At 36.9% G+C, this 286263-nt stretch overlaps 55 protein-coding genes across 55 annotated transcripts; 31 read left to right on the forward strand and 24 right to left on the reverse strand.

Annotated features, from left to right (window-relative positions):
• Positions 1 to 2867: 2867 nt before the first annotated feature.
• EAF02_011263 (uncharacterized protein) lies at positions 2868 to 4628 on the forward strand. Its single transcript, XM_038907310.1, has 7 exons — positions 2868 to 3183; positions 3287 to 3418; positions 3496 to 3528; positions 3589 to 3647; positions 3696 to 3876; positions 3944 to 4176; positions 4229 to 4628. The coding sequence occupies exons 2-7, from the start codon at positions 3389 to 3391 to the stop codon at positions 4290 to 4292; spliced, it is 600 nt and encodes a 199-aa protein (XP_038752790.1). The 5' UTR covers positions 2868 to 3183; positions 3287 to 3388; the 3' UTR covers positions 4293 to 4628.
• A 42-nt stretch (positions 4629 to 4670) lies between these two features.
• On the reverse strand, positions 4671 to 5844 carry EAF02_011264 (uncharacterized protein; the record flags this gene model as incomplete). The annotated part of the gene is made up of 4 exons (XM_038907311.1): positions 4671 to 4778; positions 4879 to 4972; positions 5026 to 5254; positions 5307 to 5844. The coding sequence occupies 4 exons, from the start codon at positions 5842 to 5844 to the stop codon at positions 4671 to 4673; spliced, it is 969 nt and encodes a 322-aa protein (XP_038752791.1).
• A 583-nt stretch (positions 5845 to 6427) lies between these two features.
• On the reverse strand, positions 6428 to 7183 carry EAF02_011265 (uncharacterized protein; the record flags this gene model as incomplete). The annotated part of the gene is made up of 3 exons (XM_038907312.1): positions 6428 to 6913; positions 6987 to 7078; positions 7132 to 7183. 3 exons carry the CDS (start codon positions 7181 to 7183, stop codon positions 6428 to 6430), a joined length of 630 nt encoding a protein of 209 aa, XP_038752792.1.
• Positions 7184 to 7603: 420 nt separating this feature from the next.
• EAF02_011266 (uncharacterized protein) lies at positions 7604 to 8585 on the reverse strand (the record flags this gene model as incomplete). The annotated part of the gene is made up of 3 exons (XM_038907313.1): positions 7604 to 7937; positions 8014 to 8191; positions 8252 to 8585. The coding sequence occupies 3 exons, from the start codon at positions 8583 to 8585 to the stop codon at positions 7604 to 7606; spliced, it is 846 nt and encodes a 281-aa protein (XP_038752793.1).
• A 525-nt stretch (positions 8586 to 9110) lies between these two features.
• EAF02_011267 (uncharacterized protein) lies at positions 9111 to 10767 on the forward strand (the record flags this gene model as incomplete). Its single annotated transcript, XM_038907314.1, has 3 exons — positions 9111 to 9814; positions 9867 to 10577; positions 10629 to 10767. 3 exons carry the CDS (start codon positions 9111 to 9113, stop codon positions 10765 to 10767), a joined length of 1554 nt encoding a protein of 517 aa, XP_038752794.1.
• Positions 10768 to 10786: 19 nt separating this feature from the next.
• EAF02_011268 (uncharacterized protein) lies at positions 10787 to 11939 on the reverse strand (the record flags this gene model as incomplete). The annotated part of the gene is made up of 4 exons (XM_038907315.1): positions 10787 to 10889; positions 10965 to 11070; positions 11125 to 11637; positions 11702 to 11939. The coding sequence occupies 4 exons, from the start codon at positions 11937 to 11939 to the stop codon at positions 10787 to 10789; spliced, it is 960 nt and encodes a 319-aa protein (XP_038752795.1).
• A 320-nt stretch (positions 11940 to 12259) lies between these two features.
• On the forward strand, positions 12260 to 16033 carry EAF02_011269 (uncharacterized protein). The gene is made up of 10 exons (XM_038907316.1): positions 12260 to 12420; positions 12479 to 12715; positions 12775 to 12827; positions 12879 to 12997; positions 13310 to 13970; positions 14089 to 14222; positions 14298 to 14584; positions 14636 to 15273; positions 15334 to 15650; positions 15707 to 16033. The coding sequence occupies exons 2-8, from the start codon at positions 12622 to 12624 to the stop codon at positions 14638 to 14640; spliced, it is 1353 nt and encodes a 450-aa protein (XP_038752796.1). The 5' UTR covers positions 12260 to 12420; positions 12479 to 12621; the 3' UTR covers positions 14641 to 15273; positions 15334 to 15650; positions 15707 to 16033.
• On the reverse strand, positions 15190 to 15768 carry EAF02_011270 (uncharacterized protein; the record flags this gene model as incomplete). The annotated part of the gene is made up of 3 exons (XM_038907317.1): positions 15190 to 15270; positions 15332 to 15650; positions 15707 to 15768. 3 exons carry the CDS (start codon positions 15766 to 15768, stop codon positions 15190 to 15192), a joined length of 462 nt encoding a protein of 153 aa, XP_038752797.1.
• A 682-nt stretch (positions 16034 to 16715) lies between the features above and the next one.
• EAF02_011271 (uncharacterized protein) lies at positions 16716 to 17749 on the forward strand (the record flags this gene model as incomplete). Its single annotated transcript, XM_038907318.1, has 3 exons — positions 16716 to 17134; positions 17319 to 17465; positions 17536 to 17749. The coding sequence occupies 3 exons, from the start codon at positions 16716 to 16718 to the stop codon at positions 17747 to 17749; spliced, it is 780 nt and encodes a 259-aa protein (XP_038752798.1).
• EAF02_011272 (uncharacterized protein) lies at positions 17724 to 18335 on the forward strand (the record flags this gene model as incomplete). The annotated part of the gene is made up of 2 exons (XM_038907319.1): positions 17724 to 18143; positions 18207 to 18335. The coding sequence occupies 2 exons, from the start codon at positions 17724 to 17726 to the stop codon at positions 18333 to 18335; spliced, it is 549 nt and encodes a 182-aa protein (XP_038752799.1).
• A 628-nt stretch (positions 18336 to 18963) lies between these two features.
• Positions 18964 to 21362, reverse strand: EAF02_011273 (uncharacterized protein; the record flags this gene model as incomplete). Its single annotated transcript, XM_038907320.1, has 7 exons — positions 18964 to 19193; positions 19243 to 19737; positions 19789 to 20268; positions 20383 to 20569; positions 20624 to 20958; positions 21022 to 21078; positions 21152 to 21362. The coding sequence occupies 7 exons, from the start codon at positions 21360 to 21362 to the stop codon at positions 18964 to 18966; spliced, it is 1995 nt and encodes a 664-aa protein (XP_038752800.1).
• Positions 21363 to 22965: 1603 nt separating this feature from the next.
• Positions 22966 to 23236, reverse strand: EAF02_011274 (uncharacterized protein; the record flags this gene model as incomplete). Its single annotated transcript, XM_038907321.1, has 2 exons — positions 22966 to 23093; positions 23152 to 23236. 2 exons carry the CDS (start codon positions 23234 to 23236, stop codon positions 22966 to 22968), a joined length of 213 nt encoding a protein of 70 aa, XP_038752801.1.
• A 1620-nt stretch (positions 23237 to 24856) lies between these two features.
• Positions 24857 to 26212, forward strand: EAF02_011275 (uncharacterized protein; the record flags this gene model as incomplete). Its single annotated transcript, XM_038907322.1, has 3 exons — positions 24857 to 25335; positions 25393 to 26012; positions 26094 to 26212. 3 exons carry the CDS (start codon positions 24857 to 24859, stop codon positions 26210 to 26212), a joined length of 1218 nt encoding a protein of 405 aa, XP_038752802.1.
• Positions 26213 to 26613: 401 nt separating this feature from the next.
• Positions 26614 to 27978, reverse strand: EAF02_011276 (uncharacterized protein; the record flags this gene model as incomplete). The annotated part of the gene is made up of 3 exons (XM_038907323.1): positions 26614 to 27113; positions 27274 to 27781; positions 27853 to 27978. The coding sequence occupies 3 exons, from the start codon at positions 27976 to 27978 to the stop codon at positions 26614 to 26616; spliced, it is 1134 nt and encodes a 377-aa protein (XP_038752803.1).
• A 354-nt stretch (positions 27979 to 28332) lies between these two features.
• EAF02_011277 (uncharacterized protein) lies at positions 28333 to 29229 on the forward strand (the record flags this gene model as incomplete). Its single annotated transcript, XM_038907324.1, has 2 exons — positions 28333 to 28543; positions 28598 to 29229. 2 exons carry the CDS (start codon positions 28333 to 28335, stop codon positions 29227 to 29229), a joined length of 843 nt encoding a protein of 280 aa, XP_038752804.1.
• Positions 29230 to 29391: 162 nt separating this feature from the next.
• Positions 29392 to 29906, reverse strand: EAF02_011278 (uncharacterized protein; the record flags this gene model as incomplete). The annotated part of the gene is made up of 3 exons (XM_038907325.1): positions 29392 to 29680; positions 29735 to 29832; positions 29883 to 29906. 3 exons carry the CDS (start codon positions 29904 to 29906, stop codon positions 29392 to 29394), a joined length of 411 nt encoding a protein of 136 aa, XP_038752805.1.
• A 640-nt stretch (positions 29907 to 30546) lies between these two features.
• EAF02_011279 (uncharacterized protein) lies at positions 30547 to 32335 on the reverse strand (the record flags this gene model as incomplete). The annotated part of the gene is made up of 2 exons (XM_038907326.1): positions 30547 to 32254; positions 32325 to 32335. The coding sequence occupies 2 exons, from the start codon at positions 32333 to 32335 to the stop codon at positions 30547 to 30549; spliced, it is 1719 nt and encodes a 572-aa protein (XP_038752806.1).
• An 887-nt stretch (positions 32336 to 33222) lies between these two features.
• Positions 33223 to 34082, forward strand: EAF02_011280 (uncharacterized protein; the record flags this gene model as incomplete). The annotated part of the gene is made up of 3 exons (XM_038907327.1): positions 33223 to 33403; positions 33468 to 33643; positions 33708 to 34082. The coding sequence occupies 3 exons, from the start codon at positions 33223 to 33225 to the stop codon at positions 34080 to 34082; spliced, it is 732 nt and encodes a 243-aa protein (XP_038752807.1).
• Positions 34083 to 34637: 555 nt separating this feature from the next.
• EAF02_011281 (uncharacterized protein) lies at positions 34638 to 35243 on the forward strand (the record flags this gene model as incomplete). The annotated part of the gene is made up of 3 exons (XM_038907328.1): positions 34638 to 34870; positions 34931 to 35153; positions 35211 to 35243. The coding sequence occupies 3 exons, from the start codon at positions 34638 to 34640 to the stop codon at positions 35241 to 35243; spliced, it is 489 nt and encodes a 162-aa protein (XP_038752808.1).
• A 516-nt stretch (positions 35244 to 35759) lies between these two features.
• On the forward strand, positions 35760 to 37134 carry EAF02_011282 (uncharacterized protein; the record flags this gene model as incomplete). Its single annotated transcript, XM_038907329.1, has 4 exons — positions 35760 to 35790; positions 35906 to 36163; positions 36269 to 37009; positions 37067 to 37134. 4 exons carry the CDS (start codon positions 35760 to 35762, stop codon positions 37132 to 37134), a joined length of 1098 nt encoding a protein of 365 aa, XP_038752809.1.
• Positions 37135 to 37489: 355 nt separating this feature from the next.
• Positions 37490 to 43393, reverse strand: EAF02_011283 (uncharacterized protein). Its single transcript, XM_038907330.1, has 6 exons — positions 43234 to 43393; positions 42381 to 42564; positions 41388 to 42309; positions 40707 to 41335; positions 39228 to 40653; positions 37490 to 39165 (listed from the first exon to the last, which is right to left on the reverse strand). The coding sequence occupies exons 3-6, from the start codon at positions 42232 to 42234 to the stop codon at positions 37883 to 37885; spliced, it is 4185 nt and encodes a 1394-aa protein (XP_038752810.1). The 5' UTR covers positions 42235 to 42309; positions 42381 to 42564; positions 43234 to 43393; the 3' UTR covers positions 37490 to 37882.
• A 194-nt stretch (positions 43394 to 43587) lies between these two features.
• EAF02_011284 (uncharacterized protein) lies at positions 43588 to 44787 on the forward strand (the record flags this gene model as incomplete). Its single annotated transcript, XM_038907331.1, has 3 exons — positions 43588 to 43601; positions 43886 to 44308; positions 44436 to 44787. The coding sequence occupies 3 exons, from the start codon at positions 43588 to 43590 to the stop codon at positions 44785 to 44787; spliced, it is 789 nt and encodes a 262-aa protein (XP_038752811.1).
• Positions 44788 to 46571: 1784 nt separating this feature from the next.
• On the forward strand, positions 46572 to 50932 carry EAF02_011285 (uncharacterized protein). The gene is made up of 6 exons (XM_038907332.1): positions 46572 to 48368; positions 48531 to 48558; positions 48724 to 48974; positions 49046 to 49957; positions 50016 to 50112; positions 50228 to 50932. Exons 1-6 carry the CDS (start codon positions 48009 to 48011, stop codon positions 50275 to 50277), a joined length of 1698 nt encoding a protein of 565 aa, XP_038752812.1. The 5' UTR covers positions 46572 to 48008; the 3' UTR covers positions 50278 to 50932.
• A 1643-nt stretch (positions 50933 to 52575) lies between these two features.
• On the reverse strand, positions 52576 to 53417 carry EAF02_011286 (uncharacterized protein; the record flags this gene model as incomplete). The annotated part of the gene is made up of 2 exons (XM_038907333.1): positions 52576 to 53196; positions 53307 to 53417. The coding sequence occupies 2 exons, from the start codon at positions 53415 to 53417 to the stop codon at positions 52576 to 52578; spliced, it is 732 nt and encodes a 243-aa protein (XP_038752813.1).
• Positions 53418 to 53971: 554 nt separating this feature from the next.
• Positions 53972 to 55144, forward strand: EAF02_011287 (uncharacterized protein; the record flags this gene model as incomplete). The annotated part of the gene is made up of 2 exons (XM_038907334.1): positions 53972 to 54098; positions 54189 to 55144. 2 exons carry the CDS (start codon positions 53972 to 53974, stop codon positions 55142 to 55144), a joined length of 1083 nt encoding a protein of 360 aa, XP_038752814.1.
• Positions 55145 to 57650: 2506 nt separating this feature from the next.
• On the forward strand, positions 57651 to 61487 carry EAF02_011288 (uncharacterized protein; the record flags this gene model as incomplete). The annotated part of the gene is made up of 3 exons (XM_038907335.1): positions 57651 to 57758; positions 57808 to 58297; positions 58351 to 61487. The coding sequence occupies 3 exons, from the start codon at positions 57651 to 57653 to the stop codon at positions 61485 to 61487; spliced, it is 3735 nt and encodes a 1244-aa protein (XP_038752815.1).
• Positions 61488 to 80991: 19504 nt separating this feature from the next.
• Positions 80992 to 81735, reverse strand: EAF02_011289 (uncharacterized protein; the record flags this gene model as incomplete). Its single annotated transcript, XM_038907336.1, has 1 exon — positions 80992 to 81735. The coding sequence occupies one exon, from the start codon at positions 81733 to 81735 to the stop codon at positions 80992 to 80994; it is 744 nt and encodes a 247-aa protein (XP_038752816.1).
• Positions 81736 to 83488: 1753 nt separating this feature from the next.
• Positions 83489 to 86660, reverse strand: EAF02_011290 (uncharacterized protein; the record flags this gene model as incomplete). Its single annotated transcript, XM_038907337.1, has 6 exons — positions 86451 to 86660; positions 85901 to 86356; positions 85656 to 85824; positions 85379 to 85588; positions 85118 to 85313; positions 83489 to 85067 (listed from the first exon to the last, which is right to left on the reverse strand). The coding sequence occupies exons 2-6, from the start codon at positions 85985 to 85987 to the stop codon at positions 83489 to 83491; spliced, it is 2241 nt and encodes a 746-aa protein (XP_038752817.1). The 5' UTR covers positions 85988 to 86356; positions 86451 to 86660.
• A 23-nt stretch (positions 86661 to 86683) lies between these two features.
• On the forward strand, positions 86684 to 87460 carry EAF02_011291 (uncharacterized protein; the record flags this gene model as incomplete). Its single annotated transcript, XM_038907338.1, has 1 exon — positions 86684 to 87460. One exon carries the CDS (start codon positions 86684 to 86686, stop codon positions 87458 to 87460), a length of 777 nt encoding a protein of 258 aa, XP_038752818.1.
• Positions 87461 to 88374: 914 nt separating this feature from the next.
• EAF02_011292 (uncharacterized protein) lies at positions 88375 to 90522 on the reverse strand (the record flags this gene model as incomplete). The annotated part of the gene is made up of 3 exons (XM_038907339.1): positions 88375 to 88419; positions 88484 to 90337; positions 90412 to 90522. The coding sequence occupies 3 exons, from the start codon at positions 90520 to 90522 to the stop codon at positions 88375 to 88377; spliced, it is 2010 nt and encodes a 669-aa protein (XP_038752819.1).
• Positions 90523 to 91152: 630 nt separating this feature from the next.
• On the reverse strand, positions 91153 to 92147 carry EAF02_011293 (uncharacterized protein; the record flags this gene model as incomplete). The annotated part of the gene is made up of 6 exons (XM_038907340.1): positions 91153 to 91506; positions 91559 to 91734; positions 91839 to 91854; positions 91911 to 91937; positions 91993 to 92012; positions 92075 to 92147. The coding sequence occupies 6 exons, from the start codon at positions 92145 to 92147 to the stop codon at positions 91153 to 91155; spliced, it is 666 nt and encodes a 221-aa protein (XP_038752820.1).
• A 468-nt stretch (positions 92148 to 92615) lies between these two features.
• Positions 92616 to 95474, forward strand: EAF02_011294 (uncharacterized protein). Its single transcript, XM_038907341.1, has 3 exons — positions 92616 to 93082; positions 93132 to 94864; positions 94970 to 95474. The coding sequence occupies exons 1-3, from the start codon at positions 92878 to 92880 to the stop codon at positions 95141 to 95143; spliced, it is 2112 nt and encodes a 703-aa protein (XP_038752821.1). The 5' UTR covers positions 92616 to 92877; the 3' UTR covers positions 95144 to 95474.
• A 990-nt stretch (positions 95475 to 96464) lies between these two features.
• On the forward strand, positions 96465 to 97316 carry EAF02_011295 (uncharacterized protein; the record flags this gene model as incomplete). The annotated part of the gene is made up of 2 exons (XM_038907342.1): positions 96465 to 96731; positions 96819 to 97316. The coding sequence occupies 2 exons, from the start codon at positions 96465 to 96467 to the stop codon at positions 97314 to 97316; spliced, it is 765 nt and encodes a 254-aa protein (XP_038752822.1).
• Positions 97317 to 98200: 884 nt separating this feature from the next.
• Positions 98201 to 101888, reverse strand: EAF02_011296 (uncharacterized protein). Its single transcript, XM_038907343.1, has 3 exons — positions 100806 to 101888; positions 99310 to 100757; positions 98201 to 99253 (listed from the first exon to the last, which is right to left on the reverse strand). Exons 1-3 carry the CDS (start codon positions 101247 to 101249, stop codon positions 98995 to 98997), a joined length of 2151 nt encoding a protein of 716 aa, XP_038752823.1. The 5' UTR covers positions 101250 to 101888; the 3' UTR covers positions 98201 to 98994.
• A 7229-nt stretch (positions 101889 to 109117) lies between these two features.
• On the forward strand, positions 109118 to 110228 carry EAF02_011297 (uncharacterized protein; the record flags this gene model as incomplete). The annotated part of the gene is made up of 2 exons (XM_038907344.1): positions 109118 to 109127; positions 109174 to 110228. 2 exons carry the CDS (start codon positions 109118 to 109120, stop codon positions 110226 to 110228), a joined length of 1065 nt encoding a protein of 354 aa, XP_038752824.1.
• A 546-nt stretch (positions 110229 to 110774) lies between these two features.
• EAF02_011298 (uncharacterized protein) lies at positions 110775 to 112389 on the forward strand (the record flags this gene model as incomplete). Its single annotated transcript, XM_038907345.1, has 2 exons — positions 110775 to 111245; positions 111304 to 112389. The coding sequence occupies 2 exons, from the start codon at positions 110775 to 110777 to the stop codon at positions 112387 to 112389; spliced, it is 1557 nt and encodes a 518-aa protein (XP_038752825.1).
• Positions 112390 to 113995: 1606 nt separating this feature from the next.
• Positions 113996 to 115162, forward strand: EAF02_011299 (uncharacterized protein; the record flags this gene model as incomplete). The annotated part of the gene is made up of 7 exons (XM_038907346.1): positions 113996 to 114070; positions 114180 to 114261; positions 114324 to 114671; positions 114745 to 114796; positions 114893 to 114971; positions 115023 to 115096; positions 115148 to 115162. The coding sequence occupies exons 3-7, from the start codon at positions 114523 to 114525 to the stop codon at positions 115160 to 115162; spliced, it is 369 nt and encodes a 122-aa protein (XP_038752826.1). The 5' UTR covers positions 113996 to 114070; positions 114180 to 114261; positions 114324 to 114522.
• A 1949-nt stretch (positions 115163 to 117111) lies between these two features.
• EAF02_011300 (uncharacterized protein) lies at positions 117112 to 118727 on the forward strand (the record flags this gene model as incomplete). The annotated part of the gene is made up of 3 exons (XM_038907347.1): positions 117112 to 117117; positions 117206 to 117370; positions 117420 to 118727. The coding sequence occupies 3 exons, from the start codon at positions 117112 to 117114 to the stop codon at positions 117684 to 117686; spliced, it is 438 nt and encodes a 145-aa protein (XP_038752827.1). The 3' UTR covers positions 117687 to 118727.
• A 2465-nt stretch (positions 118728 to 121192) lies between these two features.
• On the reverse strand, positions 121193 to 123875 carry EAF02_011301 (uncharacterized protein; the record flags this gene model as incomplete). The annotated part of the gene is made up of 2 exons (XM_038907348.1): positions 121193 to 122697; positions 122888 to 123875. 2 exons carry the CDS (start codon positions 123873 to 123875, stop codon positions 121193 to 121195), a joined length of 2493 nt encoding a protein of 830 aa, XP_038752828.1.
• Positions 123876 to 125058: 1183 nt separating this feature from the next.
• Positions 125059 to 127026, forward strand: EAF02_011302 (uncharacterized protein; the record flags this gene model as incomplete). The annotated part of the gene is made up of 9 exons (XM_038907349.1): positions 125059 to 125286; positions 125342 to 125387; positions 125437 to 125467; positions 125520 to 125570; positions 125619 to 125794; positions 125851 to 125942; positions 126033 to 126555; positions 126618 to 126779; positions 126860 to 127026. The coding sequence occupies 9 exons, from the start codon at positions 125059 to 125061 to the stop codon at positions 127024 to 127026; spliced, it is 1476 nt and encodes a 491-aa protein (XP_038752829.1).
• Positions 127027 to 127028: 2 nt separating this feature from the next.
• EAF02_011303 (uncharacterized protein) lies at positions 127029 to 127432 on the forward strand (the record flags this gene model as incomplete). Its single annotated transcript, XM_038907350.1, is given in 4 exon segments — positions 127029 to 127035; positions 127055 to 127158; positions 127271 to 127310; positions 127323 to 127432. The coding sequence occupies 4 exon segments, from the start codon at positions 127029 to 127031 to the stop codon at positions 127430 to 127432; spliced, it is 261 nt and encodes an 86-aa protein (XP_038752830.1).
• Positions 127433 to 127766: 334 nt separating this feature from the next.
• On the reverse strand, positions 127767 to 129625 carry EAF02_011304 (uncharacterized protein; the record flags this gene model as incomplete). Its single annotated transcript, XM_038907351.1, has 5 exons — positions 127767 to 128059; positions 128135 to 128534; positions 128588 to 128931; positions 128991 to 129167; positions 129226 to 129625. The coding sequence occupies 5 exons, from the start codon at positions 129623 to 129625 to the stop codon at positions 127767 to 127769; spliced, it is 1614 nt and encodes a 537-aa protein (XP_038752831.1).
• Positions 129626 to 130355: 730 nt separating this feature from the next.
• On the forward strand, positions 130356 to 131915 carry EAF02_011305 (uncharacterized protein; the record flags this gene model as incomplete). The annotated part of the gene is made up of 6 exons (XM_038907352.1): positions 130356 to 130539; positions 130590 to 130646; positions 130702 to 130769; positions 130820 to 130887; positions 130943 to 131227; positions 131321 to 131915. The coding sequence occupies 6 exons, from the start codon at positions 130356 to 130358 to the stop codon at positions 131913 to 131915; spliced, it is 1257 nt and encodes a 418-aa protein (XP_038752832.1).
• Positions 131916 to 132772: 857 nt separating this feature from the next.
• Positions 132773 to 133941, reverse strand: EAF02_011306 (uncharacterized protein; the record flags this gene model as incomplete). Its single annotated transcript, XM_038907353.1, has 3 exons — positions 132773 to 132884; positions 132987 to 133274; positions 133346 to 133941. The coding sequence occupies 3 exons, from the start codon at positions 133939 to 133941 to the stop codon at positions 132773 to 132775; spliced, it is 996 nt and encodes a 331-aa protein (XP_038752833.1).
• Positions 133942 to 134480: 539 nt separating this feature from the next.
• On the forward strand, positions 134481 to 137429 carry EAF02_011307 (uncharacterized protein; the record flags this gene model as incomplete). Its single annotated transcript, XM_038907354.1, has 4 exons — positions 134481 to 134951; positions 135009 to 135184; positions 135246 to 135555; positions 136131 to 137429. The coding sequence occupies 4 exons, from the start codon at positions 134481 to 134483 to the stop codon at positions 137427 to 137429; spliced, it is 2256 nt and encodes a 751-aa protein (XP_038752834.1).
• Positions 137430 to 137953: 524 nt separating this feature from the next.
• Positions 137954 to 140164, reverse strand: EAF02_011308 (uncharacterized protein; the record flags this gene model as incomplete). Its single annotated transcript, XM_038907355.1, has 2 exons — positions 137954 to 139746; positions 139810 to 140164. The coding sequence occupies 2 exons, from the start codon at positions 140162 to 140164 to the stop codon at positions 137954 to 137956; spliced, it is 2148 nt and encodes a 715-aa protein (XP_038752835.1).
• Positions 140165 to 149284: 9120 nt separating this feature from the next.
• Positions 149285 to 151685, reverse strand: EAF02_011309 (uncharacterized protein). Its single transcript, XM_038907356.1, has 5 exons — positions 151071 to 151685; positions 150843 to 151017; positions 150630 to 150791; positions 150399 to 150580; positions 149285 to 150350 (listed from the first exon to the last, which is right to left on the reverse strand). The coding sequence occupies exons 1-5, from the start codon at positions 151309 to 151311 to the stop codon at positions 149341 to 149343; spliced, it is 1770 nt and encodes a 589-aa protein (XP_038752836.1). The 5' UTR covers positions 151312 to 151685; the 3' UTR covers positions 149285 to 149340.
• Positions 151686 to 153137: 1452 nt separating this feature from the next.
• On the forward strand, positions 153138 to 153428 carry EAF02_011310 (uncharacterized protein; the record flags this gene model as incomplete). The annotated part of the gene is made up of 1 exon (XM_038907357.1): positions 153138 to 153428. One exon carries the CDS (start codon positions 153138 to 153140, stop codon positions 153426 to 153428), a length of 291 nt encoding a protein of 96 aa, XP_038752837.1.
• A 251-nt stretch (positions 153429 to 153679) lies between these two features.
• On the forward strand, positions 153680 to 153886 carry EAF02_011311 (uncharacterized protein; the record flags this gene model as incomplete). Its single annotated transcript, XM_038907358.1, has 1 exon — positions 153680 to 153886. One exon carries the CDS (start codon positions 153680 to 153682, stop codon positions 153884 to 153886), a length of 207 nt encoding a protein of 68 aa, XP_038752838.1.
• Positions 153887 to 154094: 208 nt separating this feature from the next.
• EAF02_011312 (uncharacterized protein) lies at positions 154095 to 154680 on the forward strand (the record flags this gene model as incomplete). Its single annotated transcript, XM_038907359.1, has 2 exons — positions 154095 to 154236; positions 154313 to 154680. 2 exons carry the CDS (start codon positions 154095 to 154097, stop codon positions 154678 to 154680), a joined length of 510 nt encoding a protein of 169 aa, XP_038752839.1.
• Positions 154681 to 157642: 2962 nt separating this feature from the next.
• EAF02_011313 (uncharacterized protein) lies at positions 157643 to 158168 on the forward strand (the record flags this gene model as incomplete). The annotated part of the gene is made up of 2 exons (XM_038907360.1): positions 157643 to 157676; positions 157948 to 158168. The coding sequence occupies 2 exons, from the start codon at positions 157643 to 157645 to the stop codon at positions 158166 to 158168; spliced, it is 255 nt and encodes an 84-aa protein (XP_038752840.1).
• A 3459-nt stretch (positions 158169 to 161627) lies between these two features.
• On the reverse strand, positions 161628 to 162735 carry EAF02_011314 (uncharacterized protein; the record flags this gene model as incomplete). The annotated part of the gene is made up of 2 exons (XM_038907361.1): positions 161628 to 162377; positions 162435 to 162735. The coding sequence occupies 2 exons, from the start codon at positions 162733 to 162735 to the stop codon at positions 161842 to 161844; spliced, it is 837 nt and encodes a 278-aa protein (XP_038752841.1). The 3' UTR covers positions 161628 to 161841.
• Positions 162736 to 163265: 530 nt separating this feature from the next.
• EAF02_011315 (uncharacterized protein) lies at positions 163266 to 163907 on the forward strand (the record flags this gene model as incomplete). Its single annotated transcript, XM_038907362.1, has 1 exon — positions 163266 to 163907. The coding sequence occupies one exon, from the start codon at positions 163266 to 163268 to the stop codon at positions 163905 to 163907; it is 642 nt and encodes a 213-aa protein (XP_038752842.1).
• A 425-nt stretch (positions 163908 to 164332) lies between these two features.
• EAF02_011316 (uncharacterized protein) lies at positions 164333 to 164788 on the reverse strand (the record flags this gene model as incomplete). Its single annotated transcript, XM_038907363.1, has 1 exon — positions 164333 to 164788. The coding sequence occupies one exon, from the start codon at positions 164786 to 164788 to the stop codon at positions 164333 to 164335; it is 456 nt and encodes a 151-aa protein (XP_038752843.1).
• An 8060-nt stretch (positions 164789 to 172848) lies between these two features.
• EAF02_011317 (uncharacterized protein) lies at positions 172849 to 174686 on the forward strand. Its single transcript, XM_038907364.1, has 2 exons — positions 172849 to 173343; positions 173397 to 174686. Exons 1-2 carry the CDS (start codon positions 173165 to 173167, stop codon positions 174253 to 174255), a joined length of 1038 nt encoding a protein of 345 aa, XP_038752844.1. The 5' UTR covers positions 172849 to 173164; the 3' UTR covers positions 174256 to 174686.
• The last annotated feature ends 111577 nt before the right edge of the window (positions 174687 to 286263 follow it).

The following is a 286263-nucleotide window of genomic DNA, read 5'->3' on the forward strand; positions in this document are numbered from 1 at the left end:
ATAATATAGTTATATCAGGTTTCTGCGATTTAAGTATTATTTATATTGAATGTAGTGATTAGTTTTATATAATTATTGTTTTGTAAGAGATTCTTATAGTCCTTTAATGCTTATATTCTAAAGTTCACCTCGTTTTATTACAATGAAGTAAGGGGATCAGTTCAAGTCTTAATTTAGGAATTGCTTTTTTTATTTTCAATTATAGTTCGAAGAGGTTTATTAACAATCATTTGTTATCCACTTTCTATTTTTATAAAAATTATATAATTATTTCACTCCCATCGCTTATACTTTTGTGATGTCTTTATTGTCTTAAGCGCGTTCGCTTTAATACTCTTCAATACCTGAGGTGCTTCCCCAGCCTTGAACATATCAGTATAGAATTTAATAGATCCCTTTGTAATTGCTTTTATAATTAATACAAAAACCTTCTATAAAGATCTGGTTTGTTCTGTAATCTTGATTATGCTATCAATATATACAGATCTTAGTTTATTGATATAGCTTGATTCCGTTTTGCTTAAGGTTTTAATACATACATCGATTACATTTATAATTTTTAAGATTACTTATTGTTTTTTGTTTTTCTTATAGAATTGATTGATTATTGCTTTATAAATAAATTGTATATTATGATTTCCCTTTGTATTAGTTATTACTATGATTATTATCATTATTGTGAGAACAATCGGATTATAACCCAGCATGCTCGGTAGTGCAATAGGATGCTTATAACTGTATATTAACAGTATTATAGTAAGCCCCTTGGGCTATTTCTAGAATATATTATAATGAAATGAATTGTAAAGCTATTTATAAACTTGTTTTGTAAAGATGTTGTGTGTGTTAATTAATATTATAATAATAATTATTAGGGTTAAAGAGAATATTTATTTGAATCTATATTAGTTATAATAATAGCATACTTATTAAAAAGAAGCAAATCACTAATTACATTGAAACTAAATAAACTATACTTAAAGTATATTAAATCATTTTAGATTAATCATAAATACTAAGATTAATATTAAATATATCAATTTAAAGAATATTGTTACGTAAGCGGACACAATAGGAGTTGTAAGCTTTACCACTACGCCACACACGCAATCTGTCCAAAAGGCACAGTATCAGGGATTGTTTCCTGATAGCTTACTACTATATATATATCCATATAACAAATATAGTCATATAAAGTAATTGTAAGATTATTTTTGTGATTAAAATATTAAAGTCAGAATTAAAAACGTAAAGAGATTACTTTTTATTAATAAAATATATAAAAATAATGTAAAAATATATGGCGTACAGACTACATACCAGTAGCGTAGCTTATGTAATTGTCACGAGAGAATTAGCCTATATAAACCCAATTAGCTTAATGCTATCGGTGATATCACTTTTAGCGTGATAGTTATGAGCCCGGTATGCGTTTATAGCGCAGTGGCACAATTCTTCACTTTACCGTACTCTCTTGTAGTGGTTTTCTGTGGGCCCACTTATAAGAGGGTTATTTCAACAGAACCACATTAGTCATCTGATCTTGGCCTATTAGAGCTAATGTGAGGACTCTGCTCTGTTGCCCCACTATTTTCCGCTCAGCCTATTAGATGTATCCAGGGAGAACCTAATACTAGTTGTATCCAATCAGAAGAGAACCTAGATTTGGCATCATATGGAAATAGAAGGAGATCTGCGTATGACTCAATGAGGCTAGTACAGAGATTACTGCCTATACCCAGCTAGTCAGCAATCTCGGGGGTGTGTCACGAGAGAATTAGCCTATATAAACCCAATTAGCTTAATGCTATCGGTGATATCACTTTTAGCGTGATAGTAATCTATATAGCCGATACCTTTAAGTAGTATAGTTTTAGCTTTAATATTAAGACAGCTTTATAATCTAATATTTTATGTCTATTTAAATGTTGAGTTAAAAGTAATTATTTAAAATAATAATCAATTAGAAAGGATTTTGAACTCTAAATCAAAAGAATCTTCTTAAAGAAATAAGCTTTTGAGAAAATCTTTGTAAATTATAATATATATAACAATTATTGAATTATTTAAAAAATGCTATTCAAGATAGATATAATAAAATCAATAGTCTTAAATAAAATTATAATTAATTTAATACGTTTTTAATAATATTATTATATAAATATCATAATAGTTAGTAGAGAATCTTAAATAGCTCTTAATAACCATATAAGTATAGAAATTTCTATAAAAAAAGTAAAGACTAGACAAATAAAATTTAAAAAATAATAAGTGTATTTTAAATTTCAAATAATATTAAATATTTTGAATTCATAATAATAACATTAGTTTTAAAACCTAATTCGCAGGGATTTCAGAGATAAGAACATTTCAAGAATTTAAATTAGACATATATAATATACTTTCGTAAAGAAAAATTCTTTCTCGAGAAATTTTTAATTATAAAAACATAATATTATATAAAGAACTCTCTTAATAAATATATTATAAAGAACAACTTATAAGAGATTACTTAGTAGAAATAGTCTCGAAAGTTAAAAACAATTCTATTTTTAAAATATTAAATTACTTTATAATAATATAAGATTAAGAATTATTCTTCTATAAGTTAAAGAGATAACATAATTTTATAATTTATATACTCTACTATCTTAGTTCTTTTATATTAATTTACTTATTAGTTATTCATTAATAAGCTCTCTTTATTTTATTACATTGATTTCTTTTTCCTCTATTAATCACGATGTTTATACTTCACGCGCTTTAATAGGCTTAGTTCCCTGTACGCTCAGCGGCGCTAAGAAACGCGTGATAAATGGCTCTATCGTAAGCTTGTAGTTACAGATCTGCCTCATGTCTTCAGTAGCCTGCCGCGCTCAGGCTTCATGCTTTGTCTCAACAACAGATCATAGCAGTCTTGCTCGCTTTTTAATCCATTATTGCGACTTTCCTCATCTTGCTGTCGATCGAATTACTTTTTACACAATATTGACACAATCATCAATCGATCCGTCTTCCTTATCAACTCAAGTAAATAATAACTAACCCATCGGGATTCACCATATAATCAACATTGAATTGAATCAATTCACACCCTGATACTACCACAGTCAATCAATCCTGCACTTGCTTCCCTAATTGAAACAACATCCATTACTTTGAAAATCAGGACATCTGAAGAAGGTACACATCCTCTTGCATTTTCCATTTGATACATCTTGTTCTTCATTTATACAGACCAGTACAGTCAGTTTCCATTGTGTCCAAAGATCTAATAATCATGCAGGGCGATCCTACCAAAAAATAACACAACCATCCGACTCCTTCATCCTCGGATACACACCCATCAACGCAAGCAAACTCAAGAAATCATCTCAAAGATCGGAAAATGGCAGCACCAGGAACCCAATCGCTCAAGGTCAGATTCATTATATCATATGGGAATATCCATCTCACAGTTTGTTGAGCAAGGAAACTGACCTTATCTGTGAACAGTGTGTTGTGACAGGAGATGGAGCTGTTGGCAAAGTACTTCTCTCCCGTTTATCAATGTCATAATCAACTCAATCACTGACATTATTCTTACAGACATGTCTCCTGATTTCGTATACTACTAATGCATTTCCTGGAGAATACATCCCTACTGTGTGAGTTTGGATGCTTGGTTACAACAGGCTGGCCACTAACTTGGCTAGATTCGATAATTATTCTGCCAGCGTGATGGTTGACGGAAAGCCAATAAGCTTAGGTCTGTGGGATACTGCTGGACAAGAAGATTATGATAGACTGCGCCCGCTTTCCTACCCCCAAACAGACGTATTTTTGATCTGTTTTTCGATTGTCAGCCCTCCATCTTTCGATAACGTCCGAGCAAAGGTATGTGTGGAAATCTTCAAGATTTGGCAAAATGTGATCATGTTTCACTGACTCAATTGAATGACAGTGGTTTCCTGAGATATCCCACCATGCGCCTGGCGTTCCAATTATTCTTGTTGGAACGAAATTGGATCTTCGAGATGACGAGCCTACCAAAGAATCCCTTAGATCCAAACGAATGGAGCCTGTAACCTATGACCAGGCAAGAGTTGTTGCCAAAGAAATCAGGGCACACAAATATTTAGAATGTTCTGCGCTCACACAGAGAAACCTCAAGAGTGTATTCGATGAGGCAATTCGGTAAGATGTTTTCCTCGAAGCATGATATGACTGAGAAACTGACCATATGAAGTGCTGTCCTGAGCCCACAACAACAAGCACCCAAGCCGAAGAAGTCTAAGTGTACAGTTCTATGAAGTCAGATTGATTTGAGACAACAACAGGCGACGATCTATAGATACAGTGAACTGGTTGGAAGTGCTTTAACTTCTACAATAATCGGAGATGGAGAGTTTCGAGGAGTAAGGTGCGGGGAAATATGAATGGGTTAATACAAGCATTTTCTGTTTATCGACTTTTTCAATTCTATGCTGTAGAATTTGGCATTATATGGATGTGGCAGCATATATCGATGCAACATGCGTCCCTGAAGATACCGAAGATACCTCTTTTTCTGTAGATAGGTCACGATAAATGCATGGTGTAATGAACAAATCAATATGTATCTTGAATTTCATTAATACTGAAGATTGGTTCACTTCAATTTGTATGCTATTTTAAACGGGTATCATACTTCATCCACCGATTCTTGCCTTTCTACTTGGATGGACTCCACTATCCTCAGCCAATACATGCTTCACTCCCTGAACTGCTTCCTTTTTGCTAACCTTAGGATTGTCGGCCTGGTGTTTTTGTTAGTATGTCACGAACAAGCAAATGTACCTCTTGCCAGAGAAGTGTGCCGTCCAGCAGCAGAAACATATAAAATAGGAGAATCATTACCTCTTGTGTTTGTCTCACACGTTGCTCATTCAGTTTCACATTTTTCTCTTTGATTTTGGACCGACGATCTTTAGTGTTACCACCTCCTCCGGCACTATTATAACGGTTAGATGGAACACGAATGGTGGGCGGAAGGATGTTACTCACGTCAGCTCAACGTTGAGCTTCCTTGGTGCTGAGATACCATCATTGAACGTGGATTGGTGAAATTGCTTCAAGCAAGTTTTCATATGATCATAGCCTTCGAACTCAAGGAAAGCACAGCCCCTTGATTTAGTAGGATTTCCCTTCTCCGTGAGATGGCGGACCGATGCAGGTTTAACGGCTGCAAAGTGGTTTTTTATCGATGCTGTGGTAGCAGTGAATGGCAGGTTTCCTAACAACATGTGAGCCCAAAAATAGAAAATGTCTTAGGGAGGGACTCCTACCGATAAAAACAATGAATCTTGCAGCCTTGCTCCCGGAATTTTCACCAGAAACAGCTCCTTGCTTCTTGGTCTTCGAACGTTTTTTCTCGGCACTAATTTGATCGGAGGGTCCAGTAGCATTTTCTGTCGCAGGTTCTGCCGTCTGCGTTATAGACGTTGACTTTGCACCAGCCTCCCTAGCTTTTCTCTCCGCTTTCCTTTCCTTCTTAGACTTCTTAGGCGCAGCTTCGGTCTCCGCTATATCTGATGGCTCTTCAATTTGCATGGGTAGTGAAGACGATTCGGTTGAAGAGGTTTTATTCTTCTTGGACTTGTGATGGGACTCTACGTTCTGATATGCGGTTTCTTCGCTCCTGTTTAAAGTGACGGCCTGGCCAACTTTCGCGTCATCATCTATAGATCTTTTTCTTTTTGTCGAAACGGCGCCATCGTCATTTGCTTCTGTTTCAAGGTCGTCAGGTATGTCGGGAATTGAATTCTCGATCTTGCGCCTTTTGGCTTTTCTTTCGGCTCGAGAAGCTCCCGTTCCAAATCCCATAATGAAACTAAATGAATGGGTGGATAGTTGATGTAGGAATTGGAAGAATAGGCGCGTTATCAGAATGTCAAAATCTAGCCAAACAATTTTCGAGTTTCCAGTTTGATTATTTCCTGTCGCGAGAAATATTCTGCCTATGGCGGTAAGAGGGATTTATCTTTACTAGCCGATTTGGGCTAGTTCTACGATGGGCCAATTTGGTGGGAAAAGCATTCAGTCAATCACTTTCCAATCTTGAAGCTTTGGTAGGGAATTTTATCATAATCTATTTCGTCGCTTAAAGTGCATACTAACGTATATTACTCCTAACAAAACTTCTACCAGGTAGACAAAACACAAAGGAGATGGAAGTGCCTTGAACGCCTCTCGACCACCACTTCTTGTTCTTTTATCCTAGGCTTTCCATGCAATCGTTCGAAGGCTGAGCTGTATCATTAAGAGGCAAAAATACATGGATGTAATATCAAATACTGATGGATCATGTTATGTATGTATCCACCCTTGTCACTTTACACTATTTGAAAGTCGTCCCACGCGCCCTTCCGTTGAGATCCAGAAATTTCCGTCAACTTGCATCTGGCTATCAAAAAGCCAAGTATAATCCTAAAATGGGAGCTAGGATAGGGAACCCTATGCTTGGCAGTATTTTAAAGGCGTCTCCAGTATAAAGAAGGGGACTGGCCGTGACGAGTTCCGGGGCAGTATTATAGGTTGTGTGAATCAAATCAAAAGGCGCTGTGGCGGATGTTGTCACTGATGCTGCCACAGTGTCTCTCGTGAGGTGCACCATGGGTGGAAGTGATGAAAGGGTTACTGCAGGTGCAAATGGGAGAGCACTTTGAATCTGAAGTCCGCTAAGTGTTGGATATCCCGCAATTGACTGCGAGTCTTCTATCTTGACACCTTGAAGATATTCAGCTTCTCTTCGACGCAAAGAATCGTGATTTGAAAGCCGAGGTACTGCTAGAATGATGTTGTCGGAAACGCCAACGCATTGAGTAATTGTATGATGTAACGCGGAACCAAAATGTGCAGTATCGCATTGGGAATATATGCATTTGAAGACGGACTGCAGTAAATCAGTCAGCGTATGGCGTTGAGCATTAGAAGCAACGACAGGGCAAAGCTATGGTATGACCAACGTTATGATATTCTGCATCTTGGCAAAGACATGTGTTTTTGTCCACACATTTACTGACATATTTTGTGTTTTCCCAACACCGCACTGCACAACCTGCAAATAACTGTTAATGTGGTGCGCCTGAATCTCCAAAGAAAAATCTTTACCGGGAGCAGGAAAATTCCCGTCACTTGTAGCGGGATTGTTCACCATTGCCATGGCTAATAGCAAGATGGCACGCCTCATGATATACGTAGTAGTTCGGACACACTCGGTCCCACAATCATAGGATGGTCGCCAAATGACCCTGGAACGTTGCGAGTAGGCACTTTTGTTAGGAATCGTTTTATCAAGAAAACGGGTTCAATGAGTGTGTGGGAACGGTCGGAGGAGAAGTTGTTGTGTTGAGATATGTAGACTAGAACGAATAAGAAGAGGACCAAAAATGAGAGAAGCAGGAAAGCTTCATACTAGCAGCTCTTATTTGGTCAGACCTTCCTCCTCGAGTAACCATGCAACACGGACTTGCTACATCACGCCAAAGCTGCACCAGGCATTTGCACCTTCCTCTGATTATGATTATCTACTTTTATTGAATGTTCTATTTTGAAAATTTATGAAAGGAATTGACAATTGCAGTCAATAAAATAGAATCTGTAACTTATCCGTGGAGCCTTCATATCTCTCCCTGAACGGTTTCTGGCCTAGCCAAGTTGTTAAAGGGATCTGCGTCTCTTTCATCTCAAGTATACCCCTCTTCTTCTGATCAATATGAGAGGCATCGATCACAATTCTCTCCAATCTATCGATTGCGAGCGAACCTTCATCCATCAAATCCTTCAATCTCTGAGGTGTACCGACAGCGATTCCGGTCCTTGAAGATTTTAGAAATCCAATGGAATCCTTGAGCTTGATGTGCTTTGCAAATAACTTTGCAACTTTCACATCTTTGGTCTGAAATTTTCGTACCGCTCTATAAAGTTGTCAGATGAGAACATACATACACATACATACTGCCAAACCCAATCATAACAGGAACGTGACTATACCTAGCAAGATCGGCTGCCCTGAGGCCTGCAGCAGTAACAATGATTGTGTGTGGTGATCCATTCTTCTTTGACGCTGACCAAAGTTTTGTTGTATTGTCAGAAAATTTCTCCAAAAACTCTGGTAAATTATCGAGATTTCGTGGCTTTGTCCATGATGTAGTGTCCTGAACAGCAGAGACTATTACATGCCAATACATTAGCCAAGTTCATAGCATATTTAAGTGTAGGTTCTGTTCACCTGATATGTATCGATCTTCTAATTCAACGGAACTAAGATCACTTTCGAATCTCCTTGTTTGGCTTGCGACATAATCAACTATCAAATGATCGTTCATCTTTGCAATTGCGTTGTTGAGACCAGCCTCGACATCGATATCCTCATCATTAAATGAGGAATGCTTCTTCCTTTTCGCAACTTCGTTAATCTTTTCCTTGGGCCCCTCTTGATCATGATTTCCTCCACGCTTTCTTTTCTTCGAAGCTGGTTTATTGGAAGTACCAGGTCCAGATCCGGTCGTTGGAGCTCTCACTTCTTCAATCAGAGGATCCTGAAGTTCATTTTCAATTGACATTGTGATAGTGTGAGCTCAAGTCGGCGCCGACTCGAAGACTTTCGTAGTGGGAATTGCTGTGAAGTTTTGCGTGAAAGATCCTACTTAGGTTCCTGTGCGGACAGAAATTTTGACTTTGACGATTATGATTCCGATCCTGGTTGTAGCATACACAGAACTTATTAATTGCTTTCTCTTTCTCTTCCTATTTCCCTTTCTCAGCCTTTTTCAATTGAAGTTCTTCATAAAATAATTTAAAGCCTTGCGGATCCACAATTGTATTGCATATCGCTAACGCTAAGATAAGATAAGGTTCGCGCATACAACACTGCAATTACTGTTCTGGACGCGTCTTATCTAAACATTGATATTTCGATCATTGATGTTTAACTCAACACTATGAAATTTCCACTAATAAGTACATGTTAGATTTACTTCGCAACAGAATAAATTTGTCCGTCAAATCGAAATTTATTTTTACCAGGAAAACGACAAAGCATAGTAATTAATATTCTATCTATTTGCCAATAGAAGATATACATCGCTATGAGTGGAGGACCAGAAACTCCTTTGCGCCGCACTTCTACTGCTGGACTTTCTCCAACAGACGCAAGCTATTCGAGAACGCCCAGTCGTGGCTCAAGGTTAGGTGGCTCAGAATTCAGGACCAAGACTCTGACACCCCATGGGAGAGCAGCTTTGCGAGAAGTTGAGGCTCGACGAGCAGGATTGACTCCAGGAAAGGATAGAAGACGAAGTGGTAGACAGCAAAGGGAAACACCTCGAGATGTATTGCGATTATTGAGCAGGACTTTAGCTCCTCAAACCCGTCCGACAATTCCATCTCCTCAAAGAGCACCCAGCAATTCCAGAAGACAGACTTTACTTTTGGATGACGACTTTGACGACGGTCCGAACCTTGTGCCCCCACGACTTTCCATCCCCCTAGATGACGACAATGACGAAGATGATAATGAGGATGACGAAAGTCTTTTGCTTCCTAGTTTGGCGGCTTTAGAGGACGAAAATCTGACCACGCGATCTATCGAGCTTTCAAGGAGAGCTGTCACTGAGAGACCGAGCAGGCTGTTCTCGAGAGGCAGTTTCGGGAGCACCCGTGGAAGCGATCAGTTCGGAAACCTGGACGAAGCAGAATTTGGACGAGATGAAATGGAAACAAGCTTCTTCAATGCAAATGATTTTGAGAATGATGATTTTCGAGAGATGGCTAACTCTCCATTTTTCGGAAGGTAAGTCCAGGAGCCTACATTCAAACAGGCCCATTGAGCTGACGCAAGCTAGTGATCGCGCAGGATTACAGGGAGAATTGGAAACCGCGTTGCATCGCCGGTCTCTTCTACCAGGGCGAAGTAGTGATATCAGACCATACAATTCACCGTCCGAGGAAAGGGATGCGACTTTTGTGTTCACAGTTCCGCAGCCCGAAATACCAGCGCAATTTGAACCTTCGCCATCACCAGAAGATACTTCAACTGCGATGCCTATTATGGACGAAATTTCTTCCCCTCCTACCAATTTTCAAGGAGATGATTTTGAAATGGATGATGAAGCCATGAATGATGAGAGTGACACTCGAAGACTGTCGGATCTTATAATGGACGATGAAGCCATAGACGGTGAAGATGGCACTCGAAGACTGTCGATAGGAGCGTTCGAGGACTCCCGTCTTAGTGATGACGAACCCCTTACAGTATCCGTTCAAAAGGCGATATCAGAAAATTCTAAGAGGACATTCCAGAAGAAGGTTAACAAGGTTTCAAAACATGGGCTGAAATACAAATCATTGCCTCTAGGTGTAGTGAAGAAACATGCAATCAGCCTGGCAAGGAATGGAGCCGGCAAAGGAGACAAGCTGAGTGGGGATGCTCTTGATGCGATCATGCAAGCAACCGACTGGTTCTTCGAACAGATTAGTGATGATTTAAGCACATACTCTGAACATGCTGGACGCAAAACCATTGATGAGAGTGATGTTTTAATGTTGATGAGAAGGTATTTATCTAAACATGACTAGAGTCTTGATACGTGCTGAGTGTTTTACAGACAACGCCAAACCAATGCTACAACAACGCCATTTTCACTTGCACAAAGTCGCTTGCCTAGAGAGCTCTTACAAGACGTAAGAATGGTTCCCCCCTTGATTTCGAAAGACCGGCCCCGACCAAAACCACCCATAAAATGAGGTAAAACACGCGCTATCCTCAAGACCATTCTTTATTTTGACGAACTCGTCGAGCGATGTCTGCAGATGGTTTCTTTACAACCATCCATAGCATAACTGACGTAGCAGCAGCCAAGGCGTACCTGTCAAATTATAGCGTTAGCACACATGGCTACAGGATGTATTTAACTTTTTCGCTAATCGTTAGAGGTACCTACCATGTAAATATGTACTGTGTGTGGTTGTTTCGGAGATTGACTTCTGCCGGTCTTCCTATTGGAATCCCACGTGCAGCGCGATCCCAAGCCATCAAGAGGTCAGGTTCTGTGGTTTTGTAAGCTTTGTGGCACTCGAAAAATAATGAAAATACCATCTTACCCATTGTCTCTTCAATCCAAACAGGTTGACTCCCTGTCAACTTAGCCATTTGCTCGACGTCAGGAAAGTAAAATTCCTGAGTCTGTGGACTATTATCTGGCGTGAAATAATTCTTCTTCCAAGGTTCCCGCAACAATCCCTCGACCGTTACCTCACCTTGAGGCAACCCATCAGGCCTACTTGTTTGCTTCTTAAATTTCTTTTCGATCCAACCCCGGTTTACAAGAACACTAGTGCCCTTACCATCTCGCTCCAAAGGAGTAATGACGAGATATCCGTCTTTCCCATCATGTAATCGAGGGCCAATCAGCATTTCTTGATCGTGTCTAAAGTGACCAGTCGCAAAAATTCTCCTATAGTCGAATTCTTTTATTGCCGAAGGATCAATGTGTGGGGGAAGTGGTAAAGGATCACGAACGAGGCGATCCTCAAATTTTGCAATGAGCTTTGATTTCCAATCCAAACGTTGCACTTGCCATGTCCCCAAGGCGAAAGCTGTTAGAGGAATCAAAGCTATTTATATCATGTATATTAGACAGTCTTCTAGGCAAGAAAAGTTGGGCAACTCGTGACTTACCTAGAATAATAAGACCAGGCCCATGCCTTCTTCCTGTGCGCACCAAGTTCGGGGGATTGTCTATAATAGATGTGAAATTGGGATCATCAGCAGCCTGTCTGGACTTGACGCGGGTTCCTGCGAAACATCGATGATTTCTTGGGCATTTTGGGGATTGGAAGGGAAAAGTTATCCTCCTAGTATGAGATGAAAACGTATTGATACGATTGTAAGATAGAGCTGAGACAGGGGAACGCATATTTAATACGATTGACGCATGAAGTGTACAAACAATGTCAATATGCTAGGTATCCCTTCGATGTTATTACTCTAGCAGATTCCACTAGGTAGCTATAAGTATAAGTACTATATTCTCTCCAGCTCTTTTATCGCAACATAAGGTATGTCGTGCACGTGCAAGACTATTTTTTGAAATTGTCTGATTACCTAGGAAGGCCGGGGTACTTGTTTGAGCGGTTGTCAGCCACACTCGCCACACAAGCCACCTGAACCTTTGTGATTGCATAGGTAATTTGAAGGGTATCAAATGCCTTCCTACTACCCAGTACCCAGAATCCACCTAGAACATCTATTTACTCTGTCACCACAACTCTTTCCATCAAGATATCATACCACATCATATCGTCTAGGATTGAAGCAATCATATCTACCCTCATAAACATCTTGAATACCAGGTGACATTTACACTGTTCCATTCACTCACAATCAAGGACACTACAGTAAAGAAATCAACTATTTGTACTTCCCCTCAACGATCCATTGACTTGCTCACGCCAGATAACCATACCTGTTTACATTTTTCGCCCTCATAGCTAGAGCCGGTCTTCATAATACGGTCTCCATATTGACGCTGGAAATCGATATACCTCCCCACTTCTGCAAAGTCATCCAAGAAATATATTGTTTAGCGATTTCGGTATATGACAGCGGCGGCAATGTTTTACACCGGTGGTATTAATAGCGGGATCAGCAAGGCTTTAGCGGAATCTAAACTTGTTGCATGTTTCGTAACGAGTAAATACCATTCCTCTCACGTTTTCACTCGATCGATGTAATGACCACGTGCCCAATAGATGGCAACGAAGAAAGCAGACTCTGGGAAGATGATTTCTTACGAGATTCCGAGGTAATTTGAGAATGGTGAACCCCTCTTGCTAGATGCTAAATCGCTGTCTAGTTAAGTTCTCACCTACAAGAAAGAACAGTTTTGCTGCGCCTCAGTGCTGGTTCTGAAGAAGCCAACTATCTCGCTGCAATCTTTCCTATCCCAAAAGCTCCAACTCTTGTTGCTATACGGTGAGCACGATTAACTCATTCTTTCATTCGGTATATCTTAATGCACACGGACGGGCAGATTTTATAAGTATGGGGCATAAATCAATCGTGCATTCTTAAGGATGGTGCTTTATCTCAAATGTTCAAGTGTAACAAAACGCGTCTTTCTGTTCATGTTGAAGTTGCATGGATTCGCGAATAGTCACGCTTTCCCCTTATACAGACATGCGTCTGCTTCTTCTGCTTCAATGCTATTTGGCCTTGCTATTTCTTCTACGGTTACCTGTAGGCAGTAAAAAAATGTGTTGGGAGTGCTGACCTTTGGGCCCACAGGAATGGAGAACTCAAAGAATATTTAAGTGCAGGCATAACCAAAGACGACTTTTTGACACGATTCAAGAAAGCCTTGGAATCTACGTCTAACCAGAGGAATGTCGAGAATGATCGCCCTATTTCACCAAATGGAACGCGAACCTTGGAGAATCCAGAACGACGTACCACCGAAGGCCAATCATCGGGTGTTCCACCCACTGGGAATCCGAACAACGGTTCTACGTCCGTTTTACAATCAATTCGTAATAATGCTACTGGCCAACCGAGCTCGAGCTCTCTTCCTAGAGACCCCAAAGGCAAACTACCTGAAGATTCAAAGGCCACTGCGGAAGATCACTTTGGAAACCCATCTCAAGCGGCGGAAACCGTTAGTTATGCTGCGATTCAAAAGAAGCGTCAGCAAGAGGCTAGAGAAGAGCGAGCGCGTATTCTTGCACTCATTGAGAGTGACAAAGCAAGAAGACGAAACGATGCAGGACGCAAGCCTAATCGTAGTAATCACTCCACAGAACAGCCAATGGCATCCAGCGACAGAGACACATCCACACTAAGCCCGGTGTCAAAGGCACAGGATTGTGCCCTTCAGATCAGACTCTTTGATGGATCTTCCATACGTTCCAGATTTTCTAGCACCAGTACCCTAAGTGGTGACGTGAGAAAGGTAATGTGAAGAAGTCCATTAAAGCACCAATGATATTTTCCTAGGGTATTGAAAAACTGGATCATCAACAACTTTTGTGTACCTGAAGACAATAAATGGCAATTCTGACGATGACTAGTGGATTGATAGTCAACAAAAGGATGACGTGCCTTATATATTCAAGCACGTTTGTACGCCTTTGCCAAACAAAACCCTCTCAATGACCGATGAGAGTCAACCCATAGCATCGTTAGGTCTGTTTCCAAGCGCTACGTGAGTAACATTTCACTTAGGCCCATACAGCCTTAGGCTGATCGATACTCTTGGACACTAATATGGAGGCAACAGACTTATCATTGTTCCGGTTCCAACATATACTTCGGCTTATGAAGCAACAGAATCAAGTGGCATTTTATCTAGAGGAATTGCTGCTGGATACGGCCTCGGCGCCTGGGGTGTCAATAGAGTATTGGCTACTCTTGGTGGCATTGTTGGTGGTTCGGCTGCTGCATCGGACACAGAACAGATGGCTGGACCTAGTGCATCAGTAGGAGGTGGCCGTGCGTCAAATCTAAGAATTCTTAGAGATCAGAATGATAATGACAACCATCATGAGTTGTACAACGGAAAATACGGTAAGTTTTGCCAATTTTACACTGCAAACACCATGCTGAAAATTGCAACAGCTTAACTTCGAGCCTCGGAGGGATGATAGTGACAGGGAAGATTGATCTGTGTGAGATACTCTACTGTTCATAACAGTCACGCACATTGGTCACAAAACACTCTGAGGCATGAGCCATCATGTTCTTCAATCTTCGACTTTACTATTGTGGCGTGAATTGTAACACGACACACATAGTTAGCTATTGGTTCGGCCTGTATTTGTAGATAGGGCACGTATGTCGTCAGTAATGAACGTTTCAAGTTGAGCTTTTCTAGCAGCATCGCCTCTTTGTTTTACATACTCATGAGCAACCATTACATTATGTTCACCGATAAGCATTGAAATCATTTAGTAGTACAGAACACGGCGTCAAGATATAAAGTTGTTATTGAGTATCCATTTATATGACTGATTACGGTCCAACGAGCATTAGCGGAAAGTTCCTCTTGTAATGTTGCCCAAATCAAATCGATGTATTCGCCAGTCGACTAATGGTGGAACGACTCATGGGCTGGCCATATCATGCTTGTATTCTTTCCTTAAGCCTCGGGGCTCATTCCAAATGGTCTCATCTCAAGCAAGCTTTGCGGCACCTTTCTTGTGTGGGCCGAACAGGCCAAGAAGATAGGCCGAACGTGTCAAGAACAAGAATACCTGCTACATGTTAGACATCGAATTCCACCGCATGAAAAGTACAGATTGAGAGTGGTCTTACCGTTACTCCTATATTTCCAAAAGTCATTGAATTCCATTGAGTGACATTTCCGACCCTTTCCCATCCCAAGACACGGTAGGTAACAAAAAAATGACCAATATCACCCAACCAACAAGCAAAGAGATAGTTCCTAACGACTTTCGACTCCTGCGTACCGCTAAGAATGGCGATTTCTACCATGGCCATCAGAAGATATACCATGGCTAGTTGTAGCGCAACAGCCCGTGCATTATCACTAATAGGTAGGTGACGCGAAATTACAACCTGCTCCTGAATAAACCACTCTGGGGAGATCATTGCAACTATAAAAGCAGCTAAACTATGTCCTAATCAGTATGTTGATATCAATATTGCAAATGTCAAATACAAACTTACAGTGAAATAGGTTCCAAGACTGTGAAGACAAACTTTGGGAAGAGTGGCAAGATCGAAGCCATGTTTATTGATTGCTGTGCAGCTATGGTGATGTATCAATGTTGAAATATTTTGTAGATAAAGTAGGACCGTGTCAGTACCTATGTTAAGATTATCCTTTCAGATGTAGTCGTATACCGAAGCTGCTCTGCACTTTTGCAGCTTGTGATGGTGAAGAGTATCCATTGAAGCGGGTTAAGTTTGAAGGTCTAGAAGTATTGTAGCTGTATAACAATTTAGTGAATATTTTGATTGAAGGAGGCTTAGTCGGTGCGATTGGAAGTAGAGGGAAGGGGTTATCTAAGCTCTATATGAATTCACTAAATAATACGAGATTTTGAATTATTCTTACTTGAACAGAATAGATAATTTTTTCATGATTATACTAATTAATATAAAGGAATCTTTTGATTTATACTCGTATAACATTATTAATATTAAAGACTTCTCTCTATACTTTTATATTAACGATAACTATATAGAGAATTTATTTTTTCTTTCTTTAATAGCTAAATATTCCTTAATGATAAGTTAAAAAGATAGTATAATCTAAAATCGTATATTGTAATGACTTTAATAAATAAGTGATTTGTTATAGTATCAACTTCAACAAAGTAGTATTGATTTTCATCCACTAGTAACGTGCGGGAAACTTTATTCTTAGTAATTATGTGTGATTGGTGAGGTCCATCATCTAGGACGAACTAGATTGAAAAGTCATTGAAACTTATTGATAAAGTTCACATCATACATACATCATATATCATTCATCTATCTATCAGCAATCTACTACTTTACCTACTTCCTTCCTCGTTTCATCCTTTCATTCTTTCATTCTTCTATTCTTGACTCTTGACTCTTGTTTCTGGGGCGATTTCTTTTGTGTTCTCTACATACCCATTCATCATCATACAAGAGAAAAATTACCAATTTTAACGTCTTCACAATATGTCGGATCCATGACAACATAATGCGTACAACTATTGAGCCCCATTTAATGTCTATTCTTAATAACGATGCATCTGAAGCCATCACAAACTCCCCCTCTTTAGAACTTCCTCCATTGCACGATCGAAACATTCTGCAAACTTCTCACCGACCGCTTATTTTAGAACACAATGCTGGAACACGATCTAGTGAGCCATCATCACAAGTATCGCAGCATTCCTCGTCCATTGCTCCACTTGACGACAATGAAGTCAATTATCGAGACTCAGAAGAGGGTTTGCGAATAGGGAATGCGGGTATAGGAAAGGACATTAGTGCAATTGAACGAACATTGGGTAGTTCTTCTCCGCAATCTCTGCGAAAGATTTTAGATGACAACACTGGCACCGCAAGACCACTACATCCCAAAAAGCAACAACATAGGGAAAATGGGAGTGATGAGTTTGTTCAATTGCCCTAGGACCACCCAAAAAGCAAAGATCAAATAAACAAGTGGTGCCACCTATCATCATCGGCTTACATGAACCGCCCCCTCAGGCTGCATTGTTCCCGCCTATTGCATCAAGCTCATTTCACGATAGTCATGGGAGAAATACCTTGAATGCTTTGGCTCCCAAAGTCACAGAAATGAGGGAGGATTTAAAACAGATGGTGTGATCGTAGCAACGACCCAGGAAGTCCTTGGGCCAGAAAGCCAGTACGAAGAAAAAGAGAAAAGACGTAAAGACGAGGAAAAAGTGGTCCGAAGACGAGACGAACAACCTGCTGCTTGGTGTCGATAAGTATGGCGTGGGGAGGTGGATGGATATATTAGAAGATCCCAAGTTCACTTTCAACAATAGGTCAGGAGTAGACCTGAAAGATCGCTTTAGAACTTGTTGTCCAGAAGAACTTAGAGCCGGAAGCCGCAATTCTGGAAACTATCATACTGGTACCAAGGCAGAGAGTGCAAAAGCACAGTCAAAAACAGAATTGGTAACTTTCGACCCATTGACCGGAAATTTCATGACTGGTGAAGATCAAGAGGCTGATGAGACTTGTCAACTCTGGCTCTAATCCTGGGCGAAAGCCTCGAAACCATCGGAGAAATCTTACATCCCTTCAAGAGCTAGGAATAAAGGCGCCATTCAAACAGTCAGATCGGAGGAAGAAACGACCCTTCTCCAACCAAGACGATCGTGAAATTAGGGAAGGTTATAATATTTATGGGCCTGCGTGGACAAGGATACAGAGAGATCCTCAATTCAACCTTCAGGACCGACAGCCTACTGATCTTAGAGACCGCCTCAGGAATAAGCATCCTGAACTGTTTAGATCCGGGGAGGACGACACTACTCGGACAGCATCACAGTCTCAGAGCAAGCCTACACAGGTTGAGGACCTGTCTAACACATCCAATCACGCCACAATCGATTCAACTACATTTGCTTTGAATCATGAGATATTAAAGGTAAAGTTACCATCCATCTTATTCCAATTTCCCACTTAACACTCTTCTATTAACACCAGATAGCCTACCGCAGAACCTACGGACAGCTTGTCATTCTCACAGTCTTTTGATTGGCCTCCGCCCCCATTCCCTTATATTGGAGAGATGGACATCTCTCGATTACTGGAAGACCAAAACCAATGGACGCCGTGACCGGTCAAGAGGCTTCATCAAAAGAAATGAAGAAATGAACGCGAATCCCAGCCACAATGACCGACCTGTAATCCTTTTAAGTAGGCCCACGAGTTTTCCATGGCTCATTATACTTGCCCATCCACTTCCACCCCGTGTGCATACGACTGCTGTTTTAGACAGTACGGACACCGAGAGACGAGTGTTGCATCGTGATTCCTCATTTCACAAAATGCCAAATTACAATAATAGATAACTTGTCTTCCCACTCCTTATAGACCATGATTTGAAAATGTCGCCCCGGAATGGTGCGGGCAGCAAGCGTAATTGGCATAGACCAGTCTATCAGCGGCTCCTCTATATTAGTATCACAAGTATCTACAACTTTAAAATATCGAGCTCACACTAACTTTACATGCACGATGGGGCACACGTTGTACAGTGATACTTTTGCAGCTTTCATGTGGTCTTATACGAATATTGAAGCACTTCTACAACTAGATACCATTGTGAATAGCTCCAAGTTTCAAAGATGGCAGGATTTATGATATTGGAAAATTCTGAAAGAAGTCTAATACATCGACACCCAACGACTCCTTACAGTATATCGCCCAACACTACAAACTGTGAATTCCCTCCTGAATATGCCCTAATCGTCATCGTCGTCTTCATCGTCATCAGCATTCGGCAAGAGACTGTTGAGATTTCGAATTCTTTCGTTGCGGCCTGAGTGGGCTGGGTAAAGGTGAGAATCATGTTCTAACTTCGCATTTACCCTTAATCCCATTTTAGGTTCGGCTTCATCGTCTTCAGCACCCTCATTCCAAGAATGGGTGGTGACGGTGCCCTGCTCAGTACCATAACCGTTCCACGCAGATGCTGAAATTTGTTAGCCGAAAAGAATTAGTATTGAAATAGGTGGACCTACCAGCGATCATGGGAGCAGTGGGATGCCAACTAGCATCTCTAACTACTGTTTTCCACCTCGGACTATTTACTTCATCTATATCGTCACGCCATCCTCCATGCCACCCCCCGTGCCATTGACCAGGTGGGGGCGGCCTTGTATTCTTCGTTGCCTGGAAAACATCGACTTTGCCCGCAAGCGTTGCGTCCATATTCCATATGTACACTTTCCCGTCTTCACTTCCAGAATAGACATATCTTGAATTAGTACTTCCAGGCGGAGAGAAATGACATCTAATCAGAGTCCGCATTACCCTATGGCCTCTGAATGTGACCAAAGAATTATCATTTTTATCGTGGTACCAATCATCTTCATCATAACGTCCCCATCGATAATCAAAGTTTGTTCCGGGGCGACGTTCATTTGCCCTGATGTTGGAAAATTGAGCCGAACTCATGACCATACGCAAGTCCCATAGCTTCATGCTCTGGTCCTTACCATTGCTGAGGATATAGCCTTAAAAGTTTTAGCGCACCATTCTTGAAAACCCACGAATGAAAAACTTACGACCGTCTCCTTTGCTATCGAGATACGTTAACCCCTCAATATGACCAATAAATGCACCCGCTTCTCGACTATCGCCCATACTCCTGGTATCCCACACCTTGATAGTTGTATCATCTGATCCAGAGTAAAGAATGTGAGGCGATGACTTGTCGGCAAAACATACTGCATTGACATCTTCATCATGCCCAAATATCCTATGAAGTGGACGACGACTTTCTATGTCATATACAACAATGGAACCGCCTGTGGTTCCAGCAACAAGCTCACGTCCGTCACCAGAAAATCGAATCGACCAAATACCAAATGACCCTCGCCGATCGAGCCTAGGATTTCGGAAACTAGTGGCAGGATCACCGAGCTCCAGATTATAGGGATCTCCCATATCATTTGGATCTGTCGGAGCGAGACAAACAGTGCTACGTATGGAGGTGTAAGCGAGATATTTGTTGTCAGGGCTCAGTGAAGCATCAGTAAGGGTCCCTAATGACTGTCAATACTCGAGTTACTCTACGGGCTCAACGGGAATTAACGAAGACGCGGATAGAACATGTGTTGGGACCGAAATAAGCCATAGTACGAAAAGATTGTACTTACATTGCCCATAAGGGTAGCTTACAGTCTTATAGTACCGCCACTTATAAGGGTTGGATGTATCATACATGCGGACTTTGAAATCCTTGGTGACGGCAAAGAAGAAGTTGCCGTCATCCGAAAATTGACCTGAATAAACGGGCTCATCGTAATTGATTATGGTATCGGCATTCGAAGATGGTAACATTTCCTGGGATTCTATTAGTTTACTGCCTAGAAATAAGCCTGCCTGTGTGTTGCTCACTTGTGCCATTGTTTTCCGATTTATCACCTGGGCTGCAAAGTTCCCTGATGCTATTTCTCGGTCTAATATTCTTCTTGCCAAACGCTTTCGGCCCCTAATATGATCATCTCTGCCTGGAGTTTGTGCATCATTGGATCCAAAATCACCCGACGCCATTAGTTCTTCCCCAACAATGCTTGGCACTTTAGGGAACCTATTTGGATCGGTTGTACTTCTCCTACGCCTTCGTGGCCACAAAGCGAGCTCGTCCTCGTCGAGGTCAGTGGTAAAGCGTATAATATTTCGAACATCTGGATGGGCGGCTAAGACCCGTAGAAGATATCTTGTTCGTGTAGCTAAATGGAATCGGAGTATAAGCCAGATGGTCTGGAGCAAGGTGAAGAATGTGTAGACCTCACTATGATCGACTGCGGTGGCACCTTCGTCTTCATCGTCCTCAATTTCAACTTGCACATCTGAAAGATGGGCGATATATGTCAGTACACCTTGACTAGGAGAGTTTCAAATGCAATGATAGTCTAGACTTACCAAAACCAACTTCATCGTCATCGTCATCTTCGTCATCATCATCAATCTCATCATCCTCATCCTGCTCGTCGGCATAATCATCATCTGCATTTTCTTCCTCTTCTTCGTCGTCTCTATCTTCTACTATAAGATTTGAATCATCCCCCTCTCCATTCCCGGCCAAGGAATTATCTGGCGGTAAGGCACCTGATGCGCTTCTCTGGGAAGCCATTGAGAATAGTAGAGCACGAGTAGATTGACACGCCTACTTTCCAATGCTTCTTCGGAGCAAAACAACAAACAAGAAATTTTCAGTAGTATTGTATGGGGTAGTGAACAACGTAGGTGGCAAAGAGAGAGAGGTAGGTATTCCACAACAATGCACTACTTGTTGCACTTCAAGTTCATTTTAGATGGATCTAGATTTCCTGGGAGTTGAATGACAGCGAGTGACGTTCATCACCCGTTAACTAGTATCAGTAACTGGTATAATGTTGTATGTATTAGAGATATATCAGAATTGAAGCTTGCTGCTCCAAATGTATTGGTAGAAGGGAAAGTGTAGTGATATCATGAGGTGAGGATGCTTTGTCAGTGGGGTGGAGTACGTGGAAGAGGGTCATTATTCTTATCAGTGCCTCGGAGTTTCTTATCACATGTACTTAAATCCATTTAAATCCGATGATGAAGACGTTTTTGAAATACATTCTCGAAATGAACTTAGCAGAATAATTTTGAGAATATATCCTCATGCTTTCATGTCATCTAGTACAACTGAATATCTGAGCTCGAGCTTAGGTATTCTCTGAATAATCGCACTCGACCATAACGAGTATAACGCCATACTATCGTCCAGTTTGTCTTTTCAATACATCTCGCGCTAGCAATAACTAGCTTAACTATGGACTTGATCTGCTCTCCTCGATTTTGGTATCGAGCATCCACCCCCTCCAGCATTGTCATCTACTTATTTACCTTTCTCTACCATTCAACATCTGTTTTATACCCCGAGTCACCATTGTCGCACTTCCTTACATTCTTACATCTTGTTGTTCATATCTTCTCAACCCACCCACCCTAAATAGCTTCTGACAAACTAGTAAACATTACTCCATCAAATGATGGATTACTGGTAGAGTAATGTGCCATCCCTGTACTGGACACACCCGTTGATAGTGACCCCCATTGTGCGCCTCTTCTGCTCATTCCCCTTTCATCTTTTGCAGCGCACCTTCAATCATCTCGTTAATGAGCTAAGCGTCAGAGATGAAGTTGGAAAGAGGCATTGTAAGTTTTCAGACTCCAAGCTAACACTATACTTTGGCTTCATGGTAAATAGAGTATCGATAATTCATATCTATTGCCAGCTTATCCACTCATGGTAAGGCATTTCCTGATACATTCATACCTACTTGGGTTTGAAATGGTTTTCCAATCCGAACGCATCGCCAGTGATTTAAATCCATCATGATTCCGGGATGATGTAAAGCATCACTCCGACGCTATTCCAACTTTTATCCAACGTGTTCACAAGGAAAAAAGGCTACAACATTACAGTGGCTGTTTTGTACAATGTGCCGGATTTTATTTAATATAGTCCCATTCAACTTTGGAAATGCAGGACCATTTGTTCCAGGCGCAAGCAATGCCAGGAACAGTAACTGCCACCAAGGCCAAATATAATACATCCTTAGATTTTGTGAGAAACTCCATCCATTTATACGCCAACAGCTCGTCCATCTCGCCCTCGTTCGGTGCAGGTTCAATGCCCCCCTTTCCCACGAACGACCAAGTCACCGTAGTGCAGAAATCATCGTCCGTTGCCCATCCCCAAACTATGCGCCACCGACCAATATGTTGTTGAGTGGTATATGGATCAATTTTACGATGTATCCAACGGCTCCCATAATAAGAAATCCCATCGCTACAGCTCGAGCGATGTTGAGGAATTCGCGACGATCAGCTATAATATGTTAGAATCTCACGTCCCGTTGTAACCAATGGAAAATACTGATTCTTACGCTTTGTGCATTTGTTGACAAATTGAGTACCATCTTTGATGAAATCTCTTGGAATTTCCATAAACTCTTGAATTTGGTCTGCCATGGTTGTGAAGAGGTTGAGGAGTTGAGGGTGGGATTGAGGAAGTAGACAATTGATCCTCGAGAGTTTCGAATTATACTTTTGTTGAAGGACTAATTTGTGGCCGACGTTTCAATGTTGGATACCTTGAAAGTGAATGGTATGTATGATTGACCAGAGATTTTGAATTCCGTTGCGAGTGAAGCCAATAGATATTAGGTAGCTGGGGAAATTTCGAAGAAGCCAGATAAGGTAGGTAGGCTCAAGAAATTAAAGCATGTGAATTGATCCAATGAGAACCTTCAAAATCCGAAAGCTACTGGGTAGGAGTAGCTGGAGGCATGAGGCTGCGAGTGTCATGCCTCAGGCATCAATGATATTGATTACTTAATGATTACCTAAGACCATCGGCCATGGGCAGGAACAGTGGTTTAGTTAGCACCAGCACCAGCACCAGCACCTTGCCTGGCTCCTGGTACCAAATTAGCACTGGGCATTAAAAGGTATTTGAAGCTCAGCGGCGCGCGAAATCCAACCGTAGAGGAGAAGAAAGAAAGAATCAAAGAAAGAATTCCAACTTTCCCTTCCCTCAACTCTCTATTGTCGTCGCTATTGTCATCGTCATCGACAACGACGTATAAGTGCCCAAACTTCCTTTCTTCTTTATTTTCCATGCCCTTTCTCAATCGGTGATCTTTACGTCCTCAAATACCCACCTCGTATCTCCATTATCGATCCCTCGAGCTACTAGGATTTCAGCTCATCGCGATACCGCGCCTAACATTGGAATATTGTAACTTTCTTTCCATATAATTCGATAATACAGCAATAGATACTTCCTGCCTCCAGAATCGATTTTCATTTCATGGTGAACACAAGTACCACCCACACACTCGACTCGACTTACAGTTGTCAAGCACTATACTCGTACCTCAGAGTCCCAACGAGAGATATCAATTGCGAACCTTCACGTCGACTCGAGAATTCTGTCGCATTCAATCAATCACCCACCGCTCAACTCAACACACCCAATCCAAACAAGCAAATCAGTAAACACTGGACGTGAAGGGTACTTGAGGGACGGAATTGTACAGCAAGGCTTCGGTTACTCTGTGCTTCTGCTATTGATGAACAAGGCATTTGGACAACTGACATCTTCATTTCTGCTTTTCAATTTCAGGCTGGATTACACTTTTCTTGCCTCGCCTCTTTCTTCCAATATTTCGGCATAGGAGGTTTATTCATCTGTTGGGCTTCTTTACATCACAAATTCAAAGAGACTGCAAGCACAGAGCTTCGTCTTATATCTCCATTCTGTCTGTAGTTGCCAAAGAAGGCTCTCGGACTTTGACCTCATTTATTGAAGCAATATCCTCCAGGTTTTAGGAGTGTACGTATTCATTGAATTCTATCCCATGTATTTCAGACTCTGCTTCCAATGCTATACATGCGTTGACCTCTGCCATCCAATGGCCCTTCTTCTGTTTTCACCCGCTGATCCTGTTTCTATTTTCTCACAGAATCCATTTTCCTGTGGCATAACATCAACTCAAACTGTTCATAAGCAATACAAAACATCATTTTCCAACCAAAACTCACACTTCACTTGAAAGTCAAGGTACCTCGTGTGCACATTCAGACGCCATGGCTGATGACGAGTTCGACATTGATATCTATGGAGATACAAACACTGAACAGGACACAATCTTCAAGAAAGATGATGAAGGTGATGTCAAGATTGACGGCGTTGAACCTTCAGTCGCACCAGCTGCCGAAACTAATGGTAAACACGAAGAACAAGATGACGATTATGTAGATATCAAGGTTAGTCATGAGAAGGATGAACTCGCTGAAGGTCAACAAAAGATAAAGAGTACCGACGAATCTGGACGAGATATTCTCAACATACCCAAGCAGGCCCCTCAGCAACAAGGTGTAAAGAGAAAGGAAGGCTCCGACGATCGCCCAATCGATCAAGGTGCGACTACGGCCTTGCTCATATCAGAATTACATTGGTGGAATACCGACGATGATATCCGGGGATGGATCAATCAGGCTCAAGTCGAAGATGAGCTGAAGGAGATGACTTTCTCCGAGCACAAGGTTAATGGAAAGAGCAAGGGGTAACTCGCTACACACAGTATCTTCCAATGCCGAGCATCTACTGACTCTCTGCACAGACAAGCCTATGTGGAATTTACGTCCCAACAAGCTGCAACGGCAGTGAAACGAAAGATTGACGCTTTCGGTGAAGGTCACCAATATGTGAAGAAGCAGACAGTTACATTCCACAATCCAAATATCAATCCATTCCGCACCTTACCTAAAGACGCGCCAGCCCGCGCCACGAAAGAAGGCCAAAATAGTCGATCAAGCTCAGGACCAGGAGGTTACAACAGTGAGAGGGGCAGTCATACTTCAGGCAACTTTGGTGGTAATTTCCGCGGTCGTGGCGGTGGATACAACTCTTCTCGTGGAGGTATGAACAACAACATGAATCAAGGCAATTTCAACCGTAACTTTTCAGGCTCAGGAGGATCCATGGGCGGGGGCTTTAATTCTTCAATGGGTGGCGGGTTTCAAGGAAATCCCATGGGAAATCAATTTGGTGGATTCAATCGTGGAGGCATGATGGGCGGCATGCGGGGTGGCCCTGGAGGTATGAGAGGCGGCCGAGGGGGAATGGGAAATAACATGATGGGAGGCATGCCCATGGGAGGTATGCCAATGGGTGGAATGGGCGGAATGGGAATGCCTATGAACATGGGTAATATGGCACAAATGGGTGGTGCAATGCAAGGTACGTCGAAACAACTACTTATCAGCTGAAATCAAACACCACATAGGGACTACGGGATTTATCACTGACTCGAGAAATTAGGCGGGAATGGTTTCCAACCTATGCAACCGCACTTTAATCCTGCGTTCTTTCAACAAAATCAAAGTGCTGGTGGTGACTGGCAGAATCCACACGGCGCCAAAAGACCAAGACCAGAATGAGGTATAGATAACGGAAAGGGCGTTGAACTCGGGGATCTGGCATAATTAACACTTGGAATAATGAGCACTTTCAGTTCTTAACTTGTATTTCAAAATAAAACATGTACCATAGAAGTGTGATTCACACGATGAATGTATTTTGAGCTGTCAGATGATTGCTTTTTACTAAGTCTCAACTTTCTGTATAGTTGCACTGACCCCTTTGACCCATCTCGCACGATGCTTCGAGTGTCAGTGATACTCGCTCTTCCAAGACGACTAAAGTTTATTGCAAGACGCAAGATGGCGCATTGATTGAATGAACGTCAATAGAACAGCCAGAGCCTCATGCCATGATTCGGTGGGTCTGAGGGGGCTTCTCGGAAGTCCATCATACAACGCAGAGTTAAAATTCATGAAGTTTAGCTTCCTATTCGATTTAACGCTCTATTTAACAACAGAACAATTTGGTTCGAGCGTCTGGTCAACGTATTTCTTTGACTTTCAAGTCCTGCCTGGCTTTCGTCTATTTTTTTGATCATTTCCATCATCTCCATCTTACCAGCCATTAGTACTTTCAATAAAACTTTATCCGCAGCCTCCTGAGACACCTCTTCGCCCTCAGATCCCTGTACGAACCTTTTCCATCTACCTATCGGTAGACATATAATCCTGAGGACTACTTGCGTGCGATAACATATGGTGTCTCGATCTAGGAGGTATTTACCGAGAAATCCCATCTCTTCGAGGTGCTCTTTTTGCTCTCCGTTTAGCAATGGTGTTATCCAGGGATCCAGAGTTACCTCGTCCCATCGGTTGTCCTCGAGTATGAAGCCATACTCGACGAGAAGGAAATCGTTGTTGTGACTTCCGTATGAAATGTGCACTTCGGAGCCCTGCTTGATGGGTTGCGAGGCCGTGACTAGATTGTTGGGGGTTAGCGATGGCTATGTTTCTGCGGAATGAGTTTGGGCGAAGACTTCATGGAGAGGTGTAGTTGTTGCACAGATCATATTATGGAGGTTAGGGTGACGATCTAGGTAGATTGAGTGATATAACAGTAGAAGAATAATATTGCTCACGTGTGTAGCCAGCGCGACTGAGAGCCGCAGCAACCGTGGGTTCTGAACTATGATTTATGTAGTCTGCGAAGGGATTCAATGCAAGACGATTCTCTTTTGGTGGTTGTGGTCTAGAAGATTTGATAGTCGGTGAAAGGTAGTAGAACGTCCTACTGTTGACAATACTGTAGTTGTACATGAATTTATCGTAGGTTATGGGTGGTTCGGGAAATGCTTTGCAGATGATCGTCCAAGCAGAAGTAATTTTCTCCATTTGCGTCTTAAGAAGAGCTCGGGCCGAGTACGGAAGAAGCTCTTGTAATGAGGGATCCCAGAATAAAGGCATAGAACTATGCATATCCTGTTGGGAAGGGAGGGTAACTTTCCATTCCGGCCCGAGCAGCGAGTCCAGAGATAGAGCGAAAAGAGCATGAACAGCTAGTTCAGGTGCCAGCGCTGCAAATTGAGAAGGTACATCCGTAGCTTTACGAAGTATCTTTATGGGGACCTGCACCAGAGTGTCACCTATCTACTACAGATTAGCAAGCACATGACTTTTCGAGAGGGGTGATATTCCATCTAGCAGCTCAACTATTTTACCTCAAAATTCTTGTTCGCTATCAGTCCCAGACCCTTTTCTGGAAACCGGAAAGGCGAAACATTGTTGATAATGACACCTTGATTTACAGCCCATTTTGTGAACTCTTGATGTACTTGCATGTCCATGCTCGCACCGTAGTTAGACGAAGGGGCTGCTCGCTGCAGAATATCTGAAATCGTGATGTATGACTGATCCGCTGTGCTGATGATTTCCACGAGCTTCACCTAGAACTACTAGATATAAGCATTTGATAACAGAGCATTCGTATTTTGAGATCAATTATTCAGTGTAAATTCTCATCTATCATATGCTGTGCGCAAGTAATTTGTAGCATTAAAGTCTTCCAACCTTCTTCTAGTGCTGCTTTTGCCGAGAGCTATTTCGACGAAAGGGCGGCAGACAATATAATTGAAGCTGATCTACAGTAGCATCCCACTCCGTCGACATAGGAGGGGTCAATTCAAAGTTATAATCCGAACATGTCATTGTCTCCTCGTCTATATACCCAGGTGTCCCGCCTTCCCAGGGAATTACTTTCCGCCTGCTCTATTACTTTAGCTACAAGAAGTTTCAGTGTATTGCATCGTCCCGCTCCAAATTATCCAGGCCATGTACCACTTACTTCCATTGAGCGGGGCGGTTTGGCTGTGGGCTCAGCAGTAATGGCATTCTTTAATCCCTATCGTGCAGGTATGAATTGATCATCTAAAACCACATTTACTCTCAACTAATCCGGGGAACTAGATTTAATTGCAGCCTGTGGAGAAGCTACCGCAACACCATATTTTATATACCGTCTTCGCGATGCTATGCTTTCTTCTCCTACCGGTCGACGTATACTTCGCGATCGCCCTAGGATATCTTCCAAGACTCTTTCTATGCCACGTCTCCGGGCGCTTCCCCCAAACACTGTAGGCAGGTGCTACGCAGAATGGTTGGACCGTGAGGGAGTTTCCCCCGATACACGCGATTCAGTAAAATATATTGATGATGAAGAATGCGCATATGTTATGCAAAGGTATCGCGAATGTCACGACTTCTATCATGCTATAACGGGTTTACCTATTGTGCGGGAAGGCGAAGTGGCGCTCAAGGCATTTGAGTTTGCTAATACTCTGTTACCAATGACGGGTCTGAGTATGTTTGCTGTGATGTCATTGAAGCCAGCAGAGAGGAGGAGATTCTTTACAATATATGCGCCTTGGGCGTTTGCAAATGGGTTGAAAGCAGAGGAAGTTATTAATGTTTATTGGGAGGAGCAGTTGGAAAGGAGCGTGGAAGAATTGAGAGAAGAGTTAGGCATTGAAAAGCCTCTTGATCTTAGAGATATCAGACGGACGGAGAAGGAGAGAAAGAAGGCCCAAAAGGCGACTTGAGGAGGACTTGATAGCACAGTAATTTGATACCATAGCAGTAGATTTCCTAAAATTTCGCAATATTAACTCCTTTTCCTCGGAGACTAAAGATTATCCTAGCATTATGGATTCCATTCCTGAAATATCTGCTCACTAAATGTTCCCTGATTTCCGAACCAGAGACTACAAGTCGAAAAGATCATCATCGTCGTCATCCCAAGCACCCTTCCTCCTGGTAACCACAATCTTTTCTTTAGTTTCCTGAGCCTCCGACACACTGCTCAACAAATCCTTCAATTGTTCCTCCGTAATCTTCGATCTCAACTGTCCCGAGCGCGCCAACATAATCAAGCGATTTTCAACATCGACGGCTCTGGACTCCTTCACAAGTCTAATGCGACCTAGACGATCTGCCGCTTCGGGTTCGAGAATTTGGGTCAGGATGGATTGTCGAGCCGCTTCTTCTTGCTGTCTATGGCGCAAAGGGTTAGTTGTTTATATACATCTTCGATAAAGTAAAGCGCACTGTCTGCCGTCTTCTTGTCCTCCACTGCCGCCTGCTGCGCCTGGTCTACCTCCTCCTCCGCCTTGGGTTTTCAATTGCTCAAGACGAGCTTTTCTGATCTAAAGAATAATTAGTATTAGGTCATGACTAAGTCTTCTCAGAGACTTACTTGTGCCAAATCGTCGTCTTCCATAATTAAGGTGTTGAGTGTGTGTAATTTTTGTTCCGGTCGAAGAAAATGAGGGGTGTTGTAACTTTGCGATGCCAGCCTTGTGGTACCCAGTCTTTAACGAATACCATAATTGGCAACCCCTCTTTGGGCAAAACTACATCATACCACAACCGTGAATTATAACTTTTCAACCCCACGATAAATTGATTGATAGTTACTTTTCATTCAGATATAAATTCAGTTTAATTGTAACATTATCATAACCAAGAAATTAAGATCAATCTCAAGGAGTTGGAAAGCATTTCGGATAAGAGCTCACTGAGGCCTTGAGTTTGGATTCAAAAACACTTGATAGTGGCTCACTGGGTGCAAAGTAACATGCCATTGGGCTTGTTGCTAAATTTCACAAGTCTTGAAGTCTCTTGTCGACTGACCACAGAAAGATAAAGCAGCGCATTGATGATTGAGTTTGCAAGAGAGGCATATGTGCATTATTCATTGATCTATAATCTAAAGTGTCGCTTTTGCGAGTGACCGAGTATATAAGATATCTAAGACGTAATATACAGGTGTTGCTAATTCTAACATAAACGTACAATCCTACATGATAAAACATACCCAGTTCGTTCGCTCACAAACCCAGCGTACCTTTACATTCCATCTATCTCCGATCAACCGCGGGAATATATGAATTCATCTCCCTCGACTTCATAGCCTGTTTTGCTTTAACCATACTTATGACTAACTCGTTTGAAGAGAATGGAATGTTCAATTCTTTTGCTCTCCGAGCGAGATAGCCATTGTAGAAGTCAACATCCGTTTTCATTCCACTTCTGACGTTGTGTAACATAGATGTAACGTTTTTCCCGCTACGAGCAAGCACCGAGTGTATCATGCTCATTAACCTGCGGTTGCCAAAACGTTTGTTAAGATTTGCCACCGTCGCAAGCTCCGGAAGACTTCTCACAACATACGAAATTTCCCACAAGAGGGACTTCATTGTCTGACTCGCTTGGTAATTGTACAACAGCTGGTCGTTTGAACAATCAAAAATGACAGATAACGGCCCAATGACGGAATTGACAACGATGTATTCGAGATGAAATTTCATGAAGTCAGGATAGTTCAGGCCTATGGCTTTAAGATCAGGAGAACGACTTAATGACATTAACATGTATCTTGAAGATGGTGCCCAGTTATTTGTGAGCTTCCTGTCTGAGCTTTGGGACAATGGTTCGTTGGAGGGCGCGCTGTTGTCATATTGAGGAATTGTAAGCTTCAGCTCTCCCTGGGTGGTTTGGGCCACAGTCCATAGCTGATCCGTGGCAAATAATCCATGAGATAAATTACCAAGCATGTAATGAGGACGATCCTGCAAATCTGGGAAAACATGCTTGTTAACATCCTCGATGACACCTGCTCCATGTTGCACAAAACAGATGGTTGAATGAGGCTGGAGGCGATGCTTGATGGATGTGAGTGCCGCCACTGTTCTGTCGCCGTTCGTTGTGATGATCAGGTTGTCTATGACCTCGTTCGTGTATCCTAATCTATGCTCAGTGGCACCAGTCTCTGACTCGGGCCCAGGAATATTGAAACTTGCGGATAATTCAACATCGAAACCGGATTGCTCGGTTATGATTTCATCCTTGCATACTCTGAGAACTTGACGCGAGTGGTGCCATTGTTGAATCAACAGTGGCCGGTGCATCAGTAAAGTGACAGGCGGCGGAGAATCCATTTCAGCAAGGTTATACGCAATGAATTGTCCAATAGGCCCTGTTCCTAGAACGTGGATTGTGCGTGATATAGGCGTACCCCCTCGGTGTGTTGAATCTTGTGATGTCGGTTTGTGCTGAAGATCAGCGACTTGTTTTGACTGTAAAGGTTCTTGGCCATGCTTGTGAGAAGACATTGAAGGTGACTTTTGGGCGGCATATTTTACATTCGTAACTAGGACGTCCGGGGAATGCAAATATTCAGGCCCAATGTCGGAGGTATCAACATTCTCAAGCTCTTCTAAGTCATCGTTACCCTGCAGCTCTTCAGCCGACAAGCTCTTGTTTGCCTCCCATTTCGAAGGTCGATGCGGGTAGGCGAAATCGAACGGTGATGGATCGTTCCCTTCTTCGCTGTCAAGTTCCAATTCCCGCTCGTCTTGTGTCCCTATATCCAGAGCATAAGCATGATCGCTGGGCGTAATTCTTTTGTGCCTGTCCTCTTGATTGGTGATATCTTTGTCTGCTGTCCCTTCGCTCGCATAAACTCCATCGCTTTTGCTCCCGTAACTCCTAGAAGGTCCGCTGGTAGTGGTATCTCTCTCTGAACCCCAAACGAATGACAAGCTGGCGTGCAATCCTCCTTTCCGCCTCGGCCACCAGTATGTCTCGTCATGTCTCGACCAAGTGCGAGTGGCCACCCGGCCCAGGGTAATGCTACCTGAGAGCCATCGACAATTTTGAGGGTTTCGAGCAAGCACCCGCCACAGCGGACGACCGCACCTTGGAAAAGACAGGATGAACACTCTCAATGGTTATTACAATGAACTCATGGCAGACAAGCAGAATCAAGATGTCTACTCTTTCGTTGCTGCAATTGTCTGCACTCGAAACCAAAGCAAGAAAAGGAAGCCTTCACGTCCTTCTACACATCCGCAAAAGGGTAAGAAGGTAATTTGTAGTGGACAACGATGGAGAGTAGAATTTGTCGAGTTTCAGTAAAATGAGGCGAAATGTATGTTGAAGTTCCGTTCGGTGAGGGGTGAAGCTAGCTTGAGATATATCTGAGATTTCGGCTTAGTACAAAACAAGACTGAAGTCTAAGTACATAGAATGTGTAGACTTCGAACATGGACGGGATACAAAGTAACAGTAAGTGAGTGTTCAAATGGGAGGCAAAAGTTGAGTCGTATAGATGTGATGAGAGAGATTCCAGTACTAAATATCAATTTACAATCAAATATTCGGAATCGAAAAAAATGTCGATGAAGCGCACTTTAGCAGAGAATATTTATTGAAAATCCCTGTCAAGCAAGCATGTAATCCAATTGGAAGACTTCAATTCCAATGCAACTGAATGCGGCCGCTTTTTTCCGATAGCGTCGGAACCCATTCCCAAACTTTCTCACAAAGAATGGTGGAAAGTTGAAAATCCAAGGACGAAAGTTACGAATACGAATGAATGAATGAATTGATACTCTACATCAACCACAATCCAATCCAAAACACAAATAACTTACAACAAGCAAAATTCAATCGTATCTACCACCCAGGTTCCTCTCGATCGCGCATGTTACATCAATCATATTCGCTACCACATATTCAACTAAATCTCGACAATGGATCCCACCAAGATTCTTTCTTTGCTCGAGCAACTCGATGACGATATCGATGATATTGAAGATGCGGTTGCACCTTTCATTCAAAAGACTATCCCAGAATTTGCAAGCAAGTTACCTTTGTTGGACAAGGCGAAGCTTTACACTCTTGTCACATATGCCATTGAGTCCATATTATTCTGTACGAGTTTCCATCACTTTACTTCTGTCGCATTTCGTACTTTTATACTAATTCGTCTCGACAGCATACCTTCGACTTAATGGTGTCAATGCCCGTGAACATCCTGTTTTTACCGAGCTTACTCGGATGAAGCAGTATTTTGAGAAGATCAAGGTTACAGAGAATCCACCGGCAACTGCAGCAGAAAGAAATCTCAAATTGGATAAAGGAGCTGCTGGAAGATTCATCAAAGCAGGACTGGTAAGGAAGCTTCTACTCTTTTTCAATTGTTGGGGTTGAGAGCCCATGTTAACAGTGCGTACAGAGCGGAAATGATAAATATGATCTTCAAAGAGCAGAGCAGTTGGCAAAGGAGAGAGCGAAGTCTCACATCAGATTTGAGGAGCTATCAAAGAAGAGAAAGGTGGGCGAAGAAACAGCAGAACCCAATAAAGCAGAATCCAAAACCTCGAATGAATCTGATGGTTCCGGTTCACCTTCCGATTCCTCAGATGAACCTGCAGCTGCAGCACACAAAAGCAAAAAGTCTAAGACTGCGAAGGCAGCAGCCACCCCTATCGAGTCTAAAGAGGATAGCTCTTCCACCTCCAATTCTAAATCTAAAAAATCCAAGCAAGAAACTCAGGAGAAGAAAACAAGGAGTAAATCCAAGAAGGCCAAGAGCAAGAGCAAGAACTAGAAATATGTGGTGAATGGGATATGTATATGGCTATGTATATGGATATGAAAGTCACCGGATGCATTCACATCTAAAAGGGCGTTTATGGAACTGGCTTAGGGATGATACCATGATTTGTCACGGCAAAATAGGATAGCTTTAGGGTTTGAGTTATTGGGCAATAAGTATCTAGATTTACGAAAGAAAGAAATAATAAATACCTACTGACTACTAGGTATTCTTCTCTCAAGATTCTGTTCATCAGAAAATAAATGCTGTCTATCTGTTTTGAACATCCTCTTCACGGTTGTTGGAGTTCACTATGTACTTAAATAATTGTACTCGAGAAATCTCATAAAGTGCCATCTCGAATCATCCATTGCATATCACCAGTACAGGTACATTAAGGCTGAACTAACCCAATCGGTATTAGCTCGTGGGAAACGGATTATATTCCGGGATTAAATTGTCAAGTATCTCATTGGCCGGCATTCAACAACTTCAACAATTCTCTAAGCAAAATCGTATACTCACACCTAAAACCCGAATCTATTTCTCCCACTTCATCAAGTAAATATGCCTCGTCAAGGAAGATCTGGAAGGGGAAGCGCCCCATCTCGACCAACTGTCTCAGCCCCAAGCAGACCTTCACCTTCCGCCCAGCAAACCCGACCAGCAACCACTGCTGCATACCCACCAAGGCCAGCAGGTGCAGCTCCCCCAGCTGCTCCTCAACCACAAGCAGGAGCTCCACAAGCTCAAGGTTCTTCTGGTCCAGGTTTGATTGGACAAGTGGCTAGCACTGCAGCGTGAGTGTTCATTGCGCCAGATATCAATTTCAAAGTTGTATACTGATCTCTTTCGTGCAGAGGTGTCGCCATCGGATCTTCATTAGGACATGCTATTACCGGTTTCTTCGGCGGTGGATCTAGCGCACCCGAAGCAGCTCAGGATAATGCTGTAGCATCCCAAGGTCAAGAGAAGAACCAATTTGGCGAACCAAACTGTGGCTTCCAGGTCAAGAGCTTTACCAACTGCATGGACGAGAACCAAGGAAACATGTCTATCTGCAACTGGTATTTGGAGCAATTGGTATGGACGAACCTATAATCTTTCGGACCCCAAGTCAAGCTAACAGTTTTCTCACAGAAAGCATGCCAGAATACCGCCAGTCAGTATTAAGGGCCCGAATCTGACGATTACGACACATGGAGATGGATGTATAATAGAAAAACTAGCTACAACTCAAAATAATGAACCCACTCTACCCTGATGATTTGTCGACATGTATATGAATGGCAAAGACTAGTCTTGAGCAGCACACCCAGAGCGACATGTCTTGCTAATTGCTTTCTTGTATGTATTATTCGAAGACTCCTCAACTTCGGATCTGAGTATCAAATCAGTGTTTCCATAACGTGACTCGATTTGATTCCATTTCCAAGAGAACTTGTATGTGGCAAAATCTTGTTATATTTACATGAAGAAATATTTTCAGCCTTGCATGCCCGACGTCGGCACCCCACAGAAAAAATAGTCCAGCCTTACTCTCCACCCCCACTATGATTTCCATCACAATGGAAACAGTCATAACCTATAAACCCTTTAAAGTATTATATCTTCCATAGATTCGCTTTTCTTGACCATCGCAATACATATCAATATTTAAATCTTCACTGCCAGATCGAATTGCACATCATGACCACTCAATTCCCAACCAAGCGTTGTGGTTAGTTAACTCAAACATACCCCTCCTCACAACTCTCACCACTCTTCATATATCTTCATTACCTGCCTTCCCATTCCAGCTTCCCGCATGACATGCGCTGATTAATCCAATCTAGGTGTACTCGGATGCACCGGTTCCGTCGGCCAAAGATTCATTCTTCTTCTTGCTCAACATCCATATTTCAAACTCCACGCCGTAGGAGCCTCTTCGCGATCCGCAGGAAAGAAGTACAAAGATGCTGTCAAATGGAAACAAGCTTTTCCCATGACCGCCGAGATTGGCGATTTAGTCGTTAAAGAATGCAAAGCAAGCGAGTTCGCGGATTGTGACATTGTGTTCAGTGGATTGGATGCTGATGTTGCTGGTGACATTGGTATGAGACCCTCAAATACAGTTACCCTTCCTTGCTTTTTGGGAAATCCCCATTGTGAGACGGCAGAGTCTTTAAGGGCAATACTTACTTGAACTATTAATCTAGAGATGGAATTCATGAAGGCTGAATTGGCCGTATTCTCCAATGCCAAGAACTACCGTCGCGATCCAATCGTTCCCCTCATCGTCCCTACAGTTAACCTCCCCCATTTCGATCTCATTCCTCACCAACGTCGCGCCCATTCCTTAAAGAAGGGTTTCCTCGTCTGCAACTCCAACTGTGCAGTCATCGGCATAGTTATCCCATTCGCCGCCATCCAAAAAGCTTTCGGAGAAGTCGACCAAGTGAGCGTGGTCACCATGCAAGCTGTTAGTGGTGCCGGTTATCCAGGTGTAAGTAGTATGGATATTCTCGACAATGTTGTCCCATTCATCTCTGGCGAGGAAGACAAGTTAGAGACGGAGGCACAGAAGATTCTCGGAAGAGTCAATTCTGAAGTCACTGGATTTGAGGATCAATCAGAATTGAAGATTTCAGCTGCTTGCAACAGAGTCGCAGTTCTAGATGGACATATGGCTTGCGTGTCTCTTCGTTTCAAGAACCGCGATGGACCTAAACCTACCGCGGAAGAGGTAAAGAAGGCTATGAGGGAATATGTAAGTGAGGCGCAGACATTGGGATGTCCGTCAGCACCAGAGCCAGCGATTGCTGTTATGGAGGAAGCAGATAGACCACAACCAAGATTGGATCGCAATACACAAAATGGATACACTGTCAGTGTTGGAAGAGTCAGAGAAGATGATAGCGGAATTTTCGATCTCAAATTCGTGGCCTTGAGTCATAACAGTAAGTTTTCCTCCCCTTTCCAATTTTACAATGCCCAAGTGCTAACACCATATTTAGCCGTCATTGGAGCTGCTGGTTCTTCGATATTGAATGCAGAAGCTGCAGTTCTTAAGGGCTATATCTAAGGATTAGTCATATACCCAGTTGTTTTGAAATTTAAAAGTTGCATTTACAAATTGCATAAGAAAGGCTCATGCAATTAAAATGATATTATACATTATCCCTTCATGTGGCGTGTATCTTTTACGAAATTTCGGAATATGTATGCAGTGACGTTAAACGTGCCAGTCCAATATCAAAGCAATGTCCATTCTGTCGATCATCCATTCATCCATTCTGCAAATGGTTTGTTAGTTCCTCGGCTATAAGGGAACCAAAAAAGGGGAAGGGTGCTAATCGCATAATATGCAGCCACATCAACTCACGAAAATAATTCACAAAGTTCAAATCGGCATTATCATTATACAGAGAGCAACGATGTTATATCATAATTTTCATTAATTCATTGATCGAAAGATTGAACACCAAATGGTCGCTCGCTAGTTTGCTATGCAATACCATGCAACTAGTTTTCAGATCCGCTCACCTAATTCCTCCCTAGCTAATAAAATTGAAACTCTCCTGGAGAAGAAAAAACCCATGCAACTGAGTCATCTATGCTGTTCCATCAATATCTCGAGGATTTTCTGGATCAAAGCTAAACTTTGCAGCACGGATTAGTGTAATTTCAACGTAGTGAAATGCACTTTTGGACACTCTTAAACTGGCAATAGGGAAAATAGAAGAAACAAAGGAAGAAAGGTAGAAAGTCAACGAAAATATCCATCAAGTAACGAGGTTTGAAATTCTTTCGAACGTTTGTAAGAGAGTTGATTAATCCACGAAAGCCGATAGTCTGTCGATCATAGACCGCTCGCGAACGACATTTTCTATGATCTCGACATGTTCTTCGGTCTCTTCATCATCAGAGAGGCTTAGATCAGACTTGGTTGTGGTGATAGGGGCTACTGGAGAGGAGCTCTGGACTGATGATGATGGCGTGAGGATTTCCTGGTTAATAGATTCTGTTGCATCGTCTAATTCTTCGTGCACTGTATTTGTTGATGCCTGGTTCTGACTTTGTAAGTTTTGGGGGAGTAAATCGTCTTGAAGCGTAGAAGTTTGATTCGTGTCTTTGGAAGAAGCTTCGACTGTAGTAGACTCTACTCCGTTTCTTGACATTGGTTGGGCAGAGGCTACAAAGTCTGGCAGAGAAGTATCAGACCTCGCGTCAGAGTCCCAAGGAAAGTCGTTGTCCGAGTTCTCTGGGAACACGTCAAGAATTTCACCACGGTGAACAATAAGACCATTTTCTTGCTTGACAAAGTCCTCGTCTTGCTTAGAGCGCTGCGGCTGACGATTCAGCGCGGTGACCTGAGGCTTCTCGATGCTAAAGGTAGAGAACCCTATTTTTTCGAAGTCATCTATGGCTTCAATACCAGTAGCAATTCTGCCCAATTCCTTCTCGAACAACCATGGGAAACTGATCAATGGCATTGATTCAGGTCTCATTCTTCGCTTTTGCAACTTTATTCCGTTAACCATTCTCGTTGAACGACATTCGGCCAATGCGATGTCGAGTTCTTCTTTTGTCACTTGGTACATGGCAGCAACAAATGGCCCGAGGATTGAAAAGTCTTTACCACCAGCTGCATTGATGCATACCGCGCGAAACCTATCTTTGAGTGCACCGGTGATCACTGCCATATCTTCCTGAAGTTTGTAGTCACTTCCGACCTTTGGCTTTGAAAGGATAAATGTTGACCACACTTCGAATTCAGTCTTGATGTCTTGTTGGGCTAGAATTCGTCGCACAGCGGTGTCATATTTGGTCTTCGTCTGACGGGCAGCCTTCAGAATGGCATTTTCTAGTTTGTAAGCCCTCAAAATACGTTTGTCAAAAGGTTCTTCGTACTGTGGTACGAAGTCAACGCTCTCAACCTTGTCGTACAGTTGACCAAGAATTTTCTGAGAATGATACTGTTTTGATGCAGGCTGATGGATCTTTTCCATGAAATGTGGCCATTTTGGAGGGGCTAGTGACTTTGGCATCGTAGCCGGTTGACCAGTCTTAACGTAGTCAACGGCCTTGGAATGTAGTGCTGCGAGCTCGAGACCTGAATTTGACGTTAGGATCAAAATAACATGACAAAATCGGGATCGTAATCAAAATACTTACATTTGGGGTCCTTGATACCTTGCTTCTGATAATCAGCTTGTGCCAGATGAGCATGGGCTATGCTCGGCAAAGAGTCGTTCTTCATGTATTTTACAAAAAATTTCTGTAAATCTGTGACAACAACAGGCCGTTTAAGCGTTATAGGATCTAAGGCGGCGTAGCTCATTGGTTCACAGTTCCATTCGGTTGGTTGAAGATCTTTATCCCATATGACAAAAAAATCATCACCATCTAAATCGCCACCAGAACACATGCTAGGCACATCTCTTTCGCCGCTTTGAGGAAACACAACGACGTCCCGCAAGTGATGCAAACCTGGTACGTTTACGGCTTGGACAACCCTCAGATCACCAGGATGAAGAGATGGATTTCGTCCGACGAGGCAAATGCCCTCAATGACATTGTATTGCGTGGTGTTCTCCCTATCAGGCACTTGGATAAAAATCTGAGGTAAGTCGGTTTCTTTGTAAGTCGTACCGCATGCCACTGTTGGCTTGGTATAGCCCCTGAGGGTGTTTGTTTCATCAACACACCCAAGCACGAAAGCTCCATTCTCTACTATAATCTTTGCCTTCTCCTTTAGGAGTTTGATCGACCATGCTCTCCACAGATGGAGCAAAGACAGAACAAACGGCTCTTTTTCTGACATGAAACCATTCAATATCATAGCAGCAATATTGATGGTCATGTGATTATCATCAATGTATCTGTTAAGAAGGCCAAGTGCAATGGTGTTGTTGTCCATTGCACTCTGATAGTCAGAAAGTTGCCTAGATAGCATCTTCAAGAACACCTCGTCCTTGACCCCAAGTGCTGAAAGGATAGTGATAGTTTGCCGATTAAGAGTAGCAGAGGAGAATTGTGAGCATCGAATGATTTCGAGACCATTGTATGCAGCTGTGAACTTTTGCTGACTTTTGCGAATGTGGACTTCATTATTTTTCGCATCAGGAGAAACGACCAATATGCCTTTGCAGCCACCGAGTCTGAATTGAAAAGCCGATGGTGCTGAGTTAACACGGAGTTTTAGTTCAGCAGTAATCATTTGAGCAAGGTAAGGCGAGATCTTGCCAACTCCATCAGTGAAGCAGTACCTACCCCTTTCAATATCAGGAATCTTCACAATGTCGGGCGCCGAAAGTCCTTTAATAGCTCTAGTTGTTGAGAAGCACTGGCCAAGCCTTGCAGCATATTTTGCAACTACATTGATGTGAGAGAAAGTCCCCATCCATTGGCGGATATCGTTGCAAGACAAATCGGGAGGTGGACAAAAGAAGTATGCGCCATTCTCTCGAAATTGAGAGTTTCCAAAGGCTAAAAACTCGTAGTGCCTATCGCCAATACGAATACCATTACTGATCACTCTAAAAACTCTTGTGAATATTGCATCATTACGAATTTTATCGGCACATGAATTGATCCGGCCCTACATATCTATCAATAAGGGAAGCACAGACAGGCACTGTGGAGGAAACTTACCTCGAACTTTTCATCAGTAAACTGAACACGTAAAAATCGACCTTCTTTGTTCTCCTTCGAGTAATGTCGCAAGACTCTGTTGGTAGTTTCAACAGTAGGCGAATTGAATAAGATTGAGGTCGGTGTTACCGTAGCTTTTCGTGAAAACGCGCAATAATGGGGAATATCAGTCAAGGAAGAAAATGACAAAGCTTCATTGTTGGTGAAAATAGACGAAGGGTCGTATAGACGTTTGGAACTGTAATGCTCGGCAATGTACTCCAGTAAATTCCTTGCCTTGGCTGAATCTTGTGCAGATAATTTGGCTAAGGAATTGATGAACTTTTCGTCGATGTTATATTCGTTGACAATCCCCCTTGAAATGCACACTTCCAGTTGATATCGTACTTCAAATGTTAGATGCACTTTAATACTGTCTGGATCAAGAGAACGAAGGCCGGATTTCGTAGTTTTATCTTCACCGGGGTCTATGAGAGACCATAGCTTGGCTTTACGCATTGGAGTTATATTGAAGCTATTCAGAGGGACCATATCGATATTGAAATCTTGGAGAGCAGCCTGAACCATTTGAAATTGATCTGAAGAACATTGACTATTATTGAAAGTCCAACGGTAAGTAGTCCAGCGACCTACATAAGTCAGTTTGATTCATGAAATAGAAGTATCTTGAGTATAAATTACCAATATCAATAACTGGCCTCTTCTTGTGCAGAGCGATTGGGCGATGTTCAATGATAAAAGGGTCAAATTCAATATCGGTTTGCCGAAACCAGCCATCCCATTGGTTCCATGATAGCGCTCCTGATTGAGGTACTTGTCCATCATTACGCCAGCGGAAGAATCTAGGCGGACTGTCCAGAGATATCAAGAGCGAGAAATTTCCTCTTCTAAGATCAACTTTCTGGATTGACTTCAATTGACCAAAAGGTATAGTGAACAAGTATTTCTCACGGCGATTATACTCTCCAATCTTGGATGTACTAGGGAAGTCAATGTCGCCCTGAATTCGAGGGTCCACAAAATGCACCGTGAAATGAGCTTCAAGTTCTTTACGCCTCAGATTCAGAGTAAGCGTAAGATCGCCAGGCTCCTGGGATTCCAGGGTCTCCATAGGCATCATGCATTCCGGATCGATCATGACTCCAAACTGAAGAGTAGAAGAAACAAGTTTCGTCTTTTCAGGGTAAAAAACATTTCTCCTGAAGGGGCTTTTCACGGTTCTTTCTCTTCTCGGGGTAGAATCGAGCCGGAGTCTGACATTATAAGTATTGCCAACCGCAGTGGTGATTGGATATTGACCACTTCGCCAGAAAGGGCTCGGAGCAGGTGAAAATGTCACTTTTCCTCTTTGGCTTTTGTCTGCAAATATCTCGATATACACAATTTTACCTTGCCTTTCCAGATTACTGATCATATCGTGTACTGTAGTACCGGGCTGTATGTTATCAATGAGCAATACGATTTGCTCTGTCTCATCGACTTCACGTCTGACCTGAATAGCTGGAAGCCTGGGAAGCATGGTCGCCATTTTTGCGATTATGAGGTTGCGTGTGTCAATGTGAAATGAGGATATCAATCTTCAATATGCAGTTGATTTGGGAGTCTGGAAGACGTTGTCAGCTTTGTAGCTTTGCTGGAAACTTTGCTGGAGATGAAGGTTCAAACTTTACAAACCTTTGGCTTAGGTACAGGTTGAAAACCCTCTCCTTTCAATAGAAAAGAATTACTTGGCTGGAAAATAGGGTGGTATGTAAATTCAGGGGTTGATCTTCCAAATGGTAGAATAATCGAATGATAAGATGCAGTCAAGTCGAGAAACGACAGCTTCAGAGGAATTGATGCTTTCGTTACCTGGTAACTAATGACGAGATAGAAGACAAATCAGTATTACAAACGGAGGCACTGATTCTAGTTGAATGGAAAAGGAAGTGAGAAGTTGGAGATTGTTGGAGGTTGAAAGTTTGAGTAATGAAAAAGGGAAGAGTAGAGGTAGTGATTGATTTTGTGGAGGTGGAGGTGGAGGTGGAGGTGAGGGTAGAAGTGAATGATCAACGCTAGCTTCAAAAAAAAGTGAACGCGAGAGACAGAGAGAAAGAGTGAAAAAAAAGGCAGACGGAAAGAACGTTTCATCTTCTGTGTAATGTTTTCATTGCGTTTGTCGTTTGTCTCGTCTTCAACCCAATTTCAAGAACTGCAGCCCCTAGCACCTGCAAACAAAAGACGTAGGTGCAAAAGAGCAAGCATTGAGAAGAGATAAAGATCTTTTCGAATACACAAATGACTGATGATTTCAAAAGAAGGGTAGTTTGAAATCCGTGAGGTTCACATGCATACCTGATGCATAGAAGTATTGTAGCCAGACTTTGACATTGTATTGAGCTGTGAAATGTGATAGAACTTGGTATTTCCTTTCCCTCTGTTCTGTTCTGCGCTGTTCTGCTCTGTCAATAGATTGAGGCTCTACCAGTCAAGACTCAATTCACTAGGAAATGACCATTCACCATAAATTCAAACCATATTCAAATACCTTTTTTGCTTCGATGCATCGTTCTCTTACTTCCGTTCGCTGCACTTATATATATAGAGACGATCCAAACAGAGTTCTAGACGTAAAAGAATCGTGAATTATTGCGAAAAGAGATAGTACCCATTGAATGGTGGGGTAGAAAGAATGCGTGAGCCCGTGATGAGGATAAGTGAAGGCATTGTCAAACCTTACATTTAAGGCAACATATCAGCAGCCTCGCTTAAGATAGCGCACAAATTTGGAAGGAACTTTTGAGAAAGTCTTCAATTTTGATTTTAGAACTTTTCTTTTCGACAACTTCGACGACAACAACCACCCCAATACTCGTTTCTCCATACACACAGAGACGCAACCATGGGTAGAGGACCGTAAGCATAGCCTTTTCTTTTATTATTATTTGATCGAATTACGAGAAGACCTTGTCGACTTTCTCAATCGATTTGAATGTTCAATCGATTGGTATTGGCAATGACATTGGGAGATATGGGATTTCTTTGAACATTGGGACTCGCCGATCATTCGAAAGCTACAATTGCCAACGATGAACTATTCTGCGACCGCTCTGTTCAATCACCTCATATCCACTTTTCGCAACAATCTACAGTTCAGCACATCTCAAGAAATCATTTACTAATATTTTTGTCGCATATAGAAAGAAGCACCAAAAGCGCTTGAGCGCGCCAAACCACTGGCTCTTGGACAAATTGTCCGGTGCCTATGCTCCTCGTCCTTCCGCCGGTCCACACAAGCTTAGAGACTGCATGCCACTTATCGTCTTCATCCGTAACCGTCTCAAGTATGCTCTCAACTCCCGTGAGACCAAGGCAATCGTTATGCAACGTTTGATCAAGGTCGATGGTAAGGTTCGCACCGATGCCACCTACCCAGCCGGCTTCATGGATGTTATCGGTATTGAGAAGACCAGCGAGAACTTCCGTTTGGTTTACGACACCAAGGGACGTTTCACCGTTCACCGTATCCAAGCTGAGGAGGCCGAATACAAGCTCGGAAAAGTCAAGAGAGTGCAATTGGGCAAGGGCGGAATCCCATTCTTGGTCACGCACGATGCTAGAACGTAAGTTCTGTCAGACATCATTCAGCCGTTGGTCCAAGCTTTGGTCGATCCCCTCCGACACAAATTCTGCTAGATCAACGGTTTGAATTTTTTTATTCCCCCCAGAGATGCTAATAAAATTTTCTAGTATCCGTTACCCAGATCCATTCATCAAGGTTAACGACACCGTCAAGATTGACCTTGCTACCGGAAAGATCACCGACTTCATCAAGTTCGACACTGGTGTTATCGCCATGGCTACTGGTGGTCGTAACATGGGACGTGTTGGTGTCATCACTCACCGTGAACGTCACGATGGAGGTTTCAACATTGTCCACATCAAGGATGCCATAGACAACTCCTTCGCTACCCGTGAGAGCAACGTTTTCGTCATCGGAGCCGAGAAGCCATGGATCTCCCTTCCAAAGGGTAAGGGTGTTAAGCTCACCATTGCTGAGGAGAGAGACCGCAGACGTGCTCACGCCATCGCTGGTCAATAAATGTAGTACGTTTTGCTTTGTATTTGGGCCAGGGGGAGTCATGGAATGGGATATTAAAAATCTCCTTTTGTATTACGCAAAAGTTTATGAGAAATATGACGACACATTTTAGTATGAGTCGAATTTTTACCACAATGATATAACCCTCCAAATCCAACTTCAAACGGATGGTTTTTGAACTTTGATTGTGATGTGAAATGGGGAATGTAATAATGTATCAAGGCCATCATGATTCTAAATCCCAACCAGTACTGAAAACCCGATCTCGTTCATGCGGGAATGATTGTATTGATACCGTTATCTAATATCTTTGCACATCAATAAATTACTAGAGGCCATCGTACCTGCTGAAACCTCCATACTTTTGAATATTGCAGCAATCACATTTCCCGCACAAGTATGTGGTAAAGTATCATTTAACATTTCTTCTTTTCCCTTCAACCCAATCCCATCAGTGTAATTCGAATTTCGTATTCCATCATCTATGTTTCTATATTTGTTATATGCAACGATATCGATATTCGGAAGGACCGAGAATTCAGGTTGAGGGCTTTAGTTTACCGATTTCGAGTATCTAATGGAGTGAGGGAGGAGGGAGTGAGTATAGAGCCGATGTGATGTGATGTGATGGGTGATTTCGGTGATTTCTGTTAGGTAAGAGGGAGTTTTGGGTGTATTGGTATAGTATAGTATATCGAAATACTTTGCAGTCTAGAGTCTAAAGTCTAGAGTCTAGAGTCTAGAGTCTATATAGAGAAATCAATTGAGAAAGGGAGAGAAGCTAGGTATGTGGGTAGGTATATTGCTATCATATCATATCATATTATATCGATTTCCTAGAATCTCGAGGTTAGAATCTTGAGATTAGAATCTTGAGGTTAGAATATAGAATGTAGTGTAGAATTATAAGATACAAAAGTAATATCTTGCATGACATTACATGACATTTATATTGCTTGTTGTTATATGTTAAGAGTAAGAGTACTAGATAGGTACTTAGGTACCTACATATGTGTTATGTGTTATGTAAATGTATAGACATCGACCGATATATGTATATAATGTTGTACATGCACATATACATGCACATATACATACATACATACATACATACATACATACATACATACATACATACATACATACATACATACATACATACATACATACATACATACATACATACATATATACATACATACATATATACATACATACATATATACATACTATATATACAATACATACATACATATATACATACATACCATACATACATATATATATATATATATATATACATACATACATATATACATACATACATACATATATACATACATACAATATAGTACATACATACATACATATATACATACATACATACATATATACTACATACAATACATACATGCGTGGGTATAATGGGTATGTAAGTACATAAGTATAGAGCAATACACAACCTAGACGAAACAAGCAGACAGACAGGCATCTGAGCTGTCAAAATAGCATTTAACTTTCAAGGACATTCAGAAGGTAAACGTGGGGTAACACGACAGGTGGATAGATTGGAATTCCGGAATGGAGGTGAGAGCAAGTTTGAGATGCTAGGGAGATATTCTAGGTAGGTAGTAGGTAGGTAGGTAGGTAGGTATTGGGTGGGAAGTCTTGGATGGATTGGAGAGTGGGGATTGGTGAGATCCGAGGAGAAGAGAAGATGATGAGTACTCTATGAAGTTGGATTATTGTTGGTGAGGTTTTAGTGTGGGGGTGGGATGTGGGATGTGGGATGGGATTGGTTATTGGTTGGATGTGGATCATATTTATTTTTATGTTTCTTTATTATTTATTTATATTGGCTTTGGCTTTGGGGAAGTTTCGTATGGGGATTGGATTTGTGTGAGGATTGCTGAGAGAGGTGACGGTGGTGAGAGTGGCTCGGTGGTCAGCTGGTGAGAATTTTTGTGTCATGATTGATGGGTGATGGGTGATGGGAGGGGTAGGGGTGAGGTGAGGTGAGATGAGATGCCATGCCATGCCATGCCATGCCGTGCCGTGCCGTGCCGTGCTGGGAAGTAAGTGGTGGTTCGCCGGTTCTATCGTATTCAATGGGTAATGTTTCTTGTGTAATATGTTGGAGTGGAAGTAGAGACGGACACAGACACGGAAAGTAGAGGGTAGAGAATGATTGCATATCTATGTATAGAACACCAGGTACGTAGGTATATCTGTGTATAGAACACAGGTACGTATGTATATCTATTGAGGTATTCGGATGTATGGGAACGAGTCGATGATATGAGGTTGAGTGGAGAATGATGGTGATGGTGATTGTGTTTGATCTGCATATCCTGTGCTGTGTGTGCCGTATAAAACTACCTAGGTAAGTAATCCGAGTCGAGGAGTGAAAAGCCCGATGTAGAATGGGAATTTCATTCAGAATTGGGAAGATCAATGTGAATTGAGGAATATCATATCTAATATCTAGTATCTATTAGATGAGAATAAGTCGAATGAAATATAAGTGGTATTATTTTTAAGAATACAGATAAGTAGAGAGACAGATAGTTAAATAGAGAACTTTATAAACAATCGAGACCTCCATATCACATCCTACCACAGCGAGAATTTGTCTACTAACTCATGATCCACAAACAAACACGAGCAAGTAGGTACTTCTTTGATGACGACTTAATACTTGTAAACTCTACTTTACCTCCTCATCTAGGTCAATTGCAGATTAGAAAAGAAAATGAACACGGTCCACTTCTGTACGAAGAAGGAGAAGAACTAAGTAAAGTGTCTAGGTGAGTACCAAGGTAGGTAGGTAGGCAGGTAGGTATGAAAGAGATCCGGATTCTCTGATTTATATATAAAGTTCTCAAGTCAGACGTCAGATTGATAGTTAGTAATGATTTTGAAATTCTTTCTCTCACCTTGATCATTTGATAACTATAATCTTCTGCATCTCATTATCTTTTTAATCTGCGAGGTATTTACCTCCTCTTTCAACTGAAATCTTCACCATAATCCATCTGGAATATATATATTTATAAACATACATACATTTCTAACGTACATATATATTTACAAGGGAAAAGCTGATCACGCAAATCTTCATTCTTATCCTGGTTCATATCAAGGTCGTCTCGTTGGTGTGTATGTCACATCCATACGTCCATCCATCCATCAATTCCCATTTCGTTCTCTGAGCCGTGGCCATGCTTTCGGTGAGACATCAACCGACAATCATCACGGGGAAAGGTACACCATATTTTCGCATTTCTACTGCGAGAGTATCTGAAATATCTCAAATGAGACAATTGAGATATCAAAGTAGAAGTGCGAAATTAAATACACATACAACTTCTCAAGTATCAGCCTCGATACCGAAATCCAATTCCAAAGACAAAAATGGATGGTCGACACAAAATGCTCTTTTGTTGGCGGCGGCCACCGCCGGCTTAGCTTACACGTTTGCCATGGTACGGGAAAAGAATAGGAGGGGTGAGGGTAGGGATTATGCGGATCCGGAGAAGTTTACGGTACCTCAATATGCAAATATCAAGGAGATGGAGACGGTGAGTTTGGTTGTGGAATTGATATCAAGGAGGGGAAATAATATCAAGGGGTGGAAATGAGAGATGAAAATGCAAAGGGAGAAATAAAAGCTGATCACATGGTGAATGTATAGGCCCTGAAGGAAATCCGAGAAGCTACAAATGAGGATACTATTTCTACAGACCCGGAAGATTTGTTGGCTCACGGATAGTAAGTTATTGTGTTTTCATCAGCATAGGTGGTCTTCATGGATTCGAAATATCGCTCGTCTCACACGAGAAGTGGAAATATCTTGGCTAGTCACACTGCAGACAGCTTCTCGAAGACCTTTTGCCAAATTCACAAAATACTCAACTAATCTAAATCAACGCTCAGAATGGTCATCTACCAATGTAGATGGTTTACCAGTAGCAGTGGCCTATCCAAAATCTACTCAGGAGGTCTCTAAAATTGCGTCGATATGTCACAAATATCGGGTACCAATTGTTCCTTATTCAGGGGGATCGAGTTTGGAAGGAAATGTATCATGTCCTTATGGAGGTGTTAGCGTGGATTTTGCTTTCATGGATCAAATTATTACATTTCATCCAGAAGATATGGATATTGTTGTTCAACCATCTGTTTCGGTAAGAGCCCTAGATTGGTTTTGATTTCCGTCTACCTCTTCCAGTCTGTGTAGATTCTAATCTTCTTCTAGTGGATGGATCTCAATGATGAACTTGCAAAACGTCAATCCGGACTCTTCTTCCCAGTGGATCCAGGTCCAAGTGCAAAAATAGGAGGTATGGTAGGAACAAACTGTTCCGGTACCAACTGCGTTCGTTACGGTTCCATGAAAGATTGGGTCATAAATCTAACCGTCGTGCTCTCCGATGGAACAATCATCAAAACCAAACGACGACCTCGTAAATCTTCCGCAGGTTACAATCTCAACAGTCTCTTTGTAGGCTCCGAAGGAACCCTCGGTCTTGTAACTGAAATCACACTCAAACTCGCTGTCGTGCCACAAGAATACTCAGTTGCTGTAGTCACTTTCCCTACGATCCGTGATGCGGCAGCGGCAGCAGCTGGTGTCATGCGCGCGGGTATTCAAGTCGCAGCTATGGAAATCATGGACGAAGTCCAAATGAAAGTCGTCAATCTATCCAAATCTACCGCTCCTCGTCAATGGAAAGAACTCCCTACGCTCTTCTTTAAATTCTCCGGTACCAAAGCATCAGTGAAAGAAAACATAGCAATGGTGTCCTCCATTGCCAAATCCCATCGCGGTAGCTCCTTTGAATTCGCAAAAGACGCACGAGAACAAAAGTTATTGTGGTCAGCGAGGAAGGAATCATTGTGGAGTATGCTAGCATTGAGAAAAAATGGAAGTGAAGTCTGGAGTACGGATGTGGCGGTACCTTTCTCACGATTGGCGGATATTATTGAGTTGAGCAAGAAGGAAATGGATGATTTAGGACTTTTTGCTAGTATTTTGGGTCATGTGGGAGATGGAAACTTTCATGAGAGTATCATGTATGATCGGACGGTGCCGGGAGAGATGGAGAAGGTGGAGAGGTGTGTGAAGAATATGGTGGTTAGAGCTTTGGAGATGGAGGGCACAGTAACGGTATACTTGACTTTTGGTTTTTTGGTGAAACTTGGATCAACAACTAACGGAAATATAGGGCGAACATGGAATAGGAATCGGAAAGAAAGAATCTCTACTCTTGGAACTAGGACATGATACTTTGGGAGTCATGAAATCTATCAAATCGGCATTGGGTGAGTAATCTTTTACCTCTTCTCCTCTCTTCTCCTCTCCTCTCTCCACGTCTTCTCCAAATCTATCAGATTGCATATCATATACCCACAAAACCCAACTAACCCAACTTCCCAGATCCACATTGGATCATGAATCCAGGTAAAATAATAGATATCCCCAAGTAAACCCACCTCGCTTCGCTTCGCTTCGTTCCGTTTTCGCTTCCTAGGTACCTTCCTTCCTTCTATGATTTGGTTTGGTTTGGTTTGGTATAGTTTGGTATGGTTTGGTATATATTCACATCGCATCACATGGCATAGCATAGCATAGCATATCATCAAAATCACCTTGGATTGGTACTTACATCTTGGAGGCCAAAATATCCACGAACAGGATTTGCGGAAAGGAGTGAAAATGAATAGGAGCGGGATAAAAATTGCATAGGTATGCGTATGGGTATGGGTATTGGTATGGGTGGGTATGAGCATGAGCATGAGCATTGGGGGAAGGGAGGGGATTGTCTTTTTGTTTGTTTGTTTGTTTGTTGCATTTGTAGTTTTGTTTGAGTTTGAGTTTGAGTTTGTATGAATCTTGATTTCGGTTGGAGATTGGGGATTTGGATTTGGATTTTTGTTGTGGTATTGAGATATTATTATGTTGAGTTGAGTTGAGTTGCGTTGCGTTCCGTTCCGTTGCATTGAGTTGAATTGAATCGAGTTGAAATAAATTCTATTATATTGCATTGAATTCCTTCAAACGAAAAGGATACCTAGTATCCTCCCTCTTGTTGACTTGATGGAAAATAATATGGAATGAAATGAACTAGAATGAACTGAAATGGAATGGAATGAATGGATTGAAATGACATGGAATGGAATGAACCTGGATTGAAATGAATACCGCCCGCTTCAGAGGAGAGACTACAAGGAAGGAGAAAGGGTAGTGTATTTATTTATTCGGTTATTTTGAATTTCTGAATTTTCTGATCTGTATTGCGGAATGGAGAGAGGGGAGGGGAGAGAAGTAGAGATATATACTATATAACATAGTATATAATAGTATATAACAAGATTAAAATAAACTAGAAGAATAAAATGACATGAAATAAAACTATCTACTAGATATATAAAGCGAACAATTTATTTATCTATTCAAATAGTAATATTATTTATTAGTAAATATTTAGTTTATAACTTGTTCTGTTTTATATTTGAGATATTTGAGATGAGAGATATAAGAGAAAAAAAGTATGAGAAGGGAGGGAGAGGAGAAATAAGAGATATGAGAGATATGAGAGATATGAGAGATATAAGAAAGACAGTATAAAAAAGACAAAGTATGGGAAGGAGGGGAGAGGAGGGGAGAAGAGGAGAGGGAAAGGAGGGAAAGGAGGGAAAGGAGGGGAGGTTTATATATACGGAGAACTAAGCTTTCCATTTCCATTTTCATTTCTATTTCTCCTTTTCTACGTGTCACGGGATCACCTCTGGGAGTATTCAGAAGCTTTACCGCTGAGCTAAACGCCCAAAAGACTAGGAGGTAGAACTGGAAGTTCTACCTTACTCTCATATATATAGCAGGACAGGACAGGACAGGACAGAAAGGGCTTAGTGTCACCCCGTGACACTATGTCTCTGGTTTCTCTTGCTATTTTTTTAATTTTTTTAATTGTTAATTTTTAATTTTTGAATTTTTAATTTTTTTTTATTTTTTCATTTTGTGAGTTGTTAATTTTTTTAAGGTTGAATTTTTTTAATATTTTTAATTTTTTTATTTTTTTAATTTTTTTAATTTTTTTAATTTTTTTAATTTTTTTTAATTTTTTTAATTTTTTTAATGTTTTCTTAATTTTTTTTAATTTTTTTTAATTTTTTTTTAATTTTTTTAATTTTTTAATTTTTTTTATTTTTTTTTTATTTTTTTAAATTTTTTTTACTTTTTTTTTATATTTTTTATTTTTTATATTTTTTATATTTTATATTTTCTATATTCTATATCTATATCTTCTATATCTTCTATAGATATCCTCTATAAATAACTACAATATCTCCAAGTACCTACTAGGTACCTAGTAGATAGACAAAAAAGGGATTGAAATGCTTGCTTGCTTGCTTTGGTGTGAAATCTGTCTGGATTCTTCTTTCTTCTCGCTTTCTTCTTTTTTCAGCATTTACCAGACAGCTGGAGAGGACGCAGTAGGAATGGAATGGAGATGAAGTACACGCTTTTTTTTTTTCTGAATTATATACAGTTTTTAATACACGTACAACTTCTTTGTATCTCTCTTGATTCTCTCTTTAATACTTCAAACTAAGATTCAGGAGATCCATCTCCTTTCGAAGATCGTTACGCCTATGCAATATAGCAGATGTGGTTTCCATAACCCCTCTCCCCTCTGCGACATAATTTTCCGTAAAAGTACCAATACCCCCAAACCTCTCGCCTCAAATCGAAATATAATGCACAAATATCTCTCCTCAAAATTAATAATCATCTCCACCACCTCCGTCCCCTCCATCATCATCATCATCCTCACCATTCTCAAAGTACTGCTCCGCATCATAATCCCCACCCATATCCTCCTCATCATCCTCATAATCATTATCCTGCTCCTCCTCAATTTCTTCCTCTCCCAAATCCTCTTCTCCCTCTGCCCCCTCTACCCCAGTCGCCTGTTGAATCTTCGCCAACAGCGCTCGAGTCTTCTCCGAAGGATCCTCCTCTCCCATCGCCGCCAACGCAGCATTATCCTTCGCAGTCTTCGCCTCCTCCTCTCCACTCAACACGGACCATAACTCCTGCGGATAAAATTCCTTGTTAAAATTCATCCCGCTCACTAGAGGTATCGCTCGCTTTTTTCGCTGATACTTCATACTGTAAGTTTCGACCGCGAGGAAGGGATCGAAGTCCGCTTTGGTTTGTCGTCCGTATTGTTCGTTGAATTGCTTTTCTCCAAACGTTCGCACAGGCGCATCGGTGTCGCGTTTGGTAGAGTGTGTGTAGAGGGGTCCGCGGTGAATTTTGTCGCGGAGCGTGCGGTAGTATTTTACTTGCGTGCGTTCTTGATGTGTGAGAGGGGAAGGTCGTTTGAGGTTGGGATGCCGCTGAAATGTATGTTAGTAGATGTTTTTGTATGAGCGCATCAAAATTCAAGGATAGAAATTGGATATAGAATGAGCCTCCAAAGACTTGGAGAAGGTGTGACGGAACGTACTGGATAATCTTCACTTGGGGTGAAGTCTAATTTCAAGGTAGCGTCATGCTCCCATGTTGCGCCTTTTATACCGCCTCCTCTGGCACCTCCTCTACCTCCACGAAAGGCCATCCTATACTAGATTCTGAAATCCTTGTGACGATTGACGGTTGCCGAGCTTCGATGATTCGCAACAAGGCGGGATGTGTTTTGAGTAGCACCTGGTTTTGTCGAGATATATTGTGGTTCGATTGGCTTGAGATGTTTGCGATAAGTGATATTCAGGATATATGCGAACTAAATCAGAACTCCAAGGTAGGTAGTTGCTTGAATAACTTTGCGCGTCACTTTTTGTAAAAAAATAAAAATTGGGGGGATGATGGGAATTTGGTCTTAGCTTCGTAAATATTATTCCCCAAGATTTTCTGCCATTCTAAAAAGGCGGTGAAACTAACTAAAATGGCGGGGTGTAATTGTAAGTGTAAAGCTGTATCTACCTAAATACAATCTTGATCGTTATACTATTGATAATCATCGATAACACTCTTTACTTTTCTGCGTTAACCTTCTAATTTCGAATAATCAACAGATTTTAAAATCCTGGGAAGTTTTGTCTCAAATTCTTACATCACTGTGCAATATACAATCATTGAATAATACAACGGCTCAGAAACACATTGTCCAAAATGGACATAGACGATACCCCCATATTCAAATTGGAGGAGCTTGAAGCTCATCTCCAGGATTTGGTTAAATCTCCAGATACCCCAATCGATACAAAACTCTTTGATGCCGTAGAGCTGCAACTTACAGGTATGTACTGTCTTCTACTCTACATACTAGAAGAGCTCTAAAGGAAGCTGTCGTGTTCCACAATCTTCACGGCTTCTAATCTCCTTTTAGAATACAACATCTCCCCTCTGATCCCGAAGCTACTTCCTACCATTACCCAGATCCTCCTTACCACACAACAAGACCCTACAGTACTCGCCAGTCTATCCGTAAAGTTGTTACAGCCAATCACATTTCCCCAAGCTCTCCAGTTGGCTTCCGAAGACGCTTTGATTCTCGCACTTCGATCTCCCATACCTGCTGCGAATATTCTTGCCATAACAATCATTCAAAAGGCCACCAAAAGTTCCGCAGATGTAGCAAATCTATCTGGTATGAGAGGAGTGGTCGAGAATTGTATCCGAACATGGCTTAGCAGCCCTCATGTCGGAGTTGGAGAGAAAGCTACGCAAGTGCTAGGAGAGCTTTTAGATATCGACTCTGTTCGAGAATTGACACATATTACAAATGGAGTAGGAAATATGGATATTGATTCTCAGCGACCACCTGGACAAGGAGCGCTTTGGCGAAGAATATTTCAAGACGTCGAAATCTACGAAATACTTTTCTCGCTCTGTAGCTTGAAGACTATCGGCAAAGGTGATGGCCAATTGGATGAGAAACAAAAGACACTTGCTCAAGCTCGTTTATTGAGAATTCTTCCTCGTTTGGTAACCGTGGGCTTTGATTACCTCACCGGTCCAACGTTGAGCCAAGTCGACAAGGAGTATATATCGCCACAGGACGATGGGAAACTCGGGCTACTCTACTTCGCGGCAATGGAAATGGTGGATAAAGAAGACCTGCTTATGCACATGACGCTGACTATTTTCTTTTTGGAATTGCTGGAGGCACTGAGTACTGTGGAATGGTTCTTCGGCCCGAGACAGACTTATGTCGCTGAAATGATTAGGAAAGCTATGGAGTTAGACGTGGAGTTACGTCAATCGATTGAGGGTGTGACTCTATCGCCAGAATCAACCTCTCAGACGAAAGAGTTGATAAATTCTCTAAAGCTACTATCTTAGATGTGGCGTTAGTTATTCAAGCCATACCCTTTGATTTCAACAGCATATAGAGTTTACAGCTCGGATCGTCGTCTTGAAAACCTTAATAGCATATCTCCCGCTTCTCCCATGTGTAACCTGTGGTTAAGGGGGCATCGCTAGAGAATCATTGACTAATGACATGATATAAAAAGGGTCATATTGGTAATGGAATAGTTGAAGAAATGACCAAAGAAATTGGTAACAGCACAATTACAGGTTGCATAGGTTTGGCTTCTTGGTGCTGCATCTAATCATAACGTTGGCGTGCGGTTAATACCGTTGATATCAATATTCCAAGCAATAGCTGAAAGTTGTAGAAAAGAAATGAACATGTTGCATTGCCTTCAATATTACTACCTTTCTACATACTATGTTCGTACATGATCATGTCAATATATTCAATATATGACTGTTGTTGCATCTGAATTTAGCCTTAATGTATTAGTCAATGAGATAGCAGCACAACTTCCCCACATGATTATATATTCGACTTGTTATCATTTTTCAAGACTTGTTAGCATTGTTAAGTTACCCTACGAGCCTACAAAGTTGTCCAATATAAAAAAAGATACTGCGCTACAACTCTACTATTTGTGTCCAAGGTTAGAAGTATATACACTCTTTCTTGGCCCAAATCAATCAATACGAAGCAATTTTGAAGACTCTTAAGAATTGCACCGGTTCTTCCATTAAAGTTTTTTATCCAATGGGTCTGAGTTCAAGATGATCAACAGGCATCATTCACGTAATCTGGGATGGCTCGGACGGTAAGAGGGAAAAAAAGAGAAGTGGGTGTGGTGACCATGTGGGTTTGGTGAACTCCCAAGAATATCAATGCTTTGATATGTTGATAGAGTTTGAGTTTGATAGGGATGATAGATGTTGAATGGACGATCCTGTTGATCAATTTTAAGCTTGATTCGACAGCGTGAAATATTGGGGGATCAACACAGTTAACGTTAAGATACTGTATCTATCTGGGTACCTATGTATAGTGCTTTCGCATTTTTGGGCGATAGCCTCTTATTTATCTCTTCTCCGGGATATTGTTTTTAAATTGTCAAACCTCGGCATGATCGAATATTGTACAGGTATCATTATAGTGCTTACCTGTCAAGGGGGCTCTCAGCGGCGCAGTACAGTTATTGGACTTTGTCTAGCCGTGTAGAAATTTTACTCTCTCAAGAATCCTTCACCCCATCTTTCTTTTTAGGCAACGGTTGCCTCCTAGTTCAGGCTGGCTGTTACATCAATTGATGCTAATGGTAACTAATCTCTTCATTCGGTTATTTGCTGACACCTTTAGTTTCTTAAGATTACCCAACCATGAGCCAACATTGGATTCTGATTGTGTTAGTGGATCCTTTTGAGAAGAGACAAGCTTTTACATGATTAGTGGACCTATCGTAAGGATGAATAGACACGGCCCACGAATCGGTGATAGCGGTCGGATCGCTTAGTTTTGGATGCTGTTCCTGACTAGTCATCTATCAAGACTCAAGAAGCGGGATTTCGGGATCGAAAGAAGGGTTTTTTTTTGGGATGAAATCGAATGAGCGTCTAGATAAGTACACATCCATTATGTACCCCTTGAGCTAATAAGATCTTGAAGCAAAAGTCGAATCATTTTGACTTTTTGAAGTGAAGAGGGAAGGATGGGACTCTAGACTCCAGTGTTAGTAGTTTACATGACACATTTGAACAGGACCCGATGATTCGGACCAACTTTATGGGAGAATGTTATACCGATCTCACTTTTTGTCAATATTGGGGAAATCGTCACAGTGTTTCAATCCCCACTCCCCACAACCAATTGTTTATCCTTATGAAGTAACCATTGCGCGCAAAGTGGATTGAGGGACCGGCCGAATTGATGCTTTAAGCACAATTGCCCCTCGGGTAAATCAGCCGAAGAAGCTACTCCGTTCCTGCAGCATCACCCTAGGACGGGGCTCATTCCTCCAAATGAACTCGATTCGTCCTTCTCATTGGCTGTTCGAACCTCAAAGTCTCCGCGCTAACCTTGATTTATCTACCTTTCGGGAAATTACCTGCCAAGAGTGGCCTTGGACGGTCTTCCCTTTCGTTCTTTGCATCTTTAGCGAGTTGTATCATGGCTGTCATTGGATACCTCACATGCAATTCGACAATATCTGAGCATCATTTAGCAAGAAGTCGTTGTGTAACCCTGGTTCATGATGAACCGTTCGATTTCGGTCTCGACAATGACGGGATTAGGAGAAATGTTACATATCCCTGTTCTATACAGTTCCTTTTTCCTTTTCTCCCTCTCTTCTCCCTCTCTTCTCCCTCTTTTTCTTGAAATCTAGACATCAAGCTTCTCATCCACCGGTGACCTACGTACCGTGCAAACATTTGTTTGCGTCCTGTCTTTGACAACCAAACCAGCCCAATCACATTCTTTACCTGGCTTCGGCCTCTTGAGACTTTCATTTTTGCGTATATACTTAATATCCTTTTAATAATGTCTTCATCGAAGTTTTTCACCGTAGCTGCGGCTACTTTTGCATTCATTGCTCCTGCTGCCGCTCTCTATGATGCATCATCACCTGCAAATTTGGCTTTGTATTGGGTATGGCTTACAACTAGATTCAAGGTACTATTGCTGACTATGACGATAGGGTTCCGGACCATCCCAAACCAATCTTTCATATTACTGCGAGCAATCTACAGTGGACATCATTCCATTAGCTTTTATGAATGTTTTCCCAGCACAAGGTGATGGCTATCCAGCTGAGAACTTTGGTAACGCTTGTTATGGTCAACCAATCTTCACACCAGGCCCAGGTTATCCATTAGGGGATGTAGACACTTCGAAAGATCAACTTTATGTTCAATGTCCAGGCATTCAAGAGGGAATTCCCTACTGTCAATCATTGGGAAAGAAGATATTACTTTCTCTCGGAGGAGCCTCAAACACTTATCAACTCACAGGCGCAGCTGACGGAGAATACTTTGCCGATTTCTTATGGGGAAGTTATGGACCTTTCAAACAATCTTGGGTAGATGCTGGTGGAATTAGACCAATGGATGGTGGTTACTATGGAACTGACCCTAGTGTTCATATTGATATTGATGGGTTCGATTTCGATATCGAGTTTGGTCCTACTGGTAAGATAGACCATCAAAATAACTCGTATGATAGCACGACTGACATGTATCAGACTACTCCGAAGGTTACATTGCAATGATCAACAGACTCCGAGAACATTTCGCCGAGAACCCATCGAAGAAGTACTTCATTTCAGGAGCTCCACAATGTCCATTACCAGAGCCAAATATGGGAGCCATGATTGCTGGTGCTCAATTCGATCTTTTATGGATTCAATTTTATAACAATGCCGCAGCTCAATGCACAGCTCGTCAATGGGCCGACAACTATGCTTTAACTGGACAAGAAGACTCTGTAGGATTTACCTATGATAAATGGGTTTCAACCATTAACAGTGGTGCAAGTGCTGGTGCCTCGATCTATCTTGGTCTTCTTGGTTCAACCTTGGCAGGAACCGCATCTGACTACATTTCTCCACTCGAGGCTCAAAGCTTGATTGAATCTTATCACAACAAACCTCAATTTGGAGGTGTCATGATTTGGGAAGCTACATATTCTCAAGAAAACACAGATGCGGAACTTAAAGGAGATTCTTACCACGGATTTATTAAGTCTTGTCTGGATTCCTACGCACCACCTCCTCCCACTTCGACATTCTCGATTGTTCACAGTACTACTATTAGTAGTTCCAGCTCCACTTCAGAAGTCTCTATTACTTCCAGTGTTCCAACATCGACTGAGTCATCTGCTGCTGCTAGTAGCACTGTGATCTCGATCTCAACTACTTCGACCTCGGTCTCGGAATCTTCTGCCACACCAACTTTGATTTCTTCGGAATCTTCTACTGCTACATCTTCGAGTTCGTCAGAGACTTCAACTACTCCATCGCTTACTTCTACATCAGCTTCCGAGACCTCGACCGCCGCATCCTCTTCATCATTGGAATCTTCCGCTGCAGAATCTTCGACTTTCTCTGAAGTTTTGCCGACTCAAGCATCATCTGGCTATACCATTCCAGGATACTCTCACAATGCAACATCTTCTTTGACCCATTCGCAAATCCATTCCTCCAAGCCAGCTGGAAGTGGCACATTGCCAGTTCATTCTTCAAAGCCCACTGGTAGCTACACTTTCACCGGACATTCTTCCAAATCTACAAGTATCGCAACAGGCTACACCTCAAATTCTCACTCCGCCAAGCCATCGTCTAAACCATCGTCCGGTTACTCTTCATTATACTCCTTTAATTCTACTACCAGTGGAAGTGTTCACTCGTCCAAGCCATATGCCACCAAGCCTGTCGTTACAGGTACTGGAGCATCCACCAAGCCATATCCAACGAAGTCTTCTGTGGCTGGTACCGGGGAATCTAGCAAGCCATATCATACCAAGTCTTCTGTAGTTGGTACTGGAGCATCCACCAAGCCATACCCTACCAAGTCTTCCGTCGTTGGTACCGGTCAATCTAGCAAACCACGCCCTACTAAATCCCTTGGAACGGGTGTTAAATCTTGCAAGAGCAGATCTAAGACTAGGACTAAGACTAAGACCAAGACTAAGACATCATCTGCAGGCCCATCAGGATACCCAGCAACTACTTCCTCCATTGTTATCTCATCTACTGCGCCATATGGAAATAGTACCTACAGTCACTCAGAAACTATTCCAGCTTCCACTGCCACATCATCGGTCGAGGGAATTACTGTATCTTCAGGTACTGCCACCGAAACTGGACCTGCATTTAGTGCAACCGAATCAACCGTCGTAGGATCTTCTACAATCAGTACCAGTGAGCTCTCAACTGGATCTTCTACCAACAGCGGATCTGTAACATCAGAAACTGGTTCTGTCTCCGCTAGTGAATCTATTTCATCAGGAACTGGTTTAATAACTTCGGCTATTCAGTATACGACTTCGACAGCCTATGTTACTACAGTCTATACCATTACTTCTTGTGCAGCAACAGTTACTGATTGCCCAGGAAGAATTGGATCTGTAACCACTGAAACTGTTTCCTCTTACACTACTGTCTGCCCCGTCACTGCCACTGCCACCTCGACATCTTCTGCTGAAGGAATTTCCGTATCTTCAAAACCATTTTCGGCCCCAGGAGTCACTGCATCGCAAACATCATCTTCTTCTGCACAAGGACTTACCACATCCACATCTCCAGTATCCTTATCTTCAGCCCAAGGAAGTGCTACATCACCAATTACTTCAATTGTCCAATACACCACCTCTACAGCTTACGTAACCTCCGTTTATACCATCACATCTTGCGCAGCCACCGTAACCGATTGCCCAGGAAGAATTGGTTCCGTAACTACCGAGACAATTTCCTCCTACACTACCGTTTGCCCTGTAACAGAAACCAGTGGAAATAGTGGCCTTGTTAGCTCGACATCTTCCTCCGCTGGAGTACCCGTTCCAACCACAGCAATTACTTCATATGGAACTTCAACTGTCTACCAAACATCTGTTTATACCATCACCTCATGTGCTCCAAGTGTAACGGATTGTCCAGCTAGATCTGGTCAAGTCACAACTGAGACTATCTCTTCATACACTTCCGTGTATCCAATCACTGTTTCTAGCACCGCTATCAATGTACCTACCTATGGAGCTTCTTCTGCTGCTGGAATCGAAACTTCAGTACCAGCCGTCAAGATTTCTTCCACCGCTGCCATTTTCACTTCGGCCCCTTCAGTTAAAACTTCATCCCTTGCCGGCGTATCATCAGCAATTCCAACCAAGGGAGCTTCCTCCGCCGCTGGCATCGAAACCTCAGTCCCAATCATCGAATCATCCTCACCCGCAGCTACTCCCGAAGCCGCATCCCCAACAAGCCTCTACACAACCCTAATCTCCACCCTTATCAATTCCCAAACCACCACCATCTCCGCCATCATCGCTCCTTCAGTCATCACCGTCATCCCCGTTGCAATCGCATCCCCATCTCCCGCCACCAGCATCGCACCACCATACAGCGTGGCGCCACCATATGGTGCTGGAAACGGCACCTTGGTCGCCACTGGTACCGCGTCGTCGATCACCAGAGTGCCAAAACCAAGTTCGTATGTGGGTAAAGCGGAGAGCGAGAGCACCAGTGTGAAGAGCGGAAGTGTGACGACGCAGACCCCGGTGGCGAGTCCAAGCGCGGTTACTTTTGAGGGAGGGGCGGAGAGATTGCTCAAGGGAGTGGGTGTGTGGGTTGCTGTGGGTATGATGGGTTTGGTACTTTTGATTTAGGGTTTAGAACTTTAGATGGTTTGTTATGACGAGGGGTTTATGTGTATGTATGTGTGTGTGTATGTAAGATGGATCGTTTTCTTGGAGAGGGAGCGGGTGGATGTATTTTATGATTGAAAAAATCATTTATCGATATTCTTTGTATGTAGTTGATTTTTGAAGTTTAGTTATGCTATGATATATGATTGGGTTATTCTTGCACTCTTTACTTCTTGTCCATTGACTCACAGGTTTCTTACATTTATATTTCTCTGATTTCAGTATACAGTATGTTGTTCTCGATAAATATCACTTTGTAATGAACCCAAGAAGGGAGGGACAGTGGTTGGTTCATTTTGATGGAGTTTGTATGATGTGGAAGGAGGTTATAACAGAATCCATTAACGTTGTTTATCATCGAGTGGGCCATATCATCGGTGGGCCACTCCAAAAACACCAAAATTAATGCTTTTTTATATTTTTATTTTAATAATCAATCATTATTTTTTTAGAAAAAAATGAAATATAAAATAATAATGAAAATTTAGCCTCTTTATAAATCTAGTTTTGATATAAAAATTTCTTTTATATTTGAAAAAAAAAATGAAATTTGTCACGATTTTCGTTACAAAAGAAATTCTTTCTATAATAACTATTAACGTGGTTTATCATCGAGGGGGCCATATCATCGAATAGGCTACTTTTCCCTCAATTCACACCTTTAAATCTATATTATTCAATAATCATTAAATCAATTGATTGAAACTATTAAGATTCTAATAATCTAGGATCTATTATCATATAAAGCAATCCGTCGGGAATATAGTTTCCAAATGACATTCAAATAAGCACCGGCAGACATATATATATAAATATTCAATGGATCTAGCTATATTATAACAAATCATATTAAAGGAATCTTATAATATCATGATATTATCAATATACAGTCGTGAGCGACCTATCGCGCCGCCAAGTGTGTCGGATCGCGATCCAATCGTTTCAACGATGATGACAACAACTATATCAATAACTAAAGTGAGTGGAGATGGTGATATATGGTTTATCTATAAAGCAATAATTAATCAATTTTATAAGAAAAATAAAAAGCAATAAATAATTCTAAAGATCGCAAATACAATCGATGTGTATATTAAAACCCTAAGCAAGACGGAAATTAAGCTATACCAATATACTGAAGTCTGCATATATCAATAGTATAATCAAGACTATAAGACAAGCCAGGCCTATACAAAGAATCCCTATATTAATCACAAGAACAACCCAAAGGGAATTGCTAAATCCTATATGATACACTCAAAACTAAAAGGGGCGCCTCAAATACCGAAAAACACCAAGACAAGTATACTCAAAACAACAAAGACAATACAAAAACACAAACAACAGGAGTGAAACAGCTACATGATTTTTATAAAGATAGGAATGAACACAATAATCGCCAATAATCCCTTTGAATTGCAACTAAAATTATAGAAGTAATTTCTAAATTAAGGCTTGAATTAATCTCCTTACTCTATTGTAATAGAACAGGATAAACCCTGGGATACAAAACGCTAAAGGAATATAAGAACCTTTTATAAAACGAAAATCGTATACAGCTGATTACTATACTTGGTATAGATGATATTCAAGTTATAAAGACCTAATACAATTATATTATACCTCAGATTCCTTATAATATATTGAATATGTTCATAACATTTCCAGATACGATTATTTGAGAAAAGATCAAGGTATAAGCAGAAAAGGAATCAATGTAATATAGAGTTTCTAAGTATAGGGTGAATCCTTTTATAGAAAAGGCTAATTGGATTGTTAGTTTCAAGAAGACAATAAAATCATTCCGGCTATTTAATGTTAATAAATACTCGAAGCCCCTTGATAGATCGCAATGCCCTCAACTACAACAGTACTCCAATGGGTATTAGCTATACTATAACCTGTATGTATATTATCGCTTAGCTTGTTATTCTAGGTACAGCAAATTAATTATTAAATATATTGATGAAAAGATTTATAAGCAATGTCAAAACGATGTTTAATATATAGAATACCTAGAATCCTTTCAATCTGTATATAGTAATTGTTTAGCAATATTATAATCAATCAATAGAAAATTGATTAGGCTTATCTATCAATAAGTGAGAGAAATCAGGACCGCTGATCGAAGGGAGACTCAGGAAACACACAAGGGAAAGGTATCTGTTCTAATATCAGCCAAATAGCCTCAAATGGTTATTTCCAAACCCCCTGTACCAGAGATCTATATTATTGTTTACAAAAACGAATAGCAATTAATAAACCAATTATTCAAATAGACTTGATCAGGGGAGAGCCCCTTCAATAGTTCAATTCATATCTTGGGCTGTAATCCTTCGTATTATATTAATAAAGGGGTAAACTATAATGTAACAGTTATAGTTGAAAAAGCCTTTTTATTTCCCGATTCTGAAATGAGTGAAGAGAATAAGTCAAATGCTAATGAAATTGTTATTACTCTTGTATGAATTATATAATCAATACAAACTCAATAAGGGGAAGGGGGCTTATAATTGTATAGGTGAATATAGATATGGATATTCTAATTATATTATCTTCCTATAGATCATTGGAGAGGTTGATATGAATAATCAATTTGTGTTCAAGATCCTGATTGTATATAACTTAGTAATCCAAAATTATACTAGATAATCAATATCAGTTAATCGACACCTGAGGAATGGTTAATAGCTTTAAATATGGGCTACAAGTAATCATCTATGTATAAAAAGGAGGCAACTTGAAGATTAGACAAATGAGGTAGATTGAAAACAGGGATCTATTTTGGATCAATATTAATGAGTATTCGATTCTCAATATTTATTATACTCTGCTTGATTCGCTGATAATAAAATATATACTTAGATTAGAGATTACTTTAGGGATTAGTACAGTTATTAGAAGTAACCTTCAATATTAAGTATAATCTATAGGAACCCGGAGTAGTAACTACTAACCAAGGTGATACGCTTGTATAATGGATTGTTGAACAGAGAATAGAGTATATCGGGACTCCTGATGCCCTTATATATACAAGGGGATATATTCTGAATCTGATCTTTTTCAATCTGATTATTGCTATAATAATGATTAATGACAATCTGTATAACAGCTTCAATTATGCTATTCAAGTTATTATCATTTTGGATAGAGGAATCTCTAAATACAAACAAGCGGTATATCCGGATATACAATTCAGATTTACTTTGCTTAATAGGTATAATAGCTAACCGCTTAGCAAACCTCCAGAATCTGGATCTCCAATCTACCTATAATATTAATAGACTGATCGTTAGACTTATAAGTATACTGAGCGTTTCTGTAGTAGTTGTAAGGCAGAAAGGCTGTAAACCCTATCGATCATTCTTGTGGTGAACCGATGAGTATAAGGAGGTATATTGAATATATATACAAGCTAGGAGAACTGGAACTGCTAACGAAATAATAATTGCTCAGCAGAATCTATAAAGAGTTGTGCAAGTATCGAAACGAGCCTATTAGACTAAGCGCTTGGACAATGTATAGGACGATCAGAAACTATACAAAGTCATGAACTGGCACAAGCTGATCCCAGAAGCAGGCCTCAAGGCCTCTCCTCTGGTAATCGAAGGCTAGGAGATTACTGATATTAGAGAAAAAGCCGAAGTACTCTTTACAATAGTATTCGATCGCTTCAAAGTATCGGATGATCTATAGTATAATCCTTTATAGGAATAAAGCTACCAGACAACCTTATTATAGAAAAAAAACAATTATTGTAAAGAAAATAGAAAAATATATAATAGGAGTTAGAAGCATGTTACCCAAAGTTGATCGGACAATCATTCACCTTCTTAAAGTGTGCTGGCCTAGCACGAAGAGTATAATACATAAGATTTTCGCGGCCTGCCTTAGGCTCAACTACTACCCTAACGAATGAAACTTGCTGAAATAATTATACTGCTCAAGGTTGATAAAAAGAACAGGATATCCCCAAGATTGTGAAGGTTGATTATATTGATATTGTATATTAGAAAAGGACTAGAAAGGTACATCGCCAGTCAAATTGTATAAACAGTTATAAGATATAATGTTATCAGCCCTCAGTATTATAAAGCGTTGTTGAAAAGAGCTGGTATTGATCTTATAGCTGCCTTCATCCATAATACCGAGCTTGTTTTAGTAGTTGGCAAAATAATCACACTAGTAACAATAAATATATAAGGCGTCTATAATATACTCTTTAAAAAACAACTTCTATAATGTATGAAAAAGCAGGATTAGCTTATAGTGTTTTTGCAATTCGTTAATTCATTTCTAACTAAAAGATATATGCGTATAAGGCTTGAGGAGATTACAATACAGGATTTCCCAATCGCATGCGGTACTCCCCAGGGATCGCCACTTTCCCCTATCCTGTATACCCTCTATCTTGCTGAGCTTTTTAATTAAAATAGAGCATAGCATTTCGGATATACTAACGATATAGCTATATATCATACATCTAAGAATCTATCCACAAATATATATATACTCCGCCGAACTGTTCGATATATCCTATAATAAGAAAATCAAAATAAGATCTTTTTTACTCCGGAAAAGTTTGAATTACTTCATATATCAAGAAAACATGAAATTGCAAACCCGGCTATAAGAATAAATCGGAATCTAATCATTACGCCAATTCCTCTAAAGCTTACTAATAAAGTATAACCGATTTTATATTGACTTGACATCTTTTTTGATCGGTGTTTAATATTTCTATAGTATATCAAAATATATATTGTAAAAGCTATATATGTTGTATCCTATATCTAATCAATAGCTTATATAGCTTATAGACCATCTGCAGTTTGTCTGCGAAAAGCAATCATTATCTGTATACTTCTTATTGCTCTTTCAGTTCCGAAATATAGTTTGATGGGCTATACAAACAACACCCAAATACAGGCTATATTCTGATCAGCATTAGGATTAAAAAACATATCGATCTAATCAGTAAGACGATTCACAATGCAGTACGGGGAGCTTTATCTGTCTACAAGACAACCCTGACGATTGTACTCCTTATAGAAGCTGGTTTCCCAGCTGGAATTGTTGCATTAGAGCAAGCCAGACTGAGGTTTGCGTTTCGGCTTCAGACAGTGGATATACAACACCTACTTGTAAACCAATTGAAACTATGCATCAGGAAAAGAGGATAAGGTACAGATACTCTAAAAGGTTCCAATACAAAACTGTAAAGAATAGAATAAGCGATCCCTGCCACCAAGCATTCCAAACTTTTATAACCTCACTTCTCTCCCAAGTATCACACCAATCTAACGAATAGTATAGATAAAGAGGATGCCGCGAAAGCATTCAAGGAATAATAGGATTTAATCCCCCAAGAAGATTATTCTATATTTTCAAATAGATCTGAACAATATAATGAATATAGTTATCATATAGAATATAGCTTTACAATTTATTATAGCAAGTAATAGATCGATAGTGGCTACAGTTATATACACAAACAATTATATATTTTTAATACTGAAGCGATCAGTGTGTGGTAGGGATTAGAATGCCTTTTGAGTATTATTGATTGTCTTTATTAGGAATAAATATAATTATATATTGATAGTATATTAATAATCTAGGGAATATAAGGAAATACAATTGTTTCCTCTCAATAAGTATATTACAAGTATTATCAAGTGATATAATATTACAATATTATAATCAAATAGTCCCCTAGGTATATTGAGATTGAGGGCAATGAAGCAACTAATCGCCTTGTTAATCAAGATATAACTAGGCTACTTGATCCTAGCCCATCCTGTCTCCCTACAGTCAGTAGTTCCCGCTCTATCCTATATACCAAATATCGGTATTCTGAGAGTAGATAGTAGAAGAAAAAAAAAGACCTGATCTCCAAAACATACAATACATAGAAACCAATATATAATATCTCAAAACCGGAAAGCCTCAAGCTCCTTTGCAAAGTATTATACAAATTCATAACGATACAAACCGAATATAATAACTTTACAGCCTATCATATCAAATTCAATCACGAAAATAGCACAAAAACCTATATATACAGGATTGAGAAAAGCCTATTACATTTCTTTCAATGTTCAATCAATAATCAAACATACAACAACTAACCACTTACACCAAATCGACTTCGATCCGAATAGAATGCGATAGCATATATCAACCACATTCTATAAACACAATATAACTTTACTAACCTTCTCACTAGATCCAGATTCTATACTAGGATATACCCAAACTACACAAAGCTATACAAATTCCAACCTGCTCCAATACCCCAAGGATAAGCTCTCCACCCCAATCAACCTAAAACCCACACTAACCAGCCATAAGCACTCCGAGCGCTCTCCCGATCGATAACAATCGACCTGATCATCCGCCAACACCCGAATAGCATACAAAACAAGGCCCTTTGAAACAGAACCACAAACCCTTAGACAAAACAACTACAGAATCGCCATAAGCAATACTGAGCAGAGAAATACCAGAGACAACAAGCCCCTGATTAGCTAACATTACACTACTATAAGCGGCTGGAACGCTAGCGATCTGTAGGCCCGCTCCTTAGTACATCTAGAATACCCCTTGGGAGGTCAGATATTAGACGTTAATCACTATAAATAAAATAAATAAATAAATAGGATCTATTATATTATTTTGACAAGTTCTTATATTATATCCAGTCTTTCTATATTTATTATAATATCGACTAAAAAATACTTCCCTATTAGAATTCCTTTCTTTTTGATGCTTATTATATTGAATCTAAATATTAACCTCTTGTTAAGATAATATATCAAAAGCTTTTTGTTTAATAAATACTCCTTCTTAATACAATTGAGTTTTTTTTGTGTGTCAATATTTATTTAATATTTTATTTGCTATTTGAAGTGTACAGATCTCTATATTTAAAAGTATATTTTTATGAGCTAATCTTTTTATACTTTTAGCTAGAGTTAGTATAATCTCGAATATAGATGTAGGGAAGCTTGATTGATAACGAGTTATTCGAGATTTAATTAATATTGATTAAAAAAGAGCTTCAGTTAGGTTGTGAAAGGTTTGAGAGATTTATTGATTTAGATTGAAAAAGGGAGGAGTAGGTGTACAAATTCGAATATTTAATTTCAAAAGTACAGCTTCAGGATTAAATAGAATTAAACCTGTTTCTTGAAATCCTGATTTCATATTCTGAAAGATGATTGATTCTTTATATGCAGTTTTAAAAGTTATAAAGAATTTAATTTTCGAAATATGATTAATATATGTTTTGATAAATCCATCAATTTGATTATTATATGAATATTTCAGATTGCTAAAACAGTCTATATCAAGTGGTTGAGTTAAATAATTTGAATGCGGTAATAGACTTAAGTATATAATATTGTTCTCTTTGTAATATACTTGAAAAGCTTTTGATTCATAGCTTTTATACCTGTTTAGTATTAATATTCGATACCTGCCCTTTCTTTGGTTCTTAGTGTGCTTGTTGAAGTGTTTTAATTATTCTAAACCTATTTCATTGTTTGTTTATCTATTAGATGTAGGTTTAATAGTCTAATCCGCAGGAATATCGGTTTTGGTATATCAATTGGAAAGATGAACCTGTTCTTGAACTATTAGAAATGGGGGTATAATTTCACCCTCCCTATTGTTATATATAATTACTGTAGCCCATTCTTTATTGCCTGATTGTATTGATTTGCTTCTGCTATTTTGTTTAATACTAGTTATCATTATTCCAGGGTATATTATATTTATTATAAAGCCTGTTTTGTTGAAGTTATAGAAATTGCAATTGAGAATACTATATTTCGCTTGTATATTCATAACCAATCGAAATTACTTTTTAATAAGCTTAGAATCTTTGTAGAAAGCTTTTTGAAAATCATAAACACAACTAAAATGTATCTTTAATTCAATTTGATACTTTATAAATCGATATATTCAAAGCTTTTCAATACACTTTGCATTCCTCGATTCGAGAATATAATTCGTCATATCTTCCACATTTCTTAATTTGGATGGAAATCCTTTCAAATCTATATCAAGAATATATTGAACAATTATTTTTTTTTCTAATTCTATAATATTATAACAATTCGCCTAAGTTTCTGTACAAGGTGATAAACTGTTCATTTTGTGTTGAAGAATTGTATAAATGTTAGAAGATCATATATAAGTTGGTGGAAAAGCCTTAATATTATTAAGTTCTACATAATGATACGATATATATGTATGGACTCGACAGTGGTATATGCGGGCTAATCCCGATATAGCATAGTGTAATATGCGGTATGAGCACCTTTTCTAATACTCCCTTATACTGATATCATATATCTGAAGCTATGTAGCTTATCGAAAACTATAGAGGTGTTATGTTGTAAGTCAGGGCTATAATTAATCTCAATCAAGCTAAGCGGTATAATCTATATTGTATAGGTATGTGTGTAGTGTTTGATTACTTTTATTTAATGAATCTCGAGAGTCGCTAATAAGTATTTAGAAAGCGTTTTCGGATTAATAAGTGATTTGATAATAAAGGTATTAATCGCTGATAATCTCTTTTTCAGGAATTAATATTTTTAATCAATTTTTAAAGAAAATCGTTTCCCCTAGGATTACCCAATATTTAGTGTAGATGTTTCTCTAAGGGTGTAGGGATTGTACTGGTGGTACGATACCTATTGATCTATAGAGTCTGTACCTCTACAGCTTTTCCCTTTTAGTAGAGAAGCTGGGATACAGTTTCCTATATGATCACCCTGATTATATAGGATTTCTTGATCCTTGCTCTTTTTTATAAGGGTATAGAAGATGTTGTATATCTTTTCTATATGGTGGAATGCTAGGGCGTTTCTTTATAGAGTGTATTCTACAACTCTTCCTCTTCCTCTTGGATATATTCAAGAGGGGATATAAGATTGATGGTGATATTCTTGATCACCTTGGTTTTGCTGGTTTCTATTATAAGGAGTGTAGAAAATAATCCCATCATTTTCTATATAGTGGAATACCAGAGTGTTCCCCCAAGTATAATAGTATGCATTCTCCTATTACTGTAGTTATCTGCTCCTCCTTTATATATGGTTTCGGATCGCCTTTGATTCCCTTTGGGACCTCCAGCTCCCTACACTCAATATCTTCAAATCCCTATAAACCCTTTAGCTCTCTATATACTCTCCCTTCCCCTCAATCGCTAGTATAACTATTATCGACAAAGAAGATCAAAGTCGAAATCGTATAAAAACAGTAATCGAAAAGAAAGATAGTCGATCTGTACTTAGTAATACATATTGATTTATCAGAACAAGACATATTACACGAACTATAAATAAGTAAAAGAATATCGAAATCGAAAGGAAATAAGATTGAAAACTAAAATATCGTAAAATAGCAGAACTAGTGAGCGAAACAAATTAAATCCTATAAAAACTGATATTAAATAAAAACAATAATTCAATGATTATTATACTCATCAGATTATAGATATGGATAATCGGAAAACTATCAAAGAAATAGGGAGGGGATAACGGGAAAATTTCTGAGATAAAGAAAAATCTTTATTAAATCAAATGGGTTTCATAGCTCCCCTATAAACTATATCTAAAGCATTCTCAATTTTAAGGTTTTCTATAAATAACTTTCAACTATATAAAATTTAATTGATTCATAAAGCACTATCGATTATTTATATCGCATTGTTACCATTGATATAAAGCTTATAGAGATCGAAAAGAAAAAAATCGAAAATAGATCAAGAGAATTATATTATAATTGAAATTCTCGAATTGTCGAAAGAAGATAAGAATGGATAGTAGTTATCTGTTAGAGCTTTATTATTCTTTTCAACTCTATAGGTTGGATTGCTGTGGTACTGTGCACCTAAATATTTTGTACAATCTCCATTGTCTTCAACCCTATAAATTGGATTGCTGTAATATCGCGTATCTGAGTATTCATTACAATCTCCACCGTCTTCAATCTTGCAGATTGGATCGCTTTGGTACCACGCACCTGAGTATTCATTACAGTTTCCATTATGATAACGCTATGCACTTTACAACACTATACAGAATACCGGAATCTTACAACAACACCAAAGTCAGATTCATTCGCCGAGCAGAGCCACACTCCCCCAATTGCTCAATTGTATTGGACCAGATGCCATCTGGATATCTTTAGGATTGAATCATATTTACAAAGATGACAGTCTCCGGATTTGACAAAATAACTACTATCTGTCATAGCTTTAATCAAATGACTCCGAAAAACTAATCCTAGCGCCACACAAACCCAGGCTCATAACCTATTAGAAGATCATATATAAGTTGATGGAAAAGCCTTAATATTATTAAGTTCTACATAACAATACGATATATATATATGGACTCGATAATGGCACATACGGGCTAATCCCGATATAGCATAATGTGATATGCGGTATGAGCACCTTTTCTAACAATAAAGAATATTATAAAGTTTAGAAGCTTTTCGAATGCTTAGTTTTTTATTTTTATGAATAGCTTCGATAACAAAAAAGATTTGGGCTTTTTAATTAGTTGATTTTATAATAATTGATTAACGTGGTTTATCAGTGCGTGGCCCATATCAGTGGATGGCCCACTTTCACCTCAATTTATACTTTCAAATTCATATTTCTTAATAATCTTTGAATCAATTGATTAAAGTTATTATAAATCTAATAATCTAGAATCTATTATATCATTTTTATAGGTTCTTGTATTATGATCTGTCTTTCTATATTTACTATAGTATTGACTAGAGGATGCTTTTGTATTGGAATTTCCTTTATTTTGATGTTTATTGTATCGAATTTGGATATCAATTTTTTGTTGAAATAATATATTTATAGTTTTTTGTTTAGTAAGTATTCCTTTTTAATATAATTAGATTTTTTTTATATATTAATATTTACTTAATATTTTATTTACTTTTCGAAATATACGAATCTATTAGAAGATTGGGTGGAAGAGGCCTCTAGATTGTCTATATAGTTACGCGTGTAAGCATATTGATCTCCACATAGTATTATATGAGGGGATCAATATGCCTGTCTATGGTTCGTCTAATCTAGCCCGTTTAGGTAGCCATATTACTAATCACTACACGTGCTTAGCACCGGTAACTTCTATTCCTTTTAATACTCCCCCATAGGAGTTACCACCTTTGATCTCCCTGATCTTCCACACCTCTACTATCTCAATCCCAGCATGTTTTTGAATCTTTCGAATACTATTTTCGCTAAGGGTTTAGTTATCCCATCTGCTATTATATCCGATATATTGATATAACTAGTTACCACCTTTTCTTTTTCAGTAAGATCCCTGATAAAATGATAGTATATATCGATATGCTTTGATTGTTTATATAAATGCAGATTCTTGGTTAAAGCAATTGTTTCTTAATTATTACCTAATAATTAAACAGTATCTCTGTGTATAGATATATATTCAGCTTTTCCAAGATCTTTGAATATTTGAACTAATTATTTTTCTTGTTTGATGAATATCGCTATTGATATGTATTCGGACTCAACACTTGATATTACTACTGAATTCTACTTTTTATTAGTCTATGATATTGGTTTGCTATAGAACATAGCAACTCCCCCAAAAATACTTTTCCAATTATATTGATTACTTGTTTAGTCTATATCAGTAAAGACTTTTATAATATCTACTAATAAATTATATTCCTTTGCGATTTGATATTATACTTCTTTGAGCCTGTATTTGAGTTTCTGAGTGATTATAGCTCTCAAATATTGTATTAGATTCTTTACTTCTATTCCATAGCATTTCACTAGCTTTGCTATATATTGTGATAATCAATCTAATATAAAGGAAATATTTGGTTTTGTATATACTATTAAATGAATAAGATTATCTATAGCTTATTAATATTCAATAATATCAATCAGTTTATTGTTTTTTATAGCAAATCGTAAATATAAGTAATCAGTAGTAGGTATCTTCTTAGTATAATATTGAGTATGTGAGATTCCGAATTTTGTAAGTATAGCTTTCAGATATTCTTTTTGGTTTAATATAAAAAATCTATTTGCTCGATTTCTTACAATTCTAATATCTAGAATCTTATTAATCTCTCTTAGGTTCTTAATATTAAAGTATAATAAAAGTGTTATAAAAAACCAATTAAATTGATTTTTTAAAATCAAGAAAGTAATTATATTATTAATATATATTAGTAGATTAAATTGATAAGTAGTGTATATATAGAAATATAAATCAGTGAGACTTTAAATAAAGCCTTAATTAATCAATTAAAACTTTAAAAATTGATTCTAATCTTATCCAATTTGTTTAAAGTTATATAAGCTTCTCAATGTATATAAGATATATTTATCTAATATTTTGAGTTCTTAAAATAATATAAAGTATATCTTTTTTTTGAAATGGGATTCTATAAAAGTATTCTTTATATTAAAGTATTAGCATTCCAAATTCTTTTTCACAATAATTGTTAAGAACAAGTAGAGTGTATCGAATTGTATTATAAAAGCAAAGATTTTGTTATAATCTTTTTTGAGAATTTGATTAAAACCTTTTGTTATTAATTGTGCCTTGAACCTTTCAATCTCATTATTCTTCATCTTTATTATAAATATTCATTTTATTAAAACAAGATTCCTTTTTTTTGATAGAATATATTCTTTCTAGATATTATTTACAATTAATGAATTAATTTTTTTTTTAATAACTTGCTTTCATTTTTCTTTATATTTGGGGTCTGAGATTGCTTGATAATATATAATAGGAATAAGGATTTCTAGAATTTATTCTATAGGGAAGGCTATATCCTTGTTTATAGGGTTTCTTAAGATTATTTATAGATTTTCGGATAGTTTTGTTTTAATACTTATATCGATCCTTGGTATAAGCGATATAGAGATTATAGTATATTTGATAGTATTTCTATCTAGATTTATTATGAGTATTGCTATTATTATTCTAATCAGTTTTTGAATATACTTATCTAATCCATTATTATCTCGTTTGTATTTTCAAAAAGAATATCTTTTAGGAGTATTTATATTTATAGATATGATTGGGGTTTTGGTTGAGGGTTAAATTATAGGTATAATATCTGATATTTCTGTCTTTATTGTTTCTAAAAATAGTATTGGATTCTTAAATAGATTAATCTTGATAATATTCTTTTCACTATCTTTATTGAATTCCTGAATATTATCTATCTTAGATATACTAGGAATTATTACCTTTAGAATCTCAGGGATAACAGTATCTTGTAATAAATCAGATGGACATTCTGGTTTTTCTTGTACTTTGTGAGGTCTACCTCTAGGCCTCCTATTAGAAACGATATTCTTTATACCTTGAGGATCTAATGCTAAGTTCCTTATTTTTAAGTTTAGATCTCCTTTCTTTTTGGATTTATTTATAATTACTTGGCTTGCTCATATAATATAGCCTAATTCTGGTGAGTATACTCTAATATGTTTATTGATTGTGGCTGAGTATTTTATAAAGATACCTTCTTGAGCTGTATCTCATAACTTGTTATATCGTTAATCCTTTGGGATTGTTTTTGGATTGATATATATATAGCACTTGCTTTTCTATATTCTATAATAACTGATGTCCGAGGTTGATCCTATGAACGCTTTGATCAGGCTGACTATACTGTCATCGATGATTGGTTTAGTATTTGTTTTATTCCTATAGTATATATTATATTTAATAGTTTCGTTTTAGAATTTTAGTGGTAATTCGGATTCCTTTAGTATAGCTTTCATATCGGCTTCGGCAATATTAATATTTCTCTTGATAGCTTTGTTCTGATAAGATAATACTATAATTGTTAATTCTAATCAGATCTCAGAATTCCATTCTTTAATAGTTTGGATTAGTTCTAATATATTATCAGTTTGAGCAGCTACTATCTTATTATTAATACCGAGTTCTAATTTGATTTTCTATTTCTTTAATCTTAATATAGCTTCATTTTTTATTTTTAGAATCAAAATCCAATTTATTTTGTCTAGCTGTTTATAATTAATAGGAAATAGTGGTTTCCTTATAATAATCTTGGGAATGGGCTAGCGATATTAAAGTAAATAAGCTCTAATCTTTTTGTCTTATAAAGACTGAATTGTTTCGGAATTAGATTCTTTATTTTGATAAGTATATAAACTTTGCATATAGGGATTTTGAATGGGACTTTGATTGGCTTTCCCAATATAATAACTTTATAAAGATTTTGTATTTTCTCTGGATTAAGATGATTAAATCGTTTATACTATAATAAATAAATTTCTAGATCCTTTTTGGTCTTGTTTGAGGAGGTATCTAAAGTGGTTTTATTTGGCTTAATATCACTAATAATCTCTATATTCGGTAAAGCGATATTTTTGTATTTTTTTGTAATATTCGAGATTATATAAATTTCTCTATCCATTTTTGCTTTGATAATATTTATTTCATTCTTTTGAAAGTATATATGATCTGAATTGAACCTGCCCTTAAGTCCAGCTTCACAGATCTTCTTGTTAGAGAGGAGATTAACTCCTAATCCCGGTATATACAATGTTTTTGAGAGTAAAACCATATCTCTATTTTCCAGCTTTATTATAGTAATACCTATTCGATCATAGTATATAACTCTCTCATTGACTTTTATTATCTTTCTCTTTATTTTCTTGATATTTCTAAAGAGGGAAAGTTAATTAGATATGTATAAGGAAATACCAGTATCTATATATCAATAAGAGGGGGTGATCTTATGGACAAGCTTTTTGAATATATGGTATTTTTTGTTATTAGATTCTTCTTTGCTTTCTAATAAATCAAGATTAATTGAAAGGCTTTTATTGTTTGTAAGGTAAGCTTAGTTATTCTTTTTAGAAAATAACACTTTAATTGTTTTTTTAAATATTGCTTTTTATTGCTGGGTTTTGTAGTGTTTGTGGATTAGAGTTTATATAAATAAAAAATCTTTATAATTGTGTAAAAAGTGTCCTTTTTGCTTATATAGGTAATAAGCAGAAGATTTTATATTATCATTTTGTTTTTGCTTTTCAAATAGGCTTGATTCTTTATGTTCTTTTTGTTAATTTAGGATTATATACTTTCCATTAGCGATATAAGCTTGTTCTGTTTTTTTAATACTGAGTTCTTTAACTATAAGATATTTGATCTTATTTTCAATTATTAATATATTTTAAATACTTATAATATCGATTATTATTTAATAATCAATTGGTAGACTTTTTATAAAAATTAAAAAGAAAGCTTGATCTTTATATAAATCTTTGAATATAGAATTGACTATGCCAAGCTTGTATCGATATTCCTTAAGCTTATTCCAGGCTTTAATAATAGTTATTTCTAATTGATTTAAGGGTTTGAAAATAAATGTTTGAATTATTATTAGATATAAATTTATTATAATATTATTTGTTCTTGAATATTTAGATTTCAGATAATTCTATAATATATATACTATATTATATTTGTCGATTAATACTTTATTATTATTATTAAGTAATTTATATATATATAAAAGTGTATTAGCTTTATTCTTTAAATATATAGTTTTCTTTTTAATATTAAATTTGATATATATTGTTATAGTACCTTTAATAATCAAAAAGATCTTAATACTATTGATTTTTATCCCAAGTTCTTTAATCCTTATATAATTCTGAAATATAAATTCAATTATATAAAACCAATCCTTTTCTTTTAATTGTATTTTCATTTGCTGGAATTATTTCTTATAAGTTTTTTAAATGAAAATTAGAATATACTTAGCTTGTTCCTTGATATTGTTTATTTTGGTATCTGTATAGAGAATTTACAGAGTTTTTCCTTTTCCTTTTCTTTTTCTATATAAATAATACTATATAGATTTGTAATTATAAATATATAAATATAGATAGCATTGTGTGCTTTTCAATTCTGTAAGTTAGTAATAGTAATCGATTATAATACTGTATATTGATTATAAGGTAATACTGTGTACTTTTCAACTCTACAAGCTAAATATAAAATAGTACTGTGCATTTTTTTAATTCTGCAAACTGGATATAATATTAATTATATCAATTCTATTCAGAGGCTATGCTAACTGAGTTTTATAATCTATTAGAAGATTGGGTAGAAGAGGCCTTTAGATTATCTATATAGTTATACGTATAAGCATATTGATCTTCACATAGTATTATATAAGGGGATCAATATGCCTATCTATGGTTCATCTAATCTAGCCTGTTTAGGTAGCCGTATTACTAATCACTACACGTGCTTAGCACCGGTAACTTCTATTCCTTTTAATAGAATCTTTATATTCAAAAGTGTATTCTTATATATTAATCTTTTTATACTTTTAGTTAAAATTAATACAGTTTCAAATAAAAGTATAGGAGAACTTAATTGATAATGAGTTATTTGAGATTTAATTAGTATTGATTGAAAGAGTACTTTTGTAGAATTGTAAGGTGTTTGAGAGATCCAAAATTCTGAATTGGAAGAAGGAGGAATAGGTGTATGAATTCGAATATCTAACTTAGAAAGTATTACTTCAGGATCGAATAGGATTAATTCTGTTTTTCGAAATTCTGATTTTATATTCTGATTTGTAATTGATTGTTGATATGCAGTTTTGAAAGCTATAAAGAATTTGATCTTTGAGATATGATTGATATATATTTTTATAAACCTTTTAATTTGTATACTATATTTTTGTTTTAAGGTATTAAAGTATTCAATATCAAGAGGCTGGGTTAAATAACTTGAATGTAGTGGTAAATATATATATTTAATATTATTCTCCTTATAATAGTTCTAGAATAATATTGATTTATAACTTTTATACTCATTCAGTATTAGTATTTTGTATTTGCTTTTAATTCGATTTCTTATATATTTATCGAAGTATTTCAACCATTCTAATCCTGTCTCATTATTTGTTCACTCATTACTTATAGGTTTAATAGCCCAATCTATAGGAAGATCGGTTTCTGTATACCAATTGGAAAAATGTACCTGTCCTTGAACTACCAGAAATGGAGGTATAATATCCCCCTCACTATTGTTGTATATAATTGCTGTAGCCCATTCTCGATTGTCTGGCTGTATAGCTTTACTTCTGCCATATCTCTCAGTATTAGTAATAATTATACCAGTACTTATCATTTCTATTATAAAGCCTGTTTCATCGAAGTTTTATAAATCATAATCGAGAATACTATATTTCGCTTGCATATTCGATATAAGTTGGAATTAGTTTTCAATAAGTGTAGGATCTTTGTAGAGAGCTTTTTGAAAGTTATAAATACATTTAAAATGTGTTTTTAGCTTTATATGATGTTTGATAAATCAATAAGCCCAAAGCTTTCCAACTCTTTTTGTATTTTGAGATTTATCGTACAGGACAATAGCATATCACGATGGAGGGGAATGATTGGACAATAATGGTATAAGTATAAGAATGTGTATATCTCCTCATCTACAGTTAGAACTGATCTCTTCTCGTAGAGAAGAGATCGGATTATATACTGGGTGATCTTCGGGTACCGATCACGGGAGCGGTGATCGGTCCTGCGGCCGATCCGGTTATCGTTGTTCCGCTCCGGAGTATTCTATATAATGAATACCTGACCATCACATGATCTGATCCACGTGGTCTACAACACCGTTTCCGTCACAAGATTTAAGAATATAATTTGTTATATCTTTTATTCCCTTTTGTTTAGATGTAAAACCTCTCGAATCCATATTAATTATATATTGAATAATGATTTCCTCTTCTAATTCCAAGAGATTTTGAGATTTAGGTTGAATTTCTGTATAAGGAGGTATATTGTCAATTCTATGTTGTAATATTGATTGTGGGATATTGTATAGTATTACAGTCTTTCAAGTATTTAGCTTTTTATCTTTCTGAATAGTTGTGATAGTAAATAATATATAGGTTTTTTTATTATTCGAATCTATTATAGGTTGTTAATAAAATGTGTGTTAAAATGAGGGAGTCGAATTGAGGTGAAAGTGGGCTACCCACTGATATGGGCCACGCACTGATAAACCACGTTAATAAATCGTGTGTAGAAATTGAAGATATGAATTGAGGGAAAAGTGGCCCATTCAATAATATGGCCTACTCGATGATAAACCACGTTATAATAATTTGAATTTTCATATTATTTATATAATTAAAATTTATAGTTTTAATTTTTAGAAAATTTTATCAATAAATAAAGAAAGTGCACGGTTACGCACAGACGAATTTTGTATGTAAAAATGATGGCCCACTCGATGATATGGCCCACTCGATGATAAACCACGTTAGGGGTTTGTTCATATTGTATTGATCTGTGTGCTAGATAACTTCTTGAAAGTTGATTGATTAGTCAGATTGAAGGCGGTAGAAAAATCTCGGAGCTGCTGGAGTATATTTCAGAATTATTGGGTTACTTTGAAAGGGAATGAAAGGAGAATCTTTGGATGAATTTGGGTTGGGAAGCATGGGATTGAGATAATATAGATGGGAAATGAGACTTGGGAGGAGGAAGAAAAGGTAACAGGTTGAGAGAAATTGAATTGAAATGAAGGGAAAGGAGGAGGAGTGAGAATGAATAATGGATCATGGAGAGTTTTGGTGGATGGTAGATGCAGGGGGGCGATCGAAATGGGAATCGAAATGGAAAATATACTTCGAATTAACACCCAGCATATAACATCTGTGAAGGCTTCGGTTTAATACCTAGACAAGGTAAGCATTAGTCTTGACGTTTTTATTGGTACATGGGAGAAGATGTACGGGTGTTTTGAGATGTATTTTTGGGAATATCCACCGGGAAGATATGAATAGAACGACTAGGCTAAGAAGTAGGAATTGATATGTATGATGGAAGTAGTAAAATATTAGCTTAGGAAATTAGCAATAGATGAATTTTCTGTGAAATTGTTCAAATGGTATATCTTGAAAGTCTTGTACACATTGTGACAATGGGAGGTTTGGATAGAAAATTCAATACTATATTATTGGAGTTGTGTGGGATTCTGGGCAATAATAAGTGACTAGAACTAGAACATAACTTGAAGAATTTATGCTCGAGGTGTGATCTGTTTATCATTTTAAGATATGATTTTATTAGGTGATATATGTCTAAGCTGGTATGAATTCTGAGAAGCGACTGGTTCAAGCATTGTCTTATCAGATGGTATACTACAAAATTCGCAACGCAGAATTACTGATACTCAGAGGTTTCCATGACATAACTTGACAGCGTGTTTGTCTAAGAGCGATCATCTCACCATTCAATGCGCAATTAACTGACGCTTTTTTTTGGTTCTCTCAAATGAATAATATGCATTAGTTATTAATTATACTCTATCATTCGTCCATAACACCAGCGCATTACTCTAGAAGTACTCTACTCCCGCTTCGAATGCTTCCTATGTTTCCTATGCTTTCTATGCTTTCTAGGTGCATTCTCAGGCTGCGCAACCCCCTCGCTTAACAAAACGTTCTCACCATTCTTCTCAAACCATTGATCCACAAGATGAGTTGACCATTCCACAGCTCCCGGAACCGGTAGCCGATCATCAAGCTCCATATAATCTATCTCCGACATATCATCTGTTCCTGACAAAAACTCCGACTCTGTTGAGGATGCTAGGCCCGCCACATGATTTGGTCCCGTCAATAAACCATTCTGGATTCTCGCATTATTCTGAGCTCCTGCATTGCGCTGCGTCTTGGACTTTCCTTGAAGAGCCACCATCTTCTTCACTGCTTTATTTTCTCTAGCTTCTTCAGCTCGATTTTCCAACCATGCCCTAATGCTAGAGCTATCATCCGGTCCAATCTTCGTCGTTAAATTGTTATATGTTCCAACAGTTCGATAGGCAGGGTGATCAACCTTGCTGACTGCGAGTTTACGGAGCTCGGAATCGAGATCAGAGATGATGATTTTGATGATCGGTTTCAAAGGACCGATTTCGAGACATTGGATGTTCTTCTTGATGGAGTGGATACGTGCTTCGCGGCGGAGGAAAGAGTCTCCGAGTTCGGGTTCGATACGCTCGTGTAGTTTGGTGAGGATGATTTTGATGGGTTTGAGAAGGATGGAGTCGATTGACTGGATGGCTTCGATCTTCTGGCAGATATTGCACATCTTGTGAAGGGCTTCGTGGTTAGAAGATGGATTGTAGAAGTAAGTGATTTATCTCTGCAAGAGGTGGAAATGGGGTTTTATGTGTGAGGTTTGCTCGAGGTGTGAATAATGAGTGGAATTCTTTACTCAGTAATCGAGTGTTAGAGAATGTTCACTGGTTGTTATTGTGATTGGATTTTAGAGATAAACAAGTTCAGAAGTTGTTGCATTGACTGGAATTTGGGGAGGTTATAACTCAAAATATGTACAGCCAACCACAAGTGCTACATTGCTAGATGCACAATACGGGAATTACTGTTTGGCGTATTGAAAATAAAGCAGTATGTGTTGGTAATCATCTTAGATTTACGGTTTGTATCCAGAAGGAATAAGAAAGTACGGTTAATTTATCGGATAAAAAAGGGGGAGATGGCTATGAGTGAATCAGCAACAGCCAGGCATTATGATTTTATGTGCTCAAAAGAGTTGCAGTAATCTACACAGTAATGATTGAAATTAACTGAATGATAGATAATTCAATGTACGTTCACTATCCAGAAAAGGTAATGTATAAACCCAAACCAAACTCTCAAATCAACCGCATGATGCGGCTACACACCCGCTCATCTTCATCCAAGTCTCTATCATCTTCAGCCCATCTATCCCTTCACCGCCGTACAGATTATCATCAAAATAACCCAAGATATCGTCACCCAAAGAAAATAAACCAGAAACTCAAAGTTCTCATAGCTCAACGGTCTGATTATTCGCTTCGAGGTTCCAATATGCTAACATCAACCTATAGATAAACACTTATACAATGGCATCAACGCCATATGTCTTATTCACTTATCCTCAGGTATTCACGGTAGCCACGGTATTCACGGCATCAATCCACACCTCAAACACCTTATTCATCGGTAATCGCCCACCTCATCTTATCCGACGGTACACCTCAAATCTCAAAAATCCACTTCTCACATCTGGTACAACAAGTCCCGGGCCCGGGCATTCTGGTATATCCTCCATACGGTGTAAGTACAAATCCCTCCATCCAAAGTTAACAGATAACAGACTTGCGAGCTATGAGAACTGAGTAACTTTTTTGCTGGTTTTTTGCTATTTTTTTTCTTATGATCATTTTATGATCTGTTTGGACGGTGTGATGGATTATTGTTGAAAGATAATTTGTATGGAAGTGGGCATTATGGATTTTATAATTGAGAGAGTGAAAATGCGCTTCTCCATCATGTAGATGTGTTGAACTGAAGACATCGGAAGACTTATTAGGAATGAAATTGAAACTTCCCACGCTTAGATATTTGAGTAACCCTAGACAATATCTCAATTAAAGGATTGTCATTTCTTTTGACCGTCGCGCAAATCCAGATGATCTCATCGCTGGACTGAAATGAACTTTTCTTCATCTACCTATATCCGCCCACTTAAGAGCTTTAGTCTGATAGCTGATGAGAAAAAGACTCGAACCTCGATGAGATCTAGTTTGATGGTTTGAGCAAATGAAGGGTATGAGAGGCGTGTGATGATATGTGCGCGGAGGGGGAGGTGTTCTGAGTATGAAGGCTCATGAAATATGGTAGTTGAAAGGGTTTAAATTGAATTGCTTTCTGTAATATTGAAAATGTTCGGTTTAAATAGAGATGTGGTGCGAGAGTTTATGAATTGGTCACACTATTTGATGTCGACCACTTTTCGCAGGGTTGAGTACATGACTATAATTAACGCAACCCAATAAGAATGGAACATGATGCAATCACTTCATCAACTTATCAACCCTCTTCTCCAGACTCCTCTCAAACTCACTCACACCCCCCTCCAATACCTTGACTCCACCACCCTTAACAACATAAACCAATCTCCTCCTCTGTTCCTCATCTTCCTCATCCTCCCCCTCTTCCTCCTCCTCTCCCTCCCCCTCCTTCCACCCCTCCACCACTTTCCTAACCAACCACCGATCATGACTAACCACCACAACACCTCCATTCCACCCCCTCATCACCTCCCCCACCGCTCTCACCGTCCAAAAATCCAAATGCGTCGTCACCTCATCCAAAACCAATAACTGCGGTTCCTTCCACACCAACCTCGCCAACGCAAACCGCACAAGCTGACCACCAGATAACTTACCAATCGGAACATCCGAGACGATTCGTCCCTGCAAACCCAATCCATTGAGGGTACCACGAATTTCCTGCTCCGAGAGCACACCAGCGATATCGGATGTTAGGAGCGAGAGAGCCGTTAGCTCTGGAGTGCTGTGCGAGAGAACTTGCAGATCTTCGACGGAGTTTTGAGAGTAGTATGCGAGTCGTAAGCGAGGATGTTTGGTGAGGGTTCCCTTGGTGGGTTTGGCGGTTTCGGTGAGGAGGGAGAGAAGGGTGGATTTTCCGGCGCCGTTGAGGCCCACGATTCCAATGCGATCACCCATGTGGATGGTGAGATTGACGTTTTCTAAAACGAATGGTGCGGGTGCAGTGGTGCTTTTTGGAGATCCGGAAGTTGGGTAGCGGAATGAGATGTTTTCTAATGAGAGCAATGGGCCGGGAAATCGTAAATCGGGTGCTAGAGGGATTATCATCGAGATGCCTCTTTCCTCGGGTGGAATCTCGATTTCTTCTCTGGCTGTTAAATGATACCCAACTAGGTCGCGGTTGAGTTTGAATCGAGTTCCTTTGGCGGATACTTCCATGCCCATTCGATTATCTAATTTCTTTTGACGAGATTTAGCTTGGCGGAGTTTATTCTCATCGCCGGTTGCTTTTCCTTGTTTGATGTTTTGCTGAATGGTTTGCTGGATGTGTGATTTTTGCTTTTCTTGAGCGTCGCGCATTTTTGTTAGATAAAGAGTTTTCTCGCGGATAGTGGATTCATATGTAGCCAAGGATCCACGGAAATAAGTCAGAGCCTGGCTGCGCAGAATGATAAGTTCTTGAGATGTGGCGGTGATGAAATCGCGATCGTGAGAGACGATTACAATGGTTGGAGGAGTGGGGGTAGATTCCTTGAGGGTTTCGAGATATTTTTGTAACCAGATGATTCCGAGGAGATCGAGGAAATTGGTAGGCTCGTCGAGGATTAGAATGTCTGTTGGTTGGAGAAGGATGGAAGCGAGATTTGTACGCATTTTCCATCCTCCGGATAGGGTGTTGACTGGTTTATCCAGGTTTGCTTTGGGAAATCCTAGACCAGAGAGGATATTTCGTGCTTTTGATTCGATGTCGGCGAGTCTGGTGGGCTCTAGCTGTAGTTGTACCTCTGCAAGGAGTTCTGCTGCTAAGTCTGTCTCTTCTTTAATCGTGGTTTCATCAATCTCCTCATCTTTTTGTTTGATTCTATATCATGATTTAGAAGTCGGACGCCAATTTGGTTCATGCCCACTTACCGTTCCTCGGAATCCGCAACAATTTTTTCAAAAGCAATCAATGCTTTTCTTGCTGCCATACCACGTGTTCCACTCCGAAGTCTAGCATCCTTATCTTTCTCGAATAACTCCTTCTTCAGTCTTTCATGCTGTATTTTCCGAAATGCCCGTACAGGTGTCAATGCATCTTCTTGACTATCCACAGCCTTGGACAATACTAAGGGATTTTGTCAATGCCCATATAGGTCATGCACATGCAACTATTGGATTGTCAAGACGTACCGTCAACTTCATGCTGAATTTCACTTCTTGAAGTAGCTCTATCGATAACTTCTGCCAATACTGACAAATTACTTCCCCCATTTTCTTCAGATTCACTACCTCCTTCATCACCGGCATCTTTTGAATCTGCATCTGTTTGCTGCAAGATGGATATCCTAGTCTGTACAGGAATACCAGGGATCAATTTCTCCGCAATGGCCTTCAACAAAGCTTCATGTGGCACCAATTATTAGGAATTTCATTTCCCTTAGCTCAAATTGGAAAAGGGGGGACATACTCGATTTTCCTGTGCCGTTTCTTCCAATCAATGCATAGCATATTCCAGCTTTGAGTTTCAAACTCGCATTGGAAAGAATCTCAAGACCTTCTGCTTTAGATTTTCCCTTTGACTTCACACCTGATTTACCGGATGCTGTAACCGTGATATTTAAACCTTCAATATCGAGCTACGATATATATTGATCAGAATTCATCTTCAGTTGGAATGCTCTTCAAAATCGCCAAGAGAATGGACGTATTTACCTCCTGATAAACTGGATTCTCGATGTGAAATCTCGTTTGTTTACACGAACACAAGATGGTGGTTGCTGATTCTCCTTGAGACAACATTTTTCCTTCTTACCTCAATAATTCGGATGAACAATCGATTTTTAAAGAAACAAATCAGAAGAAATCCGAATCAAAATAAAGGAATGAAAATAACAATTAAAATTATCAAAGTACTAAACCTGATTTTAACGGCATTAAATTCAATCGAGGATGCCGTCGTTAAATAGTTGATATGCATGAATACGGTTTAGAAAGTACCAAGACCCAACTGACCCCCCTCAAGCTTTGGTTGCCGCTTTCCGATGTTGATCTCATCGGCCTGACTCACATGTTTCGGATTCAGAAAACTTCTCGTGTAACTTCAACACACAACATGAAAGGAAAGGTTACGCATTCAAGTTGAATTAGAGCTTCAGAAATTTAATAGTAATAAGTGAGTCACATCCTCAGCGCCGTCACATTGATAGATTTGCGCAGGTGGATGAATGAGTGAAGAGAATAGCTGTTTCGGTTAACCTATCATCTAGTCTAGCTGGAGCGGGTGCTACTTCAACTGCGCCACTCCTAGTTCTATGGCTGAGCTCCACATACAACCACGTGATACTGCCTTCTGCACCTGACTTCTCGAACCTATCGCTCTCATATCCAACATCTTTACATGGAAATACTAACCATTGTCATTCTTGATCAACGAAATAGTACCGGTGAACCAATACCCAATACCCAATACCCAATACCCAAATCCCAAGCATCAAGATGTCCACCGAAACCCCCAATCCCCTCTACGTCCCTGAAACCCTCACCAAGATCCTCTCCCATCTCGACATCAAGACTCTCCTCCTCTCTCAACGCGTTTCCAGACAATGGGCCGAATTAATCCAAACATCTCCCCATCTCCAAGAATGTCTTTTCTTCAAGAACGCCACTCGAAATACAGAGGTTACGCTTAATCCGCTATTGGCCGAGAAGTTCCCAGCTTGGTTTAATACTATTGAAGAAGAACCATCGAATCAAGTGGGACATCAAGTTTTCAACAAGCTGGAATGGGCTTCTTCACCCGACGTCGCGATGGCTTATCAGAGAGCTGATGCTAGCTGGCGTAAAATGCTACTGCGTCAGCCCCCACTTGAAGAAATGTTGATTGATTACACCAGGATTGATAAGCAGGGGCTTTTTTTCTGGGACGTAAAGGTTGAGAAAAAGGAGGGCATCAGAATGGGTTTAGCATATGATTACATGTACCAGGCTATGTATAAATGCGTATTCGCCGGTGTGGATCGACCTATTTACAATCATGAATTTATGTTTGATTGGAGAGAGGAAAAGGTTGCAGCGGGAAGGTCGAAAGAGCGTTGCTCGAGAATTAAGGTATGGGTGAAGCAGGGGTGTAGTTTTTGTGGGGAAGGTTGTGAAGAATGTAGAGATGTCAATGGCCATCACAGAATATTCAAAAGCGAGGGATTTGAGAAGGAATCGGCAAATGAAGATGCATATTTGAAGATGATGCAGGATGAAGGCTTCGAAACTTGGTGAAGTACGGAGTAATAGGAAGTAGGACTAGATTTCTCAAGTCATCTGGTCATTCGTGGTATGGACTTGATTGAAGAGTTGAGTATTCTTAATGAGACAATATATGAATAATGAAATATCACTCCCAGTGACGAATCCAACCAATCAGAATACACTCGCCGAATTTATTGTAGTAACCGATACTTACTAGATCACGGATGAAGAATAGCATTCTCGGAGCTCTTTTCATCCGCATGGAATGGGATAGACATGAAGAATCCAGAGTATGAGGGAGAGAATAGAATGCAACCGCAAGATAAGAAATTGTGTGAGAGATGTAGGAAAGGAAGGTATGATAACAGCGTGCTTTAAATGGGGAAGAGAGTAGACAAGAGGGATGATTTGGTGGAGATCATGTATTTTAGGTGCATGACTCCAACGATAAATAAAATTAGAAGTTCCATCGCTAGGATGAGGATACAGATGCGAGGTGGATATTGGGGTGTAAATGGTAATATATGATCAAGGAAATGAATGTTTGTGTTTTGCCCACAGCTCAGAATTGAGGTATCCCGACAACCGTTTAGAATCGAAAGACATTATCCGAATCATACCCGCGTATACCCTAAAAGTTTGATGTGCGTATTCGAACGCCCAGTCACACCAGCACTCGCTGCTACTTCCGCCTTGATGGCCTCGTTTTGACACTATTTGATGGGTTATAAACTCATACTTCACCACAGAGGCACCAAATCATCCGGCCATTATGATATCAGCAGTAACAAAGTACATGTATTCTAATTTTACTATCCGTACTTCTACAAACAGTCAAAATTAATGACTGACCGATCTTTCCACCAACATGTGGCTATCGTCTTTTCTCACCACCTTTGAACTTCATGTATGAATCAATTATAGGAAAGAATTTTGTTATTTCTCTATTCAACTCTCAAGCTTTGTAATCTTGCTTCGGTTGCAATAACCTGGAAATTATTAGTAATTGAAGTGTCAAGTGAGTGTGAAGGATGAATTGAAAGTAGAACTTACGTCAAGAGCCTGCTGAACCTCGAGGACCTTTCTAACCTCACCCAACCAATCCTTACTCAAAGTCTTTGCCCACCCCTTTAGTCCGTTCATCTCTCTAGCTGCACCATCCAAATCGCCCTCCTCGAGGAATGTCTCCGTTCTAGTCAAAATACTTTCAACATCATCACCAGTAGCCAAACCCTTCTTCTTGAACAGAAGCTTGCTTAGAACGTAACTTGAAGCATGACTAGCGACACCAGCCTCTTCAGGTAACAACGAAGCTTTGCGGACTTCAGATGCAACACGACGGAAACGGTCAATGAGGGCAGCTGAGCTTGGAACACCCTTTTGATAAGCGACTGGGTTGATGGATGCAATGGCTGCGTTGACAACTGGATCATCAGATGCAATTTCCTTAAGGGCAGCAAGTTCTCTGGTGAAAGGGCGTGGAATTTGAGACTTTTCGAGGTTAGCACGAACGGCTTCAACTGCAACATGAAGATGTTGAGTCTTGAGGTTTGCGTCGACAACAGAATTGAAGTCACCAGTAAGCTTCTCGAGATCATTGACAGTATTAGTCAACTCGGAAAGCTTGCCGAGGCGGCCTTCACGTTCTTCCTCCACGCGATTTCTGACATCAGCCAAGAATGCACGCTTGAGTTCAACTGCTTGCTCTGTCAAAAGATTCTTGAGTTTTTGCTCATTGACCTCATTTGCGCGATCGAGCTCAGACTTAAGCTTTTTCTCGTAGTTCTCGTGAATTCTCTTGCGCTCGGCTTCGTACTCAGCCCTGTATTGAATTTCCTGCTCTGCTTGTTGGTTCTTGAAGTTTTGCATGAGTTGCATAGCAGCACGGTCGAATTCTCCATCGTGAGACTTAATCTTCTCGTCAGCTTCCTTCAATGCTGCCTCCTTCATAGCCAAGATCTTGCCTCCAACTCTATTCAATTCCGACTTGGCCTTGTCCATAGTAGATGTAAATCTAGCATTTGCATTGTCGGCATTAACGACTGCAATGATATCATTCATAATCTTAACCAATTCTTGAACTACAGGCTCATTTCCATTAGGGATATTGATTGGGTCAATTCGCTCAATTTTCTTGTATGCTCTAGATGGCTCATTGACTTCTGGGTCCCTTTCAACATTGCTTGACTTGACTTCTGAAGTGGCGCGCGCAGCAGCTGGAGCTGGAGAGTTCTTTACTGGTGCATTTTCACTCTTAACTTGCTCAACAGCCTTGACTCTATCGGCTGGTTTTGAGTCTTGTGGTGTCTGAACAGCTTCCGATGGCTTCGCCTTGTCCTTCGCGGAGCTAGTGTGTCGTCCAGTAGATTTCTTGTTCTCATTGGCAACCCTCCATGATACACCACTTTGACTTGGGATTTTGACCTGTTCGCCAGTATCTCTTGGAGGCCTTGGAGCTCGGTTTGCGATCGAAGGGAAACGCTTTCTGAATTCTTGTTCCTCGAAATAAAGGACCGCTTCCTCCCCGAAAGGTACATATTCGGTAAAGAAGTCATGGAAATTATCGTTGATCCGAGAATAGTAAACTCCTCCACCGAAGCCCAATGTTGTTAATAAAAATAATGTTGTGAAGAACTTGCGGAAGAAGCGTCTCTTTGGCTTTGGTGCGGGAGGTGGTGGGATGGAAGATGGAGGTGGAGGCCCTGGTGACTTGACTCCTGGAGGAGGGGGAGTAAGAGGAACATTTTCCGCAGGAATTGTGGTAGAGGTTGGAGTTGCTGGTGTTGGGGCGGTATTTGGTGTTACTATTGCTCCAGGTGGTAATGGTTCAGATGTAGCCGCGCTGGCAGATCCTGGAAGTACTGGAGGTCTCGAGTCTGCTATACTTAGTTTATCGGCATAACTTCTCTAGAGTTGCAAAAACTATCAGCATTCATATCACTACTTAATTGTTCGAGATAGAACATCTTGAAGCTTCATACCATAGTATCCGAAATCACCCGGCTATTTTGTGCTCTCCATTGACGTCCAGGACTGACGACGTTGGATCTGAGACCCAACGTCCTCGAAGATCGAAGACCAACTCGCAGCATGACGGGCTGCGTGGAGCGATAAGTTATTTTTGAGGTTGGTGATGTTAAAACTGCGCGACCTCTTCTGCCAAATACACAATTCAAGATAAAAACACTTTCAAGTTTACAGAAGCTCGGACCACACCACTTTTTGGCTGATGATGTAGAAAATCCCAGGGTCGGTATTCACATTAGCCAAATGTGCAAGGCTACGAAATGTTGTCAAAAATTTGATTTATATTTATTGAAACAATTCCTATGGTGATCATTCTCTAAGCACAGATTCTTGTGCAATAAAAGATAATTGTTTTAAATGCATGGTTCTATTGCATATCGTACATCCCAAATGCCGAAGAACTAATTCATCAAAAAGGAAAAAAACAAGGAAAACCCTCACGCCTGGCAAGCAGGAAATCTGCTGCATATCAAACCCCTTCCTACGAGAATTTAGAGACATCAAGGTATTAAAAAAACGATTGCTCTCGTAAATGTTGAAGTGGCCACATGTATGCTGCTGCCCTCAACCAAGCAATCTTGTTCGAAAAGGAACACTATTTGTGGAAAGTCCCGACAATAGCTCATTCTTGGTATCAAAGGTTCATTCCACCCAATATGTCCCATACTCCACCGCGTATTCATCACAAAGTTTCTCTAACAAGCACATCCTGGACCTGCTTGTGTTCCTGGAGCTTCGGGCCTAAGATCAACACCAGTTCCCCTTGGACCACCAGCTCTTGGATTTCTTGGACCGGCTTGATCCAATGGTAGTTTCTTTGCAATTGCTGTGAACAATTCCCTTACGTTCTCAGATGTCTTAGCAGAAGTTTCGAAGAATAGTAAACCGGCTTCTCTAGCATAATTCGAAGCGTCTTCAGTAGTAATAGCACGTTTATCCGGTTGTTCCGTAACTAAATCGAGCTTGTTTCCGGCTAAAGCAATGATGATATTCTCGTTTGCTTGTCGTTGAAGTTCTTTTACCCAAGATTTGGCCTTATCCAATGAGGCCTATCACATATGTTAGCGAAGTACTTTCCAATTTAGAGTCGGAGGAGCGTACAGCTTGTGTGATGTCATAAACAACAACAGCACAGTTGGCATTTCGATAATACATGGGCGCTAGCGACTTGTATCTCTCTTGTCCTGCGGTGTCCCATATTTCGAATTTGACTGTGGTGTTTTCGTCGAGGGAGATGGTTTGAGTTAAAAATGCAGCGCCAATAGTACTCTCGCGGTCTGTCGTATGGTCAGCGGTGTGGTCTTTGTTCATCCGATATCCCCTGTTTGAATTGTATCCAGGCTTTTCATATAAGAACGAGATTTGTTGAAAGGCTACTCACAATCATCGAATTGATCCTGGTTTAAAATGTCAGCTTGAAATCATGTCATTGCTTGGAGATGATCAAAAATACCTTAACAAATCGTAAAACCAATGAACTCTATGCCGAATATTAGCATTTAGAATAAATCCAACTAGCAAACGGTAGCTCATACCTTTCCGACGGCAGATTCCCCTATCATGAAAGATTAGCAACTGATTTAACGAAGATTTCAGAAACTCATGGGAATAGCCTACCAAGTAACACCAATTTAAACTGCGCAAATCGTGAGTTTCCAGCACGGGAGCCTGGTGGACCTCGAGCAGCCATGTTGAAACGTGAATGTGGTTGTGGTTGTGAATGGGATTTAATGGAATGGGACAGATCGCTGGGCAAGCTGTATATGCTCGTGTAGTACTTGGGCGGCTTTAATTCGTAGGAGGAAGGCGGAAATGGTTGAGGTAAAGTTAAATGCTATCTTGCTTGATCTTGAGAAACAGCGCAACCTGGAAAGTGACGACGATCCTAAATCGCTTCGATTACTGGGACAATCATGATCACGTGGAGCATTGTTTAGATGCGCTTTGAACGTCAGCCTATCAAAAGGTCATCATCAAATGCTAGATTCACCCCCGAATCTGAATCAGTAGCTGTCAAAACTGGAGCTAATTCTTCGATGCTACCTGGGTACTGTAGAATTATATTAACAAATATAGTAATTCTAATGAATATGTCTTACTCCTTTTATATTTGTTAATCATTTCAAGTGATTATGAATATCAAGAAGAGTTCTGCACTCCGTACTTTGAAACTTTAGATATTGATCTGGAACAAACAGAAAGGGACGAGATTAGTAATAACAAGGGGGTGCTTCTAGGGCGTATCCACCAAGTGTTAATTTTAGATATTGCGAGGCTCCGAGCTTCGAATTAGAGAACAGCTATATCAAGCTTGACTGAATTATAGATCAGATCGTACGCGCCAGCAGAGGAATTTGTTTGTGAGAACCAGACAAGAGAGGAACTACGATACACACTATCTGCAGGATAGATCAGTCGAAATGGCTAGTTCTTTGCCCTTCAGGGATATCAACGTCCATGCCTCAACATCGCATTACGCATTCACATCACCATCTTCACCCTCAGCACCAACACTTGTAGTTGATCGACCAACAGGAGATATACGACTTAATGATGGAGCACTCTTGGGGGGAAAGCGTGTATCCAGTATTGCTGGTATCTTGGGCATGATCAAACTACGACTGGGTATTTACAATGCCACATTATACCAGAGTTGGAACTGATTTCTTCCTAGACAAGTACATCATTGTAATCACAAAGGCACAACCTATTGGAAGACTGAAGGGACATATGGTATTTAAAATCGTCACAACCGAATTCCTACCTCTCCAAGAACGAGCGCTTCGAGACCAAGACGAAGATACCTACCTTAACCTCCTCAAGATCTTCATCAAGTCTGCACCGATGTACTTTTCATATTCTTCCGACATTACCAACACTTTTCAGAGACAATCGCAACTCGACACATCAGCTCCTCTATGGAAGCGAGCAGACGACCGATTCTTTTGGAATAAATTTATACAGTCAGATTTAATAGATTTCCGAACATCTGGGTCTCGACATCAACACGGACAACAACCAGCGGCGGATCCATATATCTTGCCAGTTATGTTTGGAATGTTCGAGATTGTTCACACTCAAGTCAAGTCTACCCCATTGACCTTTATCTTGGTTACTCGAAGATCCAGATACCGAGCTGGAACTAGATACTTTTCTCGAGGTGTGGATGAGGATGGGCATGTTTCGAACTTCAATGAGACGGAACAAATTATCATTCTGAATGATAATAGCAGTGGGCTTGGTGGATTTGCCGGAGGTGCTGGAATGCAAAATGGCAAAGTTGGAGGATCAGGCGACAAGGAGATGCAGATATTGTCATATGTACAAACCAGAGGAAGTGTCCCGGTATTCTGGGCAGAAGTCAACACTTTACATTATACACCAAAACTTCAGATTCGAGGAGTTGAAAGCGCCGTTCCTGCCGCTAAAGCGCATTTTGACGAGCAAATCCGAATTTATGGGGACAACTATCTGGTAAATTTGGTAAACCAAAAGGGACGCGAGCAGCGGGTAAAAGAAGCATATGAACAGATGGTAAAGATTTTGGTTTCGGTCCCAAATGAAAGCAGACAAAGTGATCAAATTACAGATGAGAAATTCCGGGTGGTTGAGCCTAGTGGAAAGAGACAAGAGATGGACAGACTGCACTACGTATACTTCGATTTCCACAACGAAACCAAAGGATTAAAATGGCACCGAGCACAATTATTACTTGACCAACTCAACTCTGCCCTTGAAGCACAACAGTATTTCCGTGGAATTGATATGCCAGCTGATATCGATGGTCGCCTCGAAGTTCGCAATCACCAGACTAGTGTTGTCCGCACAAATTGCATGGACTGCCTTGATAGAACAAATGTTGTCCAAAGCATGCTTGGCCGATGGACTCTAAACCGGCAATTAACAGATCTTGGTGTTCTCACTCGTGGCGAGACCTTTACAACAGCCGACCCCGAGTTTGAAGTTCTTTTCCGTAAACTTTGGGCCGATAACGCTGATGTCGTCTCCAAGTCCTATTCCGGAACAGGCGCTCTCAAAACAGATTTCACAAGGACAGGTGTGAGGACCAAAGCTGGTGCTCTTCAAGATCTACAAAATTCTATCACGCGTTACGTGAGAAATAACTTCCTAGACGGACCTAAGCAGGATTCATTTGATCTATTCCTAGGCTACTATCTTCCTAGTAATGCAAACATTGGCTCTCATCTTATTACTGCCGATAGGAGACCATTACTCATTCAAAGCATCCCTTACATCCTCGCCTTCAGTATCTTCTTCGTTCTTGTTGGCCTCTTCACCCCTCGTCTACCTAATGCCGCTGTATTACCGTTGAGAATTTGGGTTATGGTTTGGTTGGTAGTAGGAGCATGGTGTGCTAATTTCGTTTACGGCAACGGAATGCTATATGTACGTTTCTCTCGCTCTTTATTTTCCGTTCCCTCATACCCCTGATACTACACTTTATCATCTCCTTCTTTCCTTCAAGCATTTCTACTAACACTTTCTTTACAGGTCAACTGGCCCAAGCTCAATCCTCGCCCCTGGGCAACAGAAGGCTACAATGAAGCAATAAGCAACGCACGCAAAGATAAATTAGTCGGTGGGCTAGTAGCAACTAAGCACGAACGTGGATTAAGCACAGCTCGTTACGCGAATGCTGAGGAAGGAAAAAAGAGAATCGAGTAGATTTCTTTTCTTTTCTTTAATATTCTTATTTCTCTGTTACCCTTTTTATTACCTAGAATGCTTAAAATTGCATGCAAGCTCTTTAATTACTTATTTGAGATTTTTATTGCTGATGCGTGTGATTCCATTCTCTTTTACGTCTGTTTTGTTCGGGGCGCGAGTGGATGGGGAGTGGAATGAGCAGTGATTGTCATACATGGGGAATGTACGCGGGCACGAGCGTGCATGATTTAGATCTGAAAAGATGTTGAATTTTCAAAATTGCGTTCTGAGAATGTGATTCAGGAGGAGGAATGGTTGAATGGATGGATGGGACTGGACAGAATTGGGAAAGGGCTGGGTGGGAGGGAAATGGGAAGGGAAAGGGGTTCAAGTAAACTGTAACTCTATAGTATAGATATTGTATAAGGATTTTGGTGTTACCATTTTACAGTTCTTGATTCCATGTGTTACTGGTTATGGTGTTATTTCTGGGTGAGGTCAGCGTTTGATGATGAGTGTTTTAGAGTCTGCGGAAAAAGCAGCGTGTAGAGGCTTTTGCGGAAGGGGTCTTGTATGGCGTATGGATTCTAGGGGCCTGTACTAGGATAGGTTATATGGCTATATGACCTGTGTGTTATATGGTTATATGACCTATATGTTATATCAGTATCAGAGAAAGGGCCCTTCGATGATGGGTGAGAGGGGATGAGGGATAATATTTGTCCAACTAGGATCATCTATAGGTTGGAAGGTGGAGGTTTTGGGAAAATGTTCATGTCTGCAATATTGCTTCACCGCATGCTGAGTCGTTACTGCAGGCTGGTCGCCGGTAATTTGATGGCTTGTAAAATAAACCTGCATTATTGATAAATTGGGATATATTGATAAATTATGAGATCGCAGCGCTCAATGTGCTTTCCCTTTGTAGTTGTAAGCTAGTGGGCTTATTGCAGGACTTTTGGAGCCAACGCACCTCGCTTCCCTATTCCCGTTGGCTAGCTGCAGATGCGAGTATCCTCCTACCATTCCGCCATCCGACTTAAAGTTCATGAGTGTCTAATTGAAAATGGGTATTCAACTTTCGTTTGTGAAAGTGTAAAAGTTTAGCCTAGGTGAAAAGACCGATCTTTGATCTCTGCTTGTTAATTCTTTCCATCTGCGGTTCTTTCTTTCCGCTTTTGAATAATTATTACCAACCACTCCTTTGTGGTATCTTCTCATTTGAAGTTTCACATTCCTTCTCACAGCTCGCAATTTTCCAAGACTCTTTACTTGCTAAACGACCGAAAAGCGTACATTCCTCGTCTCCCCCATTAATTTCATCTCAGTCACACTCAGAATGTATTACTGTGACCCTTGCGACCGTTATTTCAATAGCGAAAATAGCTACAATCAACACGTTGAGAATAGCTCCGCACATCATAACTTTGAACCTTCTGATGATGGGTACTCCTCCAGCAACGCAGAACCTGAATTCGAGTGCAGTGGATGTGATAGTTGGTTCTGGTCTAGCGTGGCTCGCGAAAACCATCATGTCTCCCAACATGGTGATCGTTATTGTACGCCTTGCAAACGAATGTTCATGAACGAAAATAATCTGATGCAGGTATGTTATTACTGGAAATTTAGTGTCTCTTTGACAAGTTTGGAGCTTGGTGATGTTCAGTTTGAGATTGAAAACTGACATCCTCAGCATCAACACTCTAAAGTCCACCAGGGATTCCCAATGAAATGCCCTCTCTGCCCCACTCAGTATCCAACCACATCAGCTCTCAGCAATCATCTCGAATCCGGCCGTTGTCCCTCTGGCTCGAACCGTGAAAGGATCAATGCCGAGATCCGTCGTCTAGACAAGAACCACAAAATTACTACACCTCTGATGGAATATAGTTCCCCCTCCTCTACCAACATCGCCACTGAGCGCTCTTGGAATGGCTTCTGCTATGAATGTTCTATTTGCCATCACGGATTCAGTACCCTACAAGGATTGAACAGCCATTTGAGAAGTCCGGTACATGATCAGAGAATGTACAGATGCCCAGGTCCGAGCTGTGGTAGAGAATTTATTGCGATGAGTGGGTTGGTACAGCATGTTGAGAGTGAGAGTTGTGGTGTCATGAGATTTGCGAATGTCCAGAAATCGGCCAGTGGTGGAATCGATAAGATGCTTAGAAAGATGATTGGGCATTGAAAGCTTCCAAGTGGAAACTATCAGCGGCTGTCAAATTGAGGGTATGGGAGTTAAGTAACTTCTTGCCGGAGATGATTTGAGACGAGAAGGATTTCCTGAACTATACAATTGCAATAGCATTTATTACGCTTTGGGGTCTGGGAAATGTGGGAATGATATGATCAGAAATTTTGGTACCATGAGCCTATATGACTTACTAATGTCACCAATGAGGTAGATACTTAGCGTCCTGGAAGATATTCAGAGATAATAGCAATTAGACTGTCATCACCATACATGTATCATTACTTCTACAAACAATCTCAAATTACAGTCGCTAAGTAAATGAGGATTTTTTTATCCGAAAGTTGATGAAATTCTTGCTTGATGAATTGGAGATCAACTGATGTATCGAGGAGCTTCTCCGAAGCAGTATATCTATTCTCTTTTTGAAAGTTTCTTCTTGGTGTGCTCCCTGCAGCGTATTGATATCGCATTGGGAATAAATACCATGCCTTATTGTTTGGTTGCGCAATATATATATATCATACTGGCGTTGAGTTTGTTGTTTCTCGCAAGATGAAGCGCTCTCGTATGGAGTGGTCACTATCTCGTGACTTGTAATGTTGTATGTGTGTTTGTGTGAGAGATTTAGGTCAATCCCAACGTTGCAACTGTTGCTGATGGGCTTCCATACATCCAATAGCACGAGTTATAGTGCGAGAGTCATTTCAAATATCTTAACACATGTCAGCAAACAGCGACCAGGTTCAAAGAACATCAGTGTTCATGGTCACATGGTGGTCATATGATACGACTGACGGGATGATGATAAGAGTACCAAGTCAGTAATCGTGTCAGATTTCTCTGTTGTTGAACCCTTAATGACTCAAGGTCAGATAGTATGCGGCAGACAGAAGAATGGTGTGCAACGATCGATTCGAGTAGTAGACAGGTATCTTTGAATCATCGTACTATTTCAATACACAGGCCGCTAATTATCGTACATGTCAAAGGATCTTGGGAATCGGGAATGAGTAAAAACTCAGTTCTGCGCTTTCTATTCCAATTTCAACTATGAGTTGATTCTTTTCTTAAAGTCTTATGCTTTTCTAATACAATACCGTGGTCAAGTGACTTCTGAAATAAAAATGTTCCACAATCCCACGCAATGCATAATATACACAAGGATTACAATATAGAATAGTAATAAACAGGAGTAGCAAGCATTTTATAGCATGGCTTCCAGTAGTTACCAGCCACTCCAAGAGAAAAGAACTATATACAACATGTGGCAGTGTACATGTAAGACCCATCCAACATAACGTCCAAAGTCATCATAACCCTGGAAAGTGCGGGGTGCTTCTCAACCACTCAAATTGGCTGTTTAGGCATTCAGGCCCGAGAAGCCTAGCTGCCACGTAGAGAATTCGAGGAACTCCAAAAAGAATTCGATCTCCTCATTGTGCAGTCTCTTGGACTGATACCACAGCCCCAATTTCATATATATCGTGGCTTTACCCAGTCTTTATCTTCCCGAAAATAGTATGTCTGATAATTTCTGAGACTACTGAAGATTCGGCCCTTTTTTGCCCCTTGCCACTCGTAGTGCGCTGGGGATAATCGTCATTGTGCCGATTGTCGTCATTTTTTGTGGTATCGTTTTTAAGAATAATGTGTGATCTTGAAGGATCTACATTCAACCGCCAAGGTAGCTGCGTCTTCGCATTTCGGCTTCTCTGATTATTTCGGCAGAGAGACTTAGACTGGGTGCTAAATGGGCATATCTTTCGATTTCCATGACGACGTCATTGATTATACCGTCGATTGTATCGTGGATGACGAGTGAGTTGATGATCGCGGAAAGGGAGGGGGACATAGTGGCACCCATCACGAGAAGCGTTTGCGAGACAATACTGAGCGCGCCCTGCCAGAGATATGGCATGTGACCTGCATGGCTGAAAATGAGGTTAGCTAGACTTTCGCGGTGAGATAATGAAGAGACAGAACTTACTGTGCGCTGATATGCTCTAGTTGTCTAATGGAAGCTTCCAGGCATTTCCGGCAATTTTCTCGAACTGATGGATCCATGGCTGCTTGTTCATTGTCTAACACCGCAAGAACATAGGGCCTGAAAATGATTGTTCGGCAAGCAAAGTACCGCAGTCTCAATACGGTTTGAACCGGATCCGCAAGAGGAGTTCGGGTATACGAAAACTGTAATGGTAGAGGTAGACTTTCATACCACTGTGATAATTGAAAATCAAGCTCGGCCACAACAGGCTCTAAGCTCGATGTCGACGCCATCGAATCCTTCGAGTAAATGAGTTGACTGACGCGGTTCAATAACCGACGTAGAGCAATCTCAGCCAAAAAGTACCAAAGCTCATCGCGACCCACTCCATCCTCATCTTCCTGCTCGAAACCTCCTGGAAGTCCTACTACTTCTTCATATTGGACTATCCCCGAATGTGGCAAATCCAACTCGGCTAAGAGATCACTCTCAAACAACAAAGAATTCCAATACACTCGCTCGCATAATTCTCTTTGGCTTGCTGGTATTCTACCAGGCGCACTCAAGAGAAGCTGAAGCTTTGTACTCGTACTACTCAATAGGGTCCATGCTTCCAATGGCCTTACGAGGTAAAATAAATATGCAGAAGCAAGAACCGTGCACTGAGCAGATAATACCGTGTTTCTCGTCATCAAACTTGGAAGAAGTGCCCAAGCAGCAGCAAAATATGGAAGCCCCGGAGGATCTTCAGAACTGACTACTCTGGATATGCTCCCACTGCAACTGGCCTGGCCCAATGCTAACACTAAAAGCACAATACAGCTTTCCGGGCCTTCGCGAAAACCGTTGGACAAAGCGACGCGGTAGTGGTTTGTCCAATTGAAAGGATTGACGCATGCATACCAGACATTTACTTTGGCGAAGAATGCTTCGATATATGCAGAGGTGTTTGATAGATCTAAGCATGGCGCTTTGGACAAAGCAAGTGGCTCTCTGGCCATTTCGAGCTGAAGAAGAATCTGAGGATCGTAAGGTCGTGATACTAAATCGCGGATTAAAGGCCATTGGAGTAAGTGTAGTGCAGCGTTTGTGTGAATTTTCGGCATCGTGGAGATATTGGTGGGGATAGCCCACGTGCCAAGACCTGTGGCAGGTATCATAGAGACAAAGCCGCCACTAGTTGCCATTGATAGATCCTCACCACTGGTTGTGGTTCCTCCATTGATAGACGGCGATCCGGTTGAAAGAGCAAGATTAGATGTTTGGCCGATTAAAGTTGATTGGAGTAATCCTTCAATCCGAGTAAGATGCTCTAATATCAGTTTATCTCCGGCATCGAGTTTGATTCCTGGTTCACGATAAATGCATTCGGCACCTAATTCTGTGCAAAGTTTGCACTTGGGCTTGGTACCATCACATCGTGATTTTCGAGATCGGCATATCTCGCACTAGATTTTTATTAGAGCTGTTGTTGTGGTCCAAAATAGAATACTCACAGCTATAGTAGCTCTTCGTCTGGGGTAGTCGATGCCAGCATCAGTACTCCTTCTTTTCAACGGATTGATTCCGTCATCACTGTTCCCATTCTGATTTCCGTTTCCGTTTCCGTTTCCATTTCTATTTTGGTTTTGATTATGATTTTGTCTGCTTTGTAGTGCATTTGTGATAGATTCTCTATCTGCGGAAGATTGTGATAAATTTCTAGCTTTTTGCGCGGATCCCAAAATACCTTCTCGGGAAAAAGTCGCGATACGACGGCCATTTGGTGATTTTAGAGAGGTTGGAGATGTCAAATCGCTACTGGTTACGATAGAAAGTTGAGGTGAGGCAATATCGATATCGAATTTGTCCCGAGACATTGAGAAATGTCTAACGCTTCCGGAGGTAGAGTTGGGAGAATTTCCTTGAGACGAGATTGACATTGCGTTGATGTAAGGCATGTAGGTGTGGTTTCATGAAATTTGTCTTGACATGGATGATGTTAGATAAGACGAAGGGTTTCTGAAGGTGAAGGTTTTCATAGAAAATCAGAGTTCGAAAAATATTTTTATGTGCAACCCCAGCTCGGCTCTTGAAGTGCGAATGTTAAGGCTTTTGTTGATTTGGCTTATACTATCTCCTTACGAAAGCATTATTGATTACGTGCCACGTGAACACGCTTGTGGGTGTACAACAAGAGACGTGAGCGGCGTCCTGCAATGGCCGGTAGAGGACGATTCGCGGCATGGATTGGCATATCAGACGATATGCTTAGGTGTGTCTGCAAATATCACAGCTTTCCATCAACTTGACCCCTGTGAATGTTTATGCAGGTTCAGGATCAGAATATAAAAATCTGGGGTTCGGTAAAAAGCAACCGGCCGAATGGAGAAGGAATTGATCCCAGAATTCTCGACGAATATATTAAGGCTGGCTACTGCATATGAAAGGAGAGAATGGACCTGGCGGGGTGTTGAAGAGGTAAGATTCCTTGTAAGATGGATCACATTGCAGAGTGCTTCTACTTTGCATATAAAAATATGGGGAAATGACCAAAGTTGTACAAGATCTGGTCAAGGCAGAAAGGGTATGAAAGGAGCGTAGGATGGGATGCCCAAGGTGTGTTCCAATAATCGATGGTGGCTTTAATTCCATACGTTGGTTGTATTGTGCATAATGGATTGGTTTGATATCATTACATAAGGGTGTTGTAGTCAAGAAAAACAATCGTATATGTGGGTAACGTGTTACGGAGTCCGAGACTCCGTAAGATAATAGCAGGGGAAAAATGAAGGTCTTAATTGGATTTGCAAGACGACGTGCATAAGCGAGAATGACAAGGGGATCTCTTAATTGTACCTGACTCAAACAGTCAGGGTCACTCGGGTCCTTATGTAAGCAAAGTTTAGTCTTAATCCGTCGAGTGCTTGAGATAAAGTGAAAATAAACTCTATTGATGCAGCGCTAATCTATCTTTTTCACACACACAAAATTAAGGAAATGAAGTATGTCGCCAATCTTGCAAACATGCAGTTTAATCCCTTCTTTATGTTCAGCCTATTTTCACAATCATTCCCGAAGTCTGGGGAAATCATGACGTGAAGCGGGGTTAAATCGCCGCACACTCTTTTACAGAAAGTCCACTGTGGGAATATCTTCATCACCGCGATAACCATATTCGATATGTGATACCCCTTGACGAATGAACTATATCGAGCTATCTCTTGAGACGAGATATGACATACGTGCATACGAGATTTAGCAAAACCCTACTTGGCGATACTGAAATTGAAGAATCGGTCAGCAAGAGATACACAGGTAGCTCGATCTTTAAGGGAACCACAATCCGATGCACAAAGTCTCCACCAAGCTACTTGCCGGAAAGATATTGCTACTAGGATTCAAGTCTTCAGTTACCTCGGGTACAACGCTTGACTCGTCAATTGGTTCAAGTGAGTACTATCAAATAAAACCAAAAATTTCCTTAGCTGTCTTGTGGATGTCATCTTAGCATCCTAAATTAATTTCATTCGGTAAGCATCTTATCACAATATGCAAAGTTACAACGAAGGGCACAATTTGCCCAAGCACCCAACTGGATTGCAATAATGAACACATGAAAGCTTTGAATCTTGCACAAGTATCTTCGTATCACCACAATCTCACATGGAGACCCACCCATCATTGAACAAAGTATACCCGCTTGCATAGTGCCGAGATATGCGATACACCCCTCAAAGTCCCCAATATACTTAGTGGCGCTTGCCACAAGATAATCCATGGGTCTGTCAAAGAACATGTGGTCGGTTGTTCCGATGTATTATTGGACTTCGGATATCAATACATATATGGGACGCTCTCGGAATTGTTCGGTACCAAGATACATACGACTCTATCCGTGCAGGAATATATTGGCATTGATAGACACGATCGACCTCCGAGACGAAATCAGAAGGCAATCTATGCAAACATCAATCTGACAGCTTGGGGCACATACCATCAAGTGTGGTAAAATTTGTAGTCGTCAACTCCGCCACCTTAAATTCTGGGAACCCTATCACCAGAGCAGAGATCTTTCTTCTTGAAGCATACAGGATCTTCGCAATATTGATCTGCCATTCGACCGAGTCCTTGTACGTATGGTCGATCTAATGCGGAAATACAGTCAGCATGGCGCCATTGTAAGCTGTCCCTGGAATTCGATCTAATCGCAAACTTTGAGATCTATTCAACTACGATGCGAAGACCCTTATGAGTAATAATGGGCCTGATATCTGTTGCTTGAGTGGTCAGGCACCGGCTCGAGGAGCTTGAAATTTCTGACGAGAGTGGTATGAATTGGTAGGCCTCTAGCCTTGATCAAGTATTGGTTTATGATTTGAATTCGAAGTCCCAAATACTCATGTGCATGAAAGGGTAGTATGTGAGATGGGAGTGATATTACTTCCAAGGACGACGGTAGTATTTGCCACTTGGGGTAGATTTGTCTAGGTCGAGTGAGACGATTTGCTATCAGATGAATCGCATTGGTTGGCTCAACGTGAGGTACGCTTCTAGTGGAGTGAAATACGCAGTTGCTGAATCGTTCAATTCTCACTTCAAAAGCCCTTTCCCATTGCAGTAATTCACATCATTTTCGGTAGTATTCGTGTCGTAAGCCTTCCATATCATACAATAGCATTTAATATATCGGGTCAATATGGTCAACATGTTCTCAAAAAGCACAGCGACGCTAGAGTCTTTCAATAGTATGGGTTGTTAACAGCACTGACCTATATTTTAGTACGTCAGGATGCTCTAGGTGCATACAAGCCTCCTCTCCTGACTGTGAGTTAATTTAATTTTGAATGCTAGGGCACTAGCCTTGCATGTTCTGCACTGAAGTCATTCCATTAGGTCCTTCAAATATCGGACAATTTTTTTTTAGCTAACCAAACTTAACATCTAGCGGGACGCCGAACTAGAAAAAGCAGCCGTGCATCATGCGAACGTCCCAACAGAATGAGGGGGTGGCGTATCACCAAACCCACAAAGTTCTAGCAATAGTGGCCGGGGAGAATGTTTTCTGGGATGCCCAGGCCATCAGTGAGCCTGAAATATACCTATTACAAGGCACTATCTTGCCGAGCCAGCAAGCACAGTCGGTGTCGGGGCCATCTTGTAGATCTCGAAGATCTGGGAGAATGAGGAAATCACACACAAGCCGGCACTATCATTCCTTACCCCTCTGCTCATATCCTTCAGCAATCTAAAAAAAATTGATACTCGCGAGAGTGGTAGATTTTCAGGCCAAGCATAACGCGTGTCGGTATGGATGACTTCTACAAAGACGAAAAGAGGCGCAACACATATTGTGGCTTGACATCCGAAACGCGCGGGAATGTCATTGACGAATCGGCATGTTGGATATAAGCTCGATCTCTTTGTACCACGTTTGCTACTAGCAGATCCCCAGGTTTCGGCAGTGATAGTATTTATAATATAGGGCACATAAGACTGGGATATTTCCTACAATTAATAGCAGGAGAGCCGGGAACGAATCATACAAATTTCCACTGATCCCATCTAGGCCATACGAGACGCGTCGAGAAGAGCTTGCACCTGCTTAGCTTTTTTCTTCATGTAAACATGCGAGAAGAACGCTTAGAGGCAATATGAAATTAGGATGTCATGGGAATGTTTCAATCTTCGCAATCATCAACTGACGACTAAGGAAGAAGATGGCGCAGATAATACAACTATGATGAATGGAAACCTTTACTATCAGCTCATGACAGGAAGAGTTTTTAGGGCCAAAATAGAGGTAGAACCTTTAGACAATATGAAGTACTACGCCCTGTCGATCTACATGAAATTGAGAATACAAACAAGCTCGATGATATCATGTACTTCGGAGAGACTAAAGGGCACATCTGTGGATTTCCTTCTCGGGAGCTGTTTGCGAGACAACAAACTCCTCAATTGGTGCTCGGAAGAATGAGACATATCGATGGGAACTAGCAAGTACGGTTTTCATAATAACATAGCATCGCTTTCTTCATCTAGCATAACAAATAGTAAAATGATGCGTCGTATGTCATCAGAAGAATCACGAGGCATATAGCACCAAGTAACGCGTTGTCACGTCTCTAATCTCTATCACATAAAAGCCATATCCAAGCTTTGGTAACAATTCTTACTGGATGAAATGAATCCTATGATATGACAAAGCCGATCATAACCTGCCACTTTTAACACCTAATGACTCGCAAAGTTGAGAATTTCCTGCAAGAATGGGGGCGTGAATTGTCAGACATGTAATGTGTGTTCGAGGGAGTACTAAGATCGTACATTGCATTCTGTCGCATTTAGGCGGAGGGGACAATTTAACAAAAGAAATTTGACAGGTTGAAATGCTTGTATAAATAAACCTTGAAGAAACCAAGCAGGCAACGAGCAGGTTAAGCATGAAAGCGAACTTCGGAGCTTAAGGTTAAAGTAAGGTTATTTATGGGGAATTTGTCAGGCTATTGATTGACTGTCAAAAGAAGAGGTGTAATCGTAATAGTAATCCAACAACCCTCCAGAATAGTCCGTCTTGACGAAGAATTGAATGATAAGAAGGGAAGACGGAAAAATAAATTGAACAACGTACAGTCCCAGTAAACGCTAGTAACCGTGGTGTATATGTACCCCGCATTTCCCCAGGAACACATTCTCTGTATATTGTACAACCAGCGTACATCCGCAAGTGACACAAACACGATATAAAAACGAGGCATTTCTGGGGTACATATCCCGTGATACCATTCTGTTACTTTGCTGGAATTCTCGTCTGCAAGCCCTCGATTTGAACGTGGCAATGTGTAAGTAACAAGGTTGCGTTCATCTGCACCCTAGTCTCATCCTGGTTTCTTCATCCCCATGGCGGTGATTGCCGGCCGGGGTTGTACCTAAGTTTTTTTTCTCGATGCGTGGTGTGGGTACGCGATGGAAATGCTCCAGGGGATGACGGGGGTGCGCGGAGAGTGGAGTGGAGGGATGTTAAGGTTAAGGCTACACATAAATAGCCTGAGAAGTTTATCCGGACGACTTGCCTTCTTTCTTAACTACTATCTAATTTTTCCTTGCTAGTTTTTGCTTGGGGGGTTTCTCCGAATGTACCTTCGTGGCATGACCATACACGTGATGGTTAGCGCTGGGAATGTACGTACGAGCGTACCTACTTGATGTAGGGTTCACCGTGATGGGGAACTCGGGCCTCGGGCTTGGCACTGCAAGACTGGGGGTTTCCGAGGTGAGGGATGCAGGTATGTACCTTGGTAGCTTCTATCGAGGCTCTTGTTGTCAATTAGGTGCATCAGAGAATGTAACGCAAGTTCGTTTAGTCACAAGACGTCGAATTTTGAGGGGAGGAAAGAGGGCGGAGCCGCGGGGGTTAGTTTGTGGCGGTAATTCCGTCGGTAAATGAGGAGTGGTTGATCCTTCGTCTGATGCTCAGTACTGTAGCTCAGAGCATTTTCCTCCGGTACCTACGGTAGGTCTCAGGTGGTCTGTGAGCGACACCTCACTTGAAAGTTCAACAATGAAACGCCGGGGTAGAGTATTACCAGGACTGTTGCATTTTGGGTGTAGGGAATCGAGGCGAGATTGGTAGGAGAGTAATTTCATTATGCCTATCAGTGGCAAAGGAACAAATATATCGGGGTGGCAATCGGTACCGGTAGACTGGGAAAAAGCCGTTAACGGTTGAGAACGGAAGGTGGCAAGCAATTGTTGGCTCAGGCTTCGGCAACATAGGGCTAGTTAGGCCAACCATGAATTTGAACTTTAGGAAGATGAGCATACTTCAAAGGCTACGTTCTCGAGCTCCTCATTCTAGTAAAAGATGGTTGCATAGATATCAGATGTGGCCTCTGTACGCGAGTTGTTGACAGAGGCCAGCACATGAGCAAGCGCATTCTCAATATGGGCAGAAGATGCCGAATAAGATGACGTGTATCAGAAGAAAATTACGCGGACGCAAGTGCACTGAGATTAAGGATTCGTACTGGCAGGATGATCTTTGTGTAGAGGCAGGTGGCAATGATATATGCTATCGAATAAGGGGTTTCCTATCAGAATCTCAGATTCTCATCTGGGTAATTAGAATTGCAGCGAGATGATCCATGCTTTAATACCAGAAGGCTTACGTTGTTGAGGACTCGGTGTACCAATTAAAGCTTGCAGAATACACGATCATCCGTTGAATATGTAACGTGCTTGAATCAGTCGCGTTCCCAGCTCTACCTGTGGGTGGTAGTATCATATCTCGAGCTTAAACATTATCTTGATATCTAAGCCGAACCAGGAAAACCATGATAGTACAAGTTATGGATTGATGGATGGAGCCGAATAAGGTAAGCCGAATTACATCTCTTAGACACCGCTGCGAAAAAATACGACAAGAAAATCAATTCTAGCAAGAGTGAACCAGTGAACCAGTGAACCGTCTTCCATTGCCTCACCCTCACTCGAGAGTAAAACAATCTGCCAGAATCCGAACAACAATTCGCGAATATGCTAAAAGTCACAATAAAAGCTGACAACATTTCAATATCAGATCTGCTCGGTGTTAGGAGCTTAGAGTCCTCCCCATCCTCACAGCCACAGGTCGGACTTCACAAGAATCAGAAACATCCTTCAATCCGCCTACTCTCTACCTCCTTTTACCCAAAAGCACACTTGTTATTTTGACGAAGAACGGCAAAGCACTCCAGATCGACACAGTATTTCGCAACTTTAGTCACCGAGTGCCTTTGTAGCAACTTGCTGTAGTAACCCTAGTGGAGAAGTCTGGAATCCAAAGCAAGCCAGTCCCTTCCCTTCTATAATATGATGACTGCGAGGATCCTGAAATACGCTCTTTTCTTGAATCTCAGGTATTCACTGTATCACAAAAGGTGCACCTCTAAGTCCCCAAATTTCACATTTTGCGATGAACTTCACCCCGCTGGGAAGAACGTATGAGAGATTCTGCAGTTGAGCGCCAACAGCCTGTAGGGAGGGCACTGAGCAGTTGTAGGATATTAAAGACGTCATATTGAATCCTCTTAGTGCCTATCGTGGTTAATTACTTGAAATATTTTGAATTTTCATACCGATGCAGCAACATAATGGCTCAAGATATTGGCTTTGTGCTTTCGCTCATCACATGACCAAGATGGAATCACATGATAAGTCCAATCTACAATTAATTCATCATTAAGGTACCAAACTGCTCTTAAATGCATGTATGGCTCTTAACTAAGATCCAAGAACCAGCTACAAAGCTTTATGATGAGTTTCAAGTATGTTATTTTTTAGGTGAAGTTCTTCCATCGCTTCTTTTTCTGACTTCCCAAACACCATTTCCTCATTCATCATCTGCAACTTCGCAAACTACGATTTAAACCCATACGAAATACATTTTTCTTACCATAAGACTCTTTATCAGTTCTCCCATCACACAGATTTTCGAGAAGGAACGAGTTATTCTTGTTTAGGAGCACCTTCCATTTTGATCCAGTCGTGTGCTTCACATTCTCTCAGAATCCGAAATCCAAAACACACGTCTCAAATTCACCTTTCTGCAATTTTTCTCGTAAAAAAACAAGAGAAAATATCTCTCCTCGGGTCGCACATATATTCATTGAAGCGTCTGTGATTTTTATCCATACTTCAATTTTCATCCCTCATACGAAGTTGCGCATTTGTGATACAACGTTGGTATCGCCGATCGAGAATTCAACCATAAATTCGCGGTCCAAAGAAGCCATCTCAGCCACCCAGATAATCGGAAAAGCCGGGGATATCAATATTGACGAAAGACATGTCACAAAGTAAGAATGGCTTCAGTCTGGGAGACCCTTTACTAATGCGCTGCAGCCAGCATCAAGGACGTAGTTTCTCGGGACGGAAAGCAAGAGCAGTGCAATGTCGCTCTTCCAACTCGACAACGGGCCGAGAATAACACACGAAATAAAGTAGTGTGGCAAAAAAACATACTTTCTGGGGGTCGAGTCGATTGGGTTATAGTTGGTTTTAGTGCACCAGCACTCATCGAGAAGAAGGTTGACGCGCAGGTTGATGCCAGGGAGATTCTTTCAGGGAGAAAAAAGAAGAATTCGGGAGGTGTTATCGTTGCCGCGGTTTCCATCGAGCTACCAAGTAAAATCGAGAACGGTGCACCGGGTCTGCTTATTGGAAATGGAGGTTCAAGAGAGATATGTAAAGATCAGGTGGAGAAAGCGGAAGGAATCACAATGAAGGCTACCACCGAAGACGCAATTACCCTCGAGAACAAGAAAACATCTGGGCACAGTTGCGAAGAAATAAAATCTGGAGAGACTTCTGAGAATCATGAGGAGTCAGAAGGGAGAATCAATATTTCAGAAAATGGGGGCAACCCGATACCATTCGAAGACAGAAGCGACGGCAAAGCTCCACACACGACAGTGGAACTCTTCCAGTCTCAAAGTTATAAAAGTTCGGTAGCACATCGTAACTTCCCTAGTGTCTCCGGAAGAGAAAGTAGAGACCTCGAAAGGGAGAGTAGAGATTTACATTTCAGAATGCAGAGCGATCAGGAGCCCAGAGCCACATGGTCAACTTCAAGCCCAAAAAGACGACTAAGTAATTCTCAGTCACGAGTTTCATCAACCACGTCAACATCAGCGAGGAGACCACATCCTGCCGAAATTATAAAATCATTCCGAAGCAGTGTATCTACGAGTTCGAATAGTCTTAGAGCGGTGTACTCTCCTATCTTCAATACACAAAACTCGAAGGCACGCCTTACTACCTCAATCTTGCCAAGAACCAGCCAACCTATAACGAGAAGACCCAAAACGACAATCACTGTCGCTTCAAGAATGATAACACATGCTTTGGGTGTACGAGCGGTCCCTAAAGTGCTAGAACCCGAGGTAGAATTTAAATAGACTTTCTTTTTGCATGAAATAATATTTGGAAGGCTCTGAAATGGTTCGAAATACTTATTGATATTGCATGGATCACAATCATGTTGGCGTTGGATGTTCTTTCTCTTTTCAATCTGAAGTTTTACAGACAATTTCCACAAACAGCAAGTAGGAGCGTTTTACGAACAATAGATTTGTCAAATACAGCAGGAATAATTATTACCATTTGAAATGACCTTCCTGTTCTGAGATGCACTAGAAATAAAGATTGTTATCAATGTGTCCTGTTTCTGCTTCTCTTTCTCACATACAATGACCATCAATTTTTTCATCTTTTTACACACGCGTATCTCTAATTGCCCATTGTATAATTTCATTTATTACTGGTATTTAATCTTTATCATTTATCTATACTTTAACTACAGTCCAAATTCTCACCAAGAAATACTCTCTATCTGTCAAGTCTTCGATTCCAGTATCAGTAACAGCGGCTCCAACAACGAATATATACATACGATAGAAAGCAACTGTAGTGTTCATAAACCTGGCATCTAATACCTTATCACGATGTCAGATACAGACCAGGTAATGGCAGATTTTGGAAAGAGGTACTCAGCAATTTTTTGTGGTGCCAAATTGGACGAATCTGATAAGAAGGTTAAGACGCCGCCAGTTGATTGCTCCTCCGAACCTCAAATTCAGGAAGATTCTGGATGGGTTTGTGATTTGTCTAGAGATGAGGGTGAAGAGACAAAGGTCTTCCAAGATACCGAGAAAAGGGAAGCCAGAGAAATTTCTTTCAGAGGAAGAGATCATAGCAGAAAAGTTGCCCGAGGAAATGTCGATAGAAGAAAGTACTCCAGACGAAGTCATTCCAGGTTGAGAGACCTTGGGAGAGGAATTTTCCGGGAAAACATCGACCAAGGTACTAAGGTCTATGAAGAAAATAGGATGGTACTTCGGAATATGTATAATATGGAAGTTAATATTGCTGAATATGCTGCGTGGTCGTTACCTGACTTTCTTTGGATAAAACTGGTATGAGGATAATCCTCGTTGAAACCTCCAAGAAGGTTCATTTGCTAACAGGAAAAAGGAAAATAAGCGTTCTGAGACCATCAAGCTATCTGAGATGTTATGGAAATATTGGGGAGAAAATAATAAAATGTTCGGAAAGACTCCTTTGCATCATCTTCAATCCCTCACACCAAGAGGCATGATGTCATACACTATCGAAGGACTCAAAAAACTCTTATATTTCAGGACTGATGACTATCCTATCGAGTGCGAAGTTTTGAAACACCTCAATTCCGAGACACTCTCTTTCTGCGCGACCACTGAGCGCCCGATTGACGTCGAGGCAGTCGAACTATCAATGTGTCTGATGCTTGATGAGAGATTGAATAAGTTAGGACCTTCAAGTTCTATCGAGGCAGCTAAGGATCCTTGTAATAACCTCTTAGGCTGTTCAGCAGTGGCAGAACTTCCTCTAACGCCGCAGATAGATATAAGAGTCTCTCAAATTTACGTCTTCGTCGCTGCGCTAAAGTACTTTATCTCCAAATACTTGTATTCTCAAAGTGGTCTCACACCATATACTTTCTGTACGCTCAATCAATTCCTAGCCTCTTCAAACGCAAATAGAGATACAGAATGGTATGTTAGACTCTCAAACCGATGCCAATGCAAACTGGGGGTCCATGAATGGCTGGAGGAATTCATACATGATATTAGCGCTCAAAACCTCAGAGCTGACCGATTAAAACATCCCGAACACTACAGTAACTACGCTAGAAACATACAGGAGGGCAAAACAAAAACTCCCCTTTATGTGATTTCTTGTCTCTATCTAAAGTTCATTGCCAAAAAGTGCTTCGGCGAACAAACCAGACCAATTGGCATGATTTTACTCCAGGTATTTGCCATGAAGTGGATGCATTATATGATTCTACCTTTTGATGAAGATGACTGGGAGTTCCGGGCAGTCATGTGCAGCTTATCAGACATGCCAATTATGGATTTGACAGATTACTTGGAGAAAGTGCTTCGCAAGAGAGTCGATGGAATTATCCAACACTCGATGGATAGACGAGGGACTCGATTGATTCCAGCTGGGCGTGTCGCGTTTTCTGAGTCTACAATGATTTTTGTTCGACGTTTCGTGTATGTCACTGATAGATAATGACAGCTTAGAGTACAGCGCGGATTGATTAAAAGTCAATGAGACAGCGCTACCTTGAATTTTGTTCATTTTTCGCGGGGTTCAAGAAAGAATCACGCGGGCACATGAGCACATCAGCGGGTTCCTGTGTAATTAAAATTAGTTGAAGTAATAGCGAATATGAATCACATTCAGTGAAAGCAAACGATTTTTTTCAGGTAGAAAAGATGTTTGTATGTGGGTATTATTGTGGACGCTGAATGAACAACAATGTGAAGGGATGGGAGAACTTCGGGACTGGCTATTAAGGGGATTTTCGGCTCGAGTGACCGCCTTGAGTTCAATTGTTTATGCAAAAATAGGTATCTAGACAGTTCGAATTGTCTTGTGGGTAATTAAAAAGATTAATGCTTCTAAAACAAAATCTTTTTTGATAGAAGTAGTGTTTGTCAGTGCATGAGGCTGAGAGCGGAATAACATCTGGGGAGTGCAAGCAAGGCTGTGAGTGTGTAATGATGAGATAAGCTGAAGGTGGGAGAGTGGTACATGTATGGGCTGGGGAATACTGCAAGTACGGGAGATATTAATTTAATTATATTAAGTATCACATATAGGATTGATTCAATAGATAACACATATCAAGAGAGTTAATGATGATTATACATAGATACAAATGATGAACGAAAAGCGCGTTGATCCTCCAGGTCTCCAGCAGCCAAACCTTTCCAAACCAATCTACAAAAAATGATTTGTATTGTATGTATGAACGTGGGTGCACCCCCTCACAGATAGACTCTGTCTTGAGTACTTTGATGTTCACTTCAATCTGCAACAAACAACACCTGATGATTCAGACAGAGAGATATGGAAGATCGTCAACTGTAAGAATCGATGGTACTTGAAACTGTGACTTCCCTACTATGTTTGAACAACTTTGCGTCCCATTCGCAATACCTCTACTATGGGTGTATTGATATCCAAGTTTGATCTGCATTAAGTAACATGCTGTGAGGCTCAGAAAGCAATAATGGGGATATTACTGTGAGGATCCATGGTACTTGATGGGTTGGAGAGGAAAGGAAAAGAAAAGAAAGGAAGAGAGAAGATCAGAAGGGAAGTACTTAAGCAGGGAAATGGGATCTGAGAGACTAGTACGAAAACAGATCTATCCAATGATAAATCAAGAGCAGAAGAGGCTTAGCAAGGGTGGTGGTCTGATTTTTATCTGCTTTTTCCACGCTAGGGAAGATCGGAAATTCTGCCGTTTTTGAATTCTATTTGATCTGCTGCACTTTTAGTGATTTCAGGTTTCCCACAAATTATTACAACAAACAAAAACATCCTCTTCTTCTTCTTCTTCTTCTTCTATCCTTCTACAGAGCTGCCTTCTCGACTCCTACCATGCAAAAGATGATGGAGAGGACGGAGCACGGCGCCATTTAACTCGATTGCCCTATGGGCTCCGTTCTCTCAACGCGAAACCAGTTCAAATAGGTATGTGAGATCGAATACTTCCAATTTATTTCATCACTGGCATCCACTTGTCATCATACATCTATTAGATACTTGATTGATATCGAAAGGATACCTTACTAACAATCAATTCTGCTTCAGCGATGATCAACCAATCGTTCAAAAACAACACGGAGAGGCAGGGCATCCATAAGTCCCTGACCTCTCAAAGTGAAACAAATACAAAAAGGTATGTGAAAATAAAATCTTCCCCACTCACAGTTGTTGCTTACCATCATCATCTTTGACTGCTGCGTCAACCTGGACGTGATCACATGCTAACCCTCTATTCTCTCCAGAGCTTTGAGCAGATGATAAAACGCGACTGGAGCGGCCCACCTCGGCCTTACCCACCGCAGGTGGTGCCAAGATTATCGGCAGGTATGTTCATCCCATCTCTCCCAATTCATGGTGAGAAATTTGCTAACCATGTGAATTCACAGGTAATTAGAGGACTGAAATGACGCGATTATATGACAAGCCATGGCGGAGTGGGAGTTGGCTCCCTGCAGTTGCCAGAACTCATCAACAATCACAAGTCTTGAGGGAACCAGCTCCTACTCCTGCCTAGCCTAGCTCACAGACTTTGAGCGTATTGATGAGAACCATCAGTCACTTGCGACTGATGATTCAAGTCATCAGATGCTGCTCTCTGAGCCTGAACTGTCAAGTTTGACCTCGGGCCTCGGAAGCATTGAGTTGCAGCCTGTTGCTCAGAGTGAGAACAGTGCTTATAGAAAGAGGAGGTCTGCTGGGAAATTTAGTGGTGGTGCGTGCTGTGCGACTTTCAGGTAAGTTTCTTCTTTCTGCTTAAACAAAGCCGACGCTTGCTGACTCTACATTGGTAGATCAAGAATTGATTAGGCAAATAAGTCTGTGGGGAAATATGGTGGTGGTGTGGTGGGGGGCACCTCAAGTAAGTTTTTTTCTCATCCGTCCAACCCTCTTCTTCCTTCTTTCGATCCACTTGATTCAACTTGATGTTCGTGACAAGACTAACACATTCAAGCAGAAGACAATGGAGGATCCCGGTACCAACGATCCTGCGGTTGAGCCACCTCAAAAGGCTAGAACTCCTCTTCCGAGTCCAGGTGAACAAAACTCCATGCTCGTGTACGATCTTTGCTAACTCGATAAAAAAGCAAAAAATGAGAACTTGGCAACCAACAATCGTTTACTCCCAACCCAGGTTGTGGCCTGCGTGGTCCAATCAGGTGTAAGTGACATCCATCTCCCACATTTCAAAAGAACTAGCTGACTAACTTAGAAATCCAAGATTTAGTGGCCTATTCGAAAATGCCTTCTTGTGCCGATTTCTAGGCTCTGTGTTCTTCCTCTGTTCGACCTCTCTTTCGGCAGAAAATGAGGTCGCAATCGCGCGATGGAAATTCAACCGAGCAAGAACAGAGAAAGAACACAGAGCCTAGAAAACAATGGTGCTCAGGTAACTTTCCATGTACCAACTGAGTGTTGAGGGTCCGGCTTGTACTTTTAACAACGACTATGTTCGTGGTCGAAGATTGAAAATACAGCCGGACCCTCAACACTCAGTACCTACCGACTGTACCACAAGACAACAGCCACCGTCTGTTAATGACTTTTCGACGTCAACTCCGGAACAACTCGATAACCAGCCAGGCCGCTTCAACCTCAGTCGCAGCACTCAAGTAGCACTGACTATGGTTCTTGCTCCCATCTTGAACAAGTAAGCTGTCCTTTTACAAGCGTCATAATTCGAGTAAAGGCTAACCTCACCATCAGATATTACAATAACCAAAAGAGAATGGGGGAAATCAAGGTGGTGGTTTTGTTTGGACGAAAATTGTGGTGATGGACTGTGTAGTAGCTATTAGCGTTACGTAACAATAAACTTTTTTCTCTCTAGCCGTCTCCGGACGTGCCTCTTTCGATGTGAATTCACTGAGCTGTGGTTGTGAGGTGGAATAAATTCAAGGTACTGGCTTCAAAGCTAGGATGCTTCAGGTATGTCGAGATCTTCCATCATCCTTTTCGAACCTTTGCTAACGGCGCTTTTCTGCAGATCGATCTTCAGTCTTCCGAGTTCCTCGTCTTCACTTTTGGGAGGATGGACCACAATCAAAATCGAACTGTGCACTGCTGTTTCGACGATCCTAGAAAGATCACAGTTGGTGCGGTCTTTGAAGTCCTCGCGGTTCAAGTTTTTCGAACTGTAAGTCATTCATTTGGTGTCATGAGAAACCCATTTCTGACTCTTCTAGTAGCCGCCCAAAGTTTTGTGTAAGACGCTGAGTGCCAACACTGTGAGATGAAGCTACTCCAGTGGTTAATCCATGGGGTTGAATGGGCTTAATTGGCTCAATCTTGAAGTGGAGTCCGCACCGCACAAGCTCATTGGCGAGATTGTCATGGTAGCTGCAGTAGCTCGCAGCCATGGACTGATTTCTCAACGAATCACAAGCTTTCCAAATCATCGACCTGGCATGATCCAGCTCATCTTTCGCAAATTCAAGCCGGGGTGCCGACCAATACTCGCTCACGTCTCAGGAACGAGAGAGCTTCTCTCAAATCCTAGATGGTGGTGGACTCCGAAGCTGAAGATGATATGCGAGAGCCTAGAAGCGAACTCAAGCTTCCACCACGGTCAACACCAGCATGCTATCTTATTGCAGACTTCTTGGGCTCGATCCCAAGAATGCGAAGGTAATTGGTTCCAGCCTCGAGGACCTAAGATGGTATGCGAGAGCCTGGAACCACGAACTTAAGCTTTCACCACGATCAACACCAGCACACATGTACACCCCTTTCAGGGAGGCAAATGGTATGCGAGAGCATACAATGGGGAAATTGGGCTTCTTCCACAATCAAGACCAGCGATGTTGGAGATGGCGGTGCAAACATGTACATAACCGATTGCATCTTGCCTGGTGTTCGCACGTACACCGAGACCTATCTCCTGCGGATCAGCCAGAAATTTTCAAGGCTCCGGAGGTGCCACGATTAACACCAGCAAGCCATTGAGGCATTTAACTTGCAAGCCTGATGCAAGGAGTATGCCAAGTTACAGTGCGACTTGGTTCAGCAACAAATCCGACGTGTACGAGAGTTGGGACCAAGTCACATTGCAACTTGGCATACTGTATTTTTTGTCATGGTTCTGTATATTAGTTTATTAGGTAGCAATATATCTGATTCACCTCAGCCGCCTCGGCGTGCACAGTGATGGTGGTGATTATCGTGATTCTTGTGATCATGCTTGTGTTTTTGTTTTGTTGGTAGGTAAACTCCCAGAAAGCTCGAATTCACGCGAAACACTTTCGTGCTACATTTGTTAACCTTTTTGCAGCAGTTTTCCGCGACTTTTCCGAGAAGATTTAATCGATGGAAGGAGATTCGAGGACTACATGCCGCTGCTAATACTTTTGGCTCCTCTGCTCGTGGGTGCATCAAGTCCAACGGAAACCCGCAAATGATCGCAGAAATTGCGCCTTTGTCTGCTCAATCTTTTTTCGTAGGTTTAGAACATCGCAATTGTTTTCGAGTGTACTAATCATGGATAGTACCCAGTTGTACCCAATTGGTCAAGTCTACGACCAAGAAGCTACACGACTTTGCTTACGAATTATTTTTCGAAATTTTCGTTAGCAGCAATGGAGGAGTCTCGTACTCAGCGCGACAAGAGGGGCCAAATGTCTCCAACCCAAGAGGAGTATAACCGGGTCACGGCTTCGGCCTCCGTCACGGTCCTCGCGAAGCAGCTACACGACTTTGCTTACGACACCACTGGTAACAGCAAATACCCTGGGCAGGGCAGCTCACAACAATAATATGTGGCGCCCTCTCCACTCACCACCTGACCTTGCCCGGGCAAAAATATTGTTGAGGCAACGGTCGTCGCGAGAGCACGGCCAGCTATCGTCAAGAAGCTGGTCAGATTTATTCAAATTACAATAAAACTATGGACCGCTAAAATATGTCATTAACCTATCATTGACGAACCTATCATTGACGGGACATTGCTCCGGATCAAGGAACAGCTTCTATTCAAAGAGTTGGAGATGTTGTCACTCCTCTTACACAAAGCGCATACAAGTGGGAATACTGCAGAACTTCATGTGCCCTGCACCTCAGGAAGTCAAAGGAAGCAGTACGAATTTCGACGGAGACGATATCTTTAACTTCGCTTTCCCAAGAGAATTCTCACTCCCTCTCTGAATGATCGCTTGATCGCAATCCCACTGAGCATCTCAATCCAACTATCCCTACGACTGCCAGCGATGAAGGCCTCACAAGCGATGAGCCTCCAACAGAGTAAGAACTGAAAAAGAGCACGCAGCCTCCGACAAAGATCTCAATCCCAATTCACTAATTTGTTGCCCTCTTTCGATTCTTACTCTGTTGGAGGTCAAAAGTGCTCAGGACAACACCAGAAGGTGCTCAGGCCGCACTAGTCTCATTAAAAAGGAATTCTCAAGACTCAAGGAACTCAATGCCGAGGTCATGAGAACATAAAAACTCATGAAGAACTAGTCTGGAGGTAGTCATACGGGCGATGGCCGCTGGCCATCGCTGATGGTCAACACAGAGACAAATGATACGGTTGTGACGAGTTTATCTTCAACGGAATCCTCATCATCGTGTGCAAGGTCGAAGGTGTCGAAGTCGTCAAAAATTGCTATCCTGATTGCTGGACCCTTGCGGCTTACTTGCTTCGGGTGCTTCTGTATTTATGACCGGATCCAATGAAGCTTCAATGGTAGTTATGGTTGGTTGGAGAACCACTTCGTCCATTTAGTGTCGATTTTAGTTGTGTGAAAAACTGTCGTTGATAGCTTAGCTGAAGTAGATGAATTTGAAAAGTGCTTGCTGAGTACCTTGCGTGTTACCAAATTACCCATCAAGGTGATATTTTGTGTTTCATAAGAGTTTTGTGTCACGGAGACCTTGTGTGGCTCAGATGAATGAGTGATCATTTGAGCGTCAAGAATTTATTTTATATCCATCTCCTCAATTGTAATATACCAATTATCCTATACGAAAACACTGCTCTCCGCTTTGTATTGACGTATATGAAATATTGAAGTTGTTCTTAAGACATAGGTTCTTCCTGAGCTTTCAAAATGATTTCATCCAAAGCTTCCCAGGCCTCTTCAACTTCTCTTAACCTTGGATCTTCAAGAAACAAAGGTATATCCCAATCATGCTTCCTGCCGATTGCAGTAAACATCTGAGCATCATCTGGTCCTAGATACTATCAGCACAGATCCGCATTCGTTTTCTAAAGATATTATACCAATAACATTGACAGCTTGCTTTGCCATATAGTAAGGAATTAATTCATCTTGATTTCCATGCACGATAATTGTCTTGCCAAACCCTTTCCATACCTCACTTTTCAATCCTTGATTAACGCTTCACAACACGAGTAGTTTGTTCACTTGAACTAACCATAAGAATAATGAAGAAAGGTCTTCAATTCACCCCCAGGCAAAGGTTCGTATCCAGGATCACGAGAAAAGTTCGGGAGAAGAGAGGATGAGTTGAATACTGGGAAGAAAGAAGGTGATGGGTTGATGCGTGAGGGGCTTGTGAGGAAATTCGCGAATCGAGATTCGAGATAGGGCGTTTCGTTGAAAAGAGTTTTGCCACTGGAGAAATAATGGAGGTGAGAGATGGGGTTTGGCAATGTATGATCGATAAGCAGCTAGGAAACTTTAGTCCAGAGTTTCAAGTCATGCCGATCGATAACCTAGAAGTACAAACCAGGGCTTGAACCCATGAGAATGATGTTTATTTTCTCATTTTCGAGTCTCTTAAAGTAAAGAAGCTCCAGGAGCCTTTTGTGTATAAAGTAGTATGCGGATATCACATCTTCCAACATGTCTTGAGCACTAGCTTGCGGCATGAGACGATAATCTGCGCTAATAATAGGTCAATCTCGAACTAGACAGGATTGAACGATATGAGGAGGAAGATTTTCTCGATCCAAACCTGTAAGTCCCCCACTATGGAGGTAAAGTACTGCGGTTGAGACTGAAGTGAGAGAAGACGAGTGAATGATGTCGACTTTTAGGTCGAGGTCATCGATACTTCTGAAGATATGATTAGATCTGGAGGATATGGTTTGATTTCTGCTACTTTGATGATTCAGGCTTGAAGTAGGATATCTGGAGTCAAAGATATGCTCTGTAGACTCAAGTGGGGTCTCTGTGTAAGTAGATCCTTGATGGTAGGTATCGGGGCACCTCGTTTTTTGTAATAATCGAAGAGCTGTGCATTTGATTACTTTTTCGAAGTTGATAATTAAACATCAAAATGTCTCAAGGGAACGCTGAAAATTCTTGATGAGAGTACGTGTCATGATGTTCAAACATTCCGAACTTGATATTTGCAATTGGTTTGCAGAATTTCTAGCTTACATCGCTGTATGTATACTTCTTCCAGTGAGTATTAGTCCAATCTTGTTCAGTTGACCAAGAAGAATAGACCGTTACCCAAGTCAATCTCGATGATCTCGATTATCAACGAAATTGATGTTGGTATCTCAATAGATAGTCGTCTCTATAGACAGAAGAAAACAGATAGGTCCAAGGTTACTTCTGGATGGAGTATGCTTGAATTGCCTCTTTTCTGCTTGTACCAAAGATATGAAAGCTATGAGAAAGAATGATTATCAGAGATTGGAATGATCAGAAGAGGAAGGAGGTATATCAAGTCGAGAAGTTGAATCAAATATCAGGTGATCTTGGATTTTGTTTGTTGATGGTCCGAGTGCTGATCTAGGTATCTTCTCACCTCCTCACCTCTTGAATTTGTCATTCACTGCTTCAAATTGTTTTATTACATAGCTCAATGAGCTTATTGTTTTGCTAAAGAGTTGATATTTATCTACGTACACAGGTCTGCAAATCTTTATTTCATGACTAAACGTAAATGAAAGTTCAGAAACAAAAGCCTTTCCAGCAGTTCAAACGATTGACCTCCATCTCAGTGTCTGGCGTACGCGTTCTCATTGTCATCTCATTCCTTTTTAATCATCAAATTCAATGCACAGTTGCAGGTCAAATATCAGATATGACTATGAGATACAAAACTTTAGCATTTCAAAAGTTCTCACTATATCAACACACAACCAACACAATTCTCAGATTACCTCCCATGAAAGCCAGCCCATGTTTGCTTCTCAGAGCTACCTCGTGGCTTATTGATCGAAGAAAGAACCCGGCCATTTCGCCGGATTGTATTTGTGGAGAGGCTCTAGAGACGGAGTTGGCACCAATAGCGGAAGCTAACGATAGTTCTTGGTTGTATTGGCTGCAGCTACCGCTGCCACTCACTTCTTCTTCTTCTTCTTTGTCTTTTTGTTGGCAGGCTCCGCAGAGGAAGAAGCAGGTCTTTTTCCTACCGTCTTTCCAGCTGGGGAATTCGGAGCCGGAACACCTGAAGCTGCGGAGCCTGGAGGTGGAAGATTTTCAAAAGCCACTTTCTTACCGGCGGGCTTGGTAGCAGGTTTGGCTGCAGGTTTGGCGGCAGGTTTTGCTACAGGTTTTGCGACAGGGTTAGCGGCAAGGTTGGTGGCTGGTTTAGCTGCAGGTTTGGGGGGTTTATCGTAACCCAAGTCCTTTCTCAAAGTACTTAAAAGTTGATTCCACCTGACTGGATCCAGTTCAATCCCCCAGGCTCCATCTATTGGCTCAAGGTTATCATCATCAATCCTGCCAACTCGACCTTCATAATCGATTATCCAAGTTGCAGGATCGTTGACGTCACCTTTACCTAACTCCACCACTATCTCTGTTGCAAAAAATGGGGGCATCTTAGGTGGACCAGCATCTTTTGCGATATCTACTAGGACGCGTCTCATAGGTAGTAAATGGCCAGACTCAGCCGGTTTAGGCACTTGACCTCCCGCGGGTTGGACCGCACTATTGTTCTTTTCATCGTGCTCGACAAGCTTGGCCAGCATCGAGACCTTCGTTCTCCCATAATCTTTGGTAACCATGCCGCGAGCTTTGCAGTGGTTTCTTAGGTCTTTTATTTTGAAATCATCTGCTTTCATAGTTGGTCTATACCTGTATTTGGGATCTGATTTATTGGAGGAATTTAATAATGTTTGTTTACCAGGCGTAATCGAAGTGTTTGGTTTCTTTTTGGTACCCGAGACTGCTATGGGAAGCCTGTCGGGGAGCTTCCATGCTTTTTCCAAGAATTGAAGGTTACGAGGTTTGACTCTTCCTTTTGTTCCGTCCATTTTTATCATCCGAGGGTATAGATTCTTGAGCGGTTCTTGTGTGTCAAGCAGAAATTCGCCATCCTCAAATTCGAAACCTCCAACAAATTTCTTTGCTGGATCATTTGGATTAGCGTATCTTGCATTGATCTTCGTGGTCGGCTCGATGGTACGGTGAACTACGAATTCTTGCCATAGACCCTTGTCATCTGATACAACGCCCACTCTTCTGATAATATTGGCAGCAGTTGCTCCAGCAGCATCGTGTGCTTCCCTGAGGGAGTCCTTCACAATTCTTTTTAAACATTTCAGTGGTGCAAAGCCGATCGGTCCGGGGGTTTCAGCATCACGCAAAAAATATGGACTTCTTTCCACCCACATGAAACCGGCGGGTGCGTCATTAACTGGAGGGTTCGTTGGCAATCTAACAAAGTTACCAGCGTATAATCTGAGCTCATTGATATCTTGATGCTCTTCAAGGTCGGGATTATATCCTTCAACGTCAGCTGTAACAATCCAGACTCCTTCATCCAAATAAGCATCTAGGTCGTGTTCAAACCACGAATTGCTTTCTTCAATCAATTCCTCATCTAGATTCCTGTGCAATGCTTTTAAAAGTCATAAGAGTTAGCGACTAATTGTCAAGAGATATCGACGAAGAAAACGGGATATTGAGAAATTCAGGGTATGTGGGAAAAAGAGAGAAGTCCATGTCCAAAGACGAAGAGAAGTCAACCTTCACATTAGAAAATGTCATTGGGTGTATAAAAAGCGCGGAAATTTGAACTGGTTACGAACTTGAAAATCCCATCCAGTGGCTCATGGTATCGTTCTTCTTTTTCCGATGCAGTGATTTAATTTCATTTTCATGATTGTCGTTATAGAGCCACAGTATTGGGCGAACCCCGTCTCCATAAGCCTGGGCCGCTGTTGGTGACTTGTACCCCGTATCCCATACCTTATTGATAGGATCCCACCGAACATTGAAGCCATGTAAAATGTGACCAATAACATAGTTTGTTCCGTAAGTCCTGTTCAAATGCAAGAGAACTGACTGGAGGACATTGATATCATAATTTTGGGTTGAGTTTGGTATTATCCCGGTGACCTGTCTCATGATTTGTCTCTCAGTAAGTGGATTCCCCTCATTATCCGCAAAAACGATAATGCCCTGAGCCCTGAGGAATTCCATAACGTCCTTATAGAATTGGGGGCCCGTCCTGTACAGTTGTAAGTCTTTGGCAGTTGGATTATCTGCCAGGGGGACAGGTGTGCCCTCAGGAGCCGCAAGGTCTCGAAGTGCACCGTAACTGTAAACCAGAGCATGAAGGCCACAGAGTTGACCTGCGCCAGATGTTGATACTGGATGGATCCCTGCACCCATTAATGGTAATAAATTTGCCCTTGCTACACCAGGAAACCGAAGGTCGACAGGGGCATTTCTGGCTGCGACTGCAGCTGCATCATCGACAATTGGTGGTGCACTTTCAAATGGTATTGCTGGTCCCTGACCTGGCTCATCTCCTTGAGAGTCTTGAGAGCCTTGTGAGCCTTGTGAGCCAGCTGGCGATACTGGCTCTGGTGGCAGCTTCCCTGATGCTATATCTGCCGCTGCTTTAGCTGCCGCTATTGCATCTGCCACTGCTTGATCTTCCCTTGCCATATCTTCTTCTAGTTGCTGCTGCTCTAGTAGATCTGCCGCTGATAGCCCTGGCGCTGCAGCGGGTGGGACTGCAGGCGATGGAGCTGCGGACCCTGGTACGTTCGGTGGCTTTTTTGGCCCCATTTTGTGTGTGGATTATCCTCCAATTTGTAGGTAAAATATATTTTCTCGCAGATAAGCAAGCTTCACTGACTCTATGTCAAGTTATCATAACCAAAAGCATACTTTTCATAAAATGTTAAGATTCAAGATTTTGTATTCATTCCAGCTCTTTGTTGGGCTCCCGGACACCCCTTTATTTCGCGAGCGCTTCGTTTGTTAGTCCAGTCTATAAAGAAAAATTATAGTATTCATTCCGCATTTGGAGGTGCCGATTCTTTCAAACGACATTGGAAATGAAAGGGATATTAGTTAAGCATGTCAAAATTTAATTGTGATTGTGATGTTAGACGCTTTTGGCTTTGGGGGATTTCTTTGAAATTTTGACATTGACGGGAAGTTTATACTTCTTGTACAGTATTAAATCACAAAGTGATTTAGAAGATAGACTCATCGATTTATTGGCTGATATCACTTGCGTATTGGAAATAGATTGATCTCTCAGCCCGCCTGTCCCTGTGACAAAGCATGAATGATTGACCAAAATTATACAAAACTTTTTTTTGTAATTCTCAACAATGCACACGTTGCTCAAGGTATTATTGGCAAATCTAAAATACTAAAATTATTGAGAATTGAGTTTCGTTACTTGTTGCACTTGAATTCTCATACCTAAACGAGGTTCTTTGACATAAGATACCTCGTATGAGGTGATTATTTTCGTCCCTGATAAATTATGTCATGTACACATCATCTCAGAAAGTTTCCAAAATTACATTCGCCAGATTGAGTAACATATTGTTGATGTGGCTCGATTTATATTTATGGCGGTCTAATTTGATGCAAACTGTACAATTGAGCTCTCTTCATCATCTCTTCAATAGTTGCTAACATGCTACCTGTCCACATATCACAGCATGAGCAGCCGTCCACTAACTCGGATTTAGTTTACAAATCCTTCCACTTGTTTTAAGATTCATTGGAAAAATAGAAAGACTGGTAGGGAGCGGGAATTACTCCGTTTAAAGGCCCCGTGCGATCTGAGCTATGGATGTTCAATCCCGTCGCAAGGCAACGGCGCAATGTAATCACTCCGCCCCCGTTCCACTTTAAATGTACTATGCACCAAAATACTTAAAATAGCTACATCCTGTAGCACAGTATGCGTTTTCGTGATATCGGCTGTTCTTTTTCTCTTTCCGCTAATATGAATACTCAAGAGTCGCCAAATCGAGACATCTCACATCTCGAGTCGATTGAGAAAGGGGGTGTCCCTGAAACAATTTCTACTGATTCTATTGGTGTCAGAAATGGCGGAGAAGATTTGGATACAATCGAGCAGCAATATGTCACGGGCTCGAAACTCCATTTGATTGTATTTTCTTTGACTCTAGCTTGTTTCATCATGACATTGAGTTCATCGGTCCTGGCAACGGTTTGTGAATAAGTCTTTATATTCCATGATTTTTCTTTACTGAACTTCATGTTAGGCTGTACCAAGAATCACAAGTGAATTTCACTCTGTGGAAGACATCGGTAAGCTGCCGTGCTTACGTCCTTCATTCTCTTGACTAAACATTCACAGGATGGTATGGAAGTGCTTATTTGCTTTCAAAGTGAGTTTGCATCTTCATGAAAGAGAGCCACAGTACTGATTCTTGCGCCTAGCTGCGCTATGCAACCACTAAGTGGCAAATTTTATACCTATTTTCGCTCAAAGTAAGACTTGCAACCCCTCACAACATTCAAAACCTACTGATAGTCTAGTACACATTCCTTTGTTTCCTTGCAAATATTTGAATTGGGTGCGTTAATCTGCGGTGTATCAAGAGACTCAGATATGTTGATTGTAGGAAGAGCAATTCAAGGATGTGGTGGATCCGGTGTTCTTAATGGCGCTCTCACGATTCTTGCTGCTGCTGCTCCTATCTCAAAACGACCAAGTATGTATTCTCCCACCCTTCTTAATGTGTACAATTAGTTCTGACTCACATATGAGTTCTTATTGGTATAATAATGTCTACTGCATCTATTGGACAGGTGATTGGACCTCTTATTGGTGGTGCATTGACTCAACATGCTTCTTGGATAGTGAGTAGATTTAGTGCTCTTCTGGTTGTTCCTTACTAACAAATATCTAGTGGTGTACGCATGCATATCCTTAATCATTCAAGAATCGAGATAACCCTAACACGTCTAGGCTTCTTTCTCAATCTACCCACAAGTTTTCTAACCGCTCTCGTCATCTTTTTAATTCATATCCCCAACATTCATAACCCTGTTCGCACTTCATGGTCTTCAAAAAAGAAATTCCTAAACCTCGATCCATGTGGTTTTGTTCTTTTCACTCCTACCATCATATCATTTCTTCTAGCTCTCGAATGGGGCGGCTCTTCATATTCCTGGTCATCAGCTACTATTATCGGTCTGTTTTGCACCTCTTTTGTTCTCTTTCTGTTATTCCTCTACTGGGAATACAGCTTGGGAGAAAACGCAATGATCACACTTGATATGTTGAGAAAGAGAATAGTGTATAGTGGATGTTTGACGGGAATGCTTAATCAAGGAGGTTTAGTAGTAATCTCATACTATCTACCGGTTTGGTTCCAGACTATCAAAGGAGTTTCGCCTACAGAAAGCGGGGTGAGAACGCTACCGACTTTCTTGGCCACTATTGGGTGTTCGATTATCGCAGGGAGTTTGGGTATGTTCTTTCTCCGTTGCATCGATTGAATTAATCCAAGAGATATGACTTACACGCGAAAGTTTCTCGACTTGGATATTTCACCCCCTGGGCAATTATGGGCTGTGTGTGTTCGGCTATCGGATCTGGTTGTATGAGTTTGTTTAACGCCAATACTGGGGCGGGGCGAATGGATTGGCTTTCAGATCTTGGTTGGTGCTGGACGAGGAATGCTTTCTCAAATGGTATGTGCAGACTTCTGTTACTGATATCTCTTATATATACCCTAGATCCCGTTCTTTCTTCCTAAATTATCTCTAAGCAGTCACTAAAATTCCGTTAGCCCATAACAGCGATTCAAAACTCTCTCCCCGCCACAGATATTGCGATCGGCTCATCTCTCGCTACCTTTTCCGGATACTTCGGCAGCGCAATTTTTCTATCCTTCGCCTGAACAATCTTTACAAATTCTTTGACGAAGGAACTAGCTAAGTATGTACCGTACCAAATATCGATGCAGAAGCCATAATAGCAAGTGGCGCTACAGGATTGAGGGATTTGGTGACGGGCGCGGAGTTGGAGAGGGTACTAATGGCATACAATGAAAGCTTGATCAGATGTTTTGTGAGTCGCTTCTTATTTTGGCCCGTCAGCTTTTGTCTTTTAGGCGGATGTGAGAGGAGTTTTTCGATATGAGTGATGGATGTGAATGAGTAGCTAATGAATCATATATTAGTATCTTGCAGCTGGAGGATCAGGTGCAGCGTTTCTGTGTAGTTTCTGATTAGGATGGGGAACAGTGAAGAAGAAGAATAAGCAGGAAGGAGATCAGGAAAGGGGAGAGAATCTAGCTAAAAGCAACAATCCGGAGTCCACGGTGAAGGAGGGAAAAGCTTGAAAGTTCGGGAATCTCAGGACCTTGAATTCTTCCATGGAATTTTAAAGGCAGACAGTTTGTATGAACAGCATTTCAATTTCATGAATAGGATCTACTCAACAAACTTAGAATCACATCTAATTCAATTGGGAATAGACAAAATTCGGTTCTCATCAGGTAATTCTGTTAGCTTTCTGAGAGTTTCCACCTGAATATATATGAGGGGCACAGGTGTCAGTGATCCTAATTACATAACCAATATACATATCCATCCCTCATCCCTCACCCCTCACCCCTCTACCCACCCCATTATCTTCCATTAGTAAAGCAGTCGGTCCACCCACTCATTCCACTCTCATCTTTTCTTGAAAACTAATTCACACCTTGGAATTCCGCTAGTAAAATGATCCTTGACATTGCCAAAGAACTCCTCCTCGTCAAACTTTACATTCTTCGGGAACATTACCTCGTACTCAGCGACCGATCTCCCAATCACAGAACGCAGTTCCATCATTGCGAGACCTTTTCCGATGCAATTGTATACACCTATAGAGAATGGTAAGTATGCTGACTTATTGATAATGAGATCCGAGCGAATCGTCCAACGCTCCGGAATGAATTTGTTTGGATACTTGAAGTTACGAGGATCTCGAATTAAGAGTTAGAAATTCAGCGTTTAAAGAGCAGAGAGTAATGGCGGATTATTGAAAAAAAACTACTTACCACGGTGAAGTTGCCAGGTTGCAATACTAACAATTGTGTCGCCAGGTATATATACCGTTCCAATAGTCAGTCCTCCCTTGGGAGTGACTCTCTGAGAGTTGAATGTAACAGGAGCGTACAATCTCAGTACTTCTTGAATGATACCATCAAGTAATGGAGTCGATGTTCCATTGCTATATGTACCATCTTCAAACAGTGGTCTCAGCTCTTCAAAGAGTCGAGCTTGATATTCAGGATAATGGGCAAGATGAATGAAGATTGCCGTAAGGGCTGATGCAGTAGTATCACTCCCTGCTCCAATGATTACGCGAGAATCGCCGTTGAGAAGAGCGCGTCCAGCAGGAGTATTTTCCGTATGCTGTATGAGATGACCTACTATATCTGGCTTAGGGTTCTTCATCTGTTGAGTTATTAGCCCATCTATATTTGATAGGGAGGATCTGGAGTTCAAACATCTCTTCGTGCCTCTACCTGAGAAGCCGACCAATCATTAAACTCCTTCATTGGCCCCCCAAGAAAGCTTAGCACGTCAATAACTGTGAACATCCATGGAATATGAACTACCGCTCCAAGAGCAGAAATACCAGATTGAATATTATCGAGAACTTTCTTGGCTGCAGCTGTTTCCTTCCCATTCAAGAATTCAGTGTGGATACCAAATGCCAATGCACTCATCACATCGTAACTGTATTGAACACATAACTCATTAATTACTAATGGATCTTCCCCCTCTTTCGACAGACGAGCAAGAAACGATGTGGTGAACTCTGCGATGCGGGGTCCATAATCAGCGAGAGCTGGAGTTTAATCGTCAGTCACATGACATCCGAAGAATAAAAGTGGAGAATCCAAATACATTGTTTGAAGGCCAAGTCCCAGATCTTTCTTCTTTTTCTGTGGAAGTCCGAGTCTCTCGTCGTATGCAAAGATTCTGGGGATGTCGAGCCATAGAACGGTCCTTTATGCAACTTAGATGAAGCGCCAAGAATCACACTAATGGCTGCAGGATCGAAAATTATGAGTTCGCGAGGTCCTTGACATTAATTAGCTTGGGATGAATCAGAAAAGTTACTTCTTTTGAATGTCATTACCTGTCCTGACATAATCCCCATACTCCTCCTTCAATTGTCCAGCAACTTGGTACCACCTGACTTTCGATTCGATGACTTTTCCCAGACTCCAAAATTTGGAGAGTCTAGCACCAAAAGGACCGGGGAAATTTCGTAGCGGATGGAAAAAGGCTCGATAAACAAGGATATTTGTCCACAGCGAAAGGATGGTCGTCACGACAAGGCTAGAGGCAAGTCTTTGAGCTTGCCAGAATGTTAGGATGTCGACATGGCTATCATATTGAAGTAGTATCGAGAGAACAATGTGGGATGCTATGACCGCAAAAAGAATGGAGAACGGATAACGATCGAATTCCCTGTTCCTTACGATATTGTGGAAGAATGCACCTGCTGCAATGGCTGTGATGTACAAGGTCGACATTGTTGCTATTGGTGACGGTTTTATCCAACGAACAACCTCGTTGGTAGTTTGCAACGAAGAAAAGCAAAAAAGAGGGAAAAATCAATCATGCAGCGATAACTTGGACCTCGAAATATGTCGTCCGAAAAGGGAAGGTGGAGAACGTATGCACGTAAGCATGCACGTTGACAGTAGGCTCTCTTCCGTATGGAAGAGCGTTGTGAGTCGTGACCTTTTCTTTTCTTTATATGACGACGAGCGTGTGGGGTCTGACTACTTTTGATCATGATCTATCTGGCCGTTGCATACTCGTAGTCTAGAATTTATTTTCTTTTTCTTCTTGCAATTCAGCTCGTTTTCATTCAAGTAGTATCAATGACTATTGATATTGGTAAAATTCGTGAATTCATTTCCCGATAACTTAGGTTATGTAGGAGAGAAATATGAGCTCCACATCGGGCCAATCATACATACACTTTCAGCTACAACCCATGTCGTTATTCGCCTGCCGAGTCCCGGGTCTCACAAACTCTCAAATTCTTTTTTGGAAAAAGCAGTATACTCTGCATCCGACCATTAGACTGTCATCTATTGGAAAAGGTTGGTCGAATTCGGGATGCCGACAATGATGATCAAGAATCGAAGTCGTTTCTTGTTCAGACATATAGTCAAGAATGTGTCCTCCTTTGAATCTACTTTTCATCGAGTATGAACATTCTTTCAAGCAAGATTCAAAGCACGAAGAGTAAATATGTCAACCGGACTCCTTCCAGCGCCCCCTGGTGTAACACCAGAATTAAATCCATCTGCTCTGTCAAGTACCCAGGTGGCTTTCATTATTGCATACACCATTACACTTGGTCTGGCTAGTAGTACTCTTGGTATCCGATTGTACACAAGGATTAGTATCATGAAATCTTTTGGTTTGGATGATGGTAAGTTTTTTGTCTACGGCGGTCGACGAGGATGCTGATCTGGGATATAGTTGCGATTATTCTTTCATATGCATGTTCAATAGCATATTTTGCTATTACTGTCGATTGTAGGTGATGGATCAATTCGCGGAGAATACAATAACCATGCTGATTGATGGATAGGCATGAGATTTGGATTCGGTAGACATCTATGGGAAGTCACCGCTGAACAAATGGCCCTCTATCTTACGGTTAGTCAATGCCTCTCAATTCATACCCCATCTTTTACTCACCGACCTAGAAACTCAGCCCTATAGTATCTACCTACGCTTGGGCCCCCGCATTCACCAAATTGTCCATTCTCATCCTGTAAGTTCCTTCCATTGGTAATGTCAAAAAAGTCCTTGAACTAAGTACTCCCAAGCCTTTATCGACTCAATCCAAGCATCTATTTCCGTACAGGTTGTTGCGTCGTCGCCGGGATAATCATAATCTACACTCTCGCCATATCTCTAATAATAGCTATTCCATGCGTTCCCACCAATCCCGCGAATGGTGCATGTCTCAACCAATGTGGGCTCTGGCAAGCAATCTTCAACATTCTTACAGATGCAGCCATTCTTATACTCCCATCACATATGCTATATCTCTTGAAGCTGCCGTTGAGGCAAAAATTGGCGGTTGCATCGATTTTTTCGACGGGTATTTTGTGTGTTCAGCCCCTCTCCTTACTCCTCAAACACTATTTGAGAAAGCCCTCTCACTTGTATCTGGAAGACTTTGCTAACATAATTATTGACAGTGTAATAATCATCTGTATAGTCCGCATAACATACATCATGGCTCTTCAAAATAATCCAGATGTACTGTACACTCAAGGCAGAGCAGCAGTATGGTCGTTCGTCTCCCTCTTTCTTTTGCTGTTCTTCCTTGATCTTCATGCATCTAATCTCCGACTTCCTGCACTCAAAATCTCAAAGACTAACCCAGACTGCACCACCAGATCCGTGGAAATAAACATCGGCATTTTCTGCAACACCCTTGTCGTTCTCCGTCCTTTCATCCGTCAGTACTTTCCAGGTCTCTTCTCATCTCACCTCATATCCGACGATCCTCGTCAAACACCCGATCCGGAAGCAAATATCGAATCTAAAAAGCGAAGAATTGGGAAATTGAGGAAGAAGAATTCGTTAACTCTTACAACGATGGATCATCAGATGGACACAATCGATAAGCAATCAGGAATAACGAGGGAGTATGAGGTAAGTGTTGAGAGAAGTGGTGGTGAGGGAACTAGTGATGAGAGTTCAGGAAAAGAGAAGGAGAGGGAAGATGAAACGGAGAGTATGGAGCAAATGATTATGCAGGTGAATGTAGATGGAAATGATAGATTGTGATGGGGAGATGAATGGGAAATTGATCCAATCGGTCACTGGTAGATATGAAAAGAAGGAGAGAGAGTTCATGACCGCTCACAGACAGGGATGAAAGAGTCCCAAAATTGCCTCTGTAAAAACAGCAGATGGTCTTACACATTCGCTCAATACATGAGCTTCAACAAGATACAAAACAAGGAACACCAATAATTTCCTCAAAAAACCAATGAGGATGATGGGCTCTTGGGGGTTTTCAGAAAAACAGCATGAAAAGATACATTTGGATTGAACGGGTTGAAAATAGACAAAGGACGAAATATTAGGCGTTTGGTTGGGTAATAGTGCGAGTTGTATATTCTATGTTAAACGTTTCGCATGAGTACTTTGTTGTTTGAAAATGAATGGGTATGCAATAATTTTGGGTATATTTGAAAGAATGAATGTATTTCTATGGCAAAGAAAAAGAGGGTTGATTTTGCATTTTGGGTGGTATCATGGGCTTCGTGAGACTGGTGTGAAGAATTAGATTCGTTGCTGAAAGATTTTGGGATATTGTAATGTGAAGTGGAGTGACTGTTACTCTTTCTGCGAGTACCTAGGTGTTGGGTAGTGATAACTTTTGTTCATAAATTTTCTCATATGCCACTTGGCGAACTTCTTTCAAGTCTGATTTGATTAGGTATGTTTTTATCGATTCTCGAAGTGTCAAGGATAGACAATTAACAGTAAGACGAGAGTATTATAATCATACTATATGTATTCTCAATATACCCACAGATCTATCTGCGCCACTCGACACTCTAACAGAACTCCGAAACTATACAAGTAAATCCTTCTTTCCAATCCTTCACTTCCTTGTTGCCTCGAGAATCCTACCACTAGATGATTGAGGAAACACCAGGTTGGATTTTCTCCAGCTCCCTAACTAGTTGTTCCCATACCTTCTTCTGCAACTTCATACCCTCGGGTCCTCTTACAAGTGGACCGGTCCTATACTCGACTTTAGCAATGTTTAATTTCAGAACAATCTATCATCCACTTCCACACTCCCTCATCACTGTCCAAAAATATAGCAAAAAAAGAGATGCATACTCAGCAATCAAACAATCAGCCATATATTTCCCATGACTTTCTTCCCCCGCCGCAATCCCCGCCACCAAAGCTCGACTTCCTACTTCCGTGCTACGTGCAAGCAGAGTACTCAAGAGCCAATTTTTGACTCTATCAAATCCCGTATTTTCGCGAAAGAAATCGGATTTGCACGCTCCGGGCGTCATGCAATTGACAATGACAGATGGAGATACGGAATCCGGGTCACGAGTAAGTTTCTGAGCCAGCTCACGGACTCCGAGCACTTGGAGAAGTTTCGTGGTGGAGTATCTGGTTATTGTTAGTATATGGGTTTCAGAATGGGGATCTTTGAGTGAGGGTAAACTGGAAAGATGGCTCACCTTTCCAAATCTAGTTCTGATGTTTTTTCGTTGTTCAACGCCTTGAAAATATCCTTCTCTTTCCTTTCTTTGAACTTGGTAATACAATGCAAATCCGAAGCCACAATTGATATTCTAGGCTGGATATTGAATTCCTTCGCTGACTCTTTCAATTTTGGTAATATCCCCAAAACTAATTGAAAAGTGCCAATTACATTCGTCATAACCGTACTTTCATATCCTTCCACCAGCTTGAAATATTTCGTCATGATCCCCGCATTAGCAAGTACGGCATCAATTCTGGGGAGTTTGCTGACTTTTGCGCAGAAAGCTTGAATAGATGATGGAGATTGCATATCCAGAGACCAAACTTCGATGCTGGACTCTGAACGACCGGTGCTGGCTAGGATGGATGCTTTTGCGGCTTGACCTTTGGATTGAGAACGCACGGCGAGGATTAGAAGATGGGCATTGAGACGGGAAACGTGACGAGCGGCTTCGAGACCGAGTCCGGTGTTGGATCCGGTTATAATTATGGTTTCATCAGTGAAGTCGCGGGTTGGGATAGGGAGAGTGACGAATAATTGAGAATAGAGAAAGGAGGTGAACCAGCCCATGATGTTGATTGAAGTAAAAATGTAAGAAAATCAACCAATGTGTTTGAGCACGAAAGTCACTGCTCGACTCTGATAATAAGTATAGAAGTCTATAAAGGTAGATGAGGGATAATACAACGAAAACTGAGAGAGGTACGTCGTTAGGTATACATATATATATGTACCAATAACAGGCAGGAACACAGTGGAATCATTTGCGTCATTATATTTCTTTTCGTACAACTAGTACTCTTACAAACACAAATTAACAATCAAAAGCGGACGAAAATACGGACGATATGTCTGAGAAGTACAATGAGTCTTCAGCTCGGACGCTTATGTAAGAGTTTGAACCAATTAAACAATGCTTCGGACGAAGTTCAATTTTGTGCTTGTGATCTAGTCCCGACAAGGCTAGTATGCACTCATACCCCTCCTGATCAATCGCCCAACATTGGACGGTAGAAGTATCGTTGTTGTTTATAATCAAAACGATCTCTTTCATCCATCATGGGCGAAAAATCATCCGGAATCCATCTTTCAAAGGAATCCACGTGAAAATGCCACCTCAATCTCATCCCACTCTTCAAAAGGGCATGCGAAAAGGAACACGCAGTTGTTACGAATGTCGGAAACGAAAAGTTCGATGTATTTTCACGAAAGAATCTGAGATATGTGGAAATTGTGAATTGCAAGGTCGAAGATGTACTGAGCAGAGAAGAGAATTGATTCAAGCAGGAAATGTTGATACGAGAGAGAGTCTAAGAGAGAAGATTAAGAGACTTGAAGCGGTGATTGAATATTATGGTAGGAAGAGTAGTAGTACTGCTCCTGATGAGGCGAATAGGAGTTTGAATATTGACTTGGGAGATGTACGGGTGGATAACCTCAGTTCGGAGTCTACTCCGTTAGAACTGGGAGCGAAACGTACACCAGCATCTACCCCATCGTCACTTGAGACTCCAGCTTCAGTTGATGAAACTTCCTCTCAAGATATCGATCCCATCGTAACACTTTTCCATAACGCTATCGTGAGCTTTACTTATTTTCACTGTTCTCAACCCTTCAGCTACTAAGATACCGGGTAGTGGAGAAGCCATAGCTCTGATTTAATTCCTGAACGCATTTCTAAGGTTGACAAAGCTGAAAGTCCAGCGACTGCGAAGAAACATATTCGGACTCGCGAATCATTACATTCTGGTCTTATTCCCCTAGCACTCCGTGAAATAGTGGTCAACGCAACATGTTCCTGGTGGTATACATGGTAAAAGCATTTTTGACTCCCAACTATTACCTAGTCCTCGTTACTAATAAAATCCCAATAGGCGACCACTTGGTTCCATGCTCCAATCATCAACCGGTGACGTGAATTCAACACTTCCAGATTTTATACTCTGGGCTCTTGAATCACCTGATCCTTCGATAATTGGTATAGCAATACTTTGCATTGCAGTTTGTCTTCAACAATTAGATACTAGAATCCATCAGTATATTATTCGTCAACTTCCTTCCTTACCCGGTACACTATTTCAGGAACACTTTGAAAAGGTAGAGAGACTTATTGTAAATGATGGGGATTATGCTAGTACAAAAGAGGGTATTGAGACGGTTGTTTTTGCGGCCAAGATCTACAGTGTGTGATTTCGATTTCTCTTTTTTGTGATTGAGAAGCATGATCTTCTAGATTCCTATTTCTGGCAATCATCCGTATTTTGACACCGAAGGAAATTTCAGACCAGATCCCTGATTCGATAAGTTTTGAATTCAGGAGAATTGAGCTCTGGGCCGGAAATTGACTCATTGAGAGTTCATTGACTCTAGGTTTTGGTTTCAAATTCCCCTCAGAGAATGAATCTGCGATAAAAGTTTTTCGAGCGCTGCGAGCTGAGGGGGTCCGGGAGCTTGACCCCATAAATGACACTCCGCTGGCCCTCCGGGGACCACTGCCGTGGAGGCAGACTAGGAGATAGAGAGTAAATGAAAATCTCAAATGTGGCAGATGAAATCTTAGTTCGAGTTTCTTCTATACGAGACTGTAGGAATGGACTTCCAAAACCCATATTATCTTCTAAGCATTTCTCGAACTCCAAAATTCTCATAATTTCCTCTCAACTTATATACCGTTCAAATCCGATAATACTGACTTCCTCAGTGAATCTCGGTCTTAACAGAAAATGCTGGATTTTAACCCACCAAGCAATATCCTATAGCCAACTTCTCAATCTTCACCGTCCACATCTTTCCACCGACAAAAGTCCCATCGAAAAAAATCAAAGAATACAATCTTGGCTTTCATTATGCGCAGGAGATGTATATCTCTCACTTCTTCTTGGACTTCCTTACGCTGCAGATGGTCGCACTATTCCTACAACTCACAATCAAGAAAACACTACCGCCCAATTCCACCACAACCTGATAATTCTTTCCTCAAAGGTCATCGATCGAAACCAACGCGGCCTCCACCTCTCCACCTCTCCATCCCACACACCCAAAACATCCAAACCTCCCTCCACACCATAGCCCAAACCCTCCCCCCCTCATTTTGGGATCCCCAAACCACCCTCTCCCAAAACAAAATCTCCCGCCCAGAATACCTCGAACAAATCGCCGCTCAATGTTGGTACTACCACCTCCTCGTCCTCCTCCACATGCCCCTCATGCTACAATCCATCCTCGATCCCACCCTCGAAACCCACCGCACACAATGTCTCAGCGCCGCACGCAATCTCCTCCGAATCTGGCACATCATGCGCTCGGACATCCACAGCGCATTCGAAATGGTAAAACTCATCGACTACCAAGCATTCGTCTGTTCCACCCTCTTAATCCTCAGCATGCTCGGCTACGGAAGCTGCGAGAATGGAGAAACAGATGAAAATAGAAATGAAAATGAACATCACGATCGAGAGTTGCTCGCGCGTACGATTGCAATGCTCGCGCAAGCGGGAGATTCACTCGGGAATTTGGTCGCGAAACAAGCGGTGCAGGGATTGGAAAGTTTGCTGCAGATGGGGAGGGGAAATTGTCCGAGGAAACAGGGGCGGAAGATGGGGGAGGGTGAGGATTTATCTCTGGGAAATCCGTACGCGAAAATCGTGGTGCCGTATGTAGGTGTGATTACGATTTCGCCGGGGGAGTATTATGAGAATATTGAAGCTGCGGTCGATGTTGTTACGGGAATGCAAACGGAAATGCATACTCAAAATCAAACTCAAACTCAAAACCAAAGTGCCCCATTTTCATTTTCGCTAGAAAATAATCCCAATCCCAGTCACAATCACGATCAATATCATGAGGCATTGCGAAACGGAGATGCATCGAATCATCATAATACAAACACACGATATGAAGAGCCCGGTACGTCTGGAGAAGCGAGAGAAGTACCGGAAGATACACAGGGACAGAGACAGATACAGATGGAATGGACATCGATTGATTTTGATTGGGCGAGTAATCTGACGGCGGGGTTTGAAGACGATTGGGCGTGGTTGAATGGGTTGGGAGGTTGATTTTGGGGTTTTGTTGTTGTGATTGTTGTTGTTGTGGGGGATGAGTGGTTGGTTGGTTATGAAAGGAAAGGGAGGGGAGAGGAGAGGAGAGGAGTGGCGAGGTTTTTTTTAGAGGGGGGGGGGGGTAATCTGGGTAGTTGGTAGAATTTAGATTTAGAGAGTTAGTTGGTTAAATGGGTAGTGGCAAAGTGCAATGTGGTATATCGATTGTATCGTTTAGATGAAGTTTATTTATCGAAATAGATTACATGTAAACACGATCACGGTACCTAATGTAGATACTTATTAGAAAGTGTACCGACCGATGAACCGGTATTCAATTTAGGTTATCGAATAGAAAAATAATATATTTTGCTTTTATATCGTAGGTAATGGAGCTCTTCTTCATTACATGTTTCTATTATTAGCATGGGCGTTTTCAATCTCACGACACGCACACTGCAGTTTGTGGCAGTTTCACCGCTCTGATATTGAAGCGAGAAATTAAGGAAGGGAACAACCACCTCCCTCGTGAATTTTCAATATTACCAGTTGTACATTTCTGATGTGACTTCGCTTGTCAATGAAAAGAGCGGAACATCATCCTCTGTCGGCCAGTCATCGGATAATAGGGCATCATTTGCCGAAAAGAAGTTGAGAGGTAAAGAAGTAACTTGTGAATTATCGTGGAGATGATAGTTGTGACCGCCAGAGAATTGTCCAGTTGATATTTCTGACATGGTATTCATCGACTCCTCCTGGAAAGTGTTTTCATTGAAAGAAGACGGCGAAATTGGTTCGACAATTCCCTGTTGGCGGAGCATATTCGAACGGACGTCTACATTCGAAGCCTGTTCCGGGGATCGACCTCCTGAAGAATGTCGTATGTCACCAAAGACACTTCGAACTTGCTGGCTACTGGACCGCAAAAATTTGCTGTCCCTATTATGAACATAAATTGTCGTGGCGTCTTGCAGGAGCTGGCAGATCTCCGAGTACCGAGCAGATTGGGGATTCAGTCGTCCAAAATGGTTTAAGATTGCAATTCCTCGTCTGAGCCCTATGCTTAACGGCCAGCCTCTTCGATCAAAATCATCCAGGTAGGCAAGTCCAAGACATAGCACCGAAATAAAGACACTGCTGATTATGAAGGGCTGACGTTGAGGCATGTCTTGTCCGTAAACAGTCTCATGAGCCACATCTATACCTTTGATCGCCGAGTCAACACATGCATCTGCGTAAGTATTGAAGTCCGTATTAGAGGAAGATGGCGCCTCGCTATGGCTGAAGTTTCCAGCATTGTGGCAGACCTTGAAAGTGAGAAATGGTCGAGAGAGTAGGATGATCGAATAATAGTATGCGATTTTCACATGTCCACGACCAAGTCGGTGAGAAAACCCAAAGCTTTGGTTTGCAACCGGTTCATCCAAACCGTCAATCTTAAGCATACGAGGTAACGCTTCTGTCCATTCGCGATGTTGTCTTGAGATGCTTCTTGCCAGATCGAGCGAGACAGCTCTTCTAGAGTACACTTCTATTAAAATGCGTTCAAAGACGTTGCATATTCTGAGAATGGCGGAAGTGACCTGCGAAGGCACATGCTGGCTCTCTCTGCTGGCGAGTTGATCTACCGAAGTCCAGGGAATATTGCAATCGGTGTCTGAGGTGGCAGGTGGCCTTCCCATCGATGCACTGAGAAAAAGATCACAAACTCGTAGAGTCTTCCAGGTCCGCTCTCGGGATATGCCCTCCTGCGGAACAAACGCAACGTTTGTCTCATGGCGGTGAATTCCAAGAGCATAAGCAGCTCTGACTGCCACTCCTAAATTAGTGAAAGCCCCATTGCTTCGGCATGCCGCAAGCATGTAGTAGGTGATCAAGATGAACGACTGGACCGTCAACAAACTTGGGTCGTCCAAAAGTGTAAACGTTGCAATTTGACGACCGTAACCAAAACACTTCTCGGCAATGATCTCGTCTGATTCATCTCGAGCTCTTCCTTGTGCCCCGATCGCGAGTGCAAGATAAATGATGGGCGACTCCAGCTTTTCTCTTCGTGAAGAATCTTCGATCCAGGTCGGCAGCTTATCTAACAACCATGAGGGGTCAAAAAGGTCCATGATACCACTTACGACTTGAAAGAACTGGTCTGCAAGAGAAAGAGCTTCAGCAAGATCGAGTAGAGGTTCGTGGACATTATCAAAACGAACCGCTGGCGTGGTTTCGATCATCAGGTGACGCAGGGGATCTGAAGTGAATTCACAAGGGCCCACTGCAACCATCACAGCTCTCCTTACAGTCTGAAGAAAGGACAACGAGGCTGATTCGCCGACATAGACTAAACATGGTCAGCAAACGTTGACCACTTTAGCTCCTGATTTAGAGTTGAACCAAGACATACTAAATCTACCCTTACTGTTACGCAGCATTCTGGAGACTTTGGGCTCGGGCGCCGCATTCAAAACCGTATTGTCGCCTTCATTGAGAGTTTCAGACGGTGCGAGATCATCAAGCTCACACAGTGCATGATGATCTTCCCTTGCGCTGTGGTTGCTGCTGCCTCTGTCCTCGCACAGAAGAGGCTTTGCATCGTCTGGTGCCTGGGTTTTTGTATACTGACAGGCCTCTTCTCGATGTCGGGATTTACACTGACCGCAGGGAGTACCGCCACTACACTTCCCCTTGCGTCTCTTGCAGCTGTCACATGCTTGTGCTACTCGTCTTCGACGTAGTGGATCAACCTTGTTGCGCGGCATCTTGGAACAATAAGCGCCAGGCACTTTTGAGATTCATTTCTGGTGTATGAAAGTGTTTGTGTTAGGTGGTGATTTGGCTAGATTGCATCGAGAATTGCGGGGGGAGCGGGGTAGATGCTGCGCCGCTATAGGTAGGATAGACAAGCTCACTGTCTCAACCAAAGTGGCCGTGATTGGACATGGTAAAACGAGGGTAAACATACGTGTGTGAGTTTTGAAATAGCTCTAGGAAGTCGCATCTGTCAACTTTACAAAGCTGATAAGCCATTGGCCGTAACGACCGTAGCATAATTACCTCGTGCATGGCCGAATTAACAGCCATTTAACGTCCACCAGGTCTGTGCTTCTATACACCGGCACTTGATCGGCATTAGTAAAATTGCATAGTGCGCTGTGATATACCAGAAATGATTTGCTAGAAAGCTCTTGTTTCCATGGAAATTTCGAGATATGTGCGGACATGAAATGGCTGTTACTTCGACCGTGGATAACTGCGTGTCCCGGATTGGGTTGGAGTGGATTTTGCGGAGTATCCGCAAGCACCTAGTCTAGCTTTCGCCGACCCTCCGATGCTAGGTTAAATATACCCTCAAGTACTCGCTTTTAGCCCTGTTTTTAACACTAAACACATATAAATCACTAGACTACATCATATTTACATAGCCTAATTGATACCCTGTATTAATCGTGCTATTTGTTAAATTTATCTCAGTTTTTTTTTTCAGAATTATCATAAATCATAAATTAATAAAGTTATCGTTATATTCACGTAGCTATATTAATAAAGAAATTTAAACACTCGATTTATTAGATTTCAATGAAATTTAATTAATAGTATTAATATCTCAATATTACAGATTCCCCTGTCTTTATTACAATAACATAGCTAAGAAAACGCAGTTGAGGCGTTGTACGCCGAAAGTGCAAACCCGATAACATCACTCCTCGCGCTGGAAGGGGTGAAGTCTCTTGCAGGATCAAATCCCATCATTGTGAATACACCTTCAGACCTTTATGCTCGTACAGCTGTTCAATACAGAGCATTCTTAAGTGACTTCTGTTTTGGATAGGTTGGAATAGCACTTCATCATAAGCTCTGTCACACATTAGACAGAAGCTTCAATTTACCACATTCCGAAACGCATACCATCGTCCTTCCTCAAATTCTAGAATACAACGCGCCTTCGATACCGAAGATTATGGAGTGACTTGCAGAAGTCCTGCCTGAGAGCAACGGGGATGCTATTCATGGTCTTAATGTGTTACTGCGAAAGCTTGATGTTAAACGTGGGCTTGCAGACTTTGGGTTCAAGGAGGATGATATTGACAAGGCAGCCGATTTCGCCGTCAAAAGCTCTTACTACAACCCTTGGAAGATTGAAAGAGGAGCTATTAGAGAATTTATCGGGAGGGCATACGTGGGCGAGGACGTAAGAGCGGACTTTTAGTTGAATTGACTCATGTCATTACTCACTTGAGCCTTCTAGAACTATCAACACAACTTACAACTCAAGGAAAACCTTTTCAAATGCTCTTGTCAGGACTAATTGTGTTTATAAGACACAACGTTGTTTAAGCTTGAAGTATTCAACAGGAGACTTCAAAAGGTTATAATTCCCGGAAAAGTTCTTTGAATCTGGATCTGATGTCTAATATCCGTTCCTTTTGCCATGTATAATCTAGCACCACCTGTATTATAGAATTACGAGTATTTTCGGAAGTGATCAATTGATTTGCTGATTCGGAAATTCGGAAGGCACTATTCCTCAACTGGGACCAAGCCAAGACAAGACAAGTTGCTGCGATTTGTTCTTGGCCCATTGTCTGGCTGATGAAATTGCAATTTGAGATTGACCAGGGTAGCGTGGCTGCACAGCATCTCTTTTGCGTGTGCGTGATAGCGGGGCGGAAGTGGTACAGTACCATTCTGGACGCTATCCAGTGCCAATATTCTGTAGGGATTCCTTCGCTTAACGTACTATACCCGAGGCGTTTGAGGGGAAATCAATAATGGAAAGCCTATCACTATCCTAGCCCTATATTATCAGGAAAGCCGGAAACCCACTTTTCCGGGCTAGAGCTGCTTCTGTGGGATATCTAGCGATCCAGGTCAACAGGTCGATTAGAGAGATAGTATGTTGAGCTGTTTTGATTAGATAATTCAACACAGAATCTGATGGTATGATGTCGTTGAAGCTCAACGAACCCAAGCTATTGACCCTTCAGAAGAGAGTTGTTGTACTTAAAGGCAAGTCAATAGCAATCTATCAGTATTATTTTAAGTTCTACACACAATTTCATAACTAGCTTCCAAAACGTGACTTCTCTGTGCTGCATCAAAAACACCTAAACGTTATATTTTAATTTACAATAATGTTTGATTTGATTTGATTTCATTTATGTCCACCTTCAGTCTAAGACTATATAGGATGGCTAGGTCTTTAGAGACTCTAGTAGATAACTTTTTATTCTACAAAAATGAATATATACAATTTAGGGAAATAAAAACAAATGCTGGGGAATAGTGCCCGCTTATTATACGTATTGTATATAATAAAAAAAATTATAAAAATCAAGAAATTGTAAGGAAATCAAAGCCCTCTTTTATTTCTCTAATTACTTTTTCTTCATTCTTTTTTTCTTTTTCCTTTTCTATTACTATTTCTTCCTCTATCTTATCTTGTATGAGAGCCCTGACCAGATGCCATGCTTTTATGGTGATTTTGGTAATATTGATAAATTTAATGGCTAATTCAATATCTATTTTTGTATAGAGTAGGAATTGTATAGTGATTTTAGATAATGATATATTCTTGAATATTTCTTTTCTCTTTGCTTTATATATAGAACAACTAATAAGGAGATATTGTGAAGCCTCAATATTATTATATATATATTTGTTATTAGAGAGTTTGAATCGGTATAAATAAGATTTGATATATTTATGATCTAATTTGAATTGAAAATATGTGCTAGTAGTGTTTCACTTGATTTCACTTAATAGCTTGATTTTCAATCCTATTTTCTATAAAAATAGCTTTGAATAAATCAAAAAGAATTGATTTGATCTGAGTTTATATTAATTAAAAGTAAAAAGCCATTGATTTGAATCATACTCTTTGATTATTATACCTAAAAGTTTAAAACTTGTTTTGTTTGAGATAGAATGTATTGTAATTGCCTCCTTTACTAGTTTATCTACTAGCTCATTTCCTTTTATTAAAGTATATTCTGAAACCTAATTTAGAAATATTTCAGCTCCTTTTGCTTTAATAATTTCCACTACTTTGATTATTCGAATCTAATAAACCTATCCAAAGTGATCTAATGGTATTTTTAAGCAATATAAACCAGCTTGATTATCCAAATATATCTTGAATTTGTTGTTAATACAGGCAATTGTACTAGCATATTTAATAGCTTTAGTAATCCTATAAAGCTCTTCATTATATATTAATTAATTACTATCAATATTTAATTATTATTAATATGAAATTCGATTGTTTGATTGTATTGTAATTATACCTATATCTATATCTATTTCTTTTTTCATAAAAGAAGTATCAGTATAAATATAGATAATATTCTTATCTCTATGATTGAAAACGATATTATAAAGAATAGCAATATCTTCTTTTGATAAATTGCTAATATTAACTCTAAAGAGAATTTCCTTTTTCCATGGGGGAAAGTTGAAGTAAATAATCTTTTCAAATAAAATAGGATTGAGATCCTGATTTATTGATTCTCTAATTCTATCAAGTTGAATTAATTTATATCGTTTTCTTTGAGGAATAGGGATTACTTCCAAATCGGTTTAATATTGAGCTGATATTTCTTTTTCGATATTAATTAAATAGTTTGGCGAGAATTTAGTTAGACGAAATGTATATTGCCTAATATTTGAATCTAATTGAATTTTTGGGGGCTTTAGGCCTACTTCTATTTTTATTGGAAGGATTGGGGCTGTTTTGAAGACTCCTAATATCTTTCGAAAAGCTAGGTTTTGAAGCGATTGTATTATATTCTTGAAATGAATTTAATCTCTCCACCAAATCATTGATCCGTAATCAGTTATACTAGTTATATATACTATATATAATTATCTAAGGGCTTTAGGATTAAGGCCTTTTTCAGTATTAGCTAATCGAGCCATTCGATGGAAGGCACCTTTCACTTGTATGATTCGAATATTAACATATTGATCGAATTTGAGGTTTGGGTTAAACCATATTCCCAGCCATCTAATGAGAGATTGGGGTACAATTATTTCCGAATTGAATAGTGTGATTGGATATTTTTTCGTTAATTTGAATAATGAAAAGTGTATTAGCTCTATTTTTGCCAAATCGAATTGGATTGTATTTCTAGAACTGAGTTTATAGATTTGTTTTATAACTCTCTCTAAGATTTTGATATTCTTTTTTCATATAAATAAATATATGATTAAAGCAATATTATTTATATAGGAAAGAAACTTAATTGAATTGGGTAAAAAGAGCTCTCTAATATATATAAGAAAAAGAATTGGAGAAATCGGGCTGCCTTATGATATTCCAATCGAAATTGGTTTGAAAGATTCGATTTGATTATTAAAAGATAGTTTCAATTATCTTTATTAAAGAAATGAGGCTATCCAGACTATTAGATTTGTGGGTAGTTTTAGTTTCTTACAAATATCTAATAATCGATTTCTCGAAATGTAATCAAATACTCCCTTTATATTTATAAATAATATTGAGGTCTTTTTATTAGCTTATTTGTTTCTTTCAATTTCTATAGTTAGTAAAAGTGCAGTGTTGATTGCTGATTTCTTTTGGTGTTCTTCTATTTAACTCTTATAAAGAAAATAAATTATTTCCATTAAATATCCTAATTATTGAGCTAAAATCCTTTTGCTTATTTTATCCAGGCAATTTAAAAGTACAATTATTCTATATACTTTTGAAAGGGAATAATTTGGTTTGAAAGCTTTCTTCAGAATAGCTCCTATGGCTTGTTTCTAACATTTTGAGTGATATTCTAGATTAATAAATTTACTAAAAAAAGTAAAAAAGGTTTATAGGATTGCTTTGTAAGCCTTTATAATAATCTCTTGAATAATTTTATTTAGGCTAAGGGTTTTTCCTTGGATTTTGACTGAACAGGTATTACTTAATTCGATTTAAATGAGATTAGACTATTTCTATTACTTAGATTATTTATACCCTTCCCATTATGGTTTTGGGGTAATAGAAGAGGGTAGGAATAGAATTGATCTAAAAACAAAGCATTTTTTTTTGAAAAAGCTTTTTATTGTAATATCCGGTATCCTTTGATCTTGAAAGTCTTTAATATAAGCCATTACTTTAAAAATTGTCTTTATATCCTCCTTTTCTAGAAATTTATTTTAATAATCCTTTTTTGTTATTTTAATAGTTTGAAAATACTTGTTTCTAGTAATTCGATATCTTTCCTTAAAACTATAATTCTCTAGATCTAATTTAATTTTTTACTTTGCTTCTCTTAGCTCTTTTCGGAAATCTTTTAATTTAAATGTCCACCATAGTTTGGTCTTTTTGATTGAAATAATTTTAGATATATACCTTTCTATTGCTTTTTGAATAATTTTAATAAGTTTGTTTACTACTTGATCTAGAATTAAATAATAATTATCTTTGTTTTTTAAAAGATTTAAGGAATCCTTTTTGGTTGAAATAATTAATTTTAAATTAAACAGAATAGAGGAATATAAGGATTCCGATTTGAATATTGATTTGAACTTTTCCCAATTCACTAGCTTAATATTGTATCTAGCTATCAATCTAGTATTAGAAATACTTAGATTTTCTTTTTCTTTTAATTCAAATAATATTTCTGTATAATCAGATCCTATATTTGAAAGCATTTGCCAATTGTGAATTTGAAAAAAGATTCCCTCTAATACTAACGTTAAATCAAGAATATTTAAATTAAGAAAATTAGTTCGATAAAAAGTATTGATTTCGGGCTTATTTAAAAGAATAAGATTCTAATCTTTAAATCATTCAGCTAATTAATTAGCGTTTTCGCTTTTCTTTAAAAAAGGATCCCATTATAGGTGATGGGTATTGAAGTTGTCTAAAAGGATGATTTCTTATATAATAGATATATTATACAAGTACCTTTCGATTATGAAACCTTTCTCTTTAGTTTGATTAGCTTTATTGTATATATTAATAATTTGAAAGGTTTTATTTCCATTTTGATAATTGAAAATCTGTATATCAGAATCTATTAAAGAATCGGAAGCTAGATTGATTATAGCTTGAAGAGTTTTTGATATATATAATAATATACATAACCAATAATTAAAATTGAGTCTTGATAATGTTTATATAAAATTGGAATGTATAATAGATCTTGAATTTGAATAATCGATTCCGTTTTTAATAATTCAAGATTCTTAAATTATAATGAGGTTGATATTAAGTTTTATTACAAACTATAGAATATTCTCTATAGCTTATAAACTCCAATTAAGATTTATTTAAAGAATTCGAATATTAATATGATTTATTAATAAATAATATTCGATTTTTATTAAATAGTCTAATAGATTTCATATATTTTCGAATTTGCTATATAATTTCCTTAGCAATTCGAGCATTTTACTTTTAAGTGTTAATAGAACTTTTCTTTGATATTATATATCATATACAAGTATACTAATATAATATACTTGCCTCTATATAATCCATAGGAAGGGTTTCTTTTATAATGAATATCCTAATGCCCAAATCCTTGATATTTCTGATATTATATAATTGATTTTAATTTATAGAATTGTTTTATTCTTATACTACTTCCAACAATATATAATCACTTTCGAATAACTAATTCTATTTCTGATTTTATAGCAAAAGTAATAATAATAGCACTCTCTTATTAATAAACTCTTCTAAAGATGGATATAAGCCAAAAGGGAATTCCTATAGACTTAAAGTCTAGATTGAAGATTTTGATTTCGTTGAGTATAAGATTCATTCCTTTTGTATCTGAGAATTCTTTAATTGGGATTTTGTAAATAATAACTTTGTGCCATTCTTAATCCTTTTGGATTCTTTCAAATTTGATAATATTATTCCAAATCGCTTTCTTTTCCAATAAGAATTATGATGTAAAGAGATTATTTATTATAATAATAATATTATTATTAAAGGATATAATTACTACTTATCGTACAGGACAATAGCATATCACGATGGAGGGGAATGATTGGACAATAATGGTATAAGTATAAGAATGTGTATATCTCCTCATCTACAGTTAGAACTGATCTCTTCTCATAGAGAAGAGATCGGATTATATACTGGGTGATCTTCGGGTACCGATCACGGGAGCGGTGATCGGTCCTGCGGCCGATCCGGTTATCGTTGTTCCGCTCCGGAGTATTCTATATAATGAATACCTGACCATCACATGATCTGATCCACGTGGTCTACAACACCGTTTCCGTCACACTACTACAATAACTAGTCCTTTGATTTTAATCTTTTGAAAGACTTCATTTATTTTGTTTCGAATAATTAGAGGGGAAAAGGAGATAGGATTTAGAAAATCTGGCTTGATTAAAATAATTCGTTTTTGAATAAAGTTAGATTTCTTTTCTACATTAATAGATATAATGTTTTTCTCTTTAAAGACTAAATTCCATTCTCCTTTTTTGAAATATCAGTGTATATTGGTTTCAATATAGTAATAATAGTAGTAGTGAGCAAAAGAGATTTAGCTAATGCTTTTGCTTATAATTCGATTTTGTATGTAACAATTTTCAAATAAGTGATTTAAGAGATAATAATATTAAAAGCTATAGTAAGCTTTCTCTTTTCAATATATTCTTTAAAGATCTTTAGGAGATCTAAAAGCTTGGATTATTCTTTATATAATTAAGAGAAAAAGGAAACTAGCATTATAAGGTCTCTAGCTTTCAAAATAGCTTTTTTAAATATATTTAGATTGTTTTGAATTCTAGAATGTTTATTCTAATTATTAAAGGATATTGTAAAACCTTGTTTTTTATTCTAATTAAATATATAGATAGTATTAATTATATCTTGAGTAATAAAAAGATTATTAAATAAATTAGACTCTTCAAATCTTTTTCCAGAATTAACTAGCTGATTAATTAATAGAATAGAGCTAGAGATTTCGAATTGAGGGTTTTCAAAAAACAAAAAAAAACTTAAAAATATTAGAATACCTAAAACAATAATAGAATAAGTATTTGGTATAATAGAGGCTTCAAAAGAAACCTTTATTATAGCTATATCCCTAAATGTTAATAGATTGTTAAAAAAACTCATATTAAGAATCTTATTCTTATTCTAATAATTCAGAATAAGAAAATTTTACACGAATTTTCGTATATATTTCATGTTCAAAACGCTAACAACAATAATATAATAACTATTAATCAGAATTATTAAGGGATAATTATAATCAATTTGATTTAATAACTATGATCTAAATCGATTGCGAACGGATTGTATTTCGAAGAAAAAGTTTCCTTCGAAATTTGTTGTGTGTTACAATAATGTTATTAGTTCGATTTCAATGCAAGTCAAAATAATATTATATAATAAAGAACATTTGATACTATTGTTTACTAAACTAAATTCAAGAGTTATATCCCTGACCGTCAATTAAGAATCAGGAGACGGAAACAGAGGTCCGATGAATTGGCCAATAGCAGCAAACTGACTGCATATCCGACACAGTTCCTCGGAAAGCAGGACGAGACCCAAAGGAATTTTCAAGCTGGATCTATCAGTCACCACCATAAAACACGAAAGGTAAAGATACTACCTCTAGCCATTGCTGATCATAGTCGGAGGTGGCCATATTTTTGTTTGGTGAAATCGTACGCGTACAGTAGTGAAAAAGTGAAAAGCTGAAGAAGTTCTACCAAGGTGTCAGTGGGCTATTTATATCTGCATGTTAAGTTATTAACCGAACAAGCTCTTCTAGACGGGGTAATAACTACCCCGCTTCCGGTGATAGCGATCACTCGAAGGAAATCGGATCGTGGAGTATATGTCGGAGCTTGACCTCATGGACATCGAGGAACTCGTTTATGTCACTAGATCTTACGATGAGCTTCTGGATATATCTTTCCAAGTTCTATTTCCATAAATCTACACAAATTTAACATAAAACTAGTAAGAAAACGGCCTCATCTTGAATATGCTGGTTTCCTCGGGAAATGGCTCGGCAGGTATGTCAACCATGCCTGGTTGCAAGAAGTGAGCCAGATCGCCTTTTTGTGAATCAGTCTGCACGATAGACCAGCCATCTCCAATCCAAGCTAACCTATTGCACTCTTCTCCGTCATTCTCTCCTTCATATACATAGTCGAAATCTTCCCATCTTGGCGATCGTAGACATTCCATTGCGTGCAACGTACTTCCCGGCCAGAGACCAGTAACCCGATCCCCCTTCTCTCCATTACTTCGATACCAACTACTACAATCATCGACATAGACAGTCTTTTGGAAATAGTGATCAATGATCCTCGAGAAATCCTGAACTCTTCGCTTTTGTACTTCCATTCTAGCGATATTTTCTTTCTGAATCTTGCGAATACATTTGATGATGTAGTCGCCAGTCATCTCCATCATTACCGTCAATGAGCCAGTCCCAATCGCAGCATTGGGTCCTAGCATCATAAAATAGTTTGGAAATCCATCAGTAGCCAGAGATAGATAAGTCTCAGGCCATGGCTCAAACTTCTCCTTCATGGACTGGCCGTTCCTTCCAATGACCGGAAAAACAGGGGGTGCGGATGCTTGAAAACCCGTTGCACAGACAAGGACGTCCAGTTCCCTTTCTTCACCACTCTTGAGTATCAGACCATTCGCGCTTGCTTTCAGAATAGGCGTGTCAATGAAATCGACGTTATCTTCTACAAGTGCTTCGAGATATCCAGGTCCCGGCGTTAGTCTTCGGCAGCCTACACTGAATGTGGGTAAGAGAGCCTTAAAAATCTCTGGCTTTTTTGCAAGTCTTTCTTTCATGAGTTCTGTGAAATTATCTCTAGCTGTTTCTGAATATTTACTGCCTTTCAATGTCAAAGCGTGTGCCGAATTTGCGTCACGTGCTATTATTGTCCGGAACTCCAAATAGTGTTCTGGGTCGTTTGCAAACCGAGCTTTCTGCTCTGCGGAGACTAGAATGCCTTAGTATGTGGATTAGTCATGTTTTGAAGTCACTTTACAGTATGTTTCTTTGATTCCAAGTTTCTCCATTGCAACGTCACCAAAAGGCCTAGAGATCCAAGTCTTGCCCCTGATAAAGCAACTCAGCTGTGTTCCAGGCACTTTCTGCAGCGAAGGAATGATCTGTATCGCGCTACTGCCACCTCCGATGACGCCAATTCGTTTGTTTTTGAAGTCATAGCTGAATCACACGTCAGTGGAGTTTAGATTAAAATATTATTTGCACATACTTCATGTCCCAGGCTGCAGAATGCATTACAGGAATCTTGATGTCAGACAGTCCTTCGATTTTTGGCCAGGATATGTTGTTCAAGGTACCCCGGGCACTGATTACAACGTCGGCCTCATCAGTAACAGTCTCCCCTGTCTCGAGATTCTTAACTTGGACCTTCCTGGACATAGATTAGCATTATGAGAATAACCACTGCTTTGCATGTGCGTACCATTTTGCCTTTTTGTCGTCCCATTGAGCACCAATAACTTCGTGCGAACATTTGATGAACCTGTCTACCGAGAACCTCTTGACAACATCTTCCAAATATTGTCGAATTTCTGGTGCAGGAGCATAAAAGCTGCTCCAATTTGGATTTGGAGCAAAAGTATACTGATAAGAGTGTGCTTTTGAAATTGTTAGTTTTGAGGAAAGATTGCCGTACTTATGCTTTACTGACATGGAATATCACAGGCACAGCCTGGATATCTGTTCTCGTACCATGTTCCTCCCACTCCAGCATTCTTCTCATAGATCTTTAGGTTGACATTGCGAAGTCGCTCGGGTATTCGAACACCGCAATAAATTCCAGAAAAGCCAGCTCCAATGACGATTACGCTGACTGGACGAAGATTCTCAATGGCCGCATCTTTGATACTCTGAAGATTTCCATTGGTGACCACATCTGAAGGATCGATCATCTTGAATAAGGTTAAGTTGGTTTGGGGACATTTTCGGTGTCTTGACAATCCGTTTTAATATGAACATTGCATTGCCACGTGAATATCAACCAGGAAGCTCCAGTCGAAGGTGCAAGCTCAATTCCGTTCGCGCCATTAACGGAAAGCGTCCACTATTTCCAATACTCTGTCCCTGATCCGATAGAATTCACCTATGCGTACAGCCGGCATTCGGCATTTTTTAACTGCCAATGGCGTCTTTCCAAAACCGGGGCAAACAATACATCCTCGACATCTTTCACATCTGCAGGGAAGTTTCCAGGGCACATGGGGTAAGGGTAAGGTATTTATTTCGGAAAGGGAACGTTGAAATACGCTAAAGCCGGAAAGTGTACTCTACTGCCGGTACTGCATCCGCCTCATTGTGGATCTGTTCTCCGCAATTTGCCGAAAACTAGTCACGTGCTGGTGGCATGCAGGACAGGACAGGTGATCAGGTTTCATAAGTTGGCGTCAGTTGTATATTATACTTTTTATACACTCCTGTACTGTCAATCATTTACCCTCACTACTACGCGTAATGCAAATCTTTTCATGATTTCTGGTATTTGAAGAGATAACGTGATTCAACTCTTAAGCTTACCTTGTAGACACTTCAATACGAGTAATGTCTGACAACAGATGCCGGGCAATTACCTGATGTGGAGTCAACACACACCATTGAAGTTGATATCGAAGCTTGGGAAGAAAAGAGGAGTCAAAGCAAGTTGAAAGTGCACACTCCGGTGCATTATCCGTGACCCAGGGATGCTGCTACGTCACTAGGATAGCACAATAGCCCCCTAGCGAATTTACACGTTACACGGAAGCAAGCTCAGGGCGGAAAGTCTTTCCCGAAAACTTGGAGCATCTTGCTCGGCTTCAAATATTCTCTTCAATATCGGTAATTTGTAAACTTAAAGCCCGCAAATCTCATAAGCAATTTAGCTTGCGCTGCTTCAATCTCCTTTCGTAAAAGCCCATCTTGACTGTACTTTGACTCGTTATTGACATTCAAATCTCAGATACCGCTCACCAGACTGCTTTCATCCTACGATTCGGGCCACACGTCGATAAGATGCCAGTTTCTCAATAGAAATCAGATGAATCTCGGGACTTCCGAATCTTGCCTTCCCTTGAGCTGCCTTTGTCTAGACTCAGCACTCGACCTATTCAGTCGAGCGGTGGCCATGAAATATACGAAGTTGTTATTATTTGAGTAAGCACCATGTTCATAGTTAATAGCCAGATTAACTAAATATATTCCCGCAGGCTGGGCCAGCTGGAATGATGCTCACATTGTTACTCGCAAGATACAGTCTGGGAGACACTTTAATATGCTAAGACTCAAAACCGGGGACTTTGAAAGCTGGAAAAGTTGACGGGCTCCAGCCGCGGACCTTGGGAGTTCTCAAGAGCTTGGATGTCGCGGACGGAATACTTAACCATGGATGCCATATGTCAGAGGTGGCTTTCTGGAGCCCAAAGAGCAATACTTCAACAGGAAAACCGGCTGCTATTGAGCGTACCTCCTTTGCGCCAGATTTTGTGGTTGCTGCGCGATACAAACACGAAGTCACAATTCACCAAGTTCGTATTGAGCGAATTTCAGAAGAGAACCTAAATTAGTACTCAACGGAATGTATCCAGCGATCGAAAAGGCTTGTAGACTTCGTTCTGGATGCAGCTAGTGATGTTGAATACCCTTTGAAGATTGACCTCGAATAGGAAACTGCCGGAGGGAAGAAAATACAAAAACGGTTCGGAGTAAATGCCTGGTTGGTGCTCATTCGCAAGTTCGGAAGTCAATGAGACTCGATCTTACAGTCGAAATAACAGGCCATACTGGGGACGTCGTCGATTTTGTTGCAGACATAACGTTTCCTGATGTACGAAAGCGCTGTGCTGTAAATTCTGATGCGGGATCCGTCATGATCATTCCTCGTGAGCGCGTCAGTACTGGCCAGTGCTTGGCTCGACTTTATGTGCAGATCAAAGACGAAATTCTTGTGGAAAGCTCCGATCCCGGTAATTCAGTAGTACGGGAAAAGAATCGCAACAGGCGAGCCGCGATCACTCTCGATTTTATTCTAGCATAAATACAACGTATATTTTTGCCTTGCACGATTTCTATCAGAAAGAACACATAGATCGATTGGTAGGCAGCGTATCAGATTGGGCAGCGTATGACTCCTCCTTTTTCAATAAATGACGATGCTGAGCGAAGTCGAGCTTTAATCGTTGGAGACGGTGAGTCCTGTATCTTCCAATAAATCAACCTTTGCTAACGTGCGAAAGCCTGTAATACCCATAGTCAAAAAAAACTGGGCAGGGGATGAACGTTTCCATGATGGATTCTTACAACCTCGCCTGGAAACTAGTTCACGAGGTCCACGCCCTGTCTCCTGGGCTGCCAGAAGCTAGCGTTCTAAAAATATATAAATTCGAATTCATGACAGTTGCACGTATGCTTATCGAGTTTGACACCAAGTTTTCTTCGATATTTTCTGGACAGATAGGCTCTGATAGCTCTGTTGAGGGTCTGGCACACGAGTAATTCCTCAAAGTCTTCAGCGATGGGAGTGTTTTCACAAGTGTTTGTGGAATCGAGTATCCGCAGTGTATCATAGCCAAGGCAACCAGCGCAGAAAACTTACATCTAATTTCCAGCGATATTTATCTTCATGGAACTCCAAAGCCTGGAAGCAGACTACTTGCTTCCATGATAAGACGATACGCGAACTCATATCTGAGGCACTTACAAGATGGCATGCTTCTCTTCCTGTTCATTTCTTCTAAACTATGCTAATCCTGACTTCATATTTCCTTTCCACTGGACGTTTTCGCATTCTCGTATTGACAACGTGACACCTGCTAGAGCCGCATGGCAACTCGTCACGGGCATTGGTAGGAATTTGCAACAAAATCATTCCAACATTCCCAAAGGGTACAGTGGAATTTGTTGCGATACATCTCTTTGTAGAGCGGGCATTTGAATGGACAGATATTCAAACCTGTGTGAAGGAGTCTGCGGAAATGAAATTTCATGGCCCAGTTGGTCAGAAGCTATACAATACATATGGTGTGACTCTGGATGCAGGTCTCGTTGCTGTACGACCTAATGGTTATATTAGGCTACTTATCTCTTTAGCGAATTTCTCACAGGCAGACAATTATTCGAGCGCATGTTTAGTGAGGGCTATGGATTGTCCGATTGTGTTGAGGAAGGAGGGGAGAACGCAAACTTTATACAAGAGCGTGCCACAAATGCCTTACACATATCACACTTCCAAAGTCGTTTTTGGTGTATGTGAGAGAGTTTTCGGAAGGCAGATCCGGGGAAGAAGGTGATTTTCCCAGTACAAATACCACGTATTAGAGTCTACGTTTCTATGAAAACAGAGTTGAACTGTGCCTTCTTTGATCACCAGATAAAATATTGGTTCTTCTGGACCCAAATATCGACAACGCGTGATGGAAATGTAGAACTTCAAGTTTCGATTCTATGCTCATAGGAAGACGAAGAAATTGAGACGTCGTGTTGGAGTTTGAATTATAGATCGCCAATTAATGTAGGCGAGTCTCGGTCTCTGGGATGTTGGGAACCGTTGAAGTACTTTCACTCGTGTCATATTGTCTGGCAGTAATGATCTGGTCCATTTCCATCATTGATGAACGGTTCTCGTCACTGGTGAACGTGTGTAGAGGAAGGAGCCATGGCCAACCTCTGAATAATTTGTTATTCAAGGCGTCGAGCCTGTCGAGGCCTAGCCATGTAACGATCGTTACTTCATAGTATAAGCAATAGTATACTAAAACTTTAGAATATATTAAGATATTAATATAATAACTAATATGTATAGAAAGCTAAATACATTACTCTCATACTTATCCTTACATTTTACAATATTATTAATATATTTAAATATTAGAACCTATTCTAAAAATCTAGTTTTATATAATTCTATCTATATCAAATAATACAATAAGTAATTTATTCTTATTTGGACTTAGAAATACATAAAATTAAATAAAAGAAACATATAAATCGATTTCTTAAATTCTAATTAATAATTATATTTTATTTCTTTTTATTTTATTTATTCCTGAAAGATTATAATTAGATCGAAAAATCATTAAGTATAATAAAGTATTGATTGAGATTGCTTTAATTATAAAACTAATATTTAAACTGTTAATATATAGAATAATAATATTCGGAGTTATTGTTATGTAATATATATATATATATAAATTTCATTCTAAACCCAAGCCCAAAATGATACTCATGAATACTTACTTACTCACTGGTATTTATATTCGAATTGACTCCAAATTGAATTGAATTAAAAACACGAGTCAGTAACCCCCATTACAATCCCCAATCCCCAAGCTCCAAAACTCAAAACCAAACAGGCAACAAGTTCTCTCTAAGCCCCGCCTCCTCTCACATGTAATATATCCCCATCACGCCTGTATCTAAATAAATAATCCTCAGGACTTAGTTTCTTGGCAATGTATCCTGTGTGTCTAAGCTAGGTATTACTGTGTGATATGTTGTGGTTATTGGATGGGGAGAAATAGAGTTTGGAGCAAAAAGCATGGGGGCTTGGAAGTGACTGTGCGGAGTTTGGGTTTGGGTTGGTTTGGCTTGGGGGTTTACTTTACGTAAGGGAGAGGGGGGTGTGTGTTTGTGTTTGTGTTTGTGTTTATAGGTTGATATTATGGTATGGGGCGAGGAATGATGGGGAATGGGGTGGGATGGGATAGGTAGGTTAGTAGGCGGGTGAAATTGGGGTTGTGGATGGAAACTTGGAAGGAAATGGAGGGAAGTGGAAAAGTGGAAATCTGGAAGGAAAGGCAGAGGGACTAGATATATTAAGAGTGTAATGAAAAGAAAAAAAAGGATAGGAGGAAAGAAAAGAGAGTAAGGGAAGGGAATCTGGGGTGCGCGTGTGTGCGTGTGTAATTGTAGGTAGGTATGAGTGAGACAAAAACTGAGGAAAAGGGGTGTGCGGAGCCCCAGATTCGTGGACTGTTTTTGATGGTTGAGAGGATTTGAATACTAGATAAGTACTAGATATATGTGCTGTAATATAATATCAGACCTCTTTATATACTGGGTATACTGTCTGAAATGTTGATAAAATAGCAACTTGGATATATGTACCTAGGTATTCAGTATCAGTACATATCCTCCTATTTTAATTAAACCCCTCGACCTTTACTTATCTAGGTAGGTGATTAACTCACTTACTCATGATTCATGACTCGAACGAACAAGTTTCATTTCCTTACATGTCTTCATACTAGGTATCAATAAACCTACATACTCTGCAGCCATGATCCATCAAATCACGTTACAGATATCCCCGTATATGTAATTCTTCCTATTGCGATGATATTGATGAGCGATCATTTCGCTAATGAATGGAGGGCTTATCATTACCTTGGTGATGGTTGAACAGGCGGTATGTTTCAGTACCTAGGTACTTTGGTAGGTGGTATTGAATATATCCCTAGTAAATAAACGAGAAAATGAATAATACAACTCAGGTCCTTATTATTTATTTCCTCACTTGCTTTACCAAATACCTACTAAGTAATCAGCACTTCACAAACTCTCCTTCTCTCCTTCTCAATCCTACATAAAAATTCCCTCATCCATTTCCTCCCCATCCAAACCCAAATTACCAATCCAACCACATCCAAAATCCCCCCAAAAACAAACATCTCACACCACATCATCTCACACCACATCTCAGCCAATCCCCATAATTACCCCAGATCCTTCCCTCAACACCCGAAGCTAAGTGGATATCCCTTTGTAAATAAGTGGGGCCTCTCACTCCATTCTGCATAAATCCCCAGATTACGCATTTCCGGCGTCATTAGCGAAGGTCAAAGAGGATTAGTGGCTTGGTGTTACCCCGCACGATGGACCAGTTAGATGCGCAGGCTTGAAAACAGGAGGTTTGGGTGGTATGATATGATATGGTGTGGGCTGAGCAGGGAGGAGGTACTTATGAGGAGGTATCTTCCTTTCCTTTGGATGTTTGCTTTCTTCTTTTTATTACATCAAGAACAATACATTGCGATATATTACAAGAAAATCAAATCAATACACAGTTTATCAAATTCAATACGATAAATACCTACTTCATTGTACTTTACTACACAATCGATTTGATATCATTCATCAAGAACAGTATCATCAACATCGACTTCAAATTCATCACTTGAAGCCTCCAATACATCACAACACAATCAATCACAGAATCTACAAAACAACACATATAACAAATCATTCATCATGGTTGCTGTTACTGGAGTTGTTACTGCTGGTGGTAAGTTTCCATTTTATTCTTCGAAGAGTTGATTGTTTTGATGTGATGGGTTGATGTGATGGGTTGATGTGATGGGTTGGAATGTGTTATTGTGTCGCTTTGTCGTTAATGTTCATGAGTTTCATCTCATATCATATAAACATATCATCACGATCATAACGACACATGTCCTCTTCATCCTCATCTCTATCTTTCTCTTTCTTTCCCCCATCATTCCCCCTTCCATCCATACCCCTCACCCTCAAACCCCAAAACTAACACTCCCCTCTAGCCTCAGCACTCGGTCTTGCAGCTGCTCTCGCATCCATGCATCTTCCTGCCAAAACCTACCGTGTAGAACGCACACGACGTCTCTCTCAACCCGCCGATCAAGATCAGGGTGAAATGGCACGCTTGGCTTTGCAAAAAACAAACTCTGCGGGTTCGATTACCGAGAAGACGAAGAGTGGCTTTCAACCGGGGAAGAAGGTTTTGGGTAGAGTTAAGGAGTAGATGTTTTAAAGATGATGATGGGTTATGATATGAATATGGGTTATGGATACGGTTATGGGATGGATGGACATGGATATTGGTATGAATGGATTGATGGATATGGATATGTTACTATGAAATCATGATACGAGCAGTTAGTTACCAGACTTACTGACTTGACTTGATTGGGATCTTCATGAGTCGTCATGGATTGACATGATATGACAAATGAATATGGATGGGATGGGATGGGATGGAGTTTACTTTGCTTGTTTTGCTTTGGGTTACATATTATCACATACATACACGCATTACACATGAGAAATCGACAAAGGTCTAGAAATAGATAGATTTCCTTTCGTTTCGTGGTTATATCGAGATGAGATGAGATGGAATGAATGAATGTATATTTGACTTTCGCTCGTTTGAGGATTAGGATTAAGAATTGGGAATGAATATCATATCAACTCATGAAATTTGAAGATCTTGGGATTCGATATTGTCCACGTGTGAATGTGGATGTGATATACATAGTTGGTCGATTTTTCCACATGGATTTGAAATCTGATTTAGATTTAGATTCTGACTCTGATTCTGATAAAGCACAGGAGAAAGAAAAGAAAGGAAATGTGATAACAAAACAGGTGATTGATACTATTAAAGATACCAAATGACCTGTTGAAACCGGACTGGGAATCTCGGGATGCGGAATTTAGTTTTGAGTTTGGGGATGAGGGGTCTGGAATGGAATAGAATGATGAAATGGGAAGTAAAGTGAGACTTTCTTTCTTGATTAGATAATTCTTCGATTCTTGATTGTTATATGTATACTTATGTTTATATTTATGTTTTATTAGTAGTTAGTAGTTGGTGATTAGTAGTTGACGATTTGAGATCTAGAATTTGGGATTTGAGATTTAATGATTTAGTAGTTTAGAGTTAGAGTTGGAGGTATAGGAATAAATTAATAGATTAATTTGATTATTGATTGTCGATTAGTTATTTGGGCTGGAGATGTTTGAGATAGGAGTTTGACTTTGAGTGAATGGGGAGGATATAGAGAGGAGAGGAGGGAAGAGGGATTGTTGGTGATGAGTTTGAGAGATTTTCTTGGAGGGGGGGAGGAAAGAAGGAGAAAGGAGGAATGATTTGAATTATGATATTTTGTTTTCGGGGATTTGAGTTTTAAGAATTGGGCTTAGAGGATTGGGTTTGAGGAGTAGTTTCTTGGGGGGTGGTTTGGAATGAATGAGGTTTTTGTGATTACATTTCGTGGGTTGGGATTTGAAGTGCGCAATTATTGAGTATCTGGTTATTTTGATGGGTTTCGAAGAGGAAGCGGAAGCTAAGAGAGTGGAAGAGTAAAAGAAAGAGGGGGGTAGATGTTTGTTTTGCTTTTGAGGGAGTTTTGAATCTGGAGGTGGAGGTGGAGGTGGAGGTGGAAAGATGGAGATTGAGTTGGGATTTTGACGTTGGGATTCTTTCGAGTAGGGTGAATGATTCAGTTATATGTTTTTTGATCGGATCCCTTCTTGATTTACATTTTGACTATCTTCGTCTCATGTCAACGTCGCGCAAGGAGTGCAGTGTTCAATACATCTTTTTAGCCCTAAGTTGGCAGTCTTGAGTTCATTGGGTAGCATATCACGACTTAAGGTGAAGGGAAACATAACTTTATATAGGTACAAGATATATGAAAATACAGGACCGAGAAGCGAGATCTGGGGATGTGGATACGGAGGGAATTGCAATGTGCAGTTATCTTTTATTCACATGAAGGCTCTTTAAGGTTTTCAAGGATGGTAGTCATAAAGATGAATTTCTTTCGAGGAAACTTTTCGAAAGATAGTATCAATTATAAAGTCGAGGTGAGGCTGGAGCACGTCTTGAATCTCTTGCACAATCAACCTGATAGAAGAAGAGCTTCTAAAAGTCTCAGAGTCTGATGGATCCCTGATACTTAGCTACTGTGTTCCAGAAAGATTGCAAAATCTTTGTAGCCCCCGATCAAACTTGTCAGAACATAATAAAAGAGAGTGAGAACTTCTGTCCCCAAGTCTGCCTGGTATGCTTGATCGAAATCTCACATCGTGAAGCGAAGCTAATTTTTACCAAGTATTTGGCTGATCTCATTTGCTGCGCCACCGCGCTAGTAGCATAGGGGGATCCGGGACTCGTGTTATTATCTGTTGATTACCAAAGGTTTAAGAATTCTAACGATCGGGGTTCTGTGATTTCAATCTTCGTCTCTGTATCGAGCAGCCGGTTTTAGGGAGATGGCTATCTACTCTAAATCAATCATGAAGGCTGAGCTCCTGCATGAACTTTCTACTGCGCCTCGCACATCACGGGTGCGAACATCATTTTCGAAGTCTTTAATTTCAGATGTACTAAATGTTCAAACAATCCAATTAATTTGGATCAAACGTGCAACGTTCTTCCAATTTCCCTCCTATATTCCCCTTTGAGATTTTCCCACCGCCACACCTCTTCGTTCTGCTTTTCCTCCTTCACCCCCGCTCCTCCTTATCGGTTATTTACCTGTACCTTACTAGCGAACCGTAAACGAGTGAGCACAACCTAGCCTTCCTAATAGAGCTTCTATGAAGTCATCATTTATAAAAGGCAACAAAAATGAAATGCTTTTCATTCGATTGGAAAAGAGAAAAGAGAGTTCCTTGCTCTCACTCTTTACCACGAGAGCAACTTTTCCACCCAACAGACCAGTCGAAGGATCAGGCTGACCTGAGAAGTTTAACAGTATTCGATTAGACTGTACGATTCATAACGACGATTTCTTCGATTCAGGTGCGGAGTGCGTTGTAGCTGAGGAGAGAAAAAGGGGATGTTGTAGGCTGACCTTACAACCGTGGCGCTAGAATCACTTCAATAAGTGGTTCAGCGCAGTGGTTGATTCAAGTCGGATTCTTCTAACTACGGGTTGAGAGCCCTGACTATATACGCATGCTCTCCTGTACTACATGGGACTAACCGAGTCTTTGAATGCCCTTATTTAGGCCTATGCCGTACAACTGACTGATTCCTGTGGTCTCTCCCGTAGTCCATGAAATCCTAATCCGACAGATGTGTAGGACCCAGGCGGATTAGGGGTGATCACAGACCTCTCCTGCGGCCTAAATAAGAAGAACGATGGTGTGATATCGGATTCCAGCGGAAAGGCTATCAGTGTTAAGAGCTGCACGATTGACGTATGGGATGCTTTGACGTCAACATCCACTAGTGGGTGCACGGATTCGTGAGACTCGCTATAAGTGAAGCACAATTTCGCATCAAAAATCAACATTTTTAAAAGTCTATTTCATAGATCAATCTGATATATTATTGATCAAAACTTCAAGATTATATTAAGTAAGCTTCGAAATATACTATATCAAAATTTTATCTCATAAAAATCAATTTTGAAATCAAAAACTACAATATGACATCTTTATTATAAATAATATTGAAGGGGGAAAACGAAACTAAATTCGATCATCAAACTTCAGATCAAGAGATTAGGAGATTGAGAGATTGGGATTCAGATGTCTAAAACCAGCAATCTGTACTAAAATGCTGTATTTTTTACGATTTGTCTCAAACAGACGTCATATAGAGTCGATTTTGGGTCGCAAGCATGATCGGCACACTATGATGAACATTTCTATATACCCAAGCAAAAAGCTGATAATCAAACTCAAGTATTATTTGTTCCAACAAAAACTACTAATACAGCAGCGTAGGTCGCTGTTGCTGTAAGTGTATCCTTGTTGTCAATTTTAAACCCTAGACTAACGTTGAGAGCAAACAGTATAACAGCCACCGATACTGTCACAAGACTCTTAACTTTCCCCGCATCGATGCTCATAATAAGCATCGGTACAATGAGAGCCGCTCCGCCCCCAACGGCAATAATGAACCTAGCCAGCCAGTCTACGAATGGCGAGTAGGTCTCAGGGAGGCTATTCTTATAGAAATCAGTCCGGCGTGCGCTTTGCTCCGTGGTCGACCATGAGAGCCTCTTGTGCAAGTATTTGCGCAAGAACTCTCGTACGGCATCTCTGGCAAGAGGGATGTTGTGAAAAAGCGAGAGATACTTTGTATCGTAAGGGGCGCCATCACGATTAGCAATGCTTGGAAAGCCGTGTTCAAGGAAGATGCGGTGGTTCATGGTGATGGAGGGTGGAACGCGGCTGAGATTACTCATATAGTCAGTATCTCGGATTGCTGTTACTTGGGAATGTCAGAAACTGGAGAAATGGGGGTTTGTATCTGGGAATATTCCATTACCATAGTCATGCATGGTTTCCTTAAGCTTGACCATCTGTGCCTCCGATGTTGTTCTCTTCTGCCATATCTCTGCCAGGATATTGTGGAGATGTATAGTATTCAGGCGTTGTAATGCAGCAAACTCGGGATATAACAGTTCGTCTTTTCCCAGCCCATTATTATATTGCACGAGCTGGTCCCAATATCGATCTTCGGAAGTTTTCGGTTCTGCAAGAATTCTCGAGTCCTCTATCGGATTTCCTCCATCGCTAGCTAGCTGATCAGAGCTTGATAGTGGTTTTATGATACCCGCTGATGACATTTTGGGAAGCTCTGAATACTGTAAACTCTAGACTTTCAATCGATACTACGTGCGGCTGATATATCTGGCCGCCTTAGTTCTGCCACCAATTATATGCTTCCATCCGCACATTTTTGAGGTGCTGTTTTGCCTCTTCCAAAGTATGAAAAGAGGTCCTTTGAGAAGCATTATAAGGGTTTCTGAGGAGATATAAGATATACACTCTTACATTTCCAAAGTAATCACTAAGCAATTATCATCACTTTTTTGATCAATAATTTCAAAAGATCTAAGAATTCACTCTTTCGACAAGTCCTAAATTGTGCTAATACACAACACCTATATCCAGTTTTACCCAAAGGCGGTGAGACAGATAACAACCTGTGGGACTGACGAGACCGGATGCGCAGCCTCATTACTATCTTACCTGGCGACGATATATCGATATATCCTAGGAAACTTCCTCTTCCTGGCTGATTTGAGAGTGCGCTTTTATTCTTTGATTGTTACTGCTCACACCCTGTCTACGATAATTTCTGTAGAACAGAAAGATGAATCTCTTTAGATCACGGGTGGGCATTGGGAAATTCAGCAAGCAACTGGTGGCAATGTCCATTCCCTCGACGGGATTAGGTATCCAGATAGGAGAGTGTACGTTGTCTATGATATCACATTTGACGAAAGCTGCGGACTTAGTAAAGAGTATCGAAACCAAGAGACTCGAAGATGAGCAGCAATTGGAGGGCGTGAGCAAGGCCGGTGAATCAGATCCAGCTGCCGGGAAACTTTTTGGCCAGATTGTTATGAGCGCAACTGAGATTAAAACAGCGCTGGAGAAAGTTGAAAAGAGAACTCGGGTCTTGACTGATGGTACGCCCTGTATTACTCTCGATGGCACAGAAGAAGAGACACTTATAAGAACAGCAAAGAAAGGAGGAGTCGAAATCTGTGCAAAGACGAAGACGATGCTTGTGGACCCACTTGGCGAAATGATGAATACACAATGGCTCCCTCAGACAGATCTTGTTGAGAATGCAATTAAGAAAGACTGGACAAAATACAGTGAGGTTTGTCAGAGTATCACCTCTGATATGATAGCGCATTTGGGGGGATATAAACAGCTTGAGAATAGTAGTGAATCTACTAGCTCCCCACTTCTTAAGAATAATACAGCACAGTGTAATATATTATAAATGTTTACATTTCGGTATAATATATACAACCTCTGAATAAATGTTATTTTGGAATATGAACTATTCTTTGTAGTATAAATAATGAGTTTGATGTTTTCATACATAATAAGAGGGATTTCACCAGAGAAATTGGCCGCTTGTAAAGTTAGCCCGTGCGCACGGAGACTAACAGCCACTGAACAAGATTCCTTCAGTCCTTCGTCCCAGCATATACCAAGGGATAAGGAGGCACAGAGCTTGAGCTGTTGTCTATTCGCCTATGGGAACCAATCTTATTTACCTCGGGGCGAGACCATATTCCAATGTGTATGTATCACGGGCCGAGTCCCGCCGGGGAACTTGCCAAAGATGCGCTCTTTCTTGTATGCTAGTAGGCACTGCTCGTCTGGCTCCAACAATCGACTGTAATTGCTTATCCTCGAACGTCACGGCTCGTACTCGCTCGAATTTCCGTCGTCGTCGCTTCTAGACTTGGAATCGCTGTCGCTCAAACAACCATTGCCATCGCTACTGGGCGTTACACTCCTTCGCGATGCAAGCGCTCTGCCATCGACAGTTCTGCTTTTCTGGTACTGAGTGCGCGTCACATCGATGTGGTCACAAGCTTCTTCTGCGGCAGTCGACAAAGTCGCACCATGAAACAAGACCTGGAATAAGGTATACCGGCTAAAGCCAATCAAGGGGAAAGAATCTTGTTTCTTCGGCTTGATTGTGAGATCGTCAATCCTGCCAGAATGACTGATGACTTCAATGAGCCTATCAAGATGGCTGAAAAAGACTCCTCGCTTGTCATAACTGTCTCGGATATTCTTATATCCTCCCTTTCTGGTGATACAATGAAGTTGATCTGTTAGGCAGAGAAATCTGCTTGCTGGTGTCATATTTTTAGAGCAACGTTTCTTTTTTCAATTTTGATTAGGTATCATTTGGAAGATATTTCGAGTTTTTCAATATGTCTAGTTTAAGTTTGACAGCTTGACTTGCTATCGTCTCGACTTTTTATAATGATGAAAATAAATCAGAGCCAGTAGTGAGTAGTATTTCTTTATTGTCAACTCATCTAGTCATTTCATTATCGCTATACTTGAACTCCCCATCTAGCACACCGAATCCCCCCTCTCTCCTCAAAATATTAAAGCAGAGAATAGCAGTTGCTAGGAGCGAAGAATTGGCTATTGTATTCCCCCTAAGTCCATATTTTCTTAGGATATCTCATCATGTTTATGAAAAGAAGAGAAAATTATACAGCTTATATACCTCCATACACAGAGTCTAGACTTCAATATGTGGGATACAAGATTCATTCTAGTTTGATCGTTTTCGTACCATAGATATTCTATGTACAGAAAATTCTTCTTGGCGTTCCTCTTGTTTGATTAATACATATGAACAAGCCCGTAGTCACTAGGACAAGAGAAGAGAATATATAAACCCTCCGCATCCCTTCATAGGTAATCCATAGACTATAAACCAGGTATCCATGAAGAATTCAGGAAAGATTCTGAAGTGAAGAAATATTCGAGTACACTCTCTTGTTTCGATTTGCAGATCTTTTGTGTTATAAACTTGAAAATGGTGATACCTTTGGGAGTAGGAGGAGAATCGAGTTTGGGTTCTTGAGAGTCAGTGGTAAGTTTTTTGACAATGAAAATGAAATTTCATTAAGTTTAACAGCGTGACTGTCAAAAATGAGATGTTAATGAAAATCTCCTATTTTCCCAGATGGCTCCATGGTATAAGCAAAAACTTCTATTGGGCCATCTATACGTATCCACGAATCAGAATTTCCTCGGTAGCGAGCTGTATCAAGTTGATGTTCTTGTAGCTGATCCTCAAGACTCTTTGTATCTATTTATGTATTATGAATTGAATTTTGAAGAAAGAGCAAAGTAAAGGGTGTCATTCACTATCTTCAAAGGCTCAATGTGATATGCTGGGCTATGAGGATTCTTTTACTACGAGAATCACCCTCTATCCAGTGGTTTCAGAGATATTCTAGCATCTAGACGATAACCCGCTGTTATGGAATTATAGGCGGGCTATAAAGATCGTCTACTTTCTTAGAGACTGTTCGGTAAAAGTCAAGTGCGGAAGCAGAAATCTCGCGCGATGACATCTTTGTAAGACAGACTATCCGTTTCTGTACAGTTGATTTGAATTTGACGTTCTATTAAATAGAGAGGAGATTTTTTGTTCAAGAGACGATATAGCAACACTCATACTCATCGATAACAACAAAACAATCTCTATAAAACGACAGTAAAATCTATCTCATCACATCTCTGCCAATTTTTCACACTAGCAAGACATTAAATACTAGCCAGACAGACACGCAAAAACCCCAGGATCTGACAAAATCATTCTCATCAAACTGATGGCAAAACGCATAATTCAGTTGCGAGACAGTTCTATCAAGGCCGCCCTGTGCACATACACTCTTGTTTTCCAAACTTTGCCTAGATTCCAGTGGGAGAGGTATGCATGAAGTCAAGTAGGAGAGATATGGAGAGGTATTTATGTTGATAGACGAATTGATATTTTAGTTGAGTTTGAAGGGCTTATGATTCACTGGAATAGCTCAGCCTTAGCGTTTATTGAATGACCTGGTTTATTGATGAGGGGAAGGGGGGTAAATAAGCGATGTTGTAGATAAATATCAATCAGTAAATCAAAATGAGAGGGTGAATTCCACTTCACAGAATCTTGATCCGAGAATCATACCATCACTCGCTACCTATTTAAGAGGGATTTCGATCCAGATAACCAACTCCAATTAATTTGGCTACTCTTGAGAAGGCGGTCTATGTGTCGGCACTGAGCTTTGTCCCGTCAGAAACTCGAAGATTTGTTCCACAAATCTGAACAGAATCATGGAGAATAAAACGAGGATTCTTGTATTGGGTTTCGCTATCGTCTCATACTTGTCAACACAAACGTGAAAGATCTCGATGACAATAAAATCATCGTCGAGAATTAGCACAAGCGAGAGTATTGACAATAATATAATCCACCATCATCTGATCTAAAAGTCACAAGTATGAAAATCCATACTGACAATCACAACGAGTTCTTATTCCGATTTTCTCTTTTCCAGTAACTATCCCCATCGCTGAAAATTTCCGCAACTCGTTGAGTTTACAGACATAGGAGATTCTTCTCCGAAGAAAAAAACATCAACTCCTTTCGAAGTAAGTATTTCATGCATCATATGAGTTGTATATTCTACTTACAAGACTAGCTAGCCACATTTATACCAGCGAGTCCATGTGGATCAAATGATACATTCTCTAGTCTGCTCACTTTCGCAGTCTGTGATTTCACATAGATAGTCCACTGAAAAGGGTTCCTCATAACCGCGAGTATTCCTTCACCTAAACCATTACATAAAATATTCCTGGAAAGAACTTCTCAATTCGAGGAATAGAACTGTGCTTGAGGTCAGAAGCACCGGCTCAGATATATTTACATATCTCGTGGACTTTGAGGCTAATTTTCTCGACGAGGAAGAATTAATAGTCATAGTATTAATGACAGTAACAATATGTACTGTAGCTAATAAAAACCCACCATCAGATGAAATCAAAACCACAATAATAACACAGAAAACACAATTTCACTTTGCTTTGCCCTAAGTCTAGATCGTCTTCCTATTTATCCACCGATGATTGGCAATGTCAAACGTTTCCATGATGTCAATCACCTTACAGGAATCCACAACCTATCCTAACAATACGCCATATCATTCATCTACACAAAACCAAAAGCAATAGATTCCACCCTTTTATATCCATATCCATCCCCATCTCATTCCCAGCAAAACCAGAAACCCCTATCCCACTTCTTCGAAAGATACCAGGAGAAGTAAAATACATAATCAAAAGGCTCTATCAAAGTAAAAAAAACAATTAATGTATGAAACACATTGCAGTAAATCTAGATCACATACCTGGTGCGAGATTTTAAGTTGGAGATTGAATATCAACTTGTGTTTGTTAGGTTGATGATTTGATTAATTACAGCACATAAAAGAGCGTAGAGCGGGTACTCGAGAACTGATATGCATGTATATTTCAATCAAACAATAATATCATCGCCCCAAGTAGCCAGTTGAAGCGAGTCAACATGAAATTTGACCCCTAAAATCGATTTCCGCAATGGCCAGCTTACTAGATGCGAACTTTCGCAAGAAGTGCGCAATATATAGCGCCTCAAGACGCAAAAATCAAAGAACACCTACTAGTGCGACTTCTGAGACTTCTCTGGAGGGAGTTTCGAGCTTATTCACTTGAACATTAACGTAGTATTCATAGTGTCCATTCCCTAGATAATCTCTACTCCCCAAACACAGAAATCTCATACCAACCTCCTATTAATCCACCAGATGCTTAATCATCAATTTTCAATCCCTCCAAAACCCATCACACACAGTAAACATCCTTCCAAAAACCTTCTCATCGCCACCAACGGAACACCATGTCTCATCACCGTATTCTCATCCCACGAAGAATGCAATCCAATTAACAAACCATCATCAGCTCTCACCAGGGTACCTCGAATGTCCCAATAAATCCACGCATCATATTTCAAGCTTCCAATTTCTGAATTCTCATGCGGATCCTATCCCTATCTCTTCCCACAAAAAGATCCTTTCGATACCTCAACAAGAATATACTTCATCTTTCAATTATCCTGAGATTCCAAATCATCGCTTCCCGGATGTCCAATACATATAATGCATATCTCATGATCCGGAAGCTGTACTGCCTATTCCATAATGAGAATTCTGGGATACTATCCCCAATAAATCATCACCAATTTCCATCGTTACAACAGTCCACAGCGCCAAATCATGTTTTCGATCCCAAACACGACATTCGATCGATTGCAAGACCAGTATAATATAAAAGTCATTGTCGTGGTTTGGATTTCCATTCTTCCTCGCTCTCGCTAATGCAATGAGAATATGTAACTATACATTCTGCAGGATCAATACAAACCGCAGTCCCGGCTTCATATTGCTCGAAAATCAAAATTGATATTAATAAATTACGAACGTGAATTCCGGGTGGTGAATCTTTGAGTGTGATAATGTGGTACCTAGGTAGCTTTAAGTCGTGATTATTTCTTGCGAAGAAATGTAAGTTCGACTTGGTTCAGCCCTCGTAAGGTGGAAGATGATGGTATGAGTTGAATCTTTTCATTCGTTCTTGGTGTGGTGGTGCGGTATGTGAGGTTTTATTAGAGATAAATTTCACTAACTATTTCAAATTTGCAGTCGGTTTGAATGGAGTGGATTTTTCGGGACTGTATCCAGAATTGAGGATCTCAGTATGCGTTTGTTGTTGATCATATTCGTATTGGCGAATTGGTTGCTTGACTATTCATATTTGTATAAGTACCTACCTATTCGAACTTGGAGTTTTTTGTAAGCATCGATACTCAATGTCAGTAATGTATAACACCAATCCCCAACATTGCATTACTGAATTGAATACTTTGTATCGTAATGTCAAGTCATGTCGTGTCGTGTCAAAAAGGGCTTCTGCATCTCGATCTTAAATGGTCTAGATGTACCTACCTAGGTATGCAATGTTAGATGTGAGTCTGGCCACGATCTGTTCCAGGTAGTTTCTCAGGGGCGTTTTACAGACCAAGGTCTGGCCAAAGTCCGACGTGCAACAAAATTGTTTGTGAATTCTGTGTTTGGTCGGTTCGTTTGGATATGAATGAAGTTTATATTGTTAGAGGATGCCTAATCAATTTCTAATCAGTATGTGGTATAACTTGAGGATATTTCTTCTCCTTTCACTGGTGGCCTCCATTTTGAAGGGAAGAATACGAATGGGAACGTGCACTGGTTGGATGGTATGGTGCACAATGTTTGTGTGTATCACGTGATATGTGATATTTTCGGGTGATAGCACTATGATCTTGAATGGATGAATTAGTTGAGTCCAGATAATCTGTAAGCTATATTCGCATATTCAAAAAGGGTGATTGAACACCAGTTAGAGGTTACTCTACCAAAAAATGTGATATAGCATTTGAGACTTCCCCCCGAGCACGTGCACTCCCAGAAATCCAATCTCTTGTCAATCTAGAACTATGAATGAGGACGAGAGTTGTCAAATCACAAGTCTATGGACTACAACTCCACTTTTCATCTGATCTTCAATAGCCTATGAACATAATGTTACTGGCAATGACAACATATCAAGTCTGGATCTTTCTCTAAGCCTTCCACTTCCCCCCGCATTTTCATCTGAAAGTCCGGAGATTCTCTCTCCCAATGTTAGGATTCCGTGTCATTTCTTTCGGGAGACTTTTCCAAATGTCCTGAGAGTTCTTTCTGTTCGTGTTTCGAGAATCTGATAGATTTTGTATATATAATCCCATCTTACGGACCAAGACCACCGCAATAGTCCAAAATGTCTCTGAAAAGCTGTCTATACGTAGGAGGAAAAAAAGGCCGGAATTGACCACTGCGCAATGGTACGTGCACCCTCACCAAAACAACGCGTAGAGAGAGAGGTATTACGCATTGGTCAATTCCGGCCTGTTTTTTCTCCTACGTATAGGCTGTCAACCTTATGCCACCACTAGCCGAGTATGCACACAATCACACATTGACCGATTCAATATGTTGATCCGACAACAAAATCAATGAAAATCTTTCACATAATCTGATTTCACCATTTATTCCAGAATTCTGGGTAGAAATCTGGGCAAAACTCTGGGCAATATCCGTATGTAGATGATTCAAATGCGGGGTGTTATGTGGTGGTGTGGGCGTTAACAAATGTTGAATATTTATCTGAAAATACCTATTGATCTCTCTACTGTCTCTCCCATTATACACACCTAATTAGCCGGTCCATATGTAGAGCAACTCACGGTATGTCATATTGTATTATATCTTATCGTCATATCTACAATACATCCTACCTACCTACACACTTACATGCACGCATTTCGGATTTCATCCATCACTACCGTATCCTACCTTGATATTCCATCTGTATTAAACTATCTGGAGATTGTTGATAGTGAGGTTGTATTCCATATGCCTTATCTCATACCTCATATCTTGCACCCTGCTTGTCATTGCATATCCAAAGTACTCGAAGCGGGGTTCTGATGTATCGTAGACAACAGAAATGAGGGGTGAATCGGGGTGATCAATATGTATCTCTCGCAATTATCATTGTTTCAAGACAAGATAGGCCGGCGATAGAACAAAATGAGAGCTGAAATTCATTCCTCGGTCACAAATTAGATTCATGTGAAAGGCCGATGATTGAACCTTGATAAAGTTTAAGGATGATAGGGATGAAGATTTGCTAAGGGTTTCCTTAGTGTGTATGGGAGGGAAGATCATTAATTTATGGATTCGGTAGATTTCCTTTAGTCTTTTCGAAATGTGAATTTGAACGGGATATTGATATCGATATATGCGTAAGGGAAAATTCTAGTTCTAGTTCTTGTTCTAGTTTCTATAAACTGCCGATGGAAAAGATAGATCACGATGAATACCGCATCTAAACCCACTCGTATACTCGTACATCGGAAGAATTATTCGCACGGAAGTCAGTACTAATTTGTGCTATACTACTACATATATCCACTACACTACACAAGATCAGATTCCTTCTTGAGTCCGAACAACAGTAGAGACAACGGCGGCAGTTAAATTAATGAGCTTTGATGGTGTTGTTGTTCAGTACAAGATCAAGCTTCAGTAGTGGAGAAGCCGAGATCCGGAGCATCGAGATACCCCAATGTGGCGGGGATTGTGGATTTATGGATTTATGGATACTTATCTAACGGGGGGAAGAAAATTGATATTCCTTGATATGTGATTGGCTGAAAGAGATTTAATTAAGCTTAATTATTATTCAGCTATATCCACAATTTAACAATCTGAGACCTTTATTCGACGCAGAAGAAAATCATATGGGGAAGAGGGGAAGGAACGGGAAGGGAGGGGAGGGGAGGGGAGGGGAGGGGAGGGGACATTTTCTTCAAATATTTCATTCCAACCTCTTCAATCTCTTCAACTCTTCAATTCATGAACGACAACAATTCCTAACAAATCAATTGGTGACCCAAGCAAATTACTCAAATTTCAAAACCCAAGCCCCCTAGTAAAATGTTGGTCTCTACGCGAGTAAACGATATTCAAACCAACCAATACCAACCAACACCACCTCATCACACCAACTTCAGAAATCTTAACGAAAGTTGATCGCTGTAACGACAAGGATATATTCCGGGGTAACATACACATTTGTTCAAACCAACATGACGAGCTTTGCCTAATACAAGAACATCGCCGTTCCGTCCATGATCCACCGAGGCTCAATACTTCAATACACCGAAAGGAAATTTCATGGTGAGATCTGACATCTGATTGTATAGCACAAATGCATCTTACGTGAATAGTAATGGAAGGCTGTGCATGGTTCCCATGTTACATGTGGTGCGTGTTAGTCTCTCGGTAGACGAGATGGAATGTTGTATGACAGTCACACAACTAACCATCAATGTCAAGGTGTGGCAATCTCCTTCTTAATTGGTATACCAGATCGTATCTTTAATTACGCCAAAAAGCTTAACAGAGCTGTTCAGCTAAAGAGGTGTGGATTTGATGAGGAATTATCGTGGTGACTACGAGGTTTCGTGGTACTCTTCGGTCATTGCGAAACGATGAGACCTCAAATCAGCCACTTGGAAATCCCTTTTTGCCATTCATTTTTTGGTAATTGTGTAAAATGTGCTCACATGCTTTACACCTTTTCTTTCAAATCGGACATTATTCCCCATGGGGAATTCAAAAGTAGATCCAAGACTTTCACTCGTTACCCTTTCGATCATATCTTACTTGCCCCCCCTAGTCAAAAGACCCCTCTCTCTGTACATATCTACAATAACTCCACATTAGATTGATCCCCCTTCCTTTCTCCACTTTGGATTTTTTTTTCAAGAGATATAGAAGTATTGAAAGTTCGCCATTTTTCTTTATTCGACTTGTTCCATTTTTTGATCATCGTCATCGTTATAGGGGAATTATATTTCTTTGTTTAATGGTTGTGAGACGTCATCAGATGAGATTTATTGGATGAATATTCGACTATAAATTACCATTATCATCTCAAATTCCATATCCACCAACCAGCGGAAATAACTCCGAGTAACTGATCCTACGAGCAAATCGATATATTTGCGATCATCCCCAAAACTCGTCGTTGAAAATCAAAATGGTAGGAGGATTAGATGATTCGGATCAAAAGGTGGAGAGAGCGGAGGTTGAACAATATGAGACAAATCCACCAGCAAAGAGATCATTCGGTGGAAAAGTAAAAAGACATTGTGCTCGATTTTGGTGGATTCATCTTATAATTTTCTGTATCTCATTTCTCATCATTGCATTATGTCTGTAAGTATTTCTCCAGATATCCGATATCTTGATACCCGTACTGACATGAATAGTGTTTATGTCGCTATGCCTAAGATTGCTCAAGATGGTGTTAATGATTCTTCTCTCGAAATCACACAACTCAAATTCACAGATCCAACGCCGGACACCATTGTTCTCAGTCAAGTAGGAATTCTTCACAGTCCTTCAATGTACACACCTACTCTTGACCCTTTCAACGCCTCCTCATACCTAGTCACCAATGGACAATATGCTTCATCCCCAATGGTCATCATTTCTCTCCCCAAAATCCACGCTCTCCATCCTAAATCCACCATCTCCGTCGAAAACCAAGAAGTATCAATCGTCAGCATCGACGCGCTTTCGGACTACACCACCGCAGTCCTCTCCAACGAATACGTCACCACCGCCCTCGTGGGAAAAACCAAACTCCACGAAGGCGCCCTCCCCGTCATCACCGTAAACTACAACCAAACATCCACATACAAAGGACTCAACGGACTCAAAGGATTCAACGTCACCAACGTCCGCGTCAACCTCACTGCGCTCTCCGGCCCCAATCTCTCCGGCTACGCATATATTCCCAACCCCTCCGACATGACCATCGCCATGGGCGACGTCACTTTGGAACTCTCCACCGCCACGGGCGTGGTAGGGAATTCCACCATCGCAAATATGACCCTCGTACCCGGAAACAACACCCTCCCGATGACGGGAACGATGGATCAAACAAAGGTACTCGCAAGCGCGGATCTGAAGACGGGAATCGTGCAGTTGGGGATTGTGGGTAAGAGTGCGATTTACAATGGGGAACATCTGGTGTATTATGAGAGGGCGCTTGCGAGTAATAAGTTGAGCTTGGCGTTGAATGTGGCGCAGGTGGTGAAGGATAGTGCGGGGGGGTTGATTTGAGAGTGGGAGATAGGAAGTGGCGGAGTCGAGTGGAGTGGAGGAGGATGAAGGGATTGGGATTACCTACCTACCTATGGAAATAATTAATTAATTTCTCACCTGGTGTGAAAGAATAGTCAGTCGTGTGTTTGTGTTTTGGGTAATGAGTTATGAGTTCAACCTACTCTTTTCCCTGTTGCGATACTGCGAGAGTAATGAATGAAACATTTTGGGGGCTGGAAGTTAGTCGTGTTTGTTGCTTAATTACTTACATGATTATCCATTTTGCTTATTTTTCAGAGGAGCGAATAGCCCCTGGCATTGAAGTTAAATTGCTAAATTCGGTCGCGACGATCACGCGCTCAAATAGTTCCTTATCTTAGCACGTCTAAATACCCTTAGGGAGGTCCAAAACAGACGCTAATTAATATAAATAAATTGCTTATTTAAGGTTACCGCTGGGATTCCGGATTAGGATTATGATACCTATCTATTTACCTACTTGATTATCTATCTAAAGACTTACAATATAGTTATAGTTACAATTACTATCATATCATATCATATTATATTAAATTATATTAAATTAATTACATATCTTTCTTTCTTTCTTTCTTTCTTTCTTTCTTTCTTTCTTTATTCTTCTCCTCTATATTTCAATAAAAAGAGAAGAAAGAGAACTAAGATATTCTATATTATATAGAATATCTTAATCCTTAATCTTATACTCGCACTTTTAATATTATCAGAAATAGACAGCAAGTTACGTATAAGGAGTGATATATTGAAGTATGTATATCAGATCTATATCCGGGAAGTCCGAAGAAGGAGTTTTATAGTGATATGTATGTGTTACACATATATTATATATATAATTTCCAATATTCTCTTTATAATAAAAATCTATTATCTAAATTATATAAACTTTATATATATATATATTTGTGAAAAGCTTCATTAACTCCTGCAACAATACCAACATTCCAGAGTTGCCTATGGTGTCTACGTTTCTAATAGAGTTCGACAGCTTTACAATTTAATATCGTATTGCAGTATAAGAATACTCTTTGTTTGAATCCTGTTTTCCCTGTTTATATTAGATCGGATTCAATCTATTTAGCAATTCGAATATCAATCTGCTTTCATAAAATCCTCTTTATATATATATTAACGAATTACTTCGGATTTGTTATCTTCGAATCGTAGGGTCACCTTTTTAATATAATAAACAATCCAAATCCAATCTTATGTAAATAGATCTCCAACTTATCTATTACTCTACATAGTTTTCTTAAAATGGTCAATTTGGTTAATTTGGTCAATTCATAATAAATTGACTAATTCGACCAATTTGAACAATTTTTGATAAATTCGACAGATCTGGTGAATATAGTGAATCTGATAAACCTGATGAAATTGTTGAAATAGGTGTATTTGGTGATTTTTATCAATTTGATCAATTTGGTCAATTTGATCAATTTGGTCAATTTAATCAATTTGGTTAATTTAATCAATTTGATTTAAATCAATTAAATCGATTAAGGTGACTGATTTGACCAAATACAACTATTGATTCTCTTTGATATATTTGTATTTAGTATTCCAAATCCAATCCTAAACCTTTCTATAAGTTATAAAGTCAAGATATATAAATTGTTTTGTAAGGATATCGGCTATCTATTCAATTCCTGGAATCCATATAATATATAGTCTTTTGATATTAACCATATTTTTTCGAATATAGTACCATCGAATATCGATATGCTTTACCTTATTATAAAACTTATTCTCTTATATCCAATCAATTCTACTAGTGTTGTTGTAATATAAAGTTAGAATAAAGAGCTTTTCCTCAAAGCATTCTCCTAAATCTTTCACTAGCTTTTCCATCCAAACTAATTCTTTTGTATTCTTGTTTGTTATTATAATTTCAGCTTTCATTATACAAAAAGATATCGATTTCTATTTTGTTAAAGACTATACTATAGCTTCTCCATATCTGATAAGAGCTACTCTTTGAACAGATTTCCTATCAACTATAGATCTCTAAGTCGAATCTATATAAGCTTAATATTTGTATATAAGTATATTTAATCGATTTAAATAGACTATACCTATTGAGTATATATTAGCAAGATATTGAAATAAGTGTTTCGCAAGTACTAGATGACTTTCCTTTAGTGTATATATAATACAAGCAAGCTGGCCAATAGTATATACTATATCAGATTGAGTGTAATTCGAGAAATAGATAATGCTATCAATAATCTAAAGATATAGTATCGTATTGTTTTGATAAAGGAGTTTATTTTTATTCGTATTTCATATAGTTATATTAGAAGGTAAAAGCAAATCTTTTGTATCAGTAAGATCGATTTCAAATCTTTATAAAATCTTTTTCATATAATTCGATTAATGTATCTTAAGTAATCGATCTTGTTGATATTGTTCTATTTGAATATCTAGGAACATATTAGTTTCGCTTAAGTCTTTGTATTTCCATCAACTTCCAATTATCTTTTTCATCGAATTCATATTAATACAATTTCCTATTATCAATAGATTATCTATATATAGTAGGATATACACTCCTTTTTCTATAAAAAGATTCGAATCTATTATCGATTCTTTAAGTCCAATCTCTTTAAAGAATTTTCAAATTATAGTTTATCAAACTCTTAGTACTTGTTTTAGGCTATAAAGTGACTTTTTTAGTTTGAGATATAGTTTGCTTTTGAGTTTGATCTCAGGAAAGATTTCTTCAAAAAATTCTAATATTTCCATAAGGATTTCTGTATCCATTAGTTTATTATTCAAGAAAGCAGTATTAATATCCATATTATCAATCTCTAGATCTTTTACTATAGCTTTTATTAATAAAGTGCATAATGTCGAGTATCTTGCTATATTAGCGAAAGTCTCTTGATAGTCTATTCCATATTCTTAAAGATATCTTTTAATTATTAATCTTGCTTTTCTTTTAATCAACTTACTAAAACAATCTAGTTTATTTCTCAGAATATATCTACTATTTAATAGCTTTCGGCCTATAGATATAGCTTTATTTATGATTTCGAAGGTATTATTATTCTTAAGACTCTGTAATTCATTTCTAATCGCTTTTATTTATATTTAAACATTCCCTCACATAATATCTTCAAGCTCTACTAATTCCTTAAGTATTGAATTATAATTACTAACTAAAAGATCTTCAGAGTATATAAAGATAGTATATAATATAATTATATACTAAACAATCTGATTATTAAAGATCTTTCTCAACTATTTCTTACAACTTTCATTCAAAGTATTTCAAACTAGAGTAGTTATCGAAACAGACTTAATTCTTGAAATCTTTATAACTATTTATACTCTTTGTTTTGAAGATAGAGGTACTTATACATTTTGTATTAGATATCCAGTTCCTTGTAGTTATCACTACTATAGTATTTGCAAAGAATAAATCCGAGCTTCCTCTCGCTCATTTTAGATCTGAACTTCCTCTTGCTTATTGATATATATATTTTCTTATACATCTTCTTGTATTACTAATTACATTCTTCTTTTCATAGCCTTTTGCTTATCATATAAATAAGATTTCCTTTTTCTTTTTGTTCCGGGCAATTCTAGAATATTCTTTTCTTTGAATTCTTTAAATAAGTATTTATATTCATTGAAATCAGTATTTACTATTTTAATAATAGTTTTGATATAAAGATTGAGGAGGCAATAGATTTTATTTCCATCCATTCTAATCATAATATATTCTCCTTTGAGTATTCTAGATTCGAATTTCTTAGTTATCAAATCTGATTGCTGGAGGTTCTTAGTCTACACTTTATAATCAAATATCCTAAGCTTTTTAAAGTTAGACTATCTACTATATATAGCCTTATATAGCGTTATTGATATAGAAAGCATTTCTACCTTTTTAAAAAGTAATACTTTAATAAATGATTTGTTCTTCAGATATATAGTATATTTGATGGTAAGTTTTACATACTAAACTTAATACCTAATTCACTTAACAGCAATCTCGTTATAGTATTAATATCTTGAATCTTCTTTTTGATTACTCCATTCATAAAATGCTTTTCAGGAAATAAGGGTTCGAATATCAATCCTCTCTTTCCAATTTCTATTTGAAAGAATATCTCAAATTCATCTTTTCTGTTATCTACTCTAATAATAGTAATCTTATAATTAAACTTTTTTTCAATCTAATTAATGAAATCCATTAATATAGATACAACAATCTCTATAGATTTATCTTTTGTGAATCTAAGTCAAATTCTTTTTGTTGCATTATCAATAACTGTAATAAAGTATCTATTTCCATTTTCAAAAGATTCTTGAATTCCTAATAGATTTATATACAAACATTATAGTTTTATAGATATATAAATAACTATGTATTTATTGAAATGCTTGTTTATTCTCTTTACAAAACAAGGCTCGTAAGCTTTTTGATTAGTACTTTTTTTCTTTTAGTATAATGTAATCTATTTGAAGCTTTCTTTAGCTTATCTATCTAATTATAATTGAAATAATCTAAGTGTCAATATATAATCTCAGCTTTATCGTTATTCGCATTAATCTTTTCTATTTCTGAGTCTGTATTTGCTATTGTCAAGGTACGGGTAAAGACTTATATTGTACCATAAGGGTAGAAGAGCTATGGAAGAGTGAAGCCCTACTTATAGGAAGTAGGGCGCGCTAGTATGCTGTGCCTGAGGTATGAAGGCAACTATAGATCATGTAGTTGGCGCTGTGACAGTATCCCCTGCTCAAGGTGATCGGTCTACGATTGCAATACTAATTGACTTTTTAGAAAACAAAATAATATTAAAATACTTTAATTTCTATTATTAAATTAAAATAAACTTTCTTGGGAGTAGTAATCAATTACCGGAGCTTTTTAGGTTTGTCTTGGCCTTGATTTGGGGGTGTGTTTGGTGTAAGTATTAGTGGGGGATTAGGAGTAGTAGATCTTTTGAAACCTATTTAAGTGGGTGGTTTTGGTTTATCTGGATTTACTAAATAAAAAGCAATAATTGTATCTTCCTGGCCGTAAAGGTTTTCGGCAGGTTGCTAAGATGCTGGGTGATATTTCCATTTGATTTGGTAATAAAATTTGTCCTCGTTATAATAATCAAATAGTTTATCGAATTTCTATTGCTTGATTTTCTTGTTTATTTTGTTATCTCTTTTTAGAATATAGCCTTGGTTTTGATAGGATTCGGTTTTGTTGATTGCTTCTTAACCAGCTAATCCAGATGAGTAATAGAGTGGTCGGAGTAATGAATTGTGGAATACTGGAAAGATCTTAAAACTAGTGGGGAGCTGGAGTAGATAGACTTGTTTATAAACTTTTAGAATTTTATAAGGGTTATTTTATTTATTATTACCTTTTTTTATCGGGCGATTGGTTTTTATATTCTTAGTATTAATCTATACTTTGTTATCTTCTTTGTATAGAAAAATATTGATACGAGTCTTATTAGTGTAATCTTCATATCTCTGAATGGATTGAGTAGCTAGGGCTTTCAATTTTGTTAGGATAATATCAAATCGATCTGCAATCTCATTGGCTTTTAGGAATTCGTGTTTGTATTAATATAATAGATTTAAGGGAATAGGTGAAAAGAGCTCAACGCCAAGGCGTGGGTGAAAACTGTAGTTAGTGAAGAATGGGGATATGCCGGTAGTTTCTGAGGTAATATTATTAAGCGCAAACTCCGCGAGTGGGAATTAATTATACCAATCATCTTAATAGAAGTTTATAAAAGCCCAAAGATATTATTCTACCATAACATTAATTCTCTCTATTTGTCTGTCGAACTCGAAGTAGAATAAGGAGGATCATTTCAAAGTGATTGATAGATATTCGAATAAATGCTTCCAGAATTCTGATATAAATTGTAAATTTCTATCAGATACTATATTGTCAGATACATTGTGTAGGTAGTAGACTTTTTCGATAAACCGATTGACGAGCTTCTTTGTGGATAGTTTTATAACCAGAATGAAATAATACATTTTCGTTAGATAGCAAACAACTATAACAATATATTAATGCTTTTTGTTATAGTGTTTACTGATTAATAACGGTATAATATAGTCAATAGAGATATCGGACCAGAAGCGAAATAATATTGGTAGGGGTTTTAGGAATCCGAATACAGCAAGACGGAAGGCTTTGGTTTAGAAGTAGAGTTGACAGGTTTGTATGTAAGTTTCGATTTCCCTCGATATATTAAACTACCAGTATATACAGGAAACAAGATTAATAGTTTTAATTCAACCGGAATATCCTGTTGGACTAATGGAATGCATTCGGTATATGATCTGGATACAAAGCTCAACAGAAAGGAGAACAAAGAAACGGTCGCAATAGAAAATTTTATTATTGATTAATCTACAGTCTTGAAAAACGATTTAGAGATTTTTTCGAATCGATAGTGACCAATAACGAGTAATTGGGTTCTGAAGTATTTTACGCATGGTAATAACCAATTCGGATGATTTGTATGCTTTATCGATAAGATTGTTAATTAGCTTCTCAATATTGGGGATAATCATATCCATAGGCGCCGCGGTAAGATCGATATCGTTATTTGTTTATTGGATAAGATTCTTGAATATAGTAATATTGAATACTCTTTTCAAAAGGACTGTTTATAAGCGATTCTTGATTCAGTTATCATTAGGGTTGGTGTGTACAAAGCAATCTTCTGTTTTCCTATTCAATGCATTAGAGCGAATTGCTTTAAAACCCGATCTGTATATAATATAAAAATTGAAACTAGTTAGGAATTCAGTTTATCTAGTTTGTCTTTGATTCAATATCTTTGTCGATGTGAAGTACTCTAGATTCTTATAATCAGTAATAATCTCGAATGACTTTTGAGTTTTATATAGTTTGGGTTTCCATTTTTCTAAGGACTTAATAATAACTAGTAGTTCCTTATCATAAATCTCGTAATTGCATTTGGCAGTGTTGTATTTTGAGAAGAAGTATATAATCGGGTGTAGTCGGCTTTTATCGTTATACTAAGAAAGTATTCCGCCCACAGCCCAATCGGAAGCATCTGTCTCGATAACTGTACAATAATAGTGATCAAACATTGCAAGGACTGGAGCGAAGGTAAAGGTATACTTCAGGTTTTCAAAGGTATTCTTTTAATCAATAGTTTAATTCCATATATTCTCTTTTTTCAGTAGATAGTTTAAAGGTTCTATAATTTTAAAAAAGTTGTAAATGAAGTGTTGATAGAAGTTGGCAAACCCTAAAAAGCGTTGGAGGTCTTTTAGTTTAATTAATGACTTCCATTCGAGAATAGTCTTAACCTTATCGGGGTTTATCTCAATACCATCAAAAGTAATAATCAGACCGAGGTATTTCGTTTTTCTTGTTTCGAATTTGTATTTGTCAATATCAATTTGTAATCCAGTATCAATAAGTCTTTAAACAACTTTACAAATTTGTTTTCAATAATCTATAATATTCTCAAAATAGATCAAGATATTATTTAGGTATGCTGTACAATTTTTATCCAGGAGATCAAAAAGAATATAATTAATATAATTCTGAAACAAGACAGAAGTATTATAAAGACTAAAAGATATCATCAAGGATTCGAATAAGCTGAAACAAGTTGTAAAAGCGGTTTTCCATTTGTAACCTTTTGCAATCCATAGTTTATTGAATATAGTGATAATATCCAATTTGATATAAACTTTAGTATAATATAAGTATCGTACAGGACAATAGCATATCACGATGGAGGGGAATGATTGGATAATAATGGTATAAGTATAAGAATGTGTATATCTCCTCATCTACAGTTAGAACTGATCTCTTCTCGTAGAGAAGAGATCGGATTATATACTGAGTGATCTTCGGGTACCGATCACGAAAGCGGTGATCAGTCCTGTGGCCGATTCGGTTATCGTTGTTCCGCTCCGGAGTATTCTATATAATGAATACCTGACCATCACATGATCTGATCCATGTGGTCTACAACACCGTTTCCGTCATACACCCCCCAGATCGCGATGATCTGCATAAACAAACAAAGGAAATTAGCGCAGTTGCACCTTGTTGGAGCCTCAATGTGGTCTAGATCATACAATGAAACCATTTTATCCCTACTATGGCAGGGCTTTGATATCCATTCCCTATATAATCGATATGAGAGTGTAATACAAAGGAAATTTTGATGCGCCCCTAGCTATCGGTAAGTCGTTTGATTCAGGCATTATGGGGTGATATCTCTCATTTTCCACCATATTGCCTGAAAATTTTCAAAGGATCGCAAGTAAATGCTTTCTTGAAGCCTCACTTCGCTACATATGCCTGCTGATCTGCCGTTACAAACAGAGAATACAGATTCTAATCCTCGTATCCGCAGATGTATACTGTAATATCAGCATTGTTATCCGGATAGAGTAATTGAATTGATAATCATAACAATAATAGCGTTAGGTTGCCAGAGACATTCAAAAGGTCCAGGCAATCTCTGATCAAATGATCTTGCCTATGTGCAGGGCAGATGTGATTTATAATACACGCCCTTTTCTTCGAACTCTTTTTTCTCTAGATATCAATACCATCATATTTTGTTTCCTTTCGAATGGATTACCTGTCTCCTGACAAACGTGGTCCTGATCGGTCTAAAAACCCTGAAAAAACAGGGCGCCGTGGTCGGCCAAGAAAGTATTCCTTTGCTATTCCTTTTTCTCCTTCTACTCATAATGAGTTCTCTTCTGAACCTATATTTGAGTATAATTCACTTCTACTCCCAAGGTCCCCTACTCCAACAGCAACTAATCCTCCGGCAACACCATTGACTGCTCGTCCGAGTGGTCTTGCTACTGTTGATCCTATTCCTACTCCTATAAGCCCTACTACTAATCGATTATTGATTCAGTAGCCATTTCTTCCCGAAAACCTTCCTGGAAATCTCTTGATTGGTTTTCCTCAACTGCTCCTTTCTGCTTTACCATCGAATGATAACCTTGCCGATCCCAATTATACTGCCTTTCTTGTTTGAATACATCAAGCCTGCTAATACCCTTTATTAGGAAATGTTATTAACCCCGTATTTCCTTTTGCCCCTATTATTGTTATTCCCTCTATTCCTATTCCTGTTACTATATAATAAGGATCTCTGCCTATAGCCCCACTAAAAGTAGATATTGTTATTATCTCTGGATTGATTATGTACTAATTCAAAACTAAATATAATCCGCTCGAAAGCATACCTTGTATAATATTACCCCAGGAGTTTATTGTAACAATCCTGAATTGTATTCCTTTTATAGTTTGGAAGGAGTGATTATTCCTGATTCTCAAGAGGCTATTGCGATTCTTACAGGATCAAGGGAAGATTGCCAACTAGTCAAGATCAAGTGTGAGGATCCGGATGACTTCGGAATCCCTAATCCTTTTGATGGCTGATCTGGGTTAATCACCGCTACGCCTACTAAATATCATCCTTTTTGCAATTCGGATAGCTACTTTCACACTCCCTTTCCCTTGTATAATAGTTTTGATGAGCATAGGTTCTATAATCTCTATACTTCCGATAATAATCTTGATAACGATTTGCTTTTTACAGATCTTTAATATATGAAAATTGAAAGTGATTTGTCAAGAGCATTTACCAAAGCTCGATTCTTATAATCTAACAAGTTTACTAAAAAGCTAGTGAACGATCGTCCGTGTCTTGGCTGTATAAAATCCTTGGTCTCTAGGCAAACAAAGATCTTAAATGATTGCCATAAGGATCTCGGTTGTATCAAGAGCATTCGTTATTGGAGTTACAAAATACATATGTATGAGGTCGCTTTGGATATTATAGTTTCTATAGAAAAACTTTGTGCTAATACTTATAAGATATAGGATAAAAAGGTATATACTTATTTCCACCCCCAATCGATTATAGTATTAATAGCCAAGCTAGAGATTGGAAAAGCTCCGCAAAACTTTTTGAAAGCTTCTAGCAAAATCTGAGGCTTGCAAGTCTGCTAATTGTAAAACCACTATAATCGATTTCACGAGAAAGGACTTTTCCATTAAAAAGTATGTTTCTAAGGATTCGGTTTTGAAGGCTTCTATGGACAAAGATAAGTTGCTAGTCCTTATTCGATATCTTGAGAACGAGGCTTGTAAAGCGAAGAGGCTTATTGAGAACAAATAGTGCGAACTCGATTTGTTCTTAGAAAAGGAAAAGGCCAGGAAGTGTACCAGATCAACTAGAAGAGTTCAATCTCCGATCAAAAGGAAGAGATGAATATATTTTTAGCTGGCCTTTTAATTTAATTCTTTGATCCACATACTGATATTCTATAGATTGAGTATTGATCGAAAGCGCTCGAACTTCTGTCAAGACAGATTTTTGATTAATTTATCTGCTATTATATCGGCAATGGATAAGTAGGTGATATTGAAACTTCTTTTGGCGTATTCTTGATGTAATCATATATTCTGTATATCAATATACCTAAGTTTAGTAGTAATCCATTCGTTCTCCTCAACTACTAGGCATATTGATTGTGCATTATCACAGAAAATGGTTACTGGTTTTTGAACTATAAGATCGATCTCTTTCAAAAGATGTAGAGTGGCTATTGTTTCTTTTACTGTTCGTTTTACATCTAACAATTCTGCTTTGGTTATAGAAGTGGTTACAGTAGATTGACATGATGCTTTCCAAGAAACTGGTTCCCCGAAGAGTGACATGATATACCCTTGAGATAATCTTCTGGTTTCCTTGTCGTCTGCAAACGATGTATCTGAGAATACTAGAAGTTGAGGGATTGGCTGGGAACTGTATTCTATGGATAAAAAGCGAGTGTTCTATAAATACATGATACAATGATCAACAGCTTTCATATGATCAGGAGATGGATTGGTAAGGAAATGACTTAGCTGAGAGGCTGCAAATGCAATATCAAGGTGGATTGTGATTGCTGTGTACAGTATTGATTCTACCTTTTCTTGGTATTCCTTGATTACTGATATGATAACTGTTTCATCAAACTTGATAAATTCGATGATTGATAGTGGTATATACACACTACCTCTATTGAGCTTAAATTTCTTAGCGATCTTTTCAATATAGGTATCATGTGCTAGTCAAAGTTTCTTTTCAAATCTGTCTTTCAGAACTTTGATCCCCAGAAACCATTTAGTATCACCTAGATCCTTGAGCTTGTAAGCTGACTTGATCTGATCAGTGATCTTCGTAGCATTAGGTTCGTTATTCTTATAATATATGACCTGGAAGTCATCGATAAAGAAAAGAATTAGCACGGTATGCTCCTTGTTGAAATAAATGCACGATTCTTCTATACATCCGATCATTCCAATTGATCTCAGAATTGATGTGAAATCCTTAAACCAGATGGATGGTGAATCACAAAGCCTATACAAAGCTCTATTAATGATCACATTCTTTCCTAGTTTCTTGAATTCATCAGGTAGTAAGCATACTATAAGATTGCCAATTGAATCGTGTTGTATATTCACAAAAGCATTAACTATATTATATTACTTGATCTCAAGATCATATTTCGCAACTAGAGATATTATGATATGAAACGATTGACTTGCAAGTATTACTGTATATATACTCTCAATTATAATTTTCTCCTATAGATCTCCCCTTACTACAAGACATGATTGGCATCGAATAATAAAGTTCTGATTATCACTTTTGTAATTGAATATCCAAACCAATAGAATAGGTTTGGTAGACTCTGATTCAGAGTCTATCTTACACCATGTTTTCCTTGAACACAGATTATCGATCTCCTTTTGACAATTAGTTTTAAACCATGGTCCTAGGATATACTTATCAAGCTATTGATATCGACTTGAGCATTTGGGCATTTGAAAAAGGTGAATACATGAATTATCTTTTGAATTTGAAATTATTAGATCGAATGGCTAAACGTTCTTCATTGCAACCACTGCGGCGATTATATTATACATTATTATGAAGAAGTGTTTTTTCTTTTGATCCTTAATCTTCTCGAGATTAGATCAAAAGGTAGAATGGAAATTATATAGGGATTTGTACATTCTACTATGATTTCCAGGATTGATCCTTGAGCGGGCGAACTCAGAAATGTTGGTATAGAATATACTATTCCGCCTGTGTCTTTTTCGAGGAGGACTCAATTGTGCTTGGTCTAATTGATTATTTATAAATAATTGATATTGAAATGGATTCAGATTAATTTTAGGAATCTTTATTATCATATTGCGAGCTCTTTTTCGGAGATGATCGTTCTGAAAAATTGAAACTTCTTTTGACTGCTTGATTGCTTTTTGATTAGATAATCGCTTTAGCGAATCAAGCTCCTTTATAATGTATTCCGGGTTTGGATTCTAGTCTACTGCTTTTCGAAAAGACTTTGTATAGTATCGGGTATAGGATGAATAATTAATCAATAAAGAATCAGAATTACTTTTATATTCTGTTCTGAATATTACAATCAAAACTCCTATATTTTCTGTATCCATTACCTCTAAACTATTATTATTTTCTTCAACGAAACTCCCAGGATCGAATACTGTTATCTTTTATTTCTGAGTAGCTAAATTTACGGGCTCGTTATATTCTATCTGTATTTAGGTATTGTAATCCATAGGAATAATAAAAGCCAATCTTCCATTCACATCTCCTAGCATCGAAGCAATATATGGCTATAGATCCCCACTATCTCCTAGCATCGAAGAGCTGTTTAATGATCCGGGGGACAGTTGAATGAACTTCCCTTTGCTCAATGTTTTGTTTATTTTCTGTTTTTTATTCCCTAGATAATCACCTTCTTCAGAATTCTCAGAATGTAAAGAAGATAATTAATTATTTGAAGTGTATATAATGAATAAGTCTAGGGATAATAACTAGCCTGCTAATACGATAAAGGTGTCTGTATTGTTATCATCGTTTTCGATAAGGGTTCCATTTATATCTATATAATTAGTAATATCCAACAGTCTAGCTAATCGCCTCAGCTAATTCACAGGCATAACATTAACCTATTAGCTAAAGTAATCCTATTTATAGATAAACGTTTTATCAAAAACAACATTCCAAAAGACAATAACCCGATTGAGCATTGATATCCAGATGCAGTAAATCCGTATGCCAGGGATATACCCAACTAAATACCCAACATATACTCAAGGATTCGTTTTATACCATTTTATTAATACTTTAGCCTCACATTCCTTATTCAAAGAATACACTCGGCATCCATATCTATAAGTTGAACTCCAGTCAGGCCGAAGATCATCAATAATCTTGATAGTAAGCGACAGATCACCTTCTTTCAGGTATAATCGGAACCACTCATCTAACACTTGATTCAATGACTTGAATAATCTCGCCTTCAGAGGACTAATATTATAGAGATAGATAGCAGCCATTATAGCCTCTACCCAAAACTTGATTGATAACCCTGTAAATAACTGTATTTTGATTTGTTTGGTTATTAACTCTTGCTCCACTTGTTCAGCTTCTTTATTAATCTCATAAGTATGGCTAAAGGAGAGTTCAAGCTCGATTCCCTTAATCTCAATTCATTTTTCAAATACTATATAACCTATGATTCTAATAATAAAGATATTGTTGTCCTATTTGATCACCACAATTGAAAATCCATACTTCCTGTAAACCCAGGCAAAGTAACTTTGAATGATCAGGAACACCTCATCATAGGTCCTTCTTACCAAGAAATAGCTAAACAGCTTTCTGCTATATATTTCTTTAATAACCAACAGTTATATTACTCTGTTGAATATACGAGGGAAGTCAAACAAATCCTATTGTATCTTATAAAACGATCTGGGTAATTAACAATTATTAGGTGCTCTAGAGATTATTTGTTTTGCGTGTATACATACACAATTAAAGCATTCTTATCTCAGAGGGCCTTTGATCCTTATTCCTCTCGCAGCAACTATTAAGTATTCAAGCACTTCCTTTTCAAGATGTTCTGCTTTCTCATGCTATAATTCTACTTGATCCTCCTTTGGGATTGGGGTGTCCCTTGATTGTCTAAAGGATTTGTTGATTTTACAAAAAGCAATAGGACACATAAGATTACAATTTGAGATTGGAATAGAAGAATAAAAGGAATAAGGCTTTATTTCTAAGAATACAAGGTTGCTGTATCTAATACACTAAGCATATACCTTATTCTCCGTTATATCCCCAAAGCGTAGAATAATATCGAAACCACTAAATCATAAACCTAGTTTAAACAATCGTACCTCGGAAACAATATTGACATGGAAATCAGGAATCAGGGCAATATCTGTAAGGATCAGATCCTTATTATTAAGAATACCTCTTATCATTTTCTAGCCTCTTCCAACAACTTGATAGGATGCTAGTCCTGAGTCCACCTAATTATCCTCGGAGGATTGATAGTATGATTGGTTATTCAAAAGAGATATATCGTTAACAACATGCAATACTCTACAGCTATCAAGGAAAATAGAGTTATAGAATTCAAACTCTGGTCTTGAAGTCGAGTTGGTTGCGAATACCTTCAGTATAATAATATCTATGAATTTGTTTGGCATTCTGGCAATAGGTAGAGTGGTATTATAAGATAATCCTTTTATCTATCCTTTATTCCTGAAAGTGCTGTGAAGGTGCTTTTATTCATTCATGATCTTTTGTTTGATCTCCTTGATCTGATCTGCGGAAAGAGTTGTGCTTGGGTGATCAATACATTTTCTGGTCAAAGCAATTTCCATTTTGCTATAATCCTTAGGATCCTATTTGTGAAAGTTGTGTCTTTGTTTATCTTTTTTAGACATATAAGGATATTTTGCTTTCCTAATGTTCTTATCAGAATGGGAACCCTTAGATTGATTTTGTGAAATTCCTTTGGATGGAATAGGTGGTTTGGGCTGCTCGATAGTATAGATTCCTTTTGCCTTAGGTAATACAGCATCACGGCTCACAATACCCCCGAATATTGTAGCTACCTGTTGAAGCGTCTGATATTCTTAACCTAAGTGAATCTTTTCATCGATCTTATCGATTTTGCATTGAGCCTACGAAGGTGTTATCCTGATTTTAATAGTGTTGAGGAAAGTGTGGGTGGCTAATGGTCTATGAGTGTCTAGAAGTCTGTATGCGGATGCCTTTGAGTAGGCAATACCCCAATCCCGAAACCATTTGATTGGATTAGTTTGTCCATTAAATGCCTAAGCAATCAGCGCATAGTATTCGAATTGAACGATTATTTTAATGATTTGATAAAATAATGCCAGTTTGTTATAAAGCGAGAGGATCATTTTATGAAATGGTTGAGCCTTTGATCCCTTGTTTGAGAAGGACAATTCCATAAGATGAACTGGATTAATAATTGATTGAATTCATTTATAGATTTGTCGATAGAATTTGTGCTTGTTATCATATATCATTTTCTTATTACGATATAACCTATCAAGAGTAGTAAACAAGGGAATTATATCGATGATAGATATAGGTATAGACTCAGATAGTAGCGGAGGAGTAACTGGGTGATCAGTTGATTCCTTCATTTCTGTATCCTCATCTTCACTTTTCCGTTTAGAATACTTGGTATAGTATTCAACGAGCTCTGCCTCATAGGCGTACCGCTTGGCCCTGTCCTATTCCTATCGAGTGTTTTCGAGAGTTGAAGGAATAGGTGGAGCTGCGATCAGTCAATCAATCACTTCGAATGATGATTTTAAGGAGAAAAAGGCTAAAGGATTTGTCTTTGATAGAAGTTCAGGATCAATCTTATCCCAAATATCTTCTAGCTGATATTTAATCCTAAGAGCATCGTACCAGGCTGGCCAATCCGATTGAGTAGTAAGATATATCGATGGATGTATATATTGCATTGACATGATTGATCTGGGTATTTGGACAATGAAAATTTGGATTTTCAGATATAGATTGTGATATGCCCACTCTTGATTACAAGAATGATCTATAGCAAGATAGCTATATTTAAACGCGAACCGGGCTCATAACTATCGTACAGGACAATAGCATATCACGATAAAGGGGAATGATTGGACAATAATGGTATAAGTATAAGAATGTGTATATCTCCTTATCTACAGTTAGAACTGATCTCTTCTCGTAGAGAAGAGATCGGATTATATACTGGGTGATCTTCGGGTACCGATCACGGGAGCGGTGATCGGTCCTGCGGCCGATCCGGTTATCGTTGTTCCGCTCCGGAGTATTCTATATAATGAATACCTGACCATCACATGATCTGATCCACGTGGTCTACAACACCGTTTCCGTCACAATAAGGTATCAAGGGTTTCTTTAATTAGTAACAACGAATAACGGTTTTTAATAATAATATTGTTCAGTTTATAATAGTTTTAGCAAATTCGAATGCCCCCCTCAGGCTTTACAATTAGGAAAAGTGGGGCGGCTGATCGGGAATAGGATTTGCGGATAAATCCTTTATTTAGGTTATTATTGAGCTATTTGTAAACAACTTAAAGCTCGGCTAGGGATATTGGGTGATCTTTATTATATAAAGGCTCTTTACTTAGTATAATCTCGATCTTGTGATTTCAAGAGTATTGTAGCGGAGCTTGTTAATAAAGAAGGATAAGAATCTAGTGAATAGATTATAAAGCTAGGGTGATAATTTGTTTTGAATTTTTATTGTAAATAGTATAAATTGGTTGGTCTTTTTTATGAACTTCTTGATATTGCTTTCTATAATACTGCAATATAATTGAATAGAATTGTTTGTTATTATATAATGTAACTCGCAAGTTCTATCTAATTCATTTTAGATTACTTTTGTAATATAAGTTTTCTGATCTTTATAGAATTGAATAAAGCTATTAGCTGTAAGGAACTTTTATATCGTTTATTTTCTATCGAATATTTCGTAAAGCGTTAATTGATTCCTCAAAGGGTTTCTGTAGCAATAGAAGATTCAATGGGGATAAAACGTTTTGGTTTGTGGTGGTCTTTTATATATTCTAAAGCCTGCAATGATCCGCACTAGGGCTGGTTTTAGGATTGGTTGGTTTGGTATCATCTTGGTGCGGGTCTTTGTTTTTCTGTTGATTTGGTGAGTATAGTAACGGTTTGAATTGGGTGGTATTGGATTAGTAGGATTTATATTGTAGAGGTTTCTATTAGTATTCTTTTTTATAACTGGAATCGAAGAATTGTATTCCAAAAGTATCAATTAGTTTTGGAATAAAAAGGAGGAAATCTGGAGACTTTCGTCAATGATTTTTTTCGGCAAAAGCACGATATAGGGTTGAAATAGATTTCTTTAAAATAGATTTCAAAATAGACTTCCTAACGGGTATATATAATATTGGATTGAGTGTTATATCTGCTGGGGTTGGTACATCGTTACGATCAGGGACGATAGTTGTAGCAAAATTAACTAGACAGCAATATCTGAAGCAATATGTGAACATGAACTTAAGAGTTATTATTGTCCAATTAATAATAGGGTTATGGCATTAAAGCTATAAAAGACCAAGGATTATAGGGTCTGTATCAAAAAGATTGGTAATATAGAATAAGCTAATTTCTTTGTAATTATTAATCCGTAAATCTAACAGTGTATACTGAAATAGAATATCAGAAGTCCTTCTATTTGTAAGTAACAGATTGCAGATAATAGGAAAAGGATGTATAGGAATATCAGCTTGGATATAAGGATTCTATCTATAAACCTATATCTTGCGACTCCATTATCTATTAAACTAATAAATAGAATAATCATATTAGACATAAGGAAAATTTCTGTTGAGATTTTAAAAGATTTGTTATTCATTATTCTAAAATATAAAGGATCTCTAGATATAATTGATTTCTTAATCTACAAAAACAAACTTTCTACAAAAAACCTCAATTCGCAACTATAAATCGAGATTAATCTTTTAATATATTTAACTGGGGAATTGAATTTCTATTATTATCCGAATATACAAAGCCTTCAATAAATCCACCTAGATCTCTATTACTAGTAGGGACTAGAAAGACATATCGAAATAGTACTGCGGTAATCGGGAAATAATTAGTAGGTGGGAATATATTCTAGTAAGTAGAGCTATAAGCGTTGCAATAGGGTCTGGGGTTGTAATAGTAATCGGTAACGGGAAAACAGTGGATATTTGGAGTGTGTTGGTTTGTAATAGGGGGATAATCAGGGTATTATATGATTCCTGAATTAATATTATATTTTATATCGTTATATCACTTTTCTTTATAGTTGAATTTGATATAATTGGGCTTTTTATAATAAAATAAAGATCAAAATCTAGATATTGTTTTTTATTATAATATAATAAGAAATCGCTAGCCTTGGCGAATAGTATCCAGTTGTATAAGATTTTCAGAGGGATTAGGCATAGGTATTATAGTAGTGATAGCAGGTTTCTTTTTATTAGGTTTTTTCTGATTATTAAAATTGATATTTTGGTTTTTGTATTGATTATCAAGATGAATCTTTTCTTCTAAGTTATTATAAATGTTTTGCTATTAGACTACTTATATATCGATATCGATAGCAAAAAATTTATTGAAATGGTTAACTGAAGCATTGATTAGTTTTTATAAAACTTTGAATTTAAAATTAGCAATTTGTTGTTTGGTAGTTTTTTTGTATTTAATAGTAAACTATTTGAATTCGGTAATAAAGTTATCAAATGGAGTTTTCTTTATTTTATATTTATTGTAATTCATAGAAACTTTGTATGAGAGATCTAGAGTCTAATATTGTTTGTTTAATTTATATTAGATGCTTGTTATATTTATTTATTTATTTATTTTAATTTACATCCAGAGGGCAAGCCGCAGGGGCTCGCCACGACCTCCTAGGGGGTATTAGGAATGGACTATGCTAGCAGGGGTGCCGGCATAGCTATGCGTTCCGTTCTTCTATAGCTGTAATGCAGGCTGGGGGAGAAGCGGCTAGGAGCATTGTATGCACTCCTACCACTTATCTTTCGCTTACAATATCAGTACTGTTCAACCCACTTCATATTGGGTAGCTTAGGTTTGTAGTTGGCTAGAGGGTTCTATATTGTTAGTTTTTGTTTGGTACAGTTTGTATACAATAATGGAGAGGGGAAAGCAGCTCCAAAGGAAAGTGTAGCCCCAATTAGCAATATGAAAGTGGGAGATCAAAGGATCTCCGAAAAACTGAACATAATTGCTCGAAGTGATTGGTGATTGTTAGAAAGATTGTAAAGTCTGTTGGAGTCTTCAGAAGAAGAGAGAGATAGTCGATTGCACTCTTTGTATCTTGCAGAATTGAGCCGGATTTGTTCAGCCAATTGTTGAATTGGATGTGAGAATATCAGTAGAGCACTAGATGTTCAGGTTTTTTACTATATTCACAAAAGCATTCTGAGGTGATGTTGTCGTACTGAAAGCGTCGATGGTAAGATGCAAAATCCCTATATCCAATTCTGAGCACTACCAGTCGCTGAAGAATAGAGCGAGGGAAAGCAAGTTCCTCAGGTTCCTTGACTTGATAACTAAAATACCAGCAACAATATCAGCCAACAAAAGTAACCTCATTTCGCTTCCACTATCTCTATTCTGCCCCTTGTCTGAGGGTTCTAGCTATTGAGCTTATCCCACTGATAGTAGAGAGCAATGAATTGTCATTTTCGATATAACCACTGCAAGCACCCAGATCGACAAGCCGATCAGCCTTCTCGTTTCCAAGGATTCCAATATATCCAGGCGATTATCAGATCGCTATTTGCCTGTTTCTTATAATCTCATAACAGCATAGAAACGCCCATTGGGATAAATCGGAGGCATTGCTCTTGATACACTAGATAATTGAGGTGCTGTCAATATATATAGTGATTTGTCTAGTCGGCTCTAGTCGGACAGTATGCTTCAGACCTTTTAGAGTATTCACTATCTTAGCGTCGAAGATATGTGAAAGCGGGTTGATCGCCCTATAGCCGAATGCTATTGGAAATTGTTTCTGGTAGATCGTATAGCCATAGCCAACTATCTTTTGTCCTCGGTGGTACTATTCAGTGCCATCTGAGAAGACTATGATATGGCTGTCAGACAGACAGTTCCACTATTGTATGAATTCAAGTGCGACTGCTTCTTTCTTTATGCCTTTTATAGAATCATTGTAACTCTCTGTGGAGAAGTGTAGCGGGGAGAGTATTAGTCTTGGTGCTTTCGGGATTAATCCGGCTAGTCTGCAGAGATTGATATTGTTCATCTTGCATTGAGATGCCTGTACTAAACGAATCACCAGTGAATGATTTTCGTCCACCTTGTAAAGTCGGAGCGCGAATCTTATTTGTACCTATTCGAATGCTAGCTTGCCGAACGGTAATCCAGAGTCTCTCAGGATCACAATGATCGGAGTTGTGCGCCAAGTGGGTAGAACTCCTCTTACTGCTAGAACAATCGCTCGATCGACCTTGGTGATGTGACTATCCAGCCTTGTGCTTACTATTGTACCATAGGCAGCTCCCTTTACTTGGTTTGGCTTCGTTCGGCCTATATACCATACCTCAGATTCATAAAGAGCAAAAGGGAGAATATAGATGATCACCTTCTTACATAATACTGCAACTAATAGGCCATAGCATATCTGTACAAGTCCTTTGATATACTTCACAACCTTGCAGGCTTTCGCTTTTCATTCTACTATATGTCTTTTGAAGATAAGTTTTTAATTAAATCAGACTCCCAGCCAATATAGAGCTGATTAAACAGTTTTATTGCCCGTCTCACTAATTAAGCAGATTATTATCTTATCATTTACTTTTAGATATAAGGTATACACCTCTCTCCTTTAAAAGAGGTATATCATCTCTAGCTTTTTCGATATAAACATTATACGATTTCGTTCACTCCACTGGAAAATCTGGCAGAGATCGTATTTGAGGAGATCAACATTCTTGCAAACATTCTTGGATATATAATAGATATAGATATTGTCAGTATATCTGAAATATAGCTTAGTGTTTTGATTCAAAAGCTCAGCAAGGTACAGAACATATAGTACAGATAAGAGTAAGGAGCCCTACAGGGTGCCGCACTTGATGCGGTTGTATTTTGTAATTGCGTTTTCTAATCGAACTCTTACTAAGCGATCGCTCAAAAAGGCTTGGACTAGTTATAGAAGGGAGTGGGGCTATCCTTGCTGATGTATGTGTTTTAGTAGTCTGTTTGGTAGGAGTATGTCGAATACGCTTTATATGTTTAGTATAACTATTGTAACTTCTTATTTGTGGGCAAAGGCCTTTTCGATATTGTATACAAACAAAGTAACTAGATCTATTGCTATTCGCTTAAGAAGTACTTCATTGTGTTGAGAGCTGAATATGCCTATTATTATCGCGGTCTATAAAATACGTCGAGCGATTATGTATTCCAGACCCTTCGAGATGCATGAGAGTAGGGCTATCGGTCGCCAGGATCATATTAACGATTTATCTTTCTTTCCAGTTTTAGAGATTATTATTATTTCTACCCATCTCTATTTATCTAAGAAATAGCTAAGTTGTAGGTATCTATTAAAGATCCCAGCAATCACCAGTCCAATGAAGTCCCAGCAAGCCTTTAGAAGGCGAATAATGACCTGGTTGGGCTCTAGTGAGGTGCTCGAAACTCCTATAATACTCTTTTCCATTTTTTTGAGGGATACTTCCGTGCTCTATAGGAGTTTGTTGGGTATGCGGTCTGGCTGGAATAGGTCCGTCGTGAGATTGTCACTGTTATCGAAGTGCTCGAGGATCTTCTTTTATAGAATCCGAGCTTTTTCCGTAGTGTTTTTGATCGCTATGCTATCGATGATCAAGGGCGGCGCTTTGAGGTTGATAGTGAACTTGTGCTAGCCGATCACTTTGTATAGGTCTCTGTTGTAGCTTATCCTGTCAATGATTCCGTACCAGTATTAGTATTTCGCTTTTCTGATTATAATCATTAATCCCTATTGCCATTATTCCGCCTAATCAATGCCCTCAGCTCTGATTGTTCTATAGTTTTGATGTGCCGTTCTGCATTCGCTTGTTCATTAGGAGGCAAAACATTCAAAGGTGTTTTTCTCCTTTCCTATTAAGCGAATCGCTAATTCAAATAAAGAATTCAATATTCCTATTAATTCATTGACCTGCCCGGCAGATATATTCGCTAAACTTGGAAAATGGGGAACTCCGTTTTTTATGATCTCCTGAAAGACTGAAAGGCCTTTCTCGCTGATTATACGACCAAAGGGCTTAACAGTGAATGAGATGAGGTTTGGGATTGTAGTTATTTATATTTCATGATCGGAGCCGCTTTTCAAATTAGTATCAACAACAATACTAGCGAAAGGGATATTAGAGAAGGTCAGATCAATTGTGTGATCTGCTTTGTAGGTAGGGACTCTTAGGATTTCGATAAAGTCTATCCCACTCGAAATGAACCATTCTGCGAGGAGAGCTTTTTAGTTAGCCAAAGCTATACCAGGCTTGAATAGATTATGCTTGATATTGAAATTGCCGCCTACTATTATACGATTGGGGAATATCATAGAGATTACTAGATCCACTATCTCCCTGGTGTCTGGCTGTCGGTATATATTAATAATCTGTATACCGTTCACTTCTATTTAAAGAAGATCCCGGTATAATTGAATATATCTTTGTTGAGTATATAGTCGCTTGCTTTTGTGTATATACATTATTGTTCTTAATCTTTCCTTCTCTCTTTCGGGGCTATCCAGGCTGTCCTAGCTATTCGTTGGTGCAAAGAGGTTGTACCCCGGATAGTTCTGGGTCCGAGTTCTAGGGTATATGGAGGGTTCCTGTATATATAGAACCTTCAAGTCTTATTCGTATATTATTTGCAGTATCACGATATACGCTCCTATCTTCTTCTATACATTTGCTCAGCCAATCTATATAAATCAAACTGCAGCTATCTAACAGCTAGTACCGCGATGCCGAAAAGAGTAGCTACTTATTCAAATCGATATCGATATCCATATTAATATATTACAATAATATAATATTGAAGAATATCTTCTTATTCAGACTGCCCTCATTTGAACACTTTCTTTTAAAGTAGCAAAGGTTCTCGAGCAAACTACTAGCCAGAAAGGTATTCTGAGGGGTATATTAGGAACTATTCAGATTTTTATATACAGTAATACATTCCCTACGGATCGGGGGGGGATCTTTACTATAACGCTTCGAGGGGTTATCACAGTCGAGATAGGTGTTTTGTTAGCTAGTGCCTTAACAGTCAGACGAGTTTTTTGATTATGTTTTTTAATCTCATAGATTTTGGATTTCATAAGATACACGACTTTCTTATTGACTCGGTACAGTATTGCAGGATAGTTGTTGTGTTTGATCTGAAATGGTTCTGTGTAATTTGTATATTCAGTCTTGGTTTTATACTTAGACTCAAATAGACCATTGTGATTCGTTTATAGAATACTATAGTTATTATATCTTGGGACACTTTTGTATATTATTGGGTTATAGAAACCTTGGCATTTTGGATTATGATAAATAATGTGCTACTTGGGTTTAATATACCAAGCTTGTTTAAAGTTATCAAAAAGCCTGAAGGAAGAGACTTTTCTCAATAAGCTGATAATCCAGGTCTACTCATAGAAATCAGTTATTCGAATGGTAATTCGATAGTCGATCAGGGGAGTGCCTGTTTGTATTGATATTTCCTTGATTACTATTTCCTTAGTAACAAGTATTCTATCTTTATTTAGATTATTAAGAGAAGTTGGGATCCCCTCTAGTATATAGCAGTATCAGGTTATAGATTGTTCTAGGCTATTACAGTTCAGGATCTTTTTGATCTTTTCTGTATTCTCGGTTTCGAGGAGTTTATTGCATATAGCACCGCTAACAGCGCATATTATCCAACCAATAGCTGTAAGAGTAATAGTCGCTATATCGATTACTTTCAGATTAGGGATAACTTTATCGATTGTTTTTCTTAATATATAGGCATTCGGGCAGTTTACTGTCGGTACAGCAATTCCTGTTACTAATAAACAGATATCCATTTTGGTTTTCCGGGGTTTAACCGATCTTCACTTGTTGGCCTGCTCTTGTATGTACGCATTCGCATTTATAGATACACTCGAGTTTTTCGAGGTCTTTGTGATATCCATATAGATACGGTTTGGATTATTACTGGTTCTGTTTCCAGTTATAGATTGTATCGTATTTTGTGATAATCTAGCTTTAATATTGTTTATTGCTATATTGTATACTTCTTTACTGAAAACTACTTTCTCTAATATATTATCGGCTTTGAATTAATAAAGCATTATTTCGAACACTTTGTAAACCTTGTATTTAAGTTGTGCTTACTTATTAAGAGTATTGAATTGTATCATAATAGAGGATCCTCTTATTACTCACAGGCTTAATATAATAACTCTCGCAGCTTCTACGCTATAAGCATTTATACTACTGTAATTGAATAGTAAAAATAAGGATAATGATCGATCGCAAGTGAATCAGGGATTGGTCGCAATCGGCGCCCTCGTAGGGATAGTTGCCATAGCGCTTACGCCATTGACAACAACTGTAACTGTATCTGATACTAGAGCTTACGTAGTCGGAAGGTGCGGCTTAGTACGATCTAAGCTCGCTGATGTGTTGGTCGTTGTTGTATAAGTTGAGATGCTTGTTATAGTATGTTATTTAGAGGGTTAAAGGTTGGAATCATGTATGTTGTTTATAATTGTATCAAAATATATCTGATTGTTTATATAAGCAAGGTTAGAAAGTAGATTAACAAGAAATATGATTTTCTGAAACTCTAATTCATTTTCGTAATTTGTAATCAAGCAGCAATTGATTGTATTATAAAAAGTTGTATATTGATCTTAACACTTTGCAATATCTTGCTCATCATTACTAAACTTTTCAAAAACAGCAAGATACTTGCAATGAAGTAAAGCTTGCAAATTATTGTGAACAGTAATCTTCAATATCTCAATTATGTCTTTCAATTTGACAATCTTTGATTGAGTATTGGTAATTTGGGTCTGAGTAATAACAGCTTGGGTTTATAATGAGCCTGCGATCGATTTAATCGATTCAAATACAACTTGAGCAGTAGCGAAGTGTATAGCATTTAAATCATTGAATAAATCTGTAAAGAGAGAGATATCAGCTTCGACAGAATTGAGAATGTAGTTCAAGAAAAGGAACTGCAGAGGTAAACCAGATACAGGCACTTCTAGTGTAGGTGTTTATTCACCCATCTTCAACACTTTTTAAGGCTCAAAACATTGACAACAGGGTATACAATAAATTAACAGTAAATACAATCGGCACAATCGGAACAAAGCATCGGTAGGACTTTGGAAATAAAATAAGAATAAAGCTGTGATAGCTTATTTGAAGATGGTATAAATTGTTAAGGTATAGATAAAGACTTATATTGTATTATAAGGGTAGAAGAGCTATGGAAAAGTGAAGCCCTACTTATAGAAAATAGGGCGCGCTAGTATGCTGTGCCTGAGACACGAAGACAACTACAGATCATGTAGTTGGCGCCGTGACAGCTATATATATTTATTAAATAAATAATTATCAAATAATGTAACTATCATTAATATGTTTTATTTATTTATTTATTTATTTATTTATTATTTTACATCCGGGGGGCAAGCCACAGGGGCTCGCCACGACCTCCCAGGGGGTACTAGGGATGGACTAAACTAACAATTCTATATACATACAATTGCTGGCATAGCCAAGCGTTCCGTTCTTCTACGGCTGTGATGCTAGTGGCGAGCAGGGCGGCCGCGCTACGAGCGCTCTTGCCGCTCCACTCCAACTTGCAAGTTCGGACTGTCCAACTCACTTCATGCTGAGGAGTCCAGGGGTTGTTCGGGGCCTTTGTGAAAAAGGCAGGGGATGTCAGCCGGTAAGGGCTGGGGTGATCATAGGCTGGTAAGGCCGGAGTGATCGGACTGTTGAAGGCCAAGGCGATCGTAGGCTGCTGTAAGCAGGCGATCATTATTGTCGAGAGAGGGAGGTATGTTGTGACCGCTCGGGTGCGGGTGGAAATTAATATGTTTTGCAATTATCTTTAGTTGATCATTTTTTCAGTATAACATTGAATCCCTTTTGAAGATAACTTTTTGATCTATTTCGGCAAATATTCTAACTAAAATGAATTGATTATTCCGAAAATCCTTGATATATTAAATATCTCTTAGTATAAAGTTTTCAATAATAATTATTCTATATGCAATACTTATAGAATATACATTATTCATAGTTTTGATTCTTTGTGGAATACTCTATTATACAATATTAGAAAGATTTTCAATGGAATCAATGAAATAATGAGAGGCTTTCGAATCAAAAATCCATATATCATTTTGGATTTTGGTATGCATTGTAATATTAGAATATAGGGAACCAGTATATTCGTCTGCTATAACTATTTGTGTAAAACCATTATTCTTAGTATTTTTATTTGAATGCTAGGCTTTTCTGACTTTATTGTATTTCCAACAAGTATCTTGTCAGTATTCTTTCTTTTACAAAATTTGTAAGTGTAAGATTCAGTCTTAATAGCTTTGTTAGAATTTGGCAAAGTATTATTGCTTTTCTCAGGTATATATTTTCTTCTATTTCTATAATATTCTCCACATCCTTTTCCATTTCTTCCTCGAGCTCTTTTATTACCTCTTTCTTTTATATTTCCTCACATAATATTAGCTATTGCTAAATGACTTATTATACCTCAAGGAATTCTCTCAGTTTATTATAAGACATATAATATATCTCGTATATTCATATTTGATAATATAATAAGTTTCGCTATATCTACCAGACTTTTATATTTAGTAGTATATTCAAAAAATAAGAGTAGATCTCTATTTCGGATAGAGGTTGTGTTGTTGCAGATAATTTATATTGATAGTCAAGGAGTCGATCGAAGAAGAATTGAATCGTTTTTGTTTTAAAGTCGAATTGCTTGTGGATGAATTATTATCGGAGATTTTGAGCATATTGAAGGTTTGTATTATTATTGAACGTTAAGAGTTTTGCTTAGGTTTCTGTAATATCTTCTGTATCAATTGTATACATAAATTGAGAGTGGTACATAAAAATAATACAGGAATTGATAATAAAAAATACAATTCCTACTTTTTTATCCTATTCAGTGATATCGGTTTAATTACTTGCTGGTTTTATGCTTCTCCCTGTGTACAAGGATAACACAAATACTGCTATTATAATAATTCGAATAGCTTCATAGAAATCTATCCAGTTTATAACCATTAAAAGTAACTAATATTCCCTATTTTGTTTGGATTATATCGATAGTGGTTTTGTTTGTTATGATATTAAGAGTGGGGGTAGCTATAAAAGAATAAGAACTCGAGATTCAGGGGATACAGAAATATAAAATAAAGCTTATAATAACACAGTGCTATATAATCTATCAGAAATAGATAGCAAGTTATGCATAAGGAGTGATATATTGAAGTATGTATATCAGATCTATATATCCGGGAAGTCCGAAGAAGGAGTTTTATAGTGGTATGTACGTGCTATACACGTGCTACATATGTGATTTCCAACAAATATATAACTCTAATTTCGTTATTCTAATCTTAATTCTCTATAAAACTTTATATAGATTCTTCAATTTAAAATACATCTTAAATCTAAAATTCACTTTTTATTCTTCAATATAATCTATTCTTAAAATTATTTAATTTCATTTTTATATTAAATATTTTTTATAGAATAATGTTGTAATGTGATTAATAAAATATTGATATGATAAATAATAAAGAATTTATGATATTTGTATAGATTTTTTAATTTTTCTTTTTATCTTTGAAATCTTTGAAATCTTTGAAATCTTTTTTAAAAAAAATTAATATTATAATTTGTTGGAAGTTGTGGCACGTGCTCTAAGCTACTGTTGCATATATCACTTCCACTCATAATTAGATTTTACCTTAACACGATTAATCTATATAATCAATATTATATACATTCCACTAGCCTACTCCTTAATTATAAACAAGTTATAAGCCCAATAGCTTTATAGTAAGATTAAGGCCAAAAAGCTTTTTGAATAACTTATATTACTAAAATAAAGATTGATAACGAGAAGCTCCTATGCAATATAATATCAATATACGAGGTGTGTACAGTAAACAGATTGTTGAACAGCGGATAGCGAAATAATTACTTATATCACATCCTTTCCTTAAACAAGGAAAACTATGAGTTATTATTAAAAGGATTATCCATTCCAGCTTAACACTAAAAAGCATCACCAGCTACATAATATTCAATATCACTTTAAAAATCATTACTTACAAATCAAAATTCACTATTTTCAATTATCTTGCTTTGAAGAGAATTTCTCTCTTCAAATACTAGTATATCCAAAACTAGAATAGTGTAGTTTATAGTTCCTTTTCCTCTTTTACTTTTTCATTTCATTATCAAATCATACTCAGATTATCAACGCAAGTTTTCTATTTGCAGAATTTCAAAATGAATAAAGACACTAAATCCAAGAATTATTCCAAATGTATCCCTCCTTTATTCAAAAAAATCACAAACGCTGAATTTGTTAAATAAGAATTCAACTTTAAGAAAAAGATTGATTCTATATATACAAAAAAATATTACAGGAATATATATAGATTACAGATGTTAATGGATTAGTTAAGGATTTTGAAAAACTCTAAATCTTTAGCAACAATAGTAGTATTATTACAAAGATTCGATTCAATATCAATAAAAAAACTATCTTTCTTAAGGACAACGCTAGTGCATTATCTTATATCTATTATTCATTAGTTGATAATGATGAGGCATTAATGGACGAGTATGATATAGCAAAGAAACTTTAGAATTATCTAACTATCAAATACTCCAGAATCGATAATATCGTAGCAGACAAATATCTCTCAAGATTAAGATCTTCTTTTTCGATGATGCCCCTAATATAATTATTATAAGTGTATGAGATAAGCTTAAGAATCTTCAACAAAAGCTTTTATCTACGGATGCTTCAGCCAATACTTTGTATACAAATAAATCACTCTTTCAAAGCCTAACCTTATCTTTTCCTAATAAATATAAAATTATTATTGATATGATTTTGTATTATTAGTTTTATTTTAAATATTGATAATAAAATCAAGCATTTACAAATCAAAAAGCCGAGATACAAAACTTTGGAGATTTGATATATTTTGTAAAAGGAAAGAAATATATTTCATTTTATTATTAATATAAGGCTAGTATAAGCTTGAAGTTCAATATACCTATCATTACTTACAAACTCTATAACAAACCTAATCATTCAATCCTAAAATGCTTCCAGCTTCAATATGCTAAGTGTTTTTTGAAATCTGATTCAAAATATAAACAGAAGAGAAGACAATCTACTTTTTTATTGCAAAAAGACAAAAAGTATAAGGAGTATAAAGCTTATATCGCTGAATCAAGCTTCGATGTCACTGAAAGTATTGTTGATAATGAATCTGATTCTGAGTATTGTTATTTTATTAAAGAAAGTATTAGTAAGGTATTCCTATTGCAATAATATACTAATACCAACACTACCTCACATATATTTAATTAACATTCTCTCTTTAGAAATTTAATCTATATTTTGTGATGAAGGATAATAATTAATAAAGAAACTATGTACTTAAATAAACAAGGAATAGTGGATATGATATACAAGAATAAAAACAAGAATATTGTTAGCTAGAGTGCTATATGTATCTGGATTGGGGGTTAATCTGCTTTTAATTAAGAGAATTTGTAAGGTAGAGCTCAAAGGTATATTCAATTTCAAAAAGATATATTTCATATTAGAAAATAATAAAGATAATAAGATTATCAAAACCAAATAAAAAATGGGATATATATCATTTTGTATATAAAACTAGGATACAAGAATTTATATTCTTTACACTTTCTATAGAGATTATTGATAGAACAAAAGGAGAAGTCGAAGAATTAATTATAACGGAAAAAAGAAAGATATTTTTTTTGATAGAAACACTTCAATTATCTTGGTTTTGATTAAATTAGGAATTTGCACAAAGTTATTACACTCTAAAAACCAATTAAGGTTTTTTTAATTTTTAATTATCTATAAATATATGCTTTTATAAAAATAATTAATAAAATCCAAATCAATTAAATGTACGAAAATCTAAAAGGTTAGAATTAATCTATTTCGATATTATTAACTCTTTTCTAAAGATTATTTGAGGGTATAGATACTTTCTTCTTATTATAGATAGTGTTATAAAAGTAAATTGAATTATTTTATGGAAATAAAAGAGTAATACAATTCCTTTATTAAAAGTCTGGAAGCAAGAAATTAAATTGTTATAAAAATAATTGTAATTGTTGTTTAAAACTGATAATGTATTTGTCACGGATTGGTTATAACTCTACTTAGTAGGTTTGATGTTGATCAAACTACTTATACCCTTTTGGGGTTACGTGGCTTAGTGATAGAGTACTTGGTACTGTGACAGTTAGTTTGATTCTACCCGAAGGCTTTTTGTGATGGAATCCAATTAATCAGGAAAAAGCGGTCCCACCCACTTTTAGATACGTAATCAATTTCTACTATTAGAATCCTTAGCAATCCTATTCCGGGATAAGGGATGAGATCCCGCTATGCCCATTTTGGGGTTGAAAGAGGAAGTAGTATCACGAATTGGTTATAACTCTACTTAGTAGGTTTGATGTTGATCAAAACTATTATACCCTTTTGGGGTTACGTGGCTTAGTGGTAGAGTACTTGGCGCTTGTGACAGATTTAATTACGAAAATAGTATGAATATTTGTATATATGGGATTGAAAAAAGCCTATTATATTTCTTTTAATATCCAATCAATAATCAGATGTATAATGACTAGCTGCTTATATCAAATTGTTTTCGATCCGAATAGAATGTAAAGGTATATATCAATTGTATTTTGTAAATACAAAATAGTTTTACTAATCTCCTTATCAGATCCAGATTTTATATTAGGATATACCCAAACTATGCGAAATTGTATGAATACTAATTTGCTCTAACATCTTAAAGATAAGCTCTTCACTTTGAACAATCTAAAACCCATACTGACTAGTCATATACACTTCAAGTATATTCCCAATCAACAATAATCAATCTGATTATCCACCAATATCCAGATAATATATGAAACAAGATCCTTTAAAAGAGGATCACAAACCCTTAAACAAAATAGCTACAAAATCGCTACAAGCAATACTAAGCGAAGGAATACCAAAGGCAACAAGCTTCTAATTAGCTAATATTACATTACTATAAACAGTGGGAACGTTAGCGATCCATAGGCCCACTCCTTAGTACGTCTAGAATACCCTTCGGGAGGTCAGACATTAGATGTTAATTACTATAAATAAATAAATAAAAATAAAAACTATCGAATTGATTTGATTTGGATTTATATTAATTGAAAATAGTAAAGCTATTGATTAGTATTGTATTCCTTTATTATCATATCGAATAATTTAAAGCTGATTTCATTTGAAATAGAGCGTATTGCTGTAGCTTTTTTCACTAATTTATCTACTAGCTCATTTCCTTATATGGATGTATATTCTAAAATTCAATTTAAAAAGACTTTGGCTTTTATAGCTTTAATTGCTTTAGTAGCTTTTATAGCTCATATTTGATATACTTATTTTAGGTGATCTGAGGGGGTTTTTAATCGATAAAGCTTAGCCTAATGTTTGCTTGAATAGATTTGTATTTTTGATTTTTTATATTTATTTATTTATTTATTATTATATTAATTAATGTCTGTTTTGGATCTCCTAAGGGTATTTAGATGTGCTAAGATAAGGAACTATTTGAGCGGTATAATCGTCCGTAACCGAATTTAGCAATTTAACTTCAATGCCAAGGGCTATTCGCTTTTCTGTAGATATAATCTGTTTCTGTTTTTAGAAGGGAATATTTGATTTGGGTTGTTATTAAAGTAAAGCCTTGGTTTCTGAGTGGATAGGCTTATTATAGGCTTTGATTTTTATAATAGAGAAAAAAAAATAAGAGTGGATTACTATTTGTTTAGTTGAGTAATAGAACTTTTGTATTATATATTGGATTTATGGTTTTTAGAAGTATAATATATTTGAATAATCAGTTGAGTGGTGAGTTTATAAGGAATGAGTAGTAAGCTTTGTTGAAAAGATTGTTGCTTTCTAAGAATCCTTTAATAGTTAGGATAGATCTGGTATAGAACTCTGAGTTAGTGATTAGCTGAATGAGTTTATTAGATATATATAAGAGTTTTTTGATATATATAATTGCTTACTTATAGATTGCATTTCTATAAGGGCAAGGGACTAGTTTGAACGCTTTAGGTTGTTTATAATATAATTAAAAGAAATAATATGGGTTTTAGTGCTGCGATAAGTCATCCAGTTTGTTGTTTTGATAACCAAATCGGCCTATGGTAAGCGGTATAATCGCTATGGCCTGTTTTTCAAACTATCAGTCGATGTAAAACTGTTTTTGATTTAGAGTTAGTTCCTTTGCTCCTTTATTACTATATCTAGAGGATCAATTTCTTGTAGCCAGTAGAAGAAAAGAAGAGTTTCATTTTTTCTTATTAGGTAGATTCTTATAATAAGCACTTCTGACCAAACGATCGTTCGGACCCTACTAATTGATTAGTAACTTGTTGATTGCCTGATTCAGGGGTCTAATTGCGTTGGTGTTTGTAAAGGCAATCTGCTTCCTTATTGCCTTCAATCTTTATATATCCCGGGTGACCATTTTATTCTGACATCGAGTTGTTCATCTGCTTTGTGATACTTATGGAAGGCCCATTGCGTTGTAGGCGGTGCGTTTCCGCGTATACCCCAGATGACCGATGTTTATATATAAAGGAACTAGTATATTCATAACTTTTCATTACTCTATATAATCTTCCATTATAAATCAATTAATTAATTCTGAAATTTTTGTATTCTCGATATAATATATAACCATTTAATTATATTGCAATTATACCCACTTCTATTCCTATTCCTTTTTAGTAAAAGAAATATCGATATATATATAGGTTATATTTTTGTCTTTATATTTGAATATAATATTGTGAAGTATAGTTGTATCTTCTTTGAAGGTTTTATTAATATTGATTTTGTATAAAATATCCCTTTTCTATAAAAAGAAATTGAAGTATGAAATCTTTTCAAGTATAGTGTATTCAATATCTTTGTATATTGATTCTTTAATTCTATTTAATTAGATAGACTTAAATCGTTTTCTTTAAGAAGTGAATATCAATTCATAATCATTTTGATATTAGATTAATAATTTCTTTTCTGTATTGATTGGATGATTAAATAAAAGTTTAATTAAGTAAAAAATATATTATTTGATATTAAAATCAAACCAGATTTTTACTGATTTTAGCTCTGCTTTGACTTCCATTAAAAGAATTGGAACGGTTTTGAAAACTTTAAGTATCTTTCGAAAAGCTAGATTTTGAAATAATTAAAAGGTATCCTTGAACTTAATTTAATCTTTTCATTAAATCTTTAATTTATAATCAGCAATACTTGTTATATAAACTATATATAATTATTTTATAATCTTAAAACTAAAACCCTTTTTTATATTTACTAAATAAGTTATTTAATAAAAAACTTCTTTTGCTTATTTATTTATTTATTTATAGTGATTAACATCTAATATCTGATCTCCCGAAGGGTATTCTAGATGTACTAAGGAGCGGGCTTACAGACTGCTGACATTCCCGCCACTTATAGTAGTATAATGTTAACTAATCAGAAGCTTATTGCCTCTAATATTCCTCTACTCAATATCGCTTATAACGATCCTACAACTATTCTATCTAAGGATTTGTAATCTTCTTTCAAAAGATTTTGTTTTGTATATCATTTGGATATCAGTGAATAATTAGATTGATTGTTATTGATTGGGAGTGTACTTGAAGTATGTATAGCTGGTCAGTACGGGTCTTAAGTTGTTCGGGGTAGAGAGCTTATTCTCAAGGTATTGGAGTAAATTGGTATTCATATGATTTTGTATAATTTAGGTATATTTTAGTATAAAATCTAGATTTAATAAAAAAATCAATAAAACTATTTTATATTCATAGAATACAATTAATATATACTATTATATCCCATTCAGATCGAAAACGACTTGATACAAACAGCCAGTTGTTATACATCTGATTATTAATCAAGCATTAAAAAAAGTGCAGTAGGCTTTTCTCAATCCTGTATATACAGATATTCATATTATTTTCATAATTAAATTTGATATAATAAACTGTAAAGTTATTATATTCAATCCTTATCGCTATAAATCTGTAGAATACCTTATAAAGGAATTTGAGGTTTTTTGGTTTTGAGATATTATATATCGATTTCTATATATTGTATATATTTCGGAAATCAGATCTCTCTTTTCCTTTTATTATTTATTTTCGAAATATAAATATTGATATATAAAGTAAAACCAATACTGTTAATTATAGAAAAGCACAAAGGATTAGAATCAAGTAATTTAGTTATACTTTAATTGATAAGATGATTAGCTGCTTTGTTATTTTTAATCTTAATATATCTAAAGAATCATTTGATTGTAATATTATAATATTATATTGTTTGATCGTATTTGTAATATACCCATTAGAAGAAACAACTAACGTGGTTTATCACCGAGTGGGCCATATCACCGAGTGGGCCACTTTCACCTCAATTCGCACTCTTCATATTCAACACGCGTTTTATCAACCATTTATTATGGAATCTACAAATAAAAAAAGTACGTTTACTTTTAGCTATCGAAGTTCTTCAAAAAGATAAAAAATTAAGTATTCGAAAGGTTGCTAAGCTATATAATATACTTCGCATAATGATTAGCCATAGAATAAACGGTTTAATTCCATATATAGAGATTCAAGCGAATTGCTATAAGATTATAGAAATTGGAAGAGGATGTGATTATTGAAATTATATACTTGATATAGATTCAAACAGGATTTCTACTCAATCTCACGAAGATAGAAGATATAGCGAATTATATTCTTGAATCAAGGGGTTCGAAACGTGTTGGAAAGCTTGGGCATATCGATTCGTATAATGTCGAATCGAATTAAAGACGCGTTTTAGTGTGTTTATAATTTCCAAAGAGCTCTCTGCGAAGATTCTAAGCTCATTAAGATTGGTTTCGAGTAATTGCAAATATAAAAGCGAATACGGTATTTTTGGATAGCGATTTCTATAATTTCGATGAAACAGGCTTTATAATAGGGATTTATATTTACAGCAATGATTATTACTCATGTCGAAAGATATGGTAAAAATAAAATCAATACAGCCAGCCAATTGAGAATAGGCTATAGCAATAATATGTGGAAATGGAGAGGGTGAAACTATTCCCCCCATTTCTAGTGGTTCAGGGACAAGTTCAACCTCTCCAATTGATATACCGAAACCGATCTTCCTGTGGATTGGACTATTAAACCTACATTTAATAAATGGATAAACAATGAGACAGATTTAAAATAATTGAAACACTTCAATAAGCATACTAAGAATCAAGAAAGAGTAGATATCGAATATTAATATTAAACAGACATAAAAGCTATGGAATAAGAGCTTTTCAGGCATATTGCAAAGAGAATGATATTATATACTTGAATTTACCACTGCATTCAAGTCATTTAACTCAACCACTTGATATAGGCTGTTTTAGGAATCTGAAATGTTCATATAGTGGTCAAATGATAAGTTAATCAAGGCATATATCAATTATATTTGAAGATTGAATTCTTATAGCTTTTAAAACTGCATATGAAGAATCAATTATTTTTCAGAATATAAAATCAGGGTTCAAAGAAGCAGGTTTAATATTCTTTGATTCGATGCTGTACTTTCGAAATTGGATATTTGAATTTGTATATTTATCCCCCCCTCTTTCAATCTAGATTAATGGATCTCTCAAACCCTTTACAATCTAACTGAAGTTCTTTTTCAATCAACTTTAATGAAATCTTGAATAACTCGATATCAATTAAGCTTTCCTACATCTATATTCGAGATTGTATTAACTTTAGCTAAAAGTACAAAGAGATTAGCTTATAAGAATACACTTTTGAGTACAGAGATTTATACACTTCGAAAAACAAATAAAATATTAAACAAGCATCGACACACGAAAAAAAACCCAATTACATCAAGAAGGAGTATTTACTAAACAAAAGGCTTTTAATATATTATTTCAGCAAAAGGTTGATATTCAGATTCAACACAACGAGCATCAAAAGAAAGGAATTCTAATGGGGAAGCACTTTTTATTCGATATTGTAATAAATACAGAAAGACAGGTTATAATATAAGAATCTATCAAAATAATATAATAAATTTTAGATTATTAGATTCTTAATAGTTTTAATTAATTGATTCAATCATTATTGAATAATATAGGTTTGAAGGTGTGAATTGAGGTGAAAGTGGCCCACTCGGTGATATGCCCACTCGGTGATTAAACCACGTTACGCTTTTTTGTATTCCCCTAGATTACTAATATATTATTAATTGTTGGAAGTTGTGGCACGTGCGCTATGCTACTGTGTATATATTACTTCTACTTTATAGTTAGATTTTATCTTAGTACTATTAATCTACATAGTTAATATTATATGTATTCCACTAACCTACTCCTTTATTATAAACAGATTATAAGCCCGGTAGCTTTGTAGTAAGATTAAGGCTGAAAGCTCTTTAAATAGCTTATATTATTAAAGTAGAGGTTAACAATAAGAAGTTTTTATATAATGCGATATCAATATATAAGGTGTGTATAGCAAACAGATTACTAAGCAGCGATAGCGAAGTAATTATTTATATTGTATCCTTTTTTTTAAATATAATAGCGAAATAACCATTTATATTGTATCCTTTCCTTAAATAAAAAAACTATAAGTTATTATTAAAAGAACTATCTATTCCAGTTTGATATTAAAAAGCTTATCAATTATATAGTATTCAATATCACTTTAAAAATCATTATTTATAAATCAAAATTCATTATTTTCAATTACTTTATTTTGAAGAGAATTTCTCTTTGCAAATATTAATATATCCAAAACTAGAACAGTATAATCTAAATAGTTCCTTTTCCTTTTCTATTCTTTTATTTTATTGTCAAAATACATTCAGGTTATTGATACAAGTTTTCTATTTGTAGAACCTCAAAATAAATAAAGACATTGGATTCAAGAATTACTTCAAATATATCCCTCCCCTTATTTAAGAAAATCACGAATACTGGATTTATTAAATAAAAATTCAATTCCGAGGAAAAGACTAGTTCTATATATATAAGAAAATATTATAGGAATATATATAGATTGCAAATGCTAATAGATTAATCAAAGATTTTGAAGAACTCTAAGTCTTTAATAACAGTAATAATATTGTCACGGGTTCAATACGTAGCTATGTGGATACCTTAGGTATCCGCTCTTCATATAGTCGGTGCCTCTCCGTCTCCTTCTTCACTTCTTATAGAATATCATATATTTTATCTAGTATCTATTTTTGTATTGTGATAGTATATTTTATTTTACAAAAGAATCTTGTTGCAGTAAGAGCAATCCGATTCTGAAAAGAAATTCTTTATTCCTGTTTTCATTTGTTTAAGGCAGGTCTTTCTACAGTTTTTATGATCTTTTGTGTCTTTTGTGTCTTTTGTATCTTTTCGTTTTTGCTTTCATTTTCGTTTTCGTTTTCGTTTTCATTTTATCCTCTTTTTTATTATGGCTGATACACTAAGTACTTCGAGTATTAGCTTATTACTATTTGTTTTGCCTGAGATACTTAAAACTGAAATCAATAATGCTTTTAATCAATAATAGTGGATTGTAGGAGAATTATCTAGTCTCCAGAATTACAAACTTTACAGCCCCCTTCCTTTATTGATATTAATATAAGATCAGCAGAATTACTTTAATTATCTGTGTAATGTTATTAATCATATATTTGATTTACTTTTTACTATTTAATAAGTACTCAAACAAGATTTGGCTATAGAATGTCTTCTTAAGATTATTATAGAAAATCAATTAAGCATTCAATTTTAATTGATTCAATTGCTGTAATCTCAATTTGTACAAAATCCATTAAGTATTCCTATTTAAGGTAGAATTGACTAATAACAAACTTTGAAAAACCCTGAGCCTCTTCGAGGGGAGAAGATAGAATTAATGTTTCAATAAGAGGAATACACTGTCTGGAAGCAAGGCTTATAAATCTGCTGGATAATCGATCCGATTGTTTTCGATATAGAAAGAAAGAAGCTTTTGTATTTAGCCTTTCTTATTGATAGTTGTGTATGTTAAAAGAGATTGATTAATATAAATGATATTATCAATAAAACCTCGATCTATACTATTAGCAACTCCTTTTTTAGTAAACTCGATAGGCTTTATATCTTAGTCGATGTGGTATATAAAGCCTTAATTCGATTTAATAAACTCAAGATGATCAACAAAATATCTTTTTCGGTCTTTTATACCCAACTAGAATATCTTAATATAATATGTTATAAGCAATCATACAAAATGATTACAATAATAAAAACAAAGATCTTTTACAACCTTCAACAACTACTTATACAAGATTCCAATCCTTATTCTCTTACCAACATTGAGAATTGAAAACAGAAGTTTGAAATTTGAAGCTAAAATCTACAAGAAAATGAGCACCTTTTGAAACCAAAAATGAACTCGAACTTTATATATTTCTATACATCCCCGACTAATATATTATCCGCCATACCAGTATTATCTAAACCTATAAATCTCGATACTTTCAAAACACAAGATCAACAACAAGATAAGGAACATTAACTTGGTCTCTGTCATTATTACAAAAAATCTGGTTACTCGATATGGGACTGTAATGTCAAGAAATAAGCGGATACACAACAAACAACTAGAGGAAACTCCGGATTCGTGGATTCTCATAAAGGTTTCAACGGTTGTGGCTCATATCGAGGTGCTTTTACCAATCGAAACAATCAATATTCTAATCAATACTTTAACAATCGGGGAGAATCTTATAATCGAAACGATTTTCAGGAATATGGTTCTTGGGGTAATTATAGCAACAACAATAATAACCAAAATAACCCTAGATCTTATTAGTAACTTAATGCATTTTATGGTTATGTCGAGAATAATTCTTTATTATCTTCTGAGAGTGTTTCCAATATATTTGTGCAGAATATGGCCTTGCTATCTACTCAACCCGGTCTGTACAATCTTTCGGGAAATGTGTTACCTTTGTAATAAGTTGCTTGCGGAGGTTATTTGGGAATAAGAAGTGAATAAAACACATTGTAGTTAGTATAAAGCCCTTACAACTTAGCTCTATAAATAGTAAATCTTTACTTATTCAAATCATTATATTCCCAGCACATAGCTTTATTTTTAATATAACCAATCTCATTAATAGCAAATATTTCGGAAAAGCCTTTATTGATTATACCTTTATCGAAAACTATAAGATACGAACCCAAACCCTATTATATTAATAAGAACTCTATTTAGTAAATAATAAAGTAGCAGATATTATCTTTAATTATTTCATTATAGAGATAGTTATGGATCTGTATTGTGAGATCTGGTTATTCTTTGTTATTACTCTTTTCCTAGAAACATCAGTCATTTTCGGATTACCTTAGCTCCAATACCATAATCTTTTTATAGATTAATCCAAAATAACCCTTTTCTTTATATTAATCTATTACGCTATAAGATACTACCCCTAAGACTCCCCGAATACGATACAAACCTTAATAATAAACTCATTCCGACTAACATTAAGCCTTACTAGAATTTTAAAAAAGCCCTCAACCAAGATTAGTCCTATCGAAATTCGGAGAGGATCAAACAAAAGCTAAAAGATCATTTACCAGTATCTATATGTAAAAGATAATATTGAGAATGAAGGCTACACTTTATTATTTTCTTTAGAGTATTCAAATAAAGATTACAATATCACTATAGATGAAACACTTATAGAAAAAATAAATCATTATTGTATTAAAACTTGTAAAGGAGGAGTGTATATACAAGCCCAAATGATTGGTAATCACTTTAGTATTTATTCAATTCCAATCAAAAAGATTGCTGGATTACATTATTGCAGTTCCAACCTACAACAAAACCTATTACCACCACTCTCCACCTCAATACCAAACATGCAATTATTTAGGAAGAGTTTTAATATAAAGAATATCCATTGACTTTAGGCTATAAGTTTCGTTTCCTTTTGTCAATAAGATGATGTTCGAGCAATCCGGTTTACCTGGGATGAATTGGATCAAGCCGTATTTACAAAACTAACAGCTCTAAGAGCAACCTCTTTCTCAAACTCTATCAGTTTTGGAGATTAGGAATACAAGAGTATTCTACAAGGCAATAAAGATCTTTACAAAATCCTTATACAATTGCCCTTATACTTACATAATTTTATTCTCGATTATTATAAACCAGCTTATTTGCAACGAATCTCGGAAACAAATATCTCTAAATTCCTTACTGAAAAACCCGAGCTTAGTGATACTGATATACGAGAAAAGCTTTTTTGCTGGTTACAGAACAAACTATTTGTATTCCTTCCCTGAAATGCCGATATTCTCCCACCACGCCGAGCCTGGAATCACAAGATTGAATTAATACCCAGGAAAGAGCCTTTTTATTTTAAGAACCGATTACTTTCGTTGCTTGAATTACAGGTGGTTTGTAAATGGATTGATGATAATCTTAATAAAGGCTTTATTCGTAAGTCTAGGTCCCATAGTACTGCACTTTTACTCTTAACTGCAAAGCCTAGCAATAGTGTACATATTTGTTAGGATTATCGCGAATTAAATAATATTATAATAAAGAATCGATACCCCCTTCCAATTGTTCGCGAAACCCTAAATACACTTTATAATGCTAAGGTATATACTAAATTAGATATCATTACTGCCTTTAATAAAATACGGATTGCAGAGAGTGACGAATGAAAAACAGCATTTATTACTCGCTTCGGACTCTTCGAATCCCTAGTCATACCGTTTAGCCTCTGTAACACCCTAGCCTCTTTTCAACATTATATTAATCATACTTTATTCGATGAATTTGATAAATACTGTATTGCCTATCTCGATAATATTCTTATATATTCAATGGATATATTTGAATATAGAAATTATATTCAAAATGTAGTATAAAAACTAACTGATATCGATCTCCAAATTAATATTAACAAATACAAATTCGAAATCACCTTGATACGGTATTTAGGATTGATTATTACAACTAAAGGTATATAAATAGACTTAAACAAGGTTGCTGCCATTACCTCCTGGAAGCAGCCTCTCTCCGTAAAAGATCTACAACAATTCCTGGGATTTACTAATTTCTATTAGCAATTTATACAAAACTTCTTAAAGATTTATCGACTACTTAACAATCTAATATAAAAGGACTCGATATGGATTTAGGGGATTGATTAGAGAAACGTTTTTCTTACACTTAAAAACTCTTTTACTACAGCACCGGTTTTTATTTATTTCGATTACGATAAAAAAACAATCTTGGAAACAGATATATCGAACTAGGTATCTAGTGGTGTTCTTTTATAATATAATTCAGATAATATACTTCGATCTGTAACCTACTTTTTCTTAAAACATTTAATAGCTGAGTGTAATTATGAGATTTATAATAAGGAATTTCTTGTGATTATCAAGTCTATAGAGAAATAGCGTTTGGAGCTTTAAGATTTCCAATACAAATTCGAAATCCTTATTGATTATAAAAACCTTGAATATTTTATAACTATAAAGATATTCAATCAGTGATAGATCTACTAATCTGAATTTCTTTTTCAATATAATTTCTGTATCATCTATTAACCAGGATCTAAGGCTATCCAACCGGATACTCTAAGCTGTAAACAGAAGGACCAATCCGATTTTGCAATAGAAAATAACAAGTACCTCAAGAATAGAGAGTGTATAGTTTTATTAGCAAATAAATTCGATATCGATCTTTATAATGAATTGACAAAAAAAGTCTATCTTACTCCAGCGGATCTTGTTATACTATCCGATAGACCAATTGATGAACTAATTGATATTACATATAAGAAATCAGATATGGCCCAGCAGCTAATCACTACAATCGAAGATCCCTTTATTCGAAAATAATCTATAGCTTTCAAAAAGATACTACATATTTCTATACAAGATTATACCCTAATCGATCACAAGATTTATTATCACAGAAAACTATAGATCCCATTAGACGATAAACTGAAAGTCCAAATAATTTACAGAATGCACTCCTCCAACCCCACAGGATACCCTGAAAGAACTAAAACGATCGACCTCATTTCTCAAATCTATTGGTGGCCCTAAATGCATCAGGAAATTGCTGTATACATTCAAGCATACCAATTTTGTATACACACCAAGTCTTTTAAATCAATTTTACCTAGTTTCCTATGCCCTCTACTAATCCTATTCAGGGTCTGATCGGATATCTCAATAAACTATATCACCCCACTTCCTACTTATACATATTATAATTCCAATTATAAGTATATCTTGATTATTATATACCATTTAACTAAAATGCAATACTTTATCAGCATATATATATTAACTACAAATAAATTTGTTGACACCTTCATTAGTTGTATCTATATGCTATATAACCTACCAAATAATATAATCTCCGATTGAGGGATGTAATTCATTTTCGGGTTTTGGTTTTAACTATTGGAGTGTTTAGTAGTTATACTTAAACACTCCTCAACCTTCCATTCGCAAATAGATAGCCAAACAAAAAGAGTAAACTTGTTTTTGGAACAATATCTTTGCGCCTTTGTAAATTTTTATCAAGATGATTGGATATAATAACTATTATTAACTAAATTCGCTTCAAATAATATGATATCTGAAATTATAAAATACTTCCCATTTTTCGCCAACTATGGATTCAATCTATATCTCGGAGTTGAGCCTAGTAAATCATACCTATTAGGGATGATATTAATACAAAAATACAAATTTTTTAAGGGCAATAAGACTACTGAAAGAATAAAACGGATTCTATTTCAATTACAGGTCTTGGCTTAACAAGCAATTGCGATTTACAAAAAGAATGTAAATCGGTATTAAACCAATTTACTTTGTTATAGTATTGGATAGAGAGTTTTTATCAATATTAAAAATATAAAAACCTTTTGAAAAACAAAAAAGCTAAATAACCACTAGGTCGGATTATACAAGATCTTAAAAGTCTATCCGTGCTTTTGTCTTATTCAATTATCGGAAAACGTTTGTATCTTTTCGGTCTTTCATTATTCCCTTCTTTTTTTAGTTAATAACAAAGAGCGATTCCCTGTATAAGCAGCAATCAACAAATCAGAGTCAACTATAACCAGGGATAGAATTCTCAAAAAAAAGAATAACGAAAACGAATCAGTACAAAAGTGGATTTTCGAAGAAGTTATAGACAATTACAATGAAGATAGCTATCACTATCTGGTTAAGTGGAGACACTACACTCCTACCTAACAATCAGTTTCAGATTTGAAAGGGAACAAAAAGCTCCTAGCAGAATACTACTATATATACCCTAAAAAACCCGGACCATCGAAATGGGTTCTGAAAGACCCCATAGCAAAAGCAATCCTTTCGCCAACATTAGTAGTTGATATAATAATAGAACCAATAGTTCGAAGATCAATTTGATAGAAAAAAGCCAGATTTTTCTGAGACAAAAAACAAACGGGTTTTAATCGAATCTGGAAGGAACCAAGAAAGGATCAAAAAAGTGATTAAGAAAGGACCAAGAGAGAACCAAGAGAGAATCAAGAATAAAGATAAGAATAATTCCACCTGTCTGTAGAGAGAAATGATGAAAGGCTGTTTATTTTCTTTATCTATTTGATTTAAATATTATAGTAAGCACTGTGGTACTAATTCTTCTACTTGCTTGGGACAAGCAAGCTATTAGGGGAGGTATTGTTATAGGTTCAATATGTAGTTATATGGATGCCTTAGGCATCCGCCCTCCATATAGTCGGTGCCTCTCCGCCTCCTTCTTCACTCCTTGTAGAATATCATACATCTTACCTAGTACCTATCTCCTGCACCGTGATAAATATTATGATAAAGATTCGACTCAATATTGATAAAAAGACTATTTTTCTTAAAAACGATATTAGTGTATTATCTTATATTTATTGCTCATTATCTAATAATAATAAGGCTTTAATAAACAAATATGATATAGCAAAGAAACTTTGGAATTATCTAGCTATCAAATACTCCAGAATCGATGATATAGTAGTAGACGAGTATCTCCTCAAGATCAAGACTTTCTTTTTCGATAATATCTCTGATATAATTATTATAGGTATATGGAATAAGCTTAAGGATCTTTGAAGAAAGCTTTTATTTGTAAACGCTTTAGCTGGTATTTTGTATATAGATAAATCACTTTTTTAAAGCTTGATCTTGTTTTTCCCTAATAAGTACAAAGTCATTATTGATATAATTCGTATTATTAGTTCTACTTTAAGCATTAATAATAAGATCAAGTATTTACAGATCAAAAAAACCAAAATATAGAATTCTAGAGATTCAGTATATCTTATAAAAGAAAAGAAATATATTCTATTTTATTATCAGTATAAGGCTAGTATAAGCTCGGAATTCGATATACCCATTATCATTTGCAAATTCTGTAATAAACCTAATCACTCAATTCTAAAATACTTCCAGCTTCAATATATCAAAATCTTTTGAAATCCGATTCAAAGTATAAACAAAAAAGAAGACAATTTATCTTTTTATTATAAAGAAACAAAAAGTATAGGGAGCATAAGGCTTATATTGCTAAATCAAGCTTTAATGTTATTGAAAGTATTGTTAATAACAAGTCTGATTCTAAATATTGTTATTTTATTAAGAAAAACATTAATAAAATATTCTTATTGTAATGATATATTAATACTAATGTTATCTTATATATATCTAATCAACATTCTCTTTTTAGAAGTCTAACCTATACTTTATAACAAAGGATAATAGTTGGTAAGAGAATTATATATTTGGATAAACAAGGAATAATAGATATAATATGTAAGGATAGAATAAGAATATTGTTAGCTAAAGTGCTATATATATCAGGATTGGGGATCAATCTGCTTTCAGCTAAGAGAATTTGTAAAACAAAGTTTAAGGGTATATTTAATTTTAAAAAGATATATTTTATATTAAAAAATAATAAGAATAATAAAATCATTAAAGCTATAATGAAAGATAGAATATATATTATTTTGTATATAAAATCAGAATACGAGAGTTCTATATTCTTTATACTTTCTATAGAGATTATTGATAAAACAAAAGGGAAAATCGAAGAATTAATTATAATGGAAAAAGAAAGATACTTTTTTTGATATAGATGCTTTAATTATCTTGGTTCTAATAAAATCAGGAATTTATATAAAATCATTATATTCTAAAGACTAATCAAGATTCCTTTAACTTTTGATATCTATAAAGTATATATTCTTATAAAGATAATTAACAGAATCCCAAGCTAACTAAATATACGAAAGTCTAAAAAACTAGAATTGATCTATTTCGATATTGCTAGTCCTTTCTCAAAGATTATTTGAGAATATAAATACTTTCTTTTTATTATAGATAGTATTATAAGAATAAATTAGATTATTTTATTAAAACAGAAGAGCGATGCAATACCCTTATTGAAAGTCTAAAAGCAAGAGATTGAATTTATTACAAAAGTAATTATAATTGCTATCAGAATCAATAATACATTAAAATTTCTTCAAGTTATTTGGGAATAAAAGATTAATATATGATCAGAGATTACAATAATTATATTGTCTTACCAAAATGGCCCAGCTAAATACAATATACACATTACAGAAACCAATATGAGAGTAATATTGAAAAAAGCTTATTTATTATTAGAGTTTGGAATAAAGCTATTGAATATAATATATATATTCGAAATTGTATTAGTATTGGTTTAGATGCAATAGAATCGATCAAAGTTTACTTAAAGTATTTACAAATATATTATTAAATATCGATATATATAAAATCTGGAGAAATCGATATTATATTTATATCAATCTCAAAACTATTTTAATAGAATAAAGGTATAATAAACTTTGTAATATAGCAAGGGTTAGAATATTCCTAAAATATTTAAAAAATACTATCAAGCATATAAAGGTTTATTTATTAGAATTAGATTATACTTATTATTCTTATTGTATTATAATCAATAAAAATTACAAAAAAAAAGATCTGAATCTCAAACTTAGAAACTATATAGTCAAATTACAAAGTATTAAGAATATAGAATCTGATTATAGGTTTTACAGTAAATCTAAAAATATTTCTGAATTATTATTTATTTTGGTCAATCCATCAATATTATTAAATGGAATAATCACAGACTTGATAGAAATATATTTACTAATATTAGAACAAACAAAGACTGGAATATTATATTTTGATAAAAACAAATATAGAAATATTTAATAAATAATTAATGATTTATCAAAACTAATAAAAAAAAATAATAAAGAAATAGAAATTACCTTATTTAAGATTATTTCAATTTCTGATTTTATATTATTAGATTCGATTACATTATTTTATAAAACTTTATTACCTACAGTATCTGTATTTATATCTACTCTAATATTATCAAATTCGAGATATAATTTCAGAAAAAGAAAGAGAAATAATAATAACGATATAAAAGGATATTGTTACGTAAGCGGACACAATAGGAGTTGTAAGCTTTACCACTACGCCACACACGCAATCTGTCCAAAAGGCACAGTATCAGGGATTGTTTCCTGATAGCTTACTACTATATATATATCCATATAACAGAGCCCTCCTCTTTAACCTTTTTCGTCCCGAAAAGGCTAGTACAGGGGCTATTATACTATACTATAGTCAACCATATGATTTGTAATAATAGAATAACACTCTTCTATTATCCAATACCCTCACCATTAATAATCCATTATTAATGAATTCAGAATATCCAATCATTAAGCAGATACATCCTCGTCCCTAATTCGATCCACTTTTCAATTGGTTGTTCACCCAGTTCCAATTAAAAGCCCGAAATCAGAGATCCCAAAACGATATCCACAAGATAAAATCCCTGATACTCTGTTACGTAAGCGGACACAATAGGAGTTGTAAGCTTTACCACTACGCCACACACGCAATCTGTCCAAAAGGCACAGTATCAGGGATTGTTTCCTGATAGCTTACTACTATATATATATCCATATAACAGATATATCTCCAAGATTATCTAATCTTTATTTATTTTCTTGAATAAACCAGCATCAAAATCAATCAAGTATATTATAATTGCAATTCCAAATATTCATTAATTCGAAATAAAAACAAATAATGGAATTGCTTTCAAGATCTTAACTCTTTTAAAGAATATATCAACAAAGATTGAAACCACTTTATTAATAATAGAAATACTAAGAATCAAGATATTAAATATATATAAAAATATAATAATAAACAAAAAATATATAAAAAACTAGTAAACTGCAATTCAAGAAGAAATAAACTTATTAATCAAAAATAACATTTAAAAAGAATTTATTTTATTATAAGGAAACAATCTAGTTTTAATAAAATGGACCACTGTGCGCCTCCTTAAGGCATGCTGGCCGAGCGTCAAGTCACTGATCCGGGAGATATTTGCATCATGCCTAGCTCTAAACTACTACCCAGAAGAATGGAAGCTAGCGGAGGTAGTAATGATTCCCAAGGTAGGCAAGAAAGACAAAACGTCACTGCGGTTGTGACGACTAATAGCCCTGATCTCCTGTATCGGAAAGAATCTCGAATGGTATATAACCAGCCAAATATCTTGGATAACTTTGAGATATAAAGTAATCAGTCTACAACACTACAAAGCGCTCCCTAGAAGATCAAAAACAAATCTAGTAGCTGCCTTCATTCACAATATAAAACTTACATTAGCAACTAGCAATATAATTTTGATTATTATTATGGATATATAAAAAGCTTTTAATACTCTCTTGAAGCGTCAACTTTTGAGCCAAATAATCAAACAAGAGTAGCCAACTTTATTGCTCAAATTGATAAACTCATTCCTTACAAACAGAAAAGTCAGAATAAGACTTGAAGGCATTATAACTAAGGAGTATCTAATAATATATAATATTCCTTAGGGATCCCTATTATCACCTATACTCTATATACTCTATCTTGCTAAGCTCTTTAATTGAAATACGAAATTCCGTTTCGGCTATACAGATGACATTGCAATCTATTACTCTTTCAAGCATCTCTCTATGAATACTAGGATCCTGTAACAATAAGTATAGCAGATTATCAGATAGAATAAGAAAAACAGAATCCTATTTGCTTTTGAGAAGTTCGAATTACTTCATATTACCAAACAACATGATACCACTAATCCACCATTGATAATGAATCCAGATCTGATAATCATTCCAGTATCGATTGCAATGAGTGGAAGCACTTAGTTTATTTTGAGATAGCTAGGCATCTTCTTCGATTGTCGGCTTTTGTTCTTACAATATATTAAAACACATATAGCGAAAGCTATAAAAGTAATCTCGCATATCAGATCGATTGCTTGCACTATATATGGGCCGCCAGCTTCCTCTCTAAGAAAAGTAGTGATTATCTGTGTTCTCCCAGTAGCACTATTTGGCACAGAAGTATGATACGCTGGTAAACATAAACCTAGCTTAGGCCAAAGCGATCCAAGTATAAGTGCAGGCATAAAAGATCATCTCCATTGCATCAATAAAGTGATCAATACTACTACAAAAGAAGCAATCTCAATATACAAGACTATACTAATCGCAGCTCTTATCAAAGAAGCAGGCCTGCTATTGGGAATAATTGTATTAGAATATACTAAGTTACGATTTGCATTCTAATTAAAAACAATTGACAATCAATACTTACTAGTAAATCGTTTAAAGCCAATAATATAAAAACGCAGATAAGAAGCAGATATAATAAAAAAGCCTTTTATAAGAATCCAGTAGCTCAGTTATCTCATTTTAGAAATACAATACTCAAAGCTATTCTGCTTATACTTCTCGAATGACTACAAAACAGATTTAATAAAAGGATTAATCAAAAAAGAAATAGCTTAAGCCTTTAAAGAGTAATAATAACAATTCCTATTTGAAGATTATATAATCTTTTTTAATAGATCAAAACAAATTATTAATTACAAATATTGTATTGACTATAAATATATAATATATTATAATGACATTTAAATAGCCTTCAGATTTAAACAGATCCAAAGCGACTCATATGTATTCGATATAGAAGCGATAAGAGTATAGCACGGATTGGAGCATCTAATTATTATATTTGAAAATCCCTTGAATAACTAGATCTGAATGTATATTGATAGTACATCGGTTATCTGGAATATACACGGAAATATACCACTCACAATACAATGAGCTTTCCACAAGTATCACAAAGCAATAAAATAACTCGATATCAGAATAAAGTGATTATCTGGATATATAAAGATTGAAAGTAATAAGAAAATAAATTACTTAGCAAACACAGATGCAATTAAACCTATGGACCAGGCAATCGATAAACTACCAACAATCAGTAGAATCCGAATGATCGTCTGTCAGAAGTGTCTATATATAGAATCTATCTGGTAGAAAAAGATGAACTCCTCTCTCTCCGCTAGTTACAAGGAATGGTCTTCTAGATATAGTATAAAGGAGCTAAAGGAATTAACTCTATCAAAAGCAGTTTTATATCGATTGATAGCTATGAAAACAGGCCACAGCAACTACGCCGCTTACCATCAGCGATTTGGTTATCAAAATAACAAACTAGACTGCTTATGCAGTAACGTTAAGGAATCATATTACTTCTTTAAATGTATTATAAACAATCTAAAGCGTTTAGACTAGCCCCTTGCCCCTATAGAAATGCAATCTAACAAGCAGACGATCACATATATCAAGAAACTCTTATACACACCTAACAAACTCACTCAACTAATTACCAACTTAGAATTCTACACTCAGATCTATCCTAACTACTAAAGGACCCTTAGAAAGCAATAATCTTTTCAACAAAGCTTATTGCCCATCCCTTATAAACTCATCACTCAACTGATCACTCAAATATATTATTATTATTATTATTATTATTAGTAATTTTCAACCGGGCCGTATAGGCGAGCCTCCCAGAGGGCATTACAATTGGGCTAACTGTGGGATAATCTTCTAGTTTATATAATCCCCCTTTTTTAGGGATGGGGTCTTAATATTCTTAGTAGCCTTCCAAGTGATGGCTAGTGTATTTGTGTTTTTATCTCCAATCCTCTAAACGCTTTTGTGTGTACTTTCCGATTTCCTATATAGTATTTGTTTGAAAGCTGCTTTATTCTGTAAAGATAGCTTTTGTATATATTCTATTACAATATGGTATGCTGTGTGCTTCAATTTTCTTCCACGTAGTTTTTCTAGATTTATCTCCTTTTACTTTTTGTTTATGTTCGCCTGGATCAATCGATTCCTTTTTTTTTCTCTTTTTATTCTTCTAATAATGTTTTAGGGTATATGTTTTTATAGAAATTTGTTATAGCAATAAATTTAGTGAATTTGACTAATATATGCATTAACTATTTCAATAATTATTTTTGAACTACTTGATTGCAAGATAGATATTTAGACTTGATATTTGGGGGTCAGGTTTTATAGATCGTAAGGACTTTACGGCAATACATAATATACTTGAAGGATTTGAATACTCCACATAAGCAATAAATTGTTGCTTTCTCGTATTTAAATCATTAATAATAGCTTTCGAAGTTGCCATATACTAAGCGAATCGCTAGTATACGGTAAAGAATTGCTTATAAGAGTTCTAATTCCTTAAAACATTTGTTTATACTCTTTAAGTCCCATTTCTAATACTATTTAGAGAGCATTAATATCTATTTGATCCACCACACCTGTACTGCCGATTCCATAACAGTTTTTGCTATAAAGCGGATACCGCTTGCTGTAGATCGATTCGCATGCCCTGAGGCTGATTTTCTTGTCCCTTTGTCAGCGAGTGCATCCGCACGCATCACTCAAATATACTACACCCTAAAAACCACAAACCTAATATATAATACAAAAGCCCTGCTGCTCGACTAAACAAATAGCAAACCCACTCTCGCTTCTTCTCCTCTACCATAAAGATCGAAGCCCACAACAAGCCTATCCACCCGAAAACCAAGCTCTGCTTTAACAATAATCCGGATCAAACGTTCCCTTCTGGAAACAAAAACAGATCATATCCACAAAAAAACGAATAGCCTCTAACATTGAAGTTAAATTGCTAAATTCGGTTGTAACAATCACGCCGCTCAAATAGTTCCTTATCTTAGCACGTCTAAATACCCTTAGGGAGATCCAAAACAGACATTAATTAATATAAATAAATAAATAAATAAATTAATAAAATGGATATTTACTGTTAAAACAAAAGATAATAAAATAAAGTAATTCAAAGTTAGATTGATAGCTAGAAAATTCAGTTAAATTTTAAATAAAGATTATAACAAAATCTTTATTTCTATAGTTTGACTTAATACTCTTTATCTTTTCCTTACAATTATTACAAAAGAAAATCTTGAATATTCTCATTTCAATATCAAAAATTTATTTATTGAATTATATTTAAAAAAAGAAATCTATTTAGTGCTTTTTCAAGATATCCAAATTCGTTATGGTTATATCCTATATATATTTCGGAGTCTTTATAGACTAAAGCAAGCTAATAAAGATTGAAGTTTTTTTCTAAAGAAAAAATTAATCAAAATGGGTTTTGTATAAGGTCTTTCAGATCTATATTTATATATCAATTATTTGCGATAGCTATTTCTCCTAATTTATATAAATAATATTGTTATTGTTATTATATAAAAATAAGATATTAAATGATTTTATTATAATCTTTTAGCTTAATTTAATATCAAAGATTTAGGGGAGATTAGTAAAATCTTAAAGTAATTATATTATTGAATATATCAATAATTCTATAGTCAACACATCAGCAAGCTTAGATCATACTAAGCCACACCTTCCGACTATATAAGCTCTAGTATCAGATACAGCTATAGTTGTTGTAAACGGCGTGAGCGCTATGGCAATTATCTCTATAAGGGCACTGATCGCAATTGATCCCCGGTTCATTCGCAACCGATCATTACTTTTATTCTTATTATTCAATTATAGCAGTACAAGTGCTTATAATATAAAAGTTGCGAGAGCTATTGTATTAAGTCTGTAAATAACAAAAGGATTCTCTATTGTAATATAACTTAATATTTTTGATAAATAAATGTAACTCAAATATAAGGTCTACAAAGTGTTCGAAATAATGCTTTACTAATTCGAAATTGATAGTATATTAGAAAAAGTAGTTTTTAATAAAGAAATATATAATATAGTAATAAACAATATCAAAACTAGGTTATTATAAAATATAATATAATTTATAGCTGAAAATAGAAATAGTAATAATTCAAATCGCATTTATACGAATATTATAAAAACTCCGAAAAACTCGAATATATTTATAAACGCAAATGCATATATACAAGGGTAGGCTAACAAATAAAAATCAATCAAATCCCGAAAAACCAAAGTGGATATCTATTTATTAACAGTAGGAATTGCTATATCGATAGTAAGCTGTCTGAATGCTTATATATTAAGAAAAACGATCGATAAAGTTATCCCTAATCTGAAAGATATTGATATAGTGGCTATTACCCTTATAGCTATTAATTGAACAGTATATACTGCTAGTAGTGCTATATATAATAAACTCCTTGAAGCTAAGAATACAAAAAAGATCAAGAAGATTCTGAACTATAATAGCCTAGAACAATCTATAATCTGGTATCGCTACATACTAGAGGGAATTCCAACTTTCTTTTGTAGTTTAAATGGAAATAGAATACTTGTTATTAAGGAAATAGTAGCTGAGGAAGTGTTAATATAAATAGGCACTCTCCCGATCGATTATCGAATTACTATTCGAATAGCCGACTTCTATAAGCAGACCTGGATTATTAGCCTACCGAGAGAAGTCTCTTCCTTCAGGCTCTTTGATAGCTCCAAACGAGCTTGGTATATTAAGTCAAAGCAATGCATCACTCATCATAATCCAGGGTGCCAGGGTTTCTGTAATCCAACGATATACAAGAGTATCTCAAGATACAACAACTACAGCATCCTACAAATGAATTACGATAGCCTGTTTGGGTCTGAGTGTAAGGCCAAGACTGAATGTGCAAACTATACAAAACCGTTCTAGGCTAAGCACAACAGTTATCCTGCAATATCGTACCAAATCAATAGGAAAGTCGTGTGCCTTATGAAATTCGAAGTTCACGAGATTAAGAAATATAGTCGAAAAACTCGTTTGATTGTTAAAATACTAACTAACAAAACACCTACCTCAACTACAATGATCTTTCGGAGTGTTACAGTAGAGATCCCCTCTTCAATCCGCGGAAAATATATCACTGCATATGAAAATCTGAGTAGCTTTCAATATACCCCTTAGAACACCTCCCTGGCTAGTAGCTCACTCGAGGATCTCTACTATTCTAAAAGGAAGTGCCCAAATGAGGATAGCTTGAATGAGAAGATGTTTTTCAATACTGTATTATTGCAGTATACCGATATAGATATCGATATCGATCTGAATGAGTAGCCACTCCTCTTGGCATCGTGGCACCAGTTGCTAGACAGCTATAGCCCGATCTCTACGGATCGGCTGGGCAAATGTATAGAAAAAGATAGGAGTATATATCGCGATACTATAAATAGCATACGAACAAGATTTGGAGGTTCTATACATACAGGAACCCTTTACATACTCTAGAACTCGGATCCAGAATTATTCGGGGTATAACCTCTTTGTATTGATGAATAGTTGGGACAGTCTAGATGGCCTTGAAAAAGAGAGGGAGAGACCAAGAACAATAATATATATATACAAAAGCAAGCGACTATATACTCAATAAAGATATATTCAATTATATCGGGATCTTTTCTGAATAGAAATGAATGGCATACAGATTATTAATATATACTGATAGCCGGGTACCAGAGAGATAGTGAATCTAGTAGTCTCTATAATGTTCTCTGATTGTATAGTAGTAGGCAGTAACTTCAATATTAAGTATAATCTATTCGAGCCTGGTATAGCCTTGGTTAATTAAGGAGCTCTCCTTGTAGAATGATCCATTTCGAGTGGAATGGACTTTATCAAGATCTTAGGAGTTTCTATTCACAAAGTAGGTTATACGATTAATCTAATCTTCTCTAATATCCATTCGCTAGTACTGTTATTAATACTAATTTGAAAAGCGACTTTGATTACGAAATATAATAACTATAATCCCGAACCTCATTTTACCCATTGCCAAGCCCTTTAATTGCATAATCAGTGAAAGAGGCCTTTTAGTCTTTCAGAAGATTATAAAGAATGGAGTTCCCCATTTTCTAAGTTCAGCGAATATACCTACCGGGCAGGTTAATGAATTAATAGGAATACTGGATTCTTTGTTTGAATTAGCGATTCACTTAATAGAAAAGGAGAAAAGCACTTCCGGATACTCTACTCCCTAATAGATAAATGAATATAGAATAATATATCAAAATTATAGAATAATTAAAATTAAAAACACCAATCAGGTAGAATAATAGTAATAGGGATTAATAATTACAATCAGAAAAGCAAAATACTAGTATTAGTATGGGATTATTGATGGGGTTAACTGCAATAGAGATTTATATAAAGTAATAGACTGGTATAAGCTTGCTATCAATCTCAGAGTATTACTCCTGGTTATTGATAATATAACAATTGAAGATATTACAAAAAAAGCTTAGATTCTATAAAAAGAAGTCTTTGAATACTTTGATAGTAATGACGATCTTATAACAAACTCACTTTGGCTAGGCTATATACCTAACAAACTTTTATAGAGTATGGAAATATTCCTTAAAAAGATGGAAAAGAGTATTATAGGAATTTCGAGTATCTTATTAGGGTCTGATTAGGTTATTGTTTGCCTTTTAAAGACTTACTAGGGATACGATGACTCTCACCTATACGTGGTGTATCCTACGAATCTTCGATTGTGCGATCGGAGAGCTAAGTAGAGTTAGCTGGAGCCGGGTGGTGATTGTATACTAATCGGAGGCTGTATTGGGAGTGAAGGTATGTGTAGTTGATTATCAAAGAGTAATTGCAAAGATATTTGAAATAGAGAACTATTAGTAAAACGGAGATGAAAACTATTCAATGGTGGAAGGGAGATAAAAGCAGGATGATGTAGAACTATACTTTTACAAATCTGTATGGAGAGTAGAGCCAGAATATATTACAGTAAAGCATTTATAAAGTGGAATTAATTTTTGAAATAGCGGATAATAAAGCTTTTATAATATAGCTGAGTTTGACTGAAGTCTGTATTGAAAGCAGGGCCGATATCCTTAACTTAATAAACGAAAATCGACAGAATACTTTTGAGGTGCTAGTGTGTAGAGTTTTCACAACTCAATAATATATATGATCTACGGGTATACCGGATCGGATATTTATAAATGGTGAGGGGTAGTAGTAGGAAGTATATAAAGGCTAGAATAGTGTCTATTGGGGCCGGCAGGAGTATATATGGAATAGGAGGAAGGATGTTTTTAGTATCTTATCTCTGAGTATGCGGGAGCGATATGGCGGTGGAGGAGCTCCGGTATAGGAAGGATGCTTTTAGCAAGTTATATTCAATAACGCTCAATCAATATTATAGCGACAGAGGATCTTAGGTAGAGGCTACTCCTATAATATATATGTGCAATGTGTTTCTAGCGCTTTCTTTCAATTACAAACTATATATTGGGGGAGTGGATTTATAAGCAGAGCTTTGGTTAGTGAGTTGGAAACACTATAAAAGGGCTGCCTGGCTAAGGATCTGAAATAGCAAGTCTGTAAGATATAGTCAGCCTTGTTGTACAGAAAAAATCTGGCAAGATAATGCGAAACGGTTATTAGCCATAAGGCATAGTATATAATGACAGCGAACAGCGACACTGTCTATATAGCTCGAGAGGACGGATGCGTGTATCGGTCTATAATCGGATACTATAGGGCAAAGAGCATGATGGAGATATCAGATTAGACTTAAGAAGGCAAACAGGAATAGAGGCGTGAAGGAATGGTTTTGGTTTTGGCTGGAATTTCCGAAGGTAATCATACAATAGATGGTTTAACATAATCAGAAGATTCTACAGAAGTCTAGTACTAGTGGCTTTATTACAAGTGAGCTGGGAAAGCGTCTGTAGGGTGTAGCGAACCTACTTTGTGTTATAATATATTCTAGAAAGTAGTTATAATATAATTCATTTCTGCCAAGTATAAGTGCAGGCATAAAAGGTTATCTTCGTTGCATCAATAGAGTGATCAATACTGCTGCAAGAGGAGCGATCTTAGTATACAAAACTACATCGATTACAGCTCTTATCAAAAAAGCAGGCCTGCCATCGGAGATAGTCGTATTAAAATATGCTAAGCTGTGATTTGTATTCTATTTAAAAACAATCAATAATCAATACTTGCTAGTAAATTGTTTAAAGCTAGTAATACGAAAATACGGATGAGGAGCAGGTACAACAAAAGGGTCTCTTACAAGAATCCAGTAGCTCAGCTATCTCATTCCAGAAACACAATGCTCAAAGCTACTCCGCCTGTATTTCTCGAGTAGCTGTAAAACGGATTCAACAAAAGGATTAACTAAAAAAGAAATAACTCAAACCTTCAAAGAGTAATAATGGACAATTCCCACCCGAAAACTACACAATCTTTTCTGATAAATCAGAATAAATTATTAATTACAAACATTATATTGGCTATGAATATACAATATATTGCAATAGCACTCAAATAGCCTTTGGATTTAAATAGATCCAAAGCGATTTATATATATTCAATACAAAAGCGATAAAAATATAGCACGAATTGGAGTATCTAATCATTATACTTGAAGATCTTTTGAACAACTAGATCTGGATATATATTGATAATACATTAATCATTTAAAGTATATACAGAAACACATCACCTACAATACAATAAGCCTTTCACAAGTATCACAAAGCAATAAAACAATTCGATATCAGGATAAAGTGATTACCTAGATATATAAAGATTGAAAAACAATAAGGAAGCAAATCACTTAACAATGTAAGCGTAATTGGGCTTATAGATCAAATAATCAACAAGCTACTAATAATCAATAGGGTCCGAACAATCATTTATCAAAAACGTTTATACACAGAATCTATCTAATAAAAAGAAATGAACTTCTCTTTCTCCACTAACTATAAGGAATAATCTCCTAAATACAATACAAAGGAATCAAAGAAACTAACTCTACCAAAAGCAATCTTATATCGATTGATAGTTATAAAAACAGATTATAGCGATTACACTACTTACCATCAATGATTGATTATCAAAACAATAAGCTGAACTATTTATATAATAGTACTAAAGAACTATATTACTTCTTTAAATACACTATAAACAACCTAAAGTGTTCAGACTAACCTCTTGTTCTTATAGAAATGCAATCTAACAAGCAAACAATTATATATATCAAGAAACTCTTATATATATCTAGCAAGTTTATTTAGTTAATCACCGACTTAGAGTTCTACACTCAAATCTGTTCTAACTATTAAAGGACCCTTAGAAAGCAACAATCTTTTCAACAAAACTTGCTGCCTATTTCTTATAAACTCATTACTCAATTGATTACTCGAATACACTACATTCTAAAAACCATAAACCCAATATATAACACAAAAGCCCTGCTGTTCAGCTAAACAAATAACAATCTATTCTTATTTCTTTTCTTTTATTATAAAGATCAAAGTCTATAACAAATCTATTCACCTGAAAACCAAGCTTTACCTTAACAATAATTCGAATCAAACGTTCCTTTTTGGAAACAGAAGCGGATCGTATCTGCAAAAAAGCGAATAGCCCCTAGCATTGAAGTTAAATTGCTAAATTCGATTGTGACGATCACGCTGTTCAAATAGTTCCTTATCTTAGCATATCTAAATACTCTTAGGGAGGTCCAAAACAGACGTTAATTAATATAAATAAATAAATAAAAAAATTAAAGACTTACTAGAACTTTATTGGATTAGTGATTACTGGAATCTTCAATAGATACCTGTAACTTAACTACTTCCCAGATAAATAGAGATAAATAAAAATAATAATAATCCCTAAAATTGAAAAGAAAAACAAATCATTAATACAATCCTAGTAACCAATAGCCTTACTCTTATATATCTTGAAGGATCTAGAATGCATAATCACTCGACACATCTTATAGACTATAATGATAATAGGTATACTCAGTTTCCAGTATAGTGAAATACTCCCTAAACGAGTAGTAATGGATTTAATCATTTCGTTTATATACAATATCGAAAAGATCTTTATCTGCAAACAAAAAGTCATAATGGTTACACTGGATATATAAGATATATTCGATACATTCCTGTTGAACAAACTATTAAAATGCATGTACTAATAAGAGTAGTCTCACTCCTTCCTACAATTAGTTTAAACCTTTTTGAACAATTGCTTAGTAAAAGTTCGGCTGGAAAACGCAATTACAGAATACAATCGCATTAAATATAGCATTTTGCAGAACTCCCCATTCTTATCTATACTATATATTCTATACCTTATTAAACTTTTGAATCAAGATATCAAGCTGTACTTTGAATATATTAATGATATCTATATCTATTGTGTATTCAAGAATATTTACAAGAATGTTAGTCTTTTCAAATACAATCTCTACTAGATTTTTTAGTAGGGTAAACAAAACCGCATAATATTTATATTAGAAAAGCTAGAGATAATATATCTCTCCTAAAGGAGAAAAGTGTATACCCTGTATTTGAAGATAAACGATAAGATAACGATTCGCCCAATCAGCAAGACAAATAACGAAATTATTCAATTAGCCCTATATTGATTGGGAGTCTGGTTTGATTAAAAGCTTTTCTTCAAAAGATATATAGCAGAATGAGAAGTAAAAGCCTACAAGGTTGTAAGGCATATCAAAAGGCTTGTATAGATACAATACAACCTGCCAGCTACAGCGCTGTGCAAGGTGATAATCACCTGCATCCTCCCCATTGCTCTCTATAAATCCGAGATATAGTATATAGACTGAACAAAACCAAATTGGGCAGAGGGAGCTGCTTATAGCATAATGGTAAGTATAAGGCTAGGCAGTTATATTACCAAGGTTAATCAAGTGATTATTCTAGTAGCAAAAGGAGTTCTATTTGTTTGGCATACGATTTCGATTATTGTGATTCTAAGAGACTCTGAATTATTGTTTAATAAGCTAGTACTCGAATAGATATGAATAAGATTTATACTCTGACTCTACAAGATAAACAAAAACTATTTATTAGTGATTCATTTAGTATAAGTATCTCAATACAAAATAAACAATATCAATCTCTATAAACTAATCAAATTAATTCCGAAAGCATTAAGACTAATACTCTCCTTATTGTACTTCTCTACAGAAAGCCATAAAGACTTTACAAAAGGTATGAAGAAAGAAGCAATTGCACTTGAATTTATATAATAATGGAATCGTTTGCCTAATAATTATATTACAATCTTTTTAGACAATACTAAACAGTATCATCAAGAGCAAAAGATAATCAATTATAACTATGCGATTTACTGGGGATAATTTCCAGTAGTATCTAGCTATAGAACGATCAATTCATTCTTGTATATCTTCAATGCTAAGGTAGTAGGCACTCTAAAAGATTTGGAGCATACTATCCGATTAAAGCTGGCTGGGCAGATCACTATATATATCAATAGCATCTCAGTTATCTAGTATATTAGGGGCAATGCCTCCGATTCATTCTAATAAGCGTTTTTGCACTATCATGAGATTATAAGGAACAGGCAAATGGCAATCCGATGGTCGTTTGGATATACTAGAATCCTTGGAAACGAGAAGGCCAATCGGCTCGCCGATCTGGATATTCATAGCGATTACATCAAGAACAATAACTTATCACTCCCTACTATCAATAGAATAAGCTTAATAGCTAGAACCCTTAGATAAGGGGCAAAACAGAGATAATGAAAGCGAAATGAGGTTACCCTTACTGACCGATATCGTTGCTAGCACTTTAGTTATCAAGTCAAGGAATCTGAAGAACTTGCCCTCCCTCGTCTTATTCTTTAGTGACTAGTGATACTCAGAATTGAATACGGGGACTTTGCGTTCTACTATTGATATTTTCAATATAATAATGCTACCTTAGAATACTCCTGTGAATATAACAAAAATCTAAATACCTGATATTTTGTTAATATTCTCGTATCCAATTCGATAACTAACCAAACAAATCCAGTTTAATCCTATAAGATACAAAGAGTACAATCAATTATCTTTTTTTTTTTAAAAACCCCAATAGATTTTGTAATCTTTCTAATAATCATTAATTACTTGAATAATTATACTTAGTTTTTTCAAAAATCCTCTAATCTTTTACTTTTATATTACCAATTGGAACTATACTCCCTTTAAAGCTGCTTTCTTTTCTTTATTGTTATATACAAACTATACCAAACAAAAACTAATAATATAAAGCCCTTTAGCTAATTACAAACCTAAGCTACCCAGTATAAAATGAATTGAATAACATTAATATTGCAAATGGGAAACAAATGGCAAGAGTATGTACAATGTTCCTGATCGCTTTTCCCCTAGCTTGTATCACAACTGTAAAAGAACGAAACATGTGGCTATGCCAGTATTCCCGCTAGTATAGTCCATCCCTAATACCCCCTGGGAGGTCGTGGCGAGCCCCTGCAGCTTGCCCCCTGGATGTAAATTAAAATAAATAAATAAATAAATAAATAAATAAATTAGTAAAATCTTAGGAGTATATATTATTTATAATAGATTTGAGAGAATATTAATTATAGATTAAGAAGAATATCTAAATACAATACTTATCCATTTCGGGATTTCTTATAATTAACATATTCTAAAAAAGATATCAATCTCAGATTACAATCAATTGCAATCAATACTCCCAGATAATAAACTTATTAATATAAACAAATACCAATAAGTAATCAGCAGTATAATTTATCTTATAGTTTATATTAAACCAGATATTGTATTTAGTCTCAAAAGATTAGTATAAGTTATATCGAATCCTGTCAAATATTATAATATTATACTCAAAAATCTTATAAGATATTTGAGGTCGATTATCAAATAGAAACTACATTTTGGATCTAGGGGAGTTCAATTAGATATTTATAAAGAATATAATCTTCTATAACAAACTATCAAAATATATACTAATACAGACTAGGCAAGCAATAAAATCGATTGAAAAAGTATCTCTAATAAAGTAATAATATTTTATAATGGATTAATCTTATGGGCAAATAAGAAATAGACATCTATAGCTATATCTAGTATAAAAGCTGAGTATATTTCTATAGCAATATTTATTAAATAAAAGCAATAAATAGTTCAACTCTTAAGAGACTTAGAGCAATTATAATATATCGGGAATAATAGTGAAGTTCAAATGCTTGAAAATAATTAAGAAATATTAGCACTAATCAAAAACCTATATTTATATAAACAATCAAAGCATATTGATATATATCATTACTTTATTCGGGATTTTATAGAAAAATGCCTAATCAATACTAGCTATATCAATATAAGTAATATGACTGTAGATAGATTAACAATTATTATTATTATTATTATTATTATTAGTAATTTTCAACCGGGCTGTATAGGCGAGCCTCCCAGGGGGCATTACGGTTGGGCTAACTGCGGGATAATCTCTAATTTACATGATCCCCCTCTCCTAAAAATGAGATCTCAATACCCTCAGTAGCCTCCCAAACGATAACTAGCGCGCTTGCGTTTTTGTTTTTGATCCTTTAAACATCTCCGTGTACGCTTTCCGATCTTTTATATAATGTTTTGATTGAGAACTGCTTTATCCTGTAAGGGTAGCTTTTGTATATATTCTAGTGTAGCGCAGAGTATTGCATATATCGATTTTGTTCTTTATAGCCTTGCTATATCGATTACCTTCTATTCTGTATTTGTATTCATCCGGATTGGTTAATTCATTTCCATTTCCTTTTTCTATTTTTCTGATAGCATTTTAGAATATATACTCCTGTAGAAGTCTGTTATAGTAATAAATTCAGCGAACTTGGCTGATGTATGCATTAGCTGTTTTAGTAGTTGTTCTTGAGCTACCCGATTGTAAATGAATATTTGAACCTGATATCTGGGGGCCAGGTTTCGTAAATCGCAAGGACTTTGTGGTAGTGTATGATGTACTCGGGGGATTTGTATACACTATATAAGCAATGGATTGTTGCTTCTTTGTGTTTAAATTGTCAATAATAGTTTTCGAAATCGCTGTGTACTGAGTGGATCGCTAATATGTAGTGGAGAGTAGCTTGTGAGAGTTTTAGTTTATTAAAACATTTATTTATATTCCTTAGATTCCATTTTTGGTATTATTTGGAGAGCATTGGTTTCTGTTTGATTCATTATGTTTGTATTGCTGATTTTATAGTAGTTTTTGCTATAGAGCGGATATTGCTTGCTGTAGGTCGATTCGTATACTCTGAGGTTGATTTTCTTATCCCTTATCAACAAATACATCCGCATGTTTATTCCCTTTGATTTCTATATGGCCTAACAACCATTTGATCTGGATCGAGTGTGTTTATATCAGTTTGTGATATTTGAGGAAAGCTTACTGCGATGTGATAGAGGCTGTACCTCTTATTCCCCATATTACCGATGTGCTATCAATGTATATACAGATTTCCATTTGTTTTATACCAATAATATTTCTGATCACTGCTTGAAAGCCTCGATATACCCCGATCGCTTCCACATCGAATATATGAGAGTTGTAATGCAATTCACCGTTTTCTTTGCATACTACCGTCTGTCCTCTATATACAACATATCCATATCCTACTCGCCTATCATCCTTATCGGTCTGTTCCGATCCATCAGAGAATATAATGATCTGATCGTGTGTGTGCTTATTCCACCATTCCTGAAACTGCTCTGCCGCTACCTCTTTTGTAAGGCCTCTAATAGGATCCGTTCGACACCCTGGTATATAGTGGGGCCCTACTAAAGTTGTCTCCTTGATTCGGGAAAGGCATTGGCTGATCACCTGAACCTTTATTCTAGCTAACTGCAATTAGCCTTCCCTGCTGCCAGAGGAGTAGGTGGCTTTTATCCCTTAGTAATAAAGAGAGTGTTTTGAATCAATAGTTTGGGCACAAAGAGCTGCTCTCCATTTTATTTATTTTAATACTACTTCTGCTGGTGGGAGAACGCTGTCCCTTATTATCACTATATTCGAGATCGTTTGTTAGACTAGAAGGACTCCTCTAATCACTATTCATAGGACCTTATTGATAGCTAGAATCACTCCTCCTAATCGGGTGCTTACTACTATTGGTATCCCGTTTTGATACTATCCAGTGGTTTTTGTTTGTCCTGTATACCATACTTTTGCCTTATAGAATAGAGCTGGATATAAGCAAGTAATCATTGTTTTCTATAAAAATACTGCTGGGGGTTCGTTTGTGATCTGGGTTAGCCCTTGAATGTAATGAGCCAATTTCCGGTCTTTGGCTGTTCGCATTTCGATATGCTGTTTGAATATAAACTTGCGATCAAACTATACACCTAGCCATTGTAGAGCCGATCCTGGTGTGATTGGAGAGATAGTGTAATCGCGGTTTATTTTGTATGCCGGGTTGATGGAATGTTTGTGTTGTGTTATATAGATTATTTCTATCTTTTCGGATACAAAGATTATTTTGTTCCTAGCTCCCCAACGGAATATGCTTTTCACATCTCTTGTTAGCATTGCGATGTTTTGTTGAACACTTGTCGATAATCGATATAGACAAAATATCATCTGTATACCCGAATCGGAGTTTAGAGTCTTGCTAAAGTAGCTCTACGAAATAAAGTATGTATAGGACTGGCGAGAAGGGTGAGCCTTGTGGGGTACCGCATTCCATTGTGCTATAGCCAGTTATTGTTTCATTAAGTCTAATCCTAAATTGCCTTTGGGTTAAGAAGGAGTTGATCAGAGCAATTAGGTTCTGTAGAAACCCCTATCCCTCATTCGTCTCAGAAGTCTGTTTTTAAGTAGAGCATCGAACACTCCTTGTATATCTAGTGTAATTATTATGATCTCGTAGCCTTTGTTAAACGCTATTTTTGTATTGTAAATGAATGATGTTACTAAATCTATAGCTGATTATTTCGGAAAGACATCGCAATATTATAAGCTGAGTATTTCTTGTATTAGGGCTATCCACACTAGATATCTTGCTATAATCTTTTTCAGGCTCTTTTTAATATAAAAAAGAAGAGTGATAGGCCGCTATGATCATGGGGATGTTTGGTTTGTCTTCCCCACTTTTAATAATATAACTATTTCTACTTGCTTTTATGCTATAGGGAAGTGATTGAGCTATAGATACTTATTGAAAATAATATATAGAATTGGGCTTATTTCTGTTCAGATAGCCTTTAGTAATCTCACTATAATCCGGTCTATCCTCGGGAATATACTCGAAACCCCTATAGTATTACATTCCACTTCCTCTATAAAAATAAGCTCCCTCCAGAATAGTTTTTCCTCACTTTGATTGTATCCGGAGTCCGGGAGATTGTTAATAGCTTTGAAGCACTACAAAATCTCCAAGCATAGCAGCTTGGCCTTTTCTTTATTCGATGTAGTAGTGCGTTTATTTATTATGATTAATAAAGAGTGATATGTAAGACTTAGATTGTATCATCCAATCACTCTATATAGATCTCGATCTGATTTCATTTTATTAAGGAATTTCCTTCAGTACCCTCTTTTGGCCTATTGTATGCATAATAAGAATGCTCTATATTCTATAGAGTAATTGCTATTGGTTGTATGGCTCCGAAGATATACATCTCAAGCGATCGTGCAATCGGGTGTTCACCAGGAGGTCGATTTTCCTGTTTTCCGATCCAGTCTTCCTGTTGTTCTGATTGCCTATTATAATACCTTCTGCATATTTTCGATGGTTCGATTTAGGGCTATACTTGTGATTACTATCTGTACCTCCCGTTTGATTCCTACTATATTAGCTAATACCATTCTTTGAAACAGAGGTAGATCTTTCTTCCTGATGCGATACACATATTAGAATCTCAGTGCTAAGCTCGCTCTTTGTATAATGATAAGGAGGGTATTATAATCGGATCCGTAATGTATATCAGCCCTTATTTTTATATATATTTCTAAAATATTAGAAAAAACTAGATCAATTACATATCCTACTCTGTATATCACTTAACCCAGAATGTTCATAAATTTGAGGCCTTTGTTGCTAAACTATTCTGCAAGCCGATTGCTATTATACACTGTATTCATACCTGGCTTGAATAATATATAGTGAGCATTGAAGTCTCCCCTAATGATTATATCCCCAATTGATATTAGATCAAGGATTATCTCCAGGACTCCTGAGATATTCGATTCCTTATATAGGTTTAATAGTTTAATTCTGTTTATAGAAAGCCATATATAATCTCTATACTCCTCTCCTGCTAATTGTAGTACTTGTAGTTTAATCTTAGTTCTGATATATATCATTACTCGTAGGCGTCCCTGCCCTTCTTTGCATATCCCGTTCCTCTTCCAAAAGGTCACTAAGGATAGGTATTAATATCCGTTATATGTTTGAATGTGTATATTGAATATTCAGGGCTTTTGTATACATATTACATCGATCTTTTCCTTAAATGCTTGCTGTAATGCTGCTGTATACAGTGCAAGGCTTTTCTGTATGTTTATCCAGATAATAAATAGCGGATTCGATTTATTTATATAGATCTTCTATTGTTATATTATATCCCCTAGTTATAGTCTGATTATTTAGAATTTTAAGATTGAAATTCTTATTAATCTTTACTACCCTACTACAAATGATATGTTGATCTTGTGTATTTCGCTTTTCATTTGTTAAACTTCCCGAGATATCGTTCGCTTACTCTCTTCCAATATTGCTTTTCGAGTTATTGCTATCTTTGTGTCAGAAGACTATATCTATTCTAGATTTCCTTTTCCTTCCTTGTATTATCACTGGTATTTGAACTATTACTGCTGGTGCTGAGGCAATAGTAGTGCTAATCTCCCCTGCTCATCGAATAATCTGGATCTGCTTTCGATCTGAACATATTATCTTGCTGTTTACCCGCTGGGGCTTGGTAGGGCAGTTGTTATGGTCTGCTGGGAAGGGCCTACAGCATTCTATATATTATGTTGGGTGATTACAATCTCCGGTTGGCTCATAAATAGATAGTAGGTATATGCACTTTCTATATACCGCTTCTCTTTTGTATTTCCAGCTTTTATAATATTACTAATACCCTAGGTTATATTTTCCTAAAGCTTGTCTTTTACTTATTAGAAACATTCGAATCTCGTTGAATAGATTATAACGAAGTGGCTGTTCCTGAAAGAATAATATCCAGATAATCCGATTCTGCTTATCTACTCCGAATTTGAATCTCGCTATCTGTATTGGACGTAATTCTGTCTGATATCAGATTTCTTCTTCCCTCATTTGTTTTTTCCCCAATCTCTGTGGGCATTCCTAGGAGATTGGTAATGATTATCAGGACCCCTAGTGCTATATATGTAAACCATAGCTTATTAATCGCAAGATCTATAGCTTTAATAGCTGCTATAGCCTGTTGCTTATTCACAAAAGGACTATACAGGCTTCTGGGGAAGCTGTAACTGCCCACCTAGTTCGGGTGGATATTATTGCTGTAATAGCTCTAGCTCTTAGAGTAGCAATCTCTAGGACTGCTTTTACTAGTGTCTATCTGATCCCCTATAAGGATAACTCTATCTTGATTCGTTTGTTTGAAATCGGAGGAAGAGTCTTTTATCTATACATTCTAATCTCGGTGCTTTACTAATCATCCGCTTGGGCCTATTTACAGCCCCTACTTTCATAATTGAGCCAAAGAGAATAGGCAATCGCAGTTTTGAGGGTTCGAAATATCCCTATATATATTTGCATAATTGGCTTTATGCTTTTATTACTAGCTTCGAGTTAAAGGTCCCTTTGTACTGTTTGTGATGGTTATTAATACTCTACATACCAGTTCTCCTACTAGTCAGCTCAAATCCTATTCCGCAAATTGCACTGCGAACTGTACAAGGATTGTCTTGAAGCTGATGAGTACTAAAGCCTTGTCTATAATGCGCTTCCGTTGTGTATCGATCTTCTTCTGAATAGCTATCTTCACAACTGTTTCAATAATGTTCTGGCCGCTCTCGAACGAGCTTGAGAAGGGACCAGCGCTTTTGTTGCTAATCCGCACTCTCTTCGAAACAATGGTTAAGAAGCGGTTATTAAGATCGATCGGGGAACCCGTTGTCCCTGTAGGTAACGGCTGGCTTGCCGGCCCTCTCTGATTCTGCTGCGATAGCATTCTCGAGTCAAGCAGCTCGGAGCGCTACAGCGATCGTGCTGGTATGTATTGTATAATATGATTTCGGGATATCCGTAGATATGGTTGTTATAAGCTCGTGTGTGAATGTTGTCCCTGAGATAGATTAACAAAACCATATATAAAAATGATATTTGAGAGATTCAAAAATATATTAGGGCTTCAAACTAATTATAGAAGCTAAGAGAATATGCTCTCTAGGGAAGTATTGGAAATTGTAGTACATGCACTATGCTATTGTGCATATATCACTTCCACTTTATAGTTAGATTTTATCTTAGTACTATTAATCTATATAGTCAATATTACACATGCATTCCATTGGCCTGCTCCTTCATTATGAACATTAATATATAACTAATGTGATTTATCAGTGTGCGGGTCATATCAGTGTGCGGATCACTTTCAACCTCCATTCACTCTTCAAACTTATATTATTCAACAATTATTGAATCAATTGATTAAAACTATGAAAATTATAATAATCTAGGATCTATTATATTTATTGTTTTTATATAAAAAATAATATAATAATATATCTTTTTATATATATATATATTTATTTATTTATTTATAGTAATTAACATCTAATATCTGATCTCCCAAGGGGTATTCTAGATGTACTAAGAAGCGGGCCTACAGGCCACTAGCATTCCAACTACTTATAATAATATAATGTTAATTAATCAGAAACTTATTGCTTTTAGTATTCCTCCATTCAGTATTGCTTATAGCAATCCTGCAGCTGTTTTGTTTAAGGGTTTGTGGTTTGTTTTAAGGGCCTTGTTTTGTATACTATCCAGATATTAGCAAATAATCAAATCAATTATTATTGATCGAAAGAATACTTAAAAACACTTATAGCTGATCGATATAAATCTTAGATTAATTAGAATAGAAAACTTATCCTCAGGGTATTAGAGTAAATTAAAATTCGTATAGTTTTGTATAGTTTGAGTATATTCTAATATAGAATCCAGATTTAATAAAAAGGTTAATAAACTATATTGTATTTATAGGATGTGGTTGATAATATACTATCATATTCTATTCAAATCGAAATCGATTGATATAAGTAGCTAATTGCTATACATCTGATTATTATTAACTATTGAAAAAAATGTAAGGGTTTTCTCAATTCTGTATATATAGATATTTGTGTTATTTTCGTAATTGAATCTAATATAATAGGCTATAAAGTCACTATATTCGGTCCGTATTGCTATGAGTTTGTATAGTACCCTGTAAAGAAGCTTAAGACTTTCTAGCTTTGAGGTATTATATACTGGTTTTCATGTATTATATGTTTTGGAGATTAGGCTCTTTTTCCTTTTATTATCTGCTTTCAAAACGTTGATATTTGGTATGTAGGACAGAGCGGAAGCTGTTAACTGTAGGGAGGCAGGATGGGCTAGGGTCAAGCGGCCCAGCCGTACTCTAATCAATGAGGCGATTGGCTGCTTCGTTTACCCTCAATCTCAGTATGCTTAGGGAACCACTTGATTATAATATTGTAGTGTTGTATCGTTTGATAGCATTTGTGGTATGTTTATTGAGAGGAGGTAGTGGCGTTTCCTTGTATTTTTCAGATTATTAAAATACTATTAATGTATAATTATATTTGTTTTCTGGTAGGGGTGATTAATGATATTCAGAAGGTGTTTTAGTCCCCGCTATACACCAATCGCCTTAGTATCAAAACATGCGACTGTTTGTGTATACGGCTGTAGCCGCTATCGATCTATTGCTTGCTGCAATAGATTGTAAAGTCGTATCCTATGTGGTGACCGTGTTCGTTGTATTGTTTAGATCTGTTTGAAAATATAGAGTAGTTTTCTTGGGGGATTAAATCCTATTATTCCTTGAATGCTTTTGCAGTGTTTTCTTTGTCTATACTATTTTGTTGGATTGATGCGATACTCGGGAGAGAAGTGAGGCTGTAAGAGTCTGGGGTACTCGGTGGCAGGGATTGCTTATTTCATTCTTTGCAATTTTGTATTGGGATCTTTTAGAATATCTATACCTCATCTTTTTTTCTTGATATATAGTTTCAATTGATTTATAAATAGATATTATATATTTACTATTTGAAATCGAAATGCAAATCTCAATCTAGCTTGTTTTAGTGTAACAATTCCAACTGGGAGATTAGCTTTTATAAGAAGTGTAATCATTAGGTTGTTTTTGTAAATGGGTAAAGCTCCCTGTACTGCATTATGAATTGTCTTACTAACTAGATCGATATGTTTTTTTGATCTTAATACTGATTAGAATATGATTTGTATTTGAGTGTTATTTATATAGTTTATTAAATTATATTTTAGAATCAAAAAAGGCCAATAAGAAATATATAGATAATAATTGCTTTTTGTAGATAGGCTGTAGATAATCCATAAGCTATATAAATTATTAATTAAATGTGGGATGTAATATATATAGCTTTTCGCGATGTGCGTTTTGATATACTATAAGATATTACGGTATTGATTAAAAGATGCTAAGCTAATGTAATGTTGGTTGTATTCTGTTAATAAGCTTTAGAGAGATTGGTATAATAACTAAGTTCTGACTTATTCTTATAGTCAGGTTTGCAATTTCATGTTTTCCTTGATATATGAAATAAACTCAAACTTTTCTGAAGCGAAAAAGATCTTATTCTGATCTCTTTATTATAAGATGTATCAAATGATTTGATGGAGCATATATGTATTTATAGATAGTTCTTAGATGTGTATATATAGCTATATCGTTAGCATATCCGAAGCACTGTGCTCTATCTTGATTGAGAAGCTCAGCAAGAATAGAGGGTATACAGGATAGAGTAAAAATGGCTATTCCTAAGAGATACGATAATGCGATTAGAAAATTCTGTATTATAATTCCCTTAAGCCTTATACACATATATCTTTTAGTCAAAAATGAATTAATAAATTGCAAAAGCACTATAGGCCAATTTTGCTTCTTTATATATTATAAAAGCTATCTTTTAAGAAGTATATTATAAACACCTTATACATCCATTATTACTAATATGATCACTTTACCAACTACTAAAGCAAGCTTGGCATTATGGGTGAAAATAGTTGTGAGATTAATACCGGCTCTTTTCGGTAGTGCTTTGTAATACTAAGGGCTAATAATGTTATATCTTATAGCCATTTATGCAATTTGATTGGTAATATATCTTTCTAATTCTTTTCCAATATACAATATCAATACAATCAGTCTTTACAATCTCGGGGGATGTTTTATCCTTCTTATTAACTTTAGACAGTATAATTACTTTAACGAGTTTTCATTTATTAGGGTAATAGCTGAGTTTGAGACAGACCACGAAAATCTTATATATTATATTCTTTATATTAGACCAGTATGTTTTGAGGAAGTGAACAATTGCCTGATTGATTTTGGGTAATGTGCTTTCTAACTTTTATTATATGTTTTTCTACTTCTTTATGATGATTATTCTTTTTTATAATAAGGTTATCTAACAGTCCTATTCCTATAGAGGGTTGTATTGTAGATTGTCCAATGCTTTGAAGCGATCGAATATTGTTGTAAAGAATGCTTGTTGGCTTTTTTCTTAATATTAATAATCTTTTGGTTTTCGATTATTAGAAAAGAAGCCTTGAGATCTGCTTTTGGGATTAGTTTATATTAGTTTTATGACTTTGTATAGTTTCTAATCATCCTATATATTGTTCAAGTGCTTAGTTCAATAGGCCTCGTTTCGATGCTTGTATAACTCTTTTGTAGATTTTATTGGGTAGTTTGCTATTCTGTCAGTAATTCCAATTCTCCTAGTTTTGTATATATATTCAGTGTGCTTTCTTATATTTATTAATCTATCATAAAAATAATCAATAGGGTTTATAGCCTTTCTGCCTTATAGCTATTATAAAAGCACTTAGTGTATTTGTGAGTTTTGGCAATTAAGTCTATCGATCTTATAGATAGATTAAGGTTCGGATTCTGAAGGTTTGCTAAGTAATTGGTTTATTATCTCTATTAAATAGGGTAAAACCTGAATTGTGTATCCGGATATATACTTGCTTATATTCAGAGATTCCTTTATTTGAGATGGTAATGATTTAAGTAATATAATCAAAATTATTATACAGATTGTATTAATCATTATTGTAGTAATAGTTAAATTGAAAAAGATCAGATCCAGAATATATTTCCTTATATATATAGAGATATTAGAAGTCCTAATATATTCCATTCCCTATTCGATAGTTTATGATATAAATATACATCTTGATTGATAATTGCTATTCCGGGTTTCCCATAGATTATACTTAGTATTGAAATCATTTTCAATAATTATATTAATTCCTAGGGCAATCTCTAGTCCGAATATATATTCTATTATTAATAAATCAAGTGGGGTATAATAGATATTAAGGATTGAATATCCATTAATATTAATCCAAAATAGATTTCTTCTACTTTCAATTTGTTTTATTTGTTTGATTTTCAAATTGCCTTCTTTTTGTATATAGATATCATTCGTAGTCTACGCTTAGGGCTATTAATTGTTCTTTAGATATTAATCGGCTAGTATTGATTATATGCGGTATGATTTTTGGGTTACCGAATTATTATACAATCGGGGTTTTTGGATATAGATAATATCCATATCAGTCTTCTAACAATCTATAAAAGAATAATATAATTAGAATATCCGCACCCTATATTTGCTTATACAATTGTAAGCCCCCTTTCCTTTATTAAGTTTGTACTAGTTGTACAACTCATATAAGGATAATAATGGCTTCGTTGGTATTTGACTCACTTCTTTTTGCTTATTTCAAAATTAAAAGGTAAAAAGATTTTTCAATTATAATTATTATATTATAATTTATTCCTTTATTAATACAATACGGAGAATTACAGTCTGAAATATAAATCAGACTATTGAAGGGCTCTTCCCTAATCAGATCTATTTAAATAATCGATTCATCAATTGTTATTCGTTCTTGTAGGCAATAATGCAAGCCTCCGATACAAGGAGTCTGGAGATAACCACTTGAGGCTGTTTGGCTAATATTGAAGTAAATACTTTTTCTTTATATACTTCCTAAATCTTTTTTCAGCCAATAGTCCTAACTTCTCTTATCTATCAGTGAATAAACCTGATCAGTTTTTTATTAACTGATCATAATATCACTGGACAATTACTATATACAAATTAAAAGGGTTCTAAACATTCCGTATATTGAATATCATTTTAATATTACTCATAAATCTTTTTGTTAATATATTTAGTAATCAATTCACTATACTTAAAACAATAAGCTAAGCAATAATACATTTATAGATTACAATATAACTAATACCCATTAAAGTACTATTATGGTTGAGGGTATTGCATTTATCAAGAAGCTTCGAATATTTACTGATATTAAATAATCAGAATAGTTTTATTGTCTTCTTGAAACTAACAATCCAATTAGCTCTCTCTATAAAAAGATTCACCCTATATTTAGAGACTTTATATTATATTAGTTCCTCTTCTATCTGCACTTTGATCTCTTCTTGGATAATCATATCTGGAAGTGTTGTGAGTACGCTTAACGTATTGTAAGGAACCTGAAGCATAATATAGTTATACCAGATCTCCATAGCTTAAACATTATCTGTATTAAGCATAATAATCAGTTGTATACGATTTTCGTCTTATAAGAGATTCTTATATTCCTTTAACATTTTATATTCCAGAATTCATTTATTTTATTACAATAAAGCAAAGAGATTAATTCAAGCCTTAATCCAGAAACTATTTCTATAATCTTTAGTTATAGTTTAAAGAGATTATTAATAATTATTTGTTGTTTACTTCCTATCTTTATAAGAATCATACAGCTATTTCGCTCTCATCGTTCGTATTCCTGTATTGTCTTTGTTGTTTTGGGTATATTTGCTTTAATGCCTTTCAATATTTGAAGTATCCCTTTAGTCTTGAGTGTATCAGTATAGGATTTAGCAATTCCCTTTAAAGTTGCTCTTGTAATTAGTATAAGGGTTTTCTATATAAACTTAGCTTATCTTATAATCTTAATTATACTATCGATATATACAGACCTTAATATATCGATATGGCTCAATTTTGTTTTGCTTAGGGTTTTAATACACATATTGATTGTATTTGCAATCTTTAGGGTTACTTGTTGCTTTTTGTTTTCTTTATAGAATTGATTGATTATTGCTTGGAATGCGAAGACTCAACACCTGTACGCGGTGCATTCTACAAACCTCCAGCTTTTATTTAAAAGTCTACAGAACTAAGATTGAATCGCAGATGGAATCAGAGGGATAAGGGAAAGAAAGGCTTCTGGAGTATATTGAAGGATTATATTTCGACTTGGCGATAATAATATCTATGAAGAGATAAATATTAGTGAAGAAACGTGGATACGAAGGTTACGGAAACCTTGGTTAGATTTAACATCTGCCATCCATTATTATTTATATAGAGGTACGATATGCAAAGTTAGTCTCTTCTTTTTAAAAGAGTCTTTTCGATATAAAACTTGCTATTGCTCTTTTTCGTAATACAATCTTTCCTTTATATTATCAGAATTCAGTTATTCGAATTCTATGACTTTTACGATATAGAGAATGCCATCGCTTTTGAATTAATTCTATACTCTGGGTATCGATACGATACAACGTTTTTCTTTCGATTTCGAATTTTCGAATTTTCGAATTGATTTGTGTGTGGGTAATAGGGCTTAAGGTTCGGGTCCAGTTTTGCTCCACTATTTTCAACAGTTTCGATTATACACATTTAATAAGGGCTAGAGGATATCAAGCTTATGAAGGTATACAAAGGGTTAGTAAGAGATAAAGTTAAAAGAAGAGTGGTGCCTTCTATTTTCATTTTATTAGCAGGAGGACCTTTTGTTATACTGGAGGCAATTTGGGAGGGGATAGCTTTTGTTCCTTATAGAAGGGAGGGATAGCAAATTGGATTCCAATCTTAAAAGAGGATTAGATATTGGAATACTTTAATAGAATTAGAGATAGGGGAAGAAGGAAGAGGGAAAGGTCTCAATAGATGAAGATATTATATCTCTATTTGCATTCCGAATAGAGATCGGGTAGAGTATCTCAATATTTGTTTTTATTTTTCCAAATTGATTATATTCATTGTAAATATTCACTAGCAGTGCTAGGCTCTTAAAGCCTAGCTGTCCTATATAGTCTTAGACTGAAGCTGGACGTTAATTCAATCAATCAATCAATCAATCAATCAATCAATTGATTATTGCTTTATAAATAAATTATATATTATCATCTCCACTCACTTTAATTATCGATATGGTTATCATTATTATCATTGAAGCGATTGGATTGCGATTCAACATGTTTGGCAATGCGACAGATCATTCACAACCACACATTGACAATATCATGGTATTATAAGATTCCTTCAGTATGATTTGTTATAATATAGTATATTGTATTTGTTGTTAAGAGAGTTGTATAATAAGATGTATGTCTGTATATATATATATAGTTCTATATTCATATAGTATACTAACAAGCATCCAACACATCAGCGAGCTTAGATCGTACTAAGCCGCACCTTCCGACTACGTAAGCTCTAGTATCAGATACAGCTATAGTCGTTGCCAACAGCGTGAGCGCTATGGCGACTACTCCTACGAGGGCGCCGATCGCGACCGATCCCCGGTTCACTTGCGACTGATCACTACTCTCACTCTTACTATTCAATTATAGCAGTATAAGTATCTATAGTGCAGAAGTTGCGAGAGCTGTTATATCAAGTCTGTGGGCAACGAGAGGATCCTTTATTGTAATATAACTTAATGCTCTCGATAAGTAAGCGTAACTCAAACACAAGATTTACAAAGCATTCGAAATAATACTTTACTAATTCGAAGCTGATAGTATATTAAAGAAAACGGTTTTCAGCAAAGAAGTATACAATATAATAATAAACAATATCAAAGCTAGATTATTATAAAGTATAATACAACCTATAGCTAAAAACAGAAATAGCAATAATCCAAACCACATCTATGTGGATATTATAAAGATCTCGAAAAACTTGAGTACATTTACAAACACAAACGTGTACATACAAGAGCAGGCCAACAAGTAGAGATCAGTCAAATCCCGGAAAACCAGAATGGATACCTATCTATTAACAGTAGGAATTGCTATATCGATAATAAGCCGCTCGAACACCTATATATTAAGAAAAACAATCAATAAAGTTATCCCTAGTCTAAAAATAATCAATATAGCAATTATTACCCCCACAACTACTAATTGGACAGTATACACTATTAACAACACTATACACAATAAACTTCTCAAAGTCGAGAATACAAAAAAGATCAAAAAGATTCTGAATTATAATAATCTAGAACAACCTATAATCTGATATCGCTATATACTAAAGAGGATCCTAACTTCCCTTAATAACCTAAATAGAAATAGAATACTTATTATTAAGGAAATAATAGTCGAGGAAATATTAATATAAACAGGTACTTCCCCAATCGACTATTGAACTACTATCCGAATAGCCGATTCCTATAAGCAGATCTGGATTGTCAGTCTACCGAGAAAAGTCTCTTCCTTTAGGCTCTTTAATAGCTTTAAATGAGCTTGTACATTAAGTTAAAGTAATGTATTATTTATTATAATTTAGGGTACCAGAGTTTTTGTAATCCAACAATATACAAGAGCACCTTAAGATACAATAATTGTAGCATTCTATAAACAAATCACAATAGTCTATTTGAATCTGAATGTAAGATTAAGATTGAATATACAAACTATATAGGATTGTTTTAGGCCGGGTACAATAGTTATCCCGTAATACTGTGTCAAGTTAATGGGAAAATTGTACACCTTACAAAATCCAAAGTCCACAAGATTAAGAAATACAGCCAAAAAATTTGTCTGATTATTGAAATACTAGCTAATAAAATATCTATCTCGATTGCAATAGCCCCTTGGAGTATTGTAGTAGAAATCCCCCCCCCAATCTGTAGAGAATGTATTATTATATATAAAAATCTGAATAACTTCCAATATACCCTTCAGAATACCTTTCTAGCTAGTAGCTTGCTTGAGGACCCCTACTGTCTTAAAAGGAAATACCCAAATAAGAGTAGCCTGAATAAGAAGATACTCTTCAACACTGCACTATCACAATATACCGATATGGATATCGATATCGACCTAAATAAGTAACCATTCCTTTCAGCATTACGGTACTAGCTGCTAGACAGCTACAATTTGATCTATATAGATTGACTGGGTAAATATATAGAAGAAGATAGGAATATATATTGCAATACTGTAAATAATATATAAACAAGACTTGGAAATCCTATACATACAGGAACCCTTTATATACCCTGGAACTCGGACTCAGAACTATCCAGGGTATAATTTCTTTGCACCGATGGATAGTTGGAATAATCTAAACAGCCCCGAAAAAGAAAGGGAGAGATTAAGAATAATGATATATATATACAAAAGCAAGCGATTATACATTTAACAAAAACATATTCAATTATATTGAAATCTTTTCTAAATAAAAATAAACAGTGTATAGATTATTAATATATACTAACAGTCAAGTATTAGAGAAATAATGGATTTAATAGTCTCTATGATATTCCCTAATTATATAATAATAGACAGCGATTTCAATATCAAGTATAATTTATTTGAGCCTGGTATAGCTTTGACTGACTAAAGAGCTCTCCTTACAGAATAGTCCATTTCGAATGGGATAGACTTTATCGGGATCTTAGGAGTCCCTATCCATAAAGCAGGTTATATAATTGATCTGATCTTTTCTAATATTCCTTTTACTAGTATTATTGTTAATATTAATCTGAAAAGCAGTTTCAACCACAAAATACAAATAACTATAATCCCAAATTTTATTTCATTCATTGCTAAGCCCTTTAGTTATATAATTAGTAAAAAAGGTTTTTCAATCTTTCAGGGAATTATAAAGAATGGAGTTCTCTATTTTCCAAGCTTAGCGAATATACCTATCAAGTAGGTCAATGAATTAATAGGAATACTGGATTCTTTATTTAAATCAGCGATTTGCTTAGTAGGAAAGAAGAAAGGTGTTTCTGGATACTCTGCCCCCTAATGGATAAGCGAATATAGAATAGCATATCAAAACTATAGAACAGTTAGAGCTGAGGGCATTGACTAGACAGAACAATAGTAACAGAGATTGATAATTATAATCAGAAAAGCGAAACGCCAATACTAGCACGGAATCATTAACAAAATAAACTACAACAAAAATCTATACAAAGTAATCGGCTAGCACAAGCTTACTATCAATCTCAGAATGCTGCTTCTGGTTGTTGATAGCGTAGCGATCGAAGACATTGCGAAAAAAGCCCGGGTTTTACAAAAGGAGGTTCTTGAATACTTCGATAACAGCGACGATCTCATAACGGACCCACTCCAACCAGGCCATATACCTAATGAATTTCTATAGAATATGGAAATATCCCTCGAAAAAGTGGAAAAGAGTATTATAAGAGTTTCGAGCATCTTACCGGGGCCCAATCAGATCATTGTTTATCTTTTAAAGACTTGCTGGGACTTTATTAAACTAATAATCACTGGGATTTTCAATAGATACCTGCAACTTAGCTACTTCCTAGATAAATAAAAACAAACAAAGGTGATAATGATTCTTAAGATTGGAAAGAAAGATAAATCGTTAATACAATCCTAGTAATCGATAGTTCTATTCTCATGTATCTTGAAGGATCTGAAATGTATAATCACTTGATATATTTTATGGACTGCGATAATAATAGGTATATTCAGCCCCCAATATGGTGAAGTGCTTTTCAAGTGAACAATAATAGATTTAGTCATTTTGTTTGTATATAATATTGAAGAGACCTTTGTTTACAAATAAGAAGTCATAATGGTTATACTGGATGTACAAGACATATTCGATATACTCCTACCAAACAGATTATTGGAATATATACACCAGCAAGGGTAACCCTACTCCTTTCTATAATTAGTCCAAGCCTTTCTAAGCAACTATTTAATAAGAGTTTAGCTAGAAAATGCAACCACAGAATACAGTCGCATCAAATGCGGCACCCTGCAGAACTCCCCACTCTCATTTGTATTATATGTTCTATATCTTGCTGAGCTTTTGAATCAAAATACTAAACTGTATTTCGAATATACTAACAATATCTATATCTATTATATATCCAAAAACATTTGTAAGAATATTAATCTTCTCAAATATGATCTTCATCAGATTTTCCAGTAGGATAAACGAAACCATATAATATTTATATCGGAAAAACTAGAAATAATATATCTTTCCCAAAAGAAAGAGATGTACACTCTATATCTGAAAGTGAATAATGAAATAACGATCCGCCCAATCAGCGAGACGGGCGACGAAATTGTTCAACCAGCCCTATATTAGCTGAAAGTCTAATTTGATTGAAAGCTTTCCTTTAAAAGATATATAGTAAAACAAAAAACGAAAGCTTGTAAGGTTGCGAGGCATATCAAAGGGCTCGCACAGACATACTACGACCCGCCAGCTGCGGCGTTACGCAAGGGGGTGATCACCTACATCCTCCCCTCTGTTCTCTATGGATCCGAGATATAGTATACAGACCGAACAAAGTCAAATCAAACGGGGGGAGCCGCTTGTGGTATAATAATAAATACAAGACTAGATAATCATATCACTAAGGTTAATCGAATAATCGTTCTAGCAGCAAGAGAAGTTCTATCCGTTTGGCATATAACTCCAATCATTACAATCCTGAGAGACTCTGGACTATCACCCGACGAGCTAGCATTCGAATAGGCATAAATAAGATTCGCGCTCCAATTCCGCAAAGTAGACGAAAATCACCCACTAGCGATTCATCTAATACAAGTATTTCAATATAAGATAAACAACATTAATCTCCGTAGATTAATCAAATTGATTCCAAAAGCATCAAGACTAATACTCTCTCTGCTACACTTCTCTACAGGGAGCCGCAACGATCCTACAGGAGGCATGAAGAAAGAAGCAGCCACGCTTGAATTCACACAATAATGGAACTATCTGCCTAACAGCTATATCACAGTCTTCTTAGATAGTATTGAATAATACTATCGAGAGCAAAAGATAGTCGGTTATGGCTATACAATCTACTGGAGATAATTTCCAATAGCATCTGGTTATAAAATAATCAACCTGCTTTTGTACGTTTTTAATACCGAGATAGTGGGTGTTCTAAAAGATTTGGAGCGCGCTGTCCGATTGAAGCCGGCTGGGCAGATCACTATATGTATCGATAGCATCTCAGTTATCTAGTATATCAGGGGTAATGCCTTCGATTTATTCTAATAAGTGTTTCTATATTGTTATAAGATTATGAGGAATAGGTAAATGGCGATCTGATGGTCATCTAAATATACTAGAATCCTTGGAAACGAGAAGGCTGATCGGCTCGTCGATCTGGGCACTTGTAGTAATCATATCGAAAACGATAATTTATTACTCCTCATTATCAATGGAATAAGTTCAATAGCCAAAACCCTCAGACAAAGGCTGAATAGAGATAGTAAAAGCAAAATGAGATTATTCTCGCCGACTGATATCATTGCTAATATCTCAGCTATTAAGTTAAGGAATCTGAGGAACTTGCTTTCCCCTATCTTATTCTTCAACAACTAATAGCATTCAGAATCGAATACAAGAACTTTGTATTCTATCATCAATGCTTTCAATACAACAATACTATCTCAGAATACTCCTATGGATATAGCAAAGAGCTTGAGTATCTAATACTCTACTGATACTCTTATATCTAATTCGATAATTAGCCAAACAAATCTGATTCAATTTTGCAAAACACAAAGAGTGCAATCGATTATTTCTCTCTTCTTCTAAAGACCCTAATAGATTTTGTAATCTTTTTAATGATCATCAATCACTTCGAGCAACTATACTTAGTTTCTCTGGAGATTCTCTGATTTTCCACTTTCATATTGCTAATCGGGGCTGCATTCCCCTCTGGAGCCGTTTCCCCCCCTCCACCGCTATATACAAACTGTACCAAACAAAAACTAACAATATAGAGCTCTTTAGCCAACTGCAAATCTGAACTACCCAGCATGAAGTGGGTTAAACAGCACCGACATTACAAACAGGAAACAAACAGCAGAAGCGCGCACAGCGCCCCTGGCCGTTTCTCTTCCGGCCTGTATTACAGCTGTAGAAGAACGGAACGTGTGGCTATGCTGGCACTCCCGCTAGTATAGTCCATCCTTAGTACCCCCTGGGAGGTCGTGGCGAGCCCCTGCGGCTTGCCCCTGGATGTAAATTAAAATAAATAAATAAATAAATAAATAAATATAGTATACTAAGAGCAAATCACAATATCACATGATCAGATCACATGATCGTCGCTTAAGAGAGCTCTTAGCCTAGAACGGCCTGAAAATCAATTCTTTATTAGCTCTTTATTAGTTCTTTCAATCCATTCGTAGTAAGATCGACATAGTACTAGCGAAATCGAATAAGGAATAAGAAAGAAAAGCTTTATTTGATGGAATGGCCGGATTAGGAAGAGATCTACGAGAAATAAACGAAAGTGGAAAGCTAGATTAGTAGGAAAAAGCATAAAATAAGGCCTTTTCCCCTCGAATATAGAAAAAGAAAATAAGAATATCAATATACTGTTTCATGAAAATCACGTGTTTCATAGCTATTTAGTTGTTAATACGAGCCAGCTTCCCATAATAGACTAATATTAGTCTATTCCCTCTTATATACTATATACTCATATACTAGCTCATGACCTACGATAATATTATCTTGACAAGTTCTTGTATTATGTTCAGTCTTTCCGTATTTATTATAGTATTGATTAGAAGATGCTTTTTTATTAGAATTCTTTTCTTTTTGATGCTCGTCGTGTTGAATCTGAATATCAATCTTTTGCTGAGATAATATATCAAGAGTTTCTTGTCCAGTAAGTACTCCTCCTTGATGTAATTGGGTTTTTTTCGTGTGTTGATGTTTGCTTAATGTTTCATTTGTTGTTCGAAGTGTACGGATTTTTGTATTTAAAAGTGTATTCTCATGAGCTAATCTCTTTGTACTTTTAATTAGAGCTAGTATAGTCTCAAATATAGATATAGGGAAGCTTGATTGATGTTGGGTTATTCGAGATTTTACTAAAGTTGATTGAGAAAGAGCTTCAGTTGGGTTGTAAGGGGTTTGAGAGATCCATTGATCTAAATCGAAAGAGGGGGGAATAAGTATACGAATTCGAATATCTAACTTCGAAAATACAGCTTCAGGGTTAAATGATATTAAATCTATTTCTCGAAACCCTGATTTCATATTCTGAGAGGTGATTGATTCTTTGTATGCAGTTTTAAAAGCTATAAAGAATTCAACCTTCGAGATATGATTGATATGTGTTTTGATAAATCTATCAATTTGATTACCATATGAACATTTCAGATTACCAAAACAATCTATATCAAGTGGTTGAGTTAGATAACTTGAATACAGTGGTAAATATAAACATATGATGTCGTTCTCTTCACAGTATACTTGAAAAGCTCTTGATTCGTGGCTTTCATGCCCATCTAGCACTAATATTCGATATTTGCCCTTTCTTCGATTCTTAGTATGCTTATCGAAGTGTTTCAACCATTCTAAACCCGTTTTATTATTTGTCCATCCATTAGATGTAGGTTTAATAACCCAATCCGCAGGAAAATCGGTTTTGGTATACCAATTGGAAAGATAAACCTATCCTTGAACCACTAGAAATGGGGATATAGTTTTACCCTCCCCATTACCACATATAATCGCTGTAGCCCATTCTCTATTGCCTGGTTGTATTGCCTTGCTTCTGCCATTTCGTTCAGCACTAGTTATCACTATTCCAGGGCATATTATACCTATCATAAAACCTGTTTCGTCGAAATTATAGAAATCGCAATCGAGAATACTGTTTGATTGATTGATTGATTGATTGATTGAATTTTCGTCCACCTTCAGTCTAAGACTATATAGGACGACTAGGCCTTAAGGGCCTAGTAGATAACTTTTTATTTTATAATAATAGGAATAAACAATTTGGGGAAGTGCAAACGAACATTGGGGACCTAAGCCCACTTACTATACGTATAATATATAGTAAGACAATAAGGAAATCTACTCTATGGAGTATTCTTCCTCTCTTTCTCTTTTTTCAATCTCTCTCTCTTTTTCTCTTTCTTCTTCCATTTGAGCCCTTGATAAATGCCAGGCTCTTGTAGCAATTTTAGTTGTATTGATGAATTTGATAGTTAATTCGATTCCTATTTTCGTATGAAGTAGGAATTATAGAGTGATTTTAGAAAGTGGTATATTCTGGAATATCTTTTTTCTTTCCGTTTTGTATATTGGGCAACTAATCAAAAGGTGTTGAGGTACCTCAATATTATTATATATACATCTATTATTGGAATGATTAAAACGATATAAGTATAATTTAATATAACCATAACCTAGTTTCAATTGAAAGAAAGCACTAGTTGTATTTCGCCTTGTTTCAATTGGTAGCTTGATTTTCAATCCAATTTTCCATGGAAATAGCTTCGAATAGGTTAATGCTGTTTGGTTTGATCTGAGTTTATATTAATTGAAAGTCGAGCTTTATTGATCAAAGAAAGATTCTTTAATTATCATTCTTAATAATCCGAAATTAGTTTCATTCGAAATAGATTATATTATAATTACTTCCTTTACTAATTTATCTACTAGCTCGTTTCCCTTTACTGAAATATGTCCTGATACTCAATTTAAGGATATTTCCGTTCCTTTAACTATAATAGCTTTGGCTACTTTGATTGCTCAAATTTGATAGGCTTGATCAAGGTGATCCAAGAGTGTTTTTAGTTGTAGTAGGTCTATTTGATTATCTGAATAAATCTTGAATTTCTTTTTACTACTAACAATTAAACTAGTATATTCAATAGCTTGAGTAATTCCATATAGCTCTCCATTATAAACCAATTAATTGCTTCCAATATTCACTTATTCTTGATATAAAACTTGATTATTCGATTGTATTATTACTATCCCTATATCAATACCTATTCCTTTTTCTGTAGAAAAGGCATCTGTATAAATATAGATAATATTTTGATCTCTATATTTGAAAATAATATTATAAAGTATTGCTACATTTTCTTTTGAAGCCTTACTAATATTGATTTTGAAAGGGATTTCCTTTTTCCATGGTGGAAAGTAGAAATGAGTAATCTTTTCGAGAAAGAACGAATCGAATTTTTTATTAATTGATTCTCTTATTCTATCAAGTTGGATTGGTTTATATAGTTTTCTTTAAGGAGTATTGATTAATTCTCGATTAGCGTATTAGTATACTAGAATAGCTTTTTCGATATTAATTGGATGTTTGAATAAAAGTTTTGTTAATCGAAAGATATATTGCTTGATATTTAAATCTAATCGAATATTTGCTGGTTTTAATTCTGCTTCGATTTCTATTGGGAGAATTGAAGTAGTTTTGAAGATTCCTAGTATCTTTCGAAAAGCTAGGTTTTGAAGAGCTTATATTTTATTTTGAAATAGGCTTATCCTTTTTATTAAATCATTAATCTATAATCTACTATACTAGTTACACAGACTATATATAACTATTAAAAGGCTTTCAGACTTAGGTTTTTTTCTATATTAGTTAGTCGAGTTATTCGATAAAAGGCTTTTTTTGCTTATATAATTTGAATATTAATGTATTAATTGAATTTGAGATTTGAATCAAACCATATATCTAGCCATCTGATTAGGGATTAGAGTATAATAATATCGGAATTAGGTAATTTGATTAAATAATCCTTAGTTAGCTTGGAAGCTGAGAAATGCATTAACTCCGTTTTTGCTAAATCGAATTGAATAGTGTTTTTCGAGCTAAGTTTGTAAATTTGCTTTGTAGTTTTCTCAAAAGATATAATATTCTTCTTCCAAAAAAATGAGTTTATAATCAAAACAATATCGTCAATATAGAAAAGGAATTTGATTGATTTTGAAAGGAATAAATCTCTGATGTATATTAGGAATAGGATTAGAGAAATAGGGCTGCCTTGTGGTATTCCAGTCGAAATAGGCTTGAAAGATTTGATTTGATTGTTGAAGGATAATTTGAGTTGTTTTTGTTGAAGGAATAAGGCTATTTAAGTAATCAGGTTTATTGGTAGTTTTAGCTTTTTACAAATTTCCAATAATCGATTTTTTGAAATATAATCGAAGGTTCCCTTTATATCTATAAATAGAACTGAAGTCTTTTTGTGAATTTGCTTGTTTCTTTCGATTTCCGTAATTAGAAGAAGAGCTATATCAATTGCTGATTTCTTTTATCGGTCTTCAATTTGATTTTTATATAATAGACTAATAGTTTCTATTAAATAATCTAATCTTTAAGCTAAAATCCTTTTGCTAATCTTTCTAAAATAGTTTAGAAGTGTAATAACTCTATATGCTTTCGGAACGGAATAGTCAGGTTTTGAGGCTTTCTTCAAAATCACTCTAGTAGCTTGTTTCTAATATTATAGGTGATATCCAAGATTAATTAGATTACTGAATAAATTGAAGAAAATCTATGGAATTGCTTTATATACTTTCATAATAATCTCCTGAGTGATTCCATTTGGGCTAGGGGTCTTTCCTTGGATTTTGGCTGAACAGGCATTACTTAATTCGATTTGTGAAAGGTTAGGCCATTCCCATTTCTTGGATTGCTTGTATCCTTCCCATTGTGGTTTTGAAGTGACTGGGAGGGGTGAGAATAGAGTCGATCTGAAAGCAGAGTATTTTCCTTCAAAAGAGCTTTCAGTTGAAATATCCGATATCCTTTAATCTTAATAGTCTTTTGTATAGACTATTGCTTTGAATATTATCTATATATCCTCCTTTTCTAGGAATTCATTTCAATAATTCTTCTTTACTGTTTTAATAGCCTGAAAGTATTTGTTTCTAGCAATTTGATATTCCTCTTTGAAATTTGAGTTCTCCAAATCGGATTCGATTAGTTGTTTTGCTCTTCCTAATACTTTTCAAAGCTCTTTCAGTTCGGGTGTTCATCATAGTTTTCCCCTTTTTTCCGAACTGACTTTAAATATAGATTTTTCAATAGTTTTCTGAATAATTCTTGTAAGTTCACTTGCTACTTAATCCAGATTAGAATAATCATTTTTTTCTTTCAGATTATTAAATAAATCCTTTTTAAATGAAATTATCAATATCAAAGTAGAAAGAATAGGAAAGAATAAGGTTTCTGATTTCAGTATCGATTTGAATTTATTCCAATTGGCTAGCTTGGTATTATATCTAGCTAGCAATATTGTATTACAGAGACTTGATTCTTCTTTTTCTTTGAGTTCAAATAGTATTCCTGTATAATCAGATCCTGTATTTGACAATGTTTGCCAATTTTAGATTGAAAAACAATTTCTTTTGAAGTTAATATAAGATTGATAATATTTAAATTGAGGAGATTATTGCAATAGAAGATACTAAAACCAGGCTTGTTTAGAAGAGTGAGATTCTAATCTTCTAGTCATTCGACTAATTGATCAGCGTTTCCGCTTTTCTTCGAAAAAGAATCTTATTATAGGTGATGGGAGTTGAAATTGCCTATAAGAATAGTTTCTTATATGATTAATGAATTATATAGATATCTTTCAAATATAAAGCCTTTTTCTTTAGCTTAATCAGTTTTATTATAGATATTAACGATTTGAAAACTTTATTTCCATTTTGATAATCGAAAATCTGAATATCAGAATCTCTTGGAAAATCAGAAGAAAGATTAATTGTAAATTAAAGGGTTTTTGAAATATATAATAATATTCATAATCGATATTTGGAATCGAATTTCGGAAGTGTTTATGTAAAATTAGAGTATATAATCGATCTAGTATTTGAATAATTATTTTCGTTTTTGATAATCCAAAGCTCTTGAATAGTAATGAGATCGATATTGAGTTTTATTGCAATCTATAGAATGTTTTCTATAGCTTGTGAATTTCGATTAAGATTTATTTGAAGGATTCGAATATTGGTATGATTTATTAAAGAATATTATTCGATTTTTATTGAATAGCCTAATAGGTTTTATATGTTTTCGAATTTGCTACATAATTCCCTTAATAATTCGAGCATTTCGCTGTTAAATATTGACAGAATTTTCCTCTAATATTGTATACCATATACAAGTATACTGATATAATATACTTATCTTCATATAAATCACAAGAAGGGTTTTTTTTACAATGAGCATCCTAATATTCAAACCCTTGACACTTCTGGTACTGTATAGTGGTTTTGATTTGTAGAACTTTTCTATTCTCATATTACTTCCAGCAATATATAACTGCTTTCGGATAGCTAATTCCGCTTCTAATTTGATAGCAAAAGTAATAACTATAGCTCCCTTTTATTGATAAGCTCTTTTCGAAGTAGAAGTAAACCAGAAAGGGATTCCTATAAACTTAAAGTTAGGATTGAAGGTTTTGATTTGTTTAAAATAAAATCCATTCCCTTTACTCCTAAGAATTCTTTAATAGAGACTCTGTGAATAATGACTTTATACCATTCTTGATCCTTTTGAATTCTTTTGAATTTGATAATATTATTCTAAATAGCTTTCTTTTTTATTAAGAATTATGATGTAAAAGGATTGTTTATTGTAATAATGATATTGTTATTAAAGAATAAAGTAGCTGCTATAATAACTATCCTTTAATTCTAGTCTTTTGAAAAGCTTTATTTATTTTGTTTCGAATAATTAAAGAGGAGAAGGAAGTGGGGTTTAAGATTTCTAGTTTAATTAGAATAAGTTGTTTTTGAATTGAATCTATCTTTTCCTTTATAGGGGTTAATTTGATGCTTTTTTTGGAGATTAGGTTTTATTCTCCTTCTAAAACTTTTGTATATATTGGTTTTGATATTGGGATAGTAGTGGATATAGGAATTGTATTTAAAGCTTTAGCTTGGGATTCGATTTTTTGAATAACTGATTCGAGATAGGTGATTTGAGAGGTAATGATTTTGGAGGCTATAATAAGGTTTTTCTTTTTAGTATATTCTCTAAAGATTTCTAGGAAATCTAGAAACTTGGATTATTCATTGTATAATTGAGTAAATGTTGAAGCTAGTACTATGAGATCTCTTGCTTTCAGGATAGCTTCTTTTAAAGAAAAAGATTGTCTTGGACTCTGAATTGTTTGTTTTGATTACCGAGAGGTATTGTAAAGCTGCGTTTCTTGTTTTGATTGAAGATATAGATAATATTATTTGTATTTTGAATAAGAAAGGAATTACTAAATAGATTGATTTCTTCATTTCTTTTTTCAAAATTGATTGGTAGAATTGGGCTGGAGATTTCGAATATAGAGGTTTTAGAAGGTAAATGGGGACTTGATACAGGAGTACCTAATATAATTGTAGAATAGATATTAGATATAATAAAGATTTCGGGAGAAGCTTTTATTATATTAATATCCTTCAATATATTTGAGAAACTCATTTTGAGGATTGTATTTCTATTCTGGAAATCAGAATAAAAAGTTTTCTACGCGAATTTTCGTATATATTTCGCGTTTTGGGATATCGACAATAATATCACAACAACTATTAATTCGAATCAATTGGGAGGAATTGCATTGGATTTGGTTTAGTAACTATGATCTATAGCAATCGCGAAACGGTCGTATTTCAAAGAAAAAGTTTCCTTCGAAATTTGTTGTGTGAGAATACTGTATTTCGCTCGCATATTCGAAACTAATCGAAACCACTTCTCAATAAACTTAGAATCTTCGCAGAGGGCCCTCTGAAAATCATAAACACAACTAAAACGCGTTTTTAATTCGATTCAACACTTTACGAATCGATACGCCCAGAGCTTCCCAACATACTTTATATCTTTCGATTCAAGAATATGATTCGCCATATCTTCTACATTTCTTAATTTAGGTGAAAATCCTCTCATATCCATATCAATTATATATTCAGAAATGATATTCTCTTCTAGTTCTGAAAGATTATAAGATTTAGGTCGATATTCGGAATGGGAAGTAATACTATTAATTTTATGCTGTAGTGTTGTATTCGAGATATTATATATCTTTGCAACCTTTCGAATACTTGTTTTTTGTCTTTTTGAATAGCTTCGATAGCGAGGAGTATACGGGCTTCTTGATTATTCGAATTCATTGTGGATTGTTGATAAAAATGCGTATTGAAAGAGAAGAGAGTGAATGGAGGTGAAAGTGACCCGCACACTGATATGACCCGCACACTGATAAATCACGTTATATCTATTCCTAATAAAAGCAATCAATGATGCTCAGGAGATGTTCTAGCCCCCGCCACGCGCCGATCGCCCTTCTTTTGCTTATACTATTCTAATATTGATATACTGATCGAATTTGAGATTCGAATTAAATCATATTCCAAGCCATCTAATTAAGAATTGAAATATTATTGTTTCCAAATTGAATAAAGTATAAGATATTAGATTATTAATTTAAATAAGGAAAAGTATATTAGCTTTGTTTTAACTAAATCAAATTGAATTGCATTCTTTGAGCTGAGTTTGTATATTTGCTTTATAACTCTTTCTAACAAATTGATATTCTTTTTCTAAATAAAAAGCTAGAAATCACTACAATATCATCAATGTAGGAAAAGAATTTGATTGAATTATTCTAAAAGAGATTTTGGATATATATCAGAAAAAGAATTGGTGAAATTGGGCTATCTTGTGGTATTCCTGTAGAAATTGATTTAAAGAATTCGGTTTGATTATTGAAAAATAGTTTTAATTATTTATATTACAAAAAAAAAACTATCCAAACAATAAGATTTATTAGCAATTAGAGTCTTTTACAAATATCTAAAAGTCGATTTTTCGAAATATAATCGAATATACCTTTATATTTATAAACAATATTAATATTTTCAATCCTTTTCACTTATTGCTTTCGATTTTTATATTCAAAAAAAGCTATATTAATTACTGATTTCTTTTATCAACCTTCCATTTAATTATTATAAAAAAAATAAATGGTTTTAGCAAGATATCCTAATCATTAAGCTAAAATCCTTTTACTTACTTTATCTAAACAATTTAGAAAAATAATAACCCTATATACTTTTAATATTAAATAATTTGATTTGGAAGTTTTCTTTAGGATTATTTTAATAACTTGTTTCCAGTATTATGAGTAATATCTAATATTAAGTAATTTGTTGTATAAAATAAAAAAGATTTATGGAATAGCTTTATATACTTTTGTAATGATTTTCTGGGAAATTCTATCTGATCTAGAAGTTTTCCCTTATATTTTAGTTAAGCAAATATTCTTTAACTCGTTTTAAATGAGTTTTGACTAATTTTAAATTTTCGATTATTGATATTCTTTTTATATTGATTTTAGAATAATAAAGAATTAAAAAAGAGAATAGATCTAAAAATAATATATTTCTTTTCAAAAAATATTTCTATAACAATATTAAAGATTCTTTAATTTTGATAATTTTTAGTATAGATTATTGCTTTAAAGATTATTTAAATATTTTCTTTTTTTAAAAAGTTATTCTAATAATCCTTCTTTATTGTTTTGATAGTTTTGAAAGTATTTGTTTCTAGCCTTATAATATATCTTTTTCGAATTATGATTTTCAAGATTGTTATCAATTTGTTGTTTAGCTTTACTTAATTCTTTTCAAAGAAACTTTAATTTAAGTAACCATTATGATTAGCTCTTTTGTTTATTATAATTTTCAAAGTTGAGCTTTTTATTACTTTTCTAATAATTCTAATAAGTTCGCTAGCTGCTTAATTCAATTTAAAGTGATATATATTGTTCTCTATTAGAAAATCAAATAAGGTTTTTCGATTATAAGGAATATTTCTAATTCGGTAAGAGTAGATAAGCAATTAGCTTTGAATTGAAGAATAGATTTAAGATTTCCTAATTGGTTAGCTTTATATAATATTGTATTATTGGTTTTTGTTGAGAAGTATTTAAATACTCTTTTCCTTTTAATTCAAATAGAATTCCTATATAATTGGATTCTATATTTAGAAGTATTTACCAATCTTATATCCTTAAAGAAATACTTTCAAAAACTAATATAAAGTCTAATATACTTGAATTTAGGAGATTCGTATAAAGAAGGTACTAGCTTCAGATTCATTTAAAAGAATAAAATTTTGGTTTTCGAATTATCAGCTAATTGATCAGTATCTCCACTTTTGTTTGTATAAGGATCCCAAAGTGGATAATAGATATTGAAATTTCCTAATACAATTATATATTAATTAAAAGATATATTATATAGAAATCGTTCAATTATATATCCTTATTCTTTAATTTGATTTGCTTTATTATATGTATTAATAATCTAAAAGGTTTCATTTTTGTTTTGATAATTTATTATTTATATATCTAAATCTATTGATAAGTTTGAAAACTAAATCAATTGAAGCTTAAAGATCTTTAGATATATAAAAAAGAATTCGGGATCAGAAAATGGGATTAAATTTGAATAGGATTTGAATAAAATTTTGATATAAAATCAATCTATAATTAAAGAAATCGGATTTGTTTTTATAATCCAAAATTCTTGAATAAGGATTATATCAATATTGAGCTCTAATACTAACTATAAAATGTTCTCTATAACTTAAAGCTTCTATTGAGGTTTATTTGAAAGAATTATATATTGGTATAATTTATTAATTAATATTATAGGATTTCTATTAAATTGATTTGAAGATTTTGTAGTTTTTAGAGTTAGCTATATAGTTTTCTTGATAATTTGAGTATTTAATGATTAAATAAGAACAAAGTTTTCCTCTAATATTATATACTATATAAAAATATATTACTATAATATACTTACCTCCACATAATCCATAGAAAGAATTTCTTTTGTAATAAATATTCTGATATCTAAAACCTTAATATTTTTAGTATTATATAATTGATTTGAATTTGTAGAACTTTTCTACTTTTATATTAATACCAGTAGTATATAGTTGTTTTCGAATAGCTAGTTCTGCTTCTGATTTTATTGCAAAAGCGATTACTATAGTTCCTTCTTGTTGATAAGCTTTTTTGTTAATAATATAAGCCAAAATGAGATTCCTATTGGCTTGAATTCCGAATTGAAGGTTTTGATTTCCTCAAGAATAAAATCCATTTCTCTTATTTTAGAAAATTCTTTTATAAGGATTTTATAAATAATAACCTTATGTTATTCTTGATCCTTTTAAATTCTTTCGAATTAATAAGATTACTTTAGATTGTCTTCTTTTCTAATAGAAGTTGTAATGTAAAAAGAGCGTTTGTAGTAATTATTATATTATTATTTAAAGATAGAATCACTACTATTATAACCGGACCTTTGATTTTAGTTTTCTGAAATATTTCATTTATGTGGTTTTGTATTAATATAAATAAAAAGGAGATAATATTCTTAATCTCTAGTTTGATTAGAATTAAATATCTTTGTATGATTTCGATTTTTTTTATTTATTGAAATAAGTCTGCTAGTTTTTCCCTTGCCTATTAGATTCTATTTTTTTTTTTTGTTATTACTATATATATCAATTTAGTAATTAGTATATTGATTAATAAAAGACTTTAATAAAAGCTTTAGCTTAAATTTCGATTTTCTATATAACCGATTTTAAATAAATAATTTGAGAAATAATAATATTAAAGGTAATAATAAGCTTTCCTTTTTCTATATATTCTCTAAAGATTTCAAGGAAATCTAATAGTTTGGATTGCTTATCATATAATTGGGTAAGGATTGAGGTTAGTAGAATAAGATTCCTTGTTTTTAAAATCGCTTTTTTTAATATAATTAAATTATTTTATATTCTAAATTATTTATTCTGATTATTAAGGGATATTGTAGAATTACATTTCTTATTCTAATTAAATATATAAATATTACTTATAGGGCTTTGGGTTATAAAGGGATTATTAAATAAATTGAAATCTTCAATTCTTATTTCAAAATTGACTGGTTAATTGGTAAATAAAATAAAACTAGAGATTTCGAATAATAGATTTTCAGAAAAAGGGAAAGGGCTTAAGTGTGTGAACAAGGGAATTCACTTCAAAAGAATGACAATACAATGGCTACTGTATCAAAGGTATTTAGGCGAATGCGAAGGAGACTAGCTCTTTCAGTAATGTCTATATAAGGCCTATTATTTCCTCTTATTAGCTAGCTCTTTAAACAGAATACAATATAGATATTTAGGGGCCTATTGATAGTGGGAATTATGTTTTCTGTATTTCTAATTTCATTATTGAATTAATACTAATTAGTGATATCATAAATTACTTAACTTATTTATTTGAAATACCTTCTTACTTTTACTTCTTTTATTTCCTATTGTTAGTATTATAATATCCCGGACAAGCGTTAGCACTAGTTTTAAGTAAGCTAATAAGAAACCCAATACTGACAAGAAATCTGTTCTATCCGATTAATTCACCGGTATAGGAGGATTTATTAATACAACAATTAACGATATCGATCCTTTGCAACAGGAATTCAAGATTTCTTTTTATAAAGATATAACCAATACTTCTTCTTATCCTTCTGTTCCTTTCAATTCTTATATTCTTGATAAAGTAATAGTTGAAGAAAAAAAAACTTAGGAAACTACTAAGGATTTGAAGTTTAAAGAAGAATCTCAGAATTATTCCTTTTTAAAAGATCTCAATAAAGCTAGATAATTCTATAAAGGATATACATTCAAGATGGGGATAGAGTATTAGATTAACGAATACTTTCTTTTTCGAATAGCTGTATACTCGAATACAAGGATTACCGATATATCTCTTTAGAATACAATTATATTCGATTTCGAGTTTATTCGATAAGCCCTACTTAAAAATATTGATAAATGATATTATATAACTTTTATAAGGTTTTGTAATGTTATAGAGTTTATATTAATATAAATACAAATCTCAATAATACTTTAATAGAAGTATTTCTCCACAAAGAGTATTACGATTAGATTGCGGAATAGTTTTTGGAATATCAGATTAATGAGGTACAATTATTTGTATCCATAAAATGAATCTATTTTCCTGTTGGACTTGGTTCGAGACTATAAGCTAAACCTTTCATTGAACCTTAGAATAATAACCTAGCTGGTTATCTAACTTTGTCAAAACCCAGCAAAGTTATAAATAATTCAATTATTCCTTTTGATATATATAGAGGATTAGCTTTATTCTAATCTAGAGATATACGAATCCCATATATATCTTTACCAATATCAAAACCAGACTCTAGAATTCCACTAGTTGATATTCCTACAGGATCACCTAATAATAATGATATCCAAATGATGATAACAATTAGGGCAATAGTCAAAATGATAATAATAATAGAAGTGGTGGTAATAGCAGTAAAAGCAATAATAGAGGTAATAGGGATAGGAATCATAATATTGATCCCAAAATAATTTTATCAAATTCTGATAAAATTATATTATTTTCTTTAGAAATAGCGATTATATGTACAACAAATCCAAAGGAACCTCTCTTAAATTTATCCAAAAACGATCAGATGCCTATACCAATATCTTTCCTATAAATAGTCATACCTCAAATTCAAATTTATATACAAGATTATTACCCCGAATATTTTGCTGCTAATCCCAAGAATCCTATTATATATAAGAAATCCAGGAAAAAGAGATTAATGATCGATATCATGGTACTACGTCAATCCTACAAGCGGAGGGAGATCGTTAAAGTGATCTGGATTGATGGTCCGATTAATCCGGCTGATGCAATAACGAAAGGAAAGCTATGTCAAGCTCTTGCTGATCTGATCAATACGAATAAGATCGATATCAAGGCAATGAAGTAGGTGGAACGGGATTAAAGGAAGGGATTGGTTCTGCTGGTAAGAGGTCAGGGACTTTAGCCAGCAGATGGAGGATTTTTATGATTTTACGAATTTCTTTTCAGCTATTATATTTGAAGCCATAAAAGAGAGTTCCGAGTGTATAAATAAGGGAATTCATTTTAAAAGAATGACTTCAATATAATGGCTATTATATCAAAGGTATTTAGGCGAATGCGAAGGAGACTAGCTCTTTAGTAGTGTCTATATAAGGCCTACTATTTCCCTTTATTAGCTAGCTCTTTAGATAGAATACAATACAGACATTTAGGGGCCTATTGATAGTGGGAACCACGTCTCCCGTATTCCTGATCTCATTATTGAACCAACATTAAGGATATTAGAGTATCTAGAATAATTGTAGGATAGGTATTTGATATGATGGAGGCTTTAGAAGAAGTCTTCATTATAGCCATATCCCTAAATGTTAATGGATTATTAAGAGAGCTTATATTGAGGATCTTATTCTTATTCTGATAGTTCAGAATAAGAAAATTTTATGTGAATTTTTATATATATTTTGTATTTGGAACGCCAACAACAATAGTACAACAACTACTAATCAGAATCACTTAGGGGCAATTGTAATCAATTTGATTAAATAACTATAATCTAAATTGATTGCGAAAAGATTATATTTCGAAGAAAAAGTTTCCTTTGAAATTTGTTGTTTTTGAGTTTGCGCTAAAAGTGAGCGTTACTTTAATAGGTATATCTTATTCCATATCAGGATCTTCAGATCTATAATTATTATCAAGTTCATTATTGTTCTCTATATATGATAATCAATAATCTTTTATCTTATAAGCTTTTTGGGAGATAACCTTTAGTAATAATAATATATCCAAAACCCTTTTAATCTTTAGATCAATGTTTTGAAGAGTTGAGGTATTATCAGATTGTTGCTGAATCGATTTGATTATAGGTACTTGAGGGTACAAGTTTCTTTTATAATAATATTATATTATATAGTATTAAGAAATAAAAGAAAATGTTATATTCACCCAATCTATATATAGATTATAGTATTGTAATTATGGCAAATCAAAAATGACTGATATATTGAGGGAGAGTTTTATAATTGTCAGAAATAGACAGCAAGTTACGCATAAGGAGTGATATCTTGAAGTATGTATTTCGATTCTATATATCCGGGAAGTCCGAAGAAGGAGTTTTATAGTGGTGTGCACATGCCACACACATACTACACATATGATTTCCAACATTCTCTCTATAATAGGAATCTACTATCTAAATCACATAAACTCTCTATATATACATATTTGTGAAGAGTCTTATTAACTTTTATAATAATACTAATATTCCAAAGTTGCCTATAGTATCTACATCTCCAATAAAGTTCGATAGCCCTACAATTTAATATCGTATCGTAATACAAGAATATTCTTTATCTGAATCCTATTTTCCCTACCCATATCAGATCGGATCCAATCCATTTAGCAGTTCGAATATCAATCTGCTTTTGTACAATCCTCTTCGTATATATACCAATAGATTATTTTGGATTCGTTATCTTCGAATCGTAGGGTCACCTTTTTAGTATAGTAAACAACCCAAATCCAATTTCATGTGAACAGATCTCCAGCTTATCTGTTACCCCATATGGTTTTCTTAAAATGGTCAATTTGGTCAATTTGGTCAATTTATAATAAATTGATCAATTCGACCAATTTGGACAATTTTTGATAAATTCGACAGATCTGGTGAATATAGTAAATCTGATAAACCTGATGAAATTGTTGAAATAAATGTATTTGGTGATTTTTATCAATTTGGTCAATTTGATCAATTTGGTTAATTTAATCAATTTGATCAATTTGGTCAATTTAGTCAATTTAATCAATTTAATCAATTTGATTAATTTGATTTAAATCAACTAAATCGACTAAAATAACTGATTTGACCAAATACAACTATTGACTCTCTTTGACACATTCATATTCAGCATTCCAAATTCAATCCTAAATCTTTTCCATAAATTATAAAGCCAGAATATATAAACTGTTTTGTAAGGATATCAACTATCTATTCAATTCCTGAAATCCATACAACATATAATCTTTTGGTATTAACCATATCTTTTCGAATATAATACCATCGAATATCGATATGCTTTGCCTTACTATAGAACTTATTCTCTTGCATCCAATCAACTCCACTAGCATTGTCACAATATAAAGTTAGGATAAAGAGCTTTTTCTCAAAGCATTCTCCTAAATCTTTCACTAGCTTTTCTATTCAAGCTAATTCTTTTGCACCCTCGTTTGCTACTATAATCTCAATTTCTATTATACAAAAAGATATCGATTTCTATTTCGTTAAAGACCATACTATAGCTTCTCTATATCTGATAAGAGCTACTCCTTGAACAGATTTCCTATCAACTATAGATCCCCAAATCGAATCTGTATAAGCTCGATATTCATATACAAGCATATTTAGTTGATTTGAATAGATTATACCTACTGAGTATATACCAATAAGATATTGAAATAAATGTTTCACAAGCATTAGATGACTTTCCCCTAATATATATATAATACGAACAAGCTGGCCAATAGCATATACTATATCAGATCGAGTATAGTTCGAGAGATAAATAGTGCTACTAACAATTTGAAGATATAGTATTGTATTGTTTTGATAAAGGAGTTCATTTTTGTTTGTATTTTGTATAGTTATATCAGGAGGTAAAAGCAAATCTTTCGTATCGATGAGATCGATTCCAAATCTTTACAAAATCTTTTTCATATAATTCGATTAGTGTATTTTAAATAATCGATCTCATTAATGTTGTTTTATTTGAATGCCTAGGAATATATTGGTTTTGCCTAAATCTTTGTATTTCCATTGACTTCCGATTATCTTTTTTATCAAATTCATATTAATGCAATTTCCTATTATTAATAGATCATCTATATATAATAAAATATATACTCCCTTTCCTGTAAAGAGATTCAAATCTACTATCGATTTTTTAAGTTTAATCTCTTTAAAGAATTTTCGAATTACAGTTTATCAAATTCTTGACGCTTGTTTTAGACTATAAAATGCCTTTTTCAGTTTGAAATATAATTTGCTTTTGAGTTTGATTTCAGGGAAGATTTTTTCGAAAAATTCTGATACTTCTATAAGAATTTTTGTATTTGTTAGCTTATTATTCAAGAAAGCAATATCAATATCTATATTATCAATCTCTAGATCTTTTGCTGTAGCTTTTACTAATAAAATATATAATATCAAATACCTTGTTATACCAACAAAAGTCTTTTAATAATCTATTTTATATTCTTGAAAATACTCTTTGATTATTAGTTTTGCTTTTCTTCTAGCCAATTTGTTGAAGCGATTTAGTTTATTTCTTAGAATGTATTTACTACTTAATAGCTTTCGGCCTGTGGGTATAGCTCCATTTATGATTTCGAAGATATTATTATCCTTGAGATTCTGTAATTCATTTCTAATTGCTTTTGTGACACTTTGCCTTAGAAGAACTGCAAGAGCAGGGTACAATTTATCCTTAGAATCTATAACTACAGAATTGGAAGCAAAGTGTTTGTAGAGTGCTTCTATATATTAACTATGTATATATGATTGTGTATGTATACAAACGTGTATATAAGCGATCGCAACTGCAATTGGATGCGATCCGTGATACTATCCCCCCTTTCGAAAAAGCTTACCCTCAAGTTTCACATTATCTAATCTGTAGATGTATTGGCAATCTCAATAAAGCATTGTTATTTATATTATAATATGGTGTGGTAAACAGGCATGTACGCAAATTTTGCTTTTTTCGCAACGGGAAGGCACATGGGAAACAAAGGAAATCGTTCTGTAGCCTAGCAACAGTGCGAAGTCTTTGAAGTATATAGATCACCCGAATTTCCCTCTTTCTTTCAAATCTTTTCCGGTCACTTATCTTTTTTGTATTTCTCAATTAATAATCAATATGCCTTCTATACTATTAAGAAAATGCAGCAGCAAGAACAAGTTATCATTAGTGCAGTTGAAGTAATGAGAGGATGTATGTATAGCAATGAATTGTTTATTTTTCTTTTGTATTTGTTTTACTGATATACTTCTTTACAGTTTACGGCGAAGAGAGTATCTGCCTCTTCTATTGTGCAAGGCAAGCATCCTGTTGAGGAAAAGAAAGAATCGAGCTGTAGTGGAAGTGGTAGTGATCCTGTTGGCGAGGAGGAGGATAATAAGGAAGATGGGTTGGATGACGAAGATGTATGTAAGTGAGACTTTCTTTTGATATCTCCGGTTTGTGGTTGACTTGTTTAATAAATGTGATTACAGATATTAAAGGCAATATATTTGAAAATGGGGTCGATCTTCAATATGCTTATTGGATATATCCGTTCCATTGTTTTCTGAGATAGAATTTGAAGGAAGAATATAATCCCTTGATTGATTGTGTTAACGATTACAAAAAGAAGTTTGCTAACAAGTTGACTATAGCGATATGTTATTTTCGTAATCTCGAAAATGATAACGAGATAGTTGAGGAAGATATCCTGGAGACCTTATATCAAAATCAATCTGGTTGCAAATTCGATATATTTTGTTGCAAAAATGTTAGCTTTATTAATATTGATAAATAGGGATCTCCAAATAAAAGGTTACTAAAAAAGACGGTACCACAATAGAAACAATATATTCGGAAGAACAGCTGGGTTTATACTGACTGTATACACAGTTGTATTTCCAGTAAAGGAGATAGTATTTGTTATCGACTTCCTGGACAATTGTTTGATCAATCTCACTATCTGCTTTGTCTAGCTGGTAAGCATAAGTGTAAGTGCTTGTCTGATGGGGATACGCATAAGATGTTTTTCTAATACCAATTGGCTGTTGCTGAGTATAGCAATATGGCAAAGGTAAGTTACAATTTTGCTAGCTTTTAGTAAAGTTAACTCTTGAGATAGCTTGATATACGGGAGGAATTAAAAAATCGTGTTTCGAAAGAAATGCTTTCTTTTACTTTTGCTCGAGAAGCTGCAGAGTGTTGCGTAGCGGAGATTGCAGTGCGGGAAGACGAATTGGAATAGCAGTACCAGCTCATTGTAACTCAAATGGAAGTAAAGCTTTTAGCAACTTGTAAGTGGTTGGGTATAACTGAGTGCTAGCTCGGTCTTGTTATTGTGTATATTGTAATTAAGGGTTGTCTTGTTTTTCGATTTGTGGTTATCCTGTATGTACTTGTCGTTATTATTGGCTAGGGACTCAGCTAGTATTTCGGTTTTTAAACTATTTAGTCTTTATTATCATATCTTGTCTGACCATAACCGTTGATGGTTATAAGGGCTTTCTTTTTAATTTGGTTAAATCTATTGGGTAGGGGAAAAAGACTTTCTTTGTTGATATTTCATTTTTATTTGGTTGCTTTCAGCTTTTCATGCGATTAGGATTTTCTTTATTACAATAATAAATTAAAGAAATTCTATTCTGTCTTTTTTATTCATATATTGATTGTTGTTTGTGAAATTGTAATCATCCTTTTCACTCTTGTAGAGACGAATCCATTCTGGTAGGTGTGCAGAGGGTCCTAGCAGAATGGGATTTTGTAGGTGGAAGTCATAAAGATGGTGTAGGGCAGTTTTTAAGTCAAAAACAGAATACTAAATAAAATCGTTATTAGTGTTTAGCTACGATATTTTATATTTAAGCTATTAGCATATTTTCTTTATAACTAGAATATATTCCACTTTCTATTTGATATCATTAGTAATATTTATTAGGGGTAATAATTCGAGGATTATCCGAAAAGTAAGTTATCTACCACTTTACAAAACTTACTAGATGAAAATACAGAATAGACTTTCATAATAAACAATAAGTTCAATCGAAAGGAATCTCCAGCCTGATCAATAATCTTGAATCTCCTTTGAATAAGATAATCCAGTTTTTTGGATAATTGTTATATCGAAAGTCCTTTATACTAAGCTATACATAGTCTTCTATATCGAAATCGATTAAATAGCAATACAAATTGGCTAATTGAGATATCTTTTCTTGTACATACAAAATATTTTCTTTTACTCGATTGAATACTAGTTTATTATATTTGATATACTTTTTAATATTGATTATATTCAAATTATTAATAAATACAATGGAATTGGGTTTCCAATCCTAGGGATTACAGGGTAAATAGCTATATAAGGTTTTGTATGGGGTTTGATTATTTAGTAATTTATAGGGAAGTGTAAATTAAGCATAATCTATCATTGATAGGAATTCAGACCAATTATCTTAATAATAGTTTATAAAGGGTTGTAAGTATTATTGGAGATATTAATTATAAAATCTCAATTTAACCATCAATTTGCGGGTAGTGAGTAATAGATAATTTGATTTGTATTCCTAAGATATTATTGAATTCTTATTAGAAATTTGGATATGAATTGAGGATTACGATTAGAGATTTAATCTTCGGGGTATTGTAATATTTATATATATAGTATAGATACAAGTGGGCCTGATCTCTCGAATCGATTGATTTATGATAGGGTATCGAAATAGTTTATTTGGTTAATCGATTGATAATAACGAATATATTATTGTAATTGTATTTATCCTTGTTGAAACTGTAGTAGTTTATAGTAATGTATTGTTATACTCGTATAGGGATCGGGAGCGAGTGGAGGAGATCGGGAGTGCGATCTCTTAGTATAGAGCTGCGTTGTATTTGTAGTAATTCCGTATATATTGGTTGATTGTATTGTTTATATTCTTTTAATAATATTAATTAACTAAAAAAAACATAGGTTTTTTTAATATCAGGGTATATAGTGGAGACTGAATTGTGAACTTCGCAAATCAAATAGGTTTGCAGATTTTCAGTATCCGGTATATAAAATCGATTGTTGTAAAGCAAGAGTTCTTTCTTGAGTGTGAGATGCTTATACGATTTGGTAATCTGAATATACAGAGCTTCTAAACTTGAATAGGATCTATTTGCTTCAATAATGCGATTTACAATATCGAAAAGCAGTGTAATTGCATGTATATTGATATTTGCAATTACATCCAGATCTTACCACAGAGATTCGCACATAATCTTTGTGTCCACCTGATCATTTTTATAAGCTATTAAAAACGATTCTTCTTCTTAATACTGTTCTATTAATCCAACTCGTTAATGTAGTGTATAAGCATATCTGTAAATAGATTGTTCTTTCCAATATAATATATAATAATAAAATTATAATTGGCGAGTAGTTTTGTTTTAGTATACTTATCGAGTATTCAGCTGTTTAATTAACATAAAATATTCGAATGCTTTATAATCGATTGATTGATTGATTGATTAATTAACGTCCACCTTCAGTCTATGACTATATAGGACGGCTAGGCCAAATGGTCTAGCGGATAACTTTTAAAGTACAAAATTAGGAATTTAACAATAGGGTAAGTGAAAACTAATACTGGGGACTCGTTCCCGCTTACTATACGAAGTGCGTATAGTAAGATATAGAGTAGAGAGGGTTAAACCCTTTCTTTTCTATCTTTTTCTCTCATCCTCCTCCTTCTCTTTCCATTTCCAAAATGGCTCTCTCTCCTTCTCTTATTGTCTCTTCTTCTTCCACAATTTCGTTTTGTATCTCGGCTCTTGATAGGTGCCAAGTTCGAGTAGCGATTTTGGTAGTATTGATGAATTTGATTGCTAGTTCGATACCTATTTTCGTATGTAGCAAGAAATTGTAGGTTGATTTTCGAGATTGGTATTTCTTTGAAGATTTCCTTTCTTTCTTTTCTATATATTGGGCAACCAATAAGGAGGTGTGCAGCTGTTTCGATATTGTTGCAGATACACTTATTGTTTGAAAGTTTGAATCGATGTAAATAAGACTTAATATAACCGTGGCCGATTTTGAGTTGAAAGAAGGCGCTAGCAGTATTTCGCTTAGTACCTTCTGGTAGCTTGATTTTGGAGCTGATTTTCCATGGGAAGAGTTTCGAATAGGTTGTATCTGATTGATTTGATCTGGATTCGTATTGATTGAGAGTCTCTAGCCATTGATCGGAGTCGTGTTTCTTTACTATCATACCAAGTAGCCCTATACTGGTTTCGCTTGAAGTGGCCCGTATTGAAGTTGCTTCTTTCGCTAATTTATCAGCCATTTCATTTCCTTGTATCGAAGTGTGACCTGGAACCCAATTTAAAGAGACTTCAGCTCCTTTTGCTCTAATATCCTCTGCTGCCTTGATTGCTCGTATTTGGTAGGCTTGCCCGGGGTGATCGGAGGGGGTTTTTAGACGATAGAGTCCAGCTTGGTTGTCCGAATAGATCTTGAATTTCTGTCCTTCATATGCTACAGTGCTAGCATATTCGATAGCTTTTGTAACTCCCAATAATTCTCCATTGTATACTAATTGATTGATACCAATATTCGAACGTTTTCGATAAGAGATTGATCCATTTGATTGTATTGCAACTATCCCTACTCCTATTCCAATTCCTTTTTTGGTAGAAGATGCATCAGTATATATATAAACTGTATTTTGATCTCTGTGTTTAAATATAATATTGTGAAGAGTAGCTGTATCTTCTTTCGAGGCTTTACTAATATTGACTTTGTAAGGTGTATCTCTTTTCCAGGGAGGGAAGTTGAAATGGGTAATCTTTTCGAGAGTAGATGGATTGAAATCTTGTTCTATGGATTCTCTTATTTTATCTAATTGAAGTGGCTTGTAACGTTTCCTTCGAGGGGTAGCCATTGCTTCTAGGTCCGATTTGTGTTGAGATAGCACTTCTTTTTCGATATTGATTGGGTGATTTGGTGATAGTTTCACTAATCGAAAGGCATATCGTTTTATGTTTGAGTCTAAACGGATTTTTGCTGGCTTTAGTCCTGCTTCGATTTCCATTGGAAGGATTGGGGCGGTTTTGAAGACTCCAAGTATCTTTCGAAGAGCTAGATTTTGAAGTGATTGAAGCGTGTCCTTGAATTTGATCTGGCCTTTCCACCAAACTTCCGATCCGTAGTCAGCAATACTAGTTATACAAGCTATGTATAGCTGTCTCATAGCCTTAGGACTAAGGCCTTTTTCTGTATTAGCTAAGCGAGCCATTCGTTGAAAGGCTCTTTTCGCTTGTGCTGCTCTGATATTGACGTGTTGATCGAATTTGAGATTCGGATCGAACCAGATACCAAGCCATCTAATTAGAGATTGGGGTATTACTGTTTCCGAATTGGGTAAAGTAATAGGATATTGAGCTGTTAATTTGGAAGAGGAAAAATGCATTAGCTCTGTTTTAGCTAAATCGAATTGGATTGCATTCTTTGAGCTGAGTTCGTATAATTGTTTTGTAGCTCTTTCTAACGAATTAACATTCTTTCTCCAAGTAGATGACTTAGTGATAAGAGCGATATCGTCAATATATGAAAGGAATTTGATTGAATTGTTTTGGAAAAGATCTCTAATATAAATCAAGAAGAGGATTGGCGAGATAGGGCTGCCTTGTGGTATTCCGGTCGAAATTGGCTTGAAAGATTCGATTGATTATTAAAAGATAGTTTTAGTTGTCTTTGTTGAAGAAATGAAGCTATCCAGGAGATAAGATTGGTTGGTAGTCTCAGCTTCTTGCAGATATCCAATAATCGATTTTTTGAAACATGATCGAATGCTCCTTTTATATCCATAAATAAAACCGAAGTCTTACTATTAGCTCGCTTGTTGCTTTCAATCTCTGTATTCAAAAGGAGAGCTGTATCGATTGCCGATTTCTTTTGTCGTCCTCCCATTTGGCTATAATGTAAGAGATGGGTAGTTTCCGCTAGATATCCTAATCGTTGAGCTAGAATCCTTTCGCTTACTTTTCCTAAGCAATTGAGAAGTGCAATAACCCTATACGCTTTTGGTATCGAATAATCTGGTTTCGAAGCTTTTTTTAGGATTGCTCCAGTGGCTTGTTTCCAGCATTGTGGGTGGTATCCAATATTGAGAAGCTTGCTATATAAAATAAAGAAGGTTTGTGAATAGCTTTATACGCTCTTGTAATGATTTCTTGAGTAATACCATCTGGACCAGGAGTTTTCCCTTGAATTTTAGCCGAACAGGCGTTCTTTAGTTCATTTTTAGAGAGATCAGGCCATTCCCATTCGTTGGATTGTTGATATCCTTCCCATTCAGGTTCGGCTGTGATAGGAGGTTGAGGGAACAGAGTAGTTCGAAAAGCAGAGCATTTTCCTTCAAAAGAGGTTTCTGAAGTAATATCAGGGATCCTTTGATTTTGATAATCCTTTGTATAGGCCATTGCTTTGAAAATAGTTTGAGTGTTCTCTTTTTCTAGGAAATCGTTCCAATGATTCTTCTTTGCTGTTTTAATAGCTTGAAAGTATTTGTTTCTGATAATTCGATAAGCTTCTTTTGAACTAATATTTTCGAGATTGGATTCAACTTGTTGTTTTGCTTTTCCTAGTTCTTTTCGAAGGGCTTTCAATTCAGGAGACCACCATGGCTTAGCTCTTTTGTTTGTTATAACCTTCGGAGTACAGCTTTCCATTGCCTTTTGGATAATCCTTGTAAGTTCGCTAGCAGCTTGATCCAATTTGGAACGATATATATCGTTTTCTTGAAGGAAATCAATCGAATCTTGTGTAGTTGTTGTAAACATACTTAGTTCGGCTAGAGTGGGCGAGTGTTTGGCTTTGAATTGTAGAATAGATTCGAATAGCTCCCAATTGGCTAGCTTTGTATGATATCTGATTATTGGCTCTTGAAGAGGGGTATTTGAAATCTCTTTTCCTTTTAATTCAAATAGAATCCCTGAATGATCGGATCCAATATTAGAAAGTGTTTGCCAATCTTGTATCCTTGAAGAGATGCTTTGAGAAGCTAGTGTGAGGTCGAGTATACTTGGATTTGTCAGATTAGTTCGAAAGAAAGTAGTAGCTCCAGGCTCATTCAATAGACTTAGATTTTGATCTTCAATCCACTCTGCTAGTTGATCGGCATTAGCGCTTTTGTTTGAAAAGGGATTCCATAATGGATGATGGGAGTTGAAGTCGCCTAATATTATTGTTTGTTGATTAATCGATAGATTGTAAAGGGACCGATCAATTGTATATCCTTTTTCCTGTGCTTGATCTGCTTCGTTATATATATTGATAATTTGGAAGGTTTCGCTTTCATTTTGGCAGTTTATTATCTGTATATCCGGGTCTATTGGCGAATGAGGGGCTAGATTAACTGTAGCTCGGAGGTCTTTGGAAATATATAGGAGGGTTCGGGGTTTGAGATCGGGGTTGAAGTTGGGGAGAATTTGTATAAAATTGGAGTGTATAGTCGATCTGCAATTAGAGAAATTGGTTCCATTTTTTTGAATCCAAGGTTCCTGAATTAAAATCAGATCAATATTGAGCTCAAGAGCAAGCTGTAGAACGTTCTCTGTGGCTTGGGAGCTTTTGTTGAGGTTTATTTGAAGAAATCTGATATTATTGTAACACATTGATTAGTGCTGTTGGCTTTTTTGTTGAATAGCTTTGAAGATTTCACAGCTTTTAGAGCTAGCTGTATGATTTCCTTGACAATTAGAGCATTTGGTGATAATATGAGAGCAGAGTTTTCCTCTTAAGTTGCAGACCATACAGAGGTGTATTGCTGTAATGTGTTTGCCTCCGCACAATCCGCAAGAAGGGTCTTTTTTGCAATACGAGCTTTGATGCCCAAAGCCCTGGCATTTTTGGCATTGTGTAGTAGGTTTGGATTCGTAGAATTGTTCTACTCTGACACTAGTGCCTGCAATATACAACCGCTTTCGAATAGCTAGTTCGGCTTCTGATTTTGAGGCAAAAGCTATAACGATAGCGCCGTCTTTTTGGTGGGCTCTTTTGGCTATTGGAGTGAGCCAGAAGGGAGTTCCTATTGGCTTGAAATCTGTATTGAAGGTTTTGATTTCAGTTGTAATCAAATCCATTCCTTTGGGCCCAGAGAACTCTTTTATAGGGATATTGTGAATAATAACCCTATGCCATTCTTGGTCTTTTTGAATCCTTTCGAATTTGATAACATTTTTCCAGATGGCTTTCTTTTCAATTAGGAATTGTGTTGTAAAGGGATCATTAGTAGTGATAATGATATTGTTATTGAGAGAGAGTATTGCTGCAGCAACTACTGGTCCTTTGATTCCAATTTCCTGGAAGGCTTCATTAATCTTGTTTCGAATCGTTAAGGGCGAGAAGGTTTTGGAGTTAGGGATTTCTGGTTTGATTAAGAGTAATCGTTTTTGGATAATACTAGTCTTTTTCTCTATTGGAATAGATTTGTTACTTTTTCCTTTAGTAACTAGATTCCATTCCCCTTCTTTTGTAATATTAGCGTAAGAAGGTTTTGATGTTGATATTGTGGTACTGGTGGGAGCCGATTTGGTTAAAGCTTTGGTTTGAGATTCGATTTTCCGTGTAGCTGTTTCCAAATGATTGATTTGGGATGTGATGATTTTGGAAGCTGTAGTGAGATTTCCTTTTTCAGTGTATTCTCTAAAGATTTCTAAAAGATCTAATAGCTTAGATTGTTCGTCACGTGATTGAGAGAGAGTGGAAGCTAGAACTATGAGATCTCTAGCTTTTAGAATAGCTTCTTTAGGAGTGATTGGATCGTTTTGGATTTTGAATTGCTTGTTTGGATTGGTGAGTAGTGTAGTAGAGTTTCGCTTTTTGTTTTGGTTGAAAATTTGAGTGATGTTGTTTGGCTTTTGAGTAATAAAAGGATCGCTAGGTATACTGAAATCTTGTATTCTGATTTCAGGACTGGTTATTTGATTGATTGATGAAGTAAGGCTTGATAATTCGATTGGGGTTCTTCTGGAATAAGTAGGCAAATTTGGGGTTGTAGGAGGGCTGGAAGTGATTGCTGGATAGGTATTTGGTATTATAGATTGGTCTGGGGTGGCTTCTCTCATATCTATATCTGAAAGAGTATTCAGATTAGTATTTGGAACCTCTACAACTATACAATCGGAGTGTTCCATATTGATGTTGAGATTGGGTTGTCTGTTCTGAAGTCTTGGAACAGAGTTTTTCACGCGTTTTTTCGCGTGCGTTTCGTGTTTCGAAGCGTCGGCGGCAGTATCACAACAACTACTGGCCAGAATCACTTGGAGATAATTGCAATGGAATTGTATTGATAACTATGATCTAGAGCGATCGTGAGAAGGTCGTATTTCGAAGCAGAAATGAATTATATTATAACTACTTTCTAGAATATATTATAACACAAAGTAGGTTCGCTACACCTACAGACGCTTTCCCGGCTCACTTGTGATAAAGCCACTAGTACTAGGCTTCTGTAGAATCTTCTAACTACGTTAAACCACCTATTGTATGATTACCTTCGGAAGTTCCGGCCAGGACCAAAACCATTCCTTCACGCCTCCATTCCTGTTTGCTCCTTAAGCCTATCTGATACCTCCATCATGCCCTCTGCCCTATAGTATCCGATTATAGACCGACACACGCATCCGTCCTCTCGAGCCATATAGACAGTGTCGCTGTCGCTGTCATTATATGCTACGCCTCGCGGCTAATAACCGTTTCGCGTTACCTTGCCGGATCTCTCCTGCACAACAAGGCCGACTATGTCTCGCAGGCTTGCTATTTCAGACCCCTAGCCAGGCAGCCCTTCTATAGTATTTCCAACCCACTAACCAAAGCTCTGCTTGTAAAATCCACTCCCCCAATGTATAGTTTGTAGTCGAAAGTAGAGCGCTAGGAGCGCGTTGCACATGTATATCGTAGGATTGGCCTCTGCCTGAGATCCTCCGCCGCCGTAATACCGATCGAGCGTTGTCGAGTGTGGCTTGCTAAAAGCGTCCTTCCTATACCGGAGCTCCTTCGCCGCCATGCCGCTCCCGCGCACTCGGAGGTAAGGTGCTAAAAACGTCCCTCCTCCTACTCCATATATGCTCCCGCCGGCCCCAGTAGACACTGTCCTAGCCTTTGTATACTTCCTACTACTCCCCTCACCATTTGTAAATATCCGATCCGGTATACCCGCAGATCGTACGTATTGTTGGGTTGTGAAAACTCTGCACGCTAGCGCCCCAGAGGTGTTCTGTCGATTTTCGTTCGTCAAGTTAAGGATATCGGCCCTGCTCCCAACACAGGCTTCAGTCAAACTCAGCTATATTATAGAAGCTTCATTATCCGCTGTTTCAAGGGCTAGTTCCGCTTCGCAGACGCTCTGCCGCGATATGCTCTGGCTCTGCTCCCCACACAGATTCGTAAAGGCATGGTTCCGCATCAATCCCGCTCTCATCTCCCTTCCACCGTCGAATGGTTTTCATCTCCGTTTTGCTGGTAGTCCTCTGTTCCGAGCATCTTCGCGATCACCCTCTGGTGATCAGCTGCGCGTACCTTCGCTCCCAGTACGGCCTCCGATTAGTGTACAACCACCACCCGGCTCCAGCTGACTCTACTTAGCTCTCCGATCGCACGATCGAAGGTTCGTAGGATACACCACGTACAGGTGAGAGTCATCGTATCCCCTTTATAATCGATATATACTTTAATCTGATATAAAGATCTAACAAGTTCAGCTTTCCAGTAGCCTAGGGATTTGATAATCACAAGCATTTCTTTATTATGAACTTTATAGTTTAATTTGGCGATAATTATTGTTTTTGAAAAGTAAGCAACTGATAATCATTTATTGCTGTGCTTTTGAGATAGCACACTAGCAACTACACTATCGGATATATTGGTTTCTAGTATATAGAATAGTATATAATTGTAATACTACAGGAAAAGAGTGAAGATGAATCTGTCTTTGAGTATATCAAATGCGATTTGATAGATTTTGTTGAAATGGAATTTAATATTTGCTTTTGTAAGTTTGTGAAGAGGTTTTGCTATTATATTATAATTCTTGATAAATTGACAGTAAAAGTTATAAAAATCTAAGAACAATTGGATACCCTTTATAATAATAGGATAAGTCCAAATAATAATCATTTCAATCTTTTCTGAATCGATTTGTATATTGTCTATAAAAATAATAAAACCTAAATACTTTGTACATTTGACATTGAATTTGTATTTCTTAAGATCTGCTTAGAGGCCAATAAACTCAAGTCGTTCGAGGATATGCTTGATGTGTTTCTTGTATTCATCTTTGTTTTCAGAATATATAAGAATATCATCAAGATAAGTAGTACAGAAGTTATTTAAATAGTCAAATAGGATATCATTCATATATCATTGATAAATTGCAGGGCCGTTTATTAGTTTAAAAGATAAAACTTTATATTTATAGAAATCATATCGAATACGAAAGGTAGTGTATTCTTTGGAAACTGGATTTATATAAATATAATAGAATGCTTATTGAATATCTAATTTGATATATATTTTTGTATTAGCAAGTTATATGAATATCTCATCAATGAGAGGTAGAGGGTACCTGTCTTTATATATTAAAGAATTGAGTAATTGAAAGTCTATACAGAATCTTAAGCTTCCATTCGGCTTTCTCACAAAAAAAATCAGCGTTGCAAACAGTGCTTGACTGGGTTCTATAAATCCTTTGGCAAGGTTCTCTATAATATATTTTTTAATAACCTCAAGCTGTTCAAGTGATATCTTATACAAAGAATTATATTTGAAAGCTTTTTCACCTTCTCCTTTAAATATAATCTTATAATCATACAACCAAGAAAAAGATAGAATATCGGATTTGTATTTGGAAAACACTCGGTGATATTGCTAGTAAGCTTTAGGGATCGAAAACTCCATCTCGATATCTGCAATAATGCAATTAAAAATAGCAATAGTTTTCTAATTTAGAACTATTTAAGGCAGCAATTGTAATTGAGATTTGATGATTGTTATCTTGATTAGATTTGTGAATTGAGATAATATTATCAATTTCTGTATATATAACTATAAAGATCTTATGATCTTTGTTTCTTTTACAAGTGAATTGAAATTGAATCGACTTGAATACATAAATGTCGAATGTATCAGAGATACGAAGTGGGAGGGATTTGTAAACAGATTGAATAGAGATTTGACCGAGAGTAGGTTTCTTCTTCAGATTGACTAGAACCTGAACTTCGATCGCATTTGAGATTATTATATTAATCTCTTGGAGAGGGGTAATAAGTATCTCAGATACAATCAATACTATAATCGGTTATCCATTGTCAAGTCGGTAGTACATCTCTTCCAATCGGGCATTCCGATCATCAACATCTTTCTATCTCAAATAACTGATTCTGGATTGTTGAAAACTGTCTCTGGTTAAAAATATATTTTTTTGATAAGGAAATAGTAGGAGGATACTCGGAAGGCCATTCGAGGTGTCGGTTAAAATAATCACTTTAACTCGAATCTCTGCCAACCATTTGCAATCTAGGATTACACTATATAAACCCAAATCGATAATGAGAAATGGCAAATAAGACTATTGTCGAATATCAATTATGAAATTAAGAAATGTGAAATGAATAATAGCTTTATCTTATATATTATTGTAGCTTTTGACTTCAATCGGTAGTTCGAGTAATATAAGTAGGGTTTGAATATAGGGAATAATAATAAAAAGAATATCTTATTGATAAAAGCAAAGCTATTCATTCCGGAATCTATAAGAGATTGAGTATTATATAAATATCCGTTTTTCGAAAGTGTGTATGGTAGGTTTATGAAATCACCTCCCATTAGTTTTGTCAAATCAAGGAATCTTATATCCCGGATTGTATTTAAGAGAGAACTTCTACCTAAGCATATTGATTTAAATATTGATCTTCAGCAATACAAGCAAACTCGATAGCTTCCGCTTATACTTTTTGGTTATATCCTTTTCGATATTCTCTTCTACATTATAGAACTCTTTGTCTTCTCCAATCTTTTGGATCTCGGTTATAGTATTTACATTACCTATGCATAACATGAAACTGCGATTCACTCTTGATGCAGGGGTGGTAGTACTACAATTGAAATTGTTTTCTGAAAATGGAGTGTTATTTGGCTTAAAGATTTCTATATAGCTAATAAAAGTACAAGAAGAATATTGAATATAAAACTAA

This window comes from Botrytis sinoallii, assembly GCF_014898435.1.
Source record: "Botrytis sinoallii strain Bc 23 chromosome Unknown BSIN_031, whole genome shotgun sequence".
Classification (NCBI taxonomy): domain Eukaryota; kingdom Fungi; phylum Ascomycota; class Leotiomycetes; order Helotiales; family Sclerotiniaceae; genus Botrytis; species Botrytis sinoallii.

Coding starts and splice junctions, on each gene's coding strand:
- EAF02_011263 (XM_038907310.1), top strand. CDS start 3,389: ATGGCAGCACCAGGAACCCAATCGCTCAAG. Junction 3,529..3,588: donor GAGATGGAGCTGTTGGCAAA/GTACTTCTCTCC, acceptor TTATTCTTACAG/ACATGTCTCCTGATTTCGTA. Junction 3,877..3,943: donor TCGATAACGTCCGAGCAAAG/GTATGTGTGGAA, acceptor ATTGAATGACAG/TGGTTTCCTGAGATATCCCA.
- EAF02_011269 (XM_038907316.1), top strand. CDS start 12,622: ATGACAGCGGCGGCAATGTTTTACACCGGTGGTATTAATAGCGGGATC. Junction 13,971..14,088: donor TAAGTGGTGACGTGAGAAAG/GTAATGTGAAGA, acceptor GACGATGACTAG/TGGATTGATAGTCAACAAAA. Junction 14,223..14,297: donor GGTCTGTTTCCAAGCGCTAC/GTGAGTAACATT, acceptor TGGAGGCAACAG/ACTTATCATTGTTCCGGTTC.
- EAF02_011283 (XM_038907330.1), bottom strand. CDS start 42,234: ATGGCGACCATGCTTCCCAGGCTTCCAGCTATTCAGGTCAGACGTGAA. Junction 41,336..41,387: donor GAGGCCAGTTATTGATATTG/GTAATTTATACT, acceptor TGACTTATGTAG/GTCGCTGGACTACTTACCGT. Junction 39,166..39,227: donor AGGTATCAAGGACCCCAAAT/GTAAGTATTTTG, acceptor CGTCAAATTCAG/GTCTCGAGCTCGCAGCACTA.
- EAF02_011285 (XM_038907332.1), top strand. CDS start 48,009: ATGCTTTCGGTGAGACATCAACCGACAATCATCACGGGGAAAGGTACA. Junction 49,958..50,015: donor AGATGGAGGGCACAGTAACG/GTATACTTGACT, acceptor ACGGAAATATAG/GGCGAACATGGAATAGGAAT. Junction 50,113..50,227: donor ATCTATCAAATCGGCATTGG/GTGAGTAATCTT, acceptor CCAACTTCCCAG/ATCCACATTGGATCATGAAT.
- EAF02_011294 (XM_038907341.1), top strand. CDS start 92,878: ATGGCTAGTTCTTTGCCCTTCAGGGATATCAACGTCCATGCCTCAACA. Junction 93,083..93,131: donor CATGATCAAACTACGACTGG/GTATTTACAATG, acceptor ATTTCTTCCTAG/ACAAGTACATCATTGTAATC. Junction 94,865..94,969: donor ACGGCAACGGAATGCTATAT/GTACGTTTCTCT, acceptor CTTTCTTTACAG/GTCAACTGGCCCAAGCTCAA.
- EAF02_011296 (XM_038907343.1), bottom strand. CDS start 101,249: ATGCCTTACATCAACGCAATGTCAATCTCGTCTCAAGGAAATTCTCCC. Junction 100,758..100,805: donor GACGAAGAGCTACTATAGCT/GTGAGTATTCTA, acceptor ATAAAAATCTAG/TGCGAGATATGCCGATCTCG. Junction 99,254..99,309: donor CTAGAGCATATCAGCGCACA/GTAAGTTCTGTC, acceptor CCTCATTTTCAG/CCATGCAGGTCACATGCCAT.
- EAF02_011309 (XM_038907356.1), bottom strand. CDS start 151,311: ATGATCGATCCTTCAGATGTGGTCACCAATGGAAATCTTCAGAGTATC. Junction 151,018..151,070: donor CTGTGCCTGTGATATTCCAT/GTCAGTAAAGCA, acceptor CAATTTCAAAAG/CACACTCTTATCAGTATACT. Junction 150,792..150,842: donor GACGACAAAAAGGCAAAATG/GTACGCACATGC, acceptor ATCTATGTCCAG/GAAGGTCCAAGTTAAGAATC.
- EAF02_011317 (XM_038907364.1), top strand. CDS start 173,165: ATGGTAGGAGGATTAGATGATTCGGATCAAAAGGTGGAGAGAGCGGAG. Junction 173,344..173,396: donor CTCATCATTGCATTATGTCT/GTAAGTATTTCT, acceptor TGACATGAATAG/TGTTTATGTCGCTATGCCTA.